General features: G+C 34.9%; 25 protein-coding genes across 41 annotated transcripts; 14 read left to right on the top strand and 11 right to left on the bottom strand.

Moving 5' to 3' along the window:
• Window positions 1–1,598: 1,598 nt before the first annotated feature.
• LOC147385335 (branched-chain alpha-keto acid decarboxylase E1 beta subunit) lies at window positions 1,599–6,638 on the bottom strand. Of its 3 annotated transcripts, XR_015171712.1 has the most exons (14): window positions 6,380–6,633; window positions 5,228–5,339; window positions 4,805–4,840; window positions 4,627–4,686; window positions 4,494–4,551; window positions 4,319–4,416; window positions 3,367–3,456; window positions 3,196–3,264; window positions 3,024–3,110; window positions 2,851–2,946; window positions 2,688–2,765; window positions 2,119–2,205; window positions 1,922–2,033; window positions 1,599–1,824 (listed from the first exon to the last, which is right to left on the bottom strand). XR_015171712.1 is itself a non-coding variant. In XM_086422264.1 (13 exons), the coding sequence occupies exons 1-13, from the start codon at window positions 6,538–6,540 to the stop codon at window positions 1,998–2,000; spliced, it is 1,068 nt and encodes a 355-aa protein (XP_086278390.1). In that variant the 5' UTR covers window positions 6,541–6,633; the 3' UTR covers window positions 1,599–1,997. The 3 variants fall into 3 exon arrangements, 1 of the variants encoding a protein (XP_086278390.1); XM_086422264.1 differs by having other exon boundaries at window positions 1,599–2,033; XR_015171713.1 differs by lacking the exons at window positions 3,196–3,264; window positions 3,367–3,456 and having other exon boundaries at window positions 6,380–6,638.
• Window positions 6,639–7,866: 1,228 nt separating this feature from the next.
• Window positions 7,867–9,055, top strand: LOC147385334 (GATA transcription factor 12-like). The gene is made up of 2 exons (XM_086424389.1): window positions 7,867–8,086; window positions 8,304–9,055. The coding sequence occupies exons 1-2, from the start codon at window positions 7,961–7,963 to the stop codon at window positions 8,985–8,987; spliced, it is 810 nt and encodes a 269-aa protein (XP_086280515.1). The 5' UTR covers window positions 7,867–7,960; the 3' UTR covers window positions 8,988–9,055.
• A 6,966-nt stretch (window positions 9,056–16,021) lies between these two features.
• On the bottom strand, window positions 16,022–21,042 carry LOC147385333 (YTH domain-containing protein ECT4-like). Of its 2 annotated transcripts, none has more exons than XM_086422936.1 (9): window positions 20,822–21,042; window positions 20,319–20,392; window positions 20,025–20,181; window positions 19,304–19,377; window positions 18,069–18,596; window positions 17,374–17,913; window positions 17,069–17,281; window positions 16,845–16,988; window positions 16,022–16,720 (listed from the first exon to the last, which is right to left on the bottom strand). In XM_086422936.1, the coding sequence occupies exons 1-9, from the start codon at window positions 20,850–20,852 to the stop codon at window positions 16,487–16,489; spliced, it is 1,995 nt and encodes a 664-aa protein (XP_086279062.1). In that variant the 5' UTR covers window positions 20,853–21,042; the 3' UTR covers window positions 16,022–16,486. The 2 variants fall into 2 exon arrangements, with proteins under 2 accessions (XP_086279062.1, XP_086279061.1); XM_086422935.1 differs by having other exon boundaries at window positions 20,319–20,396; window positions 20,823–21,042.
• Window positions 21,043–23,433: 2,391 nt separating this feature from the next.
• Window positions 23,434–31,716, bottom strand: UNE17 (Subtilisin-like serine endopeptidase family protein). Its single transcript, XM_086423773.1, has 10 exons — window positions 31,674–31,716; window positions 31,481–31,572; window positions 31,251–31,348; window positions 30,963–31,148; window positions 28,429–29,111; window positions 27,684–27,754; window positions 25,523–25,765; window positions 24,932–25,046; window positions 24,374–24,587; window positions 23,434–24,099 (listed from the first exon to the last, which is right to left on the bottom strand). The coding sequence occupies exons 3-10, from the start codon at window positions 31,345–31,347 to the stop codon at window positions 23,504–23,506; spliced, it is 2,205 nt and encodes a 734-aa protein (XP_086279899.1). The 5' UTR covers window position 31,348; window positions 31,481–31,572; window positions 31,674–31,716; the 3' UTR covers window positions 23,434–23,503.
• Window positions 31,717–39,728: 8,012 nt separating this feature from the next.
• On the top strand, window positions 39,729–43,009 carry LOC147385331 (putative serine/threonine-protein kinase PBL16). Of its 2 annotated transcripts, none has more exons than XM_086423059.1 (6): window positions 39,729–40,136; window positions 40,498–40,814; window positions 40,887–41,022; window positions 41,495–41,640; window positions 42,045–42,168; window positions 42,382–43,009. In XM_086423059.1, the coding sequence occupies exons 1-6, from the start codon at window positions 40,073–40,075 to the stop codon at window positions 42,729–42,731; spliced, it is 1,137 nt and encodes a 378-aa protein (XP_086279185.1). In that variant the 5' UTR covers window positions 39,729–40,072; the 3' UTR covers window positions 42,732–43,009. The 2 variants fall into 2 exon arrangements, with proteins under 2 accessions (XP_086279185.1, XP_086279186.1); XM_086423060.1 differs by having other exon boundaries at window positions 39,730–40,136; window positions 41,504–41,640.
• Window positions 43,010–49,603: 6,594 nt separating this feature from the next.
• On the top strand, window positions 49,604–57,974 carry LOC147385330 (putative WRKY transcription factor 74). The gene is made up of 3 exons (XM_086424316.1): window positions 49,604–49,741; window positions 57,334–57,459; window positions 57,545–57,974. Exons 1-3 carry the CDS (start codon window positions 49,707–49,709, stop codon window positions 57,765–57,767), a joined length of 384 nt encoding a protein of 127 aa, XP_086280442.1. The 5' UTR covers window positions 49,604–49,706; the 3' UTR covers window positions 57,768–57,974.
• Window positions 57,975–60,669: 2,695 nt separating this feature from the next.
• GN (sec7 domain-containing protein) lies at window positions 60,670–69,591 on the top strand. Its single transcript, XM_086422016.1, has 3 exons — window positions 60,670–60,921; window positions 64,491–65,298; window positions 65,381–69,591. Exons 2-3 carry the CDS (start codon window positions 64,567–64,569, stop codon window positions 69,017–69,019), a joined length of 4,371 nt encoding a protein of 1,456 aa, XP_086278142.1. The 5' UTR covers window positions 60,670–60,921; window positions 64,491–64,566; the 3' UTR covers window positions 69,020–69,591.
• A 4,673-nt stretch (window positions 69,592–74,264) lies between these two features.
• On the top strand, window positions 74,265–82,585 carry LOC147385328 (uncharacterized). 3 transcript variants are annotated; one of them, XM_086422005.1, is made up of 7 exons: window positions 74,265–74,566; window positions 75,383–77,331; window positions 77,430–77,592; window positions 80,857–81,020; window positions 81,730–81,988; window positions 82,084–82,187; window positions 82,272–82,585. In XM_086422005.1, the coding sequence occupies exons 2-7, from the start codon at window positions 75,485–75,487 to the stop codon at window positions 82,291–82,293; spliced, it is 2,559 nt and encodes an 852-aa protein (XP_086278131.1). In that variant the 5' UTR covers window positions 74,265–74,566; window positions 75,383–75,484; the 3' UTR covers window positions 82,294–82,585. The 3 variants fall into 3 exon arrangements, with proteins under 3 accessions (XP_086278131.1, XP_086278129.1, XP_086278130.1); XM_086422003.1 differs by having other exon boundaries at window positions 82,269–82,585; XM_086422004.1 differs by having other exon boundaries at window positions 75,361–77,331; window positions 82,269–82,585.
• A 1,004-nt stretch (window positions 82,586–83,589) lies between these two features.
• ZKT (protein containing PDZ domain, a K-box domain, and a TPR region) lies at window positions 83,590–86,226 on the top strand. Its single transcript, XM_086422007.1, has 7 exons — window positions 83,590–84,181; window positions 84,459–84,565; window positions 84,818–84,912; window positions 85,012–85,088; window positions 85,283–85,403; window positions 85,530–85,589; window positions 85,676–86,226. Exons 1-7 carry the CDS (start codon window positions 83,649–83,651, stop codon window positions 85,814–85,816), a joined length of 1,134 nt encoding a protein of 377 aa, XP_086278133.1. The 5' UTR covers window positions 83,590–83,648; the 3' UTR covers window positions 85,817–86,226.
• A 57-nt stretch (window positions 86,227–86,283) lies between these two features.
• Window positions 86,284–88,546, bottom strand: LOC147385326 (putative galactose-1-phosphate uridyltransferase). Its single transcript, XM_086422008.1, has 3 exons — window positions 88,040–88,546; window positions 87,170–87,460; window positions 86,284–86,667 (listed from the first exon to the last, which is right to left on the bottom strand). The coding sequence occupies exons 1-3, from the start codon at window positions 88,505–88,507 to the stop codon at window positions 86,413–86,415; spliced, it is 1,014 nt and encodes a 337-aa protein (XP_086278134.1). The 5' UTR covers window positions 88,508–88,546; the 3' UTR covers window positions 86,284–86,412.
• A 2,340-nt stretch (window positions 88,547–90,886) lies between these two features.
• On the bottom strand, window positions 90,887–104,165 carry LOC147385325 (casein kinase 1-like protein HD16). The gene is made up of 19 exons (XM_086422006.1): window positions 103,801–104,165; window positions 102,513–102,997; window positions 99,273–99,398; window positions 99,109–99,182; window positions 98,944–99,013; window positions 98,806–98,861; window positions 98,652–98,723; window positions 98,445–98,539; window positions 98,197–98,263; window positions 97,969–98,098; window positions 97,627–97,845; window positions 97,378–97,508; window positions 94,799–94,973; window positions 94,609–94,699; window positions 92,664–92,821; window positions 92,324–92,512; window positions 92,071–92,177; window positions 91,503–91,605; window positions 90,887–91,355 (listed from the first exon to the last, which is right to left on the bottom strand). The coding sequence occupies exons 2-17, from the start codon at window positions 102,939–102,941 to the stop codon at window positions 92,118–92,120; spliced, it is 2,142 nt and encodes a 713-aa protein (XP_086278132.1). The 5' UTR covers window positions 102,942–102,997; window positions 103,801–104,165; the 3' UTR covers window positions 90,887–91,355; window positions 91,503–91,605; window positions 92,071–92,117.
• An 8,377-nt stretch (window positions 104,166–112,542) lies between these two features.
• On the top strand, window positions 112,543–115,437 carry LOC147385324 (H/ACA ribonucleoprotein complex, subunit Gar1/Naf1 protein). The gene is made up of 4 exons (XM_086422338.1): window positions 112,543–112,778; window positions 113,002–113,150; window positions 113,254–113,369; window positions 115,048–115,437. The coding sequence occupies exons 1-4, from the start codon at window positions 112,625–112,627 to the stop codon at window positions 115,223–115,225; spliced, it is 597 nt and encodes a 198-aa protein (XP_086278464.1). The 5' UTR covers window positions 112,543–112,624; the 3' UTR covers window positions 115,226–115,437.
• A 596-nt stretch (window positions 115,438–116,033) lies between these two features.
• On the bottom strand, window positions 116,034–123,516 carry GDH1 (glutamate dehydrogenase 1). Of its 6 annotated transcripts, XM_086422334.1 has the most exons (13): window positions 123,270–123,516; window positions 123,000–123,149; window positions 122,496–122,731; window positions 119,741–119,823; window positions 119,518–119,643; window positions 118,572–118,685; window positions 118,053–118,274; window positions 117,837–117,911; window positions 117,504–117,620; window positions 117,068–117,318; window positions 116,854–116,929; window positions 116,681–116,767; window positions 116,034–116,498 (listed from the first exon to the last, which is right to left on the bottom strand). In XM_086422334.1, the coding sequence occupies exons 5-13, from the start codon at window positions 119,623–119,625 to the stop codon at window positions 116,313–116,315; spliced, it is 1,236 nt and encodes a 411-aa protein (XP_086278460.1). In that variant the 5' UTR covers window positions 119,626–119,643; window positions 119,741–119,823; window positions 122,496–122,731; window positions 123,000–123,149; window positions 123,270–123,516; the 3' UTR covers window positions 116,034–116,312. The 6 variants fall into 6 exon arrangements, with proteins under 6 accessions (XP_086278460.1, XP_086278458.1, XP_086278459.1 ...); XM_086422332.1 differs by lacking the exon at window positions 122,496–122,731; XM_086422333.1 differs by lacking the exon at window positions 122,496–122,731 and having other exon boundaries at window positions 123,102–123,149.
• A 7,625-nt stretch (window positions 123,517–131,141) lies between these two features.
• On the bottom strand, window positions 131,142–135,249 carry LOC147385322 (Chaperone DnaJ-domain superfamily protein). The gene is made up of 3 exons (XM_086423724.1): window positions 134,784–135,249; window positions 132,031–132,099; window positions 131,142–131,908 (listed from the first exon to the last, which is right to left on the bottom strand). Exons 1-3 carry the CDS (start codon window positions 135,042–135,044, stop codon window positions 131,291–131,293), a joined length of 948 nt encoding a protein of 315 aa, XP_086279850.1. The 5' UTR covers window positions 135,045–135,249; the 3' UTR covers window positions 131,142–131,290.
• Window positions 135,250–137,930: 2,681 nt separating this feature from the next.
• On the top strand, window positions 137,931–145,744 carry APK3 (adenosine-5'-phosphosulfate (APS) kinase 3). Of its 2 annotated transcripts, XM_086423048.1 has the most exons (7): window positions 137,936–138,363; window positions 139,294–139,445; window positions 141,819–141,968; window positions 142,557–142,675; window positions 142,761–142,845; window positions 144,457–144,503; window positions 145,395–145,744. In XM_086423048.1, the coding sequence occupies exons 2-7, from the start codon at window positions 139,319–139,321 to the stop codon at window positions 145,491–145,493; spliced, it is 627 nt and encodes a 208-aa protein (XP_086279174.1). In that variant the 5' UTR covers window positions 137,936–138,363; window positions 139,294–139,318; the 3' UTR covers window positions 145,494–145,744. The 2 variants fall into 2 exon arrangements, with proteins under 2 accessions (XP_086279175.1, XP_086279174.1); XM_086423049.1 differs by lacking the exon at window positions 144,457–144,503 and having other exon boundaries at window positions 137,931–138,363.
• A 2,928-nt stretch (window positions 145,745–148,672) lies between these two features.
• LOC147385320 (small ribosomal subunit protein eS30z/eS30y/eS30x) lies at window positions 148,673–149,465 on the top strand. Its single transcript, XM_086424427.1, has 3 exons — window positions 148,673–148,826; window positions 148,926–149,063; window positions 149,172–149,465. The coding sequence occupies exons 1-3, from the start codon at window positions 148,823–148,825 to the stop codon at window positions 149,216–149,218; spliced, it is 189 nt and encodes a 62-aa protein (XP_086280553.1). The 5' UTR covers window positions 148,673–148,822; the 3' UTR covers window positions 149,219–149,465.
• An 8,136-nt stretch (window positions 149,466–157,601) lies between these two features.
• Window positions 157,602–190,067, top strand: DEK1 (calpain-type cysteine protease family). 4 transcript variants are annotated; one of them, XM_086422730.1, is made up of 34 exons: window positions 157,602–157,915; window positions 157,992–158,223; window positions 163,487–163,737; window positions 166,259–166,441; window positions 166,608–166,743; window positions 167,572–167,702; window positions 167,813–167,927; window positions 168,051–169,080; window positions 169,242–169,352; window positions 171,285–171,343; window positions 172,429–172,591; window positions 174,720–174,993; window positions 175,161–175,311; window positions 175,427–175,538; window positions 175,674–175,839; window positions 175,966–176,036; window positions 176,174–176,265; window positions 176,413–176,575; window positions 176,758–176,829; window positions 177,721–178,098; window positions 178,190–178,305; window positions 178,412–178,709; window positions 180,059–180,378; window positions 180,863–181,214; window positions 181,389–181,709; window positions 181,790–181,894; window positions 182,045–182,173; window positions 183,460–183,840; window positions 183,930–184,067; window positions 184,223–184,459; window positions 184,556–185,000; window positions 188,973–189,381; window positions 189,825–189,888; window positions 189,991–190,067. In XM_086422730.1, exons 2-31 carry the CDS (start codon window positions 158,099–158,101, stop codon window positions 184,859–184,861), a joined length of 6,486 nt encoding a protein of 2,161 aa, XP_086278856.1. In that variant the 5' UTR covers window positions 157,602–157,915; window positions 157,992–158,098; the 3' UTR covers window positions 184,862–185,000; window positions 188,973–189,381; window positions 189,825–189,888; window positions 189,991–190,067. The 4 variants fall into 4 exon arrangements, with proteins under 4 accessions (XP_086278856.1, XP_086278855.1, XP_086278854.1 ...); XM_086422729.1 differs by having other exon boundaries at window positions 189,825–190,067; XM_086422728.1 differs by lacking the exons at window positions 189,825–189,888; window positions 189,991–190,067 and having other exon boundaries at window positions 188,973–189,490.
• A 1,480-nt stretch (window positions 190,068–191,547) lies between these two features.
• Window positions 191,548–193,169, bottom strand: LOC147385318 (uncharacterized). The gene is made up of 5 exons (XM_086422732.1): window positions 192,891–193,169; window positions 192,556–192,793; window positions 192,173–192,470; window positions 191,927–192,004; window positions 191,548–191,768 (listed from the first exon to the last, which is right to left on the bottom strand). Exons 2-5 carry the CDS (start codon window positions 192,789–192,791, stop codon window positions 191,718–191,720), a joined length of 663 nt encoding a protein of 220 aa, XP_086278858.1. The 5' UTR covers window positions 192,792–192,793; window positions 192,891–193,169; the 3' UTR covers window positions 191,548–191,717.
• A 4,976-nt stretch (window positions 193,170–198,145) lies between these two features.
• LOC147385317 (arabinogalactan protein 13-like) lies at window positions 198,146–198,678 on the top strand. The gene has a single exon (XM_086424384.1). It carries the CDS (start codon window positions 198,239–198,241, stop codon window positions 198,416–198,418), a length of 180 nt encoding a protein of 59 aa, XP_086280510.1. The 5' UTR covers window positions 198,146–198,238; the 3' UTR covers window positions 198,419–198,678.
• Window positions 198,679–203,040: 4,362 nt separating this feature from the next.
• Window positions 203,041–204,141, top strand: LOC147385316 (uncharacterized). Its single transcript, XM_086423142.1, has 2 exons — window positions 203,041–203,846; window positions 204,016–204,141. The coding sequence occupies exons 1-2, from the start codon at window positions 203,133–203,135 to the stop codon at window positions 204,139–204,141; spliced, it is 840 nt and encodes a 279-aa protein (XP_086279268.1). The 5' UTR covers window positions 203,041–203,132.
• Window positions 204,142–206,042: 1,901 nt separating this feature from the next.
• Window positions 206,043–216,012, bottom strand: LOC147385315 (uncharacterized). Its single transcript, XM_086422609.1, has 20 exons — window positions 214,612–216,012; window positions 213,732–213,935; window positions 212,317–212,421; window positions 212,091–212,156; window positions 211,844–212,008; window positions 211,640–211,714; window positions 211,394–211,548; window positions 210,642–210,777; window positions 210,502–210,571; window positions 210,275–210,402; window positions 210,096–210,152; window positions 208,737–208,922; window positions 208,520–208,612; window positions 208,211–208,296; window positions 208,063–208,129; window positions 207,914–207,980; window positions 207,690–207,826; window positions 207,025–207,116; window positions 206,836–206,902; window positions 206,043–206,681 (listed from the first exon to the last, which is right to left on the bottom strand). The coding sequence occupies exons 1-20, from the start codon at window positions 215,839–215,841 to the stop codon at window positions 206,517–206,519; spliced, it is 3,351 nt and encodes a 1,116-aa protein (XP_086278735.1). The 5' UTR covers window positions 215,842–216,012; the 3' UTR covers window positions 206,043–206,516.
• Window positions 216,013–220,583: 4,571 nt separating this feature from the next.
• Window positions 220,584–225,546, bottom strand: LOC147385314 (small ribosomal subunit protein uS7-like). Its single transcript, XM_086422955.1, has 4 exons — window positions 225,409–225,546; window positions 221,304–221,575; window positions 221,026–221,229; window positions 220,584–220,897 (listed from the first exon to the last, which is right to left on the bottom strand). Exons 1-4 carry the CDS (start codon window positions 225,469–225,471, stop codon window positions 220,843–220,845), a joined length of 594 nt encoding a protein of 197 aa, XP_086279081.1. The 5' UTR covers window positions 225,472–225,546; the 3' UTR covers window positions 220,584–220,842.
• A 4,108-nt stretch (window positions 225,547–229,654) lies between these two features.
• Window positions 229,655–236,841, top strand: LOC147385313 (putative cytokinin riboside 5'-monophosphate phosphoribohydrolase LOGL1). Its single transcript, XM_086422954.1, has 7 exons — window positions 229,655–229,868; window positions 229,966–230,063; window positions 230,258–230,288; window positions 230,388–230,487; window positions 230,607–230,677; window positions 235,452–235,595; window positions 236,598–236,841. The coding sequence occupies exons 1-7, from the start codon at window positions 229,773–229,775 to the stop codon at window positions 236,673–236,675; spliced, it is 618 nt and encodes a 205-aa protein (XP_086279080.1). The 5' UTR covers window positions 229,655–229,772; the 3' UTR covers window positions 236,676–236,841.
• A 3,745-nt stretch (window positions 236,842–240,586) lies between these two features.
• Window positions 240,587–244,201, top strand: LOC147385312 (G-type lectin S-receptor-like serine/threonine-protein kinase CES101). Its single transcript, XM_086423323.1, has 8 exons — window positions 240,587–241,774; window positions 242,077–242,193; window positions 242,291–242,502; window positions 242,645–242,855; window positions 242,975–243,212; window positions 243,369–243,519; window positions 243,638–243,948; window positions 244,065–244,201. Exons 1-7 carry the CDS (start codon window positions 240,628–240,630, stop codon window positions 243,944–243,946), a joined length of 2,385 nt encoding a protein of 794 aa, XP_086279449.1. The 5' UTR covers window positions 240,587–240,627; the 3' UTR covers window positions 243,947–243,948; window positions 244,065–244,201.
• A 1,222-nt stretch (window positions 244,202–245,423) lies between these two features.
• On the bottom strand, window positions 245,424–249,815 carry LOC147385311 (G-type lectin S-receptor-like serine/threonine-protein kinase CES101). 2 transcript variants are annotated; one of them, XM_086423325.1, is made up of 8 exons: window positions 248,586–249,815; window positions 247,506–247,622; window positions 247,200–247,408; window positions 246,872–247,082; window positions 246,545–246,782; window positions 246,310–246,460; window positions 245,878–246,188; window positions 245,424–245,787 (listed from the first exon to the last, which is right to left on the bottom strand). In XM_086423325.1, exons 1-7 carry the CDS (start codon window positions 249,730–249,732, stop codon window positions 245,880–245,882), a joined length of 2,382 nt encoding a protein of 793 aa, XP_086279451.1. In that variant the 5' UTR covers window positions 249,733–249,815; the 3' UTR covers window positions 245,424–245,787; window positions 245,878–245,879. The 2 variants fall into 2 exon arrangements, with proteins under 2 accessions (XP_086279451.1, XP_086279450.1); XM_086423324.1 differs by having other exon boundaries at window positions 245,424–245,784.
• Window positions 249,816–257,663: the final 7,848 nt, after the last annotated feature.

Below are 257,663 nucleotides of genomic sequence, written 5' to 3'. Positions count from 1 at the left end.
GAAGTTTCGAAATGGGCCAAACTCTGAGGACCGGCAATCTCTCTCTCTCTCTCTCTCCAGGTCCACAAGATTGCCTTTTCATTATACAATCAACGAAGTATTAATGTGTGTTTGAAAGCATGGATGATTTCTGAGACTGCAATTGGATTCTGCCTGTACTCCTGATGAACTTGTGGACCAGATAACACTATCAATTTGGTTGAGGAGGACGAGATTTCCATCGCCTGTCCTTTAACATACCAGATGAATTTATAAGTGGGATTGTCTTTGTTGGCTTCCCAAACGACTATTTTAGTTAGAATTATTAGGGCTGAAAAATCTTAGTTCAAAGGTCTCATTTTCTGAAAATAAGGGCAATGGCTTGATTTCGATTTATGATGTCAGTTGCAATGGAGATTTGTGAGAATGCATGGAATAAGTAAATAAAGAAGGGAAGGCCCTTCATTGATTCTTTCATCTCTCTTTCTGGCTTGCCAACAACTCTAGTTGTCTTGTAAACAAGACAAGACTGAAACCACCAATCTCCAATCTTATTCAAAAAAGTGAAATTGCAGTAGCATATGAAATTGTCACCAAATCAAACAAGGGTCAATAGAAGAAAATTTGGATCTGAATGATAGGAAATAAACTATGAAAAATGATAATTGGAGCAAAAAAATAAATCTCTCTCACATGCATAAACACGCAGAGAGAGAGAGAGAGAGAGAGTGAGGAGAAATTTTCGATCGTCAAAATTTGGTTACTAATCATAGTAAGATTGACGTTAGTCACATGGGAGACGAATGGTTAGGGTATTGCAAGGATTTTGGGGGAAACAGTGTTTTTTCAAAGTGATGAGAAGAAACCTGATGTGGCAAGATAATGACGTAGCATAAAATCTCAAGATATGCGCTTAACATTGAATGGCCACCACACTCATTCGAATACTTGTCTCTCACGGACGATCATGGGAGAGCCGGACTCTTATTTTAATACATGATCTAAATTAAATATGATTATATATTTTCTAATAAAACCCATTTTATTATAATATATATATATATATATATCTCGTCCTCAATCTGAGATTTGAAATCATGTGCCGCCTACGCTTTGATTTGGCTACTATTATTTCCAGACCCACCAACCAACCCAAATAATCAATTGTAGAAGATGAAGCACAGATTTGATCCAATAACTTATCAGGCCAGATCTCAAATTTGGATCCAAATCTGATCCAATAACAATTGTATTGGGTCCCGGATCAAATCCAATTTCAGTAACAGAAAATGTACATATATATATATATATATATATATACCTGGTTTATTTAAATAAATAAAAAAACATATAAGTTATATACTGCACGTGTATCATTGGATCAAGTCCCATTCTAAAACCAATCCGATAAGATATCAGGTTTGATCCTTATTGGATTGTGTTTTATCAAAATCACAAATCCCCAATCCAGTCCTTATGTTATTGAATTGGAACGGATTGCTATTCAGGTCCAATCCGATCCATTGAAAGATCCATGACAATCTGGTTAGTATTCTTGTCAGATACAGATCCAATTCAATATCTTTTATTGGATCAGCTTATTCACAGATCCCAACACCTTTCTCCAAACCAGATCCATTTATCCAATCCACTAAAGACATACATTAAATATTTAATCAGTCAAATACATTAAAGGAATCAAGTTGTCATGAATAATAAATAATTAATCCGATATCTTAATGATTGGATACTTGTTGGATCACATCCTTCGTCCGTCCGTCCTTCCTTCCTTATTGAATCCGAACAACATCACACTCAGGTCTGACTTGATATCCCTAGTGATATCTGCACAAAATGAAAATTTCCCAGAGAACATGAAAGCACGAAAGAGAAGGAAATGGAAATGAAGACTCCTTAAAGCAACAACATAATGATAGCTTACTTTTTTTATTGATCTCTTATCTTCGTCTACTTTGAAACAAAGTTTTACCTACAAATCCCATAAAGAAGCTTTTGTGCTAATAATTTATAGTTGCCTTGATTGCATCCAAGATCTGAACTCAAAGGAGATAACATCTCATATTTAATAAGATAGCTTTTGCACATAAATATGCCAATTACAATTTAAAACCAACTGACCTTATTCTTGGTAGGCATATAAAAAGGCTCGAAAACAAGAGGGAAGGGAGTGTCGAGACCGCATATTCTGGCTACAGGTGCTTCTAGCTGCAAAAATCCTTCTTCAATTTTCATTTTGTATGAGAGCATCAACACAACAATGAATAAAAAAGAATCACATAAATAAGCATGGAAACGATCACAATATTGAATGTAGCCATATAGTGGCAACCCATTGTAGAACCGCATTTTTCTACAACCAATCAAACTTAAAAATATTATATTTTTAGTTGCCAGCGAGTTTTTCTATTCCACCTTCTTTGGGGTTTCTAGGTTCTCTAACTATACTGACGCCAACTAATCAGGATTTCTAGGCAATCTTCACAGCCTAAAAGCTTGATTCTACGTTTATTTTTAATGAATAGTTTACATGCTTGATAACAGGATTGAACCCGTTATATCTCAAAGATTGGGTAAAACAGACTTCAATTCTCCTATCTAACTTCTACACATTTTTGGCTTATTTAGATTGCATTTCTCATCTCTGTTCAAAACTACGTATTTTAAACAGTTAAGAAGTTAGTGTTTACCCTCAAGAAGCAACGTTCAGCTATAGAAGCAGAGATTTCAGCGCCAAATCCTCCAGTCACCGGAGCTTCATGACTAACCTACAGATGGGATATCAGACAAGCCACTTAGAAATGCAATAACTGGTTTTGCGAAACAAGCCCTTAATGTAGAGAATTTACTCACAAGTAGCTTTCCAGTCTTCCGGACAGAGGCTTCTACTGTTTCCTTGTCCCAAGGTATCAACGTTCTTAGGTCTATCAGTTCACAAGAAATTCCATCCTGCAAAATTTCGTGGGTCAAATGGGAATTTTATCAATTCAAGGTCAAATACCAATTATTACATCTTTAGAAAGTACCTTTTCAGCGTCGGCACAGGCCTGTTCCATGAGAGCAAGCTGAGCTCCCCATCCCACAAGTGTTATGTCACTACCTTCACGAATAACCTGACAGGATTCGGGATGTAATTAATTTCTTAAAATTCAGAATGGTTAATCTGATAATATATCTTGCAATTTTTTTTTTCCATACTTCTGCCTGGGATAAAGGCAACATATAGTCATGCTCAGGAACCTCTTCTACTGCCAAACGATAAAGCCACTGAAATTCCGAAAGACATAAAACCAATTAAAAAAATTTATAGTGTTATTCAATTTTTGGGTTACATGATTAATGTATTTTTATGGTGAAAACATCCAATACCTTTGGTTCAAAGAAGACTATGGGGTTTGGGTCACGTATGCAAGCCAATAACAATCCTTTTGCTTGTTGTGGACTTCGAGGGATGACCACCTATTACAACAACCAACGTAGTGAAAAATTCTATGCTCGCAGAGAAAGGATGAAGAAATTCAGCTAATCAAGTTCCCTCACTACAATGTGTGAAAATCAGTTCTGATGTCTAATTTGATCTGTTGCATGGGTTCTTCTAAACAGGGGAAGTACCAAAATCAGGCATGTGTCAGACTCGGACAATCCACAGACTCCGGTGGTGGCACTTCAAAGCCCATCGGAGAAAGATGGGTTTATCTTTTAGGCAAGCGAGTTGTTTCTATAAATATTGAGTCACAACTTATAAAACTATATTACTATTCTTTGTTACACTTATAGTTATAAATGACCAACTATTAAGGGCATAATACGGATTTTTAATCAAAAAAATCAAATTCATATTTAAGTAATCGGGAACTTCCTAACAGGTGCATTTCATTGAGAGGCCTTGAAAAACCTCAAGAAAAAAAAAAAAAAAAATTGTTGGGAGAGAAAGAAAGACATGGGTCAACACCATTGGGTGGAGAATGTAGCTAGACGAGAAAGAAAGAGACACGTGCCTTTACATAGTAATAAGGGGGGACTTTGTTTTGTGAGAAATGAAAACCTGAAATGCTTTCACTTACATTATAGTTCAAGATATCAAAATTATGCTAGTTTGGGATGATAGGCTGAAAATTTGCTTGATAAAAATATCTTGCTGAGGCCACAAATTCTAGTTTCCGGCTTAGTGAATCCAACACTCCATACCCATTTTGGGAATCTGGTTTATGAGATGTAGAACCCATCTCTTGCCTTTCTATGATTTTAGATCAACCCAGAGATCGTAATGAACGAAAAGGCCTAGAACAAGTACAAAAAATTCTGGGGTTGGAAAAATTACCTTAAGACCTGGAACATGACAGAAGAAAGCCTCGGGTGATTGTGAGTGATAATGCCCACCATGGCCCACAGCTCCATAAGGAGTCCGTATCGTTAAACCTAAGAAGATACAAGCATTAACAAGATAAGTAGCAAAAAAATCAACTATGGTGTTGTAGAGCATAAAGAAGCAGTACCTCCACAATTGAATTGATTCCCACTCCGGTATCTAAACTTCGCGGCTTCATTGACAATCTAAAGAGTAGAAATTATGTCAACAAGATGCAAAAAATGTGTGGGCATGAAAGAATTCAGTTTCAGAGAGCATGCCTGATCAAAAGCCGGAAAAATATAATCTGCAAACTGAATTTCAGCAATAGCTCGATTTCCCTATCATGTTAAATAAAACCCAAAACTTAAAAACCAATACAAGAAAGATATAAAAATGTAGTATGGAAGTTTTACAGAAAAATCTAATATAACATATAAGCAACATGCACAAACACACCATTGCCGCAAGACCGATACCAAATCCAACAATACCCTGCATACACAGAGAAGCCAGATTGAAATTTATCAAATGCATCAACCTAAAGAGAAACACATTACCACAAAATTATAAAAATAAAAATAAAAAAGTTAATATAGAAATAAATGGATACGTCCCAAGTTTTTGGTAACACTTTAGGTGCCTTTGGGTTATTGCTAATGATACCATTACAAGTCACCTTTCAAGCTATATATTTTATCTAATCCTCTTCTCATAGCCAAGGTTCAAAGTATCGTCTTGAGGCAATGTCTCCATTAGGAGAAAAACCAAGACCGTCTCGAACAAGCCACTTTGAGACAATACAAAACCTCAAAGCATGACTAGAATTACTGCAAAAGTGCACTTCTTTAAACAACAAAAGCTAATGAGGTCATACAGTACCTGTTCGCAAAGAGGTGTATTAAAAACCCTGTTTTTACCAAATCGATCTGTCAATCCTGTTGTGCACCGGAAAACCCCACCAAAGCTTACATCTTCTCCAAATACATAAGCACTGAAAAAAGAAAAATTCTTTAATTTTAATTTACAAGAAGATGTCAACATTGAATATCCATGTGAACTATATTATCTAATCATTTCCAATTAGTGACTTCAAGAACAAATTATATCCCATCTCAACTGGCTATGAACGATGTGCTGAAAAAGACCAAGTTCACTTTATTTTGAAGGTATTACTACAAGAGAGAATCTGAAAGATGGTTGTAACCAGTTGGTTGATCACTTTATATCATAAAAAAATCTCCATTTTATTTTTCAACGCTGTATACACCTTGATAACCCATGTAGTAAGGTTGTTAGATCTTGGTGATAAAATGACAATCAAATGGCTGAGTGGGTTGGTTTAGATCATTGTTGAGCTCACATCTCAACGCTTTATAATTCATTCAATGTATATGTAAGCATTTTCTTTTAAGCATCCAGAAACCACAATACCCAATTCTTGGTGAATGTAGAAAAGAAAACCACTCCAATATATATATATATAGCAATGGCTATGGTGCTAAGATTGGGTTCTTGCTACAATCAGTTAAGGAAAGACGATTCCTACAAGATAATTTCAACCTCAATAAAGTTGTATCTTTGATAGCTGAATCCCTTCTTAAGATGAACTAGAATGTTAACAACTATTACACAGTTGAAATCCATCACAATTCAATTAAAGCTGGCATTGGGATTCCACAAATTTTTGGTCTCTAAATCCAACACCCATTTATGGATTATGGGTTTTACCAAAACATGGTTTTGAATTCAGATAGAAAAATAAAATCCATCAGAAAATAAACCACTATAAAGCTGTACAGAAGTTCTAGAGAAACTACATTTAGGAAAAAGAAAATCCCATTTTTTTACATCAGGATTTATGGAAAAATCCCACGTGGTTATAAGTATAAAGTTAGTAAACCAAACAAACCCCAATTGAAAACGCGATTAAAACTCTGCAAATTCGTCATGTAATTTCAAACTACGACAAAACCATTAACGAATAAAAGAAAATATGATCTGGGTTTTTCTTAGAAAGATGGGACAACGTACCGAGGATCGGTTTCAAGCGCTATATGAAGTGCCTGATTAATTGCAGAGAAAAGATTTAGATTTTTCCCACTTTGTTGGAGTTTCTGTTCATCGCATGAGGTTGAGAAACCTCTCCTTGAAATAGAAACCCATCTTCCCAATCTCCTCAATGAATTCGCCATTAGAATCACACAGTAACAAGCAATAAAATCGAGTAGTGTGGAAGTGAGGATTCAGAAGATAACAAAAGCAAAATTTGATTTTGAAGCTGTTACGTTACTTACTAGGATAAGTTTTGCACGTGGAGTGATTAACACAAAACACTGATAAACAACAAAGATTCAATTTTGCACAATGACTTTTACTTATAACACACCAGTTTGAATTTCAAAAAGATTAGAGACTTATAAGTAAAATTTGGTGTGCCAATAGGATGATCTCTCGTAAATGAAGGTGACTATTACTTTCACCTAGGGTTGTTAATTTTCCCGTGAGTTAGTGGGCTTGAGGTGAGCTTAATCGTGGTTGAGCCATGTCGGTCTCTCCAACCCAATTTTTAAACAGATTGTGTCTGGATTAAGAACAACAACTTATTTAACTTGTTCAAATCCATTCAATTATTTTGTCATTGACGCGTTGTTATATTAATTCACATGTAATTCAACTCATTTAAATCATGAAACATAGGATGTATTTTAAATATCAATAACTATTTAAGAAAGTTTAAAACACTTTCCTTACTTGAGTTAGTAAGGGAAGTTTCACGATCTCATCACCTTGTTTCATCTAAAAACATGATCTAATGCCGCAGGGACGTGGAGGAAAAAATTCTTAGAACTTAAAAAAAAAATAATAATAATAATAATAATTATTATTATTATTATTATTTTTGATGACGAAAGGTATTCGGGCTAGTTTGCGTGCACCAGACAAATCTCTACGCCCCGCATTCAAGCTTTATCCAACTTAAGTGAAATAGTACGTGGCCACCAAGATTTTTTATGAGTAGTGGGATTCGAACTTGAGATCAAAGAAGGAGCAGACTCCTTGACCCCAAGTCGGTACCATTCAACCACCCTCTTGGTGGTTAATAATTATTATTTTCACTTTGAATTTTAAATTCTAATATTTTGTAATGTTTTATTTTCAAAATCTTGGATCAAGTAAAAAAAATTATTATTATTATTATTATTTTGAATATAAATTTTTCAATGAAATCTAAAAGATATGTGACATTGTAATTGTATGACTTGGAATGATTTTACGAAGGATTGATAATTTGAAAAATAGTACGGAATTCATTCATTAAGAATATATAACTTATTTCATGATAATCATGTTATGCTGCACCATCATCTACTTTAACTCGTGTATTGGAAACCAAAATTAAAATACCTACATCACGATCACGTGCCGTGCGTGTGAGAAAGTGAGAGGTGGGACCTACCTTAGATTGATTCTATTGATAATGCTTTGTCTACCGACAGAAAACGAGAGCCATAAAGGCCCATTGGAGTCACGCTTTTGTTATCTGTTTTACTCTCTTTTTTTGAGTTTAAAATATTTTTGGTTTTCCCTTTTCCTTTCCCTTTCTAGGTGTGTATGGCGTTCCGTCGGAATGTGTCAGATTCCGGTGGCTTACCATCAGAATGTCCTCCGGAGATGATCATTTCTCCGGATTGCTCTAAGCCTGCTTCTCTAGACGACCTTTTCTCCTCTCAGAATATGGTGTGTGTGTGTGTGTGTGTGTGTGTGTGTGTCTTTTCTTGGCATTTCAACTCATGGGTTTTGGTTCAACTTCTATCTCTTTGCTTCCATTTAATTTTTAGTTTTTTATTTTGGGTATATTATCTCATATTTTTGTCTCAATTTTCTACAATTTTTTATCTTCTAATGGGTGGTTTTATGTGATTTCTTTTGTCAAATAATAATACTTTTAATGCAGGATGAAGATGTTAGCTTAGAATGGCTATCAATATTTGTCGAGGATTGCTTATCAAGCACTGGAAACTGCATCCCATCACTTAGTACTCATCTCCAAAACAACCCAATCTCACAATCCTCAAAACCATCACAAAAACCCCATCAATACCCATCTTCTCTACAAGAATTTTCAATCCCAAGTAAGGCCAGAAGCAAAAGAAAAAGACCCTCAGCAACACAATCATCAACCCCATTAACCAATTTCTCTCAATTACACATGCAAGACCAACACCTCCATCTGACCACATCAGACCCTCCTTTACTCCACCAAACTTATTGGTTAGCTGATAGTGAGCTTATCTTACCCAAAAAGGAGAACAACTCTAGTGGAGAAGATGAAGAAGAAAAGAGTAAAGCAGAGGAGAAGAAGATGGGAGAGGAAAATTCGGGCAGCTTGGAGGGTAGTGTTGGGCAGCCAAGGAGGTGCACTCATTGTCTTTCACAAAGAACACCACAATGGAGGGCTGGACCATTGGGTCGAAAAACCTTGTGTAATGCATGTGGGGTAAGGTTCAAGTCGGGCAGGTTGCTGCCCGAGTATAGGCCAGCCAAGAGTCCTACTTTTGTTAGCTATAAGCATTCTAATTCCCACAAGAAAGTGATGGAGATGAGAATGTCAATTCCCTCATCTTTCACTACTGAGTAATTTCATTTTTCCATGTAAATTGTAGGAGAAATTCAAATTCCCATTATATATATAATGTAGTTAAAGCACTTTTTTTTTTTTTACCCTTCAATTTTATTTCTATTTGTTTGGTAAACAAGGTAATAACCATGGACCTTATGAATCAAATAATGGAATGGTGGTTGGCAAGCCTCTCTGATGTAATGACTTATCCATTTAAGTTTACATGTTGAAGCCAAGGAATCATCGTGGGGTGGGGCCAAAAGTTTGTGGGGTCAATTGCTCGAAGAAGTCTTCAAGATATATTATACATTCGAATAATGCTGAAGTGACGTCAAGACTGTATCTCATATTGCTCAAAAGTAAAAAAGTATCTATGGTTCCTATACACTTTCACGTATAATATGAGATATAATCTTGAGGTCGTTCAAGCACAAGAATGACACAAATGTGACAAAAATGATGTTGTGGCGCGCACATAATCGTAAATCCTTTTTACTTGTATCTCGCAGAAAAGCATCTACTGTAATATGCACGACACCGCATCATTTTGTCACCCCAACCCCACTCACTCTCTCTCTCTCTCTCTTTATATATATGGGTTCAGCAACAAACATTTTTCAAAACATCGGTTAGAGGTTTTGGAATGGGCTGATTTTTGGTGATGATGATCTCTACGGTGAGGAGATCATCCTCACCAAAAATCAACCCATTCCAAAACTTCTAGCCCAGTTTACAAGTTGAAAAATTGTGGACCGTCCATTTTTTGTAAATCATTTTTGATGGGGTTAGAAGTTTTGGAATGGGCTGATTTTTTGTGATGATGATCTCCTCACCGTAGAGATCATCCTCACCAAAAATCAGCCAATTCCAAAACCTCTAACCCATGTTTTGAAAAATGTTTTGCAAAAAGTTTGCTAAAAAGTTTGCCCTTGAACGCTACCCATATATATATATATATATATAGGGTCAGGTTCAAACGACAACCATTTCAACACACAAATAGACAACGTGTTTTGTCTTATATGGGCAAAAATATTTGGAATGGGCTGATTTTTTGTGAGGATAATCTCTGTGGTGAGGAGATCATCCTTGCCAAAAATCAGCTCATTATGAAACTTCTAGACCGTCCAATTTTTGTTAAAAAATTATAGACCGTCCAATTTTTGTAAATCAATTTTGATGGGGTTACAAGTTTTGGAATGTGATGATTTTTTGCCAGGATGATCCCCTCATCACAGAGATCATCCTCACAAAAAATCAGCCCATTCCAAACATTTTTACCCATATAAGACAAACATGTTGTCTATATGTGTGTCGCAATGTGTGTTGCAGGAACCCGACCCATATATATATATATATATATATACAAACAAACACACTCAAGTTTCCTCTTGAGATAATACATATTACATAGTGTAACTCAAAAACTCAACTAACATGTATCCTCCAAGAATTGTAGATTTTTTCCAGTGGGATACACAACTGTACATCCCCTTAAAACATGTATAGTTATGTATCCTGATGAAACAAATCTATTATGAAAGTGTTATTAAAATGGTATTATTAAATTATGTTACGATAATTTTTATAATCTTGAGAACTGCTATTAGTAGACCAAACTTTACTTAACACACCAAATCATCAAATTATACATTACACACCAAACATGACGAAAGAGACACCAAAGTCATTTCCTAGGACTTTTTAGAAAAAAGCTTCATAGACAAACTTGAGAAAAGAAACCTTAAAGAGATAGGGAGGGAACAAGAGAAAGGAAATGAGGTATAGTGAGTGGGACAAAAACGAGAGGTTAAATTTCAAATTATTAGCTAGCAAGCCAATAATATATATATATTAATTATTAGAGTCATGATAATCTGATTACCCCACGTGGCACACTCAATTGACTCTCTTGACGTTACAAGTTCATGAATCATAGATTTGTACGTCCCTAGATAAATGATTCCCTCGGGTACAGATCTATGATTCCAAACTTGTTACGCGTCAGGAGAGTCCATTGAGTGTGCTAGGTGGGGTAGTATTATCACGATTCATATTATTATTAAAAATGTTATTTAGTTATATTTATTTGAATGAGTGGAGTTATTATAATGATTTTAAATTTGAAGAAAACAAAATCTGAGTTTTAAATTTCAAATTCAAAATGAATCTTTATATATTCTTTTATATCATGATCTATAATATGCACTGTAGGTCCCACCTTTATTTTGAAAGATTTTGTTGTGGGTGTTTCTAGATATCATTTGAAATTCATGGAAACTGACCCAAAAAATATAGTTTTTTTTTTTTTTTTTTAAACTTCAGATTAGATTGTGAACTTTGTTTTATTTAATCGATTTTAATTATATTTTCCACTCTTTAATTTAATAAGATAAGAAAGACAGAGACCAGAGACATGTATTCTGCAAACTGGCATGGACGCACTTTTTTCTATGTTTCGCAGAGAAATGGAGAGCTGTTCTTAGATTCTCACTCTTCTTCAGTTAGATTGACTAAAATACCCTGTTATATCTCCAAAGAAATTTAATGCTTGTTTTTAGGGATCTGAGATCATCTGTGTTTTCAAAAGGAAACCCTTTCCTTACTAACATAGTAAGATTTTGAGTCTTACCAAGGGTCGTTTTGTCCAAATGGATTCCCACATCAGAAATCTAACGCAACTCTTTAAGTTTAATTATAAAACTCATATAAAGAAAATCAATTTTTTCCATTTCTTTTCTTTTAAACTCGATACAAGGATTTGAAAATGGACGACTTTCACATAAGTCCCAAATTCAATGGTGAAAATTAACTTTTTTTTATTTTATTTTCTAAATTCTAAAACATGGGACCATGTTTTTGAATGCCAAGAGGTGCCCCCAAGGACCCTTAGTAAGATTATGGGGACTCATTTTCAAACTTATTTTATCTCTTTGACCCAAGTCTACTCTACAAGAGTGATGGAAATGACCTAAATGTGCTAATCTTTAATCTTTAGCCAAAATCCCTTGATTTTTCTTTGAAAATCCCGTCATCTTCAAATTATTCAACATCTACCGTAAATTATGCTTAGCCTATGCAATCTGATCTTCACTCCATCATCTTCAAACTCTTGTAGAAAATCATCGATTTTTTTTACCTAAAAATTCATCACCGTTTAATTCTCCAAAATTCTATCTAGTTCTTGGGTTTTGAAGCCTAAAGAAAATAATATTGTAGAAGATGAGGGGGAAAAAAAAAATCTTGCCTTAGAGATTGGAGATGAAGGATATTGGTGAGAAAGATTAAGTTTTTCTCCTAATATAAATTGAAGATGAGTGTATTTAAATAATTTGTTGTTAGTTTAGAAGACCAAGGGTCAAAGGGAAGCCTATCATCCATTTGAATGGCAAATACCCACCAAAACATGGGTATGGAAGGGGTTTGTCTAAGTCATCCTCTTCTTTAGGTCACATTGAATTATTTGGCCGCATTGATTAGGCCCGTTAAAATGGGTTGAAAGAGGACCAGCTTCCAACTTCTTGAAGGATTTGGTAAGAAAATTGAACTTTCAAATGTGTATTATTTTGTGGGGACAAATAAAAGTGGAAAAAGAAATTGTGAAGGTAATAGTAGCAGATTTTTTTTTTACTGCTAATATCTGTCACAATATCTCATTAATCTATAGACTTTGAAAATTATTGTGGGGGCAAGTGCCCCCACTACAAATCCACTCCTACTTACAGTAAGTCGAAATAACACATGAAGTACCATTGTAAGTTTTGAAAATCATAGATAATAGATTTTCCTCAAGCATATAATATTCGTATACTGAGAAAAACCATCATTTTATTTCTATACACTCTCAGGGCTACTTCAAGTATAATTTCAAGTCCCTTTAGCATTTTTCTAAGAAAAATTAGGTGATTATTGGGTGGGTTCATAAAATCACATTGTCCATGAATTAATGAAGTGACCCCACTACACCCATTTAGGACATTAGAAATTAAATGGTATGGATTAAGGAGTTGGCTATCTACCCATATGGTATTAGCTTGGTTGGTTGAGATGAGCGATTACGCGCAAGAAAACGTCTTTTGAAATGGTCTCAACAACTAGATCGTAACGAGGAATCAAAATAATGGATTCTAAACAAGACAGGCATAAGGGGTTAGAGATTACTCAGTATGTCGAAGGATTATGCAGGAAGTCGTCATTAAAAAAAAAAAACTATTTATGATATTTAATTAGGAAATATCAGTTGTGAACCAATTTTTATTATGTGACCCTTTTGGTAAAATAAGAGTAAAAAGTTTATAATTACAGTAGTACTAAAGGATTGGATTGCCATTCTCCTTAAAAAGGGTGTTTTAGTAATTTTACTATGAAAAAAATTGGGGAAATTTTGGGTCCTTGGGCAATGGGCACAAGATTCCAAGCTATGAATTTAACCTATGAAATAAAGTGAAAAATTAAATACATTTATTCAAAATAAAAACAAATATTTATTGAAAGAATAAACAGGTAAGTTGCTTGTAAGAATAAAACATCTATCTTTTTTAAGGCTGTGTGCATGACAGAAGAGCAATTCCACCTCTCTCACCATAAGTCCATACAAAATAATATTGTTCTTTAAATAAATAGTTAACAAAGAAAATCTTAGAGCATTTTTAATTTTGAAAAAAAAAAAAAAAATCAATAATTTTAGTATCCAACACCAATAAAATCATGCCACGTGTACATAACAAGTCTAAAGAACCCCACCTAATAGTTGCCGACACTTCTGCCTTTCATGTGCCTCACATGACATGCATGTTGTGCACAGGTTGAATGGTTGATCAAGTCCATATTGGTGGTTGATTTTATGAAGTTATAGGTTTCATCTAATAGAATAAGTGTGGTCAATGGATCGGATTTGGATTGAATTAATCTGGAATTATCTGGTTAGAGTTCGATTGTGTCCATATCTGATCCAATAACTTATTAGATTCGGTCTTTATTGCATTTGATACTTTCAAATCAGATTAATGTTGGGCCGTCGACAATTGATTGAGATGATTTGGATATGTTCAACACAAACTTATTATAACTTCAGATAGAAAGAATATACAAGTTGAAAATTCTAAAAAAATGAGAAAAGTTAAAAAATAAATAAATAATACAAGTGAATATGAGAAGATTTTCAATAATAGAAGACATGATTTTGGACAAAATTGAATCGAGAAATAAAATGTTTTTAAAGACATGGTTAATTCTTTACCCTAATTTGTAGGTCCTACGCTTGAATAGAGGAGGGTTGCGTCAGATTGACGATCCATGTAAAATATCTGTCATTCTTAAGCATGAGTCCCCATCATTAGTTTATGTTAGGAGGTCGACGACATGATCCGACATTATGGAATGGAGGAACAAAATTCATTCAGCCAATCCCTAACCCTTGGGGCAAGACTTGATGGTTAGTATTTATGAATTTATTTGAGATTCTACTTCTTTTTCTTACAAGAGAAAAGATGGGTCAGATCACATTCAAAGGAGAGAGAGAGAGTTGCTATGGAACTTGGGATAAGGCTTGTAGTTTTGGTGGCATTGAGGTGTGCATTATTGAGGTTATTTTAGTCTATGATTATATTTATGTCTGCCTCATGAGAAAGGGTCCCACCAGAACAAATTATTTTCTTTTTGAAATTTGGATAGGGAGATGGAGAAAATTATGAACAAAGTCATTAAAGGGAGGGAGTTCTTACTGAGCTTTCACACACAAGGATTTTTCTTCTTCTCCTAAGGAAAAGAGGTTGGACAAATTGTGGGTAAAGGCATTAAATTGGAAAAAGAGATAAAACCATTTAGTGGGACCATGAATGTTTCATAACAAGTGGGGATATTAGATAGAAATAATACTACAGTTCTATATGAAATTTAGATTAATATTCTTTTATCTTTTAAATATTTTCTTTTGAATTTTCAAAATGAGTCCATATTGTATGCACCCAGGGTGGAGGATTGAAATCCTATTCCCAAACCTCAATGGGAGCGGATCCTCCATAGCGTGCTTTTTGACGACTAGGAGTGTGCCATGTTAACTAGATACAAAAAGTACACTGTAGAAAATTTGTTGAACATTGGAGGTTTAGTGACCGTCAGCTTTCCAAGTGTTTGGATCTTGTAAAAAAAAAATCTGATTTATTTTTTTGTTAAATCAGATTTACAACATTAACAATAGAGAGTTGTGGTTTTGATTTTTTTTTTCTTAATGTGATACTATCTATCATAGATAAAGCGTTACAAGAAAAGATTGCTACTAACGATTTGCTCCCCACCTCAATACATGCCAGTAATAATTCAAGAAAATTTTAATAAGAGATGTTTTAGGTATTAATTCCTTGAATTGCACTCTTTTCAAAATTGTAAATATTTATTTGTAAGTTAATGTTTTGAGATTTGTAAACTTTCACATGGGACTTAAAGAAAAATATTTTATTTTAAACATATTTCATAAAAATAGAATTTTTTTTAGGAAATATACTCCCAAAGAAAATTGTAATAAAGGGTTAATAAAATGCAAGACCTGGATTTTTTTTTTTGTTTAATGGGATCAAGGATGGATTTGGGAATACTATATAACCACAATTTTGCCAAAAATTATGTACTCTAAATCTGCCATTTCAGGAAATCTCTCTTCTGACTCAAAATTGTGCCATTTTGTGAAATCTCTCTTTTGATTCAAAATCGTGGTGTAATGTGCATCCCTCTGTTCTGATTACGGAATAAATGAAATAAATCAAAAAATGGATTTTCCTTCAAGAATGAAATCTTATTCGACTCATCACTCCGAACCAAAGAGATGCTCTTAAATCTCGATAATAATTTGGATGAGACACCATAAGGCTTTGGACTATAGACCGGAAACTCTATAGTAGAGCAGAATCATCAATGGTCGAAATTAAATCAATTATTCTTAGAAGAAAAAAAAACTGCATTAGATTCAATGCGCCTTAATAAAGAAGTTTGTTTTCTCTCTTGCCATGGGTTTGTTGAAACAGATCAACAAAAATAAAGAACATAAAACACCCAGATAACTCAACTCTTCCAATCCTTCCTCCCCTGGTTGATGTTCTACTTCTATTACAGATGCAAAATCTCACCATATTTACAAAAGGTGAAGAGAGAGCCAATAAAAGAGAGAAAAAGGAGGGGGAAATCACATTTGAAAAAAAAAAAACAAAAAACTCTAAACCCAAAACCCCAAGAGATGGGAACTGTAAGGAGAGAGATTCACTATTAAGAATAAAGAAAAAAAGCTAACACAAGATCCTAATGCAAGGGAGGGAAGAAGGCTTCCAGGAGTACTAAAAGGAAACCAGATAAGCCGCTAAATCCGCCTTGCTGACACTTCCAATAAAATAAAATAAAATGAGGGCCTTCCATTATTTTCGCCCATGTAAACTGATAATCACAAGCATAAACCTCTGATCGAACTCAAAGAAACAGGTCCTAGGCTGAAGTAGAGTAGCTGCTACTAGCCATTTGTAACCCCATTTTCACTCTTTTTCTGTCACTACAACTGGTTTATCATCCTTTAGAGCATCTCTATCTCTTACAATACTTACTTTCTCCTCAGACTCTTGCTTTTCCCTATTAACCTGAACTGCTTCTGGTTCCTTGACCAAAACTGAAGAATTCTCCAACGAATTTTGCAATCTTGGTTTACCATCTGTTCCTTCTCTCTCTTTTCCATCAAAGACAGAACCATCAGTGGGCTTTCCATCCCACACCTGCATTGGCAGAACACGGTTAGCTATAGCTGAACTGGCAAAGCATATAAAGTGCATAATATATCAAATTATAAACATGCATCTTAAAAACACACAATTTTATGTTAAAGAAGGCATGTCTTGCCTGTTTCTGAAATTGCTGCTTAGCCCTTTTTTCCTGGATTGTTTTCTCACGAGCCTCATAAAACCCAAAATCATCCAGTATGCATGTCTTGCTAGAATGCTCCTTGAATATTTTGAGCATTTGAAGCCCTTGTTCAAACTTTACCTGCAACAAAGTCATCCATTAAAATAAGACAAAAATAAGATGCAACAGATGAGTGCATGGTAGTCTGAACTCTAACACACCTCTTGGGTATCTCTACTGTTGGTCACGGGTTTATTGTCGTTGTTTTCAAGAGTGATGTGCTTCAACAAACTGTTGGGTACATCCTTTACAATGTGCCACTTCACTGGGAAGCAACCATTCCACTTGTCCTGTTGCCAGTATTCGACACTCTTGTTAAAATCAACTGGGCCCACCATCTCAGCAAGACCCACAAATTGTCCACTAGTGTTGACCTGAAAAACATAGTAAAAAAAGACTCCTTAAAATCAAGTAGATTATATTGTTTAAAACAAAACTAAAGGAAAAAATGTCTGCTAGTACTCACAGAAAAGAAGAGGAACACTGGGCAGTCCCCAGACGTCTCCTGAGCCTTCTGGTATCCAGCATCCAGATTCTTGTTGCCGTTTGGTGTGCTGGCCCAAACACTATACTTTATGCTCTTGTGGACATCATCCTCGCTATACGATTTTATAACGAAACATTTTGCATTCGTGTAGTTTTCAGGGAAGTCTTCTCTGTTATATTGTTCCCTGTCTGGAATCACACCTGAATTATCCTTGATATTCTGTCCCTTCACCGCTAAAGTGATGGGTGCAGACCCCATTTGGTTCTTGAATCCTCTGGCTCTTGGCCCTCTGTTCCTCTCATTCAACCCATCCATGTTTTCATTGCCATAGCTATAGAAACCATTGGATCGACCCCTTGTTTTGTAATTATTATCAACAGCCAACCATCTACGCCCACCATTAGTCCTAGAATCATAACCATTAGATCCAAAACCACCACCAGCTCTAGCAATGCTTCCATATTGACCATACATCTTGTTGTTTGGGTACATCCTGTTCATGAATCCAGATGTCGGCCTCTGTGGCCGCAATCCAAAAGAGATAAACAACTCCATAAGACACAATCAATGATATGTAATCTTTTAATAACATGAATGATAGAATCAGGATCCTATATGCTAGGGAAGCCAAAGCATTAATTACCATAAAAACCGGTAATGAGTATTGTACGTACCATGAAATTTTGATCCCTTCTAGGCTGAACATTGTTCATGTGTGAAAATGTGGAAGAGAAAGAGCTGCTTGTAGCAGGTCTAGGATGCTCAACGGATAAAGCTGGGCCATCTAACCATGGAACAGGTGACCACATCCCATCAAAACCAAATCCAGTATCCTGATAACCTGATGCAGGGATGCCACCTGGCAATATACCCCTTCCATAATTGGAAGGGAAATGGCTTGGTTTAAGTGGCATTGACCCATTGTTAGTGCTGTTGACACTCCCATTTGGGTTTCCATTAGCTGCTGCTACCATTGAAGAAGCTTGGACAGCGGCAGGGGCTTGGTTGGGAGTGTATAGCCCACTAGTTGGAGTTGTTGACTGGAAAAAATGAGTAGGATATTGGTAGTGCTGAGGTCCATACAACTGACCATCGTGTCCCATGGTGGGAACCGGGGAACTAGCCGGCGAGTATGCACCATAGGGTGCATAACTATACCCATGGGGATGATACACAAAAGATCCATTGTCTTCGTAAACTCCCTGTCAGAAAGTAATAATAAACCCATAAAAACCAATGCTTATGAAACTTGCAAATCACATCATGGAAAACAAGGGAAAGATTCAAGCATGTCTATCTAGTGCTTCGAAGGTGCCACCTTGGTTATGTGGTAAAGTCTATTTCTGATAAGAGTTAGGCTAGCCTGACTAACTTAGTAAGTTTTCAAATCTTAAGGGTCATTGGGCCCACATGGATCACCAAATGGGCAAAATCCAACACCACAGCCCTATAGATTTCATAAAAAAAACTCAGATTAAAAAAAAAAAACTGGGCTTGATTCAGGGCATTGAAAATGGATGGCCACCAAACTCCCAAATTTTAAATTAAACTTCAACGCTGAAAAGTAACTTAAAAAAAAAAAAAAAAAATTCCACTAAGTTCTTAGAATTTTGTTCTCTAGAGCCCTGTGGCATCAGTTCATATTTTTTTTGGATGCCACAAAGTAATGTGGTCACAAAATTTCCTTACCAACTTAGCAAGGAAAGTATTTCTCTACTGATAATACCACAGACCTGGGATCAAAATCCTAACTTCACATTTTCAAACCTATAAAATAAAGGGTTTCATAAAAACAAAAATAACAAAAAAGAACCACAATATGTTCACTCAATCATGTATTTCAATCTTAAGAGAAAACGGTCACACTATCTTCAAAAATATGCATTAAGGAGTATGGACAAAAACTTACAGCGGGCATCTCCACTCCATCTGTATTTATATAACTAGGGACACCATCCCACCCATTGGTCGACCCTTCATAACCTGAAAAATAAAAATTGGAAAATCTTCAGACTATAGACAGTTTCTGATAAAACTAAAGCCATGAATAATTCCAACCTATGTTAGTCCGAACTGATACGAACTGAACCAGTACATGGTAAGGTTTGGACTGAGTTCGTAAAATAAAGGTAACTACAAACCCACAGAATTTTGATTGGGTTTGGCAAACCAAAGCATGCCAATTCTCAACAATTTTTTAATTGGTTTGGTGAACCAAACCAATTTAGTAAAAAAAATATTCATTATTTATATTTAGAATTTGGATTATTAAATTAATTTGTTTCTATTTAACTCAATATTTTTTTAACATTATAATGGTACTTAATACTTGCATACTTGAATTAAATAAGCACAGGCAAACCAAGCAAGCGAGTCAATCTAGGGAACCAAAGCGAACTAAGAATCGAATTATCTATGTCTGCCCTAAAAATTGGGTTCATTATAGAGTGGCGAACCACGAACCCTAATTCGAACCGAGCGAACTGACGAACCAGGTAACATAGATGACAACTATACTGATTGCCCATAAAGATATTTGCGATTTTAATTATTTGAATCAACATACCAACCAATTACAACTAAATTTACTTTAACAAATCATGAACAATAATCACAACTACCAGGCTTACCTCTGTAATAATAAGGAGAAGATGGATATCCATTAGAAATATAGTACAAAGATGGGTCCGTGAATTCCTGCGGTTGAGGAGTTATGGAGAGCTCGTACGATTGGATTGGACTGTAAGCCCCGCCAGCGTCAACAGACCCATGTTGAATGGAAGAAGGCTGCATGAAAATCTAAAGGATGTTAAAATAACTTACATCAAAAGCTTTGGAAGCTAAGGTTCCTATTAAAAGAGACAAAATTGCTGAATAACCAATCACTTAATCAATAACAAGGTTGAATCAAACTGCAAAGTTACCTTCTTGGTGGCCTCAGGAACTTCAAGAGTATTGATCTGCGAATCAAGCGACAATTTCTGTAGCAAATCTGTAGCTTTTGCAAAAAATTCAGTTAAGGAAACAAAACCATCTAAGAATTTAAGACTGGTATACAGAAATTATTCATGAACTAAATCAAATCAAGAAGAACATGTAAACAACAAAGCTAATATCTTAATTCACATAAAATAAAATAATAAAGCAAATTGATCAAATCGTTGACCAAAACATGAATTATTATTAGATCTAAAAGCAACAACTTTTCTGCTAAATTGTTCTCTGTCTTTAAGAAATCCAAATAGAGTAAAAAGTAGAAGAAATAAGAAGAAAACCATAAGCCATCTTGAGAAACAAATCTGAACCCACGAATTTATGCATAAACCCTAACAAAACCCCCAAATTCAAGCAAGCAAAATCTAGAACAAAACAGATCAAAAACTAAAAGATAAATTCACACCCAGATGGCAAAAATCAACAAGGATACTGTCTGCAGGTTGAGTGACGATGGTAGTCATATCAGATATCTTCAGAGGAGGCTAGCAACACAAAACCCTAACTTTGTGGACTTGGACAGAGAGAGAGAGAGAGAGAGAGGGGGGGGCTTTAATGGTGAAAACTGAAAAAGGCGGTGAATAAGACAGGGCCACGGCTTCGTGTTCAAAACAGAAACTTCTTGCCCTTTTCCTACTTTGATTTGATTTGATTCTCTCTCTCCCTCCCTCTTAGAAACCCTAATCACAACAAAGGACATTTCTAGATTCCAATTATGGGATCAACTCTGATCTCTATAAAATTATTATTTATTTTTGCATCTCAGCCGTTAGATTGACCCTAAAGTGTCCAACATCGTACTTTAAAAAGTCCGTTCCACAATGGGCTTTGAGACACATCTAATGCTCTGCTATTGGGCTTGATTAAGTTGGACCTTGGGCAATGACTTGAATGACCTTAGATACAAAGCCCATTAAACAAATAAAATATATATTTTTAATCTATTTTACAAAAAAAACATTTCATCAAAAAATTCGATTTATTAACTAACAAACAAATTTCAAATTTTACTCAATTAAGAGATGAAAGTGTTCCAATCCCACCACAAAAATTGCTATTAAATTCATTTTGAGTAGATGGGTCAGTCAACATTTGAGTCATTGGCGGGTAAATTATTTAAGGGGGAAAATTACTAAAAAAGAGTTTTAAAAAATCTATTTTTTTTTTAAATTATCAAAAACGAATTAAGTAATTAGACAATCCAACACTTAAATGGAGGTTAAATTGCTAAGGTGTTAAAGCAAGCTATTAAAACGTTGAACAGTCCAATATTTTAATCATGAGGAGGGCATGTTTGGTAAAACAACATATTTTAACACATTAAAATGTTACTGTCTAACGACTTAATTTGTTTTTGGTAATTTTTAATAATTAGATTTTTTTTTTTTATTGTAAATATTAAATTATTTAATCCTCTTTTAATAATTTTTCCTTATTTAATTAAATGCGCAATGTGATTTTTATTTTTTATTATTTTATTTTATGTTGAATTTTCTTTTTATTTATCATGGATCCTATTGGAACAACAAATCTTTCTTGAACTTGTGTCTTGGATTTGACATGCTCTCATGATCACAAAAGATGATGGGATAAGCTTTGATACCTTCCACAAATATTTGATATCAACATTCCAAAATGCAACATAGCACAACTATTGGATATTCAATCATTTTCGAAGGAAATTTTGTGACTAATAGATTTGATGTGTTTTGGATTTCTCAAATCTAACATCTACAAATCACCAATCAACAAGTATTTGGTGAAAAATAATATCTATAAAATAAGTGGACCCCAAAGAATGTGTCACTTGACATTGAATCAACCAATAATCAACATAAAGATTGATATGATGGCACAAAGATTAGCGTTTTTGTCACAAATATTGGATACCATATTTTTTTATGAGTCAACTTTTGTCGAATCAATGGATCTGGACCTATATGTATCTTATTTATCTTTTCTTGGATTACAAAATTTTCATTAATTCAAAAGTTGAGATGATTTGAGGTACATATATTTAACATCCAGCCCAAGAAAATAAACTAGACTCATCTTTTGATGGGGTGTTTTGAGTAGTCTCTATGTAATCCATGGTTAATGGCCATGTGAAGATTCGAGCAGTTCCCATGTGACAATTGCCCACAATAACACTAAAAAAAGAAAAGACGAAGATCTATAAATGTACGTCATTCTCTTTGATCTAATTCAATACTCTATAGACTTTAGAAATTGAACTGGACATTATTGTGTGATCTACAAGTTTTCAACTAACGCCAAGAAAGTGAATAATGAAGAAGTTTAGAAGGACCTTGTTCACTATACAACAGATCTCAAGGTGTTGGAGCATTTTAACTCTCACACTTGATCTTTTTAAGGTTTACATAATTAAACTAAATTTAACTTGATTGAGGGAGTAACATTGATGAAAAAAGAGAAAATTGTATTTCTTCTTTAACTTTATATCATATACATAATTTAATGTTCCTAGCTTTATTGTACGCATATAGATACTAAATGGATACGGAGAGAGGAAATGCTCTAAACTTCATAAATTTGGGGGTCCGACTCAAAACCAATTGGCAATGAGTATAGAGGCCCAGGAGCTTCTAAGGAGAGAGACAATGCAATATATGTCTGATGTGAGACTAAACTCAATACGCCCCCCACATGTGTTGTCCGGACTAAGCCAAAGCACGTAAAGATATGAACTGGGTGATGTGGAGGAGAGAAAGACCCGCTCTGATACCGTGACAAATTTGGGGGTCCAACTTAAAATCAATTGACAATGAGTGGAGAGTCCCAAGAGCTTATAAGGAGAGAGACAAAGCAATTTATGTCTAATGTGGGACTAAACTCAACAAAACTTATGTCACAAATTGGACTGTAGTTCCTTACATAAAATGGCGAAGCAAGCACAGATCAACACTTCATTAGAGGCACAAATTTATTATTTTCATTATCATAAAAAGTTCAATACACACCATTAATATACATGGAGGTATAAACTCTCTTATTTACAGAGAAATTACATATAAATGCCAAATACTTATGTATAGAACCATAATATGTGTATATGAAACCACATCGTAACCTAACGATGGATCTTATAAATTGATCAAATACTAGGATGAGTTGTAGAATCATCAATAACCCCTGTATTGTTCACACGCACCACCAATGGACTCCTAACACGATGGTAGCCATCACACCATACTATCTCCCCAAAATCATACCTCCCTTCAGAACACTTTAATGGTGAAAGGGTCACATAATAAGATATTTGTTGAAAATAACAAGTGAAAATGAGTAACTTTGGCCAGATAACAACCTTCACTCCTTTAGGTTTGACCACATTAACAAAGTAAATTGCTCCTTTTCGGTTGACATTGCGAAGGGTCCTTTTGATTGTTGTACGAAATTGAAGATTAGACACAGTAATTGATGGATAATTGAGATCTGAAATAGCTTTCTTCCTTTTCGAGCAATTGATATGGAATCGTGGATATGAAGAAACTATGCGCTTTATTTGTTCTTCAGTGTAACCAATGTTGCAAAAGAAAGTTATGTAGTCATGCGTACTCAAGTCATAAACTAAACCTGGATCCATTGCTTTTAAGGGGTTTAAATGACCAGAGCCAAAGTCGAAGGGATTTGCATGTTTTGCTGAACCACCATCGAGAATATTGTCTAGACTTGTGTCTATGGTGTAAGCTGAGAGAGATGAAAACAATACTATAAGACATTAATAAGAATGTGTTAATATGATTAAAATTATATGTTTTCTAAATGGAAAATGAGGACATAGCGCATATGCCCATTTTAATTTTAGGCAAGAATCTGATGCATGTACTTCCCATTCTTACTCCCACTTCATGGTCCGTATGTAACTACCATATAAAAAATGCAGTTTTTTTTTTCAATTTCAATTCAACTTTTCATAAGGTTAAGAATGTCATAATATTTGCCACGAGTTATTATACTTTACCTGTAGTCATTATAGCAGATCCAATCGCAGCTGGAGACCAATCAGGGTGAGCAGATTTGAGAAGGGCTACCACTCCTGCTACGTGAGGGCAAGACATTGAAGTGCCTGATAGAAAATTCCAATTCACAGAGCGACAATCATTCCTTGACGAGGATGGAGGAGTGTTGGGAGGCCATGCCGCTAAGATATTGACTCCAGGTGCAATTATATCAGGCTGTACAATAAATTAAAAAAGAATACTTGATTGAATTAGTATTTTCTTCCTTTTTCATTTATTTTTCCTTGAAACTTGTAGCTTGATTGAAATTCAACTAGCATGGAATTTTAAAACGTCATGTTGTCGAGCGTATCCTTTGTTCTTGTCATTTGACATTAGGACACATGATCCAAAACTACATTATACTAAAAGATATATGAATGATTTTGGTTTTGAGTTATTCCTAAAGTTCGAAAGTATAGAAGAAGAAAATGAATTAGTTAATGTTAATTAATTTGTGGGCATATTGCAAAATATGTTATTTGTTTTTAATATTGTTTGGTTTTGCTTAGCTACGATACCTTGAGAATATCTGCCACGAGTGAATTAGGTCCTCTTGAAGAGAAGTATGCAACTGAAGGTGCTGGTGTCTGCCCAATCCTTGTTCTAGTTGGTATTATTTCCACCACGGGGGTCCTTCAAGGTCAACGACATTTCACATTAAATCAAGTTTTGATGATAAATAAAGTCATTTTTTTTATATATAATTAAATAAAAGATTTTTTTAAGATTTATTAATGGTAGCTTTGAAACACATCATGCAATGCATTGAATTATAAAATTAGGGTTAAAGGCGTAAAAGAGAAAAAATAATAGTTAGAGGGGTTTATTTTAAAAAAGGAAGAAGGGAGAAAGAGGATAAGAAAGACAAAAAAGTTGAAGGCATGAAGAGATAAGGAAATAAAAAGTAGAGCCCACACAAAAGGGATGGATGGGACATTTAAATATATGTACCATTGTAAAGATCTTAGAATGAGCTTTTCGACGATACTATTTTATATCTCAAATGAAGGTTTGTTGCAATGGAGTAATGTATCTTTATTGCAAATTTAGACAACTTAGTAGATAGTTAGTTATAAGGATGCAAATAGTTATAATTTGTAATTGCTTACTCGGGAGATTTATTGTAGTAAAACTTGAGTTGAGTCCCTTGATTAAAGTCAACAAGGATAGTAGGGAAGAAATCGACGTCAGGAATTTGCCTTGTCAAGGAGTCGGCGAAGATCAAGCCCGATGCACTAGCGTTCTGTACTGCTTGGATCGCATCGAAAATGGATACAAATCCACTGATAGAAAAGCACAAGATTATCCTCCCTAATGCATTTCTTTTTGTCCAATAGTTAGACTTACATACCCTATAAACATGTATTAAGTAAGCATCATGAAATAATCATATATGTAGTGAATATTAATATTCAAGATCTCATGGGAGTGTTAGTGTTCTTCATCACATTCACTTTCTAATAATACCCTTGCATTTTTTGTCTTTAAGTGAAAAAGACAAGGGTATGCTGATATATATATATATAGGGTCCCTTTCAGCAACAAACATTTTGGCAAAACATTTTTCAAAATATGGGTTAGAGGTTTTGGAATGGGCTGATTTTTGGTGAGGATAGAGATCATCCTCACCAAAAATCAGCCCATTCCAAAACTTCTAGCCCCATGTTTACAAGTTGAAAAATCGTGAACCGTTCATTTTTTGTAAACCATTTTTGATGGGTTAGAAGTTTTGGAATGGGCTGATTTTTGTTGAGGATGATCTCTACGGTGAGGAGATCATCATCACCAAAAATCAGCCCATTCCAAAACTTCTAACCCATCAAAAATGGTTTACAAAAAATGAAAGGTTCACGATTTTTCAACTTGTAAACATGGGGCTAGAAGTTTTGGAATGGGCTGATTTTTGGTGAGGATGATCTCCTCACCGTAGAGATCATCCTCACCAAAAATCAGGTCATTCCAAAACCTCTAACCCATGTTTTGAAAAATGTTTGCCAAAATGTTTGTTGCTGAAAGGGACCCTATATATATATATATAGGGTAGCGTTCAATGGCCAACTTTTTGGCAAAACATTTTTCAAAACATGAGTTAGAAGTTTTGGAATGGGCTGATTTTTGGTGAAGATGATCTCTACGGTGAGGAGATCATCCTCATAAAAAAATCAGCCCATTCCAAAACTTCTAACCCATATTTACAAGTTGAAAAATCGTGGACCGTCCATTTTTTGTAAACTGTTTTTGATGAGGTTAGAAGTTTTGGAATGGGCTGATTTTTAGTGATGATGATCTCTTCACGTAGAGATCATCCTCACCAAAAATCAGCCCATTCCAAAACTTCTAACTCTGTTTTGAAAAATGTTTGCCAAAAAGTTTGCCATTGAACGTGACCCATATATATATATATATATATAGGGTCCCTATCCGTGGCCAACAGTTTGGCAAAACATTTTGGCAAACACTTTTTCAAAACATGGGTTAGAGGTCTTGGAATGAGCTGATTTTTGGTGAGGATGATCTCTACGGTGAGGAGATCATCCTCACCAAAAATCAGCTCATTCCAAAACTTCTAGCCTCATTTTACAAGTTGAAAAATCGTGGACCGTCCATTTTTTGTAAACCATTTTTGATGAGGTTAGAAGTTTTGGAATGGGCTGATTTTTGGTGATGATGATCTCCTCACCATAGAGATCATCCTCACCAAAAATCAGCCCATTCCAAGACCTCTAACCCATGTTTTGAAAAATGTGTTTGCCAAAATGTTTGCCAAACTGTTGGCCATTGATCGCTACCCATATATATATATATATATATATAGGGTCCCGTTCAGCAACAAACATTTTGGCAAAATATTTTTCAAAACATGGGTTAGAAATTTTGGAATGGGCTGATTTTTGATGTGGATGATCTCTACGGTGAGGAGATCATCATCACCAAAAATCAGTCCATTCCAAAACTTCTAGTCCCAGTTTACAAGTTGAAAAATCGTGAACCGTCCATTTTTTGTAAACCATTTTTGATGAGGTTAGAAGTTTTGGAATGGGCTGATTTTTGGTGATGATGATTTCCTCACCGTAGAGATCATCTTCACCAAAAATCAGCCCATTCCAAAACCTCTAACTCATGTTTTGAAAAATGTTTGCCAAAATGTTTGATGCTGAACATTTCCCATATATATATATATATAGAGAGAGAGAGAGAGAGAAACCCATTTCTAAATATATAATATATATATATATATAGAGAGAGAGAGAGAGAGAGAGAGAGAGAAACCCATTTCTAAAATAATCTTTTGCTTCCTTCAATGTCGTATTCATCACTGGTTTGGCAATTAAGCTCGTTCCCTGTAAAAACATAAATAAAACCATTAAAAGAAATTTCAGAGAGGGTTATTCCTACTGTACTCCGGGGAGTTCTCATTTGGGTTGAAACCTGATCCCCCCGTCACCCTTCATTACCACGTGGTCAAGAAGTGAGCAATTTAATCATCATGGACTTGGAATCCATTTGTGGATTTTCTCGTAAAAGCCTACAAATAGAAATAGTGGAATCCAATGGCTAGAAATAACAAATATCATACTGTCTTTTGAGATGTTCCTCTACTGGAGATTAGGGTTAGGCCTAAATATTAATGGAAAAGTGGGCCCCAAAGTCTGGCCTTTTGTCTCTTTAAACCCGGTCCATTTTTTATCGTATAAGGGCCCATTGGGTCCATCTACAATAGTTACATCCAAAACCCTAACCCTTTAAAGTTGTGTCATAAAATCAAAAAGTACAAGATGACCCAATGGGCCAAGGATGGGCAGACTGAAAGTCTTAGATAAGAGTTAAATGATAAGTTGTAGATGATGATAATGATGAGTTGAACATTGGGCCCATTCTATATATTGGCCTGGCCCACATATAGAGTGCTCAAATTCAATCCCTTTTCTTTTGGATCACCACCACAGCTTATCGGATGCCATCCATCCGATCAAGACTTGAATGGTAATGCATGGAATCGTGCAAGAAAAATTACCGTTATTAAGAATCTCTTATCTAACAATATCTGAGTCTGAAACACCCGATCGATCGTTGAAGCAGCTACGCACAAGCTCCATGGTGCAACATTTTCTACTAGAGACAGCTCTGGCCCATTGTTACCAGCCGAAAACACCACATTGATGCCCAATTGTGTTGCATGGAAAGAACCAATGTCAACGTGCGATGCAAAGAATTGTGTCAATGGTAGATCATTACCACTGATTGAGACCGAGATCACATTAACTCCATCACACAATGCGTCGTCAAAAGCTGCTAATATGTCTGCTTCAAGACACACTCCATCAACTCTGTTGTCCACATTCCAACAGACCTTGTACACAGCTAATCGGGCCCTAGGCGCACCACCCCTAGCTGTGCCCAATCCAAGCCCAAGGAAACTTGCATCTCTCACAATTGACCCAACTGCCGTCGAAGCTGTATGGGTACCGTGTCCAAGGAAGTCGCGAGGTGATCGATACTCTTTCTTTCCGCAATCATCCACTCGTCCATACCTGTCTTCGAACGCTTTGAGGTAGTAACGTGCACCGATCAATTTACGGTTGCATGCTTTTTTAGGATCAAATGATTTTTCTTTCTTGCAGCAAGAACCCCTCCATGATAATGGAATTGGTCCCATACCAGGCTCTTCCTTGAAGCTCTCAGATTCCGGCCAGATACCTTATGGTCCATAAATACATAAAACAAATAAAAATCGATTAGGGAATATTCAAATTATAATAAATAATTTTAATTTCTTATGTAAGATTATATACATATGGACAAAAAATGATTCGAGTTGACTCGATTGGATATCGAGTCTTCGGGATGATGGCCACAAAACTCGTGGAATGAACTTGAAGAGTCAACTGGATATAATCATCAGGGTAACAATTTGACCAAGTTATACTACTATAATTAACATTTTTGTTAGATAACAAAATAAATATTATTTTATATTTTAAGATACTAATTTTTTTTTTATTATAAATATTTATAAATTTAAAATTTGCCTTGTCCAAATGGACTTGACTCGATTGTCATTTGAGTCGAGTTCTCAAGTTTTAAAACTATTTCTTTAGATAATAAAACTTTATTAATTAAGCAAAATTTGTTGATTCAAGTGGGAAATCAAGTACCTCAACAGATCATCATTGGTCCGTGACTACGTAGAGATAGAGATAACCTCATCATCAAAGCATATACTTTATAACTGTTGTTCTTAGAAGTTATGATGGGGATAGATGGGCCAAGCATAGGTTCTCTTTTATCTTTAGGGCGATTTAGACAAAACCCACCACATTTTGGAGAATATTTGAGATACCGCCTTCTATGTTGTGAAATTGATGACATGCCCATCAAATTCAATCATCTCTGATAGACTAATAGAAAATCACCTGAATGCCCTCATCTTTGATCTCTGACAAAACCCTTCATTTTTCATCATCAACCTTGATATTCTATCTACTTCAATCTTCATACCTCAAGGCAATATTGGATTATGTATTCATTTATAAAGAAGTAGAAAACAATGGATTTTTGGGTAGAAAAATATAAGAAAGAGTTAAGGTCTGGTTGAACAATGATTGATAGAAGATTATGTTGAATAGATTAAAAGAAATTTACTATAGAGGTTGAAGAGCTTGAAAATTATGAACTTTAATTAGTTAGGAAAATTAAGGTCTTCTTGGTTAAATGTGGATGATGATGGCATTTAGGTCTTATAGCAATGGTCTATTAGATATAAGACCGAGGTCAAGGGGGCTTGTCATTAGTTTGATAACATAATGGAGTATCTCGAATATTTACCAAAATGTGGAGGGGTAAGTTTAAATCACCCTAAATTTAGTTTTGGATGGAAATATCACCAAATCTACATTAATGTTGTGCATGGAATCTTCGTGGAGTACAGAATTTAAAGGTTCCTAGTCCAATCTGAGAGAGAGAGAGAGAGACTATTGCACTAGGTGATAATTGAGTGGAAAAACAAGAGAGAAATAGCTTCATGTGCACTTAGGGTTAGTAGAATCATGAGTCTTCACCAAAAGGCACCTATCAAAATGATAATCAATGTACCCTCTCCATGAAACTGCTGCAGGGTTTGTAATGAATGGATTCTTCAACTAATTGATAGCATACTTTTCTTCTTCTTGTATATTTGTGTATGTGTGTATAAAAGATCACGTCAAATATCATACTAGGGTTTTCTCCTAAACTAGTTAATTAACTGGACCATACTAGGGTTTACTCAATAAGGTGACAACTTGCTAAATTGGTTAAAAGTCTATTAAGTGTTGATAGGGGTCAAAAATCCCTTCACCTACTAATTACTGATCATGACTAATCTCCTTTGACTAGCCAAAAAAGAAAAAAAAAAAACTAGGGTTTACTTTTCCTTTTGCATGTATCCACTGCTTGCCCTAGGTTTTTTTTTTAAGCTAGTGCTTTCTATTACATAAAATATAGGCTATAGAATGAACATTTAAGTATAGATGAGAGTAAAAATAAGATTCTTTCAACTAAATTAAGGACCTGTATCAAATACACCAACTACTACGTCATGGCCATAAGCTAGCTGCATTGGAGTAACTTTGTTTCCATTGGTGGGTAATGGAGTCCCTTTGCTTTGTTCCAAGGGGAGACCCAAGAAATCCCAACTTCGCGTCGTGTCCAACTGCAATGTCCTGCTCTTAAAGATGGATATCACTCCTTCCATCTCTGCAAATTTTCTCTCTCATTATTCACTCTTTAATATATACAACTTGAGTTTTAATAATAATAAAAAAAATTAATGTACATAATTAAGTTTTAGTTTCTCACTAGCTAATTTAGCAGCTTGGGTTGAGTTGAGCCTTGCAGAAAAGCCAGAGAAGCTACGCTTATAGCTATAAAGTAAGGCTTCCTTTGCCTCTTCCATACTGTAATACAATACATGCAAGTGGAGGGAAAGATTATAAGAATTAGTGATTTGACATACAATTCAATATACTCAAGTAAAAGGTTAGAACTTCAAGTGATGGTACCAACATCACTATCAACAAATACAGTACCTAGAAAAGACATTAGATAGAAGTTGAAGATGGGTTTGTGTAGTAAGGAGAGGATCAGTGAATTGGTTGCGCCCTAAGTAGACTATGTGAATCTGTAAAACATACAAGAAGATGAGAGAAGAAGATGATATATGAGAACATTATTAGCGAGGTGGAGCAAAAAAAGCTTTAGAACTTTGTGTAATAAAGTTACATGGTTTGTGGACGTTGAATGAATAAAATAAAGTGAAAGTGAGAGAAACAGGCCCCAGAAGTACTGAAAAGAAGTGTCCATATTGTCTCCCATGGAAAAAACCAACATGGCTAGTTGGGTTTAAATAGAGTGGTACAAGTTGATTTATGGATACCATTGTGTAGGGTGCGTGCATTGTAAGGCTTTCAAAGCTGCAAGGATTCTGACATTTCCCCTTGGAACCATGATGTTATTATTCCTTCAAAGATAGGGTTAGACACTCTCTCTTTCTTGTCCCCCTACCTATAGTTCCCATGTCTACACTAAGCTACAGAGGAAGAAATCAATGTATTTTGTATGTATATCCATTTCATTTAATCACCTTATATGTAGTTACTAGCTACATTTCTTTACCAGTCTTTACTACCTCATTAAGCTCAATGAAAGTCATCAAATGTCTCAAAGCAGACCAACTTTAGGATTAAAAGTTTAATAAATAAATGTATATACTCTTCATTATTTTCTAGAATTTAATGTTTTCTGTAAGAGATGAAATATTCATCTCATTAGCTCATAAACAAGCTGAGTTAGTTAATTTCTTATCAATACTATAGATAAATTGAATGGTTGTCTTCTTTTCTTTCTATCCTTTTTTTGGGCCAAAGTCAAAATACCCCACGACCCAAGTTAAAATATTAGATGGATTCTCTTCTAACAGCTGGTTAGTCTTGTGAGTCTTAAAATGGAAAATTAAATTAAACCAATAAGGGATTATGTTTTTCAGTCGTACTAAGAAAACTTTGTTGAGTTAAATTAAGCTATTGGGACTTCATGAAGTCAACCATTAGGGTTTCAAAAGAAGAAGAAAATTTTAAAAAATTACAAATTAATATGGCTCATTAACTGCAAAAAAGATTTTTCATCAACAACCTTAGGCCTACGAGTTATATCGTAGTCTGTCTTGTTGACTCAGGGTAGAAAGGTAAGCCTAACATATCTTGTGCTTTAACCATGGGATCACTAAACACTGTAAGTTTATATTTCATAAAGGATCTTTCTCTAGCTAGCTAGATAGAGGTGAAGGATCCCTAGTTTGACTTCTTCTACATCTTCTGCAAGCTACTTTCCTTATTTAGTATGAATAAACTTATCAATTTAACTAACAATAACTGAATAAACAATTGTTTCAGGTACCAAAAAGAATCCACTATGGACTGTGAGTGCAGCTCTATCATAGACTGGCATAAGCCCATCTAGAATAAGCAGTGGATTCCTAGTGCTGCCTCAAGCTGCAAGGTGGGTCTTTGTGAGTAGAACAATAAATATTTTGGAGAAATTATCACTTTATGAAAAACTTGTTTATGTAAATTTATCAAGTGACAGCAATTTTTAAAGTATATATATATTATCTAGTCTACGCAACATTATCTCTAAACTTTGTATCTAGACATAGTCAAGCTCCCGAGGATCAAAGAATTATATACCTATAGTATAGTAGATCTCTCAAACCATGTAAGATGAAGTACTTATGATAAGTAAAATATAGGTATTCAGTTAATCATTCTCTCACTAAATTGCACATCAGTGTGTGGTGTCGATCAAGTTATGGTACATTGCGTAAGCGTAAATTTATAATCAATAAGCTGTGATTACGCTTTACCTTCCAAGATAAGTTCACATCATCATTAGTCTTTCTTCGATATGAATACTAAGCGCATGCTTTGTCGATAGACACCCAATTTCATTCATGGCATGTCTATAATTGCATCTACATGGGTGTCAATTGAAGCCAAACACCTAACTTGCTTCAACATACCGGCATTTCAAGGGCCACAGCGATCACGACTGGTACTTAATTACATTGAATCAACTAATTACTATTGAATTTTTTTTTTATTTTTATGATATTTGAAAATTTGCTATAGTTTTCTATAGATTACCCATCTTGTTGATAAGGAGAGTCACAAGCCTTTCCATTTCAGTTGGTACATGCCTGTTAGAGAAGTAAACTCTTAAGAAATTAGTATTAAAATGATACCAAATTCTTGATCTATCAATGAGTTTTATTCTAAAAACAAACTAATTCAAATGAAACAAATACCAGTCTAGTTACATTTGAATCTCAATTATAAGGTACTTAGGAGTGTGAGCATCTAATAGTACCCTTGAAATCAGGAGAATGAATTCGGAACATGACTATTAGATACCCTATTCTAGTTTATGAAAGAAGAAAATGAAGTTGAAGCATGTTTGATGAACATGATAATTTACCTTAGGCTCTAGGTTTACTGTATAAGAACTACCAACGATATTAATTCATCGAATTATATGTTCTTTAACATAGTGGTAAAGATCTACAGACAACATACCCTCGGATTTAGTTATCATAAATGTTAAAAAATCAATTATGCGATATAGCATTGTTATTCCATGTATTTCATAATATAGAGGAAGGTACCACCTTGCTAAGTTGGTTAAACTCTACTAGTATTGGTGTCACGGCTTGGGTTCAAAACCAGCCTTCACCTACTAGTTATATTGATCACTATCTCGCAGTCCTAGCAAACAAAAAAAAATATAAAATAAATAGAGGAAGACTTCATGATAAGATACTATGAAAACTATTTCAATTGTGAGGAAGGCCGGGATCTAACTTAGGATCCAGATTAGTGCTTTAAATCTAATTTTGCAAGTGTTTTTAATTTTGCAACCTATAAATGTTTTAGTTGCAAGATAGGTAGCAAAAGTTTTGCCTCAGGGGCATGAGTTCTAGATATCTTATATTTACAGAAATTTAATATGTTTCCCCCATTATGAATCATAATTACATAGATGTAATATTCTAGAGTCTAGAAAATAAAGTTATATGTATAGAGTTTTGCAAATTAAAGATTTTTCTGGAGTTACATTCTAGTGCTCTTCACTGTGGTGCAATGGTTTTTTTTTTTTCTTCATTTTTTTTTTAATTCAAAGAGTTTCAGGAGAGAGAGAGAGAGAGACAGAAGAAAAAAAGAAGCATATGTAAACAAGCTTGCCCTATGGAAAGATGCTGAGATGGAAAAAAAAAGTAATTAGTCCTTTCAGCTCTCCATCTCAGATGCCATGTTAAGAGGACAGTATCTGGAGGATTTATGGAGTGTAGCTCCAGAAAACTCATCCCATAGATTTTAGGTCTAAAATCTTTAGTTTTTTATCAGAAGGACAGTATCTTGGAGTTCATTATATTCACTTTTCTAAATATGGTAGTGAAATAATATAACAACAGTTTTTACTCTTTTTTTTTTTATAATTAATCTAAATCCTACAAAAGGAATGGGACAGTTTTTAGAAAGTATTAAATTTGAGGACTACATGATATTTTCAGGCCAAATTTATACACATGGACTCAAGTGGAATGAAAAGATGACTTCTATATTTTTCATCCATTGCATTCCAGTTCTTCTGGTGTAAACTACAAGTTGCCTGAAAGTATATTAGTTAAATAGGATAATTCAATGCCTTGAGGAAATTGACTAGGTAATTAACCATGTTTTCAGGGAGGGAAATAAAACCCTAGATGCATTGGCCTCTTTTTTGGTGAATTCGATGCTTTATGGGACTTTCCAAAGTTTGTCTTCAATGATGAGGAGAGCCCATTATGTTCTTTCTTGGGGGAGAGAATGGGCATCCCTATTTTAGCTTTTGGTATGCCACTGAAATCTGTATCTTCCCTTATACTTGGCCCCCCCAAAAAATAAAAGTACTACCAATAAAATTCGATGTAAGATGGATGTCATGCCATGGTTTCAAAATTAGTACTACTGAAAATAAAATTCATAGTTATTCATTTGATTTTCAACATATAAGTGTAACATATGCAATGTATAAACCTTCAACGCCAAATAATTAAACAAACATCCTCATTATGGCTCTTTTTCGTTTCATTCACTGATATTTGTAATATGTAATCTATATATAGCATGTGTGGTAAATGCTATGAACTAGTTATTGATCAGTTCGGGTAACCAGAATGAAGGTTTTGAATATGATATTCAAAACAAACTAAATTCTGGAGGGGTATCATTAGCATGGTAGGCTGCTGTGGGATAATACGCAATCCTATGTAAACCTTATCAAAAAGCCCCATGAGGTTTACAATTTTTATACATTTTCATACACAAAATAGAATCTGACCAAAATATTCAGTTAATTACCATGTCACCAGATTTTTTTTTTCCAACTTCTCCATGAAAAATTTAACTTGTAGGCTGTAGCAAAATATACCTCAAAGTGGATCTTAAACTGTCAAAGTTCAAGTCTAGAATATTTGAAATTTCATTTGTGTGTGTGTTCTGTGTGAAGAGTTGAACCTAGAACTCTTCTAAAAAAGGGGGTACTTGAACATCTTTCCTCAAGTGGTTACTTCTTTTCTATACTAGCATGAAGTCTTCTTCATTTGTTCATACAGAAAGACTTTCTTGACTATGTTCTTATCATTGCATATATGAGACTTCCAATGGTGTTCATATATACCCTTTTGAACTTGCTTGTTTCTTGTCAATTTCATTCTTGAGATACCATGAGTTGCATCCGATCCCCTTTGACAACATGTATATGTCTCTTCTAGTGCACAATGTTCCATTTTGTATTTTTAAATCTTTCTTAAGGTGCCCATTTAGCTAAGTTGGTAAGGCTTGTTAGTATTGCCATGACTAGGTTCAAGACCCGCTTTCACTCACCAATTACCGACCATTAATCCGCTTGCCTATATAAAAAAAAGGGACTTTTCTGAAAAATTATTTGCTCACAGACTTTTTTCTCACTGTGCTCACAGGATCCGGGACTGACCAATCACGTTAGCCCACGTGTATTGATGTGTCCCCAAATTTTCGAAACTACCCTCGTTAGGCTGCACGTGACACGGACTGGAGAGCCTGTGAGTGCAGTGAGAAAAAAGTCTTGAGCTAAAAATTTCTTGACTTCTCCAACCTCAACAACTCACGGTTGAGGCTCTCCAACTCCATCAAACAGACGGTTTGGATAAGAAGAAAAACATAAATTTCTTAGAGCCTGAGCCCTGAGTAAGTTATTCTGGAATTATTTTAATTAATAAATTTAATGCAAGTCACATAAAATAGAATAACATCCACATAGATGTTATCAATCTAGACAAATTAGATCAATCCAAAACCAAATTACATTGCTTGCTATAATACAAAAATCAAATGAGGTCAAACAGAGTCCAAACGAGATATGATGACTTTTGACTTCCACGTATTCCTTTCTGTGAAACACGATTCCTTCCTCAATCTCCGCATAGATTTGTTATATATAATTTATAGTTGGCACTTGGCAGTTTCTTAGGAAAGACATTATTTTTTTTTTTTTTTTGTGGTTTCAACTTTCAACCTATATAAGACCCCAAGACATGAAAGCCATGGACTATAGGGAAATAATATTCAAACAAAAGTCATGGTGTTGTCATCTCGTTTCTTTTTTTTTTATTCTTTTTTTCTCCATGGGCTTCCAATGATCTACTTGGCAACATCATTAGAAGGTCCATCGTCTAATTCCAATAAAGAAAACAAAAGATTAAAAAAAACAAGTGGTGTTCACTCTTTTTTTTCCATTTCATTCTCAATTGACATGACAGATCTTGTTTTCTCTAGGGTTTTCTAGGAGCTTTCACAAGACAAGTAAAGAAGACAATAGGAGACTGGACCCACCATTCACTTGCATATATATATCCTTTTCATGGCATGGGTATCTTTTAAATGCTTGTTTAGTCCATCCAAAATGTGAATTTGAAACTGATCTCAGTTTTATATTGCAGTTCCAAGTTTATTTGCATCCTTCAAGAAAACTCTAAAATATTATGATGCACTTAAGTCTTGTTTGGGTTTATGGATGAAGGACTGTCTATCTACAAGGAATGCACGGCCATGTGGCACTCAAAAAATATAATCAGTTGCCACGATGTAGAATACAAAAGTTTAAGAACTCTAAAAAATTAAACAAGGATAAATAATAAGTAACTCAAAATAATTTTATTAATTGTTGGTAAGCACATTTAAATTTGGAAATTCAATGCCCATCCATTTTCCTGGCCTTTGATCAGACAAAACAAAATTGTTTTTGTTTTGAGCTAATGTGGCAGATTGGCATCATTTGTCCCAAGGCGACAGTCCATATCACCTAAATGAGGATCTCAGTCCAGGGTGGAAATTCAATTCCCATCCATTTTCCTGGCCTTTGATCAGACAAAACAAAATTGTTTTTGTTTTGAGCTAATGTGGCAGATTGGCATCATTTGTCCCAAGGCGACAGTCCATATCACCTAAATGAGGATCTCAGTCCAGGGTCCATATAGTCCTTCGGTCTATACATATGGGAATGTTGTACAAGTTGAACAATTATTAACCATTTATATACACATACATAAGTCAGGATATTATGAGACTCCAAATTGGACACACTCATGGAGCTCAGATAGAGATGAATCTCTAGATGATAATTTTTAGCAAGCTAACTTAAACTCCACCATTGACGTGGTTAGAAATGTTGAGAGTTGTCCACTGAAATTGTTTACAGAAACCTAGAGCACCGTCACATGGATATCACTCTCAAAATGACGTATAGAAAATCAATACATGAAGTAGCTGGCGTGAACTATCTATGGCATGCATTTCATTTGAAAAACCTAATACTATTGGAGCATCATTTTTTTTCTTTTCTCTCTCTTTCTCCATGTAGCCTAACAATTAATAATAACAATAAAGCCTTATCCCAAAGATTGGGGTCGGCTAAATGAATCTTGATCCTTCATTCCATTTTCTCCAAAGTCAAGTCTTCTATTAATTAATTAGTGTGAGTTCATATCCACTTTCGTTATCTATATTCATGTTTTTTCTTTCTAATTAAATATTGGACCCATCAAATCAGTAATACTGTAAATAAACTTAAATTTGTCAACCGACAATATTGCTTTGTGATCAAGATTAGGCTTCGTTTCAGTTCTAAAGTTGAATTATTTCAGAAATGTAGTTATCTGTAGGTATACTCAATTGCTGTGAGACTTACATTAAAGAAGGGAAACAGCTCATTCTACAAACAAAGTCTTGGATTTACAATATCTCAATGTGAAACCAGAACGCCTACCACTAATGTTTGTGAGATAACTTTAACTAGAATTGATTGGTTTCAATAGGATCCTTAATTCAAGAGAACACTCCACATGCACCGCCAAACATGTTCAACCCACCCTTAAAAAAAAAACTGCTTTTTGATCTTAACTAGTCCATTATCCTTAATGGATATACCAAAGCATCTTATCAGTATCGGGGTCCAAGTTGACTTGAATGAGTTGGAATGGACTCGGAGGGCACCTGTTGAGTTGGCTACTATGAACTGGGCAAAAAGCAACTCAACTCAAACCAATTTTTTGAGAAAACTCAAATTATTGGCCAAGTCAACCAACCTGTTTTCTTTGTTTAGAAAGAGAGGCTCAAACTAGACTCAATGGGTATCAAAGTGATCCAAAATTCAACTATTAAAACCATTATCAAGAACTTGAAATACATAATTATTGAGTTTAGTCTCACATCAGACACTTATTGCATTGTTTCTCTCTTTATAAGTTCTTAGGCCCACCCATTGCCAATTGATTTTGAGTTGGACCCCCAAATTTATCATGATATTAGAGCGGGCCTCTCTCCTTCACGTCACTCAATTCATATCTTCACGTACCACATGTACGGGGGTGTGTTGAATTTAGTCCCACATCAGACACTCATTGTCTCGTCTCTCTCCTTATGAGTTTCTGGGCCTCTCACCCATTGTCAATTGATTTTGAGTTGGACCCAAATTTATCAATAATATGGTAAGTAGGTGATTTTGCAGAATATCCTTTTCTTTGGGAACCTACTAATGTAGCAATGTATGAAGGGGTGTGGATGTGAAGGAAAAGGGGTTGACTCAGGCTAAGAAGAAAAGTAGGATAGAGGATGACAGGTATAAGATTAAAATGCGCCACTATGCGCACACACACACACACACAAAATAAAAATAAAAAAGCGCACAAAAGCATTTGAATCAAAACGAGCCATGCTAAGGGTCCCCCAGGGTCCCCCATAGCATTTCCAGCAGAACCAAGAGACCACAAACACCTCAACATGAGCTCATCATTGTATCCAAGAAATTTGCTCAACAGCAAACACCAACATCGCACAAAATCCACCTCACAAACCCCCCACAAGAATACTTCAATTTTCCTCTTATCTCTCACATTAGAAAAAAAAAAACAGTTTAGATTTGAGAGAGCATTTATTTATTTATTTGGGTTTAATTAATCTCTATAAAAAAAAATAAAAAAAAAGGTGGATGAATTTAAATATTGTTTGATGATGGGTTATTGCTGAAGGAGTGTTATTGAATTTGCTTAGATGGGGAATTGCTGGTGTGGATGGAAATTATCAATTTACAGAGTATCGTCAAATGAAAAGTCAGGTATGGTTTTGTGCCATTTTGTTTTTGTTGGTTTATTTGAAATTTGTGTAAGTGGGTATTCTTTGTTATGAGATTATATAGATGGGTTTATGTTTTTATGCATTTTCAGATTCAAATGAAGTAGAAATTGATGTGAGTTTTGTTCTAGGGAATGAACTCTGTTTCTCTTTCTTTGCTTTTCTGGTCAGAACCAGTTTTTTCTAGTCCTTTGATGCTTACTTCATCAAACTGAGTTACAAAAATGTGGATAGTTCGGTACTTGGGTTTTTTTGTTTCTATACGTCAAAATAAGTTGTAAAGGTGGTTTCAAAGAAAACATTTTGATGTATCATTTGATTTCTTTTTGCGTTTATATCTTTAGGCTTCTCGGGATCTCTGAAAGATCAAAGCCCGTCGGAGAAAGAATGGAAGGAGATTAGTAAATTGCCTTCGAATCCCGAAGAAGTTGAAGACTTACGACGGGACTCGGCTGCAAATCCATTGATTGTGTTCAGTTATAGCGAGCTGAAGATAATTACTGGGAATTTCAGGCAAGACTATGTATTGGGTGGAGGTGGATTCGGAAGTGTTTATAAAGGATTTATATCGAAAGATTTAAGGGAAGGACTTGAACCTCTTCAAGTAGCTGTTAAGGTTCATGATGGGGATAACAGTTATCAAGGCCACAGAGAATGGCTGGTATTGTGTTCTTCTTCGTTTTAGTTTAGACTGATTTCTGTTAGTTTTACTGAGAATTGGGTGAATATGTAGGCTGAGGTTATATTTCTGGGACAACTTTCTCATCCAAATCTGGTGAAATTGGTTGGATACTGCTGTGAAGACGAACATCGTGTGCTGATATACGAGTATATGGCTCGGGGTAGCGTGGAAAACAATCTTTTTTCAAGTAATTCTCTTCGTCTTTCTACTCCTTTTATTGTTGCTAGTGACGCCTATGCTCAAGATTTGAATCCTAGTTCCCTTTCCCTCTCGAATAGGACTTTCCAAGAGCACCTTTGGGGAAAAAAATTAAACTTTTTTGTGTGTGGCAAAAGTGACTTAAACAGGCCATAAAGTTAGTTGATTATGTAACCTCCCTGTTGTTGCTAAGTGGGTTCATAGCCTTTTGATTTATAAAGCTAGCAATTCCAAAGACAGATTGATCTAAATCCAAAATCAGATCCATTTTGGGCATACTTGAAATACGAATATCACTCTTTTATGAGTTCTTAGACTACTTGGGAGAGATCCAAATTTGTTTCTGATGCATTATTTCCTCATATAAGTTATTTAATTCTTCCCGACTAGAGCTGGGATGGTATAATATTGTGTCTTAGAGAATTTCTCATGTTAGCGCGAATTGTCTTATTGTTGTGAAGTTTTTGCAGCAGTCTTGCTTCCTCTTCCTTGGTCTATTAGAATGAAGATTGCATTTGGTGCTGCAAAGGGCCTTGCATTTCTCCATGATGCAGAGAAACCAGTCATCTACCGCGATTTCAAAACATCTAATATCCTGCTCGACCAGGTTAACTATTTATAAACCCTCAAATGGTTTTAACAAATAATGTCATCCATCATAGCTGATCCAGAACGGTGTTCTGTTCTTATAGTAACATACAGTGTCTACGTGGCACGTTTTGGTTGGAGATTAAATACATTGTTGCATGTAATGTAGAAAACGGCTTGGTTAGGAGTCCAATGCGTTTTAAACTCCAACCAAAAACGTGCCAAGTAGACATCGGGACACCCTAATTGAAACTCTTTGGATTTGTATTTCCCTAAATAGTCCATTTGGCGAATGGGTTCTCCTAAATTTCTTCCTTTTTTCCATGCTTTAATGCAGGGGATGAATTTTATGCATGCACATTCATCATTTCCATGCCTTCTACTAATCATTTTGTTTGCTTTTCCTGTGTTACTTATAACTAGGACTATAACGTAAAACTTTCTGACTTTGGCCTCGCGAAAGACGGACCTGTGGGCGACAAATCTCATGTTTCTACTCGCATTATGGGAACATATGGGTATGCAGCCCCTGAATACATAATGACAGGTAAGTTAGTTACATTTGGAACGAAAAACCTGTCACATTTCCTTGTAATTCTTGTTCATGTAAAGTTTTCTCTCAAAAATTCAAACTTTTCAAAGATTACAGAGTGAAAATGTTTGATTTTCTCATATTTGTACCAAAGTATTAGTAGAAAATCAGCCAATTGGCCTAATGCATATCCACTTGTAGTACAATAATTTCTTCACCTTTATGCAGGCCATCTAACTCCTAGGAGTGATGTATACAGCTTCGGTGTTGTTCTTGTTGAATTACTCACAGGACGAAAATCGTTAGACAAATCCCGTCCAGCCCGAGAACAAGTCCTAGCCGATTGGGCCCTTCCTTTACTTAAGGAGAAGAAGAAAGTACTTAACATTGTAGACCCAAGATTGGAAGGAAATTATCCAATCAAAGGTGCTCATAAGGCAGCCATGCTTGCTTATCATTGTATAAACCGTGATCCAAAGGCGAGACCTCTAATGAGAGACATTGTTGACTCTTTAGAGCCTCTTCAGATTGCTATGGAAGTTCCAAGTATGGGTCTAAGTTCAACTTTGAACAATTGAATCCATGGTATATAGTCTCAAAGAAATGAAGATACTAGCTCAAGTGTTTGGAGATGATGCCCATTTTGCTTTACAAGAGAGTTGATCGATTGAGGTAATATTCATTCTACTTTTTCTGAGCTTTTACTCCAGTTTGAATGGAGAGATAGAGGGAGAGTTCTAGTTCTAGCACCTATTGTTGATTTTCTTTTTGCCAAAACATATTTATGATACTAACTTGTAAATGTATTATTGTGGGAGTGGGATTAAATTTATACCTAGTTATTAATTTTACAGTACTTGTGGGAATGAACATGAGATGCTCGTGTTTTTTTTAAGTAATGACATTGCTTATTCTTTTTACGAGTAATACAAGATTTATCGGAAGGGTGAATAAATAGGTTAAATATGTTACTTTTGTATCTCATCATTGTTTGTTGTAAAAAGAGTCGTGATTTTCCAATTCCCCCTCTACTCTCCTGACGTGGCATGTGCATAGAACCATAGATTTTGTTCCTCGGGATGCACAACAGCACATATTTATGGGGATGTGCATTTGTGTATCCCAAGGAGCACATGCCACGTCAGGAGAGTAGAGAAGGAGTAGGAGTCAGTCTATCATTATTCTTGTAAAAATTCATGTATTACTTTTGTTTCATATCCTAAGAGACTCACTCACTCAAAAAACACAAGTGATTTAAGAGTATATACCACTTGCTCCGAGTGGTTTGGTTCCTAAGAACATAACGACCGTAGAAGTGTGAATTGCTCTCTCTTGTATGTGCATGCATGTAAATGAGTTAGAGTAAGTCCTCGAGACACATTGGGGTACTGGCACATAAGTTATAATGAGGGAATTAATTAGAGTGCCACACACGGACTACGCCATGACAGACTCGGTTCGTGACACATAGTTCACAAAAGTCCTCTATAACCCATTTTTCCTATAGCTTAGCTATTATAAACAATGGAGAGTGTGCCATGTTATTTTACATCTGATCATTTAAATTTAGGAGGTCGGTGGTACATTTTTAAACCCTTGATCTGATTAATAAAAGTTCCTTTTTGATATTTTTTTTCAAATCTGATCTAAATCATAAGTACAAGAGGACAGGTGTTTTGAGGGTTGTAGAACAAGAGCTACAAATAGGGCTGTCAATGGATCAAATTTTGGCCCGATCCGGCCCAGTCCGCTATGGACGGGATTTGGGCTTAAGCCGTTTAATTATAGAGCCAAGTTTGGATTTTGAATATAAGCCCGGCCTGATATATTATATTAAAATTCAGTATAATAATGATTCCCTTAATTTCCTAGTGTCTTTGAAAAGGGTTTGGCCCGGCCCGGCCCGGCCCGTAAATGACTTGAATGTTGGTGGAAGTCGACCGTGCTTGGACTAAAGTTTTATTTTTGATATTATGCGTTTGCACATACCAATTTCTAATTATTATAATGAGAGGAAGTGTACGACATCAAATTTTAGATACCAAAAATGCCTCTATCTTTACATTTAAACTTAATATAATAAAATCATTTAAGTCAAAAAAGTCAATAAAATTTTCGCCCACAACCATAGAATCACATTATTGGTTAGTTTTCAAAAATTAAAAAAAATATTTTTTTTTTACTATGTAATACTCACAAATCCGTTTATTAATATTTTAATTATAGATAAATCCTTTAGATACATGTGCGTTTTAGGCATGCTAACTTCAAGTCCCGAATTAATTGAAAGAGAAACCTTTTTTTTCACTAGCGTAGTAAGATTTTCAGTCTTTCTAAGGTTGTTTTGCTCAAATGGATTACCACGTCAACAATCCAACACTACAGCCCTCTAATTTTCTTAAAAATCTTTAGATTAAAAATAAATAAAATTTCTTTTGATCTTGATCCAAGATTTTGAATATGGATTGTTACTGAATTTCCATATAACCCTCAAACTTAAAAATAAAATTCAATAACGAACAATAACTTTTTTGAGAAATTTTTTTTTTTAGATGCCACAAGGTGAGCCCAAGCACCCGTAGTGAGGGTGAATCTCTTACTAATTTTGTAAGGCTTAGGTGTACTCTAATCGAAATAAATCTTTGTGGAATCGTCGCTGAATCCAAATGCGTCGAGATTCCGTACGGTGTTCTATAGATACGAATGGTATCTACGTGGCACAATTTGATTAAAAAATAAATGCACTAGACTACAGCTTGGTTAGGAGCCCGAGGTGTATCAAACTCCAACTCAAGTGTACCACGTATACACTTATCCTATTTGGAACAAAAAGACAAAATGACTTAAGTGAGATGTAAGCTGTATCCAACAATAAAGGTCGTGGTCGTGGATGTACTTTGATGGGAGCGCTTCGAAAAATTCAATATAGCCGACTTGTTGCGCGAGTTACTCCCTGAACCAACCAACCATAAATAAATAAATAAATAAATAATATTGTTAAAATCAGATTGGACACACGTCATGCATCAAAGGGTTGATGCAGCCGTCTTTGAATTTGGATTTACTTCCTTCAAAAGTTGGAGGTCGAAAATGAGTAGAAGTGGTACAGACTCGCTATTGGATTTTTTTATTTTTTTATTTTTCTTTTCGGGAGTCTTATCGTACCGGTCAACAAAGGGATAATGTAAATCAAATCACGCTTTCTTCTTAGGAGTATTTTTTAATTTTATTATTATTATATAAAATTATAATTAAATTTCTTGGTATATTTATATTTCTCATTTTTTATGAAATAATATAATATGTAAATGTGAATTTTTTCTTTATAGTGAAATCGGTATGATCTGAAGACATATCTCAATCTTAAGAAAATCACGTAAAATTATGTATTTTTATACCTAATTTATGTTTTGTTTTGATTTTTTTTTTTTTTTTTTTTTTATTATTCCTCTTTTTTTCAACATTTTAAAATTTTGAGAAGTGATTTTTTATAAATATATCTATTTTAATATTTGATTTTTTTTTTTCATATTCTAAAGATTTTTTATTTTGTTCCACAATTCTGAGTAACATGACCTCATCTTTCCACGTTAGTCGCATACATTTATTACACTCCAAAACAAATCACAAATAATTTCAAAATCATTATTTTATGCCATGTGGCATTTTTGTGACTCATTAATGTATAGATATGTGATTCATCCCTAGGTGAATCTACACACAAAATATCGGATTGATTGATGATGTGCATCTATTGTGTAGACACGTGATTTCGTCATTACGATGACCACATCTACTAAGGTTAGGAGTCGCCACCATTCATATTGTAAGTGGGTGTGAATGGTCACCCGATGTGCATTTTTTAAAAAAGTGACATTTTTGACGTTTAGTGACTCTCGGTGGATAAGAACTAATCGAACCTTGAGATTCGGGGTAAGCGGCTCGGTTGGAGAAAAGGGAAGGTGTTGGGTACCCTTTTCTCCCTACTAAATAGTAGTAACCTCAACTCAACTCAGTCATTTGATTTAAGAAAATGCGAAAAATAAAGTGCCACGTGTGTGCATTTGTACCCTAAATAGGGATTTACTTTTGGCTTGATTATAGGATCATCCCATTAAAGGGGATGATCCTTATAAACCTATGCCTTGAGGACCATTCATCCCAAAACTAAAATTAAAGAGAAGGAGGGGGATAATAGAAGAGGGAGGAGGAGAGGGTAGAGAAGAAGAGAGAGGGGGTGGTATACTTTGAACCCACCTTGATGCTTCGATATTTTCTTTTCTTTTTTTTTTCCTTCTTCTTCTTTGAATCTTCTTGAGTTCTTCTTGAGTTCTTAGTGATTTAGGAAAATGTAACTTTTTGTATGATTGAAGGAGTAGAGAAGAGATGATGAGAGGGATGAGTGGAGTATAATAAATTTTTTTTGTGAGACTTGGGGGAGAAAATTGGTAGTATTTTTTTAGTAAGAGTGGGAGGGGAGAATTTTTGTAGTGAAAAGTTGGGGGAATTTTTGAGAAGAGGATGAGGGTATTTATAGATGTTGAGGAGTTATTTTAGGGATATAATGGGGTAAAATGAAAAGAAGTAGTATAATGGTGTGGGGTTTAAGAGAAATGTGGGGGTAAATTAGAGATGATTGAAAAGCATTTGTGTAAGAAAGGTAAATGAGTTGTTTTACAACCCAAATGGGTTGGATTTTTCAACCCATTTGGATTAAGTATTAGATGGAATAAAATAAATGAGAGTGGTTGAGAGGATGGGATTGTGTAAGAGAGTAATTAATTGGTGAAGTGAGTTGAGGAGATGGGATTTTAATTAAAAGAAGGGTTGTGTAAGAAGGTGGTTAATGATATTTTGGGAGGGTGTGGGAGATGATGCCATGTGTCAAAATGGGTGGAGATGAAGGGTTGAGATGGATTGATGGGAGAGGTTGAGTGTTTGACTTGAGAGGATGGGTGTAGGTTTAAGTTGTAGGTGTGGTTTTGTAGAGAATGATGAGAGTAAATTAAAGGGAGGTATAGGTTAGGGGTGTGGGTATATGTGTTTGATTTGAGAGAAAAGGTGATGGGTTGATGTGTGGGTAGATAAGGTTTAAAGAAAATTAATGGGGTAGGTAGTTGGGTGAGGGAGGTGAGATGGTGTGATGACATGTGTTATCTTTTGATGATAAAAGAGTGATTGGTTGATGTGGGTTGTGGTTTATGGGTTAGGGTTGTGGTTTGGATAATGATTTGGATATGGTTAATGATTTGTGGGCTTTGTAGTGTTGGGCTTAGGTTTTAGAAATGGTTTTGGATTTTAGGGATTGGTTAATGGTTATTTTGAAATGGATTTTGAGGGTATAAGTTGGTTTTAGATTTTAGGTGGTGTGAGATTAGGTTTAAGTTAGGGCTAAGATGAGGAAGATAAATTTTGAAGAATTGAGGGTTTATGAGCCTTAGGTGGGCTTAGGTTTTTTTCGAATTCGGAGATGGAGCGGTGAAGGGATAGGTGTGGTAGGCGTCCCAAGTCTCATTTTTTAATTTTATTTATTTTTTTGTGATTTTTGAAATCATTGGTTTGATCAAAGATGCCACGTGTTGGTAAATCGGCCTTTTAAAGGCCCGTCGATAAATTTTATTGAGAATTCATTATTTTCGATTTTGGGAATGGTGTGGTGAATATCGGGAAAACGTAGGGTAGGCTGAGTCCTTTTGATGGGCCTTCTAGACCATTGAGAGGTCTTAGGGGCCTCGGTTTGGTCAAAATGTCACTTTTCGATGACTTAGGCCCGTCGACCCATTTATTTGGAAAATCGATATTTTTGGATTCTTTCGAGTAGTGGTCCGTTCAAATTGAGGTGTCTACATGTTGATTATATATAGTATTGTCTTAAAAATGATTTCTAATCTTTGAATTTAAATTCCTCTTTAAGATATTAGATTGAGTGGATACAAATGATAAAATATTATAATTTTTGTTATATAAGTTCACCAAGAGACCACGTATCCCATAGAGTTAGTGGGTCTTCAAAATTTCAAACGGCATAGAAGGGGAACACCTATAAGAATGACTCGTAAAAAACTCATGATCTAAACCCTTTAAACACAAAATCCAATGATTGGGATTTTTGAATAACTTGATAACACAAATCTCGAAGATACTTATATCGAGAATAAATTTCAATTATTGAATTTTACATTTAAAGGATCCTACACTTCATAATATTATAATGGTGTGGCAATATACCAATCAAAATCCAACTGAACCCATCCGGATCTAGGTCCAAAGTCCAAACCACTTGAAAATTGTACGAATCTCGAAGACCATCCTGTAGTCTCGATCTACGGATAACAATCCGTAGCTTAAAATATCGGTGGTACCACTGGTATGCGTGCGTTTTTTAACTTTACAAGCGGCCGCCCACTTGGTACCGTGACGCCATCATATAGACGTCATATCTATGACGTGTCAACTTTGTCCTCTATAAGCCTTAGCTTTTAATAGGTGTGTCCGACAGCCACAAAATGTTGCCACCTGTGTACCTCAGTAGCTTTCAGAAACCAGCCCCGCCTTTTGATTAAGGGGTGATATAAATATGCCCCTTGAGGTTTGGTCAATATTAGAGATACCCCGTGTTTTGAACCTGATGGATGATATGCCTCCTTTGACCTAGTTCTTCTATGGGAGACCAATGTAAATGACTTTAATATCCTCCTCTTCGACCACTATTTAATTTTATCCTTAAAATCAATCATCTTTAGTTTTAGTGTAAAGTTTTTCATATTTTTCCTTTCTTTTTTCAGACTTAATATTCTATACTATTCAACTTTAAAACTAATATTTTTGAAGAAGAAGAAGATTGATAGAATTTTGAAAAAAGAAAAATAAAAGATTTCTACTAGACAATGAAGACACAATTAAATAGGTTAAAAATAGTTTAACTTAGAGTTTAATAACTTGAAGATAAAAGAACTTTACCTTTGTCTTCAATTTTAAGATTTCATTTATTTCAATCTTCAAAATTCGAGAAATAATATAAGATTTTTGAAGTACAAGGATGAATCTTTTGATAGAAAAATCACGGATTTCAATATATATCAGACATACTAGATTGAATAACTTAAAAAACAGTATAGGTCAACAACTTAAAGATAAAGATAATTTTCAAGGAGAAAAGTCAAGGGTTTTGACTTGGTGTGGTTGAAGATAAGGGCATTAATGTAATTTCACATCAGTCCCTCAAACAAGTTTGGAAACCCAGGGGTATCTCAAATATTGACCAAACGTAGAGAAAGCTGTCTAATTCCTCCGTTAATAATAAATTATAAATTATTTCCACGTGTCAAGATACTATTAGTAATGTACGTTATAAGTGCCCAATTAGAACAACTTTGTAACATTTATCATCCTGACTTACAGTGATAACTGATGATAAAAAAACACCCACACACAGTGAAATAATAAATATATATCGAAAAAAATGCCGACAAAACCTCTTTTTTCTCTCTCTCTCTCTCTCTCTCTCTCGCTCTCACTCTCTTCTGTACAGCTTGCGGGTCGAAAGAGCATCCATGGCTGAAGTTCCACCCCAAGGAGCAAACCCACTGTGGGTCTTCATCTTTTTCTCTTTCTTTTCTTAAATATCTATAGAACTGATGTTAAAATAACATCATCATGTATGTATGTATGTGTGTTTACATGTCTGTTTAAATGTTCAGATTTGTTTTTTTTTTTTTAATGTTTTGTGGTTGTGTGTTGTTTATGTTTCTTTTTTTCTTAAACAATAATAAATAAATAAAATCTCTTGGAGGAGCTTAAATATGAAACTGCACAAAAGTGTGTATAAGAGATGGATCCAAATTATCTATTCAGGTTAAGCCTAGTATCACTATTTGCCCTCATTGTCACTGTTGAATAAAATGGAAATAAGTAAGTAGGGTTTGATTAGGAATAGAAGAAGAGGGAATTAGGAATTGTTTGAGACACGTAAATTATTGCAATGTCTTATAGATAGTAAATACCCCATTCTGTTTAAAAAACGAATGTAATCGTATTTTTTCTATAAAATCTGCCTTCAAAATACAACAGAGCTAAAAATCTTAGGTTCTTTTAACGTTCGCACTATCTTTGAAGAGAACTTGTCACACAACTTCTGTTATAGTGACTCTTAAAACTTAGGTTAAATTATGATGTAGAACAAGTGACAGAAGATTTCATGAAGTGCATGGATCACGAAAAGTCCAAATAACAAAAGGCCTAAATACGCTAGTAGAAATTATGGACACAGGAATCAAGATCCTTGCTTTGGGATATAGGCAATTTTGTCGTTTTAAAAAAGTTTTGTTCTGTTAATAACTTTAGTTATAGAAGTTAGGATCACGCACTGTCAATTTTGTCTTACTTTTAGGGTTAAGTAGATATTATTTTCACGCTTAATTCATTTTTGCTATTTTTAGTAATTTTTGCTATTTTTGGCTATTTTCATGTTTTATTATGATTGAAACTCTTTTTCTATAATAAAAAGTTGTAACTGTAATGCTGAAATCATCTTTAATTTTATAAAATTTCCCTTTTGAGAGTTTTTTTTTCCTTGTGGATTCTAAATTTTCTTATTCTTTCATTGTTTCACGTTGCGTAAAATTAAAAAATATATATATTAGAATTGGAGAGAGAGAGAGAGAGAGGTTTGTTCTATTTGTTTTATTTGACTAAATTGACCCACCTATTCATAGACAAATTGTCTTATGGATTGGAAAACCAATAAACATAAAACCACTAAAAACATCCTTTAAAAGCCCGTTGGAGTGACCATTTGAAGATTGCCTTTGGGGTTCAAACCCGTTTGGCACCGCTTGAGCCTACTCGATAAACTTTTGGGTCTACGGTCCATTAGGCACCTTGTGTGGCAATGACGGCCCTTATCCATCTCTCTCTCTCTCTCTTTTAAATTATATTATTATATTAAAATATTAATCTTTTTTCCACATAGCCATAAGTAGGGCCGCAACTTTGGTTAACCTTGCAGTTAATGAGCTCAAACTCAATGTTTGGGTTGAGGGCTTTGCTACTTGAGTCGAGCCTGGGTCTACCCTCCATCTCGTGTAGGTCGAAGTCCTAGGCATAAGAGACTCCAAGAGAGATTTGGTGTGAGAAATGAGGGTAAATTATGCTTCGAGAAGAAGAGAACCAAAAAAGAGAAGAAAAAAACGATTGTCTTATGTAAGGGTAGTTGTGGCATTGACTTAGCTCGCCTAGACCCTCTTGCCCCATGCAATGCCTAATGCCTAGGTCAGCGCCTTTGATGACACTGCTCCATTGTACCATTAGATTTAATAGGCTATATTTTATCATTCATAACCTCTTTCAAAAACATAATATCCACATATGGTATAGCTTCTTTATAAGTTATAGGATGTAGTTTTAAAACATAAGTAGAAAATTTTGGGCCAAATTATAGTGAGAATCTTTCCTTGATCTTTTTCCTAAAATTTGATCAGTATAAGTTTCATTTTATAATTCAAAAGCACTATCATATTATCTTATAAATTCAGTTTGAGCATATCTTATGAATCTTTGAATCCTAACTTTTAAATTTTAAAACCTAAGGTAAAGCACCCCCATACTTTCAAGTATTTAAGTTAAGATCTTGTTTTTCAATAAATCTTATTGTATCTTAATATTCATCTAATTAAAGCACTCTATTTAGAATATGACATGCTGAATATACAGCCTCACTCCATAAATTCATAGATAAAATGAGTTTAATAATATAAATTTCACCATTTCTATAAAAATCTTATTATTATGTTCTACTAAATCATTTTGTTAAGGTGTTTTAAGAAAAATTGTTTATTCCATATCTTTTACAGAAGTCGGAAAATTCATTAAAAAAGAATATAATCTTCCTCTATCACTTCTAAATATTTTACATAATTTTACTAACTAATTTTTCATTTCGACTTAACAAGTTAATTTTATAAATTTTAGAGGCATCATCTTTATTTCTCAATAGATAAATGTGTTAAAAGTATCTTTACCACTCTAGTTAAGATACCATTTATCTAATAACATAAATCAAACGAACTAGTTCTAAAATAGTAGAATTTCTATTTTTACATTATATTGTAGTTTTTGTTTAAACCATGTCAAATAATATATGTTGATGTGTTCCTTTTGAGTTGATCCACCAATGCCCGTTAGTTTTGATCATATTTCATTGAGATATAGTGGCAACAACCACATCTTATAACATGTTAGAATATTTGGTTTTCGATTTCTTTCCTTTAAGATTTTTGCAGTCATTTCCAAACTATGGTTTTAAAACTCGATCAGATGTCTCGTCTCGTCCAAGTTGTCTCGGATGAGTCATATCATCTTGTTTGACAATGAGACAAAATGATTTTTGTTATAAAAAAATTTGGAAAAATTTTGAGAATTTTTTTTTTTTTGAAAAGATTCACACCAAGAAATGAAGAAAAATAATAAACAAACTAAGATTAAGAATGAAGATCAAAAGAGGATTTCTGTATTGCGCATGGCATATGGACACACTTTTTGAACTTGTATGGAGTTATATCCTGTCTACCACAAACATTAAAAGAACTCTTCAGTTGTTGGTCTTCAATTGGCTATTCGTTTGGTTGTACAAAGAGATTGTTGTGGAGTATTACACCATTTGCAATCTGTTGGGGAGTGTGGCTTGAGAGAAATAGGCGTATATTCGAGGGGAAGCAGAAAGATTGTAGAGATACAATTATATCCATTGTGGGTCTTATCTTTTTCTGGTCCAAAGTATTCAAAGAGTTTAGGGGAGTTTTCTTCGAGGATTTTGTTTTTAATTGGGATGGGATTTGTTGTATTCCTTATGAGTAGTCCTCCGATGTAAATTCTTGCTAGGTCGGTCATCTCGACTGGCCTAGTTTTGTTTATGAATGAATTGCTACTTATCAAAAAAAAAAAAAAAAAGAGGGTTTCTGTATTGTGCCTTTATGCTAAGATTTTGGCATGCAAATTAGCACAAAAATTAGGTTTCAACACACCCATTAGTTTTGTTGAATAATGAAAGAGAAAAAAAAGGATTTTTGTATGATGTCTCTATGCTAAGATTTTTACTTGTTTTGGAGCTCGAAAATTAGGGTTCCAACACACCCATTTCGTTGAAGAATGAAAAGCAAAAGAGGGTTTTTGTATTATTCATTTGATATGATCCTAGATCGTAACATGATGAACAAACCACAAAATAAATAATAAAATGTGAATAAGATGAGAGATTGATCTAATTAGAGGTAGATCGGACTTCGACCGATTTGAGATGGTCAATCTCCTAAACCCAAAAGAATTTTTGATTAATTTTCTTGTTGATCTCCAAATTTATAGATAAAAAAAACAAAAATCCTAAATCTAACTAATCCTATTTTATTCTAAATTCATCCTAACCCAAATATGATTTTATCCTAAATTCACCTTAATCCAAATCTAATCAAATCCCTAATCTAAATATTAATCCTAATTAATTTGCTACCCTGTAGCATGACTCATTATATTACTATACTCCCAATTATTAATATCCAGGTAGTAACATCCTCTATGCTTAGATTTTTGCTTGTTTTGGAGTACAAAAATTAGGGTTTCAACACACCTATTAGTTTCATTGAAGAATAAAGAGCAAAAATTTGCTCAAGAGAAGAGAAACTATAATATAAAACAAGATAACCTGAAAATATCGTTCAAGATTCTCGAAATCTTGTCCGAATCATCTCATTTATCTCACGATATTTGGCTTATGTGAGACATACTGTGTATCTATTTCGTTCATGGACGATACTAAGATGACTCAGGCAAGTCATCTTGATCACGGACAATATTTAAAACCATGTTCCAAAGTGTAATTTTTTTTTTGCAGACATGACAATTATCTCATTCTTTTAGATTAGTTTATTTTTCTTCTACTTTTTTACCCTTGAAAATTTCATTTTAATTTTGTACGTATTTGTTTTGAGATAAAGTTTTCCTAGTCTTTCTAATTAGGTGGTAGTGTGGTAATGATTGCACCAACTTGAAATTTTTTGAAAAAATATATATTTTCTTTCTCCATTTAATTAAAGATGAATTGCATTTGTTAAATATTTTCAATAATTGATTTACTTTCAACAATTTTATTATAGTCATAATACTTACTACTTAGAAACGAGAAAGGAATTATTTCGTACTTGCATCCCCTTATTATGTATTTTTGTCTAGTGAATTCCACAACTCTTGAGTAGAATGAGCCGAATAAGTCATTGCATTGAGTATGTGATCCCGACAATCCAGATCATCCTATTATAATTTTAATCGAACATTCAATCCTCTATTAGCATGGTCCGATGTTTCTTTTGTCATAATTATTAGACACAGTATTGTAAGAACATATGCCACTTTGAATTGTTGAAGAATAAAATGCACTTTAAATTTCGACTTATGGAATTTTCGTCGCTTTCTAAACCATTGAACTATGGATTTCTGGTCCTATATGGATTTCCACTTCCTTACTAAGCATGGAATATAAGCCTTCACCTTCTGGAAATTTTTATAAGCATCTTGGTTCCAAACAAATTTCCAACAAGCACAACTTTTCAAGTTTAGCTTGCTCATTGCCTTTACTCTGTCATCTCTTTTAACCTCAAAAATACAATACAATAAAATAAATAAATAAATGATTTTTCTACTTCATTTATGGTCATCCTTTGGTAATCATCACTTGATGGGTTGGACAAGGTGCCTAACACCGTCCTTGTCCCTCAACCGAACCTCCCTACCTAGTTTCTTAAGTAGACCATCATTTTCTCATTGATGTGACTCACTATGAGTCAAAAAAACAGATTTTCTAAAATCACTTTTGGTGATCACAAACCTTGAATGGTGGCGACTCCTAAACCCATTGTAGATTTGAGATTTAATATCCTTAAACCCTCAAAGCCCATATCTACAACCCTTATCACCCTCATCCACTAACTTGATGTCTCGACTCCAAATCTCCACTACCATTTCCCCAACAAAGCCGAGTTAGCCACGTTAAAACTCCTGATGCCAAGACCCCCATTCTTCTTATTACTACAAATCACTTTCCACTTTACTAAATGCAGTTTTCGCCCCCGTCCTTATCATTCCACAAGAAATCCGTAACCAACTTGTTCAAACTTTCCTCGTCATTCCTAGGAATAGAGAATAAGTATAAGTGATAGACTGGGATACTCGCGAAAGTACTTTTGATCAAAGTAAGTTTTCCACCCTTGGACAAGTACCTTGCCTTCCAAGAGCTTAACCTTTTTTCCATACGTTCTAACACCAACTCCCAAATAGCTTTGCTCCTACACTATGTCCCTAAAGGCAAACCAAGATAAGTGGATGGAAAAGTCTCCCTCTAGCAACCAAACATCATGGTCTATCTTAGAATCTCCCCCTCACACCCGACCCAAAATAACTTGTTCTTCCTAAAATTGATCCTAAGACCTAAGACCCCTTCAAAACAGTCCAACACACCTCTTAAGTAACACATTTGATCCACCGAGGCATCCAAGAAAACTATCATGTCATCCGCAAATTGCAAGTGAGTCACGTTTGTGCCATCCCTCCCTATCAAAAATCCCGTAATAACCCCAAAATATGAAGCTCTCTTAAGGAAATGACCCAACACCTTTGCCTAACACAAGCAACAAAGGAGGGATGGGATCCCCTTGTCTTAAACCCCTAGACCTTCTAGAAAAACCTGCCGGGCTTCCATTCACCAGGATCGAAAACAAGGTTGAGGTCACACACTTCATCACCCATTTGGTCCACTTTTCCCTAAAACCCATCTTAATCAGCAAGTACCTCAAAAAAATACCCAGTTCACATGGTCATTCAAATTAATTGACTCCATATGAGTAGGATGACTCCTCTAGAAGACCCAAATAGACCAACAACTATGCATAGGATCATTTGAAAAAACAGCAAAAGTGTCCATTTTTTTTGCGAAAACTTTTAAAATTTGAGGATTTTCTAGACATGGGCTCAATAACACCAATTATGAGAGGATTTAAATCATGAATCAGATTTATTTTTTCATAGTTGAGATGAGGTAGTGAGGATGCTCATTCTAAACAATTGCATTCATCATAATAAAGATTGTTTGCGTTCCCTAGTAACACTGCAAGATCTTGTTATCATAGGAGCTTCTAAATGAAACCATGATCGCCGCTTCCTTGGTCTTTGACCTTTCACCAAAGTAAAAGCCAGGCCATCAATGTCTGATTTGCATCCTATTTCACCAAAGTATCCCATCCTCTTCCCCCTCTTACTCGTTTTTCCCCTATGCCTAGATATAATAAGGACTAATTATGTGCTATAAGTTTGTGATATTCATGCTTCATGCCATTTTTATTTATTTTTGGGTGGGGAGCCTATTTGAACCTGTTCTTAGTGGATTCTAAGACTTGCTTTTGTTGGTTTCATTAGTTGAATGTGTGGAAAAGAATTTCATTTTTTTGTATTAAATCCATTGATCTATGAAAAAATTATAAAAAAATTGCTTACTTCAATGCTTTCATACTTTTTTCTTGTGGAGATTTTAATCCCATGTTGGGTAGGAAAAGAGCTGTTGTGCGACTTATATATGTTACTAATGTGAGAACGCATACCTCAACAAGATATACTGGTACCACTGTCATGTCGGACGCAAGGTCATGAATTTAATTAGGTTGTGCTCTCATGTATATCATGGTAAGTACTCTCTTATTTAATATTTTCAACTTTGTTAAATATTTTTTTTAAAGAGAAGCTTAATGTATAAATGGATGATTTTTCAAACGATTTGGTACAATGTATGTTTTTTTTTATTTATTTATCATATTTATGTGTATTGTGTTGAACTTTTCCATTATCCCAACATCTTGAGATCTCCAACATTCTGCATTCCAAATCAAATGTCTACTTCATTGTAGGGCACTGGTGTGATATCTGCTTGAAACTATAAGAAAAAAACGATACTTCTTAGAAAGATAGCTAACTTAAGAGTATCAGAGAATTTTTGACACGTACCACAGCATGCCCGATAATGAACAAGATGGTTAATATCGGATGCAAAGCGTTGATGACCTTGAGGTGTTGAGACGACGAAAAAGAAGATGTAGATAATGGTAATGATAATGATCTACGATTTTTGTTTTCTTCTTTTTTCAGAGAAGCTGAGGGATTTGACAATGAACAAACGGTAGAACGAGAAGGCAATAACCCAATCATCCCAGAAGATGAATATGGATGGAAAAAATATGGCCAAAAGTTCATTAAAAACATTGGTAAAATCAGGTAGGTTTTCCTTGAGATTAAGAGCTGAAAATTTTCTTTTGGAGTGTACTAATGTAATGTTTTAATGGGTTTTATTCTTCCCCAGAAGCTATTTCAAGTGTCAAAGAAGGAATTGCAGCGCCAAGAAGAAAGTGGAATGGTCCGTCTCGGACCCTACTAACGTTCAAGTCGTCTACGAAGGGGTGCACAATCATCCCTCGGTACTCATATCAAGCTCTTCTCAACAACAGGAAGAAACTTCAAGTTCTTCGAACAACCAATATAACTTGTTCACACAAGTTTTTGGATCCAAAAAAAATCCTTCTTAGACTTCTACACCAATATTGTAGATTTCTCCTCCTTCATGGACCTAAGGCCTTGTTTTGTAGGTGAAACTTTGATTGGCTCTTGGACTAAGTTAAAGGTCTCTTCGAATAAATTGGCATTGTACATGAAAATAACATTGTTCCCCTATGGAGATGTTGACTTGAAATCTCATAAAAAGATAAATTAGTTATGTTATTTCTGATCTCATAAAAAGTTGGCTTGATATTAAAAAAATCTGAATTATCAATCACAGAAGCTTTTTATAATTTTTATGTTTTATGTGATGGCTTTTAGATCCACTTGCTTGGGTTGTATTTATGGGCTGACAAGGTTGAGTGTGTTCTTAATTATGAAGCCCACTAGATAAGTAGTTTGATATGGGGCTTACCTTTTAACAAAGAAAAGTTTAGGTTTTACCTACTATTGCTAGTTAGAGATGGGTTTGGGCTCAAACTATCCCATTAACACTGTAACTATTGGGCATTGTGACAGTACATAACTCTTCATTGTTGTATTAGGTTTTTCTAGAAGCTTAGATAAAAGTCTATAACCGGATTATTGTGTAGAATGTGAATCTTTGGCCCAAATTAAGAGAGAGAATCATTATTGGCACTACTTTTACTTATTACACCCCTTTTTTTTTTATCTTCTTGGAATTCTTTATCTCACCCTAATTAAAGATGAAAACACACTCTTCAAACATTACAAAGGGTTCTATCAAATTATAATCTTAACTTTACAAAAAATTATAAAATTCATTCAAACAATTTCATATAAAATTGTTTACAATTATGACTATGCTCATATAAAATTCTAAACCCAAAAGATTTAAGGGTAAATTCTTAAATAATTATCGAAGTTTTAGATATTTTCAAAATATTGTTAATATTGACAAAGTTATCATGTAATGTTGACAATTTGATAACATTTTGTCAACATTATGAGGTAGTTGGGTCGACATTGGCAATCTTTTGGAAATGTCAAAAACTTCAGTAATTATTTGGGAATTTACTCTTATATTTTTTGGGTTTAGAATTTTATATGAGTCTAGGCATATTGTAAACAACTACCGAAAACTTCTGTAATTATTTGGGAATTTACCCAATATATGAATCTAGCAACAAAAAAAAAGGGTGTGTTAGATCTGAACTTGGTCAACCCAGGATTTTTATTGGACAAGATTCCCATTAAAATTCAACTCTTTAATCCAGACTTGGAGTTATCGGATATGAATGGATTAGATTTCATAACTGATCCAATCCATTGACAGCCCTAGTCGTCCATTAAGCCTAGAGTTGTCAATGGGATGTTGCTAGTTAGGTTCCTAAAGGAATTATAACCAAAATAATAAAATTTTATCTGTTCTGGTTCAAATTCTCAACTTAGGGTATGTTTGATTGCATGGAAAGTGACTTTCCATATAATTTGAAATCCATGAAAAAATAATGGTGGAAAATAGGTAGGGTTGGAAAATCAAATTTCATTGTTTGATTTTACTTGGATAAAATCATGGGGAAAATATCTGAGGAAGATGAAGAGGAAGAAGGAGAGGAGGAAGAGAAAGAAGATGAAAGGAGAGGGAGAAGCTTGGGGAGAAAAAAAAAACTTGGGAAATGATAAGAGGGAGGAGGGAGGACGTGGTGGTGGTGGCGGCAGATGTAAGTGAGGAAGAAAATGATGTGGAAGAAGAGGGAAGAATGTGGTAGTGGTGGCGACAGAGGTGAGAGAGAGAGAGAGAGAGAGAGAAGGTTCAACTCTTTAATCTAGACTTGGAGTTATCGGATATGAATGGATTAGATTTCATAATTGATCCAATCCATGGACAACCCTAGTCGTCTACTAAGCCTAGAGTTGTCAATGGGATGTTGTTGGTTAGGTTCCTGAAGGATTTATAACCAAAATAATAAAATTTTATCTGTTCTGGTTCAAATTCTCAACTTAGGGTATGTTTGATTGCATGGAAAGTGACTTTCCATATAATTTGAAATCCATGAAAAAATAATGGTGGAAAATAGGTAGGGTTGGAAAATCAAATTTCATTGTTTGATTTTACTTGGATAAAATCATAAGGAAAATATCTGAGGAAAATAAAGAAGAAAAAGGAGAGGAGGAAGAAAAAGAAGATGAGAGGAGAGGAGAGGAGAGGAGAGGGAGAGGCTTGGGAAAAAAAATAAGAGGCTTGGAAAATGATAAGAGGGAAGAGGGAGGACGTGATGGTGGTGGCGGCAGAGGTAAGTGAGGAAGAAAATGATGTGGAAGAAGAGGGGAGAATGTGGTAATGGTGGCGGCGAGGTAAGAGAGAGAGAGAAAGAGAAGGTGGCCAGAAATGGTGATGATGGTGACAACAATAGTATTGAAGGCGAGGTTAGTGTGATGGTGGTTATAGTGGTGTTGATGGTAAGGAAGAGAAAGATATGAGTGAGGAAGAAGAAGATAATATTTTAAGGATGGAAAATATGGGTTGATTTTACTTTCCCACTTATATAAGTGGGAAAGTGAAATTTATGTTTTGGTAGAATTTTTTATTGGGGTGGAAAATCAATTTCCATGGAAAAATGCAATTAAACACATGAAAAATATCATTTTCCATGAAAATTAATTTTCTACCTTATTTTCCATGGACAATCAAATATACCCTTATTAGTGAAATCGAAATCGGTACTGTTAAAAAAAATGGCGTTGATGCTTGGCTCCTATTAATTTTGTATCGATTCTAATTTGCAATTGGTTTGGTTCTAAGAGACCCGATTCTAATCATTTTCAATAAAAAGATCCAGAACCTTCAGTTCCGGTTCGGTTCGGTTAAAAGGTACCCATCAAGTCCATTGTTGTCGGATATCGGATATTAGGGTCGACCCAATCCATTTGAAGAGGCCTAGTCAGAAGTGAGACTCAGAACAGGCCATGTTCTCTCTCTCTCTCTCCATAGTCTCATTTGCTTTCCCTTTGGTAATCATCCCTCTCTCTCTCTCTCCAATCAATCTGTAGCAGAAGATCGAACCCTCTAATTGTGTCTCTCTCGATGCGTTTGGGGGGTTTTTCGTACGGCTGCGGGAATTTATCATTCACTTGGAACTCTCTTTCTCTCTCTTTATCTCGACCGATTTGTTGATCTTCGAAGAAAAAGTCCTGATTCGAATTCTGTTGCAAAATTTGGTAAGATATTTTGTAAAGTTGATTTATTTATGTTCTTAGATTAGAATCTTGGTATGGGTTTGATAAAGAAATTGAAATGGTGTTGATTTGGGGAGAGATTCTGTGTGTGATCTCACACTTTTGTATAAGCATTATCTGTTTTTCTTAGTTTTTTCTGTTGTAGATCACTTTAGGGAGCAAGAAACGTTGAATTATTTTGACCCTCATAGTGAGACAGTTCAGACACACACACTGGTTATACATCCTTCCTACTTAAAGTTGCACCAATTGGTTGATAGATTTTAAACCCTAGTTACCATTTCATGTACCCAACGTTTTCTTTTCTAATTTTCAGATTCTTATGACATTTATTCATTGTTTAATTGTACCTTTATACTGATTTCCTTGTAATTCTATATAATGTTCCATAGATTGTTCAAAGTTGTAATCATAAAGAGTGTACCATGAGTATGGGCCAATCCATGAAAAATATGGGATTTTTTAATAAGAAAAGAGAAGATTTTATTAAATGGAAAGAAGGACAAGGAGGGAGGAATTTTGAGGACAAAGAGACAAACAGTCTCCAACCTATCTTGGAGTTCCACAGTTTTAGACTGAATCTTGGTCTTACCAATTAGGCCTCTAAGTATTCTCATATTTCACCTTCTATTCTTACATATGGGGAAGTTTGTGAATGGGAAATGCCCTACCTCCTTGAGTGCGGTTTGAACCATTGATGCACGTAATTGGAAGTAACCAATCAGGTTTACGACGAAACCTAGAAATCAACTACTGATCCAATTTGAGTACCTCTACGGGATAGACCTCAACAGAATGGTAACGGCCGCAAGTGATTGAGTTCAATAGTTCCTCATAGCTTGTCACTTTATTGTTATGCTTGGTTCATATTGGGTGTTGAACTCTCTGACCTAAGGGGTCTATTAAAAAAAATGAGCTTGAAAATAAGGTCTCGAGTTTTGAGTCGAGAACATGAGTGTGACCCATCTAGAGTATGTTCTCTTAACATCCTAGAGAGTCTTACCGGTGAATTAGAAAGCCCCCCCCGTTCCAGACCAAGATCAAGATTATAAATAAGTAGTGTACAGCCAAGTAAACCCCTGGAACATCTTTGGGTTCTTTAGCTTAGAAATGACTAGAGGGCTTCTCTAGATTCTGCATCAATATTTGTAGGGCCTTGCCACATTCTTCAGTACAGGCGAAGTCGTGACTCTTCCTCAACAATTGGATGAGATGTATACATTTTTCAAATGACCTTAAAAATGACGATTCAGAGTTGCAATCATCGAAGCAAGTTCTTGCTTCCTGCTTCCAATGGGGAAATCTTGGATAGATTGTAGAGCTGGTTTACGTAGGCTTTTATTCCTCATGTGATCACCAATTATTTGAGGAACTTGCCAGAGATGACCATGAACGCACAATTAGCCAGATTGAGCTTCATATCATAATCTTACAATTGAGAGCTTGGCCAAGTACTACCCCTACACTTTTCTATTTACTAGCATGTTGATATATACCTTATCTTTTTTCCGAATGTCTTCGAAGATGTCAATCAGATAGGAAATCTCCCCAAGATTCTTTGTTCCAAACTGCATCTATCATTATTGGTATTTATGTAGAAACTTCAGTGGAAATAAGTGTTTTCTAAGATTTAGGGTTAGGGTTTCCAAAGATTAAGGTTAAAGAAAGAGGTTATAATATCCGTAAAGAGACAATATAAAAAGGTTTCTAGGGTTTCAGGTATGTTGAAGAAGGAATAGGTGAAGAATCTTGGGTTTGAGAAGAAGAATAATAATGGTGGAGAACAAAAAGAAAATATAGATATATCGGTACCACACCAATATTATCGTAGGAATTCCAGGATTTCTTGACGTTTCATACACCCTAGAGAGAAAGTGCAAGCTTCAGCTTTTTTTATTCATCGGATCTATTAAAACACCAATAGGACTTATGTAGTGTACCATAACTCAAATGCATAAAAAAAGAAGCTCCCATGGTCTGAAAAAAAAAGAAAAGAAAATAGAAAATAGAAAATTATATTTCTAATGCCTAAACTACCCATGTGTATCATCCATTAACTAAAGAAGCTCCCATGTAGATCCCTCTTCATTATCATCTCATAAAATGGGATGCTTGTGCAAATGATTAGCCTAGTTGTTATTAAATGGTCTGGGCTTCTTTTTTTTTCTTAGTTCTTGGTAGTTTTCTAGAGTCTAGACCTCCTCAGCACCTTCATAATTTTTGTATTGCTACCAATAAATCCAAATAGAAAAAAGGGGGTTCAACTTTACAGTAACATTGATGAGATGCATTAGTCACTGTGTTTTCATAGTAGAGATGTAGCTTTAGACAGATTTGAAGGAGCAGGATTTGGTCAGCTAACCCACCCAAAATTTTTGGGAGAAGGCTTAGGTGAGGGTGATGATGAGTCTTGTTTTTTCAATAAAAAATGTACAAAAAATTCCTTGTACATTGGGATTTGGCTTGGCATAGGGACATTTTGGGATTTTGGCTTCAGAAAGGGTTTTAATGATTGGGAGATTCAGGAGTTGGTAGAGTTGACTTTCAAGCTTGACCAGACAAGATTGGCGCTGTCAGGGATTGATAAGAAGGTTTGGACTTGCACAAAGGACAAAAACTCCACGGGAAGTTCATTTTGTGATTCTCTCTCTTCCACGGGGGTTCTTTAATTCCTAGTTGGTTCTATATGGGGCCATAAAATACCTTCGAAGGTCTCTTTTTTCCTATGGTTGGCCGCGTCGGGTAAAATTTTTACTTTTGATAATCTTATGATTAGGGGTTTTGTTTGTTCAAACTATTGCATCATGTGTAGAAGGAATGGGGAGTCCATTTGCCACTTATTGATTCACTGCCCATTTGTTCGTAGTTTGTGGGTCCATTTCTTATGTCTCTTTAACTGCTTATGGGTGTTTTCAAACTCAATTTTGTCTTTATTTCAAGTATGGACATAACGTGTTTTCGGGTAGAAAAAGGTACCTTTGGTCACTTGTCCCTTTTGCGATATGCTGGGTAGAGTCGTCAATGGGCATGTTTTGGAAATCCAAGATTTGATTTTGGAGGTGTTGGGGTTCTTATTCTTTTGGAGCAAACTGGTTTCGGACTTCAAAGGGGTGTTTTCTGATGAGTTAGTGTTTTTAAGTGGGAGTCCTTATGTTCTAATTAATTTCCTTGATAGCTTTTTAGTTGTTACCTAACTCTTGTATGTTGGTTGGTTATCTCAACCGGTTTGTTTCTCTTTTAAATATAATTCAGTTTACTTATCAAAAAAAGAAAAAAAAAAAATTCTTCTAGCATGAACAATAAGGTTAATTGTTTAGCTAACCGAGATTTTTCATCCATATATAAGGCTCTCTTTTTAAGATGATATAATTAGTGAACTTTCAGATTCTTTGTTTTTTAATATTGATCTATATAGGGCTTTGTTGTTGCTTCACGGTGCAGTGGTCAATATACTAGTATTACTTCATGCTATGCTTAATGTATTTGGGATAATTCATTGTAAGGGGTTTCTAATGAGGGATTTCATGTATTTTGTCTGTGTCACGGTGAAGAGTTGCTTCTGCAAGGTTTTTAGTCTGTTTTCTGGAACATACAATTCTGCCTACCAATCACATAACAGTATAAAGTATGGGGCGTCTAAAGTTGCAGCCTGGAATCAAGTCAATTGAGGAAGAGCCTGAAGAATTTGACTGTACTTCTAACAGAGGTGCTTTAGCATGTATGGTAAATTCAGAAGTTGGTGCCGTGTTGACTGTCATGAGGAGAAATGTACGATGGGGAGGACGTTATGTGGCTGGTGATGATCTGCTAGAGCACTCTCTCATCCAATCTCTGAAATCATTACGGAAGCAAATCTTTTCATGGCAACATCCATGGAATACAATCAATCCAGTTGTGTACCTCCAACCATTTTTGGATGTTATTAGATCTGATGAAACTGGTGCAGCAATCACTGGTGTTGCTTTGTCGTCTGTTTACAAGATCCTGACCCTCGATGTGCTTGATCTAAATACTGTTAACGTAGAAGATGCAATGCATTTGGTAATTGATGCTGTGACAAATTGCCGGTTTGAGGTGACGGATCCTGCATCAGAAGTGGTATTGATGAAGATACTTCAAGTACTTCTGGCTTGTATGAAAAGCAAGGTAGCGATTGTGTTGAGTAACCATCATGTATGCACCATAGTAAACACATGTTACCGTATAGTTCATCAAGCTGAATCCAAAGGCGAGTTGTTACAACGAATAGCTCGACACACGATGCATGAACTTGTTAGGTGCGTATTTTTACACCTCCCAGATGTTGACAACGGTGAACTTCCATTGGCCAATGATGGCGCTTCTTCTGGAAAACAAGAGGTATTGGTGTATGGTTTCTTTTTATTGTAATTTTTTCAATCTCTTCACCACAAGCCTCACTAAAGTGCTGTTTCTCGCGCAGGTGAGTGGGCTTGACAAGGATTATACTTTTGGGAGCAAACAGTTAGACAACGGAAACAGCGGTTCTGAATACGATGGGCAACCAACTTCTGTTGGCTTTTCTTCAATGGCTTCAGCCGGTTCCATGGCAAGCATGATGAATGAAAATACAATGGGGGTTGGTAACGGCAAGGAACCTTCCCCAAATGACCTACAGCTCATGACAGAACCATATGGAGTACCCTGCATGGTAGAGATATTTCACTTTTTGTGCTTCCGCTTAAATAGTGTCGAGCACATCGGAATGGGTCCCAGTTCAAATGCAATGGCATTTGATGAAGATGTGCCCCTTTTCGCTTTGGGTATGATTAATTCAGCTATTGAATTGGGTGGGTGCTCTATACTTCAACACCCCAAGTTATTGACATTGATACAGGACGAACTATTCCGTATTCTCATGCAGTTTGGCTTGTCGATGAGTCCACTAATTCTTTCAATGGTATGTAGCATTGTTCTCAATCTCTATCACCATCTACGTATGGAACTCAAATTACAACTAGAGGCCTTCTTCTCCTGTGTGATTTTGAGGCTTGCACAAAGCAGGCATGGGGCTTCATACCAACAGCAAGAAGTCGCTATGGAAGCTCTTGTCGACTTCTGTAGACAGAAGTCATTTATGGTGGAAATGTATGCCAACTTGGACTGTGATATAACCTGCAGCAATGTGTTTGAAGACCTTGCAAATGTTTTGTCAAAGAGCGCGTTTCCAGTGAACTGTCCTCTGTCTGCGATGCACATCCTTGCTTTGGACGGTCTGATTGCTGTGATTCAAGGAATGGCTGAGAGGATAAGTAATGGATCGCCTGTTTCAGAGCAGACTCCAATAGATTTTGAGGAATATACCCCGTTTTGGACTGTGAAGTGTGAGAACTATGCTGACCCTGATCATTGGGTTTCATTTGTACGTCGGAGGAAGTACACTAAGAGAAGGTTGATGATTGGTGCCGATCACTTTAACCGGGATCCAAAGAAAGGGCTGGAATTTCTACAGGGAACTCATCTCTTGCCTGATAAACTTGATCCACAGAGCGTGGCTTGCTTTTTCAGGTACACAGCTGGGTTGGATAAGAATTTGGTGGGGGATTTCTTGGGAAATCATGACGAGTTTTGTGTTAAGGTGCTCCATGAATTTGCTTGGACTTTTGATTTCCAAGACATGAATTTGGATACTGCGTTGCGGCTTTTCTTGGAAACTTTCCGACTGCCTGGAGAATCACAGAAGATACAGAGAGTACTCGAGGCATTCTCAGAGAGATACTATGAGCAATCACCACAGATTCTAGCCAACAAGGATGCTGCACTCCTGTTGTCCTATTCACTTATAATGCTCAACACGGATCAACACAATGTACAGGTTAAAAAGAAGATGACAGAAGAGGATTTCATTCGAAACAATCGGCACATCAATGGAGGAAATGATCTTCCCCGGGAATTCCTTTCAGAGCTTTACCATTCGATCTGCAAGAACGAGATCCGAACAATCCCAGAACAAGGTGCTGGTTTTCCTGAGATGACACCAAGCCGTTGGATTGATCTAATGCGGAAATCCAAGAAGACGTCTCCATTCATCGTCTGTGATTCCAGAGCCTTTCTTGATCATGACATGTTTGCTATCATGTCAGGTCCGACAATTGCTGCTATCTCAGTGGTGTTTGATCACGCAGAGCACGAAGATGTTTTCCAAACATGCGTTGATGGATTCCTGGCTGTTGCAAAGATTTCAGCTTGCCATCATCTCGAAGATGTATTGGATGATCTGGTTGTGTCCCTTTGCAAGTTCACAACCCTTTTGAATCCGTCTTCTGTAGAGGAACCCGTTCTTGCATTTGGCGATGACACAAAAGCTAGAATGGCAACCATAACAGTTTTCACTATAGCAAATAGGTACGGTAATTATATACGTACCGGCTGGAGAAATATACTGGATTGCATCTTACGGTTGCACAAGCTCGGTCTTCTCCCCGCTCGTGTAGCCAGTGATGTTGCCGATGATTTGGAGCTCTCTGCGGAACCTGGGCATGGGAAACCGGTTACAAGTTCCCTCTCTGCATCTCAGATGCCTTCCATGGGTACTCCTCGGAGATCATCTGGGCTGATGGGAAGATTCAGCCAACTCTTATCTCTGGACTCAGAAGAGCCAAGATCACAACCCACGGAACAGCAACTTGCGGCTCATCAACGCACCCTCCAAACGATCCAGAAATGCCACATTGATAGCATATTTACCGAGAGTAAGTTCTTGCATGCTGATTCGTTATTGCAGCTTGCGCGGGCTCTTATATGGGCTGCGGGCCGACCTCAGAAAGGGAACACCTCTCCTGAGGATGAAGACACTGCGGTCTTCTGCTTGGAGTTGCTGATTGCAATCACCCTGAACAATCGGGACAGGATCATTCTTCTCTGGCAGGGTGTGTACGAGCACATATCCAACATCGTTCAGTCAACTGTGATGCCTTGTGCCCTGGTGGAGAAGGCTGTGTTTGGACTATTACGGATATGCCAACGATTGCTTCCTTACAAAGAAAACCTGGCTGATGAGCTCCTGAGGTCACTACACTTGGTCTTGAAACTTGATGCTCGGGTTGCGGATGCGTACTGTGAGCACATCACACAGGAAGTAATGCGCCTCGTGAAAGCAAATGCCACACACATTAGATCCCATGTGGGGTGGCGCACGATTACTTCTTTGCTTTCCATCACTGCTCGTCATCCTGAAGCCTCTGAAGCAGGGTTCGAGGCTTTGACATTCATCATGTTTGATGGGGTCCATCTTTCACCGGCCAATTATGTTCTTTGTGTGGATTCATCGAGACAGTTTGCTGAGTCTCGGGTTGGGCAGGCAGACCGGTCTGTGCGTGCTCTAGATCTGATGTCAGGTTCTGTTACTTGTCTTGCAAGGTGGTCTCGGGAAACTAAGGAAGCTGTTGGGGAGGAGGCCTCCGCAAAATTTTCTCAGGATATAGGGGAGATGTGGTTGAGACTAGTTCAGGGTTTGAGGAAAGTGTGTTTGGATCAGAGAGAAGAGGTTAGAAACCATGCACTCTTATCATTGCAGAGATGCTTGATTGGGGTGGATGGGGTCCACCTCCCACATACTTCGTGGTTGCAGTGTTTTGATCTGGTGATCTTCACAATGCTTGATGACTTGCTAGAGATCGCACAGAGTCACTCCCCAAAGGACCATCGTAACATGGAAGGGACGCTTGTGCTTGCTATGAAGCTATTGTCAAAGGTGTTCTTACAATTACTGCATGATCTCTCACAGCTGACCACCTTCTGCAAACTGTGGCTAGGGGTTCTTAGTCGTATGGAGAAATATATGAAGGCGAAGGTCAGAGGGAAGAGGAGTGAGAAGCTTCAGGAATTAGTCCCTGAGCTTCTCAAAAATACATTGCTTGTTATGAAGGCACGAGGAGTTCTGGTGCAGAGGAGTGCTCTAGGTGGCGACAGTTTGTGGGAATTGACATGGTTGCATGTGAACAATATTGCCCCATCTTTGCAATCTGAAGTTTTCCCTGATCAAGATTCTGGGGAGACGCAGCCAAAGAAGAGTGAAACAGGGGGAAGCTCGGAGACTTACAAGGATGGACCCGTAGAGTGAGTCACATTGATGGATTCTGAAGGTGTGGTGTTCAAAAAACATGAACAGCCTTATCAGTGTGCATGGTTATATAAATGCTTGAAATCAAGAGAAGCACCCATTGCTATTTTACAGTGTTCCTTAATTGGGTATTGAAATTTACGAGGAGGGATAGATTATTGTCAAGATTTTGCAAAGATTGAAGATCCAAGGAAGCTGTGATATCCATATGTCAGCATGAAGAACAGAATCGAGAGAGAGAGGGCTTGTTTGGATATTTCGGTCATTCTTCCTTCTCCTAGTATCCATCAAAGTGAGTTTCCCCAATGTCTTCCAAGTTTTAAATAGGTCCCTCTGAGTCTGTGCTTTTGCAGAGTTGTTTCTTAGTCAAATCAGACTCAGCTTATGGCATGTTTACCCTTGTAGAAAAACAGATAAGAACTGTTAGTAGTTTGTCTTGAAAGCGGGGAAGTTCTTTGTTTGAATTGGGAGTCAGATTGAACAAATTGAAGGCCACAACATGTGGCTTCTTAAGAAAATGTTGAATTGTGAGTGAGTGATATATTTACATGATGAATGATGCAAATTAATAATGACTCTTCTAAATCTAAATCATATAATAATGAAAGATCAAAAATCAATAGTCGTCGGCACCATTGAGTTACCTAACAAATATACCTACAGAAGACGTATTTTTTGGGTAGAACTGAATGAAATTTTGGCTTCAAGGTTTTACGGACGATTATTAGATCATCTATTCATCCAGGGAGGCATCTCTAATATGCCTTATATAATAGAGGGAGGTCATTTAAAATTCTCATGCTTATTTGGATCTCAGGTCGGAGATGTCCTCATTAGGATTGATCCCTTTTGTGGGTTTCACAAAGGAGGGGTCATTCAAAGGATTGCATCAGAAATGCAGGCCACTCTCAACCCTTGGATTGAGATGAAAATGAATGGATCAAAGTCTCAACACTAATCCCAAGACACTACAAATTTTTCTCCCCATAAATTTATCTTGAATTGGGTTGTGTTTGGGTTTAGCATCTAAATGATTGATTGGGTTTGGATTAAAATCCAAAAGTAGTCTGTAGAGGAGTTTATGGTGTTTTTTCCTTTGAATTAACTCGATATTTTATTGGGGAGAGGAGAATGAGAAGCCAAAGAAAACTCTGGAAAAGAGAGCACAAAGCGTGATGCCTTTGAAATCATATTTCTCTGCCAAACAATTCTTAAATATCATTTTTATGTCTCCAATAGTGCCTTTGATATCATAGTGTCTCACAAACCTTGAAATATTCAAATCAAAATTAATATAAATAGAGATTAGAATAACAAGTAAATTTATTTTTTCAGATTGAACACACACACACACACACACACCCTTTGTGGACCTACAAACAAAAATAATAAAAAATAAAAAAGCCAATCGGTCAAGATGAGCATCTATTAGTGTGAGGGATCCGCATCAAACTTTTGATGAGGCTTGTCCCAGCGGAAATTTCCCTGGAGAACGTTATGTGGTTTAGTGTGGCTTAATCATCACGTTGTTCCTCCTATAGACCTTCTAAGTGGGGAAAACATCATTGGATGGGGACACCATTACGGATCTAGACATTTGGATCTAAAATTTGATTTGAGAGCAATTGGATTGGTATTGGATCGGATCAAATCTGATTTGATAAATAATATTTACACATCCTTTATATCTAAAAAAATAAAATATTTAATATAATTTTGGTACTTTCTCACATATTTTTTTATTAAGGTCCTTAATGAACCAAAACTTAGTTGATCTAAAACCTATCCAATAGAGTCATGATAATGTAACACTCCCCTCAGACATACGCCCATGTCATAGAATCGTAGATCATTTGCCTCGCGATACAAAGAAAAGATTTATGTTTCAGCATATCTTGAGGGAAATGATCTATGGTTCTGTGATGGGGGTGTTAGAAAATCATTTTCTACAGTTCCGTGATTAGGTCATTAACATATTGAACTTGATTTTATTAGGTTTCGATTCAGATCCAATTCATTGGCAAACCTAGTCAAAGCAAACTACAATTGGGAGACTAATGAATATCACCCGAGGTCACATTAATTCAATCCCCCCCCCCCCCCCCCCAAAAAGGAAATATTAAAATTGGTAAAATTCTTCCAACCACTCATTGACATGTGTTCTTGGAAAGACCAATAAAAAAAAATGGGAAGTTTTTGGGGGTCTTTGGACGACTCTACCTCTTTCTCACATTTTCGGGGTAATGTAGTGTGGAACTCTAAAGTCCTGAAACGCGTTTTTTGCCTACAATTTCAGTGTGAAAAGTGCAATTTTCCAACCTTCCAATGCACTTTTTCTTCCTTTTTTTAGTTCTGCTTTCAATTGAAATGCTTTTATAGAAAGTAGTGATAATCTGACGCCTCGCTCTAACCTAAGTATCCCGAGGCAAATTATCTTCGGTTATGTGATGGGGGGGTGTTAGAAAATCATTATCCTTTATAGAATCATGTCCATTAGAATTGATGATTTCTAAATTGATTATTTAGTGGTAGTGTTTAGGAAGTGATTCCAAAAGTTGTGGGGGTGTTTGCCAAAATCAATTAAAAAGAAAATGATCAATTATATGTCTAATCATGATCGAGAAGTTTGATTTTTCTTGCAACCCCAATTAGCTAGTAGAGTGATTTGTTCATAGAGAACATTTTTTTTCCCCACACCCTTTAGGGATGGGACAACTCCTTACAGGTCGCATGCCCCAACCCCTCGGATTATCTCCTGATTTACAATATAGTAAATCAAGAGATCACCTAATTTCAAACACACAATCAGAAAGAGCAAATCTCTGTCGCTAGTTTTTACCGTTGGGGGATAGAGAACAATTATACTTAAAGAGTGAACGATAATTAAATCTAGGGCTGTCAATGAATTGACTTCGGATCGTATCTGGTCAACTGGTTCCAACTGATAAGTTTCAGATCGGATCTAGAAATAATGCAATATTTAATGGATCAGGTCTATACTGGATCGGTTATGATATGTTGGACCTCAATTCATTCAGATGGCAATTGGATCTGCTCTGACTTGGATCATATCCCATTTAATTAAATAAAATACTATAAATTACTCATCCATCTAAACGAAATGTATAGTATAATAATTTATATATTTGCTATCATATTATCAGACCCGGTCCATATAGGAACAACACTTTATTGATCCAAAACCGATCCGATAAGCTATCAAATTGGACCCTTGTTAGAACTTAAATCCTCGGTCCGGCCCTGAAGTGATTGGATCGAAGCCATATCAATTCGATCATAAATTCTCCCAAAGGCAATTGGGCTGGGCTTGGGCTTGATTTAAGAATATAAAACGATTCGGGCACACATCCGACCCGTCCCATTGACTATTTCGATATTTTAAGGGATCCGATGTTCAGAGCTGGCAAAACGGTTATATAAATTAATATAAAAGGTAATTTTGTCATTTTAAAGTACGTTGCGTTTGATGATAAAGGACGAGAAGAGTGAAGGGTCATATATAATATAAGCTATACGTCAAGGAGTTATATCTAAATTGGTCTAATATTAACATATAAGAAAAATATGGCTATAATATTACCATTCTAATGACTATAGACCACTCTAAAAATCATCTTCCTTACTTTTTTTAATTATTTTACACACCATTAGTAAAGTAATATTGAGATATCCTCCAAATTTTGATAAAATTAGAGATATCACTCTTTGTTTCCAAACTGATGGCGTAACCTTGACTTTGGTCTAGAATAGGAAGCTAACTTAAAATGACCAAAATGCACTCATCTTCAATCTTATGACACCCTTGACTTGGTTTTCTTTTTTTAAATCATGAGTACAAATGATTTTTTTCATTTTTTCAATGAAGGAGAAGAAAAATGAATCAAATCATAGAATAATCAATTTGATGATTTTATGGGCTTATTTGTCACCATATTAAACTAAACTTATCTTCCATCTAGGGGTGGCAATTCTAACATGACCTGTGAACACAATTTGAAAATAACACAAAGTTAACAGACTTAGGATGAGTCTAATTGTTTTCAGGTCGTAATCATGTTGAATCATCTAACTCGTATTTATTAAATGGGTCATGTTTGTGTTAGGGACATCAACTCGTCTAATCGTTTTTCACACATTTTATTATTGTGCTATTAATTTGTCATGTGACCTATGTGCAACTTAACTCATATATAACCTACTTAATGATTTTGCCATATTTTTATTTTCTAGTGATGGATTAATGTTAGGCTGATAGATAGACGTTATAATCATGTTTGGGTCGTAAACATGTTTATGTTTGTGTTTACATCGTAATCATGTTCTATTCACGTGTCATAGTGTCAAATTGAACATGACACAATTCTGCATGTTCACTAAACGAATTATACAAGTCATGCCATGTTACTTGTTTAATATATGGGTTAGGTTTCGATCTAAGGTTTTGACATGATTATTAAATGGGTCACAAATAACTTTACCACAACACGACTTAACCCATCCCATTGCCACCCCTACTTCCACCCATAATCTTCAATCTCTTAAAAAAAATCTTCTAAAAGATCTATCTACTTCAACCTCAAATAAGACACTATAAAAGGTGAAAAAATGAGTAAATTATATGATATATCTTACCTAAATATAAATTTTACTTATATTTATGATAGTATACATAGTAACAAACCAGTTTTGTATTAATTATATTTGAGAACATTATATTAAAAATATAGAATAAATTAAAATAAATATTTTATGTATTATTAGATATATGCATTTTTCATAATTTTTAAAATATTTTTATATTTCATTATTTTTTCTTATTTTCTACATCTTTTTCTAAAGTTTTCCCTTACAATTTAAAACCCATACTCTAACTTTGTGACGATGATAGTATATTGGATTTGATCCAATCCACGTGGTATCCGATTTTGCTATCCAATGATATCAATAGATTGGACTTGGATCCTAGAAAAAGATCCAATAAAAGCTCAAATTGGATCAACTTCGAGTATAATCTAATTTTTATCTGTTGATTTGACCCATACCCGATCCATTGATTGCACTACCTAAGTGTAAGTAGTTTTGGGGGTATAATTGTATTAAAAAATAAAAAAATAAAAAAATAAAAAAATAAAAAATAAAAAGATCCAAGACCCAAAACCATACCAAACCAAAACCAAAACCAAGATAAGAAAAAGGAAAGAGAGGGACCAAGAAAGAAAGAAAGAAAGCATGCATGGCTTGGGGAAGGGGGTGTGTTGTGTTGTGTGTAGTGTAGTAGGTGTTGGGTCAGTTGTATTATGGTGACACGCTCTTACGCTCTTCTGTCTGTCCTTTGAAAACCTCGTCTTCTCCTCCACGCCGCCTCCTTTACCTTACCTACATATATACACACTCACCCTCTCTGCATTTCTTTCAATTTACCAAAACACCCCTCTCTTTCTCTCTCTCTCTCTCTGCGGAATCAAAGCTTGGGTCCATAACCATGGCCTTCTCTTCTCTTTAATGCTACTTTTTTTTTTCTCTCTGGTACGGCTCCATTTACGTGGGATTTGTTCTTCTGTTTCTGATTCTATCTGTCTATATATAAATCTATGGATTTATTTTATTTTTTTGTAATGGGTTTTAATTATTTTTGCTATTATTTTGTGGGTTTCTTTAAAAAACATTTTTTTTCTATATTTGGGTCTGGTTTTTGATGATCAGGGTTTAAGGGGTTTTGGTGCATTTGATGGATTAATTGAATTTGAGTGGGGTTTTCTTGAAAAAAATCCGATTCGGTTTTTTCATCTTTTTGGACGTCAAATTCGAGGAGCCGAGTCATAGAATCAGTCTGATGACGATCATCGCGATTCTGAAATTTTCTTTTTTTAATTTTTATTTTTAGACTGTGCTGTGGACATTGATTGCATTTCTATTGTAGAATTTGATGATTTGATTGTATGCCCAGATGAGTCCTTCTGTTGATTGTGTTGGTTTTTTCGTTTTTTTTTTTGCGGATTGGTAGAATTTGGCGATGGGTTTTGGATTACTGGGCTTTCTTTAAACGGATTCAAGAAATGAGAATTATTTGGTTTTCAATTGCCATCAAAATAATGGATTTTATGATTCAGCTACATTTGACGATCGGTTTGGAAGCTTTGGATTAATGGGATTTGTTTACATCGTTCCTTCTTTATTTCTTTCTTTTTTGTTTTTTGCCTCTTTGACTGTGAGGTTTAGTTCTTGTAGAAGCATTAGTTTCTACCATTTGGGAGGAATTTGCTGAAATTTTGTATTATTGGATTCAGATTAAGTAAATAATAATTTAATTTTATACAAAGTGTTGTTTTCTTGCCGATGTAGAATCCAGTTGCATTTATGGGTCTTTCGCGGATCTGCATTGCTGAGTAGAGCTGGCTCTGTTCATCAGCACGAGAAAATTTCAAATTTCCTGCCCTTCAGGAGATGGAAGGAAGAGGGATTGAACAGGACTACTACGAATTCGAGATGCTTCTGGACGAGATACCCAACGTGACTTCTGGAACTCCACTTCCCGAGGAATCCATTCCCACCGATTCCTCTCCAGTTTTGACAGGGATTCCACTAGAAGAAGGGGGCACAAAATCATCCGTCTCCACAACTTTCACTAACTTCTACCATGCTTCCCAGGGTGGAAGCCCGAGCAGCAATGTGGCATTCTATGCTGGCGGGGCCTTTAAAAGATCCAACATTGCCCGTGATACCTCTCACGGCTCTTTCAATCCAAATATCCAAACCAACGGAAATTTAGACGGAGCGAAAACAACTGTGAAAAATGATCATCAATCACCCATCAAGAATGTTGTCAATAGGGAGGACTCGAACCTCCCTGATGACCAATCCCTGACTTCTGCATTCACACAATTGAACTTTAAGGATGGATTGGCGATTGGGGAAACAAGTCCCCGGCTCATTAATTACAAAACCTTACCAAATTGCACAATTTTAGATTCGGGGAGGACTGCCATTCCCTCTCCTCGATCACCCAACTCTCTAAATGGCATGACTTTCATAAACCCGACGTCAAATGGTCTAGAGAAGTTCAATGTGGAGTTGTCTGGTCAGGAACTAAAGAAGCAGAAACCTGGTTACTGCCAATCGCTAGAGAATTTATCTGTTGACTTGGGATTGAGAGAGCAACAACACAATGTCCCAGAATACTCCGGACTGATGCCTATAGCTCCACCTAGTATGCATGCTTTCCAGGTTCTTCCAAGTATTCCCGTCCCTGAAGTGGACTTATCAATCCCATCGTATCAACAGCAGTATTTCTTCGATGCACAATCTCGCGTTCCTTACATGGTGCCTCAGCAACTTCGTTTGTCTCACATCTCATGGCAACATATGGAGCAAGAACAGAATCACATGATGCATCAACATTATCTGTACTTGCAACAACTTCGAAGTCAGTTACCCGATACCCATCATCCAATTCAAGCTAATGGAAATGGGACAATTGGACCCATAACTAGGAATGCCAGGCAACCATATTTTGAAATGCCCATCCCCCAACATCTAGAGCACGTGAATAGAGACCCCTTTAGGAATAGTAATGCTTCAATTAGGAGGAGTTTTAATTCGTCTGAGCTCACATCGATACGAAGCAGCAGCTCATGTCGTTATTATTCTCAAGGTTTCTGTGGGAGGGGAGAGAGCTGCCCATTCACGCATGAACCAAGTAGTTTTGTCCGTTGCTGTACCAGTTCTGACAAAGATTTTGAAACATTTCAAGTTTTGAATGAAGTGGAGAAAAATAATAGTCCTGAAAAAATTCTAACAAGGTCTCATGGATTAAATTTGCTAAAAGCTATCAATCCTGGCCCTGTTCTAGCTGATGAATCACCTAACCATGTGATCACAAATGGAAAAGTGCTTTCAAATGGTCACTTTCATCACCACCCTTCCGTTATAAATTCTGGATCTTTCCAGTGTTCGAACCCTGATAATGCAGATTTTAGGATTAATAGTCCAAGGCCACTGGTGCAGAAATATACCTCGGTGGATGATGTCGTGGGGAAAATCTATTTCATGGCAAGGGATCAGCATGGTTGCCGCTTCTTGCAAAGGAAATTTACAGAAGGAAGTGCAGAAGATATCGAAAAGATCTTTGTAGAAATCATCAGTCATATTGTTGAGCTCATGATGGATCCTTTTGGTAATTACCTTGTCCAGAAGTTGCTTGAAGTGTGCAATGAGGCTCAAAAGATACAAATACTTCGCATTATCACTAGAAAACCCATGGACTTTGTTAGAATCTCCCGTGACATGCATGGGTCAGTGTTCTTGCAGTTTAAAATACTTGTTTGTGACTTTTCGTGAAATTTTTTTTTTTTTCTAAGTTCATGTTCCATACTTCGTTCTACAAACACAGGACTCGGGCTGTACAAAAGGTTATAGAAACCCTTAAAACCCCAGAGCAATTTTCCATGGTTGTTTTATCATTGAAGCCTAATATAGTGACTTTAATGAAAGACGTGAATGGCAATCATGTGGTCCAACGCTGCTTGCAATACCTAAAGCTTGAATATAGTGAGGTGAGTAATATATTTATTTTTTGTGCTCTACCCTTCCACTGATAGGTTCATATTCATGCACATGTATTTCTATATATATATAGATATATAGATGCAATATATGTATACATCTACTTGCTTTTTTTAATGGTCCAATTCAAATATGTATGTGTAGAACATCACTAAGGTGAGAGGAAGTTTAATTTCATGCTAAAGGAATTAAGTATTGCCAAAAGTTTGTGTACTTTAAATCTGATGCATGTTGTTCCTATGAGGTGAATTTTTCTCAGTTATCATATCTTTTCATGTACATTTCTAGCCTATTATATGTATCTCCTTCATTGTTGCTTCTCTTGTGAGTATGTTTCTACTTTGTAGAAGATATCCAGGCCTTAGTCTAATTTTGATTTACTATACAGCTATACTTTGTGGTCTTCACCTCTTCCTTGAAGCCAAAAAGGCTGCATTGAAGAAATCACCCTTGATATCTACTGGGTCCTCAAGTCAAGAGTAGGAAATCTTTTCTCTCTAGCAACATTGGTCCTTTCCAGTTGAATCTTTCTTTCCTGTTGGGCTAAAGAAAGTAATCCCTAATACAAATGGTATGAAATGGGGTCTTGATGAGCAAAACTGTAAATATTGTCAGAAAAAAATAGTTCATCTCCCAACCAATATATACTAATGTAGGATCATATGTGAAAATCATGTCATCTTTGTCATAAATATTCTTTATTTCTGTTGTCAAGATACAGCATTGTTGTAGAAAAACTTGAGATTTGCTCACCTAACTTTGTTCTCATCTTAACCTTAAAGAGATCCACCCATAAAAAACAGATGAAGTCCAATTCCTCATAGTAATTATGCTGATGGTTCCAATCCATATTAGAAACCATTGGTTCTTTATGATTTTCATTGATATGTAATATTGTAGTTAATACGGTTCGATACATCTCATTAGATTTTTTGGACAGGAGAGCCATTTTGATTCCCATTGATATCAAGATGATGTATCAGTCAACATTTTAAACGATTACTGTGGTTTTGAATTTTAGAACGGCATTCCAGGGAAACCCCTTACTCTAACTAGGTGCCTTGATATTAGGTGAAAAAACTGACTTGCCCTATGAAAATGATCAAAATCATAATATCATGGTGGTTTTGGTTACAATTCTACCTGGGGAAAGAGGTAACTTGATGCATTTAGAATACTATTGAAGTGTCCTGATTCTTATTTTTTGATAACTAAGATTTATTAAGAAAAGGTAAGGAGAGCAAAAGAACCCTCAAGTCATAAAGTTATCAATATATATAATTTTAAGTATATCTTTTTTCTGGATCTATCATTTTTTTTATCCTTCACGTTATGTTGTCTACAAGTGGATGTGTTTCATTTTTCGTATTGTGTGACTAACGCATCTCTACCAAATAAGAGGAAAAAAAAAAATTAGACGGTTGTAAGACCGGCTATGCTTAATAGAACTAAATGTTAGCTAATCAAGAAACATGTTTGTCGATTGAGCATCACAGAGATGAGAATGCTACGATGGATGAGTGGAAATACTAAGAAAGATAAAAGGGGAAATGGAAAAATTCATGAAAATGTATACTGGTGAAAAACATATCAGAAGTCAACTGAGAGTGTATATATCACACTTGTTTCACCAAATTTCTTAGAAAATTGTGTGCACTAGTACACGTAGAATACATCAAAATATGATTATATACACCTGACCGATCACAATTAGTTTGTACCAGTGAATGAATATTATGTGAAATTTAGAAGCCCTTAATATAACAGTTTATAATTTTTGCTATTTTTTATAATTTGTCACTTCTTTTAATATATTTTGTCCAAAACAGAATATTTTGATCAAAATTTACTATGTATTGATATGTTTCCATCAAAATCTTGCATTTTTTAAAAGATGTATCCAAAGAGTAGAAACAAGTAAATTTTGAAGGATACAAACAATTCTAGAAAGAATCAAGGGGAGTTGTAAGTGAGGCTAAACATAAAGCTTGATGACTAGAGAGAGGGTGAGAAAGATTTTTATAAGCCGATACAACTAAAAAGGTAAACTAAAGATTTGAAATATGTTGAATGCATTAAGAGTGACAAACATAAGGATCTTGGTATATGTTGAAAATATTAAAGAAAGGTGACAGTATTTTTGGAAATTATTAAATGAAGAGAATACGCTTGGCTTATGGTTACTAGGAAATGTATTGGAAACCAAATGGCACACCTACCTTCGTAGAATTAAGTTAATGCAAGGTTTTAAAAACAACAACAACTTTAACAAAAATTAAGGAGAGCTCTAGTCATATGGTATTTCAGTAGAGGTATTTAAATTCATAGCAAATACATCAAAAGTCGCACCAAGTATTTGGGAATTGAACTTATGAACCACAGAATGATACCATCAGATTAAGTGATAAGACAAATGTTAAGAAAGGAATAACTTCATTAGATAATCACAAAAAAAAAAATCTTGGACTTAAAAAAATGGGTTTATGCCAAGGAGGTTAATAGTTGAGGAGGCAGCCTTCTTACTTGGACATATTATACAGTAGTTTAATTAAATAAGATAAATTGCCATGTAGTTTTTCGTTGACTTAAAGAAAGTATAAGATAAAGTTCCTAGAAAGTTAACTTGGTAGATATTGATTATTGAGAAAGAAATGAGCCTCTAGTAGATATTGGCATGATTAATGACACGTATGAGGGTATATTGACTAGAGTGAGGGTAGATTTATACAAGACAAATATTTCCTAGTTATAGTTGGTTTTTACACCAACAATCAGTCCTAGGCATTTATATTTTGGCTCTATTTGTAGATGAAGTAATTGCTCATAATTTCTGATAGGGTTAGAACTTAGTAGTTTAAGTGAAATGAACCAAAAAAATAATAATAATAACAGTGAAATAATCTGTCAAAGTGTTATAACTTGTAATATATTAGTGATATGGTTAAAGGTTCAAAATCAGCTTATTTTTTGGAGGATTATTTCATTACAATGGAGATCATCCTCAACCCCAAATCTTTGGGATAAGGCTTACACATGAAGATGATGGTGGTGGTGGTGGACCCAATTGGACTTCAGAGACCTAATTTGTATCAGATTGTCGATTTTCCAAATCATGATCCCTTCACGGTCTTATTAACTTACATGTGGGGCATCTGATATAGCTGCTATTATTGTGAATGTTACCAAATCTTTGAACTTTTTGTAGTGAGCAAGGTTGATGTTCAGTAATATACCAACTGTGGTTTGTTTTGCAGTTCCTTTTTGAAGCTGCTATTGCTCACTGCTTCGAGCTGGCAACAGACCGCCATGGTTGCTGTGTGCTTCAAAAGTGCCTTGGCCATTCCGATGGTGAGCAAAGGCGTCGCTTGGTCTGCGAGATCACACCTAATGCTCTTGTTCTCTCCCAAGACCAATATGGGTACTCTGTGTCTTGCCTTTCTTTCATGGATGTAGTCTGTTATTCTTTACCTATGTAACAAAGATGTGGCAGGATGTATCAACAAGGATATATGTTGACACATCCTAACACGCGTGGGAGTGTCAATGTTTAGCCTTAATAATTATTTTAGTAAATGACTTATTTGAAGGCCGTGTATTTCATCCTCCATTTTTTTTGTGTGGAGGGTAATCAAGGGATTAGGCAGGACCCCAACAAGCAAAAATAGAATCATCAGAAATTAAACCCTAAGGAAAGGGATGCCAATGGGCATCCCTTTCCACCAACAGAGTCAATTCCCTAGACAGAGGGGGAGACCAAACTAATACATCATTAGTTACACACAAAGAGGCAAGATAATCAGCCATCCTATTGGCTTCTGTATAGACATGCTCAAATAAACACCACCCAATCTCTTGTGATAAGCCTCCAATAGAAATCATCAAATTTACTTAGGTACATTTCTCCCTTCATTTCATTTTAAAAACCTTATATTTTATACTTATGATGGACATGTCTGTGTTTCAGGCTTCTTGAGGGCACCATAATAGACAGCTCATATCTGTGTCAGATATTGACACACATCTTTATCATTGTTACATAGTTCACATTTTAGCATGTGCGGTTAAATTTCTTTTTCTTTTTTACATACAATTAACTTTTACTTCTGAAATTTGATTCTATTATGCAGGAATTATGTTGTGCAATATGTTTTTGAACTTCAAGTCCCATGGGCGACAGTTGATATGCTCGACCAACTAGATGGTAACTATGGATACCTCTCCATGCAGAAGTATAGCAGTAACGTGGTCGAGAAATGCCTGAAATATGCAGGAGAAGAGCGCTGCCCTCAGATTATTCAAGAATTGATAAACGATTCGCAGTTAGATCAGATCTTGCAGGATCCTTATGGAAATTATGTTGTTCAAGCAGCACTGACTCATTCTAAGGTAGAACTTCCCCCAAAACCTATCGTTTGTATATCATATTTGAAGGGTCTTTCTGGCTGTAATCTTGTCAGGTTGCTTGTTTTCTTCTTGTACAGGGGGCTTCTCATGTGGCATTGGTGGAGGCTATAAGGCCTCATGTGTCGGCACTCCGGACCAGCCCATATGGGATGAAAGTCCTCTCGAGCAACAGCCTGAAGAAGTAACTTTTTGCTATTTTTGGTGAAATTCCTTGAGTCAATAACCACTTTTTTTTTTTGCTAACTACAATTTGGGTTCTCAGCAGTTTTGTGGGGCAGTGCTGCTAAAGTTATCTCTATAAGACTTCTAGGTTTCATCCGTTCCAAAGCATCGTGTAAATGTGTTTATAATAAATAGAGAGGCATTGGGTTCATCTTTTCGAGACTTGGTTTTTCAAGTTACGAATGTGTGGAACTCAGATGAAAATGCCTTGTACAGACACACTATACAGATTTCTTTCCTTTTTCTTTTGAAGGATCACTTTAAATGGATGTTTTGCACGAGTTTGAATCCACAAGTTGGTAGACTGGAGTCGTTGATTATTATTATTATTAGGAATAAGAAGGAAATTTATGGTTTAGAGTTATTTTATAGAGCATCATCAATGAGGCTCTTGGGTTGAATGAGTATTGCAGGATGGGATGGTTTTTAAGTTGTCCGGCTTGAAAGACGATTGATGCTGCTTGTGCCTTGTAATCCATATATATGTCCCATGTTTATGGTTAAACAATATGGTTCTTCTCCAACTTATGATTCCTTTTTATCTTTTAAGTTCTCATTGGCTAATATTATGTGATTCCTCTCCTATAAAATTTTCAAAAAAATCCGACATGCGCAGGATTGGATCAGGTTCAGATCCAATCTCATATCCGGATCAAGGATTTAGGTTCTATTAAGGACCCAATCTAGTAAGGATCTCATCTGATAATTTATTCGATCCGCTTCGTACCTTGTTGTGATAATATATTTCAAGAGCTTCTATTGGCACATCAACTTTTATTAAGGACACCCCAAGATATTTGCTAATTCTTTGGTGATTTACATATGAATTGGGGTGACATAAGCCAAAGTTGGTGTGGCAATAGAATTTCTCTATATTTATTATGCCTATATAAGTGAATTTGATGGACCTGATCCCATCATCATTGGATCACTTTTGCATCCAAATAGTGATGTAGGATTGTAACCCAATTCGATCTGAATCGGCACCACAAGCCCATTACTTCACCTAAATGGTGCACAGACCCATTGAACATTTGGATCCAGGTCGATGACAAGCCCATGGACCAATTAAATCCCAACCTCAACCCGCCCATCAACTGATTTTTATTTTTAATTTTATTTTGGGCTCTCAACTCGGATCGAATATAGGAATATCTGAATTCTAATCCAAAAAATATTCTGATATCCGAATCCAAAATCCCCCAGATACTCTAAATCAATATTCAAATTTAATTATCTTATCAGATATTATGAGAGTGGATGGTAGTTAGACTCTTGGAATCATAAGTGTGAAAAAAAAAAAATGGCATTCAAAGGAGTCATGGTGTTGGGAAGCAATCCAACTCCCAGGAGTATGTTACACGTGGCTGAGAATCATTGGGTTGAACTCAACAGCAAAGTAGAACCACTAGTGATCTCCATGCCATCCAGACCTCTCTTTCTCCAATCTCTCCCTCCAAGACCAAATGTATACCCTTCATTTCACTTTCTTCACTCAAAACCACCCTCATACCTGATCACCAAAACAAGGAAAAATAACAGAGAGAGAGAGAGAGAACCAACCATGTCTATAGCTCCAAGCAGCTACCCATTTCTCTGTTCTTCCCCTCCATTGCCAAGAACAACACCCATCAAACAAAACCCATCTCTTTCTTTTCCTCTCAAGCATCCTTTCCCCAAGAATCACTCATTCTTCGATTCTTCAATCAGTATCTGCAATACCCAGTTATCGAAATCCTCAATTTTAGTCGTAAAAGCTTCGACTGCTGAATCCAAGCCATCGAATTCAGAGGAAGAAGGAGAAGAAGAGTATGAGGTAGAATTGGACCAACCATATGGGATTAAGTTTGCAAAAGGCAGGGATGGTGGTACATACATTGATGCAATTGCGCCTGGAGGATCAGCAGATAAGTCTGGATTGTTTACTGTTGGGGATAAAGTACTTGCCACCAGGTTTTTATTTTTCATTTTTTCATTTTTTTTCTTTTGCTCACTCTTTCAGAATACTTGTTGATTTGGATTTGAGGGTATTATAGTTATCTTTCATCTTAAATTCCAAAGTCGAAAATGTATCAAATTCGGTTGACTTTTGGTTCTTGTTTGATGTTGGGGACATTATTGGATAAAAGAAGCAATGGGTGTGTGGTGGATTGGTTTAAAAGAATCAACCAATTCTTAAAATTGAGATAGAACTGCTTCTTTATGTTTGGAGTTTCAAAAATGTATGCAGTGCAGTGTTTGGGACAGAAATATGGCCTGCGGCCGAATATGGGAGGACTATGTACACCATCCGACAGAGAATCGGACCATTACTCATGAAAATGCAGAAGAGATATGGTTAGTTCAACCCACCCAATCTACAGCGTTAATTATTAATTATGTGTAAATTCAAAATGAAACTCAAACTCTTCTACACTTTTTGTCTTACCAACATCATTCCCCCAACCCCATCACAAAGGAGGAAAAAAGGAAAATTGCTTCTTTGGTATTCAAGAGAACTTCAAAGTTCATTTCCACCACAATTCATTTTCTTCGATAAATTTGTAGTTTTAGTGTTCACCCCTTAAGAATGTGTTTATGTGGCCTCAGGGAAGTTGGATAATACAGGCGAGCTTACGGAGAAAGAGATTATCAGAGCTGAGAGGAACTCTGGTGTTGTTAGTAACAAAGTGAGAGAAATTCAAGTGAGTATCACCCCCCTTGATCTTTCTTCATCTGAGGGCGCTTTTTGAGTAACACACTCCCAGTTTAGCATGTCTGAAGCTTGAAGTTTTTGTTCTCAGATGCAAAATTACTTGAGAAAAATGGAACAAAAGGAACTTAGAGCAGCTGAGCTTCGTCAGGGACTAAAGCTTTACCAGTAAGTCTTAACCATTTGAGATGCTCTTCTCTTCATGTTATTTCTAGTTTTTGAATCTGCAAATATGTACTCACTTTGGTGGGGTTGCAATCTATTGCACTCTTCCCTTTGAAGAGGGAGACTGATTGAGATGACATCTATACAACATTCGTCTTGGGCTTCTAATCTGGCTTTCCTCTGTTGATTAATACAAGGGATGGGAAATATGAAGAAGCATTATTGAAGTTTGAATCAGTTTTGGGGTCAAAACCAGATCCAAATGAGTCTGCGGTCGCAAGTTACAATGTAGCATGTTGTTATTCCAAGATTAATCAGGTACTGTTTCTGTATCCATGGATAGAACTGTCTTTATTAACACCATCGTAATAATTAACGATTATACTTAGCTATTTATTTCTGCTATGTTTCTCCATATCTAGTCATACATTTCCTTCTTTGCAGGTACAAGCTGGAATCTCTGCACTTGAAGATGCCCTGAAAGCAGGATTTGAAGATTTCAAGGTGAGCAATACAATTAAATCATGTTAGTTTTTTCTTATCCAGCATTGATGAGTAAAGACTATCTAAATATGTTGTCGTTGTTACAGAGAATGCGGACAGATCCCGACCTAGCCAATTTGAGGTCATCTGAACAATTTGAGTCACTACTCAAAAGGTTTGATGAATCCTTTATCAATGAGAGCGCCATCAATGCAATTAAATCAATTTTTGGTTTCAACAAGAAATAGCATCGTGAGTCTTATTTCAACTCGCGAGGCCCAACTTGGCAGTTTACCAGTTGATCTTGCCATACCATTTCCAAAGCTTATGCAGGGAATGATCAAGTCAGCACCTGCTTTGAAAATCACTGCTCTTCGTGGGTTTTGTCAATTAACTTATATTTAGGGGGAGGTTGAAGAGGCTTATAAATTTCTACAATGAGTGGTTATTTACTTTGATTATTTCTCCATTTAGTCATCTTTATACAATTATTCTTGGGTAGGGAGACGGAAGAAAGCTTGAAAAGGGACTCATTTCAAAGTCCTTTGTTGTTAGATTGGATGCTTTCTTGTTCTCCAAATACATATTATCTTTCAAATTGTGATGTAAAATTCATCATCTTGTCCACTTCTATGGAAGGACATACTCATTTAGTTCACACAGTTCAACGCTTTCGTGGTTGATTCTGGCAATTTGTTCAGAGAAAATAGGAGTTGGTCGATCCAATTGGAGTAATAAAGAACACCTGTTTGTATAATCCAAAAATGACATACAACCCATACAAAGTAAAGGTTTTCCCGTCGAATTAAGCTTTTAATTAAAATGACACACTCAGCAGCTACATTTAAACAGTGACTTCCCTCAGGACTTTGGCAGCATCTTCTGGGAAAACGGGATTTATATAACATCCGCTTCCAATTTCAAACCCTGCTACAGTAGTTAGTTGAGGTAGAATCTGTAGAAACCAGTGAGAGTACGGTAATTGTAACGCAGCAACCTCTACTGGAGAAGTGTGAATCATGAAATTAAATGGTGGGTCATTCAACTGCCGAGACAACTTTTGCAACATGAGCTTCAATAGTCCACCAAGATCAACTGCCTGTTAATAAACATCCATCAAGGCATTATATCAAAGATACATAAACAAAACAAGAAAGGATAAATTTACAAATTCATTGCAACATGAATGATTTATAGGCAAAACTAGTGGTAAACTGAATTTATTGGCACCTAGAAATAACTAGTTCCTTTTTGTTGTTGGTTCTATCTTTGCCGAATTGGCAAGTTTCCTGCTAAGGTATGTCATGGAATACATTTGAATTAGCAATCCGCCGTAGGAACGACATCCATTTTAAAGTGTTTAGGTAACACAGAATTGGAACTGTCATCATATCCATTCTAAAGGGTTTATGTAACATAGACATCTGAACCTCCAGTCATTCATCCAATATCTTCTCAAATATGGTTTTAGAAATTACAGAATGAAACATGAAACCCAATATAACATTTACCATTGCTATTAGTTCTAGAAGCAAGTATAATCTTCATATGGTCATTAGTTCAAAAATGCTTGAAATAGATCAAAGGGGTTTGATATTTACCTTCTCACTGTCTATTTCATGGAAATGGGAAACATGATCCCGAGGAACGATCCAGATTTCAAAAGGAAATGATGCTGCAAAGGGAGCAACTGAAATGAAATGGGTCGATTCATTTATCAAAAGTTCTTCAGATCGGATGTGACAGAGAGCACATTTCCCTGTCTGATCAAAACACCCCTTCATGCTGTCAAGCCGATTAGAAACAGTTGGAGGAACAACAGGTAGACCTATCATCTGACTGTGGGAATGACTCATGGACGCTCCTGCCGATGCACCGTGGTTCTTAAACACCTACAAAAAGTCATACCAAGTAAGCTTAATGCTCGAAATTTTTATTCCAAAGAGAGATCATACAATGAGAGGCCGAAGTTTATTGATATTTATGTGTAAATTGTAATAATCTCATGTCAAAATGGAATGGAGTCATCAACAATAAAACCCAATCCAAAAAAGTATAAAGCTCAAAACTTTTATTCCAAAGAGAAATCATATAATGAGTGGCCAAAGTTTATTGATATTTATGTGTAAATTATAATAATTTCATGTCAAAATGGAATTGAGTCTCATCGCGATAAAAACCCAAACTTGGAAATTCAAATTCAATAAACCCCAAATAACCAATCTTCCTAAAAATCATACATATAATCCACACCTACGAAAAATAAGAGATCGATGTTTAAATTACGATAATTTCATGTTAGAATGGAATAGGCAATAAAACCCAAACTCGGAAATTTAAATCCAATAACCAATGTCTTCCGAATCAGAAATCAGGAGAAACAAAAGCCCCAAATTACAGTAAAAAACAGAACAATAATCTTAATTGAATAAAAACACAAACAACAAATTAAAGAAATAAACCTAATTCACCTGAATGTATTTGATGGATTCATGGCGACCGAGTTGCAGGATTCTTTCCTTGTAAGCGAGAAGAACATCACCAACTCCCGATGCAGAGAGATCCGACAAGTGAACCGAGTGAACCGGACTCTCGATCACGACGTCGTGAAATCCGAACCCAGCCAAGGATGAGGTCAGAAAATTAGAATTAAGGTCAGGGTTTTGTAGCAATTTTTTATCTCTGCTGAGAGCTGGATAAAGGTTTTCGATGACTCTGATCTTCCAATTTGAAGTATTTTGAGGGATTCGGAAAATCTCAGGAGCACATTCGTGTTCATGGCCGATGCAGAAAGGGCACTCAGATGATGAGTTGTTGCTAGGATTTGCAGGAGATTTTGATTTGAAATCCGACGGTCTTCGAGCTCTAGCTGGAGAGATGATGACCCACTTGTTGAACACTGTATCCTTCCTCATTTCAGGGGTTCGACTTGATGCCATCTCGCGCTCTCTCTTCGTTTCTTTGGTCCATCTGTTTGTTAAAAGGAAACGGTTATTATAGAGCGCGTGAAATGCACGTAGAGGCTATTTTAGTCATTTTAATTTCTTCTACGTGTCATGCTTATTGTGGGGAAGTTTAAGTAAAGAGATTCTAGTGGCACACCAATTTCTACTTATAAGTGCTTATATTTGAGCAGTGTGTTACAAGTAATAAGAGTGTGTTAATAGAAGCTCTCTCCAAGAATTATGTAAGACATGGTTTTGAAAGACGGTTTTTCTCGTCTTGGTCACCGAATGATTCGTCCGAGTCAACTCGTCTACGAAGAGTCAAATACTTTTAAACCGATTTAAAGAAATTGTATAAATATTATATTGTATTTAAATAACAAAAAAATTATTTTATAAATTAGATTAATAGATGTTCAATAAAAAATTATTATTATTTTATATGGAACCATATACATAATACCAAAATTTTAAAATGTGGCTGAGATTTTCAAATGTGAAAATTCCTTAATGCACCGTGAGCTTTTTGAAATGCACTTAATCTTGTCTTTTCGCAGTAACTTAACGACAAAATTATTAAAATCTTTCTCAATGCCCTTCACCCCGGTACAACGAGTCAAACTCTAACATTTGGATTGACTATTCAAATCATTGAGATTAACCATTTAAATCGTTGATCTCAACTATTGATCGATATGGTTCATCCAAGTTTAAGATTAAAAGCCGCGTGGAAAGAGCCAGAAACATTAATGTTTGACTACTCCTTAGTGACTTCTAGGCTTTAGCAGTTTGAATAATTTTTACAACTGAGTTTGCCAATGGTTTTAAGCACTTCTAGACAATCGAGTTGATTTGTGGGTTATTGGCATCAACTGATATAAATGACTTGTTTTGGAGATGTGGGTGGGTATCAAACTTTCGAATGTATGTTCGCAAGTTCTCTTATTATGCATAATTTCTAATAAAATAAAGCTCTATTAATTAATAGTTTCTCAGGCATTTGTTTTTACAAAACAAAAACAACATTTGAATCATGATGCTTGAATCAAAATGTTTCAACACTGTTATTCAATGAAACCAAGGATAGTGTTGGCTGTATTAGTTATAATCGTATGTTGTAGTAGCAACACTAAGACGGATAACTACAATTGGTGTTTCACAACATTAATATTAACTATTCATGGGTCTTGTTACCCTAAGGGCACACTTAAAGTGCAATAAATAAATTGGATTTTATACCGAAAATGTCCTTTAAAAAAAATAAAAAAAAATAAAAATTTTAACCAAAACACCCTCAGATTCCAATTTCCAAAGTGTACTTATTGCTCAAGGGCACACGTTAACAAAATCCATTATTCATAAATGAAATTTATTGAGATCAACATTTGGAACGCTCACCAAAACTAAAGATGTTATATGCGAGGGTGCCAACTTGCTAACTGGATTTAAGCCTTAAAACCTTGAATTTTTTTATTTTTTTTATTTTTTTTTTGAGAGGCGAAGCAAGGATTGAAGGTGTATTTAACGAATTTCACATGCCCTCCACTCTGTGACACGTCGAGCCTAACAGAGGGTAGTTTATTAAATTAGAGATAGCATTCGACCTACCCGGTCTGCATGTGGTAAACTAACAAAATACTTTTTAACTTCAATTCTGAAAACTCAGTGACTGTTATCTTGATTCAGAATTCGGACACTTGCTAAAGATTATAACTGGTTTTGTGTTGAGAACAAATTATTGTGGATTTTTAAGGGGTTGTTCATAAAGGATTTCCTAATTGAGCTCAAATAACTCACTTTACATTACTAACTATAAGTGAACAACTATGCGGCCATTACTTCGCAATGACACAACCTAAATTCGATAATCCCTTACAAACAAACCATGAATAGGTAAGGGTCTTCTATGTAAAATTTGTAATCTTCGTTCTCTTACCAGAACCCCAGCAAGGTTTGAAATGATTTGAATGGATTTACCAGGCTACGGGGTTATCAAAAGAGAAGGTTATTACGAAGATCGTGGTTATCTTCATATATCTACAGGTTGAAGAAATGAATTTGGGGCTGCGGATCAAGGGTTTTCAGCAAGAGGTTGAAGATAGGTATGTATTTTGGTCCTTCTAAAAATTGTTATTATCTCATAGAATAACCATAGCCAAGGGGCATTGTCATCAGTCTAAAAAGGGAGGCATCTCAAATATAAATGACATATGGATGAGTTCTCTCCTAATTACCCACAAATTATTTAGGTAGGCACTCCCTAAAGGATATTAATCTTTATGGGTTCTGATGTAAAATATAGAAATACAATTCTTAGAATACTAAAAGCAATCCCAATTCTTAACCAGAAAAAAAAAAAATTTATATCAAGCATGAAAGCATAACTTACCATAATATTTGAGTATTTATATAATTTATCACAGAAATTCAATTGCTCCTTAGTTGTGAATTTAAGGCCAACTTCAAGCATCTATAAAATTTGTAATTGAGATACCCTCAAAATATACTAGACTGCAATTATTTTGGCCCCTGTTTAGACAATAATACTGAAATGCTCACACTCATGATGTCACAAGTTTGTAAACTCATAATCATTTTGTCCTAGCATGTACAACACTGCTTTTTTATTGTATTTAGTCTGGGGCAAACACCATATTTTCATGTGCAAGTGCTGCAAAGGATTTGAATTCAGAGCAGAAAAGGCTACTCGAAAAGAAGACCAAACAGGCAAGAAGAGAGAGAGAGAGAGAGTACTATGGACATGAACAGGGTCTGTCTTGAATGAATTGAAGAGGCCGGTATACTTGTCAAAGCAGAGACATGTAAGGGAAGCTCCCAACATCTGGAGACAGAAAAAAGTCCAAAAAGAAATTTGCAATTGGTTCAAGATAACACAACTTTAAGGATAGAGGAAAAAATCTTATATCAAAACCATTGCAAAAGAAGGAAAATACCCTTCATTGGAATAAACCATTTGAGAAGAGCATACCTTGCCATTCATACAAGACACCATCACTGCTGCTTTTTTCCTACTTCAAAACTTCTGTCCTCTACAGCTAATAGTTAACCAAGACCTGTAGGTCAAGCTTTCACTTGACATAAGATAGCAATGGTTTGTGAATAATTAGAACAAAGATGGCTACATGTCGTTGTTAGTACATTATGACTAGCACAATACTAATTAACACATGAATACTCACAAAAGTTCAACTATTATCAAAATACTAATGATGAAATATTTTTTGTTTGCTAGACAAGCAACAAACAGTTATTCAATATATAATCATTCTCCTTTAAAAACAATTTAAGCACTTCCGCAATTATTAGCATAACTCTGTTCCCAATTGTCAGATTACTATACACTACATGGATTGATTTCTTGAACAATTTGCTACTTTTCACTGGCTTTCACTAATTCCAAGGCACATTAAGGGATCCCTTTTGGCTTTGCTATTAATTTTCCCTATTATATCCTTTACATAGAGCTAGCAAAGCTAACTAGCCATTTAAAAGACCCGGTCGAAGAACAAACCCTCTTATTATTTTAAACTGAATACCTTGTATATTCTTTTCTGCGAATCACCAAATATACACCCATTGCGCTTTAACAGACAGTCCGACCATAACAAATGGATGCAATATAGAGATTTTTAGACCATTTTTCCTGCAAAAATAAATTGTTAGTGCACTGATAAACAGATAATAATAATAAAATTTGATTGGTGAATGATTTCCAAAATTCCTGAACAGAACTTTTCATGGCTTTGTTATTTGGTATGATTACTCCAGAAACAATGAGCATGCACCAACCTTTACATGGGTGCTTGGGAAGGCTGAAGTACGCAGAGTTTCTTGTGTTTCATCCACCATTTTACGTTTTGGTATGCTCAATATGAAGGCAGCTTGATCAAGGGTAGCAGCAGTAGAGGTTATCCTGTAACCACTCTCCCATCGCCAGTGTATTCCTTCACTCGGGTATAGAAAATCAAGCTCCACAACCTTGCATGAGAAGCCACAACAGCAATGATTAAACATAAATTTTACGGGAATGGTCAAATAGCAAAGATTAAACAGATTAAATCTACATTTTTTTTTGTTTATAAGAGATTAAATTTGTAGATTATTATTCATAAAATGATAATCACCATACCTGGTCAGAATATCCGGAGTTTCTTGACATTACCACACCCCAGCGGCTGCCAGCAGTAGTCATGGATGTGACATGGAAACCTTCTTTCCATTTTTTATTAATCCATTTGAAGGGAAATGATTCACTCACTTTGTACGATTGTTGGGTATAAGGAGTTCCTACAACATAACCAATACCATCATGACAAGGATGGACATGAAACCTTAACCATTTAAAACATCACATTAAACTGAAAAGATAAAATTCCACTATCATTTTGGATGAATAAACATGATTAACTGGAATACGACTTGAATATCTGGTCCATCCTGTTGTAACCAATAGGACTATAACATACGAATGTCCACTGCACTACCGTTTTGTTCATCATCACAAACAAAGCAGTCAACAGCATCAAAAAAGATAAATTTGATGTACACCTTCATTCTTGAATATTAGGAAGCAGTTTGGCTGCATTTCCCTATTTTTGCCCTGGTTTTGGTCATGTTGGGCAGCCTAGCATAAGGGAAACTTAAATAGCTATGAGGGCGATTTATTTTCAATGTCATGTTTAGCTTTAGATAGACTCTTTAGCAATTATGTTTGTTAAATAAAGTTAGTCTAGGGATTTATATTTGTTTACTTAAGTGGGTGGCATAAATATATAATTGAGGAGCACTAATTGTCTTTTTATGCTAAAAGGAAGAGAAGGCTCAACCAGTCATTTCTTCTCTCGATCTCCCTTTTCTTCTCTTTTTCCTTCTCCACTACAAGTACCTTAAACCATGGTGTTTCCCACTGATGACATACCCCTTTGACCAAAGAGACTACCACAAATGACCCAAATGCCCTTACCTTCAACCTCTAGCCAAAAAACCTTGATTTGTCTCCTCAAAACCCCTTCCTCTACAATCTCTAGGGTAAAATTTTTGACCCCTATCTTTAACCTAAAGATTCAAACTTCACCAAATTCCAAGCATGACGATGCATTTTTGGGTAGAAAATCTAGGGTTTCTACAGGAGATTGAAGATGGCGTATTGGTGATGTTGAATAAGTTAAAAATAGTATACCCTAAAGGTTGAAGCACTTGAAGATGACAATTTTTTGGGAGAAAAATCAAGAGGGTTTGGTGAGAGGTTGAAGACTAGGGCTGTTAGGTCATTTTCCATTAGTCCCTCTGAGAAGATCGGGGTGGGGGGATATCTCATTCACCGGAACCATACCCCTAACGTTAATTCATGCATAGGATGTATCAGCACTTGAGTGAATATGAGAAAGAAAAATTATAGGATCTAAATCAGGCAGCATGTTTATTACATATAAAAAAAAAATTAAAGAAATCTAACTTGGTTACTGATTTGGTAGGACCTATTTGAGAGTCTCCAAGATACAGACTAGCTACATTTCTTTTATTTTTCCAAAACACTAATTAGACAGATTATTTATTTGACTATTTTACATAAGTTTTTTTTTTTTGATAAATACTAAATATACATAAGTTTTTTACTCCTATCATTGAGCCTCATGTCAAATCACCCAATTATATGAGTGAGTTAGCTCCAACATGTTAATCATTATCACCAAAAATCCGTCCAATCTGACGTTACTATCTTATGAAAATTTGGTCTGAAGTAACAATTCAATGGGATGGTCTGGAATCTGGATTCTACAATTTCAAGTCATCTTTTCATGAGTTAGGAACTGTAGGAATGGACTTCTGCCTGAGGATGACCACCATAATATGAAAAATTCTGTGAGGATGGACTGCCGAATATTATGTCCATGGTGGCACGAGCAATAAGAAATCACAATAAAAAACAAGTGTAGATTTAGCCCCACTTTTTATACAATGTAACCAGTTTAACAAAAGCTAGGCCCCACAATACCATTGAACATATATCATTACCAAAGATATCATTCTCTATAAAATAGATGTGCAAGATAAATTTCAAGGTCATAACCAACCTTTGGACATAACCACCAAGGAACTCCCATTGGCAGCACCGGCAATCGAACTGATGTAGTAATTCTTTTCCCACTGTTCCATTATCCACTCCTGACAACAACAAAATTCAGATCAATTTCATTAGGAGCCAACACTTCGAAAATAAACACCCATAGAAGATGTTGATAACTTCCACATTTGAGAACAAACCTTATGCAGAAAGACAGGTGACAGTTCATAAACCTGGGAAGAGAAACCTGTTCCTGCATCCATGATGAGGGCCCAAAGATTTGTTGCAGAAGCCACACAACTGATAAATAGCCCATCTTCATTACCCTTTTGTACATGCTGAGAAAGCCTTAAATCTGCAACATTATAGTGGTATCTACAGAAATCCAACAGAAAGATATAAATACGTAGTTAATTTTAATAGTTAAAAACAAAAGAACAATTATCGAGTACAAAGCATCATCAGTTAGGCCTGAAAAGATGGGCTAATATTCTCTCCATGCTAATTCAAGACCTCCCATTTTGGAATGCCGACGTAATTCTCATTGTCACCTAGCCTCCTTTCTCTTATTTTCTGCTAGGTTTATTGCGGCAGTGGCTTGCATCATTTTGGTAATAGAGTGACAAACCAAGACTGGGAATTAAGGCTATAATCTCAAAAAGTACGCCAACTAGGAAAGGAAACAATAGAGGTATTACCGATCGCATAGATTGCTAGGAAAGTCGGATAGAAGGGATCAGAAGACACTTAATAGAGTTACAAAAGTTTCACTTAAGATTTTGGAATTATTGGAACTAAGAGAAACCTCAAAAGATGACGATTGACTAGCATAGTGGACTCTTCTAGAGCGAACATCCTATCCAAAACTCCTCCGATACAACGTGAAGGCAGTAATCCCTCTAGAAATGAGAACAGAGATGGGATGGCCATGATGGAGAACATGATCATGTTTTTCACAGGTTTCATGGTGGATAAACCCCTAAAAATGGTGAGAATAATTATTGACGTGATTTTCGAAAAATTATGGATCCATGATAGTGGTTAGACTACGGATTTCTGTGAAATTGCAAAAAACGTGAAAATCATGTGAAAAACAAAAGGAGTAGGGATCATGACCAACGATGAGGTATAAATTACCCCAAAAACAACATATGTTATTGTGCCAGAAAAAATTAATGCATCAAAAACAACAATGATCACTTCGAGACATTTCTAGACCATTGATTAAAGTTACAATGATCATGGAGCTAATATTTGTCTAAATTTCTAAAATTTCAGAGACAATTGGATGCAATCACTGTTATCAATTGGTTGGAACTAGCATATAGATCCCCATCCCCAATGAGTAAAATCAGTCGCATCTTGGATTTATCTTATTAACTTTAATTTAAATTAGACTTTCACGTTGTGTTACATGGATTTGGCAAAACCATAAAAGAGTCAAAAACTGAAACATGTGGACAAGGATTCCAATATGGACGCAGTATCGACTTCCTGTTTTCTCTCTCTTTTTTCCTTTTTATTGGATTGAGGATAACTTGAACTTTTGTCGTTTTTTATTTTATCAAATGAGAGCTTTATTAAGGTTTGATTCCAAAAGAATCTCAAAACATTATTACAATCTACCATAAACTACAACCGATCACTTGCAAATGAATCAAATGAGATAGGGATATAAAGAGAGTAAAATAAAAAGCAGGAGAGATGCTGATTAATCGTATTAGGGTACCAATCTGGCACCCCAAACCACCCAATCAACCAGAATGGAAAAAAAGAATCTCAAAACCTTATTACAATCTACCATAGACAACAACCAATCACTTGCAAATGCATCAAATGAGAGGGGTATTAAAATAAAAAGCACAAGAGATCATGATTAATTGTATTAGGGTACCGATCTAGCACCCCGACCAACCCAAAGGGAAAGGATCTATCTACTCACCTTTTTTTTCTTTTCATTTTATTGTCTTCTATGCCATCTGATTTCTTACTTCCAAGCCTTTGTTAATTTCTTTGTGCAATGAAGGTAAAAGAAATAGGTGGAAAGAGAGTTGGATGGTCTTGATGGTGAATATTTTAAGGATAGAGTGGATTTAGATACCAATAAAAGTCTCAAAAGTTTGATATGACACCGCAAAATATCACATACTACACTCATTTGGGCTTTGCTAGAACCATGTATGGTTGACCAACCTCTTGGTGCAACTAAACACCAAAAATCAGATTGAATAGGAATTCTAGCCATTGATTCAAGCACTTCAAAAATGCTCAAATCCAATGTATAATACATAAATCATACTTTATTCTTACCCAATGCAAGCACAAAATTGATGTAAAATTATTCCAAGATAATTTCCTCGTAGAATTATAGGAATGACTAGCTTCTTCAGTTTGGTCATGCCCAGTTGTAGCATCAACTTGTTTCTAGCCTACAAGTAGTTATATACTAAGCTGAAAGAAATAAAGGATAAGATTACATAAATGCAGATTGAAATATTGATCTATTATTCATTGTAGTCTAGAATGATCAACAGCTGTTTGATATTTACATAATAATTGGATCAGAGACTCAGAACAGGTAAAAGAGAGAATCACCTAGTGTATCCTTAAGATTTTGGGGGGAAAACTGTGTTAGGAAAGTAGTGACTTCCATAGATAACATAAAATTCAACTTCACAAGGGACGAATAAATGGAATTAAGTAGGCCAAGATAAGCTAATGCAGCAGTGTCTACGAAAACACAGCAAGGCATCTTGCAGAAAGTATGTATGAGTTTTACCTCTGCTTCATGGGACGACGTGCATTGTAAACTGAAATCCACTGAGTCGCCGGACTGCCTAATCGAACTTTCTTCTTAGGTTGCTCATTTTCTTCCATATTTACGAGCAACCTTCCTCGCTTCTGCCCAACCTATTAGTAAAAGATTAAGCAGGATAGTTAAGAGAGAACAAACATGACATATTCCAATGTAATCAATGATTAAGATGCAATTCAAGCATTCCTAGCACACTTCTGAAACTTATGTTACCTTTAAAGCTCCATCAATTCTAATCGGTCTCGAGGAAGAGCATGATTCAATCAGGCTTTCAAAAAGAGATATAAGCTTGGGGTAATTTGGCTCTTCATCAAATTTCATACTTGTCACAATCTCAAGGAATTGTTTAAATGGTGGAGGGCAAAAACAACAAAGCACCTCTGGAGAAGTTGACATCTTTTTTTTAGAAACAAGGAAACTCTTGTTGTCTCCCTGCAATATTAGAATTTGGAGAGAAAAAAGAATAGGAAAAAAAATAATTTTGTCAGGAGCAGAAAAAGCCCAAACATGCAAGCAACAATATGAATTACTTGTCTACTATTAAGGTAACTTTACCTGGTAGCCTTGCCATGGTAATCTTCCTTTGATAAGAAATATCAGAGTGTATGCCAGAGACTCAAGGTCATCCCTTCTGCTTCCCGTCCGACCTAAATGTGCGTGAACACTCGCATATCGTACTGTTCCCCTGCCAAAGAAAGAGATCATAACACACAAAAAACCAATAAGAAAGCTTATGAATACAGAAAGGTGACATAATTTAGATGGAAATTCAAACATAAACACCTGAAGATGTCGGGCCTCTGGTCATAGTCAACATGTTGGCCAGATGATGCATCCTTCCATCTAGATGCTGAAACGCACAAAAAATAATGGCACTAGCAACATTAACCAGGGAATTGGAATTTACGTTAAAATAGCTTAAAATAAGTGTGGAGGACAAAAGCCCTGTAGATGACTTCCAAGTAAAGCACTAAAGTAACAAACATAACAAAGAGAGAGAGGTGGAAAGAAACTTCAGAAAGGTCATATACCCAAACCAAGGTCAATGAGAAATAATTTCTTCTCGTCAGCAGATCCAGGTTGACCAAGTAGAAAATTTTCTGGCTTCACATCTCCATGCACAAACCTAAGCAGAAAAAAAAAAAAAACAGCTAACAATTTTGTGGAAGATGAAAACATAAAACATACCAAGCAACAACAAAGAAAGAGAGCGTGTAGAACTTAGTAATGGGAGATACCCCTTTGCATGAAGCTTCTCAAAAATCGATATTGCCTCCACAGCAATGCAAGCCACCATATTCGGTGCCATCCTGTTGCAAATATTAATCAATTGAGCAGATACAACACTTAAAGAGAATAAGTAATAAACATGACGAAAATTGGGTCTCTTACGCCTGCCCAACAGTATTCCAGACATCCCAAAGGCTAGGTCCAAGCATGTCCATGACCTGAAGCATGTATTTAATTTCATTAAGCCATAATGAAAAAGTCAACATGTCCTTGTAGTAGGAAGCTCTGACTGAAACTCACCAGAATGTAATAATCTCCTTGGCGACCCTTGTAGTGAACCCAGGGAATTCCATAACATCCATTGAGAGTGCTTTGCAATCAGAAAGCAATGAATCAGATATAGAATACAAGACAATCCAACAAAATATACGTAGGATATGCAGATTTCAAATGATATATCCTTACCTGTAGACTTGCCACTCATACGGAGGGCCATAATTGCAACCTTTACTGTTACGATGTTCAAATTTCAATGCTACCTATAATGACATGTAGCTTATATCATCATATCCACAGATAGGGCCAAAAAAGAGAGAGAAAAAATACAAACAGAAACTGTTGAATAGTACCTCAAAGGCATCTGGACCTGTTCGCTCTGTGCCACCACTTATCCTTCTTCCAACATAGACTTGACCAAAACCACCTTTACCTAACTTCCTCTCTACTTTATACGTAGGAGAATTCCCTACTTGTACCTGTAAGCCACAAAGAAAGTCAGTCTCCTTTAAGATAGTTGCCTTGTAGCCCAACAATATAATCCCAGAAAATTTAAGGACAATCAGAGTACATTGCAGGGAATATAATAGCCAGAAATACAAAGATAGCAGCAACCCAAACAGCCGAGGAAGTTTTATTTCCATCAACTAGAAAAAGCAACAGGCACGTTCCAAAGATTTTATTATGAGTAAGCTGTCATTCGATCAGAATTTTCCAGGGTACAATAGCCCGGCAATCAACATGCAATTATTCCTTCAATTTTCTACAATTCCACTACTGAAAGAGCTCTTCATGCTGGTGAAGGCATATCCACTACATAACTACCACCATGAAAACAAAACAAAAAATGGTAACACTAATTTTTCCTGTAACATGCAGACACTTCCCACCTTCCACCTTGTGAAAAGTTTTAATTATGATCTCATGCACAGAGTTATCAACAAAACATATATGAATTTGTGTAGTGTTCTCAACGAGTTATAGAAAAAATAAATATAAAGAATTTTACGGTGAATGGCAACTATTGGGGTTGTGCCTTTCATTGCCGAAGAAAAATATTTACGGAAAAATCAGAGAAGCATGTACCATAACAATAAGTGCCAGATAATTTTCAAGGTCACTGAACGACCAAAGAAATACTATCAGGACTAGAGGAATAAAATCAGAGATCACTTCATTACGTTGTAAAGAGAAGGAAATAAACTTTGCATCAAAATTAGGAACTTTGCATTAAACTACTAGCAAGGGTCACATGCAATGTGCATGAAGCTCAAGCAGAGGTGGAGCCAGGATTTTGCCCACATGGGGGCAACTAAGAGTGGAAAATCTTTTGTTCTGGGGGGGGCAATCAAGAGCAGAAAATTTTTATGTGGGGGAAATAGCGGCAGATTTTTTTTATCCGCTGTTGTTATTTGTCGCAATCGCTCATACATTCCCATAGGTTTTGAAAATTCTTATGGGGACAAGTGCCCCCAGTGTAAATCCGCCCCTCAGCTCAAGTAATGGAATTTCCATATAAAAAGAAATAAAATTGCATTTTTCTACCAATTTGATGGCCATAATAAATAAACTATTAGGGAAATGTGCATTTCGTTGTGGTAGCACAATATTCACAGAAAAATCAGTAAGGAGTAGGTTTTCAGACGTTGAAGCGTGAGGCAAGGCGTTTGACTGACCACCGCCTCGAGACATAAAGCGTAATATAAAAAATTAAGAACACAACATAAAATATAATTAATATTTAAAAATTGGGATAGCCAGCACATATTCCCTAATTTTGAATCTACATAATCAAATTCTAAGTTTTAATCCATTACAATAAATAATAGAGTCATGATAATCTGACACCCCCCTCTGACCCCACGCCCCATCACAGAACCGTAGATCATTTGCCTCGGGATACACAAGAAGAAGATTTGTGGTTATGCATATACCAAGGTAAATGATCTACAATTCTGTGGTGGGGGGCGTATGTCAAAGGGGCGCGTCAGAAAATCATTATTCTAAATAATAACATAAAAAATATTTTTTTATATATTTTTTTTAATCTATATTTGGACAGTTGAAAGATTCTACTGTAAATAACTATTGTATGCTTATTGCAAAAATGTAACTACATATTATTTTTTCAATAACTTCCTCTCTATACTACTAGATACTACTATCAATTATTTATAAATCAAATCAACTCAATAACTCCGTTGCGTATGTAACTATAAAATCTTACTTAATTCTATATATTCCAAATATGTTGCATGTCAACATAAAAATGAAGTAAAATAAATAAATTTATAAAACCTTACTAAGTAAAACAAAGAAGTCAAGAATGAAAGAAAAGAAAAGAAGAGATGAAACATATATCATTTAAAAATAAATTTTAAATAAAAAACTAAAGTGAGGCATATGCCTCGGTCACACCTCACACTAAGGCACATGCCTTTTGCAAGACTCTTGGTCTGAGGCATAAGCCTTAGTTGCTTTTAGATTCCTACTTTACACCTCAAGACGTTTTTAATTAGCCTCATTATGAAGCGCACCTCAAGGAGCAAGCCTCATATGCCTCTAAATATTTGAGTGAGGAATGTAGCATAACAATAAGTGCTAGATAATTCACACGGTTACTAGAAGAACAAAAGAAATACTATCAAAAATAGAGAAAAAATAAAATCAGGATCACTTCATTACTTTGTAAAGAAAAGAAAATAAACTTTCCATTAAAATTAGGGACTTTGCATTCACGTGCAATGAGCATGAAGCTCGACTAAAGGAATTTCCCTATAAGAAATGAAGAAATTGCAATTTTCTACCTAATTGATGGTCATAATAAATAAAACTATTAGGGGTTCCAAGAGAATTTTTAAATGTTAATTTATAGTTAGACAAAAATACTAAAGAAGGGAACCCGTTGAAAAGGGCTCGACAAGAGCTTTCTAATGCATCTATTTTTATGGCAGAATGATTTATACATTAAAAGTAATAAGTATTTTGAAAAAATCGAAAAAATGATATAAACTTCCTTAAAAAAGAAGCCAATTCTGTTTTTGAGACAGACTGTGAGAGAGAGTGAGTGGGAAGCACCACAGATTTCTCTCCTAGGCATTTTTCCTTTACTAATACGACGACATAAAATGATGCCAATTCTGTTGTTGGGAGAGAGAAGGAAGCACCACATATTTCTCTCTTAGGCATTTTCCTTTAGTAATACGATGATATTGCAAACAGATAGCTTGGAGACCTTAAATGCTGTTGGGACAATTTAGGAAGAAATGACCAAATGAATATAGCTAATGTAATTGTCTCACCGACTCTGCATGGCTCAAAAGACAATAGAAGCCACACGCAACGCAACACCTCCTTACTTTCAATCTTACCCCATCTAAACAAATGATCTTCCAAAAAACACCCTCAATAAAGATTCAAATATTTATTATATACTTTTAAAGATGTGTGGAGAAAATAATGACACAAGGATCGGCTGGTTAACGGCTCTAGGGGTGATAAGCCTCAGTAAACTGCTGAAATCTCCACAAAACATTCATGCTTTCTTTTATGCAAGAGAAGACCAATACGATTCAAGATAATGGGGATCATACTTTTTCAGGAATTGGAGCTGTATTTGGTTCTTCTTCAACTCCCATCAATTTATCAGCACTCCTTCCTTCCATGACTACGTCTTTATTAGCCACTCCGACCACTCGATTGAAAGCTGGTTCTTGTGCACCTCCAACAACAGCTTCCGGAAACACTTCACGAGGAACCTCTGGTGGGTCCAAGTCGATAACCCTAATGCCTCTCCCTCTACCAGCAGTAGTTGGCCTCACTGGTGCCGCTGAAGGGCCTTTCGCGACTGCTGCAGCATTGTTGCCCCTTCCTCTTCCACCACCAACTCTCCTTCCCGTTCTGTTTTGAGCGGGCAAAACCAAATTTTCTGCTTGATCAAGGGGTTGGGGAGGAGGCTGAAGGTCATCAAGCCTTTTGGATCTTAACCGAGCTTTTCGGGCTCCACTTCGCAATTCTGGCATCCTCTCCCCATGCAAGTCAAGAACACATCAAATTCAAGCAAATCACTTCAAATCTTCTGCACGAAAAAGGCAACAATGGAACAAAGGAGGATGATATTTCATGACAAGAATGAACTAGTTAAACCACTATTCTGTAAAAAAAAAAAATTAGTTCTCTGAAACCCAATTTTCAAATCGATACCTCTCAACCAATAGATTGCTTCAACGAGGGTAAATAGGAACAAAAAAAATCTAAATTTTCACATAGACAGCGGAATTTGTTAGATGAAAATCATTAACAAAAACATGCAATGAGATCAGTGAAGAAAACCCACCAGTTTTGCAGCAAAAAATAGAGTTTCCATGACACAAACATCACAATCGGCCTTTCAAAATGCATGTGAAAGGACTTGAATGTAGCCAAAATGAACACGTATTCATCCATGGACATTTGATTTTGTGCTACAATTCCTCCTTTTTTTTTGTCTAGTATTGTGTTAATTTGACCGAAAAAATAAGATTTTTAACTGAAAAAATCAAAGAATCGATTCAAATTTAAAACATCTGCCGATCGCAATATTTCTTAATCACCAAGGGCAAAGAAAGCAAAATCAAAAGCCTACTAGCGCTAAAAAAATAAAATTTTCAGTAACCAAATCAAACAAACTGATTTCCGCTTATTGTTTCAAGTCCATCTTTTCTTATCCAAACCAAACGATCATCATCAAACCCCTACAAAAAAAACTAGATAAACAAAACAAGATCGAAACTTTCCTTAACGAACCTCATCAGAAACATATCCACTCAAACACCGATCATCAAAAACAAACTAAAAAGACGGACTCACAGGATCAGTGACAGAGGAGATTGAAACACTTACAGATCGTACACTAAAATCTTCGAAACCAACACGATCGGACAACAAAAACAAACGAATCGGTCGCTTTACGATTCAACTTCCATCTCTACAAAACGATCGGCTTCCGATCTTTGACAGACCCGATGCTTTTCTCCAACATTGCGACGACGCGATTCAGTTACTGTAGATGAAACCTTCTCCAAAAATGGCGAAACCTTCTCTAGATTTGGCCTAGATGAGAAGAATAGGGTTTTGTTATGAGACGAATTTGAGATAAAAATGAAGAAAGAAGCAGGACCAGCCCAATCTAGATGTCCTTTCTCCTCCCTCTCTTGTTGTCCGAAAAATTGTGTTTTTATACAAAAGCAAAGCTTCGAGCATGCAAATGTGGCCTTGTAAATATAAAATACTTACACATGTAGGATATTTCAGAACTTTTTTTTCTTCTTACTTTACGATAATACCCTTAATTATTTTGCAAATCACGAGAAGGTATATGATATATTAGTACACGTGTATTCCTCGTGTTCCTTTGTTGTGTGGGCCCATTCATCATATCCATCCACTAATGAGACTTGTAAACTTTAGGTAATGAGATAATGTGAATTATATGATCTGTGAAATGAGAAATAATGTAAATATAAACAATATCTTCATGAAATGTTTAGGGCTCTCTACCATGGTCTTATAGTCTCTGTTTGGGCTCTTTAATGGAGTTTAAGCTTCAACAGGTCTAGTCATAGACTCGCATCGTCTATGATGCAGTGCACTAGGTTGGTTGCGACAGGCTTGGCCTGAGAGATAAGTTCGGGGTAAGTCAATATGATGCTAATATGTGTAAATAAAAGAATGAGTAGTAATGATTTTTAGAGTCGAAGTACAAAATTTACGATGATAATGAGTAGTAAATCGATGATACAAGATAACGATTTTACAAAATAGATTGATTGAGGTAGTAATAAGTGAAAAGAAATGTGCATATCAAGAGACTCGTTCTTTAATGAATGCATTCTTTTTTATCTATCGAGATCTAATTGGTTTTGTTACGAGTAGAAGCCAAAATTATTGTATAAAATGGTTTAGAGTTTCCATATGTACCATTGGATATCATCCTACTAATGTAGATAATTATAAAATATTTAAATTCATTTTTTCATAATGCATGTAGTTAGAAAGATCATAGTAAAAGTTTATCAAAAGATGTTATTTTTTATCAAGAGTTAATGTATGAAGTGACAACTTTTTAAGAATATAAAATTTAAATATGTTAGTGGAGTGGCTTCCTTCTCTACTCTCCTTTTTAGTATAACAAACTTGACTACTTCCCTTTACCTTGTAAATAGGTGTCGATGTAATTGAGCTTCTCTCTTGAACCTAGTTTATATATGGAGATTAAGCTATATAAAGTTGATTCTCAAGTACGAAACTCAACTATTTAAAAAAATAGATCTCAAAGATACAATTTCTTTCTGTGGTAGATATTTAATAGTAACTTTTAAAGGTTGAGTTGCAATTTATGATTTACATATATGATGCAAAATAAGTAAATCCGCGTAAAAATGGTACACAAAGTTAAATACATATGTAAAGAACGAGTATACAACAAGCAACATTTGGAATGTTTAGAACTTCCACGACATTAATAAAAGACAAAAAACCATTTATGTAGTGTCGCCTTCTCTCTTAGTATAAATAATGTTTCAAGGGCTTTTGGTATTAGAGATTGATTCACATCCTTAATATGATACCCGTAATTAAAGAGAGAGAGAATTGTGTGAGTTTATAAAATTTCACACTGACTTTTAATGGTAATAATATATTTAAAAAAAACGGTGGCTTAAAGAACGTTGGTTCTTAATAGAGGAATACGAAAGCATTAGTAATATTCTAGCACCAATTGACAGTTTAGAAATATGGAACACAACTCTTATCGAACTTACTGCAAAGGCGACTTTTGCAAAACTCAATATATATGGCAAAAAGATTTATATGCATTTTTTCATGCAATATTCTAGCACCAATTGATAGTTTAGAAATATGGAACATAACTCTTACCCAACTTCCTGCAAATACGACTTTCATGAAACTCAAAATATATGGCAAGAATGATTTACATGTATTTTTTCTTGCAAAACTCTTTAAAGAAAGTTCAAATTATGAGATATCTCAAATGAGCAACTAACAAGTTCGTATATCATCTCTCTGACTTCCCACTCTTCCATCACTTTCTTAGATTTTTCATATCTCTCTTTGGCCTTTTTTTGTTCATCTTCAGTTTTACCTTTTCTTCTTATATTTTTATTGTCTGCCTCCTTATTATTTTTGTCTTTTAAATTTGTTGTGAAAGGACTATTAATCCGAGCATTATGGTAAGTCTTTGATGTACTTTTTAACGTATAGTTATTAGTTTTGAATATATTTTAGTACACGTGATATTGAAAATTATATTACATTATTTGCAATCATGGTAACCCACCATGTTTCAATGTCGTATTCTTTCAGATGGATATCAGACCATAAATATTGTGTTGTACTTGGTTGCCTTTATTGGGATATTCAAACAACTATCGTGGGGTCTTTTAATGTTCATTGATCGAAGGTATCTCTCTCTCTCTCTCTCTCTCAATTTTATATTTTCATATTTCCTCTATTTTTTTCTCATATTCTTCAATCCTCTCTTCATAGGGTTTAGGTTTAGACATAAAAAAAAAATAGGGTTTGAATTTTGAGAAAATCATTTATTTATTTTCCTTCACTTTGTTATTCAATTTTCTATGTAACCCATTTTTTTTTTTACTAGGTAGTTCATTGATATTCACAGTTTATAATATGAATAAATTCGTCTAAAAGTATATAATGGATTATGTGACACATTTTTTAGATTAATCAACTCCAACAATCCCTTGAATGTTATAATACTATAGAGGAAAAATAATGAAGTTGGAAGAATATTAGTAAAAAAAAATCTTAGGAGTTAAAAGGGGTTAAAGAAAAATAATGAAATTGGGAAATACTAGAAAAGATGAATTATGCGGACCTGGCTTCTTTATCTCAATTTTTATACTCATAAAATAATAACTATAATTTTATGGTGTATAAAAAATAAAGGGTAATCACGGACATCGTCTTTGGGGTTAAATGGGATAAATATATATATATATATAGTAAAATTAGAAGGGCATTTTTCTAAAACAGGAATAAAGAAGAGGGGGAGAGGATAGACAATAAAGTTGACAGGAAAGAAGATGAAAGACAATAAAGTAGAGTTGTGTGGAGCATACTTTTCTCTCGATATTTATACCCGCAACATTGTAGTTGAGTGGACATCTATACCCTTCCAAAACTATAGTTGAATGGGACCCACCATTGCGTTTTGTTATATAAATTGGACATGCAATAATAATAAAACATGAGTTTTAAGTTATATATTTATGTATATATTTTTATTATACTAAATGAATAAAACAGAAAAATAAAATAAACAATATTTATATCGTGTATATATATATCGTTCGTACTATATCATTCTTCCAAATTTTGTAAATTATGCACTTATCATCTTTATGTCATAATTGTTGTTATATTGTAGTACGTCATATACTCTGCAATCACAAGAGAGTGAATAACGTAAAGAAACCCCTATGCGATTAAACTATTAGCGCATGATGGGTATACATACATATATTCATATTGTTCATATGTTACATGCACCCATTTATCATGATGGTCTATTTGCTGATAATATAACTTTTAATTAATCATTGATTTAATTTTATATAAATTAAACCGTACAATATTATGATCATTGGAATGAGAAATAACATATACATGGAAAACGACCGCTTATTCATAGAACGATTGTAGCATTGACGGGGATTTTAATATACACGAATGCGAAATTGGAAAAGATATAGAAAGAAAATTAAAACAAATGGCACACATAAACTGGAAAATAAATAAGAACATAACATAAAGTTAATTAGGATGAGTTGGTATATATAATGATAATAAACAGGAGTGTGACGACGCAAGTTAACGATTTAGTGAATCTGATTGTTGTATAATTAAATGATATAAGGAAACATGCATTATAAGGTCGAAGTCCTAAGTATGAGTACTTATTACCATACTTAATTTCATGTTGTTGATCCCAAATAGTTGGGCTAATTAATAGATGATGATGAATGGATTAATAACACATGTATATATATTAGTATCAATTCTTGACTTTTATACATCACTAGCATTCATAAAAAATCGAGTTATAAGAATATTATAAGACATATTTGCACTTATGGAAACAACAATGTCATAATAAATAAATAAACAGGTAAAATGATTGTGAAGATTTTGGTTCGTGCATACCAACGGTATTAATTTAATACATGATAGATATTATTAAAATCAAAATAAACAATAAAAATATTTGTCAAAATAAATACACATGGAGACTTTGTCACGCCCCGACCCACAACAGTACTAATATTGGTCATGAGTTAATCACCCATTGGACCCAAGATTTTGTTATGGACTTTTACCCCCAAAAGGCCTTGGTACTATGTAGGTTAGTTTGCTCATTATGTAGGTTTATTTTGCTTATTATAAATACTTCAAGTACCGCACTCTTGGGCGATGTGAGATTAAACCCTCACCTTATTTCGTGCTACTTCTAGGAACAAGTTACTACAAACCCTTGGTTATAGGAAAATATATCGATAAGTTACAAAAATAGATAATTTTAACTATATTTTTCATTGTTCTACAACATAGCAAACCAAAAAATAAAAAATATCATCTATAAGACTACAAATCACTTGTAATATTAGTATCAACTTAAATTAATAAACCAACATTTTTTAAATAAAAGTGATAAAAATGTTGAATGTCACAAATGATTTATATATTTATATATATATATTAGAATTTACTCGTTCCTACAACACAGGCATCCTCTTTGGGATTAAGGGAGTAAATGAGTAAATAAATAAAATTGGACAAATATTATTGAAAAAAAGGGTGAAGGCAGAAATACAATAAAATTGAGAGTTATCCTCAAGATCCATAGAAAAGTTAAATCCCAATCCCTACTTATTGGTGGGGGGATAAACATTGAGAAGTAAACTATTGTGTTTTATTTTATACTAAGGTTTGTCTATACATTGGGATCAACGGAATAAAAGAAGGAAAGATAATTAGGTAAGAGGAATACTATTAAATGGAGAGAAAATAATAAAGTTTAAGGAAAAAATATGAAAGATAATAAAATAAGGTTGTGTGGATCCTACTCATACATGTCAATTTTTATATCTTGCAAAACTATAATTGAGTTGGACCTACATGTTATAAAATATAATAAAATACAACAATGGATGCCACTCAATTACAATCTTGTAAGTATAAATATTAAGACAAAATGAGTGGGGTCCGCATAACCTTACTTCATTGCCTTTCATTTTCTCTCCCCTTTAATTTTATTGTCTTTCCTTTTATCTCATCATTTATTCAATAATACCCCTATAACTTTACTGTATTTTATCTTTTACCCTTTAAACTCAAAGAGAATACCACGCTATAGGCACAAACAAACTTTAACATTTATAATAAAATACAACGGCGGGTCTCACTACTTTTATATCCTATAAAATTGTAAGTGTTGTAATTTTGTAGAGTATAAAGATTAAACAAAGTAGAGTATAAAGATTCACACAACCTTACTTTTGTACCTTTCATATTCTCTCTTATTCAAATTCATTGTCTTTCCTATCTTTTATATTTTACGCTTTTAACCCCAAAGATGATGCTTTTGTCGTAGGCACATGAAAATTCTAGTATACATATATGGCGTGGATTTGAATACTAATCGCTTTAAACTGAATAGCAAATGTGTTTTATATTCACAATTCATTATTAACGTTAAAGTAAATAAAATTTGATGAAAATAGCAAAAGTAAGTTAATTAAATAAATTTACACCAACGACAACAAGATAACAAAAACTGGGAGGCATTGGCTCAATGGTAATTTCAGACTAATAATTATTAATGCTTGTAGGTCATGTGTTCAATACTTAGTACAAGCATTAATTCCTCAGGGGCTACCAGTGAAGGCGCACCCTCATTTACCTGGTGCGTGTAATATGTGGATGTTGTATGTGCCCCGGAACTAATCCTTGGACAAGACCATAGTTATGAACTGAGCAAAGCCCAAATACAGGCCTGATCTATTGTTTACAGGGATATCCAATTAAAAAAAACAATGAGATAACAAACAATACACTGAGATATAAAATTTTTGTCAACTAAAACAACCACAAACCTTACCTTGTTTTCGATTGATCGAGGTCTATGCAATCCACAAGATAATTAGTTTAATTATTTAGAAGGCCGAATTAGGCTTGGAGTTCATTTTCTCTCTGTACTAACATAAACAAATAATCAACCCGATCCTTGTGAAGATTTTTTATTTTTATGATTCTGTACCCACTGTCACATTAACCATGGTTTTAAAACTCGATTTCATATCTCGTCTTGTCAGCCCCTATATCGAGTTAACCCGAACAATACAGTCTCATATCATTCGAGTTGTCTCGTTCGGCATTGAAATAATGGTTTTTAACCATTTAAAAAATCTAAAAAAATTATAAATAAATCCATAAATGATTCCAATTAAAAAATGAAGCAAAAAAAAAAATCATAATATACCTATTAAAATAAATAAATTAAATACTTAGATTGTTACGTATATTTCATTTTCAATGCACAAGTACACCAAATTTGTTTTCCAAATATAACATTTAACGAGCACCAAACTTATCATAAAAAATATAAAAGCACTACCATCAAACAATTTATGCTAGAACATTGATCCATTTGAACTTTCTTAAAATAACACACGGGCATTACCAAACTTTCAAATGAATCATTCCAAAGTTCCATGTAAACATAAGAAAACATTGAGTCGTTAAGAATCAATCAAAACATTATTTGTAATTTAATAAAATGCAAATGCATGATAACGAATATGTTCATACATGCAAAAATAAATTAAATACTAATATAAGACTCAATTTGAGTTTAACCTAATTCGAATCCAAGGCAAACATTAACTAAGAAAGACTTGTAAAAATAAAAATCATGGAAGTAAAACGCTACAATGATATTAGTTGAAATTTGCATCAATATCCGATAGAGCATGTAACCCACTCACCTATAAAAGATATATTGAATAAAAAAAGTAAATCAGAAAATGATTAATTAAATATATTTGATACTAAGTTAAAATCACATATACAAAATACAATCATATAAATTAATTTTAAACCAACGTACTGTTATTGTTTATCGTAGTGCGGATGGGATCGATAGTCTCCAAGAAAGAAAAAAAAGAAGTAAAAGCGTCAATTATGGTATCGCTCGTGTTGGTATGACTATGCTCCTCTTGTTCATAGTTCGAGTTTGTTTGTCCAACAACAACATAATGTCACGTGCAATAAAAAATTAAAATTTTCAACACATTATTCACTATAATGATACCTTATTTATAAAAATCATTTTTTTAAATAAGGATTATCCATTATTATTATAAAAAAAAAATTATTTCATAACAAAATCAATTTCTCAACTATTTTTATTTATTTTTAAATTATCAAATTAAAACATAACTCAATTACACACTTCAAATCATAATTAAAAAAAAAAAAAGTTACTAAACTCCCAATTCATAAAAAATATCCTAAATTCTAACCCATCTCATAGATGCATCTACTTCACCCATCATTTTCAAAATTGAAATCCACTAAAATAGAATACATTTTATATATCTTAATCATTAAAAATTAGAAGTTAAAATACATATTACAAAAAATATTAAAAAGAAATGGAAAAACTAGAAAAAAAAGTTTTAAAATGAAGAAAGGAAAAAAAAATAAACTTACTTGATTTGAAGGAAGATGAAGCAAATTAACTTTGATTTTATCTTGAATTGAATGAAGAAGATGGAGTTTTCCCCAAAAACCTTTTTTTTTTTTTTTTCATTTGGTTGAGAAGAAGAAGAAAAATCGATTTGGCTGAAAGAATATAGGGATGAGAGGGTTTATATCGGTAGTCTAATTTAACTCAAAATCTTACCCGATACATCTTATTCGTCTTGTGACTTTTACAATACTGTTATGCATCGTTTGTTTCAAATGAGATTTTGTAAAATCTCATCCGAGATGTCTCACTTATCTCGCCATACATGAATATATAAAACAAATTTGTGAGTTTGTATTGTTTGGCCCAGGTACCGAGTTAGCTCGAACGATACTTCTCGATCTCGAACAAGTTTAAAAACCATGACATCAATGCAGTATCAAATGAAGTCGTTCTTTGTGTTTATTAATTGTGGTACACTACCTATGTTGGAGATTGCCTTCAACACTGAGCTGATGTGGCAGTGGACAGATAATCACAAATTTGTTTTCTTAGAGATACAAGTTAAAAATCAACCGTTGGACAATCCAACTCAGTGTTTAACGTAGTGTTCAACGAATGCGGTCCATCATTTTCCTCATAACTTGATTTATGACTTTTTAATCAACTTTACAAAGGATGGAGTTGGTGAAAATTGGGGACCGGGAGATTTTATCAATTTAACTTCGAGATCAATAAATAATTGATATCGCTCAGAGGAATCACGAGGAATATCAACGTCACAGGGGGATATCTCACAATGACACAAGGGCTTCCAATATGAAGAAGGCCGTTTAAACCCTAAACCTCACTCGGCCGCAGTGACAGTAAGAAGAAAACTCCCATCAAAGGCCTCTCTATCTCTCTCTCTCTATCTCTCTCTCTCAACAGGGAAAAATGCGACCTCCAAGGGGTGGTGGTGGTGGTTTTAGGGGCAGAGATGGTGGCCGCGGCGGTGGTGGTTTCAGAGGCGGGCGGTTCGGAGGTCGTGGAGGTGGAGGTGGAGGCCGTGGTGGGTTTCGCGACGAAGGACCTCCTTCTGAAGTCGTAGGTCTGTCCTCATTTCGCTTTCCAACTTTCAGATTTCTCTGCATCGACTCTGTATTTTGATTTCATTCGTTCTTAGATTTGGAATCTGATCTGACCCACTCATCCATTTTGTTCCACAATTTCCAGAGATCTCTGGGTTCATTTTTTTGGTTTAATTCTCCAACTAGACAGTTAAAAATCCCATTTTGCATTATAGTTTTAAGAAACTTTTGTGGTATCTGCAGAGGTTTCAGCTTTCGTTCATGCTTGCGAGGGGGACGCCGTGACGAAACTCACAAATGAGAAGATACCATACTTCAATGCCCCTATCTATCTGCATAACAAGACCCAGATTGGGAAGGTTGATGAAATCTTTGGTCCCATCAATGAATCTGTGAGTCCCAAACAGATTTGTGTTTCTTGTCATCAATCGACTATACGGCTCGTGAAATCGTGGATTTTTGACCTTCGTAATTATTGTTTTTTCTATATTGTAGTTTTTTTCAGTTAAGATGATGGAAGGCATTGTCGCAACTTCTTATTCGGCGGGAGACAAGTTTTACATTGACCCGGCAAAGCTATTGCCATTAGCAAGATTTCTTCCTCAACCAAAGTATGTGTATAAAATATTGCTTTTGATTTTCTTGAAAATTTGCTAAAATTTTTGTGTAGATAAATGATCATCTTACTCTTGTGACATTTCCAGTATGAACATGTTTAATTGGATATTATATCTTGTTAGTTTTTTTTTTTTTTTTTTTTTAAAGATGTAAATAAATTAGTATTTAGATGCCTTAATTCAAGAGAATGGATGATGGGAGGGATGAGAATAGTGTTGCCAAATGGGGTTGCGTAAGCCATTTCCAAACTGAATTTTGCATATGCTACCATTGCATATATAAAATTATGCTATCTACACAATATGTGATGGCATACTGTCCAACAGTCATATTTGGACACAATTTTTTATTTATTTTTTATTATAGCTTAAACTCATTTTTATCTTATAAATATCTCACTTCTACCTCCCATACTCCTTTTACAACATCTCTTCTACCTTCTAATTTCTTTCTTACTCTTACAAAGCCTTCAACTCTTAAATCTCATTATATTTTCTAGTACATTCTCACATAATTATAAATATCCTCTAATCCTTACTCTACACTATTACTCTCAAAGTTCAAGTCTCAACTCAAGTCACTCTTTCACTCTCAACTCTCAAGACATAAAAGAAGAAGAAAGCTACTCAATAATCGAGATTTAAACATTTTCTATATTTTTTCCTCTTTTTTTTCATTGCAGCATATGTGGTGGCATATGCGATTTAACAACATTGGATGAGAATGTAAAATGATTTCATATAGAGACTGTAATCAAAATGGTTGTCTACTAAGCATGTTGAAGTTCCAATAATGATTGTTTTATTGGTGCAAGATGCATCAAGATTTACTTGGATGATTTCATTTTTAGGTGGGAAGATGAATCATATCAAGAGTAGTTATAACTCCTATGCTTCGTCGTGATTTGGGGGGGGGGGTCTTTGGTCTTTACATTTTGTGGTTGTGGATTGTTCGGGATGGTCTTCGTAAAAAACTTGAATGTTTTCTTGTCTTCATTTAGTTGTCTACTATCATGTACTGAGTTCTGATGATGTTTGCACTAGCTTGCTTGCTTGCTAAGAATTGGATCTGACAAGCGGATCTTCCACTTAATTATGTTGGAAAAGAAATTCATAATTTTGCGAGATTAGTTTTTCTTGTTTGGCTTCACAAAATGGAGAAGTTACACTAGAGATTCTCGACAGACTACAGACCTCTCTGTTTGCTGGACCAATCCTTTATGCGATCTTCAAGATAGTAACTTATTGAAGTTGTGTTATTCTGAGCATGGGAAACCTTGAGGTTTCATCACTTCGGAATAATGAGTTCTTTCATCCTTGCATATGGTCCACTAAGTATTTTGGGCCTGTGCACACCAAGTTAATTCTGAACTGATCAGAAGAAGCATTTATTTTTATCATGGGAGGCACTATTTTTTTCACGTCTTGTTCCTATGTAGGGCCATTAATCTCATCTACCATTGCTTGTACCCAATTGGGTTCATTAACGGTCTGTTTGTAACTACCAAGCACTGTAACAGTGTCCAAAGGTGGGGACCTAAAATGTCAATTGAGAAAATGTGGATATGCATCTGTATCCATGGTTCCAGTGCTAACCTAATTGGTTGTGGAACTCCTATTTTTTTTTTCTTGGTTGGTTTGTTGATTTATTTATTTTGGAATTTTGTTGCAGGGGACAGCCACAATTTGCTGGTAGAGGTGGAGGTCGTGGAGGAGGTAGAGGTGGTGGTCGCGGTGGCGGGCGAGGGGGCGGTGGCTTTCGTGGAAGAGGTGCTCCAAGGGGTGGCAGAGGTGGACCTCCTAGAGGTGGTGGCCGTGGTGGTTTCTTCAGGGGCAGGGGGAGATCATAGAAGAACCTCATCTAATTTTCGTGCTGCTCATCTTGTTTTTCAATTGTCATTTCTAATATTACTTCTCAAGTAGTGGAATTTCAAATTACACTTGTTTGAGCATTTACATTTGGTAGAGAAACTGAGTTGTGTTTGTTGACATATTATAATTATTATGATCCTGCTTTGTCTGCAGAGGCACTGTAAGAAATGCTTCTGAATTTTCCTTTTCATCGTCAAGGATCGATATTGATGACCACGCACATTTACCATAAAATTTAAATTTGATGGCTTGTTTGGATATTTAAGCTCAACAAGATTTACAACTGTTTAAGGAGGCATCCTTCCGGTGGGATTAAGCCTTGATGTTAAGACACCATTTTCACTTGAATGCCAATTTTATCAAGTTCTCTGGCTAGATGCCTCCACAGGTGTACACACCTGTCTAGGGCTGTCAATGGGACCGCTTGTCTTTGTTTAATCTATGTGGACCGATGATGACTTGTATTAAAATTTTATATACGACATATTATAACTGTGTAACATATTATAACTGTTTATTAATACATCTCTTCGATTAGAAACGTAAGACTGAAATCAGGTCTGATCTGGTCCCTAAATACTGTAGGACCAAAGACTTGCCGGTTGAGTTGGGCTTGAGCTAGATTTTGAGACCTGATTAACACTGGATTGTTCAAACTCTGGTCCTGACCATTGATGGCCTTGAACAGTGTAATTCACGCAAAACTTAGCTTATTCTCACCTTTTCACGATTTCTATTGAATTCTAATCTTCTATGCTCATTTTTCTGATCTGATCTGCCACTGGATTAATTCCATTTCCATTTGCTCAATAAAATATGGTTAAAGAAAAATAATAATTCCAACACAAAAGAGAATCCTAAGAACGAAAATAAGATATTGTTGAACACAGCAAAATCCTCAAAGGGAAAAAAACTGACATATAATATATGGATAAGGCCTGCTCTTGCTTCTAAGTTCATAGGCAATAAGATTATTATTTCGCCACTACGGGTAGAGAGGATGTTTGAAGTTTCCGTCCTCATCATTATTGGAGTTGTCATCAACACTACTTTTACCTTTTGATCTCAAGCTTCCCAACCCCTGAGGACAGTTGCCCGAGCAACACGATTCACTCCAAGGGTGAAGGCTCCCATGCGGAGATCGCAGTTGTGAGTCTTGCACATCTCCTTCACATCTTTGAAGCCTTTATTCATGTACGTCTTCAGCTCATTGTTCACCTTCTCTTCATCCCACATAAAGCCTTGGATGTTCTACAACAAGGAACCATCCAAGTTCAAACATCGAAAGTACCAATTCCCTTTCCATGTTCAGTTAAGATTTCATGTTTCATAGAGAAATGATAACGGTGGGGGAGTTTTGTTAATGTAAAAATATTGAAATTAGTGAATAAATTTTTAAGGAAATTTAGGCGAAGAAATGAAAAGGTGGTTACCTGAACCCACTCGAAGTAACTCACAGTAACTCCACCTGAGTTGGCGAGTATGTCCGGGACTATGACCACACCTTTCTTTGATAAGATCTGCACATGGGATACCAATTGCTTTATTCTTGTAACATCTGATCACTTCTTACTCTACTTCCAGTTGCAACTTAAAACGCTCTTACCTCATCAGCCTCTGGGTCAGTTGGATGGTTAGCTGCTTCAATAATAAACTTGGCTCTGATTTCATTTGCATTTTCCCTTTAAAAAGAACAAAATGGAAGTGTTCTCATTAAGTTGAACAAACTATGGGTATGTAAAGAGTTCTCTGTAACTAGTGAAGTAGAGAAGCCCTAGAAAATTAAGGCGATCTCAGTTCTATTTAGTGAGGAAAAGAACCTGTTAATCACACCCCCAAGTGCTGCTGGGAGAAGAACGTCACAGTCTTCGACCAATATTGACTTCGGATCAATTGGATCTCCACCATGGAAACCTTTGATTCCACGATTCTCTTTGGAGTGTTCGAGTAAGCTTGGTATATCAATTCCCTTACTATTTTTTATGGCACCAGTGATGTCACTTATTGCAACAATCTTCCCGCCACTTTCACTGATAAGTTGGGCAGCCCAGGAGCCAACATTTCCAAATCCCTGAGAGTGTTGGAAGAAAAAGAGATTCGCTACCATGAGACAATTGACTGAAGTAGAATGAGATGAATTTCTTTGAAGTTAATGAGGAAGATTAGAGAAACATTAGATGCTTTCATGGCCATGGATTAATATGTTTATACAAACAAGGAACCATATTAAGATAAATAGATGAGAAGAGTGATGACCTGTATAACAAATCGTTGTCCAGAGACGCTCTTTCCATACTCTTTTAGCAGTGCTTCAGTAGCAAAGAGTACTCCCCTTCCAGTAGCTGCATCCCTGCCTAAGGATCCGCCGAGATCCTAACATAAAGAAATTGACACTACCTCAGAAACCAGAATTCTGCCTTTATTTAACAAAGTTCTGCAAAGAACTCATGACCAAATTTCAGTATAAACCATCGTCTAAGACAAGTTTCACATTTATGTGGGCTTTCATCTCCCGTTTAATACAATTTCATTACTCTTTCGAAAAAAGGATGATGGATTTCACAAGAACACAGAAATGAATGTACTTACTACAGGTTTTCCTGTTACCACGGCAGGTGAATAGCCATGAAATTTCGAGTACTCGTCCAGTATCCATGCCATTGTCTGGTTTATCATAAAAAAATAAGAAATCAAACAGTGAAATCTGGAATTCATTTTAGCATATAAGGTATACAAAATTGGCAACAATTTCAAAAACACCATGATTACTAATGTTGAAGAAATTTGATAGGCCCTATGACCAACCTGTGGATTTGTTCCCATATCAGGTGCAGGAACATCTGTATGGACTCCAATTAAGTCGTGTATCTTCTGTGTGAAAACTCTGGTGAGTCGCTCTAGCTCAGAGATGCTTAGTTCCCCTGGATCACATCCTATTCCCCCTTTAGCCCCACCATATGGAATATTTGCTACTGCTGTTTTCCAAGTCATGAGTTGTGCTAGAGCATTCACTTCATCAGGGTCAACCTGTAGAAAAAAATAGATTTTTATTTTAATCATCCCCTTTAAAATTGTTAAATTAGAAAACGTAGGTCCTTTTAAGTATCACAAAATGAAGAAAATATAAGTGAAAAAAAAGCTTGTTTTCCAATGCCATGTAGAGAAGTTACATTTGTTCTTACCTTAGTATAGAGGACTATGACAAAGAACCTTATTTCTAGAATGGTTAATTCACATACATGTATTAAATTACGACCGTGGCACTTTTACTAATGAGAACATTTTTTTTCCGTTTCAGATTACAAATTTCCAAATATAACTAACCTCGGGATGGTATCTGATTCCTCCCTTCATGGGGCCTCTAGCATTGTCATGCTGAATCCTGAACCCGACAAAAGATGCCAAACTGCCATCATCTTTGGGTATTGTACACTCAACCTGAAATAAAGGTTAATTGCATTAAGTGGACCGAAATCAGAAAAAAATGAAAATCATACAGCTATAAGGATATCAGAGGAAATGAGCTATTGTTTGGTATGCAATAACAGATGAAGAGGAGCAAACTGTCAAAAACCACCACTTAAAATGGAATGTATCCTTCTAATTCTCCAAAATTAGTACCACATTACCATGATCAGTCAACAGGAAATGTAGAAAACTTGAAATAAAAATTCTATCTACTTTATTTATTTATTTTGCTTGATATCTGAAATAATGTTTAAAAAATTCAGATAGATTCAGAATTTTGGCCATGTCAATTTGGTTTGGTCACTTCTTGAAGTAACAATTCAAACTCTATTTTTCTAAAACCCAATCAGGGTCACTGTTCATTTTATCTTTCCTACTAAAGAAATTGAAAGAGTTCTTCTTTGAGTGATCCAAATTAAAATTGAAAATCCAAACACTAACATGAGTTTAGATCTTGAATTTGAGCATTTTCTTCTTGGAACTGTGATTTCCAGAGTCTAATAACCCCAATTAATGAAACCCATTGGAAAATAACTAAGATTGCTGAAGAGAATCCATAAATTATGCTAAAATAACACATCCCCAACCCTCCAAACAGAAAAGGGGATACAGCCTCCATACGCCAAATCTTAAGGTTGATGCATTATTGGGTTCAAGATTAGTGGATTGAACATAAAGATGTGAAAACATCTATAAACCTCATTTAAAAAATAAAAAAAGACCTACTCAAATGTTTCCAAAACATTAATATATATAATTATAAAATCAACATAAAAAAAGAAATAAATAGGAATCTTGGCACCTTAATCTCCCTAAAGGGAATGAGTAAACTCTTTTCAAGCTTTGAGTCCAACCCCAAAAGCCTAGCTGCCTGCTTGAAATTCCTACTGGTTGCAACTAATGCATTCATGTTCGATCAATTGAAGATCTGAACACAAATTGGGGAAGATCAATCAAATGTAAACTACTTTATTATTATTTTATTTTTATGGATTCATGATATTTTGTACAAGTGGGTATCTCACCAGGAGTTCCTGAAGACCAGACTGATTTAAACCTGGAAGATCGAGAAGGCAATTGGAGGATAAGGCACAAACTCTGCTGCCACCTACAACGACGAACTGTTTGTTAGTACATGTAATCGGTGGAAGTGAAAGTCAAAACGTTCCAATATTATATAAACCTAAGGTGATGGAAGACGAAATCTTTTATTGTTAAGTCACCTCCAGCACTGACATAAAAAAAACTGAAACGAACTTCCCTGTGTATAATTGGAAAATAATACATGTCAAACGGACACGCAAAGGTACTTTTGTACTTCAACACTGGCCAGTGCTTTAAAACGTGTAGAATTTGGCCCTTAAAAGTTGGGGATATTATTAAAAAAAATTTAGTTTTTTTTAAATTATAAAAAATTAGATAGTCCAGCGGTTTAGTAATCAATGAACTGTCAAGCATTTTAAATGGAGGGTAAACTGTTGAGGGTGTTAAAAGCAACCTATTAAAACGCTGGACAGTCCTTTAAGTATTCTAAGGGCATTTTAGTACAATAAGTTATTTGGTAATTTCTGGACAGTCCTATTCAAAGAGGATTTTAGTACAATAAGTTATTTGGTAATTTTTGAAAAAAATAGATAGGATTTTATGAATATTAAAATATTTAACCAATTTTTCCGTAATTTTCCCTAATTTTTTTTAATTAGAATCATATCCTGCTCATCCCATGACTTATTAAGTTACTAGTCATTAAACCAAACTTTCTTTCTTCTAAGATACGGTATTTTAATCCCAATGTCAATATCTCAGTAGGATGAAAAGCAAGACGACTCTTATTAACACGTGTCCTAAGGGCATATGTTAAAATAAATACACACGTTGGAGATTATTTGGTAAAAATGATTTTTTAAGGGTATTTTTATATAAAATCCAATTTTCGTTCACGTGTGCCCACTAAGAAAAAACATATTATAATTATAATTAATTATATAAATTTAATTATAATTAAGAGTAATGCCAAAGTGACCTCAAGGTTGTACCTCACATGGTGGAAGTGTATATCAACCACAGATGCTTTTTTAATGAAAAAACATGTTCTTACACACGCTCACATGAGGAAACTACGAAAGTGCAATGTGAGGTACAATCTTGAGATTACTCCAACAAGACTCTATAATTAATTATATAAATTTAATTATTTATTTTGGAGCATAAGAAGTAAGAAGTAGATGGAGCCAAGTGGACATGGGCGGGGTTAAATCTCATTTTTACCCATCATATCGTTGCCTCTAAATATAGAGGAATGCGCTACAAAAACAATTTTCTTTTTTTTTGGATGCTTTACAAAGAATGTAAAGAAAAAGGGCATCAAAATACATTAAAAAAAAAAAAAAACTACTAACTATTTTAATTAGAACTCCTTAGGACAAAATCTCCTACAAAATTTCACCTAAATATTTATTATCTTCTCTTCTCCTCTAACCTAAACCTTAAACAGTCATCCCCAAAAAAATTAAATAATCAAATCTTCAAGAATCCTAATCAAACATAAAATCCTATTAGATAGTATATTATTCACTAAATCTCTAATTTTATTTAACTAACAAACTAAAAAATAAAAAATTACAATAACTAATCATATTATTCATGCATCATCCGTATAAATTAGATCTCGGGGGTGCACACGGAGTCATAAAAAAGCTCACAATTATAACATAGACAAATCCCCATGCCTAGTCAACTACAGAGAGGCAAGGTAATATTATATACAAATGGGTATGCGCGCATAATTGTGCATATAATGTTTATAGTTTCTTAGAATAATCACATGTCCAATCTTTGTATCCATAACCGACAAGATAAGATCGAAACCATATGAAATCGAGATCAACATCTATTTTTTGTTTTTAAATGCGAGTCTTGATAAGCTGACTTAGGTCATAGGCTCAAGGACCATAGATCTATTCTCATCGAGATACAAAACTATACTTTTATGGGGAATCGTACTGTTGTATCCTAACGAGAGCAGATCTACAGTTCCTGAAATTGTCATGTCTATTGAGCATTCCACATGGGGTAAGTAAGTTAGATTATCATGATTCAAAAAATGTTTGGTATTTGATATGAGTAGTGATAATTTGACACTCCCATGTGGCATGTGCAACCGTTGAGTATCTTGAGAAAAAAAAATCTATGGCCACGTGGGGGTGCCAGATTATCTTTGTTCATTTGATATTCACGGGGAATATGGAAAATGGTAAAGCATTGAGCGTAAAAAGAACTCAAACGCATCCTCCACACTAAAAAATTAGAAGTAGAGTCATGATGAATGCAAGCAGTAAATCATACGCGGTTGACGTGGCAAAGGCACAAAATCATAGATTTTTTTCTCTAGGATACACAAGAAAAAAAGATCTGCAGTTTTGTGCCCTGTGTTGGTTTGCCTAGTGCACTCATCATCATTCTTAAAAGTAATTTTAACTTTGGAAAATTAAAATTCTTTTTTTTTTTTTTTTTTGGGGGGGGGGGGGGGGGGGGTGGAAGAACAGTATCAAAGAAATATCAAATCGTTGAGTTCACTCAACACATTTCATACCCAACCCAGCTAATTTGTGAATCAACTCAATAAATTGACAGTTTTCAGGTTTACATATTACCCTATCATCTTGAAATGCATTCCGAGTCAAGTCAACTCAGACAAGTTTGAAAGTGTTGGATCGAATATTGATATTGGATATCAGTGTCACTGATAGCACTTAACAACTGCAATTGTGCCGTTTGTACCTGTTTTATTTTCGAGGGCTTCTTGTACAATCTCTTTCACAAAACAAAGAACACAGAGACATATGACATACGTCCTCTTCTCATCCGCTTGCTAGACTTTTGGTGTCCAGCGTCACTGAAAAAGTTCTTTTGACTTATCTCAAAGGGTCCATATCATACATACCCAGGTGGATTGTGTCCTACGTGGCATGCACTGAGGTATGGTAGGAGAGTCCTGGGTGTAAACGATCTCGATTCTATCCATAAGGACAAAAATAGAAGAAAATAAAAAATAAAAAATAAAAATCATTCGCTTGGATGAGAGAGTCACAAAAATTCTCACTCGAACCAGACTCGCTGGAACTTGAATTCTCCGTGAGAGAACAAAATCAAAGAAAAAAAATGCATAATTTCAAATCAACAGCAAATTTCACAGATGAGTGATAAAATTTTCTTAAAGGAGATAAGTCAATTTCATTCCAGAAATTAAAAAAAAAAAATCAGTGAGGATCGTTAAAATCATACCAAGAAATCGAGAAGATCTCCAATCAGATCAAACAAACAAACTCAATCTACTGAGCCTCAAGAGATGAGTAGAACCAACGATCTAAATATATGTGAACCAACCTTCGAATCAATACTGGAATCGCAGAATCCGTAGCAGAACTTTGAGATCTGCGAATAAATAAAGGTTTAGAAGTGATCAATCAACATCTGTGGGATGACAATTTTCAGAAGAATATGATTCCATATTTAAATCTACAGTTCCCTACGACGCAGACAGAATCATCACACCTTCCATTAACCAACACCAGCACAGCAGAGAATAATCAGACGTGGATGGGTAAAAACCTAGCTTCTCGAATCCTTCGACAGGTTCGTGGATCCAACGCGAATTCCACGTTCAAAAGCTCTCGTTCGTCAAACAAAGGTGAGAGTTAGGGTTTCCGCCATTGGAGTAGTGGTTTTGAGCTCCCTACGGTTTGTAATTTGTGGATCTTCATTCTTCACCGCAACTGAGCCCTTAAAAAGAAGAGAGATCGAAACCTTTTCCCTCACGCAGTGTTATTTTTTTCCCATTTTTTGGATTAAGTGGGCCCAAAAGACCCAAACGATGCTCAAGTGAATGGTCATTGATGATCAACCTTTTCCGGTCCTGACTTTTATAAAATCCAGCAACGCTTGAAGCAGAGCAACAAACGTACGGCTGAGATGGGAGGAAACAGACTTGTTTTTTGAGCATAGGTTGATTCATTTTAGAGAGATTTACTGGGCTGACAATGCGTTGCAACTTTATTAAAAAAACTCCCTTACTTTGTCACCGAGCACACCGTACTTTATGAGTCAGGCTAGTATGACTAACTTACTAAGATAAAAGTTCAAAAAGGTATTATCACCAAGACTGATGATGAATGCACACGGTAAATCATACGTGTGGTTAATGTGGCAACAGCACATAATCATATATCTCTTTTCTTGTGTATCTCAAAGAAAAGATCTATAGTTCTACACTCTTGCCATGTCAACCACATATGATTTACCGTGTGCATCCATCATGATTCTATTAAGAAAGTGGGAAGAAAATAATAAATTTGGGAGGTAATATCAGAAAGGAATAATGATTTTATGACACCCTCCTTTGACATACGCCCCTTACACTCACATCATAAAATCGTAGATCATTTTTTTAGGGATACATAGAACCATAAATCTTTTTCTTGTGTATCCCAAGGAAATGATCTATGATTCTGTGGTGGGGGTGTAGTGGGGCGTATGTTAGAGGGGGCGTTAGATTATCACAATTCTATTAGAAAGGGATAGAAGAAGAAAGAGAATAAAATTAGGGAACTTTGAAAATATAAAAAAAGTAAAAGGGTAAAACCTATCCTGGAGATACATTATTTACGATTGTATATCTTGAGACAAAGATGGTGAAATCCATCATTGTGCTTAATTATATAGATTAGAAATTTTCTGTACTTAACAACACAAACATCCACTTTAAGGTTTGGGGAGAGGGAGGAAAGATAATAAAAGTGGTGAATATTATAAAAAAATGGATAGAAAATGAATGGCAAAATAAAAAATTGAAAACATGTTATTGAAAAATTGGGATAGAAACATAAAGGCAATAAATTTGGAGGGATATTCTTGAAAAGAGAAAACAACAAAAAAGTAATTAAGTTAAAAAATCCCAACACCTCTTAATGGGAGATAGATGATGTCCTAATTTTTTATATGAAAAATGCTAAATTGACTTCCTCCAACACTGCCTTCGACACTTTGTTGAGATATGATGTTCATAGAACTATATATGTTTTTACACGAGATGCAAGTGTTATACACGCGAGGAAAATTGATGATTGTATGTAAACACAATATTGAATGTAGTGTTGTTGAAAGTCAACGTAGCAGGACTTAAAAAAAAAAGGATTTTCCATCCTAATATACATGGTCACCCTCTTTGCAGTTAAAGGGTAGAAGAGGCAAAACATATATGGTTATGTGCCCACCTCCACGCCAGCACAGAGTGAAATGCGGTATGTAACATAGTCACTCTAGCATTTTCCAAGAATAAAACATAAAGTACAAGACGTATTCTTGCAAAAAAGGTAGAAAAAGAAACGATATAAAGTTGAAGGGTATTCTTGGGAAGGAAAGAAGAGAAAACGCATTTATGGTTTCGTGCATACCTCTGAGTCAGCACAGTGTGAAACGTAGTCACGCTAGCATTTTCCAAAAATAAAACATAAAGTACAAGATGTATTATTGAAAGAGGGGTAGAAGAGTAAATGATATAAAATTTAAGGAATATTCTTGGGAAGGGGATAAGAGAAAAAACAATAAAGTCAAAAGTTGTCCATGAGAATTATGACATAATTAAATTCCAATTCCTTCTTATAGGGGGATAAAGTTTGAGAAAAAGGAAGAGGACAATCGTCATATTTTATTATATATATATATATATATATATATATATATATATATATATATATATATATACATCTAAGAATTTAAATGTTTGTGATTAATAATTTGATTTTATTATTTTAATGTAACTCGAATCCTACTTGTCATGTTGGTTTATATATAAATTGTTTTATCATAACTTCTCTCTAGAAATATAATTTCATTTCTTATTCTTTTTTCACATTTGTCATTGTTTCTTGTATGTATGGCTTTGCTTTTGAAGAGTTGGGCAATCTTGGGCTCTTTCTAACACCTCAAGATTGTGTGGTGTGATGGGATTTTTATAAGGAGATAAATTATGGAGTGTTTAAGATTCGATTCAAAGATTATTTTTAGTATTTTTTGTTTTATTTTCTTTTTGAGAAAAGTTTTTCCAATGATCAAACTCTACTATCATATCATCTTGATGTAAGTGTGTACGATTGTGTATGAGGAAAGTAAAATTATGAGTGGTAAGGACAATGCATTTGGCGTTGTCCGAAATATAAATATGAAAAGTAGACCCATTGATCTAAAGTATGACCAACCCCACCCCCAACCACAATTAATAAAAGATTAATAAAACTTTGATGATTTTTAAATACCCCTACACGTTTTAGTAAAGAGTTGTAATTTTCTAACTCGCTCCTCTTACAAACTCTCCCCACATTACTGTGCATAGAACCATAGATTTTTCCTTAGGATACACAACTACACATCCACATAAATATGTGCAATTGTATATCCTAGGAAAAAAAATCTATAGTTCTATGCACAATCGTGTGAGGATAGTTTGTCAGAAGGGGAGTCAATGTATCATTATTCTTTAGTAAATATTTGAATTACCTATGCATTTTCAAATTGGTGAGACAACTTGATGATCTTTGACTTCTCTAATATACTAATGTAAAATGACCTAAATTCTCTCATCTTCAACTTATAATAAAAGAAAAAAAAATTGTGGGTTTTTCTTTTCGAAACCCATCTATCTTCTAGGTAAAAATTTTATTTTACTCTTCAACCTTAAGGTTCTTAACCCATGAATGGCCAAGTCATCCCTCTAAATAGGGAGATGTCTAGAGTTCAAGCCTTTTCGTTGACCATTCATAGGGATTTATCCCTGCTTATCTAGTATGTATGTTTGTGGGGTATTGCATGTGTTCAAGGGATTTGAGCAAGATATGATGCTCGAAGAGGCCAGTATCTTGCCTCGCTTGTCGGGCCCACGGGTCCAGAATCCCGTTATAAAAGAATCAAAATAAAAACCCTAAGATTCTTTCCAATTTAAACTTCACAAAATATTTTACCTTCCTTTGTAGTCTTAGGATTCTATCTACTTAAATCTTCAAATATCAAGAACAAGTAAAAAAAAAAAAAATTTAATGAGAAGATGACGGAATTTTGAATCGAAGTTAAGAGAAGGTTGAAAATGAAGTTCAATAGATCAAAAATAATTTATGATAGGGGTTGAAGAACTTGATGATTCCTAATTTTGGGAAAAAAAAAAAAAAACTAAGGGTTTTTAACTAGAGGTTGAAGATGAGGGCATTTAGGTTATTTTAATAAATCTCTAAGATAAGATTGAAGTCAGGGGTCAAGTCATTGGCTTGAAAACCCAAGGTGCTTTTCTCAAATATCCATCAATATGTACATGTGGAGGGGTATATCTAAATCACCCTTAAAACTTAACCCTAACCACTTAGGTCCCACACATTAAATTAGGGTCAAATCACTAAGAGGAATCTAAAAAAGTGTCATCCGATTGGAATCTCTTTGAAGATTCAACTGTATGTATTTTATTCTCCATTAGTAAATTTTGTACTTATCCATGCAACATAAAGTTACACACACTACATGATACCACTAACAAGACCTGTAAACATGACAATAACACCTCCTTATAGAAATCCAAGTCTAGTTGATCTTTCTTTTATTTTTCTAAAAGAGAGAATCAATCAAACCATCAAAGTGGTTTTTAGAATAAAATGATGGTCCCCGAGGCTTTGGAATATTGTGCTTTTCTTTTCTTAGAATGAGGTTGCTGATTGGATTCCACTAAAACATCCCACCCCTTATTGTCGTTAAAACTATGGTCATTTAAAATAGGTCCCGTAAGTTTTAACGAATATTTGAGATCCCCCTGTACCTTAATCTTCTCTGAAAAATTTATAAAAAATAACTCAAATGACCTTATCATCAAACTCTAGTATATATAAAAAAAAATCTTAATTTTTCTCTTAAAAACTTATCATCTTTAAGTTTTAAGGTTAATTTTTTTAAACTCAATCTTATACATGAGGGTTTTTTTTTTTTTTTTGGTAGCCTAAGGAGTATCCCCACTTTAGGTGAGACTGGTCTACCTGGGGTGCACACATCATCTCACCCTGTCACATGTTATATCAGGTAAGTAGCCACTTTACTTGAAGGGGCATATAAAAATTCGAAATTACAACCTGGGGAGCAAATCTAATCGTGCCTTACCATCTTAGCCTACCCCTAATGGGTTATACATGAAGTTTTATCATTTTTAATCTTTCAAAAATTAAGAATAAAATAGGATTTTTGGAAAAATAGAAGATAATAGTTTTTTGAGGATTTTTTTTTTTTTTTTAAATTAAGGGTATTCTCCAGGAGATTGAATAGTTTGAAGATTGACTATTTTTTAGAGAAAGAATCATAAGTTTTTGGCTAGATTTTTATGACGTGGGCCTTGGGGTCATTTTCTTTAAATCACTCACTGAAGACCATAATCAAGGGATGTACACTTAGTTTTAAATTTTTAAGAAGTGTCTTAAATATTCCCCAAAACTTGGAGGGGTTTTGTTTAAATGACTCTAAAACCTAAAAACGTATGAGAAATAAAAGAGGAAACCCATATGACATCCCCTCCCACTACTGCCTAAAACTTAATATCTAAATCTCCGACTAGAAAAAGCTTCTTGACTATGCACATTATGGCTTACGTTAGGCGAAGGTAGTGACTTCACCTTTGTATGCCATGTCTCACTCATCACCCACACAAAACAAAATGCGTCACGAGGCACTGGAAGTGTCAAGTGTGTCTGTTTCCTACCCTGCCGTGCCGTGGGAAGCTTCTTTTCTCTTTCCGGATTTTTTAGAACTGTTATTGGCACCCCAACTTTCATTTATTATATCCCAATCAATGATTAAAACACACTTTTCAAATGTTACAAAGGTTTGACTCAAATTATAATCTCAACATCTTAACACGCGTTCAAACAATTCCAGTAGTTGTTTACAATTATGATTAGGCTCATGTAAAATCCTAGATCTAAAAATTGAAAATCTTGAAGAGAGAGAGAGCTTCTAATGGCAACTTAACTTTTACTGTCAATCATTCATTTATTTTCTTGGGTAAATCTTCATTTTGTGTGTTGAATATGATGACTTTTTTATTTCGGTACACTCTTCATTTTAATTCCCAAATAATGTTTTTATAGTGAATTTGTCACTTCTATAATTTATAAATTCGTGAATTTTTCACTTTTATAATCTACGAATTCGTTAATAAAATAGCAGCAATTTTACCTTATCAACGATCTCATTGATAATTTACCAACGAATCATTGATTATAAAAGTGATGAATTCACTGGTAAAACATATTTTGAGAATTGAAACGAATAGTGTATCGAAACCAGAATTTGGACATAAGTTACGTACGTTTTGAGAAAAATCCAATTTTCTTTATTTTTAATTGGAGTGTAATAAGTTAAAGTTGGGGTGCCAATGACAGCTCTTTTTATTTATATTGCCATGAGTATATTTCTATTGTCATATTAATACCATTTTTAACAATATAATAATAAAAGCATATATATGATATGATATATATAGGATGTCAACAATCATTCTGTTTTTTCAGAGAACAACTATTGGCACACACTAACTTTTAGTAATACCATGCTAATTCCTATATAAATCAACAAAGAATTGCACATAGTTGGTGTGGTGTTAGGAAAAGTTGGTGTGGCAATAACAACATTTTTTGAAAATTTGTTTATTAATGATTTTTATTTGATGGGTTTTCTTAGTGTGTGCTCTTATAGATCAATAAATACTCCTTGGGAATAAGTATCTTAAGAATATTTTGGTAAAAAAATGATTTTTTAAAGGCATTTTCGGTATAAAAAAAAGACCTATATCTAAAGTGTATTATTGCACTGCACACGTTAACAAACCCCTTATTTGATAAAGAGAACATTTTGAAGAGTTATAAAACTAGTATATGAGAATTTAAAATCCAATTTTTTGAAGGTGCCACTTCTTGAGTTGGTTAAAGTCAAATAAATAATAATAATAATAATAATAATAAAAAAGGCTAGTTAAAATTGACCCTCGATGGCAAAGGCAAAAGGAAGCTCGATCAAGATTCACCTGTTGAGTTGTGATGATAATTATCAGATTTAGTGATCCGACGATGCCAAGTGGAAGGGTCATCTCTCAAGATAAAAGTTACTTTAGGGATAATAGGCTGATCTTCCCCAATATGGACGGAAATGTTAGGCACTTCGATGTCTGCTCTTGGTCACTTGAGACTGTTGTATGTTCTAAGAGTCGGGCAATTCGCCCATTAAAACGATAGTGAGGTGGGTATAGAATGTTGTGAGATAGTTTTGTTCACATACAGTGTGCCCTTAGGGCACATGTTAACAAAATTGGCATTCTTCACTTGTGATCTAGACTCCTTCCAAACCCTAATAGTACTCTTTACCTCACTTTGATGCTATGTGCAATTGTAGAATCAGTTCAAATAAGAGCCAAAATTAAAAATTAGGTTAAGGCCTTTTCTTCAAACAATTAAATCCTAGAACCAGTTCAATATTGAAATCAAGACAGTCAAGAACAAATGTGGAAATATTTCCAAACAGGTCCTTTGCATATTAAGAAAGGCCTTTTTTGCATAAAAACATTAGTGTTGCCTCTATGAATTATTAACTTTCATGAAATTCCCTGTACTTTTGGTGGGTGTGCATCCAAAATAGAAATTTTTTTCCTTTAAATAAAAAAATTTCAAGAATTTTTCTTTGCTTTCATACTAGGCTTGTAAATATCAATTTTTTGAGAAATGATTTTGAAGTTGAAAAAAAAAAAAAGCCTAATATAAAAGAATATAGTTATAATTTTGTCTTTCTCATCAACTTTTACATGGAGAATGACTTACAATTTGGCACTATGGATATAAAAAAAAAACCCACTAACCAACCTGTCTACACTCTACACCATGGTTTTAAAACTCGTTTTGATGTCTTGTCTTACCTATGAACGACACCGAATCATCTCAGATGAGATATCCGATTTATTTGAATCTGTCTCATATGAAATTTAAAAAAAAATTGCCTTACACTTAGAACAAAACATGTCTGTGAGATGACTTGTCAAGTCATCTCGTTGGTGGACGATACCGAGACAACTCGGATGAGTCCCGTCACAGACGAGATTTAAAACCATGGTCTACACTACACATCTGGCCTTGGTTGGCCAACACACCAAAAATCAGTTTTCTTAGAGATTTCCAGCCATTGGACTAGCAAAAAAAAAAAATTCCCCAATATGGGCTTCAAGAACAGGCCCATGGCTGAGTGGGTTTCTTATCCATCTGAAGAGTGCCTAAATTCAACAACTACAAAGAGTGTAAGAATTTTTTTTTTGATCGATACAAAGAATGTAAGAATCAAGTTCAGATTTATCCTAATTCATGCAAGAGGAAAAAAAAAACACCTTGAACTTAAATCAACTTGTACTTAACATAGATTTACAACAAATATTACACCCTAAGGAAAAAAAAACAAAGTCATTAACTTGTTTTGCTTTTTCGTGTAAACGAAAAAATAAAGTTATAAACTTATTAGCTTAAATCACCTTGCAGCTTAATAGACATGTACAATAATGTAATAAGTGCACCTTGAGGAAGTGGAGCGTATCTCGAGAGATTCATACTAACCCACATGGCTACCACGATGAGAGCGACATGGCTACTGCTGGTTTTACCACATAGCCAACTTGCAAACAACAAACACAACGTAAGCAATATTCCTCCTCTACCACCCAAAACCCATGCAATTAAATACCCCAACTTATATCCGGCATCCAACTTCTTGTCGAACATAGCAGTCAAGCTACACAGCGTGAGAGAGACTTGAGATCCAAGGGTCTGTGTTAGAAACAGAGTTAAGAATGCAAATCTCAGCACTTCGCTGAAGGGCCCTCGCACATCATCTGAGGTTTCTTCTTCATAAATATCCTCTGTTTCAACAAATGAAGAAGAATTCTCTTTTGTGGCCTCATATTGTCGCCAGTAGTTCTCATGCCAAATTTTTCGTCTCAATTCAGCCCATCTATATAGATTTATCTCTTCCTCATATTCGGGCTCATTGGTCCAGTTTTGTTTCCATGGTCTGTCTGAATCTTCCTGAAATTTAAGTGCATAATCATACTGAGCCCTTGTTTCTTCATTAGAGAGAACCTGTTGGAGATAGCAAAAGAGAGAGAATTATTGTAATTTTGTTCCTATAAATTTGATATCTAGCTCTCGAATCCAAACTTGGCAGTCAACATAACACTAAGAAGATCATTAAGGATGCTCACATCATAAGCAAGTCGAATGCTCTTGAACACCTCACCAGCTTGTGAATCCTTGCTAACATCAGGATGAAACTGTAATCACCATTAGAACAAAAATAATAGTAGTGTTAGCGTTGTCAGAGAAGAGTTCAGAACGGCGACAATGAGTGGTAGCTTGCTAGCATTGCTCTCAATGGGACCTTGTAACAAGAATGATTGACATATTACAATGCAACTTTAAGCGTTAAGGTCATGAGTTCAAGACCTGCTCACCCATCATGTTTAAAATAAAAAGAATAGGAAAAAAAACGACATAGTGAAGGCGAAATGTGAGAGCTGCATAAACTTGTATAATTCGAACGTGTAAATTAAGTTTAAAAAAGGAAATTGAGAAAAATGAAATTCCCGCATGACAATTAAGACTAATATGACCTAACCCTAATCAAAAGTTACTCGGACCAGCTTCTGGTTTCCCATGTTTGCAGGAAGTCGGCTGGTATGCCAAATGAATGTGTAAAAAAATGTTCTTGCCAACCCCACCCCATATCTATTGATATTCCCCAAACTACCCAAACTTTATTTCTTAAAAGTGGAAAAGACGGTTTGTCCAAACCCTAATTTCCAGAACTCCTAAAAAGATGTCCCTACTTTATCTATCCTCCCATAGTCTCCAACGGTTTTAGGGTTTTACATCCATTTCTGCATCTCTTTCTCTTGTGACAGCAACCTCATCACCAACAGTTTGTGTTTGCATCCCATATTCTTCTCTCTCTAGAATATCCAATATTATTATAACATAATGCTCCACATGCAATTTGAAGTGCATTATGGCCATTCAAACACAATTTAGTATTCAAAATTTATTTTTTTCCAAAAAACCAACAGTACTTCCAGATCCCAAAAGCAATTCATAGATATTGTCACCAAAAGTCTAATAACACAATCTTGATTCTTATAGAAGTGATTCAAAGAGAAAAGATTCTATAGAAGCACTTTGGTTGGAAGCAATGTTGCTCTCAATGAGCCCTTAGATACAGTTGTGCAGGTAATTGTTGTTTGGCAAGCAATTAGTCTCCAATGATGTATTTGTGCTACCCATGGGTGGCACACCTGCATGTCACTGGGTTGCATGCCTGGCTAGCCATGCACTCTTGTGGCTGTCACAGGTGCTGATGTGGACTGACCAAAAACAACATCCATTGATATGCTCCTTGACGATACAAGGATCACTAAGAAAATCAAAAGAAACAAAATCCATTTTTCCTCTCTCTATCCTATAATCTATACAAATATAAAAAAGACTGATTAGGTCCATACTGGAATAAATAAGGTATTTCTAACTGACCACAACCAAACAACTTTCCCATTTATATACTCCACAGCTTTTCCCCCCCTAAAATATGATATTAGTTGATAATTTGAAACTCATGAAATAACGTGGTATCAAATTAGAATCCCAGAAGTAGCACTTCTAGATGAATTAAAACATCCATATTTGGCAATGGATTGCTAGCCAAGGGCCAAACTAAGACCAGACTGCCTATGATCTCTCCAAATTAAGGCCAGCCTCAACATTCAAATGACCGAAAAAAGTAGATTCAGATATCTAGTCAATGCTTGAGAGTGAATTTGCTTGGTCCGAAGGTATGACTTGCTTAGATGCATTACTGCCCTTATTTTTTATTATCGTATTTTGATTTCTCTAAAGTTTCTGTAAACCCAAGGGAGATTGTTGACCAAAGAGGATATATGTTGATAGTAACTTGACTTGCTTTGATGAGGATATTGGTAGTCGAACAAAAATTTTGTGTGTATTGGGCATCTCTAACAGAAAACGCATCAAGATACATCCAAAATACCATGGCCATACCTATAAAAAATAAAAAATAAATACCATGGCCATCTCGAGTTCAAAACCAACTGATAAAACTGTGCTTTGAGACATTGCATTTGAGAGGGGAAATTTTTGTCCAACAAGCGCCTAAGGCATCCAGTCCACTAGCTTTCTATATTGATCACACAAAGAACTTATCATTAGCCATGATGTCCAAAGTCCGGAGAACTAGGAGAATGGAGTGCCCATCAAATGTAGCGAATCAAAATGTAGAATCGGCATTCGGATCAAGGCTTAAGTCCTATTGCAAATGGTCTAGAAAATTTTCATCATAAGGGATGCCATTTTACATACCAAAAATGAGTACCCTCTCCATTACTACTAAAGGAACTGATCAAGTTGTTTTCGAAACATAATGAATAATAACAATATGATGTCATAACCACAAAAACCGACATGTTCAAGATTCCACTATGTATAAATGAAATACTCATTCAGCGAGTTCTCTCAAACAAAAGTAACATTGCTTCCTCTTTATCATTCAATATAGAGGAATGATAGTGTCCAAGCTTGTGTTATTGATGCAGTGAAAGAGGTAACTCGCCAAATGAGTATATCGCTACACATCATCAAAACCCTTCAATAATTTCAACTCTTACCCCAAAATCCTTTAATTGTAAAATTATAAACTGTTAACTAATATTTATATATAAAAAAAATCAAAAATCAAAAATCAAAAATAAAATCTCCACATATATTTAGAAATTTTAGCTTTGTTACCATGACAAGAACTAATAACAAATATATTCAATTATCCGTGTTAAGTCCACAAATCCACCAAAACCCATTAATAATTCCTGAATTTATGATCGATAAATCTACCAAAAACAAACCCAAAAAAATATAATAATAAAAAAAATGGACTTCTAGGGTTAGTAGGAACCTTTCGGGCGAGAAGACGGTAAGCCCTTTTGATATCAGCAGAAGAAGCAGTTGATGAGATGCCCAACACAGTGTAGTGGTCCTGCTCGCGGTTGATTGCTGCCGATGCTACTACTACGCCGCCGGACCGATTTTGTTGGGTCCGACGATTCCATCTCTGGTACAAGATTCTTGGGCCCACCAACTGGATTCCTCTGATGCCAGCTGAAACTCCACCACAACCGTCGATGGAGCTTGGGCCCACTAAGAGGTATGCCTGCATTTTTCGGGCATTCCTCTCCCCACCCTATCTCCCCTACGCCTACCTATCGTTCCTCTCTTTTTTTTTTTTTTTGATAAGTTACCTATCGTTCCTCTTTCTCTCTCTCACTCTCACTCTCTGATTCATAGAGGATGTTTACGCTATTGTAGGGTGGACCGTGGGAAACCGTCTTCCAAGTTCCAGCCGTTGATTCTGATTTCTGATGGTCCCCACTTAGTGAAATCTTGTTTGAGTCCACTGGACTAAGTTTGAGCTTACAAAATGAAGCTTTAACGTTATCTAAATTAAATTAATGGTCGTTTGAATATTGTTAGAGAATTAAAGATGAAGATTAATTATACATTAATCCAAATGATGTGATAATTGATGCCTTAGAAATGAGAATGCCTTGTTGCATTAGTTGTTCTCTTTTAGAGTTGAAAAATAAATAAATAGATAGCTCAATAATTTATAGAAGTCTAAACAAAAAGTGTAATTTTTGCCAAATGATCTACAATTCTGTGATGGGGCATATATCAGAAGGGGGCGCCAGACTATCACGACTCATAAAACAAAAAAAAGAAAGTATTGTAGGTGAATGGACAGAATCATCTCCACTTACTGGTTTTGTAGATATTGGTTTAGTAGATATTTGAAGAATGGCTAGTTATCATATTTCAATCTACATTAAAGGTTATGTGCTTTATTTAACTTGTAGATACATAACCTTTGATTCATGATTCGATTGATTACGACTGGCAATAGATTCTGAATTCATCGAGTTTCAAAACCAAACAAGGTAGAGATGAAATGAATTTGATTTCAATATTTAATTATGATAAATAATAGATTTAAAAGTCCTTCTATGAATGCAACTCTTCGTAAAAAAAAAACTCGTTAAGTTCTATAATTTTGAAAGAAGTAGTTGGAGGGTAAGAAATTCTCTCTCTAAAAATCCATTTGTATGTAAAAAAGAATTATCTCACCTTGTACTAAAATCTCGATGAAGAAGTCTTTTTCTGATTCATGCAAAAAGTAATAAATTTAAATGATTTTTTCCAATTAAAATACTCCAACAATCAAATTAGCATGAATAATAAAGATTAAGTGTAGAGAACGAGTAAAAAAGTTTCTTAATTTTGTGTTGATTATGATATTTTTATAGACTCATGGAGTCTCCCTCCCTCTCACCTCATACTAAAATCTTGATGAAGAAGTCCTTTCTGACTCATGCAAAAAATAATAAATTCGGATGGTTTTTTCTGATTGAAACACTCCAACGATCAAATTAAGATTGAGTATAGAGAATGAGTAAAAAAGTCTCTTAGTTTTGTGTTGATTATGATATTTTTATAGACTCGTGGAGTCTCCCCCCCCCCCACAAAAAAAAAAAAAATCTCACCTCATACTAAAATCTTGATGAAAAAGTCCTTTCTGACTCATACACAAAGTAATAAATTCGCATGATTTTTTCTGATTGAAACAATTCAACAATCAAATTAACAAGAATAATAAAAAGATTGAGTATGAATAACGAGTAAAAAAGTTTCTTAGTTTTGTGTTGATTGTGATATTTTAATAGACTTGTGGAGTCTCCCCTCCCCTCCCCTTCTAGTATCATTTATGGGTAAAATCTTGTAAATATTCGTTATCTTTATGTGAGTAGGATCTTTCCACCTTTATCTTTTTAATTACGTGTTGTATTAAAATTCTTCATAATTAAAATACTTTCCAATTTGATATGAGAATATATATATATATATATATATAACTATAATCCTAAGATCTTAAGAAAATATTTTGTTGTGATTCGTGAGGATCCTCTTACTATTTTCCTGATCTTTTCTCAAGGAGATGACCACTCGATACCACGTATCATACAAACCGAGTCCTTCCAACTAGGATAACACATGGAGTTTATTACTTTAATATTCTAATAATGTGTGTGACTTGACTCAGTATTTTCATACGGTAATGATAATGAGAAAGCTTTTCGTTGGCCCATGCTACCAACCATAATTACATACAGCACCCACACTCGATTCATAGATAAAGTATTTCAAAATATGTTTTTTTTTTTCTCTCTTTCTCATCTTCTTTGTAGATGGTGTGCAAAAAAAGATGAGTCCTTAAGCTCTCCGTCTATTAGCATCATACATCATTGTAGGTTGTGCCTTTTTGAAAAGATATGTTCCACCATGGTTTGATAAATATTTTAGATATTTATGTTTTGAGTCGTGATGATTTGACTTATCCACTTGACATACTCAATCGACATCCTTAACGTCATAGGTTCGAAAACCATAGATATGATTTTATCAAGACGCAAAACTGTATTTTCCAATTTAAAAATATGCGATTTTGTATCCCAAGAAGAGTGGATCTATGGTTCTTGAACTTTTCACCTCAGGAGTGTCGATTGAATATGCCACGTGAGTAAGTTAGATTATCACGATTCTTATATTTTTCAAAGTAGTAACATGGTTCTTGATATCGACACACTCTTATATAAATATAAGGAATAATGTTGAAATGACCTCAAGATTGAACCTCACATGGCACACCCCGATGTGAAAGAATATGAAAATCATAAACACTTTCCTCGAGATACAAGTGAAAAAACAGGGGCAGATTTAAAGTGGGGGTTATGGGGGCGAATGCCCCCACAAGAGTATTCAAATTTTATGGATTAATGTACGCGACAAAGTTTAGCTGCAGATAAAGAAAAATTTGCTACTATTGCTCTCACAATTTTTTTTTCCACTCGTAATTGCCCCCAACAATTATTATTTTTTCAGTATTAATTTTCCTCACAAATTTATTATTATTTTTTCAGTATTAATTTTCCTCACAAATTTTTTCTACTCTTGATTGCCCCACATGAGCAAAATTATGGCTCCGCCCTTTCGTTGAAGATGAGGATATTGATGACGATGGAATTGGAGTAACTCTAAGAAAAACAACACTTGAGGTCAAGTGTTTCATTGTCCATCAGTTTCAAACTGTAAGATCCAGCGTAATACGCATCTTCCACCAATCAAATAAAAACCGTCCACATTCAAAACCACACCGACCCATATTATACCCTCTCGAAACAAAAGCAGTCCACATTCAAAACCACACAAACCCATACTTTCCGTCTTCATTCATCCGTGATCTCTCTCTCTCTCTCTTACTTATGGTCTGGACTTGTCGAAATTTATGGGGATGAATCATTAAAATCCCGCTTTACACCTCACATTTTTTCTTTGAAACTGTGTCTTCGTTTCCGCGTGTGAACCAAGAACCCCCTACAAAACAAACAAATAAACCAAGATTTCTGGGGTTTTCTCTCTCTCAGGTATTTTGTTATTCTTTATCTAATTTGAAATATGTGATTTTGAGTTAGAGTTTTTTTATTTTGTTATTTGTTTATTAGAAGAAAAAAACCATCTATTTGGAGTTTGGGGAGAGAAAAAAAAAACCATTGAAATCTAAAGAAATTATAGTAGTTTTTCATTGCATTGCTAGTTGTAAAAATTATGTGAAATCTCCTAAGTTGGATCTGAAAAATGGCAAAATAGGATTCAAGTACCAACCCCAATATTGGAATAAGGTTCATTTCATATAAGGATGTCTTTGTCAATGAAGGTGACATTCTGACCAATTCGGGTCTTTGGTTACCTTTATCTTCTTTTGAAATGGCTTTGTTGTTTTTTATTAGTTTCTGGGCCCTGATTGGAAACAGCTTTGATCATCAAAAATAATAATAATAAATAACGCTGAATAATAAAATTCTGATTAACCCAATGAAGCATTTGAAAGGTTTATTCATGGGGAGGTTACGATTATGTTGTACTTCGCAGAGCATGTTTTGTGTAGTATGCTCACTACTATTCAAATTTAAAATGTTTTTTCGGAATTTGCGGAATGTGGAAGATATCCCTTGAACACCACTCTTAAGATCCCTGATCAATCCCACCCCAAATTCCTAAATTCGACATTTGACCTCTTGACCATAGAATTATCTTGGATTTTTTTTTTAAGACCCCATTAAAGATTTGATGAGCTTTGTAATTCAATATTTTTGATAATATTATTTATATTTATTCTGACAACTACATCATTATCATGGTTGAGAATATTTTAATTTTAAATTTTGGGAGCAAACGCCCTTTTTCTCCTTTTCAACAATTCATCTCCTTTTATGAATAGGAAGGTGAGAATTGTAAATCAGACTTTTCTATCTCAGGATTACTATTTCTAATTTTTGAATGAATATTATTTGTAGAGGGGAAAGAAGAAACATTTGTCTGATGTCTTCTATTGTGGGGAATTCGACAAATATTTTCTGGCATGAATGTCCTGTTGGGAAACATGACAGGGAGAAATTATTACAGCAAAAGGGATGTGTGGTTTGGATTACGGGTCTTAGTGGATCAGGTTTGTTGTTGAATTATTTTCTAACTCTTCCTATAGCATTTACAGCGAGGTACAAAGTAACTTATTGAGTTAATTATTATTTTTAATGAATATGCTCCTTTGAATATTGGATAAGCTAGTGATGGGTAAAACCATACGCATCTAGTGGTCTATGCCAATGCTTCATCATCCTATTTCAATTTGTAATGACTTGTCCATTTTATAGTAGTGTTATCTTTTTATTCCCCTTTACCTTTATCCGTGGACTAACTTGTAAAATCTATCACAATAACAATTCTATAGGCAAAAAATAGATTCTAGTTGATCTTCATAGTACAATCAACAATTTTCTTCCTCTTCCTTTTCCTTCTCATATTCTCCTTTAGTACTTTGATTTGTGTTGAGGTTAGGTCAAATGATTTGTTTCTCTGGTTTTGCGGGTGGTTGATTAGTTTGAAGGTATGTGTGTATGGTTGTAGATGATGACTTGGAATGAGAGGCTAGTTAGGTTCTTACGGGTTGAGCCTTTGGAGACACACAATTTATTGTAGAATAGTTTACTATATTTTCCCCAATCGAGGTAGTAAGTTCTCTCGGGGTAGGAACGCCAGTACGGCCAAGAATGTGTCCCCTCTATATCCCTCTCTCAGGGGTTCAACCTGTTATGAAGGCTGAGCTTCCGAGAAGATCTTAATATTGTCTGGTGGTGCACTTGTTCTCCCTCTAGAAGAATGGAAGTAATTTGTCTGTCTGCAGCAATTGTGGTTTAGTTGAGTATGCTTTAGTTATTACTTCAGGGATCATTATATTTCTAATTGAAGTTTTGAATGACCAATGAGCTTGAGAAAATAGTGAATAGAAGGAAAAAGTTCAGATGTATTAAAACAGGCTTATGTATTATGAAACATGGCTTTCACCTTTCCTTTAGTTGGAAGTGTTTTACTATAGTTTTACTTTACATAAAAATTTGAAAAGAAAAAATCTGATGAAATCAACTTTCAAAATATGAGTTGTTTGCTATATCTTATCCACATAAATTTAGCTACTCCAAAGGATAAAACTAATAATGAGCATGACTTACTAAAACTGAAGACGAATGAGGGTGTGTTTAATTGGGCATGGAAAATGGGTTGGAAAATCATTTTTCAGGTAACAGGGGATTCTTCATATGTTTGATTTCATTTTTCCATGGAAAATTAATTTCCACCCTCATCCAAAAATCCAACAAATACTAAATTTCATTTTTTTCTCTTATACCCATGAGAAAATGAAATCCACCCCCAAATCAAAACCCCAACCACTTTATTCTTCATCTCCACCACCACTACCATCATGGTCGCCATTGTCTCCGGCCACCCTCCCCCCCCCCCCCCCCCTCTCTCTCTTCTTCTTGTTCTTCTTCTTCTTTCTCCTCCTCCTTCCTGCCTCTGCCCCCCTCTATTTTTTTTCCTTTGGTATTTCCTAAATACAATCAAATAGAGGAATTTGATTATCCCACCCTACCCATTTTCCACTTCAATTTTTTCTATGGATTTCAAATTCATGAAGAATGACTTTCCATGCAATCAAGCACACCCAAAATGTTTTTGTTTGCTTGGAATATCCTTGGAAAAAAATCAAATTTCCTAGAAAAAGATTTGCTTGCATTTTCTGAGAAATTGTTGATTGGAAAATGTGATTTGCCCATGATTGTGGAAAATTTTAAGGCTAATTTTCACATAGAATGCTACCCAATTCTGATCAGTATTTTGCTAGAATCTGATTTTCCATGTGCAATCAAATACTGTCAAACTATTTTCTTATGGATTTTTCCAGTAAACAAATATACCCTAAATGAAAAAGAGTTTGCCCAATTCTCTTGCAAAGAGAAGATTCAAGACAGGGGAGGATGAAAGAAGTGAGAAATCTCAGAAATGAAGTTGAGATGCAAAACTGAAGAATACTCTTAATGAGACTTGCAGTGAATACGAAGTATATGGGTTGCTTGCATAAAAGAAGTGAGGTCGTTACACTTATGTGGCCTTCCATGAAATAATTACTGAGAAAATTTACAAACGTTGATTTTTTTAATGGGTAAGCCGGACCTGAACCTAAGATCTCAAAGTTGCATTGCAATATATCAACCGAGCTATGGATCCAAGCCCTACAAAATAGTGAAGTCGTTATTCCTAAGATAGCTAAGATCCATTACGAGTCTTCTTGAACAGAACTGTTTCAATATCTGTAGAAACATATAGAAGCCACTTGAGACCTCATCTTTATACCCCTCCCTCCTTTAATGACTGTTATTATATTTTTAGATGTTTCTCAAATCTTGCAAATAATTAGAATGCCACTTAACATGCTTTAATCGTGGTTGCACCGCTTACTTTGGACTCTGTCCAACTTGTTCAGGGAAAAGCACATTAGCATGCTCAGTAGGCAGAGAATTGCATACTAGAGGAAAGCTTTCCTACATCCTTGATGGTGACAACCTTAGGCATGGACTGAACAAGAACCTTGGTTTCAAAGCAGAAGATCGTGCAGAAAATATACGCAGGGTTGGTATGTATACCTTTATAGAGAGTGATTTTTCATTATTTAAGCCAAGCGAAGTGTTCTAGAAATTAATTTTTGTAAAGGAGAGATGGGCGCATGCAGGCAAACTAGCATTGCAAACATGCCCATACAGTTTACTAGGAGATATATTATTAAATAAATGCCAAGTATACAAGAAGACATGTGTAAAGATAGGAAGAAGTATCCTATCATCTGTACCATACAATTGGCACACATGAAGGGCAATTAAAAACCTACCATGATGAGTCCAACATAGGGGATTTCCTAGCTATTGATCCTGCTGGATGATCCATGACCATCTGATCTATCTGAGTCCTTTGGGAGTTCAGAACAATTATTAAAAATGGTCAGAAAATTGTTTGAACCAACGGTTATAATTATCTTAGATAAGGATGTTAATATCTTAGGCATGTATGACAATCTGTTTTACCTTTAAAGTAAAGACAAGTCACTTTTGTCTTCCCCTAGCAAAAAAAAAAAAGTCTCTGTCTTCTATGTGGGTGTCCATGTTTATTTGTGAATGATTTTCTTTTGTTAGCATAGTTTATTAGTTAACTGTTCATTTAATTTTAGGGGAAGTAGCAAAGCTCTTTGCAGATGCTGGTTTAATCTGTATTGCTAGTCTGATATCTCCATATAGAAGAGATCGGGATGCTTGCCGTGCACTGTTGCCAGATGCAAGTTTTATTGAGGCAAGGATCTTCATTGATACTTGTTACAATAATTTCATTGATAGTTTCTTGAAACTGAAACATCAACAACTACTCTCTTCAACAGGTTTTCATGAACATGCCTCTAGAAGTGTGTGAGAAAAGGGACGCAAAAGGCCTGTACAAGCTTGCACGTGCAGGAAAGATCAAAGGTGTGGTCTAGAAACCTATCTTATTAGTGCCAGAAAATAACAATTGGGTCTGGAAGATCTAACTAAACTTTGGGAGTTAAAGACCTAGATATGATCGACTCCATCTATTTTGCCATTTGATTATATTGAACCGTATCTTCAGTCAAGTCATGTTTCTGCGTACCAAGAGGAGAGGGGGGGGTTACAACCCTTGAGTTTTCTGTTTCATATCATCTGATATTAGGAAATACATACTTTAAACAAGAGATGTTTAAACAATGGACTTTTAATAGTGTAACTTGTACAAACTATAAAGACAGTTTTTCTTCTAAGTAGGAAAAAAACATTTCACATACGCAGATTATATGGTTAGACTGGGAGAGAGCGATACCACGCAATTAGCGGTTGTTGGTTTGTCTTTTGAGGCGGAAGTGAAGGATTAGAAATAATAGTGCCTCAAAATTAGGTGGTGGAATCTAAAATGAGATAATCTTACATCTTTTAGAAAAAAAAAAACTGATAAAGGAAGAAAATGGAGTTTAGATACAAAAAGTCTGATGATGTGGGATGAAATGACTAGTTGATTTAGAAGAGTGACAAAAGAAGATTTTTGGTATTCAAAGGGTAAATTTATCTTTCAAGCTTGTTAACGATCTGGGATCATTTAAAGCATTGAAAAATATTAGTTTTTTTTATGAAGGAAACAAAGAAAGTATTAAGTTATAGAACTACAAGGAAACACTACTCTTGCAAGCATCATAGAACATTTATTAAGCTATTGTAGTATTAATGTTATAGAAGTGTAATAATATATTGCTCAGACGAAGATAGAAAATGTTGTAGACCCAAATGGTATTCCAATTTAGGTTTGGAAGTGTGGAAAAAATTAGGTTGTGCTCATTAACCAGGCTATTTAATAATATTTTTCTAGATTAAGAAAATGGAAAGGGAGGAAAAGTACCGCATACTTTTCAGAAAAAATGACATGTGCAAACTTGCACTAATCATCGTGGGACAAAACTTAATGATTCGTATAATGTTACATTCTCTGATATTTACAGCCTCTGGCTTCTTCCCGATTACCTTTGAGAATTTCCTTGGAGCTCAGTTGGGGCTACACTTTTCCAACAGATCAATTACTTTTAGGGGCTAGTCTCCAATCGATTCCCTCCTGGTAAAAGTAACTTCTTGAAAGATATTTTTCCTATTGATGGAGTGGAAGTTTGGCTACAGAAGGGTCTTTGGGTCGTCTTTTGTATTGTACTTCTAAAGTCCACTCTTGCACTTTTTGCATCCTCACACCCTTATAGAAGTTAGAAAGCTAGCAGATTTTCAGATCAATTTGTTTCACAACAGCAGACCCCTTTGTAGAGAAACAAACAATTAATAAAACTAGGGTGGTTAATGGATAATGAGAATTGGATGGGGATTTGATATTGTTGTATTACTGGTGTTATGGTTTTATTGGCTTCAAGAAATTGTTGAACCATGACTTGTAATTTGTTCTTTTATTTGCTATTTTGCCATTTTTTTTTTTTTTGCTTTGATCTGGATTATCCTTCTATCCTTTTTTATGTATACATTTTGGTTTTGAAGCATAAGATGAATGCTGCATTTTATAATTCATTGCAGGTTTTACTGGGATAGATGATCCATATGAACCACCCTTGAATTGTGAGGTATGGGATCATTAAACCATGCATGCTAAGTGGAATTCACACATATATTAAGATGGAAACATTCCAATTTGGGATTGTGGCAGAGTCCACGGTCATTAGATCTTGATGGTTGGGCCTCTCTTGGCGGGGAACCCAAGCAATAGTTTAGGAACTTTTATGACATTAATCCTCAGAATTCCAGTCCTCCATTGTGCCAAAGAAGACGCCCTCCCCCCCTTCGCTCTCTCACTCATAATTGGACTGTGTTCTGCCCTACCACCATCATCAAAGCCTTTTCTTAGTTCAAGTGTTTTCGTACCCACTTTTACTACCTCAGTCCATGTTTTGTTTTGTTCTTCGTCTTGCTTTTTTATAACCTTCAACTTGCACCTTCCTTCTGACCGAGGCTGTAATCAACTTTCATTGCTTATGAACAAATTACAAACCATCTCAATCAATTTTCTCTTAATTTATCACCTATCTGGGCTACTATTACATTTTCATGATGAAGTCCAATTTATCCCTATCCCTATCTAATGAACTCATGAAAAATCTATTCCTTTCTTTAATCCAATACTATTTGTAGAACAGTCACATGTATATAATTACGAGAAAAATCATTAAAAATGATAAATATGTACAAATGCTTAAGTTTTGGGTGATGGTAGACGAAGTTTAAAAAAATTCCAATATGTTAATTATTAAAGAAGCAAGATTGTGGGGAGTTCATCACTGAAATTGCCAAATCAAACCCCAGAATAAAAATGTTATCGAGTAAAGACCCAATTTTTTTAATTATTGGTCTAAACTTCTTATTTATATGATTTGTTGCTTTAACTTGACCTTTCAACCATTTTCTTGATTTTGCTTCTTATATATTGAACTAAGGTTTTTATTTTATTTTATTTTCAGATAGAAATACAAGAAAAGGATGGCATTTGTCCCACTCCAGTTGCCATGGCAAGTGAAGTTGTGTCATACTTGGACGACAAAGGATTTCTACACGAGTAGTGATGTCCATCTGCATCTAGTCTTCTCATTCAATATGTTATTTTTAATTGTAGATCACAATAATCATGGTCTCCGATCCTGTGTGCTTCAATAGTTTTATTGTCGTTAGTTAACTTTAAATGATTTAACGTATACTCTCGGGATGATACTTCCACGCAACTCAACTAGTGTGTTGTGTCATCCCTTGTATTGAACCTGACAGTCAAGTTGACAATTCCATATGAGCTCCTGAGCTATTGGGCATTTTCCCATTAATGTGTTTTACTTTATTAGTTTTTTCTCATATTGCATCTGAATTAGTGCCATTTTTAGTTATTTGTTAACATTGCTTTGAAAATCTGTCAGAGAATAACATTATCTGACTCCTGGTGATTGAACCGAATCAATTATCTGAATTTCTTGGGCTTAGACCCATAGCTCAGTTGGCTTGACACATTGCAAAACAACTTTGAGGTCGTGGATTCAAGTCCAGCTTACCCATCAAAAAAAATAAAATTATCTGAGTTTCTTTGTGTTTGTGTGTGTGCCTTCGGGGATGGAGGGCAGGAATGGGATGTGATTGCTGACTCGCTGGTGGGGTGTTCGAAGTGTTGAGATCATCCCTGCTTGGATCTAATTTTAATTAAATTTTATGAAGGTGCCTATTATTTGTCAAAGTCCATCACAGATTCTTGCTTGTGCTATGGTTTTTCAACAACTTTCATTATGTTCAGACTTAGCTTAAATATTGTAATTTGTTAAAGTACATGCACTCTATTTACACCCTTACTTCCCAAAGGGGTTGTTGATTCCGAATTTGAAGTTGCAATGATCCCCACCAGTTTATTCAGGTTTGGCAAGCATGGTAGTTAGTAGTAAACGGGAAGGTGGGTTTAACATGATTCAAACCTAGGTTATGGGATCAATACTCCACATGCCTCTACCAACTTAGCTTGGATGGCACTTCCACCGCCAATCCTTTGCTTGTCTAGCAAAAAAAAATTAATAAATAAATAATTTTTGGATCACAAATCCTCATAACTTATTTACTATATTTTTCAAGCTTAATCTTGCATTGAATAAACCTTTCTTCTGTTTTATTGCATCAAGCCTTAGGAGATGACCTTCATCTTTACTATTGTAACAAGAGGCGGCGGAGTAGAAGTGGTTCGACACAAAAAATTTATCTCATAAATGCCCCTACTTTATATTTAAATTTAATATGATCACGGTCATTTTCATAAAAAATAATGAAAAGTGCAATCCACAACTCTAGAATCACATTTGTCAGTTTTGAAGATTACAATATTAAAAAACCCTTTAATCATTATTTTAAATTACAGATTAAGTTCTTTTGATACATGTCTGTTTGTACATGTCACTTTCCCTCTATGAATAGGGATCTTGTGTAACGTCATCAAATTTTATTACATATATCGAAAAATTAAATCAACTATATTAACTTATTTTCCTATTAAGTTTAAATATATATATTAAAAACAAATTGTAATATTGCGACATAAAATATAAATTTGTTATAAAGAGAATTTGACAAAAGAAATATATAATTCGAAAAACATTATCATAATTATGATTGAAGAATTAAAATATTTAGTCAAAAAAGATAAAATTCAAAATTTTATAAGAAGTTTTTTTATCAAATGGATGTTACCGTTGAGTCATCAAAAACATAGTTTAGACTGTAAACACGCTTAAATATGAATTTAAGAAGTTATGAAAATATTTATTTCATCAATAAAACTTAAGGTATAAGGGGTATTTTGATTAATAAAAAAAAAAATTTGTGAGGAATTTCCAAAAATCGAGGTACACAGTTCAAATTGATCTAATGTAAAGAACATGATGAATAAAAGAAAATATATAAAAATATATATATATTATTTAATTATTATTATTATTATTTTATTATTAAAATATTAAAATAAATTACTTGTTTAAAATTAGGTTTAATTATAATTATTTATATAAGATGGATAGATTTTAAAATTATTGAAGTGTTAAAGGTGTAAGATGTAATTAATATAAATATAAATATTATTATATTATATTATATATTATGTAATATAATATTATAATATATTATAAGTTATAATGTGTTAATACAGGTATATTAATTCTATAAATTATAATATAATATATTATAATACAAGTTAATGTTCATTTATTTCCCATGAAAGAGAAACAAAATCAGAGACGAGTGGGTAGTTCGTATGTGTTGTCTTCGATCGAGATTTAAACATATCTCGGATGTGAATTAAAATCTGACATTGAAAAATAAAATATTCACGACGTTGAGATCTATTTAGTCACCGGATTATTTTGTCGAAACGCCGAGAAAATCAACTAGAAAAATCATTTTAATGTCATAGGGACTCTTAAAATCTAATTGTGAATATAAGAAACTTATAATTTCAAATTCGTAGTATAATTTTCAGTGAAATATATTTTATTTTAATTTTGATAGTTAGTTTCAAATTTATTATTAATTTAAATTCAAAATTCACGCATCGAATTGAAGAATAATTCGTTTTATATGTGTTTTTTTTATATTTTAAAATTGTGTAATAAAAAATAAATGAATTTGAGTTAGTGTAACTAGAAAATCAATTTTTTTAACAATTTGATTTTCGTAATAATTTTTGTAGAGTGTTAATTAAAAAAAAAAAAAAAACAGAGGTAAGAATGCAAAAAATATATGAATTTTGATTACACATGTATACTTATATAAGTGAAAAATTTCATTAATAAAATTTTTAAAAGAAATTTTGTTGAATTTATTTGGAAGAATTTATATCGTAATTTTACTTTGAAGATCTTCATTTTGATTTTTTTTTTTCGTTCCATCATCGAGATTTAGAAAAATCTAGATCCTAAATCGGGAGCATGACATCTTAAAAAGAGAGAAGATGCTCACTTGACGCTCTCTATCAATGAATTTTCAAAAGATTAATCTAACAAATACCATTGATGGGTTCAACAAATCCAAGTTTAGGATGATTGGTTTGGGAAGAAACGCAATTTGGATACAGGCGGAAGATGAGATCATTTAGGTCATTTATCATCTGTCAATTATATGAGACCGAAGTCAAGCGTTGCATGTCATCAGTTTCTTTACTGATTAAGCACGGGTCTGATTCCAACATGGTCAGATATGGATTTTGGATCTAAACCCGACTTCAATACAACCCATTTCAAGCCCACTCAAGTTGTTCTTAAATCTTAACCCTAACACACTGAATTTTCCCCAATTGTAGAGAGAATTCTCAAAAGGCAAGAGACCACAGCAAGCACGAACGACCAGCCTCCATCACTCTCTCTGCAACTAAATCATGGGTAAGATCTGATCTTTTGGTCTCTTCACCTGCAAATTCATGTTAAAAATACCCAATTTTCTATATTAATTCCGTTTTATTGTTTTTGTGAGGTTTGCAGGTAAGGTTCATGGATCTCTAGCTCGAGCAGGGAAAGTTAGAGGACAGACGCCAAAGGTGGCGAAACAAGACAAGAAGAAGAAACCCAGAGGAAGAGCTCACAAGAGGATGCAGTACAATAGGCGCTTTGTTACTGCTGGTAATCTTTTCTTTCTTTATTATTATTTCCAGATTTTGATTTCTGATAATTTTCTTTGTTGGGTTCTTCATAATTCCCACTCGTTTTTGTTCTTCTAATGTGAACCAGTTGTTGGATTTGGAAAGAAAAGAGGACCCAATTCTTCGGAGAAATAGAAGTAGATCAAGTTCGATGTATGACAGGCGTATTGTTTTCTTGATTCCCGTTTTTTGTGCTTTTTTTTTTTTTCTTTTTCTTTTTATGATGGATTACGTTGTTCTTAGATTTTGACTTAATTAGTTTGAAGTTGAACCCTTGTGATGCTTTTATACAATTTTTTTTCTTTGGATTGTGGGCAGTATAATTAACCCAAAATTTGAATTTTATTAGAGTTAAATTAGTTTATGTTTTACTTCTGTCTCAGTTTGTTTTGTAAAAGAAATGTAATTTGAAATGTGAATTTGCAAGACCGAAGAAATCTGTTGTTTTTTCAGGGAAAAACAATGATTTCTTATAAATAATAATAATAAGAAAAAAACCCTAGAAACTGAAAAACAACATACCTGTTTTCAGATGACAAGGTGATTTTCGAGAGAAACTGTGAGGCCCCTTTTCCTCTTCAATTTCCCACGCCATCCTTTGTCTTTGAATCCCCTCCACCCAAACAAACGACCATCATCATTACCACCACCATGTCAGCTCACCGCCCATGACCACCATTGTTTCTGTTGACAATCATTTAGCCCAAAAGACAGATCTTACGAGAAAGGCGCAACTATGAATAGAAGAGGATCATAGGTAAAAATGGGGCATGATCCGTGAGCACGTTATAACCGGGAGTGGAGGCGGATAACTCAACACTCAACACTCCCCCCCTCCCATAAGGGTGGAAAATTCCTTCAAGGAGAGACTTGAACCCATGACCTACACAAATCTAGCACTTTGATATCTCATGTTGACAACCATTTACCCAAAAAACCCGATCTTATGGGGAAGGCGCAACTATGAATATAATAGGGTCGTTAGGTCGAACTGGGGCACGATATATGAGCACGTGACACCTGTGAGCGGAGACGGATAACATGGCACTCAACAGTTTCCACTGCCACAACCACACCACCACCACCGCACACCATCTGAGCTGAATTCTCCATTGGATTGGGTCTTGAAGTGAGAGTCAATTACTTTTTAGTATGCAAAATATAATTCTGGGTGTTGTAGGCTTGGTGACAATGGCTTGAAGTTGGAATGGTACTTGGGATCTTGTCATTAGAGCAGACTTTGTGAGTTTAACCCTTCAGCTAGTATATGATATTGCTGACGTTTGAAACATTTTATTGGTGTTATCTTCTTCAATATATGTCATAGTAGTATGATGATGCAGTTAGCTTATATAAAAGATGTGGGAGGACTGAAAACGTTGTGCCATATTCGATGACTAAGGTTTCTAGAAGCAACAGTCGTTGACATGCAGCTTTATAGTAGAAGATGTTCTAGGGAACACTTTGCCAAAGATTTATGTTTCTTTTAGAGTTTTTGGATGCTTTCTTGTGATGCTCATATCCAACAAGGAAAATAAGTTCATGCCAACCGATTAAGGAGTTTTATGGAGAAGAGATGTCAGGGTCATCCATGAAGGTGGAAGAATTCTACACAATTTTTTTTTTTTTTTTTGCACCGGTAAGTCTAAATGTAGTTTGTAATACATATATCAGGCTGTGATGATGCAATGGCACGACGGGAAACATCAATTACTTGCTTTCTTGGCCATGGAGGCATTGTTTTGACTTGAGAGGGACTGTTGGCCATGGTTTAAAATATCAGAATGTATAGGATGATACATCCGTGATTGATACAAAATATTGACCCCGGAACATTCAATGTTTCTGGGAAGTATCGATTTCGTTTCTAGGAAGTATTGATTTCTTCATTGGTTAAAACATTCAATTGATAGGATGGCATGTTTCTCTCTTGATAAAATGCTGTGAAATCCTTTGTCAAGGTGAAGGATTTTATTAGTGAGCGCGTGTTTGATTGCAAGGAAAATATAAATCTCCTTGTATTCTTTCATTTAAATTGGATCGTATAGGTTTTTTTATTTTTATTTTTTATAGTAAGGCTAGCCTCAGTAACTGGGTACGATTTCAAATCTAGTCATTGAGGGATGATTTGATGTCATGGGGTCATAGAGGTCAAAATTTTATGAACTTAAAAAATGTAATTTTTCATCGTTAAATTTTAAATTTTTATTTACCAACCATTTTCAAAACATAAGATCAAGTCCCAAAATAAAATATTATTTATTTATTGGATTTGAGTTTAATCCAGAGAAATTGGTAATCCATTTGAGCTAAAAAGGAAAGTGTTTCTCTTTTCTTTTTAATTAAATTAAAAGGTGGGAGTTGCATAAGGACAAGCATCAAAGGGTTGAGTTGTAATTTAAAATATTGATTAAAAGGTTTTTGGAGATTATAAACTTAAATAAATAAAGAGAGGATATTTTTATAGTTTTGAAAATTAACCATTATGATTATGGTTGGTAGTTATTTTATTAATTTTTGACCAAAATGACATTGACCATACCAAGTTTAAAAGAAATAGTGAGGACATTTATGAGATTCAAATTTTGGTGTCAGCGTGGCAAATCATTTTCTTAGAGGAGGGTAAGAAATAATTTGTCTCCTCAAACAACAAATCTCATGCTCGCCTTTTGTATTGTTTTGCACTCAAACTGTAAATTATTCTATAGAATTTGTCACGTAATCAAACAAACCCTAAGTGTTAATATATGAATAGGATGCATGGCTGTATTTGACATTGTCTTCCTAGATCGCTTGTGTTTGTATAGTAATAATTAAATGGACCCTATTTTGTAGATTTTTTTTAATTGAATTTCATACCTATTGGGTGATCTTCGTCATCTTGGACGGTCACGAATATGATAATAGATATGTAAAATTATTTATTTATTAGATTGTTAAGAATCATTCCATCAAGCTAATTTTTTGTCAAAGAATTCCCCACATCGATAGGATCCAATGTACCATTTTTGTGACGTGGATTTGGTAGGATTGCATATATTTTTCAATCTTGGATACTTAAAATATTTATTAAACAAATGAATTGTGTAGGTAGTAAATCAATGATGAGGAGACTGAATGAGATATAGATTTTAAAATATAAACATTTAATACAAAACTTTTTAAAGTTTAGGTGAACGTTTTAAATATTGCATTATTCAAATTATACCTATCAGAGGATTGAGTTGTCTTCTTATTATTATATTAATGGAGATAGAGAGAAGATTTAATTGTTTTGCTCATTTTTATGTTCTTTGCTATTACAATGAGAGAAGGGGGGAGCAGGTTTGATACCAAACTTTAAGTGACCATAAATGCCCCCACATTTACATGTAAAATGGTAATATGATGCCCCCATCACATAACCATAGATTACTTGCCTCAAGATTACACAAGAAAATTTTGTATGATTGTGTGTATCTCGAGACAAATGATCTATGACTTTTGTGATGGAAGGTGTGTTAGAGGGGGCATCAAACAATCATTATATTTAAACTTAATATAATTAAAGTCCTTTTGATAAAAAATTAAGAAAAAAATGAAACTGTACTACTGGATAATCACATTGCTTAATTTTTTAAAATTACAAAAAGATTTTTTTTTTTTTACTATGTAATCTTTATTATTATAATGAGAGAAGGTGGCATAGAGGTGATTTGACACCAAAATTTAAGTGAACATAAATGCCCCCACATTTATATTTAAACCTAATGAAATTAGGGTTGTTTGGGTAAACATCAAGAAAGTTTAAACTGCAGTATAATCATGTTGCTTAGTTTTCAAAATTACAAAATAATCATTTTTTACTATGAAATCTTCAAAATCTCTTTAACGTGTATTCTAAATTACAAATAAACCCTTTTAATACATGTGCGTTTGTGTGTTACCTCCTAGTAGAATAAAATAAAAACAATTGTATTTTTAGAGAGGGAAAAAAAAAAAACAGAACTCTTGGTGGTCTACCATGCATCACCACCCACTATTTTCAGGGGTTTCATCAAAGATCATGAAAAAGCATTGAGTGATAATTGCTGGACCTTTTGCTTGTTTTTTGACTTTTAATCTCATATACTCAAGGTCAGGACTAAGTTACTCATTGGTGATATATTGCTGGTGTGATGTTCCTTCGATAAAATTTCACTAGTGAAAAGTTAATATAAATATATACATAAATTACAACGTGTTAGGCTTGTTGGAATCGTTCAATTTTTTTCCTCATCCACTCAAACATGAGGAGGCTGGGGAGATCTGTAAGGGGGCAAATAAGCTCTAGAGTGTGTTAGGTTTATGTTGAAGAGTAATGAGTTTCTATAATAATTGTGTATGATATATCGTACAAATAAAACTAGATTAATCTTAGGGGTGTGGATCGGTGGTAAGGCATAGCGACAAGAGTATGCTCCTCTTGGTCGTGAATTTGAAATTAAGTACAGTTTTTGAATAATCTGCTTAGCGAGAGTTGTGGGCTCCTATGACTATGGGAAGGCTTAGTCTCACCAATGTGAGGATACTCCTAGTTTTTTTTTTTTTTTTTTATGGAAAAAAAAAAAAAAAACTTATGTGACCTTCCAAACCCATGGGAGAGAACTCTTTCATCATTCCCAATCCCCATTCCCATTTTTTATTTTTGATATCATAGTGTGTCCCTGCAACTTTGGGATACCCTATGATCCCACGTTGATATTTAATAAATTGGAGTGAATTTCAAAGTAACTAAAGATCAACTCTATTTACTTTGGGACATTGGAACAAATATTGCATGGTGTGTTGATAGGAGAATTAAGTTGACAATAGAGAGAGCTCAAATCCATTATTGTACTCGATAAAACGTATTAAATACATGGTTTTAAAACTCGTTTTGACATCTCATCTCGTCCATGAACGAGACTGAGACGTCTCGGATGAGTTTTCCAATACATTCGAGTAGTCTCGTTCAACAATGGGAAAAATGAACTGTGATTTTAAATCTTGTTCGATACATGCCGTTTCGTTGGTGATCTTCGTCACCCTTGAACGATCACGAATATAATAATAGATATGTAAAATTATTTATTTATTAGATTGCTAAAAATCATTCCATCAAGCTAATTTTTTGTCAGAGAATTCCCCACATCAATGAGATCCAATGTACCATTTGTGTGACGTGGATTTGGTAGGATTGCATATATTTTTCAATCATGGATACTTAAAATATTTATTAAACAAATGAGTTGTAGGTAGTAAATCAGTGATGAGGAGACCGAATGAGATGTAGATTTTAAAATATAAACATTTAATACAAAACTTTTAAAGTTTTGGTGAATGTTTTAAATATTGCATTATTCAAATTACATCTATCAAAGGATCGAGTTGTCTTCATATTGTTATATTAATGGAGATAGAAAGAAGATTTAATTGTTTTGCTCATTTTTATTTTCTTTACCATTACAATGAGAGAAGGGCAGAGCAGGGCAGGTTTGATACCAAACTTTAAGTGACCATAAATGCCCCCACATTTACATTTAAACCTAGAGTAATGATAATTTGATGCCCCCCCTATGCCCCCATCACAAAACCATAGATTAGTTATCTCAGGATTACATAAGAAAAATATTTAGGATTGTGTGTATCTAGAGGCAAACGATCTATGACTTTGTGATGGAGGGTGTGTTAGAGTGGGGCATCAGACAATCATTATACTTAAACTTTATATAATTAAGGTTATTTTGGTAAAAAATCAAGAAAATTGAAACTATACTACTAAATAGTCACATTGCTTAATTTTCAAATTTTCAAAAAAATAAAATAAAATAATTACTATGTAATCTTAAAAGTCTTGATTATTATAGTGAGAGAAGATGGGAAGGTGGCATAGAGGTGGTTTGACACCAAATTTTAAGTGACCATAAATGCCCCCACATGTATATTTAAACTTAATATAATTAGGATTGTTTTGGTGAAAATCAAGAAAGTTTAAATTGCAGTATCACCTTGCTTAGTTTTCAAAATTACAAAATGATCTTTTTTACTATATAATCTTCAAAATCCCTTTTATTGTGTATTCTAAATTACAAATAAACCTTTTTGATACATGTGCATTTGTTCGTGCTGTCTTCTAGTAATAAAAAAAAAAAAAAAAAACAGACTCCAAGTGGTCTTTCAGGGGTTTCATCATAGATCATGAAAAAGTATTGAGTGATAATTGCTAGACCTTTTGCTTGTTTTAAGACTTTCAATCTCATATACTCAAGGTCAGGGCTAAGTTATTCATTGGTGATACATTGCTGGTGTGATGCTCCTTCGATAAAATTTCACAAGTGAAAACTTAATATATATATATAAATTACAATGTGTTGGGCTTGTTGGAATCGTTCAATTTTTGTTCTCGTCCACTCAAACATGAGAAGGCTGGGGAGATCCGTAAGGGGGCAAATAAGCTCTAGAGTGTGTTGGGTCTATGTCGAAGAGTAATGAATTTCTATCATGTAGTAATTGTGTATGATGTATCGTACAAATGAAACTATATTAATCTTAGGGGTGTGGCTCAGTGGTAAGGCATAGTGACAAGAGTATGCTCCTCTTGATTGTGAGTTTGAAATCAAGTATAGTCTCTAAATAATCTGCTCAGTGAGAGTTGTGGGCTCTCCTATGATCCTGGGGGGCTCTCCTATGATCCTGGGAAGGTTTAGTCTCAATAATGCGCGGATACTCCCCAATATTTGTTTTTTAAGGGGGGCAGGGGGGGGGGGGGGGGGGGGGAGGACTTGTAACCTTTAAAGCCTGTGGGAGAGAACTCTTTCATCATTCCCATTATTATTATTATTATTATTTAATATCATAGGGTATTTACACAACTTTGGGATAGGACTAGTCGATCCCACATTGATATTTAATAAATTGGAGTGAATTTCAAAGTAACTAAAGATCAACTCAATTCATGGTGTGTAGGTGGGAGAAATAAGTAGTCGATAGAAAGAGCTCAAATCCGTTATAATGCTCAATAAAATTTATTAAATGCATGGTTTTAAAATTCGTTTTGATGTCTCATTTCGTCCATGAACGAGACCAAGTTATCTCGGATGAGTTTTCCGATACATTTGAGTAGTCTTGTTAAACAATGGGAAAAAGAAATTGTGATTTTAAATTTCATCCGATACGTTCCATTTTGTTGGTGGACGATACTAAGAGTATCGGAGGAGTCGTCTCAGTCTCAAATGAGATTTAAAATCATAATTAAATGTGAACCGAAATGTAAACTTTATGTAATTTCTACGCTAATAGCACAATCAATCATGAAAGCAAGACAATGATGCAAGACTGTTTGGGATCATTCAAATCATAATTAGATAAAAGTTTAACTTTCTTGCTACTTTTATGTTTAAATAAAATTGTAGAGTTCGGACAATAGTGTCAACAGTATGTTAAAAAAAAAAGCAAGCTACTGGTACAAGAATTAGGCCTATTGAAGCAAATAGAAAATGACAAGATTGGATCATATTAAAAGGATGCAACCTTAATCTTCTCCAGTTGGGTAGAAATCTGAAATAAAACAAAATAGAGGTAAAAGAAAATTTTATTTTTTTAAAGGAGATAAAAGTAATTTTAAAAACTGTTGATGACATTGATGTTCAAATTTTCGTTGGATATTCGAACGCGATGCCTCAAATTTTTTGCTTAAAAAATGTCAAAAATGGGGAGCGGATTCTCTATAGTTGATTTCTACAATTTCGTGTAGTGCTTTAGAAGGATTGAGATATCGCCACATCAACAACACACTCAATCCACACCACTTGAGTTAAAGAGTTCAGTGACCGTTGATTTTCAAAACCCATGACCATGATTTAAAAAAAAAAAAAAAAAGGTTTTTCTTTGAAATTATATATATATATGAAAATCAGAGGATTTGAGTGTTATTTTCAAAGTGACCCAATCAAGATTATATGAGAATACCATTATAGGTAACTACAGAGGATCCTCTCCCGTCATGAACGATATACAAAAATAATTTGATATCGTAAATTTGGATTCAATTCCCATTATCACCCAATTATTGATCTCATTTAATTAGAAAAACTAATTTTGGAAATCTAGAGACCTTCTCTTTGCTACATTTTGATTGCAGATTGTCAAAATCAAATTATGAAAACTAATTTCGAAAATCTAGAATATTGTTTGGCCACTATATTTTTCCAAACTAGTTTGAAAATCTAGAATTAGAGTGGAAAAATGCAAGATATACGGCAGAATCACTTTTGTTATCCAAACAAACGCTCCCCATTTTTTTTTTGGCAATATTTGTGATGTATAAGGTTTAATCAATATTGTACTTTAAACAATCAACTTTGGAAAATCGAATAAACGGTCTAGATTAATCGGTGTACAAACTAATTGGTCCAGCAACCGAGTTTAGGTATCATTCCCCGAGAAATTCACGATAATTTCCCGCTAAGTGACTGATGAGAAAATCACGGAGACATATAATGTCTCGCGAAGTTTTATTTTAACCACTACGCCCGTTTCTCATTTCTCTGATTCTCTCCACTTCCACAGTGTAGGGTTTCAGACATCTCTACCCGAAGAAATCGAAGAAGATAAATCAAAACCCTAGTTCATCTTCTGCAAATTCCTTAACAGGAACCACAGTTTCATCCGATTTAACTCAAATTTTTCTCTCCATACACTCATTTTTGCAATGCCGCCTCATTCTCTGCTGAAACCCTCGTCTCTGCGCTGAAATCGTTGGAGAAATCGTCTGTTTTCCTTTTAAACTATCGTCGATTCTTCGTCGATTGAAGAATCAAGGTTCAAAGGAAGGTAAAGTTGTTCGAATCTGTGCTGTTTGAAGTAGACTAGAGCTCTCAAAAGTGATTTCTTTTTGTCTGCTTTTTAGATCTCTGTGGGAAAGTTTTGCCTTTTTTTGAGTCTCCTGGAGGTCTCTCTCTGCCTCTCTCTCTCGCTATATATATGGTGTGAGTTGAAAGAGAAGGGGGAAGAGCCATGGAAGGAGACGAGCGTCGAGTTCTGTTGGTATGCGTTATCTCGGGGACGCTTTTCTCCGTTCTAAGTTCACTCTCCTTTTCTATTCTCTGGGCTGTAAATTGGCGGCCATGGAGGATTTACAGGTACTTTGTTTTTTTTTTTTTTTTTTAAAATTTCTGAAATCCTACTCAATTGAAGTTGTTCAATGTGTGCTAAAGTAGGTGTTCATGCTAGATTTCTCCACTTTACCAACCAAGATATTTTCTTTCCTTTGTTTGATCTTATACTTAATCCATTTTGGTTATTTTTGTTGATTTTATACCCAATCTTCCAGGGTTAGCTCATTATATTGATATTAGTTTACATGTAACCAAGGGACACATATACACTCTCGTCCTCTAGTTTTACGTTTGAGGGGGGAAGCTGATTGAGGGTTACTATTGTCTTTTTTTTTTGGCGACAAAATCTTTGGAGGTCGCTAGTGTTAATTATTTTAGTAATATTTACACCTGTAAAGAAATCTCTGTTAATTTTATTATCTTATGTGCCTGCTGGCTGCATTTAATTGTGAAGTTAGAAATTTAATACTTTTATTTGTTGACAATTCTAATGCATTTATCATTTATTTTAGCCTGTAAATGTTCGGATTAGGTCATTCAAGTCTGCATAGTCATTACATTTATAGATAAAGATAGTGGATAAGTTCTCTACATATATGTGCCAGCTGTATGATGCTGAATAACTAAGTATAATTTGTGAGGGGCAGGTGATATGTAGCATTTTTGGATTAGGTCATTCAAGTCTGTATCTGTATAGCCCTGTTTTTTCTCCCTCGGAACTATTTGGTGACTGCTCGAAGAAGCTTACGGTGAATGTAAAAGAATTGATGCATTTTCTTTTGGGTTTTGAGCCACCTTGACACGATAATGTGAATAATGCATGCAATATTAAAAAGTTGCTCTTCGAGACAAGGGCAAGTTCCTAGCCTTGTGGCTTAGGTCTCAAGGAGGTGTTAAGCGACAACTATACAAATATGTATAGGGCTGAACATTGTAAAATATACATGTATATATATATATATTCCAAATTTGTTTCCACTAAGTCATCTTCTTCCTCTAATTTAAACTAGTAAAGCTGGCATATATGGCAGGTGTAGGTTCAATTGGAAATGTTTCCAAGTTACCAAATTTAATATTTTGTTTCCATAAGGTTAAAAAACTTATATAATACAAGATAAAAAAAAAATGCTAACAAAATTTTGTAAAAAAGATTCTTGAGGTTGAAATTGATCATCTCTCAAATGCACCATCAACCTATCATAATTGGTGACTTCACCATGTTTGTTAAAAATAGACCTTGTGTATTTGTAGTGTCAAATGATCATGGGACAATACCACATAGAAAATGTACATTGGTATTTGGGTGTGTGAAATAATACGCCTTCATGCACATTCCAGGGTGAGGCTCACTAAAAATGCCCCAAGGTGCAAGGAAGAGACCTGAAAACAATTAGGCCCCCCCCCCCCCCCCCCCCCCCCCCCCCCCCACACACACACACACACACACACACACACAATTTTCTTTAAATCGTATATTAATGGTATTTTCCTTTTTCTTTTCTTTCTTATCTTCTACTAGAGTTTGTCAGTGCCTACAACAAGAGAATCCTCTTTGGGGGCTAGGGGGTAAAAGCAGAAAATAATGGAGTTTGGAAAAAGGGGGTAAAAGAGGAAAGCTAGTGAAATTGGAGGAATATTATTGGAAAAGGGGGGGGGGTGGAAGATGATAAAGTTGAAGGGGGTGAAGAGGAAAGACAATAAAGTGGGTAGTGTCAAGTTTGGACCCCACTCCACTGTTGATGGATGTTTATCCTAGACAAAACTGTAGCAGAGTGGGACTTACAATTGAGTTTTATTATATAAATATATGTATTATCATATGTAACATAACAAAGCTTTTTTTTTTGTTTTTTGTAGATCAATAAAAGTAGTGTTGTCGAAATAGCATCTAGGCCTTACTTTGGCCTCCTAGAACATCCAAGTGCCTACATGCATTAAATGGGGTTAAATGGTTTGATATAAAACATCAATCAATAAGAGAGAATTTATAATTGAATAGAAACATTGTTTGAAGTATGTTTTTAGGCGAGGCGTTGGGATATTTAGCGCTTCGAGGCGTAAGGCGTAAGCCTCACGCACATGAAATTTTTAAATAAATAATATGAAATATTTAAATAGTTTATATTAAAAAATGGGATTATTAACCAACACGTATTTCTAATATTTAAAATTCCAAGTTTCAATCTACATGATCAAATTCAAGTTTCAATTTCCTATATATTTTTTTTGATATGTATTTTAATCCCCTATAATTAAGATTCAATAATCAATACCCAATGCTAATCATGTCCACTATCTACCGTTATAGAAAATAATGTAGTTTGGAAAAAGGGGGTAAAAGAGGAAAGCTAGTAAAATTGGAGGAATATTATTGGAAAAGGGGGGGGGGGAGATGATAAAGTTGAAGGGGGTGAAGAGGAAAGACAATACAGTGTGTAGTGTCAAGTTTGGACCCCACTCCACTGTTGATGGATGTTTATCCCAGACAAAACTGTAGCAGAGTGGGACTTACAATTGAGTTTTATTATATAAATATATGTATTATCATATGCAACATAACAAAGCTTTTTTTTTTTTTTGTGTATATCAATAAAAGTAGTGTTGCCGAAATTGCATCTAGGCCTTACTTTGGCCTCCTAGACCATCCAAGTGCCTACATGCATTAAATGGGGTTAAATGGTTTGATATAAAACATCAATCGATAAGAGAGAATTTATATAATTGAATAGAAACATTGTTTGAAGTATGTTTTTAGGCGAGGTGTTGGGATATTTAGCGCTTTGAGGCATAAGGCGTAAGCTTCACGCACATGAAATTTTTAAATAAATAATATGAAATATTTAAATAGTTTATATTAAAAAATGGGATGATTAACCAACACGTTTTTCTAATATTTAAAATTCCAAGTTTCAATCTACATGATCAAATTCAAGTTTCAATTTCCTAAATATTTTTTTTTGATATGTATTTTAATCCCCTATAATTAAGATTCAATAATCAATACCCACTGCTAATCATGTCCACTATCCACCATTATAGAAAGTTAACGCTCACCACGAAGAAATACTCTAAAGACCCAACCACTCTCAATCTTAAACTAAACAACAACTTATTTAGTAGAATGAGAAACATACGTATGTAAAAGCACTTAAATATAAATAAAAATAAGTTCTTTTTAAAAAAAGAATTTCTATTTAAACTGAGGTTTACGCCTCAACAAAAAAAATGTACGTCTTAGTCACACCTCGGCAGAGGCATATTCCTTTTTGACGCTTCGTAACACCTCAACAATGCCTCGAGTGACTGAACGCCTCAATCTACCTCCTCAACATGTTTTTGATACGCCTCATACCGAGGTGCGCCTCGAGGCTTACGCCTCAAAACACCTCTAAAAACATACTTCGAACATTTAAAAACAAAATTGAATATAAATAGTCCAGGTTTTGTATTGAGGCAATTTTTCAATCAAGAAAAATTGATATTGGCCTGACTGATACATTTTGATACATATTAATACATTCCCAAAACATTCAATGTTCCTTATTAGTCTTGGCTGATACTGATATGTATCAGCTGATGCATTCGGACACAATGATATTTTGAACCAGACACATACTTGTATCTGCAAATTAAGTCGTTTTAATTTGATTTGCAAGTTTTTTTTTTTGTAATATTTAGTATTATGTGGAAAAAAGTTATTGGAAAATTAAATTTAGGTTTATTTTGGTAATAAAGATAAATGGTTATTTCTTGTAGAAATTTTCAATTATTGAAATGGAAAATATATCTTTCTTGCTGACATATAAATAGTAATTTTTTTATTACTATTTGTTGGGGATTAAAATTTGGAAGTCGATTACTTATCAAAACAAAATTTGGAAATTGATTCTGTGAATCTAAAACTTGAAAATACGTGGCGGCTATCGTAATTTTTCTATTTTTTATTATTAGTTATTTATGTAATATAATATAATTTATTTTGAAAAAAACGTTGTATGCGAGGCTTTGCTTAGTGTCTCAAGGCTTGTTGGCCAATCGAGCATCTTGCCTCATGCCTCAAAAAAATTGTTGCGTGTGAGGCTTACGCTTAATGTCTCAAGGCTTGCTGGTCAATTGAGCAACTTGCCTCACGCCTCAACATTCGAAAATACTGGTGCACACCATTGAATGTACATTCAATATCATCATCATCAAACCCGTCTCATAATTTGGTATCTGCACGTTACTGAATGTAAGTTAATGAAAGGAAAATATGAAGGTGCAACCATGCAAGAGTAAGTAATAGAGGCCTTCAAATGATAAAAGGAATATATATATATATATATATATATATATATATATATATAGTTGCTTCATGGACATCATATGATAATTGATCTATTGTAAGATATGTATTTTATTATATTTACATTTTACTTCCCCCCCCCCCACCCCCTTATATTTTGTATTTTATTATATTTACATTTTTACAGTTTTTATGAACAATTTATTTTGAATTGTCGGATATGGTTCCCACTTTTAAATATCTAAGTGACAAAGGTTTATTAACGGGAAGTTGATTTTCCTTTGAATCAGTTTCTTGGTAATTGGTATGTATGTGTGTTGCTAGTGCGTGGTTCCAAAATGCAAATGCTTAAAACTTGGAAGTGTTAAATACATGTGCATATGTATTCTTTTTGTTTTCGTATTGAAAGGTCCAGACTTTTTGTAGCAACTTTTTTCACATGTGAGATTGAGATACAAATAGATGAAACTAAATGTAAATTTTGTGGTGGTATGGGATTATTTTCTTTCAAATCTCCTAAGAGGTCTAGGTGACCTACAAAGGTACTACCTGAAAAAGAACAAAAAGAACTCTAGAAACTGATCTCCCTGAAGATGATCGGGTCCCATTTGAAGACAAACTAATCCCCAATGGGTGATAAACACGCTTATAAATGGTTTACTTTTTTCTCATAAAATATGTCTATTCCAGTTTTTGGTCAGTGTGGGACGGTAGGCATCTGTTTCTACAATCTTGGTATTGTGCCATAAATTTTCTTGAAGCTGCTTTCATGCTGTTTTGCCTCCATCTATGTCTGTTTCATTTTTTGGTTGGTGTGGGGTGGGTTACCCTACTATAAATCACTGGTCTCAGGTTCCTAAAATACCTCTTGCTTTCAGTTATATCATTGTTTCTTATAAAAAATTTATATCATTGTTTAACATGCTGATGCAGTTAACCTTTGTTAAATCTTGTTGTTTTATATTGGTGCTTATATATATATTTTTTTGGGTGCATTGTCAGCTGGATTTTTGCCAGAAAATGGCCAGAAATCATACAAGGTCCTCAATTAGGTGTAATATGTGGCTTTCTGTCTTTGTCTGCTTGGATGGTTGTTCTTTCTCCCATTGTGGTGCTTATCATCTGGGGGAGCTGGTTGATTGCAATGTTGGGTAGAGATATTATTGGATTGGCTGTGATAATGGCTGGTACTGCTCTTCTTTTGGCTTTCTATGCTATCATGCTTTGGTGGAGGACACAATGGCAAAGCTCAAGTATGTAGTGCCTCAGCCTTCATTCATTTTTGGATACTCAGCTTTTACCCTCTTTGTATTGTATAACTTATTATGTGATTGGGACCGTCATAATTTGTTCTGAAGCTGCTTGTCCGGATGATTAACGGTGAATCTACTGCTGGTCCTTTATTTTACCCACAATTTTTTTTTCTGATAAAAAATATTAATAGAAGAAGAGAAAAGCCAGAGGCGGAGAAGGCATGCCACACACAACAGACATGAAATAATACAGCCAACTCTACCTAGCCATACACATGGTTTCCCATCTAAACAGAATTGAAATGATCACTTCTTGGGAGGACTGTTCCTCCCCAACACAGGCCCTACTATTTCTTTCCTTCCAAATATCCCAACAACTGGACATGGATTTAGGGACCACAATATCCTCTTTCTATGTGACAAAGAAGTCATCTGTCAACTTGAAATAGGGCAATGACTTGGAAAAGCTCCAAGACACATGGAAGAGGATAAGAAGAGAGACCAAATGTCCAACAAAGGGACAATAGATTAGGAGGTGATTGACCAATTCCCACTAGGAAGCAATGAAGGACATCCTAGAGATTAAATTCTCAGAGTTAGAATACTCCCCAATGTGTCTGTCCAAATGAAGGATATTTTGTATGGGAACTTGGGGCCCCAAATGGTGACTACCAAGAAAGCATTTGAAGATTTTGGCGCTAGGGGGAGGAATGAAAAGATTTAACCAAAAACAAACTATCCTGGTTACAAATACACCCACTTCGATCTTCCACCATGGAGTCTGTAGGGATTTGAGAGATAAGATTGATGAGACTCATTGCATCCTGAACCTCCCTATCATTGAAGTCTCGTTTGAGACCAAAATCCCAAGAAAGCTCAACCCCTAAATGAAGCACGAAATCTTTAACTGGAAAATTCTTTTTTGCATGACATGGAAAATCTAGAGAGAACATTGGACTGGAAGGCATTTATGGTTGGGCCACTTTGGATTCACAGCCAACAGTCACTTATGTTCATGGAATGTCTAATTTCTATGAAGCCATGCAATGTCACAGTGTTGTTTTAATAATTTAATTAGAAGCTGTGCCAGTTGCATTGATTAACCTAGAAGTTTTTGGCGTTGGAATGTACTGTGGTTCCACTTCTTTTTAGTTCATAGCTGGTTCTCATTTTCTTATTTTTTTTCTTTGTTTCTGGTGAATGTCCTTGTGGCATTGTGAATTTTTTTTTTTTGACTTACATATCCTATCTTGGTTTTACTTCACTGCTATGTGGACCTCATATCATACGATGCTTTGAAGTTCCCGCACTCGTAGATTTGTTTGGAAAACTGTTTGGAAGAGTTTGGGGTCTGCTAAATGATGTGTTTTCCTCTATTCCAGTATATCCAGATCCATGTCTTCTGTTATTGAAAGAGTTTTCATATTTGCTTTCACTAGTTGGGTCTTCCTCGTGCTTGTTCGAACATTCAACTTGAATATTTGTTCTAACCAAGGCTGTAATCGACGTTCATTGAACATGATTAGACCATCGTAGTTGACTTTCTCATAGTTTATCACCTATTGGAGCTACTCTTAAAATTCTCCACATGATTTCATTTCTAATTTTTATCTTTTGTAGTGTTTCTACTCATCCATGTTAACGCCCTTGTCTTTCGTTCAATTCATTATCATGATACTTCTTGACTGTTGAATATTCAGTTCCATAAAGCATAGTTGGACTTGTTGCCATCTTATAAAATTTTCCGTTTAGACCATCGATTTTTTATTGGATATTTTCCTACTTGTTTTTAGTACTAAATTTACGTTCTACATGCTCAGTCTTGGTTTTACTTATTCTAAAGCCCTGGACTTGTTGCCATCTTATAAAATTTTCCGTTTAGACCATCGATTTTTTATTGGATATTTTCCTACTTGTTTTTAGTACTTAATTTACATTCCACATGCTCAGTCTTAGTTCTACTTATTCTAAAGCCCATGGATTCCAACATTTCTCTCTATTTTTCCATCCAAAATTTTAGTTTTGTGTTGGCTCCCTCTCTAGTCTCATCAAGTAATACTACATCCCAACGCCAAGGTATGCGCTTCTGAATATGCACAATTTCTTTTTCTATCACTAGAGTAAACAAACACAGACTAAAAGTCCATTCTTGATGTAGACCAATGATAACTGGGAACTCATTTATCTCTCTATTTTCCCTCACACTAGTTACAACCCCTGTATTCATGTCCTTAATTATGTCAATGGAAGTATTTCTGATTGCTGTTACTGTTAGGGAACTCAAAATGATAACTGGGAACTCATTTATCTCTCTATTTTCCCTCACACTAGTTACAACCCCTGTATTCATGTCCTTAATTATGTCAATGGAAGTATTTCTGATTGCTGTTACTGTTAGGGAACTCAAATCAACCTTGTTTGCATCATTATGTTTTAAAGTGTTTTTTGTTTTTGTTTTTCAAAGAATTGAAGTTATTTTTCTCCATTATGATACTCTGCAATTCATTTTTTCTTCAAATAGGGGCTGTTGCTATCCTTCTTCTTCTGGCTGTAGCACTCCTCTGTGCGTACGAACTTTGTGCCTTGTATGTCACAGCAGGTTCAAGTGCATCCGAGCGATATTCTCCTTCGGGCTTCTTTGTTGGTGTATCAGCAATTGCATTGGCGATCAACATGCTCTTTATTTGCAGGATGGTCTTCAATGGTAACCACTTTAATTCTTCACCTGGTATTAATTCATGTCGTACATGGATTAGGGGATATGGTATGAAATGATTTTTTTCACTAGGACGACCATTTTACCATTCAAAGCTGCTAATGATTAACATATATATATATATATATATACTTTCAAAATATTAATGCCCCAGGAACTGGCTTAGATGTGGATGAGTATGTGCGGCGGTCATACAGATTTGCTTATTCTGATTGCATTGAAGTAGGTCCTGTGGCTTGCTTACCAGAACCACCTGACCCCAATGAGTTATATACACGGAAATCCAGTAGGTAAGCCCTTACTTTTTTTGTTCCTGATCCTTTTTATCCTCTTTTAATTTTAATTTTTATGTTTATCAATTTTATGTTTGTTGTTGTTATTATTATTATGGTATATTATTACTTATTACTGCTGTTATTGCTACTGAGAGGGATGAATGTGGTGACTAAGAAAAAAAAATCGGAAATGAATGCATTCTATAAAATGTAGGAGTAACTCCTTTGGGTGATAAATTAAGGAAAGGCAATTGAAATGGTTTGGTCATGTGTAACAAAGGACGCTTACGCCCCTGATTAAAAGTAATGTGTAGGTTGAAGGTGGTTCTAAAAGAGCAATAAACCAAAATAGGATGTGGATTTAAGTAGTGAGGGTGGATTTGATGACAATTGATAGAATTTAATGGAGGAACCTGATGCATTTTCCCGACCCATAGATTTGGGATCAGGCTTGGGTGATGATGATGGAAACTAATTAGTTATAATGGGCTCCATAGAGGATTAAATGGGATGTGAAGAACTAAGTAATTATTAGGAACTATTTTGGAAATATGGTATAGAGGGATTTTTTTAAATAATGGGTGTTAAGACCCATGGAAAAGGCCTACCTTTCTCATTACAAGGGGTATGGATGGTTCTTGTTACTGCTACTAGAGGCAAAGGAAACAATGACGCGGTCCAAGTTGGAACTAAATGGGATAGAAGAAGCCGAAGTCAGGGCTCCTGCAAGCGCCTATCTTACTGGCTTACGTATCACTCACACAATTGAACAGCATTTTTTCCATTTTACACACAATTGAACACTATTTTTTCCATTTTGTTCTGATTTAGTTGACTCTATAGGGCTTTGCATCTGGGGCTTCTCTACCTTGGGTCTCTGGTGGTACTTCTCGTGTACTCCATCTTGTATGGGTATACTGCAAAGGAGGCACATTGGTTGGGAGCTGTGACGTCAGGTGCTGTTGTTGTTCTTGGTATGTTCTGCTGCCCTGCAATTTTTTGTGTGTTTGCATTTATATCTTCATGCTATGCAGGTATATTTCTGTGGATCACATTTGTTTCACTTGCATTTATTCTTTTGTAGACTGGAACATGGGGGCTTGCTTGTTTGGTTTTGAACTTCTTAAGAGTCGTGTTGCGGCACTGTTTGTTGCTGGAACATCTCGGGTTTTCCTCATTTGCTTCGGAGTGCATTACTGGTTTTTAACTGCCCTTACATCTGAGAATTGTGGTTTTCCTCATGTTACTGGAATGGAATTTTAATGTTGCTAGATTTGTTTGTTTTCATTTGCCAAGGTCACATTTCTTGTCATTTCTTTCAGGTATTTGGGACATTGTATTAGTTATGCAGTTGTCGCCTCTGTACTGTTAGGTGCCGCTGTTTCTCGTCATCTATCAGTTACAAATCCATTGACTGCAAGGAGAGATGCCCTACAGAGTACCGTTATTCGCCTTAGAGAGGGATTTCGACGGAAAGGACAAAATAGTTCATCTAGCTCTTCCGAAGGTTGTGGCTCCAGTGCAAAACTTAGTACTAGTGTTGAAGCAAGTCACCTTGGCAATGGTATTGAAGCCATTTGTAGAAGTACAACACATTGCACAGGTGATGTTAGTAGCTGGAATAATGTTGCTCTAGGTGGCACTGCTAGTTCCCATGAAGGGATTAATAGTGATAAGAGTATAGACAGTGGGAGGCCAAGTTTAGCACTGCGTAGCAGTTCTTGCCGTTCAGTTGTTCAGGAAACTGAAGTAGGAATGGCCCTTGCTGATAAACATTTTGATCCCAACAGTCATTTTTTGGTGTCATCTAGTGGTGGTCTGGAAACTCAAAGCTGTGAATCAAGTACTTCAACCTTGTTAAATCAACAGACATGGGATTTAAATTTAGCTCAGGTCTTTCAAGAAAGACTGAATGATCCTAGGGTTACGTCTATGTTGAAAAGGAAGGCAAGACAAGGTGATCTTGAATTGGCTAGCCTACTGCAAGATAAGGGTTTAGATCCCAATTTTGCTGTGATGCTTAAAGAAAAGGGATTGGATCCAACTATTCTAGCATTACTGCAGAGAAGTAGTCTAGATGCAGATCGTGATCATCGAGACAATAGAGATGTCACTGTCATTGATTCAAACAGCTTGGACAATATCTCGCCAAATCAAATTTCTTTGTCCGAAGAACTGAGACGTCAGGGTTTAGAAAAATGGCTTGAAACTTCCAGACTTATTTTGCATCAAATTGCGGGGACACCAGAGCGAGCATGGGTTCTTTTCAGTTTTATCTTTGTCATTGAAACAGTTATCGTGGCAGTTTTTCGCCCAAAGACAATTAAAGTGATAAATGCTACACATCAGCAGGTAAGAACAAGGATTTCTTTTAAGGAATTCCTGTCATTAATACATGGCATTGAGCATATTTTGTGTTCTTATGTTTGGTTAAATACTCTTCTGGTTAGATGCGTTTTGATATTATTTTATGCTTGCTGATATATTTATACGTTAAATCTTTGCATTTGCAGTTTGAATTTGGCATTTCAGTGTTGCTTTTATCCCCGGTTGTTTGCTCGATTATGGCTTTCCTTCGGTCGCTTCAATCAAAAGAAATGACCATGACAAACAGACCCCGTAAGGTACACTGCACAGATTTACTGCAATTTAGGTTTGTAGGATGTCAAATTGGATGCTGATCACTTTACATGTTTTATTGGGTTTTTTTTTATTATCAATATGATTGGATCAGAATTAAGTTACCATTATTTGTCTTAAATTGAGTTTGAGGTGTGTTTTGGAAGGATGGTCACTTTTATGTGGTATTGCTAGATGGTTCTCTGTGTCATTCGATTACATTCTGCTCATTGTGTTACTGCTGCATGCATTCTGATTTTCATTTTTCCAAAGCGATACTGATAGAAGTCCACAATGTTACTTGTCATAGGGCCGTTTCTTTGAAAAGCAGTTGTTTTGTTTTTGACATTTACTTAAATTTGAACTTTTCTCATTTGCTTTTGTGTCTTTTTGACATTTGCCTAAATTTCAACTTTTTTCATTTGCTTTTGTGTCTTTTCGACATTTGTTTGATATTTTATTGATTTAGTCATGAAGTTAGATTACATATGTTGGAAGGAGGAATATGAGGATGGGTGGAAGAGTAGAGAACTTAAGAAAATCTCCCATTTTTTTTATGGTTTTTATTTTCCCTTTTAATCCACAATTACAAGATTACTCCTACGTAGTGGCTAAACTATAAATAACTCTCATCTTTTAGGTGCTCGATATGGTGGTGAAACTGGTAGTCTAGATAGTCCCTTGATATAGGGGGAGTATCATATTCATAAAGATCATCATCACCTCTACCACCATCTTTCATGTATCATAGTCCCTTGATTCGCCATGTGCACAACGTGTTTGTGACGTGCAATGCCACTCTGGCTTACATAGCCACACAATTCACAAATAATGGCAGATTTCTTTGTAGCACTACATTAATGCCCATACTTCCAATTGGGTCATTAAATTTACGCTATATAAAGAAGAAGCCACCGTAGAATGGCAATTGATTATTATGGTTGAACTAACTTCAAAATAAAATACCTGCTTAAGATCTAAACATAGAGAAGATGAAGCTTTTTGGATCTTGAATGTTTGCATAGTTCCTTAAATCTTGCTTCTTGAGCTTTATGTAGATGATTGATTATTTTGTACTAAATGTAGCTTAGAGTATGGAAATGGTATATTAATGGTAGTAGAGAAGCGAAAGTGGTTTATAGTGTTGTAATTTTTGTTTTTTTGGTGTGTGTATGTGCATGTGCATGCAAACAAGTTATTACAATAGGGGTATATGTATACAAGACGACTAATGGATAATGCCAAGAGAACGGAAATGGATCACTAAATCACTAGGGAAGTATTTTAAAGCATGATCAGATTGTAAAACACAAATTGACAAGTCATGTATAACCAAGCCATTCTTGAAAAGTCATTCACAGATGTGACAAAATACTTGAAAGTTGAAACCTAGATGTGATGAACTTACCCATAAAATTTTAATATCTTTCTTTTTCTTCAAAAAAGAATGTGGGTTGAAATTTACTGTTTGTCAAAATATATTCTGCGAAATCTTGTACTTTGTACCTGAAATTTGTTGATCTCGCTAGAAATTTATTGTTCATGGAAATATTTCTTGACGTGAAGTATTTACAACAATAATCGGGCAGTTGAATTATCATAGAGGTTTGTGGAAATGACACTATTTTGGTATATTTTATGTAAGTATTTGAATATCTGATACAATGGTTCTAAATTAATTTTCATATAATACCGAGTCCATGAAATTATATATTTTGTGGTTCCTATGCCTGACACTGTTGGACTGCAATATCGTACCTGTACCATTGCAATCTTGTGTACTATCATACAAATGACATGCATTTATTGTTCATGTTCTGCGTATTTCACGCCTGCTTGCACTTAAATCGAGTTTATTCTTTAGTTTTTGTGCATCTGTGAAACCTCGAGTATCATCTCTAGGATTTACTGTTTCTAACTTTATGCTGAACATTCAGTATGGTTTTGTTGCCTGGCTGTTGAGCACCTCTGTTGGCTTGCTGCTTTCATTTTTGAGGTATGATATTTCTTTATCCTTTTTGAATACATCATTACATCCTTTATATTTTCTGGGTTTTCAATTATTTTATGTGCTATCGACTGAACAAAATGGTTTCATGCCTTCTTTAGTAGTATTTTAATTCCAAATTAATCCATGTGTCCATGAGCTTGTTGTAATTGCTGTTTTTTTTTTTTTTTTGGGGGGGGGGGGATATTTATTATTTTATTTTCTATTCCTTTTTTTGTCACTAAGAGCTGTGCAGCCAGTCTTCTGTGATTGCAGATTAGTTGCAAGTATGGGTTGAAATGCATTCCAATTTTTTTGCTTTGGAGAGGGGATTTTTGACTGTCCCCTTTATTAAATAGTTTTTTGAAAAAGGCGGTCTATACACTTTCTTTTGAGGAATTGATAATTTGAGCAAGAAATTGAAATTACCATGATAAGTACAATACGTACGATAATTTGGCCTTAATTATCGATATTTTGAGGGATGAGTGGATGGGGCAATTATCATTCTGCTATTTGCTACATCAGTATCAGACGAGATTTTGATCCATGGTTAAAAAAAATTGTTTGTGAAGAAATACCCTGAAGCTACCCTTTTTGCTATTTTGGTTACGATATCCATAAGGATGGAATGATTGAGCCGGATGTTTTTGGAGGACATAGGGAACCACTGGCCACTAAAATGTTGAAGATTTGTTGTATATGATGGCTTAAATGACCGAGATCACCTTTGATTCGATTGTAATCTACTTCGTCTAAAGATATGTTACTTTATAGTTACCTTTCACAGAGATTTCCTAAGCACATATTACATTTTGGATAACATTAATCTTTTCCCCATCAATAAATTAACTATATACACCAAGACATGGATAACTGATGAAGCTAAGTTTTCAAATAAATCCTGAAGGTTAACATGTTAGTTCATGTAATTGCAGAGAAAAAGTGGCAGTGGTTTCCATTATCTGTGCCATGCTTAAAGTCAATATTTTATTTTATGGCTTAACATCTGTTTTCGTTTTTATATAATCTATTATACCTGCCGTTTTCCCCTTGTTGCTCATTATGTAATGCTTTGGTCTTTATTTCTACAGCAAATCGTCTGTTCTACTTGGACTGTCTTTGACAGTCCCACTTATGGTGGCATGCCTTTCCATTGCTATTCCTTTATGGATCCGTAATGGCTACCAGTTTTGGATTCCTCGAGTAGAATGCACAAGTCATGGAGGCAACCATCGAACCCCTGGGACAAAAGAGGTTTGTATTGCAGCTGTAGTGAAACATGCTCAAGAATGAGTGCTTATACATATTAAATGCACATGTCCTTACATATGCTTATTGGGACTCTCACATGATAAATGCAGACAGTAATCAAATAGACAAGCATTCATTCACACATAGAGGCATGTGCAAACACAAGTGGGCTGGAGTAGTCCATAATGATTCCATTGAGGTGGAACTCTTATGTTTGTGTGATTATTAGTGACCACTGAAACGATTAGATTAATTTGTTTCATCTTCATTAGCTTTGACCCTTTCAGATGTTTGGTATTGAAGAGCAACTCATGGTGCTTGGTCTGCTCCTGAACTCAAATAAGTAGCTAAGAAATCATATTTGTAGAACCTGATGGTACGAAACTAGATATCAGAAGAAACTCAGACTAGCTTACCTCATATAAGAGTCCTCTTCATACTGACCAGAGAGGAAAGGTCAGACTGGTCGTCTACCAGTTCCTTTTGAATAGGTCTGTTTTTGTTGACCTTTTCAGGATTCATTTGGAGTTGTTGTTTTATATATTAAGGTACATTTATGCAAACTTGCTTTTTTTTTTTTACAGTCAAGTGGGTTAGTAATAAGTAGGTGAAGGCAGGTTTTGAACCCAGGTCGTGGCATCAACACTAGCAAACTTTAACCAACTTAGCACCTTCATTTATGTAGACTTACAACAAATTATAAGCAATCCATTTAAGGCTCTGATTAGATATTACATGGGTGTCCTTTTTGAAATTATTCTCAGAAACAAATCCCCATATTTTATGCATTGCATAAAATGTTATTGCTGGAAATTTCTTCACATGGGAAAATCTGATCTGGCTTTTGTAATTTTTTTTGCGCTTGTGATTTTTCTGCTTCTAATCCCCTTTTCCTCCTCTCTGCTCACATCAGTTTGTCTGCTGTTATTGTTTTCAAACTTTATAAATTCGTTTGCTGCTTGTTCATGTGCATTGGATTCTCACTTACCTTATAATTTTGAAACTATATCCTAGTTCAGTACTTCATAATTTTTAGTCATGGAATTTGGCTAGTTCTGTGTTTCTCTAGATCAAGTGCATTTCTTCATCATGGCACATGGTAATTTTTTTCTTGTTGATTTTGTTGCATTTATCAGGTGCCAAATCACTTCAGTAACTTCTTGATCATAGTAGTTAATTCACATTTTGGTAGTCGCTAGCATGGTATGCATGTTAAGTGCTCATGGATGTATATGTGGGTTTGCTTTGTGAATTGTGAGTGTATCCTTGTATGTACTTGAGCATGTTCATAGAAAAATATTATATCAGCTTTTTCGCCTTCTAATATCCAGTGAATCTTTGGCAGAATCCTTGTCAGACCATGTATTCACTATTTGTGTTTGAGGTTGAATTTTTAGAGAGAATTCTGTGTGAATTGTTGTTGGGTTCATCGACAAGATTTATTATCCTTTTTTGTTTGGTTGGCTTCCCTTGGAAGATTCTTACATTGGACAATTTGATGCTCGAGGGTGGATCACTCCAAATTGTTGTCCTCTTTGCATGAGAGATGGGGAGTCTGTCGACCATCTTTTAATTCATTGCACATTCTCTTACCATATTTGGTCAATATTCCTTGGTCTTTTCTGTATTCATTGGGTCCTTCCTTGTAAGTATTCCCTGTTGTTAGAAGGGTGGGCCAGTAATGTCTTCTCTTCCAGGAAAAGATTTCTGTGGGCTATTCTTCCCTCGGCTATAGCTTGGGGGGTGTGTGGAACGAGAGAAATAACAGGGTGTTTAACAATAGAATGAGAAGCTCTCACGGCATATTCTTGGAGATCTTGGGCTTATTATATCTTTGGGCGAAACAGAACATCGATTTCAAGGGGATCACTTTTGATGATTTCGTTTTTAGATGGAATTCTTTATGTAGTTTTTGATGTTTTGTTTTCTTTTTAGCTTGTTGCTCTCTTAGAGGCTTCCTCGGCCTCTTTGTACTTTTTTCCTTCATTTAATATATTACACTTATCAAAAAAAAAAATTTATTCAGTTATTTAATTGATGCTTATTGCTGAAGTTTAGTTTTTGGTATGAAATGGCTATTTTGTTTGCATATGGTTCGTTATTCATTTCTCATTCTTGGTGTCTATGTCAGGGTATTGTCCTTGCAGTGTGCATTTCGATATTAACTGGATCCATAGTTGCTCTGGGTGCAATAGTATCTTCTAAGCCGTTAGAAGATCTAGCCTACAAGGGATGGACTGGAAATGAGGGAACTTTTAACTCTCCTTATGAATCATCTCTGTACCTTGGATGGGCAATGGCTTCATCCATTGCTCTCATAGTTACTGGTGGACTGCCGATTATATCCTGGTTTGCAACCTATCGATTTTCTCTCTCTTCTGCTATATGTGTCGGAGTGTTTTCTGGTAAGTTATGCACATATGCGTTCATCTCATGATCCTATTCTTTCATATCAGATCTGAAAGCTTTTGTGGAACTGTTCTTGTCTCACGAGTTTCATTCAACAGTTAAAATTTCTTTTGGAAGTTATTAATAATCTACTCATCATCCTTGTCACTCTCATTTGTTGTAGTTGTTCTTGTCGCATTTTGTGGTGCATCATATTTGGAGGTGGTGAATTCTCGAGATGATCAAGTTCCAACAAAGGGTGACTTCCTTGCTGCTTTACTTCCCTTGATTTGCATTCCAGCAGTGCTATCACTGTGTTCTGGTCTACATAAATGGTGAGTATATTTGTGTACTTTGACTTACAACTGCATATTCTGGTGTAACAAGGATAAGGTCAGCTTCTAAAACTGGTCACGATTTCATTATTTTTATTTTATTTTATTTTTCCAGGAAAGATGATGACTGGAAACTTTCTCGAGGTGTTTATGTATTTGTTGGCATTGGTCTCTTACTTCTTCTTGGAGCAATATCAGCTGTTACTATTATAATTAAGCCTTGGACGGTGTGTGGTACTTATTTTAATGTTCTTGATTTAGTTTGGCTTTTGTTTTTATTTGGTATTTCATTGTAACATTATATTACACCTGTCTACTTATATTACTTTTTTGTCTTTTGTTTTTTCTTGTTATTGCAACAGATAGGGTTTGCGTTCCTTTTAGTTGTCCTTCTCATTGTCCTAGCTATTGGTGTTATCCACTACTGGGCTTCGAACAATTTCTATTTGACCAGGACACAGATGTTCTTAGTTTGTTTCCTAGCTTTTCTTTTGGCTTTGGCTGCATTTGTGGTTGGATTGTTCGAAGGTGACAACTGCTGCTTTTACGGGCATATTGCTTATTTAATCCTATGTGGCTTAGGTGGCAGCTTTGGTTTGCTACTTTTAGATAGCTACATCGCTCCAACATCTGAATGATATTATTTTTTTGCAGGTAAACCCTTTGTTGGCGCGTCTGTTGGTTACTTTTCATTTCTGTTTCTTCTTGCTGGAAGGGCGTTGACTGTGAGTAACATCTTATTATTGTCAACTGAACATACTATTCAGTGCTTCTCATTTATTTTTGACTATTAGTTGAGGTATTTCATCTTAATTCTGCTCCTCCCTTGATTTTTCATGAAAAATATATAATTTTTTTTCAGGTGCTTCTGTCACCTCCAATTGTGGTCTATTCTCCGAGAGTTTTACCGGTATATGTTTATGACACTCATGCCGATTGTGCAAAAAATGTCAGGTTTGTTGATAATTGCTCTATTAGGTGCATGTATTTGTTTTCTTGATGACTCAGTTTTAACTTATTATTGATGGTTTTTAGTTTGTTTTTTATTATGTTCAATCATTTTTCTGTCCGTTTCTGATTTTTTTGCTTCATCCATTACAGTGTTGCTTTTCTTGTACTTTATGGGATTGCATTGGCAACTGAGGGCTGGGGTGTGGTAGCTAGTTTGAAAATTTATCCACCTTTTGCGGGGGCTGCTGTATCTGCAATTACTCTGGTTGTAGCTTTTGGGTTTGCCGTATCTCGTCCATGCCTGACACTCAAGGTTTGTATGTAGATTGAATGGCTTTAATGATGAAAACCCGGAGTAAATCATTTTGATATTTTCATTATAGAAGTACCATTTTCTATGTCAGGTATTTCAATTTGCTTAATGGATGCTCATATACTACTTTTTACTGAAATTCATTATTTTTTCTTTATTTCTTTTTCTGTTTCTATCACCAGATGATGGAGGATTCTGTGCACTTCCTTAGTAAGGAAACTGTCATTCAGGCTATTGCTCGTTCTGCCACTAAAGTAGGTTTGCATTTTCCATGAAATGGCATTCACAACATATTTTCTTTGTGGTTACTCTTAGATCTTCTCAATTTAAAATGATGTGACGTTGATCACGGTTGAATTCATTGATATGCCTTGTCTGTGTCCTAAACTGTAAAATTGTGTTTCTAACCTGTAAAATTATGTTCGACAAGCTTGACCCTTATTTTTTTATCTGTAATTAAGCTTCACTGTTCCAGCAACTTTTGACCAAAACCATAAAGTTGGGTAAACAACTTTAGGTCTAAACAGGACATGGTTTGTTAACTGCTCATACTGAATATTGGTAGACAGATAATAAAATGAGTTGTCTACAATCTGTTTTAGTGTCTTCCATTGTGTTTCCCTTCTGTTTTGCTGCTATTTATCCATTTCGGAATACGAAGATCCGTGATGCAGAAGGTTCTTAATATTATTAAAAATTATCAAGATGGTTAGTAATCTGGGAGTTTTTCTAATGCTTATGATTTTTTATCATTTTGGTCTTGTGTTACATTACGCCTTCATTGATTTCTAGATACTAAAACCATAGTTTCAGACTTTTAATGATCCCGGAGGGAAGTGCAAAAGCTGGTCGATTGAGCAGTAATTTTTGGCTTGGGAGTACTGTTCCTGTGTCTTGTACATCTTCCTTAGGACTTATTAGACTTTTCATTTCTCATGCTTTGAAATGTACAATTAATTTCTAATCATTTCCTTGAAGAGTTAGTAGATTATCTTCCAAGGTCCATGATATTGCATTTTACTGTACCTTCCTGCTTTTGTCAGATAACCATTTAAATAGGGAACCCCTTACTTTCTTGTTTGATTATCTACTTTTGAAAGTCATGAAAATAGTTAACCCGTGAAGTTGCTTCTTTGGCCATGCAGACCAGAAATGCTCTTTCTGGAACTTATTCGGCACCCCAGAGGTCTGCTAGTTCAGCTGCTCTTTTAGTTGGAGATCCTACCATCATGCGAGACAGGGCAGGAAATTTTGTGCTTCCTAGAGCTGATGTAATGAAATTGAGAGATCGCCTGAGAAACGAGGAGTTAGCCGCGGGGCTGTTTTTCTGCAAATTTAGAACGGGAAGGACGCTTCGGCATGAATCAGCCACTGATGTAGGCTACAGGAGAGAAATGTGTGCTCATGCACGCATTCTTGCTTTAGAAGAGGCTATTGATACGGAGTGGGTATATATGTGGGATAAGTTTGGTGGTTATTTACTTCTTTTGCTTGGTTTGACAGCTAAGGCAGAGCGGGTACAGGTAAATAAGTTGCCTAACTGTTTTCTATTTCAGCTGTATATACCTGGCACTGTTATATGCTACTTATGGGCTGCTTTTTGTGTTATGACAGGATGAAGTCCGTCTGAGACTTTTTCTAGATAGCATAGGATTTTCAGACCTAAGTGCCAAGAAAATTAAGAAATGGATGCCGGAAGACCGTAGGCAGTTTGAACTTATTCAGGAGAGGTAGATCACCTTTTATCACATGGTCTCTTCATTCTCATTTCAAGCCGACTTTGAAAATTTCTTCTATTGTCTTTGACTCTTGATTCTACCTTTATTAATGTTATAGCTACATAAGAGAAAAGGAGATGGAGGAAGAGATTTTGATGCAGAGGCGTGAAGAGGAAGGGAAGGGAAAGGAAAGAAGAAAAGCACTCTTGGAGAAGGAAGAACGTAAATGGAAGGAGATTGAGGCTTCTCTTCTTCCTTCCATTCTAAATGCTGGTAGCAGGGATGCAGCGGCAATGGCAGCTGCAGTGCGTGCTGTGGGCGGTGATTCTGTTTTGGATGACTCTTTTGCTCGAGAGAGAGTTTCGAGCATTGCTCACCGCATTCGCACTGCTCAGTTGACCCGTCGGGCACAGCAGGTTCGCTTTTGATTCAATATTTGTTCCTTTCTGCATTAACAATGCAAAACTGCTCCTAGAAACCTGTGAGGAATTCATCATTCCTTGTCTTCAAGCAGTTTATTATCTCCTCTCAAACGCCTTTTAATTTATACATGCCCCTCAATGTTTGGGTGAATATTTGAGACACCCCTTTATGCTCTAAAATTGAGCAATTAAATCTCGATTTTTATCCATAAGACTACATAAAATAACTATTTTAACCCCACTTTTTGAAACCTTGCTTAAAGTGGGTGTGGTTTAGGCAATTGGATTCTCTAGGTGGCCAAAATCGGGCATAGGTAAAATATTTGACAGCACTAGACACGATTTTAAACCTTTCCCAATACTTCTCCATTCATCAACACTTTCGTAGTTTTCATAAATCTTTTTGAATGTCTAATTTATCGGGACTATACATTCTAAATCCAGAACATTTATTGTTTCATCAATGCCAACGTTTCTTCGACTTCAATTATCCTAATTCTAGAAAATTTTATATGCCCCTTGGTCTCTCTAGAATGTGTGTTTCCTTCTAGCTCCAAACCCTATTTAGTCATCATTCGGTAATCTTTAAAATTGCACTCCATGTTGCATTGATCTAGTTGTTTCTTACTAAGATTTATGGTCATCATTACCATCATCATCATAGCCTTATCCAAAAATTTAAGTAAGATTCTTTTGTCTTTGCTCTAAATACATCATACATGATATAGGTATTTTCTTTTAATATCTCATTATTGCCAGTATGTATATATCTTTCTCACTCCCTTACCTTGTTCTCATCCTATATTAAAGTAATTAATCACCTTGCCTTTTGCAACACCCAATATATTTTCCTCATTGTAGGAATTTTTTTTTTTGGTTGAGTATAAGGTTTAGGAAATTTTAAAATGCACGCCTGAAAAGTTAAGTACACAAATGTTTTGTTAACTTGTGTCTTATTCCTGTTATTTATACATTCTGACTGCGGTTTAATGTTGCATCTTGTTCATATTCTTGAGAATCTCTATGGGTCTGCAAGAATATATATTGTACCCCTGATATTTTTCGTCATGTTTCCTTTTGTTCTGTGTAAAAGTTTTGAATTATGTGAAGTGCCAACTTAGCTAAGTGGTAAGACGTGTGGATTGTTGTTCCCATGTCCTAGGTTCAAATCCCCTTGAACCCAACTTCATTTGCGAACTATAAACCCTATATCTATAAACAAAATGTTTTGAATTTTGTGAATTCTAGATGTTCGCAATAGAGTCATGGATTTTATTTCCAAATAATAACTTGTGAACCTTTTGAATTTTTTGTTTTAAAATTTTGAGTGAACATCTTGACAGACGGGAGTTACAGGTGCTGTATGTGTCCTTGATGATGAACCACGCACAAGTGGCAGACACTGTGGTCAGATTGATCCGAGCATTTGTCTGAGTCAAAAGGTTAGCTTTTCCATTGCAATTATGATCCAGCCTGAGTCTGGACCAGTTTATCTTTTAGGAACTGAATTCCAGAAGAAAGTTTGCTTGGAAATTCTGGTTGCTGGTTCGGAACAAGGCATCGAAGCTGGACAAGTTGGCCTCAGATTAGTTACTAAAGGTGATAGACAAACTACTGTGTCAAAAGAGTGGAGTGTTGGTGCTTCAGGTGTTGCTGATGGAAGGTTTGTGCCTAATTCTGCCCAAATTTAACATTTCCTTGTTATTTTTTTATTATTTCAGTTTGCGGCTCTTACTTTTCTGCTTTCTAGCAATTTATGCTTGACAAACTCAGTCAGCAGCAATGTTGCCAGAATTGAATCATAAGGATTCAAATTGTTGGACACAAGAATTCAAAAGGTTTTTCACATAAATTGAGGAAAAGCATGAAAAAAATAAATATCCAAAGTACTATTCCACACTTCATTGTATAGAAACGGTTTTTTTTTTTAGTTTTTAGTTTTTTCCACAGTTGAAAAGGCATGCCCATCAGGCATGTTCTTTGTGTGGATTACGCCTCCGATGCTGAGGCACGTACCTCAAACGTTGAGGCATGCCTGGACCCCTTTGCATCACTCTAAATTTATCAAACCTAGTTCTGCCCCTCAGATTTGATGGCTTCTTACCTTGGGATGCCAATGTAACTGATCTATTGCAACTGCTTTGCAGGTGGCATATTGTGACTGTGACTATTGATGCTGAAGTAGGTGAAGCTACTTGCTATTTGGATGGTAGTTTCGATGGATATCAGAGTGGATTATCATTGCATATGGGCAATGGAATTTGGGAACAAGGCACAGAAGTTTGGATTGGCATTAGACCACCAACTGATATGGATGCATTTGGAAGATCAGATAGTGAAGGAGCTGATTCCAAGATGCATATAATGGATGCCTTCTTATGGGGGAGGTGTTTAACTGAAGATGAGATAGTGGCTCTTCATGCTGCTACGAGCTCAGACGAATACAACATAGTTGATCTCCCAGAAGATGGGTGGCAGTATGGTGATTCACCTTCCAGAGTATGTGTCTAGAATTACAATATCAGATTTTAGTAGTATTGTATTTCTCTATCTTGAAGTGGTTTTGTTATCCTTTTTTTTTTTCAGTGTCCGAGAAATATTTCTTCTCATTCAATTCTACATGATGTTAGTTGCATTTTGTGAATTGACGGGGACTTTCTGTATTTTACTCAGGCGGATGACTGGGAGAGTGATCCTGCAGATGTTGATATATATGATAGGGATGATGTAGATTGGGATGGACAATACTCAAGTGGGAGAAAAAGGAGGTCAGACCGTGAGGGTGTGGCGATCGAAATGAATTCTGTCACCAGAAGATTGAGGAAACCGAGGATGGAAACACAGGACGATATCAATCAACGGATGCTTTCTATTGAAATGGCTGTTAAGGAAGCTCTTTCTGCAAGAGGTGAAACACATTTCACGGATCAAGAGTTTCCTCCCAGTGATCAATCTTTGTTTGTGGATCCTGATAACCCCCCTTCAAAATTGCTTGTAAGTTTCTCAGACTGGCGTAACTGTTGGATAAATATGTTACATGATGTCCATAATCTCGTATTGTCTTTCCATCCTAGGTTGTTTCTGAGTGGATGAGGCCAACAGAAATAGTGAAAGAGAGCCGTGTGGATTCTCGTCCTTGCTTATTTTCTGGTGCTGTTAATCCTTCTGATGTTTGTCAGGTATAGCTGTTCTTATTTTCAATTTGAAATAGCAACAATAATTTCTTATTCATGCATGTTTTTGCAATCTAAATTTTAACAGAGAATGATCGCATTGCTATTCCTTCTTCAGTTTTTTTTTTTAAAAGGTTCAGATGTTCCATTGTGCAGGGTCGATTGGGTGACTGCTGGTTCTTGAGTGCTGTTGCTGTTCTAACCGAGGTTTCACGAATATCAGAAGTCATTATTACACCTGAGTACAATGATGAAGGAATTTATACTGTTCGTTTCTGTATTCAGGTAATAATTCCAGGCATGGATATTTATACTGCCTAGAAATAAATCAGGATTCTTTACCTAGCATGTTATCTTAGATATTGGTTTAGTTTTGTATGTAAAGGGGTTCTAGGTGATTGTTGAAGCCCCAACATTGGCCATCCACAGGGATTTATCTTTGCTTACCTGGTATGTATGGTTTGTGGTGTATTGCATGTACCCTGGGGATTTGGGCGAGATATGGTGTTCTAAGAGGCCAGTTTCTTGGCCCCTGCTAGTCAGGCCTATGGATCTGGAACCCCCATCATCCAAAGAAGGGAGGGGGTGGGGGTTGTAAGGAATTCAACCCGAAATTCCCAAGCTGTGAGAAACAAGAAATAGAGAAAAAACACACACGTCGAAAAAGAAAACAATCACACGCACAAGACAGTATTTACGTGGTTCGACAATTTGCCTACGTCCACGGAGTTGTAGAGATTTCACTATTTCGAGAAGAATTACAAAAGTGCGGCTCAAGTCTCAAAGACGACAACCAAAACCTTAAAAAACCCTAATCACCAAAAACGGCTTCTATATACTGCGCACAAGATACACAATGGGTTACAAAACGGGCCCAAAAAAAAATTTCCCGGGGGAGTTGCCCCCTGGGCCCCCAGGAGGCTTATCCATGAGTGCTCCGGCTTGGGCCTATCGCCCCAAGCCTCCACTCCATGGATTAAGCCTCAGAAAATATCCCATCAAAATACCACGCAAATATTATTCGGGTCGGGTCGTCAACCGGATCAAATATATAACTAGGCTCCACAAAGCCCAACAAGGGTGGGGGTGGGGGGAGTTTTAGGTGATTTGTAGCAGAGGGGAATTTGTTTTTAACAAAATTGTCCTATATGTTGGAGTATGGAAGTTCAACATTGAGCGTAGAGGAAAGGAAAAATTGTGTTAACTGCTTTAAATTTGACTTGTCTCTCAGTTGCATAAGTTTACTGCTTCAACACTGGCATATTTACTATAAAATTACTTTGAAATAGTTGTTACTGATTTAATTAAAGAGAATTTTTATTGCATTAATTGGACATCATAATATATTAAGTAGATCTGTATTCATGTGTGACCTGGAACTTCAGTTTGAGGAAGCACGAGTTCCCATCTCATGTGGGAAGTTGTATTTTATTGACATGCCATAGGAACTAATGTTCTATACCTCATTTGATGTACACTGGAACAGTAATTCGGAAATGAATCAGTATAGTGTAGTCTCGAGCTTAATGATGCTGTGTGCATGCCATTTTCTGACTCTGGTCTTCCTGTAGGGTGAGTGGGTCCCTGTTGTTGTTGATGACTGGATCCCCTGTGAGTCACCTGGAAAACCAGCCTTTGCTACCAGTAGGAAGGGGAATGAACTCTGGGTTTCTCTTTTGGAGAAGGCGTATGCCAAGCTTCATGGATCGTACGAAGCCCTGGAAGGTGGGCTTGTCCAAGATGCTCTTGTAGACCTAACTGGTGGAGCTGGTGAGGAGATTGATATAAGGAGCACAGAGGCCCAGATTGATCTTGCTAGTGGAAGATTATGGTCTCAACTATTGCGCTTTAAACAAGAGGGGTTCTTACTTGGTGCTGGGAGTCCATCCGGTTCAGATGTGCACATCTCTTCCAGCGGCATTGTTCAAGGTCATGCTTACTCCATATTGCAGGTATTTTGAAATGATTTATCCTTTGTTTGGCTATTCATTATTGAGGAAGGAACCCTTTTGGAAAGTTCTACTTTTAAATTGTGTTTCAGGTGAGAGAGGTTGATGGCCACAAGCTTGTCCAGATCCGAAATCCATGGGCAAATGAGGTTGAGTGGAATGGCCCTTGGTCAGATTCATCGCCTGAATGGACTGATCGTATGAAGCACAAGCTCAAGCATGTTCCTCAGGTGCTCCACTGCTTAGACTTCTCTCTATAGAGCATTGAACTAATCTTTATTTTGTTTTATTTCTTTTTCTGTTTGTACCTCTTTGTGAGTGCTTTGTTTTAAATTTATTTTTTCTTGGTACTGATTAACGCATTCTCTTTTCCTTTTCTAAACAGTCAAAGGATGGTATATTCTGGATGTCTTGGCAAGATTTTCAGATTCATTTCCGGTCAATATATGTTTGCCGAATCTATCCTCCTGAGATGCGATATTCTGCACACGGGCAATGGCGTGGTTACAGTGCAGGTGGTTGTCAAGATTATGACACATGGCATCAAAATCCACAATTTCGACTGAGGGCTACTGGTCAAGATGCATCATTCCCAATTCACATCTTCATTACTTTAACTCAGGTATGAACTTCTTTCCCTTGGCATACATGCATTTTATTTAGCTTCCCCTTTTTTTACTATATTTTGATGAACCTTTCTGCTGTATTTTATGGCTAGGGTGTGAGTTTTTCCAGAAAGACAGCTGGTTTTAGGAATTATCAATCCAGCCATGACTCAATGATGTTCTACATTGGGATGAGGATACTCAAGACGCGTGGCCGTCGTGCTGCTTACAACATTTACTTGCACGAATCAGTTGGTGGGACTGATTATGTCAACTCTCGAGAAATATCATGTGAAATGGTTCTGGAACCTGATCCAAAGGGGTACACAATCGTGCCTACAACCATCCACCCTGGCGAAGAAGCACCATTTGTTTTATCTGTTTTCACCAAAGCTACTATAACCCTTGAGGCACTGTAATTCCCAATGGTTGCTGGGTTTGTTGTTGTACTGGTTGAGAGCACTTCTCTGCAAAGTTTTTTGATTGCTCGGGGTGTCCTTGAACTGTAAAGTCCTGCTGGCGGCTACATGAACAAATGGGTACAACACAGGGGCTTGGGTATGGTTCTCTTCTTGAATCTTCTTTCTTTTCGCCTTGTGAGTTTACAGGTGGTGTTTTGGATATATGCTTTCAATTATACTTGTGTTCGTCAAATGTGGTTTATGCGTCCTTAGCCAAGGTGTACTCTGATTTTCTCATACCTTGAAACCAATTTATAAAGTATGTGCTCTATGCCATGTGGACAACTATAATGCTTCTTCTCAGCAACTCTTTGTATGAAAGCTGGATCCAGCTAGTGGTGAAATTATGGGTTATAATGACGAACCAAAAATTTAATGATTTAGGAGTATGAGGGTTTTAGGTGATAAAATTTTTAAGGACATAAGCCTTGGAAGTAGTGAATTTTTCTGTGGTTGAAGTAGTAAATTTTTTTGCTCATGGAAGAGTAAATCCAGGGTTGCACAGAATTCCGGATCGACCAATCACACGAATACACTTGTGTTGTTCTAGGCTTTATTACTTTTCTGTGAGCAAAAAACCTCTTATTAGGCTAATAAACTTGGTGGAAAATAAAAGGAGACGAGATTTTAAATTAGGGCCAATAAGAGCAGTAAATTAGGCTACAACAGGGTATATAAGGTTTGATTTTAGAGCAGAAAACAACATATGAAAATTAACTACTTTGTGATTTGATGTAAAAAAGGTAATCGGACAGAGTCGCACAGCCCTAGGAAATCAGATCTATAAAGTCGCCCAAAATATATGGGTCCCCAACAATTGATCAAGGAAATCAACTTTGAATCACACAACAGAAGGGAAAAACCTCATTCACCCAATCTCATAAATTGAAGCATAGACATATTTTTAAGGAATTTGATATGAGATGCCCTGTACTTGCGTCAATCAACCCTCTAAAAAATGTAGAGAGATCACGTAATAACTTTAAAAACTTCATTACATTGACAAACTAATCAAGCAAGAGTAAACTGGTGCTATCTAGTTTTAGAGGTTCGGCAGAGGATTTGGGTACAAATTTTACTAACTATACACTACAAGATAATTACTAAAAATAGTCATTCATTATTCTTGTTGGAGACTTGTGTCACTTTTGTTCTGTTATTATTTGTTCATATCTTTTGATGAGAGCTTTGCTCGATGCAATCCATTAATTCTATAATTGGATCTATCCTTAAAAAATCTATATAATAAATACAATGGTGGGTCCCACTCCAGCTACATTTGTGCGTATGTTCCACTCTAGCTACGGTGGAGTGGGGTCCACACTACCCCACTTTACTTTCTTTCTTCTTCAACTTTACTATCTTTAATATCCCTCCAATTTAACTATCTTTCCTCTTTTACTCCCCCCCTCTAACTTTACTATCTTTCCTCTTTTACTCTTTTAACCCCAAAGAGTATGTGCCGTAGGCACGTGCACTAGGGTGATGGAGATTAACAACCAAGGTTTTCTAAAGAGGATTTTATTTATTTATTTATTTTTTTGGGATAGGTATAGGGTTAGTGGTTAGCAAATGAAGTTGGGTTCAAGGGGGTTTGAACCTGGACAACAACACTCCACACGTCTTACCACCTCTCTAAGTTGGCAGTTCTCCAAAGAGGATGTGCCAGTGTATCCTGTGTTTGACCATACAAACAATGAGATCAATAATATCTTCCTAAAATGAAGTCATACCATAATCCTCTGAACATTTGTGGGAAGACCTCTTTCATGCTTATCGAAATTTTCAGCAGTGCAATCAGAGACGTGATTGTATTCGTTGGATGAGTCAATCACACATTATAAAACAGTTTCCGTCTCCAAATTTTGTTGTATAATTCTGTTGTTTCGGATTTCTCTGTTCACTTTGATGCCAAAGTTGTAGGACAGGAACTTTGATACCAGAATCAATGGTGGTCAACCGTGGCTTTATTTATTAATTAATTTTTTTCCATTTTTAATCTGAACAAGGGTTTAGGTTCTGGATTTTTACGGTTTTAAGGACTAGAAATAGTGAATTGATCTTGGGTCAAGGTTGGCTAACAATCTAAGTGTATATATTGATAAGTAATCTTAGTGAAAATATATTAAAATGGCTTTGAATTTATGGTCAGAGGGGGGCTGTAAACTAGGCCAGATTATGCTATAGAAGACTTATTTTATAGCAGATAAAAATCTGGATTTGTATTCCATTCTATCTCATATAAACTAGAAGCAATTACAATTATTTATTGAGTATTGGATATGGCATGCCCCTTGTGTCCTTGAACAAACTATAATTTTAAACAAGTGAGTAGAAACGCCAAACAGCTTTATAAATTCCTAATTATGAGTATTGCGATGAAATCTAAATAAATTCCAAAACAGGATTCCTAGGATTTATTTCCTATTTCCTAGTTTAGCTAGGGTTGGTTTAGAGAATGTCTGATTGGGAAGATTCTTGAGATTCTCATTGCTTTTATTATATAGTATTCCAATAATGATGACTTGGCTGATTTGTAGGGTCCTTGAGATCTTGTGGGATATGTTTCCTAATTTAGCTAAGGTTGGTTTAGAGAATGGCTGATTTGGAAGATTCTTGAGATCATCACTGTTTTTATCCTATGGTATTCCAATATTAATAACTAACATGATATTATGTTTTGATACATTTCTACGGAATATTTCCATTTCCAAGGAGTGGGAGGAAGTGAAATTACCATCGTGTTTCTATTTCCATGACATGTTTTTCCAATCTTTTTGTTTTTGTTTTTGTAAAATTATGTATAATATGTAGAAACTAGAAACTCTATATTAGTGGTATATAAAACATGTAATGTCAGTTCTCTTACATATTATTATATGTATATATATAAAATGAATTTTTTGTAATTAGGATTTATGAATTCCAATGTTAATTACATCCATGATCTAATTTTATAATTGAAGCTATTTTTTAATTATTAACTTTCAATTTAAAAAATGGGAAACAATAAGATTTCTTAGTTTGTAGGTCCATGTGGTTATGACCCCTCCTAGGCTGGAAGACTTACTACTTTTGATTTTAAGAACGTAAATGACATGAATATGAACATTTATGTGTAAGTCTGACTCTTACAATCCAATCTCAAATAATTTTGTCAACATGTATTGATATTGATCTTTCTTTTCTTGCTCTAAATGGTTGTTTATTTGTAGTATTATGAGTAATGAATGTTTTTTCAACTTATGTTGTCTTCCAAACATTTTAAGCAAATTTCCTATATTTTCTATGAATTTTCAAAATATTTTTTCAACACTTCCATTTCCTAGCTGATCAAAATCGAAATATTATACCTTGTCTAGTAGGCAAATAGAAATGAAGCCTTCTAATAATATTAGCTCATCGAGGTCGTGGGTTCTAGTCCAGGTTTTTTCCTATCAAACAAAAGTAAAATAAGCTCAAATTTTTGGGTACTTATTGACCATCAATTAGGAAATATAAATGCAGGCACGAGATTCTAATACAAACTTTAGTTGGTCAAACCAGTGGGACCCACTTTTAGCGGTTCAACCAAATAGAAAACATATATCTTTTTCTTAAAAAAAATCATAGTTCTTCTAAAAATAGTGATCTGTAATATCTTAAATTTGATGTGGCACAGGTGCATTCAATGGTAGATGTTCCTACATCATTTTACCTGCCCCCCCTTTTGTGGCAAATCAGTGAGACTGCACTGCTCTAGGGAGATTTTCAATATCTTTCGATATTAATGTATAAAAATTATGTTTTAATTTTTTTAAAACCAAAATGCTTCTATGGTTGCTATTGATATTACTGATTAAATCTAAGCAATTATATAGTTTATTTTGTTTGTTGGGGTAGAGTAGTAAATTATCTGATGGGATAGCACTTGAAAACGATCCATTGTTATTTCTTTTTCCTATGAGACGGTAACTAATGGACTTGCATGTATTGAATACATGTGTAAAATGTTGGTTATATGCATTCCTGATTTTCTGGTTCTGTGATTTATTTATGGTGCTTGAATTATTGTGATTTATCTTAGCAGGTCTGAGGGATACGGTTCTGATGTTAGTCGCAAGGATGGCCTCTGGGAAAACAGTTCAGCTGGTGTGCAATTCTTCTCATGTGCTGTCCCATCCCCAATGGTGTCTGGTGAGCCACAATACAACACAAAACAATCAATGTTGAATGAGCGAGCGGGGTGGATGTGTTCCTTTTGTATAGGGTGGATCTTATATGGTTGAGAAGTGGGCTTTGGATGGAATTGGGAGACTTATATTGAGTCCTGCCTAACGGTTTAAGGTTCACTCTGTAAATAGCGATGGAAGGGTATAGGGCATTGTTAAGTAAAAATCCTGTAAAGGGGAAAAGAAGAGAGAAAGCAATAGGAAAATAAATAGATGTTTCTTGTACAAGGTTGGGGGGATGAAGAAGAGCATTGCAGCTTTAAAAAGGTACTTTGGGTCTCTAGTGCATTTTCTTTTTCAAGTGCTCACAATAGAGTCTGCATGTGTATTACATATAATTATTTTTTTGGTAATATAATCCCCCATTTCAATTGTTTATTGAGTTGCGTTGAGTGCTTGCTGTTGTTTAGAGCTCTGGTACCCTGTTTTAGAGCTGTCCATATGTTATACTGAGTACTTTTTATTGCTGTTCTTTGGAAAGTCGGGCTACCACTGGTGTAGCCCTCAATTCTCTTCTTTTTCCACTTAAACTGAGCAAACAAGATATGATTCTGACTGGTCCAAAGGAGAAACCTGAGAATCTCATATATACCCATTTGGGAGAATCTCAGGTCCAAAGTGTGTGCTCCAATTGCTACAGAAGTTGGGTGGTGTGGAACTCATTCATGTCAAACCTGAATCGGTCTGTGTTCATGTATCTATCTTTTCAGGGCTCAAATTGGTCTGAATACCAAGGCATTTGGTAAACAAATCAGAAGGACTTCTTTAATCAAGGTAAGCTCTAAATAGGTAGAAAGAATGCAAACTCTGGGATGTTAGCCCCTCAGCTTATTTTTTATTTATTAATGCGATTATGTTCTGACATCCATTTTGCAGGTTTACCCTAAAAATATAATCCCCTACTCCTGTGAGATTGACTTGTACATTTCTGGCTATTTGTTATATTTTGCTTCTTTTCCGCCTCCTTTTTATGCTAGTATTTCGTCTCACATTATTTGCCCACTGAATTATAAATTAGTTTAGTTTCAAACCAATAAATGCAGTATTAGCGAATTACCACACATTAGGTCTCAGTGAGGCCCGTGACTGTAACTCCTACTCCATTACGAAAATTTCTGAAATCGTAATAGATTTTAAAATTTTGTCCAGGGAGGTGGGGCCAGAATTTCTCTTAAACGGATGGGTCAGATGGCAATTTAGGGGCGTGGTGGAATGAATGATTTGTTAATAATGACCATGATGGTATCTTAAAATCATTGTTCGTTTAGGAATACAAGAAGGAAAATGTAGTTGTTCTGTTTCATTCTTTTAAAAGAGGGAATCTTGTCTCGCCCTCCAATTGTTTCCTATTTGGAAGAACATGTGAACCTAAAGTCAAGGCCTCAAGCTGACAAGCAGGTACGAGTGGACCAAATATCTTTCAGCTTTGGCGCTCATATAGTCACAAAATTTTCAAAAAAATCGTAAAATTCTCTAAATTAAGTGTATGCTGATTAATTTGGCAAATTAACCGACTTATCCCTCAAGTAATCATGGAATAAGACAACATTGTTACCATTCACCTCCAAAATTTTAAAATTTTCAGCATTAAGACAGCAGGAAGAAGATAGGAATCAGAAAGAGGTTGAAGATGGTATGTTTTGGTAACAAATCCTATAAAATATTTTGTAATCTCCAAAAATTTTCATATTTTTCTATGAAACTTTTCCGAATTTTGACTGAATTGAACCCTTGTTAAATAATTATCGAATCTAAACTTTTTTAGCAACCCCAAAATCATTTATCAATGCACATTTATATTTAAAAAATTATAACTTTTTACTTATTTTTTACAATGTAGATTATGATCGGTCACAAAATCATAATTTTTTCCCAATTAACTTGGTTAATCTATGTTTGGACATTGATACAGCACTAGGATCCGTTGATTAAAAAAAAAAAAAAATCAACCCTTTAAATACAAAATATCCAATGGTTGAGATTTATGAATATCTTGATAACACAAATCTTAGAGATACTTATCTCGAGGATAAATCTCAACCATTGGATTTTGCATTTAAAGAGTTGGTATCATATGTTTTTTCCATGAGTCATTCTTAGGAGTCGAGGGATCATGACCCATAATTAAAAGGTGAAATAAGATTTCCAATCTAAAAATTAATCCTAAAAGATCTATCTCCATCAGATCGTCCCAATGAAAAATATAATATGCTACTTGTTGTACCTCATCAATCCCCTCATTAAGACGACCTTTTTTCACATTTGTTATAGGCTCCAAAGCTCTATTGGTTTGCAGGGTAACCCATTGCTAAAGGCACACCCCCTCACCACATAGAGCATCTTGGGCTTAGAATGACCCATGAAATGAAGCAAAAGCATCTCATCTCCAAACTCCAAAAGAGAGGCAGGCACAAGAAGAGAGCAGAAACAAAATTTAAGGAAAAAGAGATTTTAATTTCTAGAGGGATTTTTTTTAAAAACAAATCAGAGACAGAACATAGATTCTTCTTCTTCAGTTTTTAATATCATCCAACCACCTTTCACCTCACCACTCCTAAAATCCAAATTCAAAACTAATGGATTGCTCTGAAATTCTCTTTCGTTCATTCAGAATCACTTTCCATACTTCCCATGGCTTTCAATCCTCTTCGTCTCTGCACCATCACATAACCAACATCAACAAAAAAGTACAATTTCCAAACAGAGAGATTTATAAAGAGAGGAAAATAAAAAAAAACAGATTAAACCTAAGAAAGATTTATAATAAAATTAACCAAAAATATAATATCAAATCTAGAACAAGTATAATTACCTTCCTGGAAGTCTTCTTCTCTCTGACTTCATATCTCTCTTGACAAATATCAGAAAGCCACGCACCAGGACTCACCAACTGCACAAACCCCACCAACACCAATTCTTCATTGTTAAAAACCAATAAAACTAAAGATAGGCAGAGGAAAGATTGGATCTTTTTAAAGATTTTTGTTGTTGTTGTTATTTATTAGAAAAAATTGGATTCTGGGTATGATGAGCAGGACTTTTTTTAGGAGAGACTTACAAGTAAGCTCGTTTGGATGAATTTAGCCCTTTTTTTGGGTCGCTGAGGAGGCTTACACCCTTTCATGGCCATAAAATCTTCCTCTTTTTCTTTGCTTGATAAAGAAATTAACAGCTTTGGCCAAACAATCCCTCCTTTATCTTCCACCCCTCCTGCTTCCATCGAGATCTTCCCACTTTCGTCCAAACCCATTGATCCTCTCGTCGTGTAGTACCTCTCTTCCTTCTCTGGTGAAGATGACTGAGATTTCAGATTCTCGCTTTCACTCGATCGAACCATCGTCGCCCCATCAAAGTTCCTGAAAAAATTGGATTTCTTGGATGATCAACTACATTTAGTTGATTTTTTTTTAAAATATGGTTTTCAATTTTATTTTTGCTTACTTGTTGAAGAAATTGTGAGGGAGAGGAGATGGGGTTTCTTTATCGGTTCTAACGATTCCGCGATCGACATGAAAGGTGATTCTTTTCCTTATTACACCCTCGGGTTTCTCTGGAACATCTTCATCTTTTATTTTCTGACATCGAAGCCTCTTTCGGTTCCCCCACTGCAACACAAAATCTGTTTCACGAAGTATATTACAAGCTGCTACTCTTAGATTCTTTCCTCCCTTCTCCATCTCTGCCATTAGAGAAACAAAATTTTATTTAGAAAACTTGAATCCAGACCAGAACATCAAAGGAAAAAAACCCCTTTGGAAGATGAAAAACTTTCTTACCTCAAATCTATGGTTCTCAAGTGAAATCCAAAGCAAATCCCTTGAAATTACTCTAGAATTACAGAAAACCCATTAAAAAGAATCCCAAGAGATGGAAACTCGAAACAAATCTGACTTATATAAAAAATAAAAAATAAAAAATAAAAAGATAATGGCGAAAGAAATAAAAAAACATAGAAGGAGAGAACTTAAAAATGGCTACTTTGGTGAGAAAGGATTTTTAACGTTTTGAAAGTCATGTTTTTTGTATCTTTCTGAGGAAGTGTGGCCAAAGAAATGGCCAAAGGTTGGCGCTTGGCCATCAATCTATAGATTAGAGTAGGCTTTTAAACTCGTACCGAGACCGAGATTACTCAGACGAGTCATATCGTTCCCGATTGATTTTAAAAAATCTACAATATATATTCATTAGGCCTGTCAATAGATATTCAAAAATCCAAATTTAAATTTGAATTCGATTTAAAAAATTGGATATTATTCGAATTTTTCGGATATTGAATTTGAATTCAGATATTATTTTAAGATTCAAATGAGTTTCAAATACGAATTCGAATGTTGCAAAATCCTATTCAATAATATCTACTCTGATTTAAATATATTTGTTATGTATTCATGTTACACAACAAAACTTAAATATATATTCATGTTATAAAAGAAAATTTAATTTTCAAATCTTTATCTTCTCTCTCAATCTAAAACGCAAGAACCAACAATGGTGAGGGTGGGTTTCAACTATGCTAATTTTATAACCATCATCTTCTTTGACTGACAAACATTCAGGTAGATATTCTCTCTCACACAAGATAAAATCTTTTTTTTTTCCCCCATTATGCGAGTTCCATAACCACCATCTTCTTTGGCTGGTGAGCATTCATGATTCCAGGTAGATACTTCTTCTTCTCTCTCTCAAAGTAAAGTCCCATTTATCGAATCGGATATTCGATATATTTTTCAAATTTGAATATCATTATTTTTTTTTTCGTATTCGAATTCAAATATAGCACTATCTGATCCAATACCTATTTGTTGACAACCTTAATATTCAAATGATCTTATTCTTAACCAAGTTTCAAATCATGGATGAGACGACGATCTTTTTTGAAGAGAGAGAGAGTTGAAGAAGATTGAAGCATAGCTCCTCCTTTTCATGACAAGCTAACCAATACACAAAAGCACCTCAACATTAAGAAAGATGATTTTCTAACTATAAAAGATGTGCAATTGTATATCCCAAGAAAAAATATCTATGATTCTATGTCTATGCCAAAGTCAGCCAAGTATTGATCAAGTGAATACTTTCTAGTTAGAAAATGAGTCGTGATAATATGACTTGCCAGGTGGCATATTCAATTGAGTTCATGACGTGGACAAGTTCGAGAATTGTAGATCTGTACGCTTGAGATACACGATTGCACTTCCCCATAAAAAAGTGCATCCCAAGAAAACTATATTTCTCGAGGCATACAGATCTACGATTCCCAAACTTGTCAACATCATAGAGCCGATAGAGTATGCCACCTAGTAAGTCATATGACCAGGAGTCTTAGAAAATCAACACTAACATTAAGGCTAATGATTTCCTAACTCGAGTATTTTCACTGGGTTTGATGTGGCAAGGGCACAAACCGTTGATCCATTTCTTGTGTATCCCAAAGCATCCCCAAAAAAATCAATAAACGGTTGTGTACCCTTGCCATGTAAGACCGAGTGAAAATACTCTTAGTCAGAAAACCACGGCTCAAACATTTATGGTACCATAACTAGAGGTTGTAAAAGGCCACCACATTCTATGGTTGGTGTCTACGGTCATAAGAATTACTTGCTATTATCTGACTCACATGTGGTGTTTCTAAACTTACTTGGATTATCAAGAATAGTAATTCTAATCCTTGAATTGGTGGAAACATTGCATTCAAATGTGCCTATATAGCTTGGATGTAAATTGGAACATTTACCTTATGTTACTGTTATAATGGTCGTTACATTACCGTCACAACCATATTTTAAAGTACCATGGATTCAATGTGTATGAGCACCATCAAATGGTATGAGATGCATTTGAACTTAAGCAACTCCAATCAAACCTGACTGCAAGTCACCACCAAAGTGACGAAATCTACTTGCATCATTCATTATCAAGAGAAATCGCTTTAATGGCAATGTGAAAATCCAAACATACTCTTAAGATTTTTAAATATTTGAATTGGAGCTCCAACTGTTGTGCTTATTAATCCAAACCCCAATAGCTAGTTTTTCACTATGGTGAGACACTAAACTCCCTTCTTCTTCATCCATGTCTTGCATGTTTGAAACTCCTATCTTATGCACATAACCTGTTGAGTTTAATCCCATATCGGAAACAAATTGTCTTGTCTCTCTCCTTATAAGCTCCTGGGCCTCTCCACTCATTGCCAATTGGTTTTGGTTGGACCCCCAAATTTATCATAACCTGCTTTCTTCATCTTTGGATTCAGATCATCCAAAAACCTTGTACATGAGTTCCTTCTGTGGATGAATTGAATCTCGAGCTACAAAAGACATGGAATTGCCTTCCTCAGTGCACGGGATTCGCCCCATCTACCTGATTCTCTCATACATGTTTGCAAGGAGCATATATGCCAAATCATCATCTGGGTCCATCTCGAGAAGGCATTCAGAGGCATATATAGCCAGTTTTCGATTGTTATGGATTCTATATGCTACCCATAAATGCTATCCACACTAGAGGTCGACCTCACATGCATAGTGGTGCATGGAGGATGGGTTTGATGCCATAATATGAATACATGAGCTGGAAATGGTGGAGCCCTTCTTCGACTAAACCCGCATGGCTACAAGCATAGAGTGCACTCACAATGGTCACCTCATTTGTTCAATGTTGTCTTTTTATCATCCTCTTAAATGATTCCAAGGCTTTCCTTCCTTGCCCTTGTTCATATCCATCAATCACCGCGTTCCAAGAAATCCTGTCCCTCCATAAAAGGTGAATAATTTCAAATTTTTCGCCCATTTGATTGAAGATTTCAATGGCCAATTCGGGTCTTCCTTTAGGTTGCTTTCACCAATCATCACCGAACACAATATAACATCTCAAACAGTTCACCTAACATATATCAATCATGCTCTTGATCTAAGTCTCCTATCTTGGCATATAGTTCATCACTTTTAATATCTACGAATTCGTAGATATACCAATGAATTATTCACTCAAAATGCATGTTTTAGGAATTAAAATGAACAGTGTACAAAAACTGGAATTTGGACATAAGTTGCGCACGTTTTGGGAAAAATCCCTAAAATGAAGAGTGTACCTGAATGGAAATTTTGCTATGCTCAGCCCACGAAATGGTAATTTACCCAATTAAAAATTGTATTGGGGTGTGGTCAAGCATTTTGTATTTTTAATGATTATACACCTCCTTCGAATTATTTATTTATTTTTCCTTTGTAAAGAATGTCTTTTAAGTTTTATTTGATTCGTGCATGCTCAGGTAACAAAAACTCTTTTAGCCTTAAAACAACGATAGATTTAACTGTCCGACCCAACTGTTGCATTTTTATTACAAAAACTCCCTTGGAGTTCTGACAACTCCAGGGGAACCTCAGTTTATCATATTTGTTACCGAGCAAAGCTTGGAGCGTGCATCCACGTCATAAAATTCAAATTTATGCATTTAATTTGTTACTTAACATATGTTGGATTCTAATCTCATAAATTTGTGGCATCCAAAATCATGTTGTGATGCGATGGGGTTAAAAAGGATGAAATTATAAGAATTTCGAAAAATAATTAATTTGCACCATTGAATTTTAGTTTTAAACTTGGGAGTTCGGTAACCATCCATTTTCAACACGGACAATAAAGCTCAAAAAGGTTCTTTTTTTCAGATTTTTTTTCTTTTGAATTTGAGTTTTTCCATGAAATCCATACATCTGTTTTGTTGGGTTGCTAATTTGATAATCCATGTGGTCCCAACAATCCTTAGTAAGATGTAAAATCTTACTAAGTTAGTCATGCATGGCAGCGTGATTCATAAAGTAAGGTGAGCGAGTTTTTGAAATAAAATAGCAACCATAATTTGGGTTGGACCTTACTTTGTAAAAGCCCACTAGAGAGGTAAAATAGTATCAGTGTGGTCCTCTTTCTATTACCACACTTAAGGTTATACAGAGAATACTTGCACCTTTGTTGCGAGCTTTTGAGCTACATTAAGGAGACATCCTCTATTAACTGAAGCCCAACCCAATATGTCAGGCTTTATAAACTGGACCTTAGATTTGAGTTGGACCTAATATTATTTTTCCCATGTCCCAGTAATGTAGCAGGCCTAAAAAAAAAACAAAAAAAAAAAAAAAATCTTGATTCAAAACTAATGGAGTATTTTAGAAACACACACCTATTAAATTCATAATATTAGGTTTACCCCCTTGCAAAATGCGAAATTAGGCTTACCCGTTAGGTCTTCACCGTAAGTTGAAGTTCCTTTCTTCTTGATGATTTAACGTTGATTTTTTTTTTTTTTTGAATAAAAATAAAATTTTCATCTTTAAATAATCAAGATTGACTTACGATTAGGGGGATAGGCCTAATTTTGCATTTTGCAAGGGGGAAAACCTAATATCACCAAAATTTTAGAATCTCTTCGTTCTCTATTTTATTTATTTATACATCCTCGAAATAAATAAAAAAATGTGTAAATATGCAAAATTAAATATATATATATATATCATTCTTCATTCGTCATTAACGATCAAAGATAGATGAAAATGAACAAAATTCATAAAAAATGATAGTTTGGATATTTCAAATACGTTATAAACGTGGGATAGGGTCCAAGGACTATTAAAATAGCTTTAAATGATCCATTCCATGTACCAATGATTCGTTATAAGAATAAAAAGAAGGCCCAAGTGTAAAACATTTGGTGTAACAAAGACGGATGACAGGTATTATGTGAATAACAGTCAAGTATCACTTTAGGTGTTCCACAATCATATATGTTCCGAAGGGCTAATTTTAAAACAGCCAGTTAAGAGGATGTGTTAAAAGAGAGAGAGAGAGAGAGAGGTACGGTTAGGTGTGAAAAACAGCGAAAGGTAGACAGCTGTATGGCACTTAGATAATCAGACACCCTGTCATCAACGCGTAACGGGCAGTCCACAACTCAAAAAGGAATGTTGTTGAACGGTCACTTCGGGCAACTGCCCGCAAATCCCTCCCCCTCTCTTTCCTTTATAAACCCACTTCTTCCCTTCTATTTTTCCATCTCAACCCACATCAATACTTAGAGAATCTCTTCTTCGATTGCCTCTACATTTCCTCTCTCTTCCCACCCAGAGAACTAAAGATGGAGGCAATGAAGATGAGACTCTTTGCTGCAGTGGTCGTCATGTTCATGGCTGTATCGGCCGTCCAGAATGTCGCAGCTGCTGATGCACCTGCGCCTAGTCCTACCTCTGATGCTACGGCCTTCATCCCCGCTGTTTTCGCTTCTCTAACCGCCATCGCCTTTGGATTGCTCTTCTGATCTTTCTCTGGTTCTCACATAGATGGATCATTCGTGACTTAGATAGAAAGATCTCTCTCTCTCTCTTATAAAAAAATTACATTTATTTGGTTTTATTGTTATTTTTAATATGACAAATTGTTGGGGTTTGTTTCGGTGTGACTGATGTGTATGATGTTATATATGTGTATGTGATGTTTTATTTTTAATTTTTGGTTGGGGGGAGGGGGAGATGTTTGTACCTTTGATTCATTTGTAGTAATAAACCTCTCTTTATTTCATTTGCATTTGTTCTTTTTTTGCTTCGTAATCGCTGATTATTTCTTCTGTTGCATTGTAAAACGGTAAGACCATGTTACACTGGATCAGAAATTTGTGATGAAAGATGAGGCCACGTTGAACCCTCATTATGAAACTATGTAACACCCTGTTTTCATATATAATTACGAGATTGCCACTATTTCTAGATCTGTGATTTACACCTTTGTGGGTGTAACTTTTTTTGCCTCTTTAATAATTGACAATAAATTATTAAAAAGAGATGGAAAGAAAAATAATAGCCTCACGTTTGCCTCAAACATCCTGCGAGTTGAGGTTATAAAAAAGTGTAAAACTGATGCTCAGAAATGTTAAAAGACTCCTAATCAGGGGCGGTGCTAGTATGGAGCTGGTGGGGGCAATTGCTCCCACAGAATTTTGAGACTACATGTCTCATTTGTCCCCCTCCCTCACCTCTCTCCCCATTTGCCCTCACACCCTTTATCTCTTTCTAATTTTTGCCGCTCCCCTTCAAAATTTTTTTTTTTTTTTTTGATGACATTACCTTTTTACCTGGCCTTCTCATATATTAATTAAAAATGACTTAAATATCAATTTTTTTAATTTTTTATAAAAGACCTCTTAGTTTCTTCATAAAATTATTCATCTTCAAGTTCTTCAATTGTACAATTAACTATAATTTACCCCCACTATAAGAAAATCCTGAGACTACACCCTTGTTTCTAATGAGATATTTATTGAGAGATTCTATGTCACATCAACTCTTGCTAACACCATCCTAATTCATATGTAAATTACCAAAGATTAGCACATACTTGGGTGACATTTGCAAAAGTCGGCATGGCAATAACAGCTCTCTATATTGGATTTTGTTAGGGCTCTGGTTAAAGTCCAATAACTACACTTTGAAAATTGGATTTTCTTTCCAAAATGGCCTTACAAATTATTTTTTGCCAAACTACAATTCAATTTCCAAAGTGTATTTATTGCACTATAGGACACACATTAACAAGACCCCTCTGTTTTTATGGGAGACCCTTTATTTTTTATGATGTGGGCCATAATCTTTTTTTAAGGCTGCAACGCACATTATATGTTGTGAGAATATTAGTATTGGCTGGAAGAATGATGTCAAATAAAGAAGATCGTGAATCAGATTCAAATCTCAAGCTTCACAATAGGGGTGAATCCAAATTAAGTCCCGAGCTTATTAGTTTGGTGAAATCAAGGTTTGTCTCATTGCACTAGCTAATATCACCGTTAAATAGGACTACACAGCCCGAAAACCTAATTAGAGACCGACACTTGTCATGGAGTTTGACTTTAAAGTAACCTTGTTCGCATTATGACAAATGATTTTTGTATTTAATTTACATTCCTACTTTTTCATCAATATTTGGGATACTTCTTTCAAGACGACAACTACAATTTAAGAAAGAGGGTTCCTTCAAAATTTTGAAACGGGTTGCTTACTTCAAAGTGTTTTTTTGCTTGTCTTGAACATTCGAGAAATCATCCTCAAGATATGATGTCACCACCGATCGATTAAGAAGTGCCAAAAGACTTCTTTAATAAGGCATGAAGACCAACAAGCCACCATATGTTCAATCCCAACTGCATCTAGGCTAGGTCACAAAAATGGTCATCTATATACATTTTGCATCTTTTAAAACTCATTTAAATATATTTTTCGGAATGGGTTTAATTCTCTGATTCAAATGATACATGCATCTTCTTAGACAAACACACCCCCCTTCTCAAAAAATAAAAAATTAAAGAAACATAATTTGTTGATAGGATTTGTTGGCAAATCGTGAACTACATATCTAGATTCATTGTGAGCTAGTAAATCCACTCCCAAATTACGAAAAACTTCTTATCCGACGACGTTAGAATGCCTTGTGGCCAACCCACCTAAAATGGAACCCCCCCCCACCTATTATTCACTTAAATTATATTTACCTATTTTCATAAGGTAAATTATTTTCAAAGACCGGTAATTTTCTGATTGAACATATTTTGTTATAAAATAAATATGGTCGATCTGGTGACAAATGCTTGAGAGGGAGGCTGGCTGGCTGGGGGAGAAGATTGGTCGTGATTCCATGGTAGCGGAGGTGGGTGGTGTCAACAAACAAAGGAAATAAAAAAGAAGAAGAAGACACGTGGCTGTGCTGTGCACATGCGAAGATGAGGTGGTTAGTGAGCTGCTTCGATTCTTTCATAAGATATGACGTATGGGTCCCCACAGCATTATTGATGTTAACGTTACTTGTTTCCTTCGTTTTTATGTTTTTTGATAACTCTTTGATGAGGTGTTCAAAATTATACTGCCTCCTATTATGGGTTGTGTGGGGGACATTTTTCGATTGCATCAACGGATGACATGTGGTACATTGGGATCCGAGACATAAAACAAGAATAACTTAAATACAAAACAAAGAGAGATATAGGAGGCCATATATCAAGACTATATGACACCACGTGTCACACTATAATTTGGAGATTTGCTATTGACTCCTCAACTTTTACTTGTGAAAAATGCTAAAATGACAAAAAGAATTTACCGGGATTCTCACAAGTCTGATGTCGGATGTGCACATAACCATAAATGTGTTTCCTCGTGATATGAGTAAAAATCATGTACGGTTATGTATGTTTGTCCACGTTAGAATCATAATAAATCTTGTGTCACCCTAGCACGACTCTTTACTTATTACATTTCAATTAAAAAAATAAATAAATGATTGAGCATAAGTGAAAGTTGGAGTGACAATAAAAGTTCTCTCATTATTTTATTATTAGATATATATTTTTTGTATTTAACATTTTATATGAGCTTAATCATAATCGTAAAGAACTACGAAAATTGTTTGAACGAGTGTTATAATGTTGAGATTATAATTTGAACCAGAATTTTGTAATGTTTGAATAATATGTTTAATTTTTAATTAGGGTGTAAGGAGTAAAACTTGATATGCCAATAGCAGCTAATTTAGGAGATAATGAGAATAACATTAAAAACGCATTGCATAGTCCATTCTAAGCCTTGATGATGATGATGAGTGACTATCTACACATTATAGGTGGGCCCAATTAACGTTCTTTCAGAATATTTTTCATACAAATTATGTGGGCCTCCTTCCCCTTATGGGTGGTGTCCTCTTTAGCTTAAAATCCACGCTCGACGTGTGTTGGGAAACATTGAACTTGACAATTAATGGGTGGTACACAAGACAGATCAAACAGACTTCCTTGATCGACTACCCAAATACATCAAGTAGAGGATTCCAATTCCCCTAACTTTACACATTATGTCATTGTAAGTTGGCCCACATTCGGAACGCCAAGGCCAAGCAATGAGACTCAACTTATACGCCACGTTCCAAACAATTCAAACTGTCCAAAGTCAATCACTTTCTCTATAAAAATAAATAAATATCGACAGGTCTTTGATTTTATAGAAACGTTTTCAAGCGAAAACAAATTCCTTAAAAAAAAAAAAATATTCCTTGAAATGAGTGTGTGTGTGTGTGGCAGGTTTTCGTTGAGGGCCTTTGTAAGTAGATTAAAAATTAAATGAAGCCTGGCCCCTATTAAACAACTGGGCTGCGTCAGGCCTGGTCTTTAGATTATTCTTATTATTATTGCGAGAAGGTGGCATACTGGCATGTGCAAACGAACATTGTATCAAAAGGGCTTAATCAACGTGATTCTATGGTCATGGGCTACAATTTTTTTTATATTTAATCAAAATGATTGTGATATAACGTAAGGTCAGGGCATTTGGGGTTCCAAAATTTGATGTCGAACCACTTCTACTCCACCACCTTCTCTTATTATTTATATATATTTGTGTGTGTGTCTTTACTCGTCATTGAAGTCTTTCCTGAAAGTCTGAGGTTGACTAAACAAATCTTGTTCTTCCATTCAATTTGATCAAAAGCCTCTATTTGGGAGCTCACCATTTGTCTCATGGGATTCAACAGTATAGATCTCAATCACAATGTTTCAAGAGTCCCAATCACTAAAAAGAGACCAAAAGAAGAGCCCATGAAAACCTATGTAGTTTACATTTTCATTCATGAGGAAGTCTATATTGTCTTATTGAATAAGAGTAATTTATAGTATTCAAAGTAACATTAAATACCCAAATGGAGTATGAAAAAGAATATCTATCGACCACATCAAAGGGGTCTTCTTCCCTTTGATGCGTTGCATGGTAACTTTCCCCATTTGTCACTATTTAGGAGGGTAAGTTCTTACTCCGCTACTTGCTGATTCAATCTTCACTCCAAGAGCAAGAAGACGCAATAGATGGGCTGATCATTGTAAAATACCCCCCCAAAACCCAATGAAAATGACCTTCATTGATCCAATAATTCAACAAATATTATTCAACTCCAAACTCATATTTAAACCCATTCTTGCTTACATTCCCCTTCTCTCCTTACTAATGGTAAAAGCCTCAAATGAGATGGATTTAGATGATTGGGAACTTATCCCTTATGATGAGTTCTTCCTTGATTTCCATCACCATGAGGATGATAAGAAGTGTTTCGATCCAGAAGATGCAATCAACATGAACTGCTCAATATGCCCATCCCCTACTTCTTGCCATATCATTAGAACATCGGAGAATTCTAGCATTTTAAAGGGTGCAAATGAACTTGTTCGGGTCCCAACTTGCTTAAAACCGACAATTGGGAAGATCCCATATCAGGAAACGGAGGAAGAACTTACCAAGTTTCCTATCGTTGAGATAGATAACATACTATCAATTAATTCAACAAAGATAAAAGATCCAAATTTGTTATTAGTGGTAGAAAATCAAGGCACGATCTCGCAAGTATTATTCAATAAAGCAGAGGAGAATGAATTTGTCGACATGAAAATGAACTCACCAAAGTCCCGTAGTAAGGAGATTAAGCCTCAAACAGAGGTAGGATTAGTACTCCAATCTGAGGAGGAAACAATTGAGCAAGAGAAAGTGAACAAATGCAAAGGAGTTGGTGGTGGTTTGAATATATGGAGCTGTGGAATTGGAACTCTTTGCTTCATAGGTGTGGTTGCTGCTACAACTTACATTTTCATCTTCGGAAGCAGACGAAGAAATAAATACCATCACCACATCCCGAAGCTTCAGTTTCAGATTTACACCGATAACAAGGTTTGCAAATTTCTTAAATGCCTGAAGTTTATTTAATTTCACTTCTTAGATTAAATGTTACCTAATAGACTATTGTTTTACTTCAAATTTTATCGACCATAGCTTTTAAAAAAAAAAACCTATAACAAATCTATTATAGAAATTGTTAATGTCTCATATGTAACTGCAGAAAATGAAGCAAGTAGTTCAACAAGAAACTAGATTGAATCAAGCAATTTCAACTGCAGTAAGAAGTGTTCCTCTCTTTGGAGTTCATATAATCAGTGGGGGTCATCATCACTATGAAGGTCTATAAAGCATGTAAGTAAATAATTGCTCGAAAATCACGATCCACTTAAGTATTATTATGAACATACACGATCACGATCTTTTAGTATACTGAGTTAATCATACAAGATCTTTGCATCTATAAATAGAAATATTGCGGCATACATCTGTCGTGATAGTGATGATATTCAAAAGGTATACCAATATAATTGTGTTCATGTTTCAAGGACCCCAACCTCAATTTCTTGAGGATAAAAATAGATAATGCCCTCCCCAAGCTCACACAGTTTCTTGATCGATCTTCTTCTTCGATGTTGGTGGATGCAACAAGAGAGTAGTTGGAAGTTCAAGTCACAAAGAGAACAAGTAGTAGTATGTATTGAGTAGATATGGCTGGCATTGAATGTCAATTTGGTCAGATTACTTGGTTTTTATAAAGTTTGAATGTAACGTAATTCTATAAATGCCAAAACTTTTCCAATGATACATAGACTTGGTTGTCTTAATTTAAGTTAATGTTAAAAATGGTCATGTTTGATCAGTTTTCACCTTGATTTGGGACTAAAAAGATGCCAACTACAACATTAGTTCTCTAATTGGATTGATTTTGAGAAGTGGGATAACTATGTGGGGGCAGAACTAAGCACTTTTGATCTCCTCAAATGTGTTGTGAGTGAGATGTCTCGTATTATGTTGCGCTACGCAGAGTTACGGGGGTCCAGGGGGGCAGTGCCCTTGTCAGGGGTAAAACTTGATAGAAAATAGTGATTGTTCTTGGTCTGTTTCGTGGACGTAGGCACATTGCCGAATCATGTAAATCCTTGTGTTTGTGCAATTTTTGTCATCTTTACTATTTCAATTTTTTCATTAAATGCACTCAATTAAGTAAGAAGTGGTTCTCCTACCAAAGTGCGAATGTCCAATGGAGACAGGGATTCAGTGGGACCTTCATGAAGACCTCTTAAATGGGTCGCTAGATATTGCATTTTTTAATATGATGCAACTAAATTGAGGAATATGATTCGATCAGTTGACCCAACTTTTGGAAAAGATTTGACGACAAACCATTCCAACCTTTAGATGATTCCCACAATCAATGAGAATTCAGAGGCATTTGTTGTCCATTTTAATATGCCCGGCACCATTATTTTCAATTTCTTTTTCATTTTTTCCTCTTTCAAAAGAATCTTTTAGTGGCAGATAAAAATAAATACTATTTACAAGAAAGTTTTCAATTATTTGAGCTATGACTCTAGTGTCCAGAATACATGGCATACACATAATAAAATTTAAAATGCAGAAAGAACTAATTCCTACTCCACTTTAGACAATTTAGCAAACAATTAAGAGGAATTAATAATAAATCTAAAAATCCAATAAAAGATTTGCAATATTCTAATAAAATTCTTAATATAATTCCTTGAAAACCTTTGAATGATAAAAAAAATATCTAAATTTAATTAAACAAAATTCCAACTTAGATCTCAACCAACCATTTAAAAACACAAACAAAATGTATAAATATGTCCTGAGCTCAAATGAATGAGAGAGAGAGAGAGAGAGAGAGAGGTGTTAAGATGGATCACTTAGATATCAATTCTTCTCTACGAAGTTGCAAAGATCAATTTGATTTCAAATCTAGTCCTTTGCTTTCAAGTATAATTCTTTAATTTCTTTTGATTGATTTGCCATAGAGAGAGAGAGACCTAGACAAATTGCTGGTGAGTGGAGACAATAAAGCCATTGAGAAGTCCAACTAATGGAAGATAATAAAGCTTCGTTGGTAACTTAGGTGAATAGTATTTTTTTTTGCTGAAAAATTTGGGAATTTTTTGTGAATAAAATGGCAGGTAGCCAACAAGGTGCCTACCTACGATTCACAAATCAGATAATTGACAGTATTCTTAGTATTGAGGATATTACAAGGACTTGAATTATAAAAATATAAGTTTATTTATAATGAAGGTCTCTCAATCAGAAAAAATTAAAAAGATTCAACCCCAAAACTGCTACAAGAACTGTCTTACAGACAATTCTTAACCCCCACTAACAAATCAACAAAAACCTCTCAAAAAACCACGAGTTCCAACCTTTCGTCACTTCCTCTTCTGGACACACGCGACTAGGCCATAAATCATGCTAGTAATATACACATTCTACATCAAAAACCTCTTTTTTTTTTAAAAATCTTTCTCATCCGCACAAACTTTCAACCTCATCAACCAACCACAAATAACAGAAACTGTATCACTATAAAACACCCACACGCCAAAGGAATCATGGGAATGTATTATGGGAAAGAATGGAGGCATAAACACAGAAAGGCACAAGCAGACCAGATACAGTAATCCCTCTCTTGGAGAAGCAACGACATCCCCCACCAGTGCCAATGCCAAGGTTGCACTATGATGAGAGAATGGATTGCAAAGCAAGCTGCTGTTGGGGCTGCAAGGACGACCAAGTAGATGCTAGGGTGGCAGGAGGTAATGTTTGCTGCAGCTGCCTCAACAGATTAATCATCCTGCTTGCAGTTTCCTCTGTAACCAGATCCTTGCCCCCACATAGAACCTACGCGCCAAACAATCAATTTCACAAATTAATAAAAATAAAAAATAAAAAGAGGAAAAAGGATAATTGACTTAATAAAAATGTCTGCAACCTGCCCAATTAGAATGATTTAGCAAGATGAGAGTACAATATGAAACACAAAATAAGAATTTACCTCAGCAAAGACAGCAACAATTTTAGGAAGATATTGATTATTAGGCCCCAAAACCTCTCTATCTGACCTGCAAATAAATGAAAAAGATAGAATTTGACTTTCAACAAATCGTATAAAAAGTAGAATGAGAAAAAAGAAAGGACATTATAAGGTCAACAATACTTTGTCACGTGCACACCCACTCCTCACCTTTCCACCATTGAACACAGCTGCTCGTGCACAACTTTGGCCTCAATTAAATCATCTTTTATTGGCAAGCAGCCTAACCAGGCAGGAACAACCTGCCAACAGAGAGGAACAACTGAAGGGCGAACAAATACAGCAAATATTTAAACAGGTGGCCCAAGAACATCCTATTTTTGGGGACTATTAAGTAAGAACTAATGTAACAACATAAAAAAAAATTGGTCTTGGTAAGGAAAGAAAAAATTGAAATAATAAAAAGCATTGAATGTGACATAACTTCCTACTAGGTACTATAGAATGAGACGAATAAGGAAACCTGTCTGGGTCTTTATCTTTTTAGGCAAAATATAAAACTATAAAATACAGTTCGAATTTCATATGAGACCTTTCTTTGATACATTCACTCAAAAAGTTTTTAAAAGACAAAACAGCAGTTCATCTAGCTGTCCTGTCCAAAGAACTGTTTCCACACATCCATTATTACGTGCCTTGCAAAAGAGGCACTTGATGCTATGCAACCGGGAAGAAAAAACTGTCCCATTCCCATATATAACCAAGGTTTGTGGAAAAAATTTAACAAGCCAAAAGAACAAAAAGCCCTATGCAGGGGACAGAAAAAAAAAATGCCAATTCTTGTTTAGACAGGCCACTAGCAACCTAGAAGGTACCTGAGCTGCATCTATGCTGTCACGATGGAACTGGCATATCTTCCCGAGTGCCGAAACAGCATTATCATATGCCATTGCATTATCTGAATGTAGTGCATTAGGATGCCTTATCACAACATTAAGCCTGGAAAGAGCCTCTGTAAAAAGCCAATACAAGAAGTTCTCGTATTCAGTATGTACAAGGAATAATATTTCAAAATCATACATAAAACTAATCAAGTCACCTCCGACAAGCGGTTTGAAAAAAGATCCACCAAACTCTGCACATACACCGAGCCCATAAACAGCAGCCTGGAAATAAATTCAGCTCAACTAAGATCCTTTAGAACTTTTAAAGGTAAAACCACAATACTTCCTGAGTGTCGAGAAAAACCTGTCGGACATCTGTATCCTCATCATTGCAAGCTTCCAACAGGAAAGGTAGATAAGTATCATAATATCTGTTCCACCAACATGTAGCATAAATGCCTTGAAGAATTTAATCACAATGACTATTTAAACTTTGAGAGGAGTATGCTTACTTAATTGCTGCTTCTCGGCATTGCTCTGCAATATCATCAAAAATGCAAATAGCAATCCTCCTCTCTTCTGCTGTTTTGTCCTTACCCTGCACATAAAAAAATTTTAAGACGACAAAATAAAAGAATTGACAACCACTATCTTTTTATGATGACTACAATGATGAGAACGGATATTAAAAACGAGCAGTATATACAGATATTAAAGTTAAAACCATCTCATATACTAGGTTGCTAAATTAATGAAGGGCTTTAAATAACACAGAAAAAAGGGGAGAAAAAGGATTGTCATGTTTTTATTAAAGAACTTACCCACATAGGTGTTATATATGATGAAAGTTCGTCAAAGAAAGGTAAGAAAGAGGCCTTGAATGTCTTGATCAAAGTGCCCAAGCAATCACCAATCTGAATGCAGTAAGCAAGAAATCCAGAAAAGTTTTATGATAGTAAGGAAAATAGAGTTGTGCAACCATAAATAAAATTAACTAATAAACCAAGAATTTGCAAGACAGGTTTTCTTGAGACAAACTTTATCAAACAGTTCTTCTTCTTGCTCATTTTCTTCTTTAAGCAACTCCCGTTCCTCTGCATCAAAGTCCTCCGCTTTGGTTCTCTCTGCTCTTTCACTTTTTCTAGTTGAGCTGGCAGTGATCACCTGCTTTATCTCATCCACGATGCATCTCACCTGACTCTCATCCAGAAGTGGTCCAGAAATCTGAAGGAGAAATGTACAGTGCTTGCAAGATAAGGTCATTGAGTTTGCAAGAATAACACAGAAGAACTCAGGAAGTCATACAATTCTCATAGGAGGTTTCGGGGGCTGTGAATTAATTTCCAAACAAAGCAAAGATCAACACTTAGAACAATTCTAAACAAATCTCGTCATAATGGTAAGTATTGGCTGCATTCTTACTCAATGTCTTTAAAGGGGAAAAAAATCATAGTAGAGTATAGGTATGCAATAATAAAAACACCAATTGACCAACTCCTCGAGCACTTTGTTGATATACATGGATCCAATCGTGAGAAAATAGTTTTTCTTTTTTCTTCTTCTTCTAAGGTGGTACCAGGATGTGGGGATCCTCCATTCTATCAAAGGTGGCATGTTTGCTTGGAAAATGATGCATGACAAGATTATAGTCGTGGACCATCTAATCAGTTGGGGGGTCTTGCCATCCTGAATAGGTGAGAGCTTTGCATATCAAGTGAGAAATATCTAGACCACTTGACTCTTCACTATTATATGATTTGGGCAGCCTTTTTCATAGGGGCTGCCAATGGATCAGATCAGATGGTTATATACATCCAAGGACCTTTATGTAATAAATAATATGAAAGGGGCAACTTTATAGTATAAGATCTTTTATGCAATTATGCTACAAAAATCAAGAGAAAAGGGGGACTGAGACCCATAGTTGAGATGGTTGACATAATGCAGTGCAACATTGAGGTCTTGGGTTCAAGTCTAGCTTACCTACCATAAAAAGAAAAAAAAATGAGAGATAGCACATCCCCAAAGTCATACCAGAGATAAAGGTTCCAAAAAAGTGTGTGCCTCCTCCCTTAGAGCCTCCTAATACGGTGAAAGGTTCTGAGAGAAAAGAGGCTTTCCTTAAAGGCTCAAGGCCTTTTTCTTTTGATGGGTAAATTGGACTCGAACCCACAACCTCAAAGTTGCATCCTCCAAGGACTTTGAAAACATTGGTTGAGACTTAATCCGGTTTGCAGTCATCATGTAAACACATTCAGGACTTTTCACTAAATTTTTATGAACAATTGATAAAACAACCCAGACAATAATGCACAAAAAACACTGCACTCAAATTCCTCAAGAGTTAAAGTTCCAAGTGAAAGGCATAATCTAACTTCAGCAAAGGATATGACAAACCTGTACACATTCCTTCAATGCATCCAACATGCTTACACAAATTTCTGTCTCAGGTTCCTGCAAGCCACTTGCAATTAAATAATAATTCAATAACGGATAATAAGTGGTGAATTGACAAAGATAGGAACAGAACAGAGAGAATATGGAGAGTGACACAATTGATAACCACAAAGAATGACCTTATGTAAAGCATCCAATAAAGCGGGTATTATGTAGTCAGACAACTGCTTAACATAGGACTCATTACGGCCTTGAGTTTGTCCCTTCTCAACAGCTAATTTAGCAGAGCGCAATAGCTCGGGCATGGCTGGAGAAAAAGAGATTATGTATCACATTAAGAACCTAGGAAAATCTCAAAAAAGAAAACTCAAAGCAAAATGATAAACAAAAATTCAATGTAATATACCTGAAACAGCAGCCTTCCTAACTTCTTCATGAAAGTAAAATTTTAGAAGAGGAACTAAAGTAGGAGCAACCTGCATTTTCATGAAAACAGTCAGTAACAGATGATAAAAGAAAATCTATACAAATTACATCACAACCAACCTGATCAATCCATGGATAGAAACCCTCCTTTAACTCATCAGCATAGCAACATAACATGTTGCACGCAGTAGCTTTCTCCTCCAAGACACTAGTCTTGATACCAATCCTTTTATCCCCGACCGTAATGGTTTCAATACTGCAATAGACATACAGCCCTTAAATAAATGAAAAATAAAAGCCAGAAATCCTTGAGTAACAAATAATTCAGAAAAGCAATATCTTTCTGAGACATTAGTTTACTACCCAATGCTACACCAGTACTTAATTATGGAAATTCATAAAAGCAAGGGGTTAGAAGACAATAGAGAAAGCAGGAAATAATTAGAGAATAAACCCATAAGCTTGAGAACGTTATTTGTAATTATATCAAATGCTTATACAACAAACGCAAAAAACGGATGTGTTTCTAAAAGTTAACAATGCAGATTTTGGAGCCTAGAATAATAGAAATGTCATTTAAAAGGGGACAAATTGCAGGAACTACACTCCAGAACACGTTCTTATTTATAAGTATATTCCAGAAAATCTTCACTTAACATGTTCTCACGCCGCCAAAACATAAAAGTAGAATTATAATAAACATATTTTAAGTTGAAGAGTCCAGAGCATCATACAGGGTAAAACATATAATACATCATACAGAATCTTCAACCATTGCCTGACATGATTTTTATTATTAAAGGAACGAATTTTAAGCACTGCCTAACATGAATTTAGTAAAATTACATGAACTTCTAGAACTAAGGGCAAACCTTTCATCATCTGATTCGTCTATGTCAGCATCTGAATCTGCAGAAGTAATAGTTACATCAGGTTTAAGTTGAGCAGATTGAAGCAACGGAGGCATGACTACGTTCATGTAAGGGAGGAAATCCTGCCCTAGGCACTTGCAGAGTCTGGCCCACGCCTGCAACATGCATTAATGGCTTGTTACCAACATGACAACTACAAGAACTTATGGTCAAAGGAGAAGTTAAATAATTCAAATGGGAACATACTTGTAGCATGTAACTTGTTGTTGGATCATCAGTCTCCATTTGAGATCCTTGTAATGTCATAAGAACTTCCATAACCTTGCATAAGATGACAGAACAAAATGAAGCTGTCAACCCAAGTAATCATGGAACTCATCTCTCTATGAGACAATACAATTAAAAAAAAGATAATAGCTCCAACAGCCATTTCAACCAAATAGATATTACCTGCTTAGCATCATCCCTGAACTTATCCTTTCCAACAGCCATTCCAACCAAACTGATGCACTCCATAGATTTGGCACGAAGCATGCGGTTAGATTTGTCAGTTGCATTCACTAAGATGGCTTTGAGATAAGGCATAACAGCGTCATAATACTTTTGGAAATGCTCCTGTGGGTTTACACAATGTCAAACCAAGTTATTTCGACAACTGGGCATAAAACAGAGAACTAAAACTGATTTCAAGAGGTACCTGTGATGAATCAGCAACTGATGCCAAAGCAGTCAAAGCCCCCTCTTGTACCATTTGCTTCCCATTCTGCATTGTGTGCATATATCAAATAAAATGACAGCCCAACTTCATCATGAACGTATATATATATTTATAAAGGTGCCAAGCCTGATACTGTGTTAAAGCTTCAATGATGGTGGTGGTGATGAAAATAATACGTTAGGTGTCGATCATAATGATGATGTACCTGTAGAAGTACAAGCAATTTGCTGACTATCCCATCTAAGTAAGGTGTTAAGATATCTGGTGTGCAGTTCTCGCTGAAGTTGAGAACTGCTGAAGCAGCATGTGCCTACAAAAAGAAGAGGGAGAAAAACATGAAGCAAATGGTGTTTCTTCCAGAATGAAGATGAAAATTAGTGATCCCACAACATTATGTACTGCAATCTAAACAGAGAAAATGTTTGAACAGAAAAATTACAGAAGGGGTATGGCTAGGAACTAGATGGTCCAATATATATGCAGGTTAATATAAGCACAAATGGGGCAACACGGCCGTGCAAAACAACCACTATTACCATAAGTGTCAAGCAAATGTTTTGTGAATAAGATATAAAGCTTAAGCTGAGAATTATAACTGCCAATGTATCCTCTCCAGATAAGATGTTTTCTCTAGAATTTTGATTGACATCCAATTGCACGACTGTATACCTCATGAGCTCAGTTTTTTTTTATAAGTGTAAATTCATTGATAAAAAGAAAATGATACAAAAGGTGGTCGAGATGACCCACCAAAACGGCAAGCTAGTCACAAAGGGAGTTCCATCTAACCTCACGAGCTCGGTTGACAGGGATTTGGCACAGAATTGCAGGAATCATTGATAATATGTAGTGGTTATTGCAATAAAAAGCATGTGAATATCGACAGAAGCCACTAGAACAACTAGCGGTAGTTATGAACTGTCCAAAAACAATAGACAGCTAAGTGTGTATCGATCTCACTCTTCTATTCCTGAGGGAGTGCATGTCCTATATCCTTATGATCAACATGACCTTTATCGAATGAATACCAAATTTGTTACAAGATTGGCATGTTAGAGTAGTAGCTAAAAGACATCAGATACCAGCCCAAAACCTTCAAATATTTGTCCTTACAGAAGGTAATAGGATAAAAAATGAAGCAGCGATTCAAATAATAATAAGAAAAATGTGAGTTTCGTCCATGAAATGTTTCATCTACAGAAAAACAGATTTAAATATGCACCCCCGAACAGAAAAAATAAAAAATACTCTCTTTCCTTCACAACTTTGCACCAAGGAAAGGTAACCACGATGCATCAATTAAATCGCCACCAACATCTCAAAGATCCTATTCACACTATTTTATTCCATATTTAGACATATAAATGGACCAGTTTCAACATCAAATGGTCTAGTAACAAAAGAATACAGCATAAAGAAATCTGTCATAAACTCAAGAATGCTATGCATGATACACAGAGAAGATACGAATACTAATTTCAAACAAGTAATAAATTCCGAATGAAAATAAGATTCATTGTGCATGCATGGAGATGACTTAATGATGTAAAATTAGTTGTAGCTGTGCCTAGGAAATAAAATGATAATCAAATATAAAGCCCAAATCAGAAATTTACTAACCTGTACTCGAGGATTCTGGAAATCGTCCATAGCTGCGGCGAGTGCAGGTAGTACCCGGTGATGATATTGAACTTGCAAATCTGGGCCCAAATCCGTAGACAATTGTCCAATTGCATTAATGGCCGCCCACCGCACACGTGGGTGAGGATCTTGGAATGAGTTCAAAATCATAGTCACCACTTGCTCTAGATTTTTTATCATTACCTACACAACAGTAACCCGTGGAGGGGTACGTATAGAATGTATAGACCATAACCACAACCAAAATCAATCTTGAATCAAACAAACAGCCACACCATAACAAGTACCAACAAATATGGCAACAAATCAATCAGTGACCCGAGCTGACGGTAACCTAACAAAAAACACTTTCCTTACTAATTAGTAAGATTTTAACTCTTACTAAGGGTCATTGAGCTCAAATGGATTACCACATTGGCAATCCAACACCACAGACCTCTAGATTTCAAGGAAAAACGTAGATCCAAAAAAAAAAAAAAAACAATTTTTTCTGGTTTGATCCAAGGTATTGAAAATGAACGGCTACTAACCTTCCATGGAACTCCCAAATTTAATATTAAAATTCAACGGTGAAAGATAACATTTAAAAAAATTTAAATTCTTCAAAGTTCATCGAATTTTGTCCTCTACAACCCTGTGGCAACGGATCATGTTTTCGAATGCCACAAGGTGAGATCAACGACCCTTAATCTTACTAAGTTAGTAAGGCTAGACGGGCTCATAACCTAACATTAAGGTCCAAAATCAACCACCTATTCAAACAAAATGTTTCAATTATAAACGAAGTAAACGAACAAGCCCGTTAAAAATCTAATATCATAGTTTAATTAACAAGAAATAGAAAGCAAAGCTTCACTACCTTTGAGCAACCTTCCGCAATCTGAGCAAGACAAATGAGTGCGGCATGGTGTTTCTGCCACTCCGGAGCAGCCAAATATGCTGGCAATAGCTCCGATGAAACGGGAAGAATCGTATTCCCTCCTAATGAAATTGAGAGTCGATCCAAACACTCCTGTCCAACACTATAATTGCTGGTCTCCCCAGCATCCTCATCCTCGCTCTCCGCAGTATGCCACATAGGATCATCCTCAATATCCAAAAGCATGTTCATCAGGATAGCAAACAACCTACTTATAAACTGTGGAAGCTTTCTCATCATCCCAGGAGCCCGTTCTCTTGCCTCGGCAAGCGTGATCACAAACTCAATTGCAAGGTGGCGAGTTCCCTCTTCAAGAGATTCTGCCTCTGCAATCTGCAACATCGACCCAATCACATCGACAAGTTGCCGTCTCAGGAACTTTGGCTCTGTCCCTGCCAAATCAATCAACAACTCCAACGCCTCCTGGGCGGTCACCTCTTGACCACAATTCAGCGCCTCCGTCAATGTCTGCATCATCACAGGCAAAAGATCTTGGAATCGATCACGGTCCGAAGGGCTTGATAAGCACTGAATAAAGTTAATTGCGGCACCGAGGGCAGCAATCCGAACATCAGAATTCGATGAAGAAGCCAAACATTGTAAGAAAACCGAGTGGAGAGTGTTTAAATGAGGAATTAGGGTTTCCCCAATGTACTGAGACAATTGAGCAAACATTAACAAGGCAGATTCTTGAAGCCGAGGCACATCAGATGTAACACACTGGAACATGAATGGGAGAAGCTCAGGCCAACCGCCATCAGGTAAAATCCCCGAAGCGAGCTCCGAAACCGTGTCGCAGAGCTTCTTAGTTATCGTCTTCGCATCTTCTCTTTGAACACAAACCAACAGATGAGATTTAATGTCAAATTGGGTGGATGGGGAGAGACGAGGCCATATGTATGAGTCGTCGCGAGTGAGTTGCTTTCGTAGGAGAATCGCTGACATCGCTCGAACCTCGACATGAGGAGAAGATTGGAGAAAATGAACAAGCTTTAAGGACAAGGAATCGGGATGATTTTGTTTGCAGAGATTGAATAGGGTTTCTGCCTGCGATCGTTGCTCGTTCCCTGTTGACATGAGATGAGAAATTAGAGTTTCGAAGAGAGTCGGATCAGGACCAAGGATCGCTGCGACTTGGGCTTGTTGAAGCTGAGATGACTCGGAATCCATTAGAACGAGTTAGGGTTTTGCACAGGAACTGAAACTGGAATCGAGAGAAATGGTGGAGAACGCTCTCACTCTCTATCGTCGCTCGTTCTAAACTGAGAGAGAGAGAGAGAGAGAGAGAGAGAGAGAGAGGGTTTTGTGTTTGATCGATGGGGTTTTTGAGGGGTTGAGAGATTTTGGGTTAAGTGTGATTTTGAGATTAAGATGCCCTTTTAAGTGGAGATAACACGTGATAGTCGCTTCTGATTCACGTGGCAATAAAAGAATAAAATGATGAATTCTATGTCAACAGCAGACAGCTCAGTTTGGAAGTATAATATGCCAAAAATGCAACTGAGCTCAAAACCGTTGGATCAGGTAATCATGATGATTTCAAAGAAAAAATTGTGAATGATTGGGTGGTCCTATCCTCGATATTTCTAGAGATTTGTACTGTATGTTGTAGTTTTCATTTTTTACCCATTTTCATTTTCAATTTCATGGTATATGAAATGTTAAAAAATTCTAGGTTGGATGAATTTCTAATTTTATATGTTAAAAAAAAAAAGTTTATTTGTACAAGATAACAATAACCTTAGATGAAATTGTACATTATACAATTTTCATTAACGTCATTAATAATTAATGGAAAAAAATGGTTGGCCTCACCCATGGTTAAGAGTTCCTTTTCTTATTAACATAGTAAGATTTTGAGTCATACTAAGAGTTGTTTTGCTCAAATGAATTATCATATTAGAAATCCAACATTGTAACTCTCTAAGTTTCATTGAAAAATTCAAATAAATTTTTTTTTTTTTCAAAACACAATTTCTTTTGTAAAATGGTATCAAAGCCAAGTTTCAAAAGTTACCTAAAAGAGTCTTTAATTTTATTTTAAAAGAGTACAAACAAAAGTATATTTTCAATTTTATTTATAACTTTATTTGAATTCTGTAATCAATTTTTTATTATCAAAAATATAAAGTACTATATCCAAAGGTAGCTTAAAGGCAATAAGGCATGTCCTCATTTTTAAGGTAACAGCACTCTAAGCAATAAATTGTGTTGGGAACCTAAGAATCTGTTGTTATACCGAATAAAGTATCAGTATTTTATTTTTAGAATGAATATTTGTTTTCTCTTAATTGTCTTAAAATTTGTTCACTAAAATAGATTAATTTAAAAAGATTTAGATTTAGATTCGAGGCTTCCTAATCGGGTAATAAAACCCACAGACAATAGTACCATAAGATGAGCAATAAAACCTTGACCAAACATAGAACGAAGAAATTTAAAATTCAACTTGTTTAAATGAAAATATTTTTAAATAAAACTACAAATAAACAATACTTCTTCATTAGACTCGATCAAAACAATTTCAATCAAACAAAATGATGAAATTTCATATGAAAATATTGAACAATCAATAAAAAATTGGACAATTCCAAAAGTCTTTACAAATGAAATTTATAAAGTTAAACCAAAGTTAAGAAATGATTATATAATAAATACAATTGAACAATCTATGTCAATTTCTAAAAAAAATGGAAAATATTTATTTACTTTTACAAAATTTATTATAAAAACTTCAAAATAAAAAATATAATTATATTCGTTTTTGTCTTATCTAAGTAGCAATAATACCTTTTACTAGAATATGCCACAATACTTTTGTTTTTGCCCATGTTAAAGACCGAAGAAAAATAAAATTCTCAGATCAATTAATAGGAATGATTTAGGTACCCTTACATGATGGTCTTATATTTTTTAATTATTTTTCAAATTTCTTAATCTCATTGACAAATCCAACTGTTTCAAAATCTTGAACACTGAAAACATCATTGTAATTTATATAATTTATTATAAATTTATGATGTCTTTAATTCCAAATGTAATATATCAAAGTTAAACAAAATGATTAACTACACTATTTTTAACAAATTTAAAAAATGCTATAATAACTCCAAAACAAATTCAATGGGATACCATTGATCTCAATAGCTTTTGAAAAAAAAAAACACACAAGAATCTCTCCCAAAAGATGATAAAATAGAAAGTATTATTGAACATTCTGATGGTAGTATTGAAATCAATTTTGACACAGTGAGTCAAAAGAATTATGTTATATTCATTTTTTTTAAGAAGGATATCTGAGCCAGTTGATGCGTACCAACTATTCTCTCCTCCATGAAAAAGGCTTGCTAAACTAAGCTTTTAACCTTGTGATTTGTGACCACAAACTATTAACAAATTCATTATCTTGAAAATCATTTGATCAAATGACCAATAGAACTAATAATATTGTTCAAACTCATATTTCATATCCTATTTTCCAAAAACATAAAGAAGTTTAAACAAAATACAATCCTACTGAGTCTAATTTCGGTAGTCTACCTAAACAAGTTAATATGATTTGTATTGAAAATAAAAAAAATTCACAATAAATAAAGAAATATTCAAGGTTGATATCCTAAAAATCCTCTACACAAATAGTTCTTTAAGAACTTCTCTCAAACAAAACAAAAGAAGATTAAAGAAAAATGATTTGAATAGATGACTAAAAAATAAATTCATATTTCATTATTTAAATGGTTTAAAATCCCAAAAAATTCAAAATTATCTCATTCGGTAAATATGTTAAAACAAAAAATACAAACATGGAAAATAATAAAAAATGAAAGAATTTAATCACAATTTCCTTATTTGATAATTCTCTAATTCTTCATCAAACCCAATCAAAACAATACTTTTTCATTTGGCTACTTATCATGGTATATGAAATTAGAAAATTTGTTATCTTGTACAAATAACTTTTTTTTAACATTGAAAATTAGAAATTAGAATTTCATCCAATACTACGTTGGGTGATTAGGTAATCATGATGATTTCAATTAACTCTCTTTTTTTTTTTTACACTGAAAATTTGTTATAGAAAATCTCTAACCACATTCACCTTGGATGAAATTCTACATTATACATTCCATTTTCATTATTGATAGTAATTAATGGAAAAAAAGGCTAGCCTCACCCATGGTTAAGGGCCCATTTCCTTATTAACATAGTAAGATATTGAGTCTTACTAAGGGTTGTTTTGCTCAAATGGATTATCATATCAGAAATCCAACATTGTAGCCCTCTAAATTTCATTGAAAAATTTAGATAAAAAAATTTCAAAACACAATTTCTTTTGAATTAGATCTAAGGTTTTGAAAATAAACGGCTACCAAACTTCCATATAATTCCCAAACTTAAAAATGAAATAAAACGGTGAAAAATAATTTTTTTTCTTCTTTAAAATTTGTAGAATTTCATCCTCTACAATCCTGAAGCATCAGATCCTCTTTTTTGGATGCTAAGAGGTGAGCCCAAGGCCCCTTACCAAGGGTGAAATCCTTATTAACTTAATAAGGCCAGGGGGACTCTTTTATCATTGGGATCATAGGATATTGGGGATTCTCAATAAAAATGTATCCCTAGTAAATAGTATATTGCTCCTTAGAAGATATCTATGGGAAATCTGCATTTTTCTTCAATTCGTACTGATCTTGTTGATGGAGAGTCTCAACAATGCGTAAAGCCATCTTGGCTCAAAATAGCTCACCAACGAAGGTTGTAAAAGAGATGGGAAAAGGATTGTTTAGATACTTAAAAATTTGTTTTAAGTTGAGGAATTTAAGAAAGAATAAATTTATTATAGAGTTATCAAGATCCAAAAATTATGGGGTATTTTAGAAAGAAAGATCCCTCCCATAGGGGTCCCATTTTTGAGGTCAATTTTTTTATTATTTATCATTGACGCTAACCAGCCATCTAAGACAGGTGTACTAAAAGGGATTATTTATAATTAAAAACTTTTTGAAGAATAATAGTAAGAGGGATATTATTTAAAGTAAAATCGTCCATAGGTAACGAAGTTGGAATGGCAAAGATGTTGATACATTTTTAAATTTTGAGAAAGTTCCAAGGCAGGTCAATTCACCATGATGAGTAGGACAGAAAACGCATCATAGGGGATGGCATTGATAACGGAATGGAACTTCTCTCATAAGTTGATCATTGGATTTACATGTAAGGTTTACACGTATGAAACGATTAACTAACTTTTGTGTTTTTTCTTGAATTTGTTAGTAGTCGTGTCTTGAGTGCACGAAGAATCTCTCAACTAACAGCTAATGATATCATCGACAATCATTGAAATAATACCCATATGCTGACGCCACGCCGCCCCAATGTGGCATGGACTAAAATCATATATTTTCTTGGGATACACAAACCAATAAATATGTATAAGGAGTTGTGTATCTCAAGAAACAAAAATCCCTGGTTCTAACACGTGTCCCGTCAATGAGCATATGACGGGGAGGTGACTCATATAAGCAACAAATTGAGCTGACAGTGACCTCAGAGCCATTAAATCCTAAACGTTTGATTGATTATATGAAAAGTCTATTTCCATGGAATTTAAAATGCACGAAGAAATGATAGTAAAAAATAGTGGACAAAATTAGGAGAGAGAGAGAGAGAGAGGGGCTGAGGCGGTCCAATCCAATGGTGACAATGAGAAAGAAGAATAATAGAGATGTGATTGCACATCTTAGACCTCGTGTTTTTCTGACATATAAGATTTTAAAAGAGTTTTTGAGTTTATTTTTTCATGATTTTATATTAAATGTGATTGGGAAGAAATAGAATTGTAATGTTTTGTATTCTCTTTCATTATGTTGCTTCAGATGGTTCTCCACTATCCCTTTGCGCCCTCAAAGAACTTCACTAACGTAACATCTCAACAAATCCATAGTTCAAATAAAATAATTACAACTTATGGAGTGTTAATCCGACATCCAACTACAAAAGTTCAAACCCCCCTTAACCCAATTTCACCTATCAAAAATAAAAAAGCAATCGAAACAACAAATGTTCTCATCATGCATGCACTGAAAAATCAACCAATTAAATCTGAAAAGAGAATGCCACAGACGAAACTCTTAATAATAGTTCCTCAGTGACACTTGCTATGGTTCTCCTTCAACGGTTGGCCTTGGCAACACGTTCAATCTCGTCTTTTTTCTTAATGGCGTAACTGTAAATGCCACAAAAAAAAAAGAAAAAAAAAGTGAAGAAAAAGAAAATATATAATTCTAAGATCAGAAAGATTGACGAAGACCAAAAAAAACCTACAAGGTATTGAGAAAATCATCTTTAATTTACCTGTTGGAAGAACCCTTAGCAGCATTGATGAGCTCATCAGCCAAGCACTCCGCTATTGTCTTGATATTCCTGAAAGCACTTTCACGAGCACCTGTTGTAAGGAGATACATTGCTTGATTGACACGCCTCAGAGGAGATATATCCACGGCTTGACGCCTCACGACACCAGCTGAACCAATTCTAGTAGCATCTTCTCTTGGTCCACTGCAAATAAGGGAAAGTTAAAAGAATGATTGACAAGCAAACAAAAGCATGATAAAGCAGGTAATATTACCTACCTATTGATCACAGCATCTACTATGATTTGAATTGGGTTTGCATCTGTGAGGAGATGAATAATCTCCATGGCATGCTTGATGATAAGGACAGCCTTCAGCTTCTTCCCATTGTTGTGCCCGTGCATCATCAAGGCATTTGTCAGCCTTTCCACAATGGGGCATTGGGCCTTTCTAAACCTCTTGACAGAGTACCTACCAGCTGTGTGTGGGACGTATGTCGCATACTTGGATGCATTCACACCAATGTAATCCGCCAGAGATATGTCACCAACCTACACATAATATGATGATGATTATGACAAAGCTGAATGGCTCCAACAAATCAACCTATCATGAATCATCTGATATACAGTATACAACATTTAAACAAAAAAACATAGTAAATATGTCCACAACAAGGATTGATAATATGCTTCACAAATCAGCATGCATTCAACAAGCCCTTCTTCAGTCAACCACCCTACACTTTGTTGGCTTTTTTTTTTTTTTTTTCAATAACCTTGGTGCATTTCATAAAAACAGCAAAGCAGAGAAGGAAAAAAAACCTATCCAGGAGTTAGTGATCTACTAGGAAGGCTAATATGAACAGCACAACAAAGAAAAAGAACACCCACCAACCCAAGGAGACTACAACTCTAGCAATCTGACATCTACAACTCTTAGTTGGCTTCATGTGTCATGGAGTCTCGCCTAAATACAGTCCTCAAGAATAATTCATATATATACTAGAGTTCACTCGTGTCTACGGCACGGGCATCCTCTCTAGGACTAAGGAGGTAAAAGCTAAAAAAATAAAGTTGGAGGGGTATTATTATAGAAAATTTAAGATTAAAAGGGTAAAAGATAAACAATAAAGTAGATTAAAAGGGTAAAAGAAGAAATATAATAAAGTTAGGAGAGGTGAAGAATAAATTAAATAAAGTGGATTCCAAGAAATTATAGCATGATGGAAGGGGTATTATTAAAAAAATTGAGATTAAAGGGGTAAAATATGAAAAACAATGAAGTGGATTAAAGAGGTAAAAGAGAAAATATAGTAAAATTTGAGGGGGGCATTCTCTTTTGGATTAAGGGGGGTAAAAGTGAAAAAAAAATAGAGTTGGAGGGGTATTATAAAAAAATTGAGATTAAAGCAGTAAAAGATGAAAAATAATAAAGTAGATTAAAAGGGTATAAGAGAAAATATAGTAAAATTAGAGGAGATGAAGAATAAGGGAAATAAAGTGGGTCCCTTGACATTGTAACTTGATGGGAGGTTTAACCCACAAAACTATAGATGATGGGAGGTTTGTCCTAATTGAATTTGTTTCCCACAACACTGTAATTGATTGGATGTTTGTGTCACACACAACTATTCCAACTCAGTTGTGTTTTATTATTTATATAGATATAGAGAAAGAGAGAGAATAGAACTGGGCGTACCCAAGAGGCATGGAATCATTTTGAGTTCTAGCTTAAAAAACTCTCTTCCAGACCTTCCTATTCAATTTATCTCTAAGACATAGACTGCTTAGACATAACATAAAATGCCTCCTAAGTTCTTGGTTGACCCAATAGAGCTGTCAATGGATCGGATCGGACCCAAAATCTGATCCGTTCCGATAACTCTGGGTTTGGATCAATGTTTTGGATTTCGATAAGGATCCGATCTAATATCTTATTGAACTGGATATGTTCGAAAGTATACATATCTATATAATAAAACACAACTGAGTTGGAATAGTTGTGTGTGACACAAACGTTCAATCAATTACAGTGTTGTGCGAGACAAATCTAATTAGGATAAACCTCCCATCATCTACAGTTTTGTGGGTTAAACCTACTATCAAGCTATAGTTTCATGGGACCCACTTTATTTCATTTATTCTTCACCTCATCTAATTTTACTATATTTTCTCTTCTACCTCTTTAATCTCAATTTTTTTTAATAATACCCCTCCAACTCTATCTTTTCCACTTTTACCCCCTTAACCCCAAAGATGATTCCTCCTCCTCTAACTTTACTATATTTTCTCTTTTACCCCTTTAATCCACTTTATTGGTTTTTATTTCTTACTCATTTAATCTCAATTTCTTTAATAATATCCCGTTCCATCAACCTATAGTTTCTTGAGATCCACTTTATGTCATTTATCCTTCACCTCCCCTAACTTTACTATATTTCCTCTTTTACCTCTTTAATCCATTTGATTGTTTTTCATCTATTAACCCTTTAATCTTAATTTTTTAATAATAATACCCCTTCAACTTTATTTTTTTTTCACTTTTACCTCCTTAACCCGAGAGAGGATGCATGTGTCGTAGGCACAGGTGAACTCTAGTTATATTATATATTTGTTGAGATATATAAAGTTTACTTACATTTTATAAGTAAAATCGGGATTTGGCTCGATCCAATTGTTAATGGATCAGATTTGGATCTTAATATTGAGATCCGATAAAAAAACCTTATCAGGATCTAATAAGGGTCTGATCCGATAAAAAAACCTTATCAAGATCTAATAAGGGTTTGATCCGATAATCAATCTTGGATCCGATTTTATCCTTATTGGATCATTACCAAATCGACCTTGATCTGATCCAGACCTGATCCATTGACAGCCCTAGCACCCAAGATAGATATTAATGTGTCATCAGTTAGTTGCAAGTAACAAGCTTAAATGCTACTTGTACCACCTCAAAACCTCAGAAAATACTTCAAAACCTCCAAGGGCTTCTACAATCACAAAAAATAGGACTGAAGATAGAGGGCCTACATGTCTCAAGTCATGAACGCTTCTAAAACAATCCATGAGTTGCCATTGATCATATGATTAAGAAAGAGACTTAAGAGACACTATGCTTCTAGGTAAAAATCAGGAATACAAAGACAAAAACAACAACTAGAGCAATCTACTCTCTACATATATTCCAAATTCCGCTTTACCCAAACATGTAGTTAAAAAAACACCAACTCACATGATGCTAGGCTTTCTCCATAGCTATTTTCACATAATGCCAGGCTTTCTCTCCTTAATTCTTAAATGTTAAATCTATGCACTCATTTGCTTCAAGACACCATCTAAAATCCATCCACCGCTAGCAAAACTCCTGGCCCTGATGCAACGGAAGGGAGAACTACTCGAAACCTAGATGCCGATAGTTCCATAATAATTGTATAAGTACTCCCCACTAAGCTAACCAGTATAAGGTCAGAGATATCATCTACCCCTTCACTTTTGTGAGCCAAACCACAAACATTCTATCACATTCGTCCAGAAATTCATCATCATTCTAAAAGTCTCTAATCACCCTTTGAAATCTTCATTTCTAACATTTCCACATATTATATAACAAGCTAGAATCCATTCCTCTCACCCTCTCTCTAAGTACAATCTACAACTTTTTCCTAATATCATCATCATTTTCTAACAATTGACCAATCACCACGGGCCTAGATATATAATTTTCACTTTTATGCCTACTAGCCATGGTTTTAAAACTCGTTTTGACATCTCATCCGTGAACGAGACCGAGTCGTCTCGGACAAGATATCCGATTTATTTGAGTCGTCTCAGACGAGATTTTAAAAAATACCATAAAATTAGAACAAACCAGGTCTTTGAGGCGACTTGTCAACTTGTCTCGGATGAAATTTAAAACCATGCTACTAGCTACTCAGATGAATTTTTTCCGTGTTATTGTCTCATTCTCTCAACAATTTCACTTTTTTTTTTCCCAACAGATTTCCTCCAACTTTCGACCATAGATGTTATATAAATGTGGGTGCTTTGAGAGGATTCTAATCTGTAAACCATCAAAGTCATGTTTTTTCTATACAAATTTCAAAATTGTAAATCTCTAAGTCAAAATATAAGAATTTCAGATTGATTCATAAGAAACAAAACGGAAAACTTGAAGAAAAATGGAGAAATCAAAACTCAGATAAATATTAGCGAAATGCTGAACTATAATCTCAAGAAAGAGACCCTTCTCGACTTCAGCAAGCTTTGTTTCTATAAGTTAACAGATCTAAATTTAAGAATGAATAATAACAGAGATTGAAGGAGATAAAAAATTATAGATGTGTAGATAAGTAGAAATTAGAGTTATGGAAGAAACCGACCTCGACATCCTCAAATGACCACTTGTTGAAGAGCTTAACCTCTGGTTGAGCTACGATCGCCATTACTGCGTTGTTGAAATCTAAAACCCTAAAATTGCAATTTTTAGTATCTCGCGCCCAAATCACAAAATTGACGAATATATATATATATATATCAGTCACGATCCAGAACGGCGTCTACGTGGGCTCCTAACCAATCCGTTTTTCATAAGACACACAGACCAATGTGTTTTCATTCCAATAAGAACGTGCCACGTAGACAATATATTTCTCTATAGCAACGGGACACCGTTCTGGATTGCGACAATAGGAACTTAAATGGGTTGTTCTACGGAAACGATCGGCCCAGAACAGAGCGGACTATTATTAAAAAAAAGTGAACCCAAGCAAGCCCAAGAAAAAGTCCAAGCCCGGTACTTATACGAAGGAGTAAAAGTTTGCTTCAGAGGTATATCTGATCTCACCTTCAAATCCCAACTTATTGGCACTAATGCTGACACGTGTCTAAGTCTGCTTCCATTCCTCTAAATTTCTGATTTACAAATTTATCAGCAAATGCCAGGTTTTGGTATTGGATTTACAAATGAGAGCTGCTATTACCACACCAACTTTTACTAATGCCACACCAATTCCTATGTAAAAGAGAGAGAAAATAATACACTTATTATTTTTTTTTATTATCAAAAATCAATCAAAGTAAATACAACTTGGAAAAGTAAAATTCAATAACTTCAATAAGTGATAGAAGGTGTCAATTTAGCTGAATTGGTCAAGTCTTGAAAGCAACTCTAACTAATCTTCAAAACTTCAAATGTAGAGGTGATGGCATCCTATCCAAACTTCAACCGTCTTTCATTTTGAAGGAAATCTCTCTAAATCATCATTCATTGCTTCAAATATGAAGGGGAGAGGGAAGATTTGAAACTCCACCTCTATTGGTGGCTCATCTTTTCATGTAACAAGATTTAAATATCATTTTTGTCCCTTATTAATTTTAAAGTCTTTTCATTTAAAATTTTAAAAATCAAATCAAATCGATTAAGCTCGATGGAAATTTGTCACAAATAATGTTTGATTGTGAGCCACCAATTTTGCAAGATTTTCTTGCTTATGAAAATAAATTAAGGTAATTAAAATTAGGGTGTCAATTGCAACTCTCTTATTTATTTATTTATTTTCCTTTTAATTGGAGTATAATAAGTAAAAGTTGGAGTGCCAATAGCGACACTTTAAAAAAAAAAAAAAAAAATTTGTCAATGTGTTTGAATAGTGATTTGAGGGTAGAACCCATTAGAGTTGAAAAGTGGCTTGGAGCTTTCAAAATGAAGAAGATGCCAATTTGAAGGCAACTTTTGAAACTCTCTGAGTGTTCATCCTCCACAACTAACTGGATTTAAATCCCGTTAAACCCGCTTTCACATCTGTTAACCTCTAACCCTCATTACTTGCCCAATCAAAAGAAAAATTCAACAGATAATAAATTAAGAGAAAGTCAATTGATATGATTTGATTCGTTCAACAAAAATCGATTCAATCTTGATTAAAGTAAATATTTAAGTAAGATGAAGATCGATGCCACTGTTACTAATTAAAGACTTGGATTGGTTTAGCCAAGCCCAAATCTTTTGGGGGTAAGATATTTGGTGTTAGTGTCCTTGTTGTGGTTGAACAATCATTTATTGTGCTTTGCCTTCTTTGCAACTTCAATGGGGTCAAATCTGTTGCCTCAAACGCATTAAGTAGTGATATTTTTTTGTCTTTGTATTTTTATTATTCTATTTCTTTCTAAACATATTGGAAGGAAAATGATTGTGCAACCAACTCAATAAAGCACGAGATCTTTTGAATGGGGTTTAAGTTGATAAAATGAGGGACCCACTTTGGCCCCCATATATCATCATCATCTCTAACGCATGCTTAAGTCCATTAGAATATTATTCCTTTCCTAACACACATCATAAGTGAGAGTGGTGGGATCATATATATATATATATATCCAAGTATACTCAACATGGAGAAAAGCTAAATTAAGAGATTTTGTCGCTCTTGATAATTTAATTTCTCTCTAATGTAATTCAACATAATGTATTAGGTGGGATGGGAATCCTATATAGGACTTTCAATGGATTAGATTCGGATTGGATCAAATCAATCTGATAATATATATATATATGGGTCCCGTTCGGCACCCTAAGTTTTACCACACACTTTAACAAACACGTTTTGTCCTACATGGGTTAGAAGTTTCGGAATGGGCTGATTTTTGGTGAGGATGATCTCTATGGTGTAGAGATCATCCTCACCAAAAATCAGCCCATTCCGAAACTTCTAACCCCATCAAAAATGATTTACAAAAAATGGACGGTCCACGATTTTTCAACTTGTAAACATGGGGTTAAACATTTCGGAATGGGCTGATTTTTGGGGAGGATGATCTTCTAATCATAGAGATCATCCTCACCAAAAATCAGCCCATTCCAAAACTTCTAACCCATGTAGGACAAAAAACGTTTGTTAAAGTATGTGGTAAAACTTAGGGTGCTGAACATTTCCCTATATATATATATATATATGTTGTATGTACATATTCATGGGAATGTACAATTTGTGTATTCTGAGGGGGAAAATCTATGGTTCTAGTCCATGCCATGTCAGGGGCGTGTGTTAGATGGGGAGTTAGAAAATTACGACTAAAAAAAATCCTTACAAAAATTAAATCATATACGAATTCTAAGTTTTAATGCATGTTCACTAACAAATTCCACCTACTGGTTTAAACAGATATATAATATGATCCATATGTTTTCTCACGTATTATACGACTAGGACATGGAATTGATCTGAAACTAATCCAATAAGTTTTCAAATTGGATAATTACTCTTTATGAAAACCCAAATCTTCAATCATAACCCTCCGTTGTTTGATAGGAACAAATTGGATTTTGGATCTGATCCAACTCATTGACAACCGTATATACCTCTTAATGGTCCCAAGAACTATTGAACAATTTTGGGATTTTGGTTACACAAATTGAGAATGATCTTAAACCCTCGATCAAATCAATAGTACTATGCTATTGGATGGCCGCAAAACTTTGATCACAATATGTCTATTTATTGAATGGTTATTGTAGATGTAAAAACATGCATTACCTCATGATTCTCACTGATAAAAGAACTCTTGTCTTCCTATACTCTTGGATGTACCTGCAACAAAACCATTTCGATGTTCAAGTCAGGATTTTTAGTATAAGAAGTTGAATAGGATATTTTCAGAGAGAAATTACATCTATAATTACCATGACTTATTAATTTGACATTGCATAACAAATTGCAGCTTAGCTTTGCAGCTAATTCCATGTTGGAGTCATTCGTGATAAGTGAACTTTTTTGTGGGACCCATAACTGGTCTTTTTCAAGCTTGTTGTTCGTACATGTGGCACAAAGGCTGATTATTTCAAAACGTTTAGACCAGTCATTTTTATATCCAAAAGTAAATTTATGAGACAACCCTCGTCCATCATGTTAAAAGCCAAAAGTTGTAAAGTTAGGAGAGCTAAATGGTTGAGATTCTCCCATAGGTGCAATTTTTTTCAAGCTTGTTTAGATCAATTAAGTGGACTAACACCTAGACAATCTTGGTTAATGATCACATGTGCCACGCGTATGGATGGTGGGTCTTGGAGGAAAACACGCCAGTTTTGCTCACACACTAGAAAATTCTAGTGTCCATAAACGTTGGACACAGATCTGTTCGACAAACAGTTGAGAAAGTGCCCCCTAGGGACTGTGTCTTGTGAACTAATACCTATGAAGTAATTACTTCCAATCTCAGCCGTTCACTGAGACTAGCAACATCATATCCCAAGATCTAGACAGTGCCCAGGGATTCAAACGTACAAATCTCGAGGAGCATCCAAAGGTTGGATCTATGGATGATGTTTATGTAGAATGGGACCAGAAGGATACAATCATTTTCCTTTCTGATACCAAACTAAGCACCAAGCACCAAGCACCAAGCACCCACTCCTAGTCTAAACAGCATTTCTTATTCCAAGAAACAGATGTATTCCATCTCCAATATGTTCAAATATGTAGATTTTTATCTTTGGCACACCAAACATATGGGAAATACAAAACAGAGATGAAAAGTAAAGAGGGAATCTCCTTTGACTATTACTGTTATAATGTTATATTCATTAATAATGAGCCATGGACCTCATCTGTCACATGTCATCCAATCCAAGCATCCCTACCCATAGAAGATTCTGCATATTGGAGACCATTAAAGGAGTTATAATTTGATCTTTGTTTCATTTTATGTTTAATGAACTTTAATTTGGTTTATAGGAGCTGAAGAGATCATGGGCAAGTTCAAGAGGGTTTGTGTCTTCTGTGGGAGTAACTCTGGGAATAAAAAGATCTTCAGTGATGCTGCACTTGATCTTGGAAGAGAACTGGTTGGTTTTATATGTTTAGCTAGGGTTTACCAAAACACAAAATTCTTAAAGAGTAATTGAGTTGTTTTTTTTAGGGTTTTGATATGGTGGTTTACAGGTGGAGAGAAATATGGATTTGATTTATGGAGGAGGGAGTATTGGGCTTATGGGATTGGTTTCTCAGACTGTTTTTGATGGAGGATGTCATGTTCTTGGGTAAGAGAAAAAGCATTTGTTTCTCTTCATTTCTAGAACATTTTCTTTCTTCTTTCATGAAATTTTGGATTTGGTCATTGTTCAAGTGTCTTACTAATGCAAAGTATTAGCGAATATTGTGGGTTTTAAAACTGGCATAATATATGGGTCTATTTCATATAGCCATAATACCAATTGTTCTTATTTTCTGCTAGAATCATCCCAACAGCTCTTGTTCCTCTTGAGGTACGAGTCTGCCTCTCTCTCTCTCTCTCTATATGTATATACACACACACACACACACATATATATGTGATTTATATGGAACTGAAATCTTGATATCAGATATCAGGCCATGCAGTGGGTGAAGTATTGATAGTATCCGACATGCACGAGCGTAAGGCTGAGATGGCTCGCCGTGCGGATGCTTTCATCGCACTTCCAGGTACCCCATCATTAAAACACACACACACACACTCACACTGCTCTTAAGATACAACATATAACTATTATGAGATGATAATGCAAGTTTTAGTAATAAGTGGGACTTTGTTATTAATGAAGGAGGGTATGGGACCATGGAGGAGTTGCTTGAGATGATAACATGGTCACAACTTGGAATTCATGACAAACCAGTATGTTTCTTAATCCTCTCTACACTTCTTAACATAAAATTTGGATTTGTTACTGTACAAACCCTAATAGAAACCTAATCTCTACCATAGTGCAAGATAATATTGAATCTTCCCACCAAAATTGAATGAGAGGCCTAATTGCCTTCCCACCCGGCCAATGCCAACGGAGGCTGAAAAGCGATAGTGCGTTAGTAGCAAGAATAGGAACTTGGGAATAGAACAACCTGGTGTGCTTCGCCGTCCCCCAACCCCTCGGAACAAAACATAACCTATAAATTCCTCGGATCTCCAATTGGGGGCCCTATTGTTATTGGTCAATGACTTTATAGGTGTAGTGTAGTCATATTCATTTGTATGGTTTTAAAATTAGTGCACGGATAAATAAGATGACTCATCCTGGTTTAAAGGCAACCTGCCGAGATTAATAGTCATTTTGAATCGTCCATCTCATTGACTTGTCTGATATTTTGAAAATATCAGGCCAATTTTATGAAAACTCAATCAAGTCAGTCAGATTTTGTGTTTTTTTATTTATTTAAAATGATATAAATATTTATCATCTATATGAAAATAAGATTTAATTTGTGATTGAATATCTACTAATCCACCTAATGGTGACAACTTAGTTATTTTGGTTAGGCTTTCCTTGTAAATAAATATTTAAATTGATTCCAAAGATTTGGCTTCATCGAGGAGAGATGGCAAGAATCTACTAATCCACCTTACAATAAGAAAACATATATTTTTCAATATATATACTTAAGCTGGTTCAAAAGATTTGGCTTGGAGAGACAACTTGGACGAATCACGTTGGTATCAATGGGTGCTGATGAGATATAGGGTTTTGAACATGAATCTACTTGTCCACCTTATAATAAGAAAAGATATAATTATTTAAATATAAATACATAATTAAACTGATTCAAAACATATGGCTACCTAGCTTCTTCAAGGTGAGACCACTTGGAAGAGTCGACTTGGTGTCAATGGGGGTGATGAGATGATCTGATTTTTTTTAAATCATGTTTGGTGTGGCTTGAACACTCCTTTGATTAGTTGATGATAAACTGATTGGTACAGTTTTCGACTGTAGCCCATCTGATGAGTGCCCCACAGGCTTCATGTGTGGGTAGACATGGCTTTAAAGAGAACTGAATGGAGAAATGATTCGAAATTTTGTTGAGTACGTCTTTAATGAAAGAAAATTTGCCAAAATAAAGTTTAATGTTTTGTAGTAATACACACTTTAAAAACCAGATCAAACAGTACATCTAGGTTACAGATCAAAGAAAATTTGCCAAAATAAAGTTTAATGTTTTGCAATAAATGTAATTTGGTTACAGAGTAGCTAGATTTTATGAATGTTATATTTTTTGGAACATCGGACTATCTTTAACATATCTTTGATGATGTACATCTAGGTTTGATTTCACATGCAGTTCATGCCATATGATTTGAGCATAATTTATGGAAGCCATTCATTTCTCTCTATTTCTTAAACTATCGATACCAATCACCTAATTAGCAACATATATACATTTACTAAAATTTACCTGTGCTGTTCTCTTTAGGATTAAATAGGTAAAAGAAAAAATATAACAAAATTAGAGAAGTATTATTAAAAACAAAAGTAAAGAAGAAAGATAGTAAAATTAAAAGGGATATTATTGGAAAATAGAAGGGAATGAGAGAAAATATAATAAAGTTAAAGAGGGTGAAGTAGAAAGACAATAAAATGGAGGATCTCATTTCATTGTAACTAGAGGGCTTGTTTTTATCTCTCATATTTATAATTAGAGTGTGTTCCACAGTTGTATTTTATTATATAGTTATACATACACTTGAATTTGCTCGTTTTATGTTTAAAAAAATTGACAAATGTATAAAAGCTGAAAATGATATTTTAGGGAAAAAAAAACGTAGAAGAGTAAAAACAATAAAGGTGAAGAGTGTATTATTTGATATAAGTATTCAAGATGTATAAAATTAAAACCAAACAGATCTTTAGGGGAGGGGGTTAAACATTAGAAAGACAGCCGTCCTATTTTATTTTATGTGTATATGACTCATGAAAAAACACACAATGCACTCTTTTAAATACAAAATCCAACAGTCGGAATTTGTATAAATCTCCCTCTAACACACATCTTGGGATTCTTATCCCGACGATAAATTCTAGTCATTGGATGTTTAGTTGCCCCCCTCAAACCATATAATTAATTAATTATTTATTTTTTAATGATAGTGTTGGCACTACGTGAAAGAAGTCATAAATTTGATGCCAAGGCCCGTCAAATTTTTAACCCTTTCTTCATGTAGTGTTTAAAAAGAGTCACGTTGAGTTTCCTTTCATTGATAATTAAACAGGGAAAATTATGACATCACCAACAATTGCTCTTCAGAAGTTCTGTAAAATTTTACCAAAAGAACCACAAATTTTGAATTTAACATATTTTTCCTGGTGTTGCAAAGTTTTATGGATAAAGATCCTAATCACACCAATTGAAAACTGGTTTAAAGTCTTTATCAAAGCTTCCAGCTCATAAGTGAGTCTGGCCAGCAAAATTAATTCACAAATGGTAGCCTACATCCAACGGTGTTATTTTTCAATTGTGGGCCCTAAAAATTGACAGCCGTCCAAATCGATTGGATGGTCCTGATTGAGACTCCACACCAGTCCTAATCTATCGGCTGAGATTCCCTAGGGTTTGCTAAAACCCTTACGAATCTCAAGAAACTGTACTTCTCTGCCATATCAGAGGTTCAGAGTGTCCAAAGCCGTTGGGCCGTAGAAATGTCCAAAGACTTATCATATGGTCCTATCAATCAAATACACTCTTTTTTGTGGGCTTTGGTTTGGTCAATGTCAATCAGCACTTGTCCTGTCCTTTTGAAAAGCTGAAGGTATCACTTGAATGAAAATATAAAGGAGAAACAGCATGGATCTAGTACTACTTGTAGCTTGAGAGTTAACTAATTCCACGTTTTTCTCTGATGGCACGCCTAATACTCTTTTGGGTCAAAGCAAGAAACACCATGATTGGTGATTTCAAGCTGTTTTCATATAGATTAAGATTAAAAATATGACAGAAATCACCAATCATGTCAGAAAAAGTGAGACACATTGATAACATGGAGCGGATTAGAAATCCAGCTCCATGGAGTACAAGACCGAAATTCTAAGTTCAGAAATCAGAACCCATTATTATTCTACCTAATCATGCAAAAGGAGTTTCTTAATGTCAGCTTCTGTAAATGGACCCACTAACATTTGATGGCTCTAGACAGTACTCACTTTAAGTCATGTCTTCTAGTATATAGATTTGATCATTTTTCATGGTTGATTTGATCATTTTTTGTACTCAAATCTAATGATTATTACGAGGGTGACTTTCCCTTCAATTTCCTACGCATCGAGATCATCCATGAGTGAGTCTTGATTTCTCTTCTCAGATTTCAATTACTTTCCTACCTGCAAAAGAATTTCTGATGATTAAATTAATTAATAAGATTTATAGATTGATTAAAAGTCTAATATTATTACACATTTTATCTATGAATAATACTCAAATGACCTCAAGATTGGATCTCACATCGCACGTACCCGCACACCCCTTGATGTGAAAGTGTATAAGAACCATAAATGCTTTCTTTGAGATATGAGTGAAAACATTTATGATTCCTATCCACTTTCACGTTGGGGTATGCGATCTGATATCCAAACTTGAGTTACTCGATTGATACTCTTTTACCTATTTATAGAACTACATTCCTTGAATCTTAAATTTTAGAAGTTTTTTAATAATAGGATTCTCCAATAATCCTTTTAAAAATAGAGGGTTCCATAACAATCTCTATGAAACTTAAACTAACTCCTATTCCCACCAATGTAATCCCCATTACAAATAGATAAATCTATTTTGAGACAAAGCTCTTTTGTTGTGGAAAATTTTCATTGTCGATTGCGTTCCAAAAATATATACTTTTCATTTTTACTAGTCATTTTCTATCATACATAACCAACAGGTGTTACATCCCATCATGGCCTGAGGTGGGGGCGGAGCTAATAATGAGGCAATGGGAGCAATTGCCCCTAACAAAACTTTAAGACTCCCCTGTATTTTCAACTAGTTACATGCCCTATTTGCCCCCACCTCACCCCCTCACCTCCTTCCAATTTTGCCCCCTTACCTTCAATTTTTTTTAGATGGCATTGCCTATTGACTAAGCCTTCTCTCATTAACTAGTTGAAAATGACCTAAATATCATTTTCTTCAACTTCTAACCAACAATCTCTCAATTTCTTCACAAAATTATTCATCTTTAAGTTCTTCAATTGCACCATTAACTATAATTTGCCCCCACTACAAGAAAATCCTGACTCTGCCCCTAACCCAAGGTACCACTTTTATCCTTCCTTTATCAATATAATATTGTGTGGATTATATATCTACCATGCTTAACTTAAATCTTGGGGTAACATGTTTTCAATTATCAAGCTTAATTATATATTTTTACCACTACAACTATATATTACCAATGTTTTGTGTGTAGATTTGCAAGGAAATAATTTGAATTTCTTGGGGTTCGTGGTCCTATAATAGTGTAATACAATGCATTTTAAGGGGGACTACATCAAGGTTAAGTTTATGGGAGTTGTTTCTATGCGTTTTGCATAATCATTCTATGGGAATTCCTTGGATGAAACTCATTCTTTTGGATGGTTATTTGTGATGAACACATTGTACATTTTTGTTTTTATGTATCTATATAGGTGGGTCTGTTAAATGTAGATGGATTTTATGATTGCTTGCTCTCATTGTTCGATAAAGGAGTACAAGATGGATTCATAAATCCTTCAACTAGGAATATCGTCATCTCTGCCAAGTTGCCTCAAGAATTGATACAAAGAATGGAGGTAATTATGTATATTGCAAATTTAATTTTAACTATATCTTTTATTTTAGGGTGAATTCGCATTTCATGAGCTGAAAATGAGTTATTTACGATTCCAGCTAACTGGTCATTTTAATTACCAAAATGTGAATGATCACGTTTTCGTTAATTTTTTTTTCTTTTCAAAATGGTAACAAGTTCGACGATTTTAAAGTGCCTATTTCCAATTAGTTACTTTAAACCTGCAAAATTGTCAATTTAAAAACCTCCGAATTCGTGATCGTTCACATTTATTAATTAAAATGAACAATAAGCTAGAATCATAAATTCGTCAAAAGTTGATCACTTTTTCGTAAATATCCCTTTTTTCCCCATTTATGCCTTCTTAAAATGTGTGTCGCACTAGCTTGACTTTGAGATAACAAAGAATAGAAAAATTATAACATAAATAACAAAATATTAATTGCTTCTCATATCATGTGATACGGATACAACATGAACAATGACTATCATAGCAGAAAAAACTATAGGTGAGAATAGGACAAGAGAACGAGGTGAACCATCGCCCCCTCTTATGTATATATTATAAATTCACGAAGCATTATATTTAGGAAAATGATTCGAGTGAAAAGCATTTTTGATTCTGTGCACACCTCCACATCAGCAATGTGTGAAACGATGTCAATTTCAATGTCACTCCAGCACAACTCTTATATTTAATACCGCTCACACTGTGGACTATGCTTGCATGAATTAGACACATAAGTAGCTTGAATATAAATAGTCCACTGGTTTGGCCGAACGATGTAAATCTTATCTTTCCTTCTTTTTATTGTTTTCTTATTTGTTTCATTGCATCCATCGCTAAATCTAGGGATTCGTGCTAACACCAACTAATCATCATTATTCTCTACATATTATACTACTTGTGAGAAAGCTTTGAGATTAATGAAATTGTTAGTTTTTAATTTTTGTGTTTTGGAGTTTTAGCCAACCCATTTAACTGTTTGAATTATTTTTATAGGAATATACACCAATGCACAAACAAGTTGCCCCAAGTAAAAGCTGGAATGATGAGGCTCCCAATGTTCCAAACTCCTAATCCTTGTTATGTCTTTTTAATCCTCTTGAGTGAAAAAAATAAATAAACATATTTTTGTTATTAAATTTCTTGTTCAATGTGAAAACTTGATTTTTGGCTAAAGAAACCAGTACAACAAGAACCGATTAAATTTTATAATTCAGATTGATAATTGTGCCTTGTACCAGGTATTAAATTGTTCTGCAAAATTTCTCCTCTTTTGGTGCAGTTGGTTTGGGTTTTGCTAAATATGAGTTGAACATTTGAAATTAAGCCAAATATAATTGAATTACGTCACCCTTTTTCGGTTTAAGCCACATTATGGTTTGATTTTGATAGGAACCATATCAATAAATATAGAATAATGATTTTTTTTTGACATATGCTCCCATACACCCCTGAAGTGGCATGTGTTTGAACTATATATTTTCTTCGGGATACACAACTGCACATATTTATGTGGATGTATAGTTGTGTATCCAGAGGAAATATCTATGATTCTAGCACATGCCACGTCAGAGAGAGAGAGAGCGTATGTCGAAGGGGGCGTCAGAAAATCACGAATCATAAATATTACTCGTACAATATGTCATTAATCCCAATCTTTCTTTCTCATTCACCATCTTCTCTCTACTTCTCCAATTCCTCCTCAAAACCTAACTTTATCCAAATAATTTATACATCAACCCTAATCGATATTTTTGGGTTATTGATGTTAATAGCTTGGTGAGAAAGAGGGTTAGAGGAAGTTGAAGAATATGTACGGGTTGCAATAGTAAAAGAGTGATTTTGAATTCTGACATTAAGTGTTTTATATCTTAGTTGAATGGGCAGTCGGATCAAAGTTACGTTTTGATTAAGATTAGGGTTGAATTTGTCGCAAAACAAATATCATTTCTCATTCGTTTTTACAAATTATCAAAATGTAACACGTTAGTAATTGAAAAACTTAAGGTAAAAAGAGGGGTGAGAAAATTTATTTTAGGCACTTTAAATCTTTTCTTAAGGTGAGATTTATTCAGTTAATTTTTTTACTAATTACATTATTAAATTGCCACTCAAAACTTAGGGGTACATTAATAAAGAAAACATTACATTTGGATGTATTAAGTAATTTTCAATTTTTTACTTCTTTTGGTTGAATTCCTCTTAAAATTTTATGTAATTCTAACAATTACATTATATTATAATTCATGTGCAACGCACAATCATTTTATTAAGTTACTGTAAAGGTTGGTACCTACCTCGCACGGAGACTCCACATTTTATTTTGTTGGTTTTAATATACCGAGGAATTAAATATTGGCAACGACTTGTTGACCATCGCCATGGATGACTCTTCTTTGAGATAATCTGATAAGGGGAGAGAGAGAGAGAGAGAGAGAAGTTGATTTTAAGTGCTCTGTTTATGGGGTATTTTTTATTTTCTGTAGCAATTAAAAGAACCATTTTCCAAATTTACTGGGCATTCTTTTTTTTTTTTTTTTTGTTGGTAATTTAGAGTTTAGACATATCTGAATTTTATTTTATTTTTACAAATAAAAATAAAAATTGATGATGTACCCTTAACCATGGTCTACTATAAGAGACTAATAAAATGACTAGAATACACTTTTCTTGAACCAGAAACCACTGATTTTTCACAAAAAAAATCCACCATCTTCAATCTTAAGAGTGAATACTCTGATTTATTTAGTAACCAATTTGGCAACCCTTGAACATTTTATTAGATAATATTTGATTTTTTTTTTCCCTCTCACATAATTGTTTCCGTAAAAACCCTTTGTGTAGTCTTAATCATAATCACAAATTTCTCTGATTTTTTTTCAAAAAATTATAAAATTCTACCAATATGGAGCTAGTCAATTAAATTGGCAAATTAGCAAATTAATCATCAATCCATGCAATGTGATAATATTTTAATCCTTCACCTTCAATTTTTTTTTTCTTTAACATTCAAATCTTCACTATTATAATGAGAAGTGCGAGTAGAAGTGGTTCGACATCAAAACTTGAATTGTCATAAATACCCATATTTTTATATTTAAATTTAACATAATTTGAGGTCATTTTGATCAAAGACTAAAAAAAATTGAATCACATATCCTTAAAATCACGTTCGTTAGTTTTAACAATTATATTTATTAGGTAATTTTTAAAACCATCTTTTAATTAATATTTTAAACTATAAATAAATCCTTTTAGATACATGTGCCTTTGCATATGCCACCTTATAGTATCATTAACAAGATATGATTTTTAGACAGTTGGAAAAGTATGGATTTTTGTAAGAAAATCAAAAATATAATTTGTATATTTTTATAAAAAAAATTGATTTTTGATGAATTTTTTTTTTAAATTTACTCCAATCAAGCGAATTGAACCCCATTGAATAATTACTTGATCAAAACTTTATTACTATGATTTAATTGACATATTAATATATATATATATATATATAATTATTGAAATTAGTTTTTCAAACCTTCTAGAAAATCTTTTGTCATTCTTGCATGCCATGGCAACTGATGCAATTTAGTGCTTATAAAAATCATCCTCTCAAGTCTCTACCCACCCATATATTTGTCTTATCTGTTTGACCCACCATATCAACCCACGATTTCAGTGGGAATCCATAAAACAATTCAATGGTTGACCATTCAACCACTTTGAATTTTCTTAATCTTCCTAAAGTTAGTCATTAATAACAACTGATTGGGTTTTCATACAAAGAAGTCCACTAAGGCGGCGAACCCATTCAGATTAGGGGTGCAACTTGTCCAGTTTACTTTGGTTCGATTTGAGGTCAAATTGAAATCAAACTGGTATAAGTTAATTCCATTAAATAAGAATCAGAATCATATTAAATTCTATGAAATCAAATCAATCCAAATCGAATTAAAGTCAACTTGATTCGAATCAGTTCGATTCTATCAATTGTAAATATTTTATAAATAATAAGTGTGGAAGATAATTTTTCGAAAATGATACATGACAGTTATGAGATGATTCTATCGAATATCCAATCTAGCAAATGAGACCAGAAGAAGGGATGTCGGTTGATATCTTAAACTGAGCTTCCGAGGGTCTAGGACAAAAGTTTGAAAATATAATCCTTAAAAATAGGAATTTAATCATATTTGCGAGAATCAAGAAAATTTTCAAAAATGACGAAAATGATAGAAATAGAAAGAGTGGAAATCATAAAGAAAAACATGAAAGAAGTCCTTATAAATAAAAGGACACAAGGTACTGCAGAGATATGTTATTTTCTTCCTAGAAACCTTTAATACTATTTTTCTTGTACTAAAGATTTAACTTGAACGTTAGAGAGTTATTGTTGCAGGCACACCCAAACGTACAGAAAAAAGAGAAATCAGAATCCCATGAAACTTTTGAAGTAGTGCAAATTTTTATATCTATAATAAATAATATTTTTTAATAAAAATAAATAAATACATAATAAATATAAAATTTCATACAATAAATCACTAATCTATCTATAAAAAATTACTAGTTTATCCATAAAATCTCATTAATCTATGTTATAATTCTTAATAATCATTATATAAATATATATTTATTTATTACATGAGGGCTCGATTCTCAATTTAGTTTGATTTTAACTAAACTTGATCCGAAAATCAAATCAAATTAATCGGTTATTTATTTTCATAATTATGAACTGAATCATAACTTATTTCAAACCGAACCAAATTACCCCAAAACTATGGGTTTGGTTTGATTCTTGATTAGGACTAGACCAAGTTACATTACTAATTCAGATATTATATGACATGTTGTTTTCACAGTTATCACTTTGGTGTACCTTGAGACATTGTCCAAGTCAAAGTGCAAGTCAAGTCGCAACGAGAAAAGTAAGTCAATCTAAAAAAAGCTCTCCTTGATCTTGATGGTTTCATATATGAGACTTGAGAGACAACTCTAAGCCTTGAGACAGTGTGTTGGCAAAATGGGTACGAAGAGAACCTTCACTACTGCACTTTTCCTTCTCATCTGCATCTGCGTGTGCAGAGAGTCCTTCCGTGCCGACGCAGCAGACTCCATGACACTAGGCCAACAGATCGCAGACTGGGAAAGCTTAGTTTCCCCAAACGGTGTCTTCCAATTGGCCTTTTTCAGTACACGCCTTAACAGAAACCGTTACCTGGGTGTACGTTACAACAAAGGAGGTCGATGGGTTGTCTGGGTTGCCAACCCAGAGAACCCAATTATGGATTCCTCTGGAATTCTCAACCTCGACAACAACGGCACACTTAGACTCACATACACAGGAGGGAACCCCATAGTATTGAATTCGAATCAAGTGAATTCTTCTAGCAACGTAACAGCTAAACTTCTGGATTCGGGGAATTTGGTTCTAATAGAATCGGATTCTAATGGAATCACAAAGCGGGTCTTGTGGGAAAGCTTCGATTCTGCTACTGATTCTCTTCTTCCAGGGATGAAGATAGGCGTGAACTTCAAAACCGGACAAAAATGGTCTATTCCTTCATGGATAAGCGATCAAGTACCCGCTTTGGGTGGTTTCATACTTGGTGGAGACCCGAATGGATCGAGCCAATTGTACATTTGGAGGAGAGGAGAAGTTTATTGGAGAAGTGGGCTCTGGAACGGTCAAGGTTTTGCTAATATACCCGAATTCACATCGGATCATAATCGATTCAATTTCAGTTATGTTTCCAATGCGGACGAGAAGTACTTTATGTATGAAGTTAAGGATAATTCGACGAATTCGATGTGGGTGTTGGATTGGTGGGGGCAAATAGCACAATATCCAGAAGGATCAACTGTTACATGTAAAGGAAATTCATCATCTCTTACTAAAGGGTGTGTGGAGAATAAAGCTCCAGAATGCCGGACCAACGATGTAAAGTTCGTTGTGAGATCGGGGTCGATAAATCCTTCATTTCCAATATCTTATGAAGAAGATCCAAGTTTGAGTATCAGTGATTGTGATGAAAAATGCTGGAAGAATTGTTCTTGTTTTGCTTATACTTCAATGCATTCAAATGGGACTGGATGCATGTTTGGGCTTCACAAATCGAGTTTTGTTGATGGAAATGGTGGAGACATACATGTTCTTCCTTTAGTTCAAGGTATGTCTATTTACATTTAAATGGGTACCATTCATAGTTTTAATTTGGTTAATTTCATTTTAGTTTTCTATATTAATTGATCTCATACTATTTAAATGTTTGAGTCGTCAAAGTCTTATCTCACAAATTTTGGGTCTTCTTATTATTGAAACTGGCCCATAAAATAAATAGAACTCGAAAAACAATGAAGAACAAACGTAAGACATAGAGTATTTATGTGGTTCATCAACAATCAAGATATTGCTTTCGTCATCCATGATCATGACTATGTATCTATAGGACTAATTCTTATAAAATTACAGGGGCAAGCACCAAGAAGAAATGGTGGATATGGATTATCATCTCAGTAGGAGTTGCTCTAGTAATGCTTTTCTTCGTTGTCTTGTGCTACCTAAATAGGAGAGGTCTCATACTAAAAGGTAGCCTTTCAAACCCGAAGGTGATCTCGAAATCAATTGATGAACATTCACGATATATATCTGACTGACGAATCTTGTATTTTGTGTACTCTAACAGGAAAGAAGAAACAAAAGCAAGTGAAGTTAGTTCATGACTTGGAAACTACTATTACACCAATGAAGAAAGTCAATGATGAAAATGACCTCCAAGAAGACCGGAGCCAGGATCATGACTTTCACTTCTTCACTTTTGCCAGCATAATGGTTGCCACGGATAATTTTTCATCTGAAAATAAACTAGGAGAGGGTGGATTTGGACCTGTTTATAAGGTAAATTTTAAGATTCTCAAGCTAAGATGGTTTAGAAAAACTTAAAAAGTCGTGTTTGGTGACGAAAATACAATCGAATTGCCATAACAAGTAGTTAATTATAACTTAGACATGAATAAATACTCAAACATCACAATTTCAGGGTAAATTGGTGGAGGGACAAGAGATAGCAGTAAAAAGGCTTTCAAGAAGCTCGGGACAAGGACTAGAGGAGTTCAAGAATGAAGTTGTTCTTATTGCCAAACTTCAACATATGAACCTTGTTAAGCTTTTGGGTTGTTGCTTTCATGAAGAAGAAAGGATGTTAATCTACGAATACATGCCCAACAAGAGCTTGGATTTCTTCCTCTTTGGTGTGCAATTCTTTCATCTTTACATATCCGTTCGTTAATATTTCTTTCCGCCATTCATCAAGTATGCATAAATTAGTCTACCATATATGTAAAAATACAAATTTTTTGTTTTGAGACAGATTCTACTAAAGCGGAGTTATTAGATTGGAGAGCACGGTTTAACATCATTGAAGGGATCGCCCAAGGACTGCTTTATCTTCATAAATATTCTAGACTGAGAATAATTCATAGAGACTTAAAGTCTAGTAACATTTTACTAGATGGTCAAATGAATCCAAAAATATCAGATTTCGGCATGGCTAGAATCTTCGGGCGGAATGAATCAGAAGCAAGGACAAATAGGGTTGTTGGGACATAGTAAGTAAATCGCACTTGCACAAACAAGTGCCCACGCATGCATAATCGTGTTGATGTATGCGGGTGTGTTTATCCAATTTAGATACTAAAAGTTACACTTTATTATTGATTTTTTGATTTTTTATTTTTTGCTGAGTACTTTATTATTGAATATAGTGGTTATATGTCTCCTGAGTATGCGATGGAGGGAATTTTCTCAGTGAAGTCTGACGTCTTTAGCTTCGGAGTCTTACTCCTAGAAATCATTAGTGGAAAGAAGAATACCAACTTTCATCATCCCGACCGTCATCTCAACCTTATAGGATATGTAAGTTATCCAAATCAATCTGAACTATGTCTACATTTTATTATCTTAGATTATTTGATTTGGGTTTAGGAATTCTTGGCATTGGTTGATACTATAAACAAATGTGAAATTGTTTCAGGCATGGGAATCATGGAAAGATGGTATAATTTTGGAGCTAATGGATCCGACGTTGGGTGCTTCATGTCCTGAACATGAATTCTTGCTATGCATTCAATTGGGTCTCTTATGTGTGCAAGAAAATGCAGAGGATAGACCAACTATGTCAGATGTTCTTTCCATACTTAATAATGAAGTTACAACTCTGCCTACTCCTAAGCAACCTGCATATTTTACTGGGGGAAGCATGATTGAAGAGAAATTATACAAAGGGACCTCTGACAGTTGTTCCGTAAACGATGTAACCATATCTGTAATAGAAGCCCGGTAGAGGTATGTGTTCCCAATTCCCCTAACATTTATTTTTATTTAAAAAAAAAAAAAACTACTTGAGCTTTTATCTAATTCTAACAAAAGTTTTCTTTTTTTTCTTCTTTTTGTTTAAGCAGGAAGCTTTTATCAACATCAATAACTTTACTACTCACCAAATGGAGGATTTGGATGTCATGAATATATATTTTGGTGTACTAAGTAAAGGATGTATAATTAGTAGTTTCTTCTTAAGTAATTCTCTCTTTATTTCAAATTTTCTTTTTTTTTTAAATATTGTTCACTTGTTTTTACACCTCATAAGTGTTAGTGTTATTGTAATTAGTGATGGCTTTCACTCTGGCAATTTTTTTTGGTACACTTTCCCTACATTCTTCCTTCCAAGGGTTGAACCCGGAACATGGTACCAACTCTGATGTCCAATGATAGAAACTAGACCAATAAGCCAAAACCATCTATAAATGGAATTTGATTGTCCAAATCTACATGTTCTTATTATGCCAATTATGTCGTTGGAGTATCTTAATGACATGTGAATGGATCAAAATGAAATGAGTATGACTTTAACGATACAATCCCATTTTTTTTATCCGATTCGAGGGTTACTGTAACGATACAATCCCAATAGTCAGCCTGAAGGACTCAATTCTCAAATTCAGAGCTTCAGACCATATTTAATATGTTAGTTTTGGGAAAAGGTCCATTATTGATGTTAAACCAACTAAACACAAATCATGACTGCACATAAGCCCTCATAATTCAAAATCCTTTTGCAAATTAATTGGGATGGGGGTTGTTGTGGAATAGAACTCCTTGGGGTGGTGCCTCCAGTTGGCAAAGTAGCAATTAAAGTCCTGTTTCTGCTTCAAAAAAAATATAGATATATATCTTTTTTTTTTTTTTCGAATTTCTAATATTTTTTGCTCTACTATATTGGATCATATTTCCTTATATATAGGTTTAATGTTTCATAGGAAGTTATCAACCTACAGAATTTGGTTTTTCATAAAACATCGTTAAAATGTATTTATTATTTTTATCTTTAAATATGAAAAAAATAAGGGTAATTAGATTATTATGTAATAAATACTCTAACAAAAATATCACTAAATTAAATGTAATAAATATTTTTACATTAAGGTCATTGACATTTTTGATATTTATAAAGAATACTCCTACTTTTTGTAGTAAAATACAAATATAAATTTCCTAGGAATCTATTTTCCAAAGAATCCCATGGACTATCTTCCCATCTCAGTCCTTTGTTGGACATTCAGTGTCAATGAAATTGGATTCTAGATTTTTCCTTCCTAAAGATGATTGTATTATGTTGAATTAACACACTTTGCTCTTGTTTAACTTTGAAGGAAGTGTGATTCATGTACTCCAACATTAATAAGACTGTCGACACATACAATTTTAGGTAATAGGTTACACTAAAGGTAACAAATATGGAAATTTGATTGGGACCCATCGACCATCAAGTATCAATTTAGACTTCATCAAAGATGTAAAACAACCAAGTTAATAATAATAATCCAACGAGTTATATTAAAATAAACTACTAATTATATATCCATGATGGTTACAAAATATTGTTACTTCATGCACCAAAGTATATATCAGAGTGTTGATATCACGACCTGAGTTCAAAACCCACCATCACCTACTAATTACAATCCACTAACTCGCTTGCTTATTAAAGAAATATATCTATATCTATATATATATATATATATATCTATATATATATATATATATATATATATATATATCCAAGAACTACAAAATTCCCCATTTAGTGAGCAAACTTGTTCCAAGTCCTCACCGACCGCTTCCCTGCTTAAACAACAAAAGAAGAAAAGAAAACTTATGTTAGACTAGATAAAATCTCAAGATTTTAATAATTAAATGTAGGGCAGAAGAATGTACCACTAGCGGGCATCCAACTCAGAAATTGTTACGTCGTTTATGGAACAACTTTCCGAGATCCCTTTATATAATTTTTCATCAATTGCACCTCCCCCGGTAAAAAATGCAGGTTCTTTAGGAGGAGGCAGGGTTGCCACTTCATTACTAAGCATAGAAAGAACTTCTGACATGGTTGGTCTATCCTCTGCACTTTCTTGCACACATAAGAGACCCACATGAATGCAAACCAAGAATTCATGTTCAGGACATGAAGCACCCAACGTCGGATCCATTAGCTCCAAAATTATACCATCTTTCCATGATTCCCATGCCTGAAACAATTTCGTATTTCTATCGTTATAATATCAATCAAGGCCAGTATTTCTAAAATCCAAATCAAATAATCTAGATAATAATATTTAGACGTAGTTCAGATTGATTTTGATGACTTACATATCCTATAAGGTTGAGTTGACGATCGGGATGATAAAATTTGGTGTTCTTCTTGCCACTAATGATCTCAAGTAGTAAGACTCCAAAGCTGAAGACGTCAGACTTCACAGAGAAAATTCCCTCCATGGCATACTCAGGAGACATGTAACCACTATATTCAACAATAAAGTGAAACTCTTAAGTATCTAAACTGGATTTATAGGGGTGTTTGCATACATAAACACAATTTACTTACTATGTCCCAACGACCCTATTTGTCTTTGCTTCTGATTCATTCCGCCCGAAAATTCTAGCCATGCCGAAATCCGATATCTTCGGATTCATTTGATCATCCAGTAAAATGTTGCTGGCCTTTAAGTCTCTATGAATTATTCTCAATCTAGAATATTTATGAAGATAAAGAAGACCTTGAGCGATCCCTTCAATGATATTGAACCGTGTTCTCCAATCTAATAATTCGCTTTTAATAGTATCTGTCTCAAAGAAAAATTTGTAAATTTGTTGATGAATGACAAAGAGAAGGATTAATGAAAAAATATATAAAGATGAAAGAATTTCAAACCAAAGAGGAAGGAATCCAAGCTCTTGTTGGGCATGTACTCGTAGATTAACATCCTTTCTTCTCCTTGAAAGCAACAACCCAAAAGCCTAACAAGGTTCATATGTTGAAGTTTGGCAATTAGAATAACTTCATTCTTGAACTCTTCTAGTCCCTGTCCCGAGCTTCTCGAAAGCCGTTTCACTGCTATTTCTCGCCCCTCCAGTAATTTACCCTGAAATTGTGACATTTGAGTACTTATGTCTAAGGTCCAACTACATGTCACAACAATTAGATTGCATTTTTAGACGTTAAGTGAAATTCGTTACCAAAAAAGTCTTATTAAATTTACCTTATAAACAGGTCCAAATCCACCCTCTCCAAGCTTATTTGTAGCTGAAAAATTATCTGTGGCAGCCATTATGATGGCAAAACTGAATAACTGAAACTCTTGATCCTGGTTTCTGTCTTCTTGGAGGTTATTTTCATCATTGTGTTTCTTTGGTGTAATATTTGTTCCTAACTCCCGGACTAACATCTCTTGGTTGGTTTCCTTCTTTTCTGTATGAGTACATGAAATGAAAAGTTTGTCACTCATATAAACATAGTTATTGCTCATCAATTGATTCAAAGATTCTCTTTGGCAGTGAAACATTACCTTTTAGTAGGAAAACTCTCGCCTTTCGATGGCAGAAGAAGACCAAGACAAGCATTAGTAGAGCAACTGATACTGAGATGACAAGCCATGGCCACCATTTCTTCTTGGTGCTTCCCCCTGAAATTATGAGAATTAGTCCTATATAGAGATATAATGGTCAACTGAGAATGAGGTCATTAGACTGCATGAAATTGTCTCTTAGTAATTAGATCAATTATCTTCAAGTAATTGGAAAGGGAGCTTTGGATATTCAGAGGGCTTCAATTAGGTGATTAATTGGAGTTATGAGTTGAATGATTAAAGGGCTTCTGAAGACAGTGGGAAAATTCTTGATTGTTCAATTTCTATTGTAGAAATTCTAGATTGTTGGTGTCTGACGTAGTCCTTAGCAGTGAACCACGTAAATATTGCGTCTTGCGTGCTTAGCTGTTTTTCTACTTCTATTTATTTTCGACCATTCCTCTTGTGTTGTCATGTATTATTCTGTTGCATCAACAATCAATTCTAACAATTGGTATCTGAGCATGGATGACCAAATGCTCTAATGACCCCATTTAAAGTGGTTTCTAATGGGGCAGAGGCACTCTCCCCATTACTATGTAAATGTCTTGTATTCTGTTGTGTTACGCAGAGCTGCGGAGTCCCCTATCCCGAATTTTTGAAGGCATATGAAAAGGGCAATCGTGTAATATTTTCTTAAAGGGTTTTCTATTTTGGGGATATGGTAACTCTCCGTTATATAAGTAGAGATCTGTAGAGCTGTAAAACTTATAAGAAAATAGTAATCGTTCTTGTTCTGTTCCGTGGACATAGGTACACTGTCAAACCACGTAAATACTTGTGTTTTGTGTGATTGTGTTGGTCTTTGCTATTTTAATTTTTGCATACACGTGCCCCATCAGACACTGATAATAAAAAAAAAAAAAAGTGATAGGAGCCGCTTCAATACAATACTTAGATCCCAAAATTTTGAAATAAGACTTGGATATATATAAATATTATAAGACCAATTATTATAGAAAACTATAAAGAAATTAATGACTGGTATCCATTGATCATAAGCTAATAAAGTAGACATACCTTGGTCTAAAGGAAGAACACGGACATCTCCAACATTTCCTTCAACAAAACTCAATTTGTGAAGCCCAAACATGCATCCAGTCCCATTGTCATGCATTGAAGAATAAGCAAAACAAGAACAATTGTTCCAGCATTTTTCATCACAATCACTAATACTCAAACTTGGATCTTCTTCATAAGATAATGGAAACGAAGGATTTATCGATCCCGTTTTCATAACGAACTTTACGTCCTTGTTCCTGCATTCGGGTATCTTATTCTCCACACACCCTTTATTATGAGATGATGAATTCCCTTTACATGAAACAATTGATCCTTCTGGAAATTGTGCTATTTGCCCCCACCAATCCAACACCCACATCGAATCCGTCGAATTATCCTTAACTTCATACATAAAGTACTTCTCGTCCGCATTCGAAACGTAACTGAAATTGAATCGATTATGATCCGATGTGAATTGGGGTATATTATCGAAACCTTGACCGTTCCAGAGCCCACTTCTCCAATAAACTTTTCCTCTCCGCCAAACGTACAATTGGCTCGATCCATTCGGGTCTCCACCAAGTATGAAACCACCCAAAGCGGGTACTTTGTCGCTTATCCATGAAAGAATAGACCAATTTTGTCCGGTTTTAAAGTTCACTCCTATTTTCATCCCTGGAAGAAGAGAATCAGAAGCAGAATCGAAGCTTTCCCACAATAAACGTTTCGTGGTTCCATTTAAATCCGATTCTAGTAATACCAAATTGCCCGAATTCAGAAGCTTAGCTGTTACGTTACTAGAAGAAGTAACATTTTGAGACGAATACAATACTATGGGTTTCGCTCCTGTGTATGTTAGTTTCAGTGTGCCGTTGTTGTCGAGGCTGAGAATTCCAGAGGAATCCATGATTGGGTTCTCTGGATTGGCAACCCAGACAACCCATCGACCTCCTTTGTTGTAACGTACACCCAGGTAACGGTTCCTGGACTGGCGGGTACTGAAGAAGGCCAATTGGAAGACTCCATTAGGAGAAACTAGGCTTTCCCAGTCAGTGATCTGTTGGCCTTGTGTCATGATGTCTGCTGCGTCGGCATGGAATGAATCCCTGCACATGCAGATGCATATGCATATGAGAAGAAAGACTGCAGTACTGAGGTTTCTCATCTTTAGCCAACTTTAGTGTCTAAGGCTCCTCCACTAATCCCTCCTCATATATGATGAAAATGAAACCAGTGAGGACTGAGAAGGAGAGCTTTTTTTTTTTAATTATTATTATTATTTAATGATGATTTTTCTTCGACGTTGACGTTGACTTTGACTTTTTCTTGTGTGATCCAGAGCTCATTCACAAGTAGATATTTTTTTTAATCAATTAATGTAGTGCAGTGTTCTCATTTGTGTGCCACGTGACTCTCTCATTAATGTTTTGGCACATAAGCATTATGCATCAGGTCTTTTTGTTTAAGAATACAGCAAAATTGTAACAAAAATGACGTGTCAATCTCTGCGCATTTTATGCGAGAGATCTCATCAAATCAAACTCCGATTCTTCACATGTATTAGCTGGCCGCCGAAGTGGACTTTTGTGTATCCCAACGCACCAAGTTGGCGAATGATTCGAGAGAAATTCTAAGAAGACTAATTTTGGGACTGATTTAGACAATTCCAAGTCCACTGATTTTAAGTCAAGGAAATCGTTTTGTGGGTGGGTGGTTATGATGTGGATAGTTGAACAAATAAAACTCTAATTTTCTTTTTCTTTATGGGTTTAGGTAAAATAATCAGTTCACTAGTCATCAATGTGGAATGTTCTAGACCTAATTGGTTAATGTGTATGACTTCATCCTCAACCACACTTTTACAAACCCATCATATTAAATACTTGGGGAGTAATCGTCAAGTGATTACATCATTTTAACGTGAAGTTAAATCTAGAAAAATGTATTTTTAGTATTTCATATAATAGACTTTTTAGTTATTTGATGATCAAATTTGATATTGAACCTTACCTTGATTAGATCAAGACATCGATGAAAATGTCTACACTCCTAAAAAAAAATAAATAATAATAATAAAAATATTCAAAAATTGAAAAAAAATAAATTTACTTCCTTAAATAAATTTATGAATAATAATTTTCTGATGTCCTCATCTGGCATACACCCCACAATCCCAAGGCAAATGATGTGATGGGGGCATAGAGGGGCATTAGATTATCACAACTCTAAGTTTATTTTTACCAATTACATGATAACGTATGTTGTTCTATCATCAATTGTTGAAGAGGAGGAAATTTAATTTACACAAGATGAAGGATTGTGAATCGTTAAATCTCTCTAAATCGAAGGAAAGAAGAACAATACATATCTTATCGATTATATCTGAATCTTTTTATAAATTCACATTGATATACCTAATGAAGGATTTGCAATATACTCAATGATGAATTAATAAAGATGTTATATTTGAATTATAATTATAATCTTCAATCAACCAACAAAAATCATAAAATTTAATGACAAAATTCACTTATAAAGTTGATGTCTATGTATAGAGCAACCAATAAATCCTCCTATAGCGAAGTGGGCCCATAAATTATTATACAAGACATCATATATGAAACTTTTTCGGTTGGTTATGAGCCGATCTCTGCGCATTGATGGAGGAGATGGCATCAAACTCGGACTCATATGGACCCGGGTGTGCCGCCTAGGAGGACTTCTTCTTTGTATTTGTAACCTACCTTTTTCAAGCGTAATAAAAAAAAAAAAAAAAATTCTCAGTGGTACAATGGCTGTCCAATTCAATTGTCTTTTCGGCTATGGCAACTGTTGAATGGGTCCCACTGAGTTTGTTTGACTAAATGTGAGAAGTTGTACTGATGAGGAGATATGGATGGGTTGAGATATCCAGCATCAATAACCACAGAGACCTATTTGACTGGTTTGAGTCATATCGTACGAGTCAAACCATTTATCTTGATTGAATTTTTATTTTTTTATTTTTGTAAATATTTACATAGTTTTAAAATTTACTTTTCATACGGTGGAATAGTAATAAAAGCTCAGCCACTAAATTTTATATTATATGAATATCACTAGTTTAATTATAAAAAAAATAAAAATTATTTTATAATAAAAAATATAAAATTTAGTTGACTCAACCAATATTTTTTTTGGGTCAATCCAATATGATGGACAATTCACATCGATCATCTCGCCTATGAGACCAGGATTACTCACCTGAATATTCTTAATTTGGACAAGTTTTAAGGTCTATGTGATTGTAAGGAATTTGCTTTCGAAAGAAAATAAATTCATGGTAAAATATTAGTCATCTGATATTAAATTTTATATAAAATAATTTCCATTTGATTGTCAAACAAATCAAGGGTTGAAGACGATGAGATTTTTAACAAAGAATCAAGAGATTTTTTATTATAAAAACACCAATAATTGTCAAATAATTCAAATATTTTATCCTAAAAATTAAAGAGGTTGAAGAAGGTGTTACATCTAAATTACCTAAACGGTACCTAAGGAATAAGGAAGTGACCTCTTTATGGCACTAGGGTTGTACATTCGGGTACCCCAAAATCGAATCCAACCTGATTTTTCAGGTACACGTGAAATCGGAATTGACCCTTTAAGTTTCGGGTATGGGTAAAGGTCAAAAGTGTATACTCGCACCCTATCCAAACCCAATTTTACGGGTTTGGATCGAGTATGGATTCAGGTATATATTGAAATTTATTAAATTTTAAATTTTAATTATTATAAATAGTTTAGTTTAAACTTTAAAGTTTAAATCTACAAAAATGATTCATATATACTTTTTAATTATATAAATAGTTTAGTTTCTGAAATAAAGTTCAAATTTATAAATATGTAAATCTTACTTAAGAAAAATTTATATATAAAAAAATAGAGTGTAAAATTATATGAGACATTTCAAAAATATTTATAACTTAAAAAAAATTAAAAATCTTTAAAAAAAAATGATAGACAAAAAAATTAACAATATATTGAAACAAATCTCAAAATGCATTTGTGTTAATCTCATTCATTCAATGTACATTATCAACATTACAAATTGTAACTAATAATAAAAAAGAAATGAAAAATATAAACTCGTAAATTAGAATTTTGAATAATCAAAACTGGGATTTAGCTATATTTTTTTATATTCAAAGTTATAAAGAAAAATTAGAGATTCGTCGTCGGTCATCCTCATTGGCTTTCAATTTTGATAGATTTGGAAGTTGGATCCTCTTACCTTGAATCTTGGTGGAGTGATTTTTTTTATTTATTTATAAATAATTATTGAGAGTGATTGGTGAGTACTTGTGACTTGAGGGATTATGAGAAAATGTAGAGAGAGAGAGATATATTATATGTGATGGAATTTGATTTTGAATGGTTATATTTATAAAGAAAGAATAAAAAAAATGTGAAAAGTATTTTGGTTAAAATAAATCAAAAATTCAATATTAATTTGTTTCCACCGAACCCACCCCCTCCTCTCAACGGTCTTATGGTCGTTTTGAGAGGGGGGGGGAGGGTTAAAAAGTCTGACTTTTTTTTTATTATTTAATTTTCGATTACGGGTAATGGGTAATGGGTAATGGGTAAAATCCAAGTCGATTACAAGTTCAGGGCGATTCTAGGGAATGGAAACTATAATCAAACCAAGCCAAGCCGAATTCGATTCGAGTATTTTACAAATATGAGTTTTGAGTACTTTTGATGGGACAGGTGACAGGTATTTTGTACAACCCTATGTTGCACTTGAATTATTATCTAAGTGGAAGGTGGCATGTGTAAGTGCACATTTATTATAAGGACTGTTTTGTAATTTAAAATATTAATTAAAGGGATTTTAAAGATACCATAAAGAATGATATTTTTATAATTTTAAAATATTAATCAGCTTGGTAATAGGGTTGTAATTTAAGTGGTTTTGGATCAAAATAACCTTAATTGTAGTAAATCTCAGAATACTCCTGATGAGACCTCAAGATTGTACCTCATATCGCACATCCTGGTGAAAGCATGTAGGAACCACGCAAGACAAGTAAAAAAACATCTATGGTTCCTACAAACTTTCACGGCTAGATGTGTGATATGTGGTACAATCTTGAGGTCACGTTAATGTGACTCTAAGTCTAAATGTAAGGGTTGGGGCATTTGTGGGATTGCAATTTTAGTGTATTGTCTACCTTCTCTTGTTATAGTAGTAAAGACCATATAAAATTTTAAAAGAAAATTACAAAAACATTTATCTATTTTGTCAAAATTATTGAATCAACCGTTGTCTTTAATGAAAATGCTCTAAGTAGGCAAAACATTTCCATCAACTTCACAATTATGTATGTGAGATAGGATTTCTCAGTCGTCATGGTCCAAATGCTGTTACGGGTCATTATCATTTTAATTTGAGTCATGATGAATGCATGTGATCTAGGTGCGTGGTTGACATGGCAAAGACACAGAACTATAGATCGTTTTAATTGAGATATACGGTTCTATGCCCTTGCCACATCAACATAACATGACCATGTGCATTCATCATTATTCTTTTAATTTTGTTGAAATCTTAGGAAGAACAAAATTAAGTGGAGTCCTATTCCAAGGTAGGTGCCAACTGCCAACCCTTTGGGGGAAGGAGGATGAAAATTATATTAAATGAGGGGTTTTCTGTTGTTTTTTTTTTTTTTTTTTCAATTGTTTTATGTGAGTTGTTAACTTGTGCCGTAAGGGCACCCGTTAAGACACAGTAAATGCAACTCCAAAATTTATTTTACCACCCAAAATGACCCTCATACAAAAATTCTTATAAAAAAAAAAAACCTCAAAAGGCTTATTTCCATGGCGTATGCTTGTTAACATGTGCCTTAGGGTAGACGTTAACAAAACCCTTTCTTAAAATAATGTAAGAGTTAGAGATTGTAACATTGTTTTATATCTAAATGGTTAAAGGATTTCATCTTTTCCAAAATCATACAAGTTCGAGTCACGATCCAAATAAGAACAAATGGTGTCTAGGCAAGGCAGCCCAATGTGTTTAATTTATCACCAATCAAAAAGTGCCATGTAAACACTGTCCTGGATCTTGATCTTTTTAAGATTTTGGATCATGTCTTCTCTCTACTATTGATTTGGGTATTTTCTGTTTGTGTATGAAGATTTAATTTTGTTAATGTGTTTAATACATCAAAATCTACCTTTTATTTCACGCTTTATACTTATTAAGTTATTATTTGTGTATATTGCAGATTTTTTGAAAAGCTATTTAGTGTCAAACTCAAACCCAAATGTTACCTGAATTATTCTCAAACATATATGGGATTCCAACTCTGGACGTAGGCTTCTCACCAACTCTTGGGAGTTGAGGCTTAATTACTAGAAATCAACAATGGACAGACAGATCTTTTGGTGTGGGTCAGCCAGAAACTTACGTGCAAGGGTAGCCTTGTTATTGTGCCATATGACAGGTCAAATTGATTTAACAAAACAATATTTTATTAACTTTATAACTTTCTTTTCTTTCTCAATAATTTCAAATATTAATATAATATATATATATATATATATATATATATATATATATATATATATATATATATATATATATATATATATATATATATATATAATATTAGCAAAAATTAATTTAGTTTTAAGGAGATTTATATGTTGTTTCCTCATTCTTCCGGGGCATAAAATCCAATAACTAATGCCTAATAAATTTGACTCCGCACAAGTCCTTCACAAGTTGTAAATTGAAGTTATTGACTTCCACCAAAATAAAATACTTATCACGTAAGTCGTGCATCTTCAACTAGGGGTGCAACTTGGTCCGGTTCAAACCGAGAATTGAATCATACTGATAGCATTGATTTGGTTTGGAATAAATTACGATTTGATTTTGAATTTAGAAAATGGAGAATCGATCAATTTTGTTTGATTCTAGTTCAAGGCTTATATAGAACTGGACCTTATAAAATAAATAAATAAATTTATTCAGTTATGTTAATTATTTTAGGAGTTGAGACATAGATTAATGACTTCTTTAAAGATAAATTAATGATTTTTTTATTATTAGTTATGAATGGATTAATTATTTATCATATAATTTTTAATTAAAAATATGTTGTTTCTAATTAAGTTATAGGATTTTGGCAACCCATGGAATCGAATTGAACCAAACCGACCTTAGTTTGGTTTGAGTTGGTTCGGTTCTATAAGCATTTCGGTTCAGTTCGGTTCTGATTCTTATTTAGTGGAACCAACCTATGTTGGTTCGGTTCCAATTTAACCATAAACTGAACAAAAACCCAACCTAGTTGCACTCCCATTTTCAACTACATACAAGCCAATGAGGCAGTCCACTCTATGTGATGTAACACGAGTTGCGTAAAAGAATATAATTATGTCTATGATAAATGAACATAAATAGTTGGTTTCATACCTTTTCAAAATGAGTCAAGCTGGAGTGACCTCATTTCGTACTTTTCTTATGTGGAGGTGCACACAAAACCAAAGATTTTTGTCACTCGTATCCCGATGAAAAGCATATATGATTCATGCACACCTCCACATCAACAAAGTGCGAAATGAGATTAATCTTGGAATTCTTTCAAAATGGCCATTGAAGCCTAATGGCACCTCAATTGATGATACAAGATAAAATAATACATTAAAAGATTTGCATAATCAAACAAATATAATATTTTTAAAACAAAAGATAAATAAATAACCAAAGTGCAGCATTTAAAACTGGATATCTTTCAGTCAAAGTTTGCGCCCTTTTAAAACAGATGATTTTTGCTTCAATTACATATGAAATCAACTTTTCGAACTTGATAAATTCTCGCCACCATTAGGTAGAGATGTCTAACTATGGTTGCGCATTCCAAACTTTTCTCGTTCCATCGAAGAATTTGACATTATGGTGAAGATTATTGAAACCTTTCACACCTTTCTCTTTCGATGATGTATTTGCATTCCTCAGCTGCTTTTATTTTTTAGGCTAAAAATTGATAAATCAAACCGTATGCGTCACCTTGAAACAGTACAATTGATATTTGATAATTAATAATAGAAAGATTGATGATGGGGTCAAAGAGGTATGTGTTAGATTTTTATACATTTATTTTTTAATGAAATATTTAATTTTCTATGGTCAATTTGTCATGTTTTCGTGATGTGTAATGGAGAAAGTTTGATTCCTAATCCTTAAATTAAAAAATCATTTTGTATAGTTTCGTAGTTCATTATTTAATTCCACGAGAGAAAAAAAGATAGAAAAGTAGAAACCTCTTTATAAGCACTCAATTGGACACACGGCCCCTCCCCTCTACCTAGAGACTTTCTAATTTGTTTATGAAACTTTTTCTAAGTAGTAATTTTAGCTCTTAAATAGAAATTTATATTACTTCTAATTTTATATTTGGTTAATGTTATTTCAGAATACTTCTAGAAGAACCTTGTGATACATCAATTGTTCTTTGAGAACATGTTTATACTTCATATGATATGTATTAATATCATGGGTTGGGATCCATTGACTTCTTAGAATGATTCATGAAAAAAATACAGGATCCTAATCTTTTAAACATAAAATCCAATGATTGAGATTTATGAGTATCTTAATAATACAAATCTCAGAGATACTTATCCTAAGGATAAATTTCAATTGGATTTTGCATTTAAAGGGTTAGGATCACGTGTTTTTTTCGTGAGTCATTCTTAAGAGTCAAGGGATCCTGACCCCATCTAGGTTTTGTACGCACCTCCACGCCAGTACAGTGTAAAATGCAGTGTATTTTGCAGTTAGTCTATTTTATTAAGAGAATTACTATTGACACCCCAACTTTTACTTATTACACCCTAATTAACAATAAAAAAAATAAGTGAATGGTTGAGAATAAGTAAAACTTGGGGGTGCTAATGAAGTTATATTTTATTTTATTTTATTTTTTGTTAGATTTCTCTTCTTTGGGTTTAGAATTTTATATAAGTCTAATCATAATTGTAAATAACTACTAAAATTATTTGAATGTGTTATAAGGTTTTGAAATGTTGAGATTCTAA

Source organism: Akebia trifoliata, chromosome 14, assembly GCF_017979445.1.
Source record: "Akebia trifoliata isolate Shusen 1 chromosome 14, ASM1797944v1, whole genome shotgun sequence".
Taxonomy (NCBI): domain Eukaryota; kingdom Viridiplantae; phylum Streptophyta; class Magnoliopsida; order Ranunculales; family Lardizabalaceae; genus Akebia; species Akebia trifoliata.
Note: the sequence above shows the minus strand (reverse complement) of the source record. Positions and strands in the feature narration are given on the sequence as shown.

Coding starts and splice junctions, on each gene's coding strand:
- UNE17 (XM_086423773.1), bottom strand. CDS start 31,347: ATGGAAGAGGCAAAGGAAGCCTTACTTTATAGCTATAAGCGTAGCTTC. Junction 25,766..27,683: donor AAAGATTATTTTAGAAATGG/GTTTCTCTCTCT, acceptor ACATGTTTATAG/GGTATGTAAGTCTAACTATT. Junction 24,588..24,931: donor TCGTGGCAGATATTCTCAAG/GTATCGTAGCTA, acceptor TTTATTGTACAG/CCTGATATAATTGCACCTGG.
- LOC147385312 (XM_086423323.1), top strand. CDS start 240,628: ATGGGTACGAAGAGAACCTTCACTACTGCACTTTTCCTTCTCATCTGC. Junction 242,856..242,974: donor CTTGGATTTCTTCCTCTTTG/GTGTGCAATTCT, acceptor GTTTTGAGACAG/ATTCTACTAAAGCGGAGTTA. Junction 243,520..243,637: donor ATCTCAACCTTATAGGATAT/GTAAGTTATCCA, acceptor AAATTGTTTCAG/GCATGGGAATCATGGAAAGA.
- LOC147385334 (XM_086424389.1), top strand. CDS start 7,961: ATGGCGTTCCGTCGGAATGTGTCAGATTCCGGTGGCTTACCATCAGAA. Junction 8,087..8,303: donor TTTTCTCCTCTCAGAATATG/GTGTGTGTGTGT, acceptor CTTTTAATGCAG/GATGAAGATGTTAGCTTAGA.
- APK3 (XM_086423048.1), top strand. CDS start 139,319: ATGTCTTCTATTGTGGGGAATTCGACAAATATTTTCTGGCATGAATGT. Junction 141,969..142,556: donor AGAAAATATACGCAGGGTTG/GTATGTATACCT, acceptor ATTTAATTTTAG/GGGAAGTAGCAAAGCTCTTT. Junction 142,676..142,760: donor CAGATGCAAGTTTTATTGAG/GCAAGGATCTTC, acceptor TCTCTTCAACAG/GTTTTCATGAACATGCCTCT.
- GDH1 (XM_086422334.1), bottom strand. CDS start 119,625: ATGAATGCATTAGTTGCAACCAGTAGGAATTTCAAGCAGGCAGCTAGG. Junction 117,912..118,052: donor ATATGGGAACAAATCCACAG/GTTGGTCATAGG, acceptor ATGATAAACCAG/ACAATGGCATGGATACTGGA. Junction 116,768..116,853: donor CTGACCCAGAGGCTGATGAG/GTAAGAGCGTTT, acceptor TCCCATGTGCAG/ATCTTATCAAAGAAAGGTGT.
- LOC147385333 (XM_086422935.1), bottom strand. CDS start 20,852: ATGACTACCATCGTCACTCAACCTGCAGAC. Junction 16,989..17,068: donor ACAGTAGAGATACCCAAGAG/GTGTGTTAGAGT, acceptor ACTTTGTTGCAG/GTAAAGTTTGAACAAGGGCT. Junction 16,721..16,844: donor AGCAGCAATTTCAGAAACAG/GCAAGACATGCC, acceptor CTGCCAATGCAG/GTGTGGGATGGAAAGCCCAC.
- LOC147385326 (XM_086422008.1), bottom strand. CDS start 88,507: ATGGCATCAAGTCGAACCCCTGAAATGAGGAAGGATACAGTGTTCAAC. Junction 87,461..88,039: donor AATCCATCAAATACATTCAG/GTGAATTAGGTT, acceptor GACTTTTTGTAG/GTGTTTAAGAACCACGGTGC. Junction 86,668..87,169: donor ATGAAATAGACAGTGAGAAG/GTAAATATCAAA, acceptor GTTTATTAACAG/GCAGTTGATCTTGGTGGACT.
- LOC147385335 (XM_086422264.1), bottom strand. CDS start 6,540: ATGGCGAATTCATTGAGGAGATTGGGAAGATGGGTTTCTATTTCAAGG. Junction 3,457..4,318: donor GTCATGTTCCAGGTCTTAAG/GTAATTTTTCCA, acceptor TTGTTGTAATAG/GTGGTCATCCCTCGAAGTCC. Junction 2,206..2,687: donor CTGAACGTTGCTTCTTGAGG/GTAAACACTAAC, acceptor GGATTTTTGCAG/CTAGAAGCACCTGTAGCCAG.
- LOC147385313 (XM_086422954.1), top strand. CDS start 229,773: ATGGGCAAGTTCAAGAGGGTTTGTGTCTTCTGTGGGAGTAACTCTGGG. Junction 230,678..235,451: donor TTGGAATTCATGACAAACCA/GTATGTTTCTTA, acceptor GTATCTATATAG/GTGGGTCTGTTAAATGTAGA. Junction 235,596..236,597: donor AATTGATACAAAGAATGGAG/GTAATTATGTAT, acceptor TTATTTTTATAG/GAATATACACCAATGCACAA.
- LOC147385311 (XM_086423325.1), bottom strand. CDS start 249,732: ATGAGAAACCTCAGTACTGCAGTCTTTCTTCTCATATGCATATGCATC. Junction 247,409..247,505: donor GAGAGTTTTCCTACTAAAAG/GTAATGTTTCAC, acceptor GTACTCATACAG/AAAAGAAGGAAACCAACCAA. Junction 246,461..246,544: donor AATAGGGTCGTTGGGACATA/GTAAGTAAATTG, acceptor TGTTGAATATAG/TGGTTACATGTCTCCTGAGT.
- LOC147385322 (XM_086423724.1), bottom strand. CDS start 135,044: ATGCAGGCATACCTCTTAGTGGGCCCAAGCTCCATCGACGGTTGTGGT. Junction 132,100..134,783: donor ACCGTCTTCTCGCCCGAAAG/GTTCCTACTAAC, acceptor TGGTGATTACAG/TTTCATCCTGATGTTAGCAA. Junction 131,909..132,030: donor GCATTCGACTTGCTTATGAT/GTGAGCATCCTT, acceptor TATCTCCAACAG/GTTCTCTCTAATGAAGAAAC.
- LOC147385330 (XM_086424316.1), top strand. CDS start 49,707: ATGGCTGAAGTTCCACCCCAAGGAGCAAACCCACT. Junction 49,742..57,333: donor CCCCAAGGAGCAAACCCACT/GTGGGTCTTCAT, acceptor TTCTTTTTTCAG/AGAAGCTGAGGGATTTGACA. Junction 57,460..57,544: donor AAAAACATTGGTAAAATCAG/GTAGGTTTTCCT, acceptor ATTCTTCCCCAG/AAGCTATTTCAAGTGTCAAA.
- LOC147385318 (XM_086422732.1), bottom strand. CDS start 192,791: ATGGAGAAGGGAGGAAAGAATCTAAGAGTAGCAGCTTGTAATATACTT. Junction 192,005..192,172: donor TCATCCAAACGAGCTTACTT/GTAAGTCTCTCC, acceptor GGGTTTGTGCAG/TTGGTGAGTCCTGGTGCGTG. Junction 191,769..191,926: donor AGAAGAAGACTTCCAGGAAG/GTAATTATACTT, acceptor GTGATGGTGCAG/AGACGAAGAGGATTGAAAGC.
- ZKT (XM_086422007.1), top strand. CDS start 83,649: ATGCCATCCAGACCTCTCTTTCTCCAATCTCTCCCTCCAAGACCAAAT. Junction 84,182..84,458: donor GATAAAGTACTTGCCACCAG/GTTTTTATTTTT, acceptor AAATGTATGCAG/TGCAGTGTTTGGGACAGAAA. Junction 85,089..85,282: donor CAGGGACTAAAGCTTTACCA/GTAAGTCTTAAC, acceptor GATTAATACAAG/GGATGGGAAATATGAAGAAG.
- GN (XM_086422016.1), top strand. CDS start 64,567: ATGGGGCGTCTAAAGTTGCAGCCTGGAATCAAGTCAATTGAGGAAGAG. Junction 65,299..65,380: donor CTTCTTCTGGAAAACAAGAG/GTATTGGTGTAT, acceptor TTTCTCGCGCAG/GTGAGTGGGCTTGACAAGGA.
- LOC147385317 (XM_086424384.1), top strand. CDS start 198,239: ATGGAGGCAATGAAGATGAGACTCTTTGCTGCAGTGGTCGTCATGTTC.
- LOC147385328 (XM_086422003.1), top strand. CDS start 75,485: ATGGAAGGAAGAGGGATTGAACAGGACTACTACGAATTCGAGATGCTT. Junction 77,332..77,429: donor ATCTCCCGTGACATGCATGG/GTCAGTGTTCTT, acceptor CTACAAACACAG/GACTCGGGCTGTACAAAAGG. Junction 81,021..81,729: donor CTCTCCCAAGACCAATATGG/GTACTCTGTGTC, acceptor TCTATTATGCAG/GAATTATGTTGTGCAATATG.
- LOC147385316 (XM_086423142.1), top strand. CDS start 203,133: ATGGTAAAAGCCTCAAATGAGATGGATTTAGATGATTGGGAACTTATC. Junction 203,847..204,015: donor AGATTTACACCGATAACAAG/GTTTGCAAATTT, acceptor ATGTAACTGCAG/AAAATGAAGCAAGTAGTTCA.
- LOC147385315 (XM_086422609.1), bottom strand. CDS start 215,841: ATGGATTCCGAGTCATCTCAGCTTCAACAAGCCCAAGTCGCAGCGATC. Junction 210,153..210,274: donor TATTGGATGCTTTACATAAG/GTCATTCTTTGT, acceptor AGTGGCTTGCAG/GAACCTGAGACAGAAATTTG. Junction 208,297..208,519: donor CATATATAACACCTATGTGG/GTAAGTTCTTTA, acceptor TTTTATGTGCAG/GGTAAGGACAAAACAGCAGA.
- LOC147385324 (XM_086422338.1), top strand. CDS start 112,625: ATGCGACCTCCAAGGGGTGGTGGTGGTGGTTTTAGGGGCAGAGATGGT. Junction 112,779..113,001: donor ACCTCCTTCTGAAGTCGTAG/GTCTGTCCTCAT, acceptor TGGTATCTGCAG/AGGTTTCAGCTTTCGTTCAT. Junction 113,151..113,253: donor TTGGTCCCATCAATGAATCT/GTGAGTCCCAAA, acceptor TCTATATTGTAG/TTTTTTTCAGTTAAGATGAT.
- LOC147385325 (XM_086422006.1), bottom strand. CDS start 102,941: ATGCCAGAATTGCGAAGTGGAGCCCGAAAAGCTCGGTTAAGATCCAAA. Junction 97,846..97,968: donor TACCATGGCAAGGCTACCAG/GTAAAGTTACCT, acceptor CTAATATTGCAG/GGAGACAACAAGAGTTTCCT. Junction 97,509..97,626: donor GAATTGATGGAGCTTTAAAG/GTAACATAAGTT, acceptor TTTTACTAATAG/GTTGGGCAGAAGCGAGGAAG.
- LOC147385320 (XM_086424427.1), top strand. Junction 149,064..149,171: donor TAGGCGCTTTGTTACTGCTG/GTAATCTTTTCT, acceptor AATGTGAACCAG/TTGTTGGATTTGGAAAGAAA.
- LOC147385314 (XM_086422955.1), bottom strand. CDS start 225,471: ATGGCGATCGTAGCTCAACCAGAGGTTAAGCTCTTCAACAAGTGGTCA. Junction 221,576..225,408: donor GGTCATTTGAGGATGTCGAG/GTCGGTTTCTTC, acceptor TATTATGTGTAG/GTTGGTGACATATCTCTGGC. Junction 221,230..221,303: donor GTAGATGCTGTGATCAATAG/GTAGGTAATATT, acceptor CCTTATTTGCAG/TGGACCAAGAGAAGATGCTA.
- LOC147385331 (XM_086423059.1), top strand. CDS start 40,073: ATGGGGAATTGCTGGTGTGGATGGAAATTATCAATTTACAGAGTATCG. Junction 41,023..41,494: donor GGAAAACAATCTTTTTTCAA/GTAATTCTCTTC, acceptor ATTGTTGTGAAG/TTTTTGCAGCAGTCTTGCTT. Junction 42,169..42,381: donor CCCTGAATACATAATGACAG/GTAAGTTAGTTA, acceptor ACCTTTATGCAG/GCCATCTAACTCCTAGGAGT.
- DEK1 (XM_086422730.1), top strand. CDS start 158,099: ATGGAAGGAGACGAGCGTCGAGTTCTGTTGGTATGCGTTATCTCGGGG. Junction 178,306..178,411: donor TTTGAACTTATTCAGGAGAG/GTAGATCACCTT, acceptor TTAATGTTATAG/CTACATAAGAGAAAAGGAGA. Junction 178,710..180,058: donor TGACCCGTCGGGCACAGCAG/GTTCGCTTTTGA, acceptor ACATCTTGACAG/ACGGGAGTTACAGGTGCTGT.